This window comes from Apiospora phragmitis, assembly GCF_038363925.1.
Source record: "Apiospora phragmitis strain CBS 135458 chromosome Unknown utg000006l:1.0-5683423.0:1.0-5690449.0, whole genome shotgun sequence".
NCBI lineage: Eukaryota > Fungi > Ascomycota > Sordariomycetes > Amphisphaeriales > Apiosporaceae > Apiospora > Apiospora phragmitis.
Window position 1 is genome coordinate 3,155,859 of NW_027117404.1, and position 230,803 is coordinate 3,386,661.

General features: G+C 52.5%; 72 protein-coding genes across 72 annotated transcripts; 37 read left to right on the forward strand and 35 right to left on the reverse strand.

Annotated features, from left to right (window-relative positions):
- Positions 1–3,140: 3,140 nt before the first annotated feature.
- PG994_006238 (uncharacterized protein) lies at positions 3,141–5,046 on the forward strand (the record flags this gene model as incomplete). The annotated part of the gene is made up of 3 exons (XM_066857647.1): positions 3,141–3,647; positions 3,718–3,893; positions 3,969–5,046. The coding sequence occupies 3 exons, from the start codon at positions 3,141–3,143 to the stop codon at positions 5,044–5,046; spliced, it is 1,761 nt and encodes a 586-aa protein (XP_066716916.1).
- A 638-nt stretch (positions 5,047–5,684) lies between these two features.
- PG994_006239 (uncharacterized protein) lies at positions 5,685–6,067 on the reverse strand (the record flags this gene model as incomplete). The annotated part of the gene is made up of 2 exons (XM_066857648.1): positions 5,685–5,930; positions 5,969–6,067. 2 exons carry the CDS (start codon positions 6,065–6,067, stop codon positions 5,685–5,687), a joined length of 345 nt encoding a protein of 114 aa, XP_066716917.1.
- Positions 6,068–6,888: 821 nt separating this feature from the next.
- Positions 6,889–11,093, forward strand: PG994_006240 (polyketide synthase; the record flags this gene model as incomplete). The annotated part of the gene is made up of 6 exons (XM_066857649.1): positions 6,889–7,358; positions 7,877–7,926; positions 7,973–8,312; positions 9,267–9,484; positions 9,743–9,838; positions 10,495–11,093. 6 exons carry the CDS (start codon positions 6,889–6,891, stop codon positions 11,091–11,093), a joined length of 1,773 nt encoding a protein of 590 aa, XP_066716918.1.
- A 133-nt stretch (positions 11,094–11,226) lies between these two features.
- PG994_006241 (uncharacterized protein) lies at positions 11,227–12,354 on the forward strand (the record flags this gene model as incomplete). Its single annotated transcript, XM_066857650.1, has 1 exon — positions 11,227–12,354. One exon carries the CDS (start codon positions 11,227–11,229, stop codon positions 12,352–12,354), a length of 1,128 nt encoding a protein of 375 aa, XP_066716919.1.
- Positions 12,355–13,809: 1,455 nt separating this feature from the next.
- PG994_006242 (lovastatin nonaketide synthase) lies at positions 13,810–14,469 on the forward strand (the record flags this gene model as incomplete). The annotated part of the gene is made up of 1 exon (XM_066857651.1): positions 13,810–14,469. The coding sequence occupies one exon, from the start codon at positions 13,810–13,812 to the stop codon at positions 14,467–14,469; it is 660 nt and encodes a 219-aa protein (XP_066716920.1).
- Positions 14,470–14,679: 210 nt separating this feature from the next.
- On the forward strand, positions 14,680–15,867 carry PG994_006243 (type I iterative PKS; the record flags this gene model as incomplete). Its single annotated transcript, XM_066857652.1, has 1 exon — positions 14,680–15,867. The coding sequence occupies one exon, from the start codon at positions 14,680–14,682 to the stop codon at positions 15,865–15,867; it is 1,188 nt and encodes a 395-aa protein (XP_066716921.1).
- Positions 15,868–16,905: 1,038 nt separating this feature from the next.
- PG994_006244 (uncharacterized protein) lies at positions 16,906–19,292 on the forward strand (the record flags this gene model as incomplete). The annotated part of the gene is made up of 2 exons (XM_066857653.1): positions 16,906–17,433; positions 17,697–19,292. 2 exons carry the CDS (start codon positions 16,906–16,908, stop codon positions 19,290–19,292), a joined length of 2,124 nt encoding a protein of 707 aa, XP_066716922.1.
- A 613-nt stretch (positions 19,293–19,905) lies between these two features.
- On the forward strand, positions 19,906–20,211 carry PG994_006245 (uncharacterized protein; the record flags this gene model as incomplete). The annotated part of the gene is made up of 1 exon (XM_066857654.1): positions 19,906–20,211. The coding sequence occupies one exon, from the start codon at positions 19,906–19,908 to the stop codon at positions 20,209–20,211; it is 306 nt and encodes a 101-aa protein (XP_066716923.1).
- A 1,039-nt stretch (positions 20,212–21,250) lies between these two features.
- Positions 21,251–22,175, reverse strand: PG994_006246 (uncharacterized protein; the record flags this gene model as incomplete). Its single annotated transcript, XM_066857655.1, has 5 exons — positions 21,251–21,491; positions 21,550–21,689; positions 21,747–21,832; positions 21,909–21,945; positions 22,011–22,175. 5 exons carry the CDS (start codon positions 22,173–22,175, stop codon positions 21,251–21,253), a joined length of 669 nt encoding a protein of 222 aa, XP_066716924.1.
- A 1,227-nt stretch (positions 22,176–23,402) lies between these two features.
- On the forward strand, positions 23,403–25,155 carry PG994_006247 (benzoate 4-monooxygenase cytochrome P450; the record flags this gene model as incomplete). The annotated part of the gene is made up of 5 exons (XM_066857656.1): positions 23,403–23,658; positions 23,724–23,758; positions 23,869–24,126; positions 24,168–24,678; positions 24,746–25,155. The coding sequence occupies 5 exons, from the start codon at positions 23,403–23,405 to the stop codon at positions 25,153–25,155; spliced, it is 1,470 nt and encodes a 489-aa protein (XP_066716925.1).
- A 588-nt stretch (positions 25,156–25,743) lies between these two features.
- PG994_006248 (uncharacterized protein) lies at positions 25,744–27,075 on the reverse strand (the record flags this gene model as incomplete). Its single annotated transcript, XM_066857657.1, has 3 exons — positions 25,744–25,833; positions 25,897–26,102; positions 26,166–27,075. 3 exons carry the CDS (start codon positions 27,073–27,075, stop codon positions 25,744–25,746), a joined length of 1,206 nt encoding a protein of 401 aa, XP_066716926.1.
- A 1,046-nt stretch (positions 27,076–28,121) lies between these two features.
- On the forward strand, positions 28,122–29,124 carry PG994_006249 (uncharacterized protein; the record flags this gene model as incomplete). The annotated part of the gene is made up of 3 exons (XM_066857658.1): positions 28,122–28,373; positions 28,441–28,802; positions 28,878–29,124. The coding sequence occupies 3 exons, from the start codon at positions 28,122–28,124 to the stop codon at positions 29,122–29,124; spliced, it is 861 nt and encodes a 286-aa protein (XP_066716927.1).
- A 1,022-nt stretch (positions 29,125–30,146) lies between these two features.
- On the forward strand, positions 30,147–30,617 carry PG994_006250 (uncharacterized protein; the record flags this gene model as incomplete). The annotated part of the gene is made up of 1 exon (XM_066857659.1): positions 30,147–30,617. One exon carries the CDS (start codon positions 30,147–30,149, stop codon positions 30,615–30,617), a length of 471 nt encoding a protein of 156 aa, XP_066716928.1.
- A 596-nt stretch (positions 30,618–31,213) lies between these two features.
- Positions 31,214–31,450, forward strand: PG994_006251 (uncharacterized protein; the record flags this gene model as incomplete). Its single annotated transcript, XM_066857660.1, has 1 exon — positions 31,214–31,450. The coding sequence occupies one exon, from the start codon at positions 31,214–31,216 to the stop codon at positions 31,448–31,450; it is 237 nt and encodes a 78-aa protein (XP_066716929.1).
- Positions 31,451–32,156: 706 nt separating this feature from the next.
- Positions 32,157–33,092, reverse strand: PG994_006252 (uncharacterized protein; the record flags this gene model as incomplete). Its single annotated transcript, XM_066857661.1, has 2 exons — positions 32,157–32,944; positions 32,999–33,092. The coding sequence occupies 2 exons, from the start codon at positions 33,090–33,092 to the stop codon at positions 32,157–32,159; spliced, it is 882 nt and encodes a 293-aa protein (XP_066716930.1).
- A 926-nt stretch (positions 33,093–34,018) lies between these two features.
- On the forward strand, positions 34,019–35,679 carry PG994_006253 (NADH-ubiquinone oxidoreductase 30.4 kDa subunit; the record flags this gene model as incomplete). Its single annotated transcript, XM_066857662.1, has 3 exons — positions 34,019–34,198; positions 34,265–35,383; positions 35,437–35,679. The coding sequence occupies 3 exons, from the start codon at positions 34,019–34,021 to the stop codon at positions 35,677–35,679; spliced, it is 1,542 nt and encodes a 513-aa protein (XP_066716931.1).
- A 513-nt stretch (positions 35,680–36,192) lies between these two features.
- Positions 36,193–37,992, reverse strand: PG994_006254 (uncharacterized protein; the record flags this gene model as incomplete). Its single annotated transcript, XM_066857663.1, has 1 exon — positions 36,193–37,992. One exon carries the CDS (start codon positions 37,990–37,992, stop codon positions 36,193–36,195), a length of 1,800 nt encoding a protein of 599 aa, XP_066716932.1.
- Positions 37,993–38,115: 123 nt separating this feature from the next.
- PG994_006255 (uncharacterized protein) lies at positions 38,116–39,369 on the reverse strand (the record flags this gene model as incomplete). The annotated part of the gene is made up of 1 exon (XM_066857664.1): positions 38,116–39,369. One exon carries the CDS (start codon positions 39,367–39,369, stop codon positions 38,116–38,118), a length of 1,254 nt encoding a protein of 417 aa, XP_066716933.1.
- Positions 39,370–41,093: 1,724 nt separating this feature from the next.
- On the reverse strand, positions 41,094–42,347 carry PG994_006256 (mitochondrial 2-oxodicarboxylate transporter; the record flags this gene model as incomplete). The annotated part of the gene is made up of 7 exons (XM_066857665.1): positions 42,295–42,347; positions 42,178–42,238; positions 42,026–42,109; positions 41,630–41,973; positions 41,460–41,565; positions 41,318–41,393; positions 41,094–41,261 (listed from the first exon to the last, which is right to left on the reverse strand). The coding sequence occupies exons 1-7, from the start codon at positions 42,341–42,343 to the stop codon at positions 41,094–41,096; spliced, it is 888 nt and encodes a 295-aa protein (XP_066716934.1). The 5' UTR covers positions 42,344–42,347.
- Positions 42,348–43,939: 1,592 nt separating this feature from the next.
- PG994_006257 (uncharacterized protein) lies at positions 43,940–48,895 on the forward strand (the record flags this gene model as incomplete). Its single annotated transcript, XM_066857666.1, has 3 exons — positions 43,940–46,997; positions 47,048–47,165; positions 47,233–48,895. 3 exons carry the CDS (start codon positions 43,940–43,942, stop codon positions 48,893–48,895), a joined length of 4,839 nt encoding a protein of 1,612 aa, XP_066716935.1.
- Positions 48,896–49,478: 583 nt separating this feature from the next.
- PG994_006258 (uncharacterized protein) lies at positions 49,479–55,532 on the reverse strand (the record flags this gene model as incomplete). The annotated part of the gene is made up of 6 exons (XM_066857667.1): positions 49,479–49,586; positions 49,647–51,260; positions 51,321–52,205; positions 52,262–53,335; positions 53,392–55,367; positions 55,430–55,532. 6 exons carry the CDS (start codon positions 55,530–55,532, stop codon positions 49,479–49,481), a joined length of 5,760 nt encoding a protein of 1,919 aa, XP_066716936.1.
- Positions 55,533–57,991: 2,459 nt separating this feature from the next.
- On the forward strand, positions 57,992–58,780 carry PG994_006259 (uncharacterized protein; the record flags this gene model as incomplete). The annotated part of the gene is made up of 2 exons (XM_066857668.1): positions 57,992–58,198; positions 58,334–58,780. 2 exons carry the CDS (start codon positions 57,992–57,994, stop codon positions 58,778–58,780), a joined length of 654 nt encoding a protein of 217 aa, XP_066716937.1.
- Positions 58,781–59,950: 1,170 nt separating this feature from the next.
- Positions 59,951–61,876, reverse strand: PG994_006260 (ENTH domain-containing protein; the record flags this gene model as incomplete). Its single annotated transcript, XM_066857669.1, has 4 exons — positions 59,951–61,314; positions 61,371–61,591; positions 61,657–61,726; positions 61,804–61,876. 4 exons carry the CDS (start codon positions 61,874–61,876, stop codon positions 59,951–59,953), a joined length of 1,728 nt encoding a protein of 575 aa, XP_066716938.1.
- Positions 61,877–63,708: 1,832 nt separating this feature from the next.
- PG994_006261 (uncharacterized protein) lies at positions 63,709–67,270 on the reverse strand (the record flags this gene model as incomplete). Its single annotated transcript, XM_066857670.1, has 7 exons — positions 63,709–64,110; positions 64,178–64,879; positions 64,930–65,024; positions 65,146–66,390; positions 66,443–66,490; positions 66,542–66,612; positions 66,657–67,270. The coding sequence occupies 7 exons, from the start codon at positions 67,268–67,270 to the stop codon at positions 63,709–63,711; spliced, it is 3,177 nt and encodes a 1,058-aa protein (XP_066716939.1).
- Positions 67,271–68,010: 740 nt separating this feature from the next.
- PG994_006262 (uncharacterized protein) lies at positions 68,011–68,459 on the forward strand (the record flags this gene model as incomplete). Its single annotated transcript, XM_066857671.1, has 4 exons — positions 68,011–68,058; positions 68,127–68,219; positions 68,298–68,400; positions 68,455–68,459. 4 exons carry the CDS (start codon positions 68,011–68,013, stop codon positions 68,457–68,459), a joined length of 249 nt encoding a protein of 82 aa, XP_066716940.1.
- Positions 68,460–68,669: 210 nt separating this feature from the next.
- On the reverse strand, positions 68,670–69,878 carry PG994_006263 (uncharacterized protein; the record flags this gene model as incomplete). Its single annotated transcript, XM_066857672.1, has 1 exon — positions 68,670–69,878. The coding sequence occupies one exon, from the start codon at positions 69,876–69,878 to the stop codon at positions 68,670–68,672; it is 1,209 nt and encodes a 402-aa protein (XP_066716941.1).
- Positions 69,879–70,377: 499 nt separating this feature from the next.
- PG994_006264 (60S ribosomal protein eL8) lies at positions 70,378–71,544 on the forward strand (the record flags this gene model as incomplete). The annotated part of the gene is made up of 4 exons (XM_066857673.1): positions 70,378–70,383; positions 70,644–70,715; positions 70,778–71,287; positions 71,344–71,544. 4 exons carry the CDS (start codon positions 70,378–70,380, stop codon positions 71,542–71,544), a joined length of 789 nt encoding a protein of 262 aa, XP_066716942.1.
- A 2,317-nt stretch (positions 71,545–73,861) lies between these two features.
- Positions 73,862–75,040, forward strand: PG994_006265 (carbonic anhydrase; the record flags this gene model as incomplete). Its single annotated transcript, XM_066857674.1, has 3 exons — positions 73,862–73,868; positions 74,143–74,259; positions 74,430–75,040. 3 exons carry the CDS (start codon positions 73,862–73,864, stop codon positions 75,038–75,040), a joined length of 735 nt encoding a protein of 244 aa, XP_066716943.1.
- Positions 75,041–75,826: 786 nt separating this feature from the next.
- PG994_006266 (uncharacterized protein) lies at positions 75,827–76,153 on the reverse strand (the record flags this gene model as incomplete). Its single annotated transcript, XM_066857675.1, has 1 exon — positions 75,827–76,153. One exon carries the CDS (start codon positions 76,151–76,153, stop codon positions 75,827–75,829), a length of 327 nt encoding a protein of 108 aa, XP_066716944.1.
- Positions 76,154–77,591: 1,438 nt separating this feature from the next.
- PG994_006267 (soluble quino protein glucose dehydrogenase) lies at positions 77,592–79,279 on the forward strand (the record flags this gene model as incomplete). Its single annotated transcript, XM_066857676.1, has 4 exons — positions 77,592–77,888; positions 77,948–78,689; positions 78,802–79,027; positions 79,057–79,279. The coding sequence occupies 4 exons, from the start codon at positions 77,592–77,594 to the stop codon at positions 79,277–79,279; spliced, it is 1,488 nt and encodes a 495-aa protein (XP_066716945.1).
- A 396-nt stretch (positions 79,280–79,675) lies between these two features.
- Positions 79,676–80,626, reverse strand: PG994_006268 (putative SEC13-protein transport protein; the record flags this gene model as incomplete). The annotated part of the gene is made up of 2 exons (XM_066857677.1): positions 79,676–80,426; positions 80,484–80,626. 2 exons carry the CDS (start codon positions 80,624–80,626, stop codon positions 79,676–79,678), a joined length of 894 nt encoding a protein of 297 aa, XP_066716946.1.
- Positions 80,627–81,646: 1,020 nt separating this feature from the next.
- Positions 81,647–83,019, forward strand: PG994_006269 (uncharacterized protein; the record flags this gene model as incomplete). Its single annotated transcript, XM_066857678.1, has 4 exons — positions 81,647–81,760; positions 82,073–82,523; positions 82,590–82,906; positions 82,960–83,019. The coding sequence occupies 4 exons, from the start codon at positions 81,647–81,649 to the stop codon at positions 83,017–83,019; spliced, it is 942 nt and encodes a 313-aa protein (XP_066716947.1).
- Positions 83,020–86,969: 3,950 nt separating this feature from the next.
- Positions 86,970–88,185, forward strand: PG994_006270 (uncharacterized protein; the record flags this gene model as incomplete). The annotated part of the gene is made up of 2 exons (XM_066857679.1): positions 86,970–87,056; positions 87,211–88,185. The coding sequence occupies 2 exons, from the start codon at positions 86,970–86,972 to the stop codon at positions 88,183–88,185; spliced, it is 1,062 nt and encodes a 353-aa protein (XP_066716948.1).
- A 2,137-nt stretch (positions 88,186–90,322) lies between these two features.
- PG994_006271 (uncharacterized protein) lies at positions 90,323–92,693 on the reverse strand (the record flags this gene model as incomplete). Its single annotated transcript, XM_066857680.1, has 4 exons — positions 90,323–90,807; positions 90,873–91,707; positions 91,768–91,848; positions 91,902–92,693. The coding sequence occupies 4 exons, from the start codon at positions 92,691–92,693 to the stop codon at positions 90,323–90,325; spliced, it is 2,193 nt and encodes a 730-aa protein (XP_066716949.1).
- Positions 92,694–99,696: 7,003 nt separating this feature from the next.
- On the forward strand, positions 99,697–102,957 carry PG994_006272 (uncharacterized protein; the record flags this gene model as incomplete). The annotated part of the gene is made up of 3 exons (XM_066857681.1): positions 99,697–99,714; positions 99,935–100,475; positions 100,781–102,957. The coding sequence occupies 3 exons, from the start codon at positions 99,697–99,699 to the stop codon at positions 102,955–102,957; spliced, it is 2,736 nt and encodes a 911-aa protein (XP_066716950.1).
- Positions 102,958–104,708: 1,751 nt separating this feature from the next.
- PG994_006273 (BCS1 N terminal-domain-containing protein) lies at positions 104,709–106,789 on the reverse strand (the record flags this gene model as incomplete). Its single annotated transcript, XM_066857682.1, has 2 exons — positions 104,709–105,490; positions 105,586–106,789. 2 exons carry the CDS (start codon positions 106,787–106,789, stop codon positions 104,709–104,711), a joined length of 1,986 nt encoding a protein of 661 aa, XP_066716951.1.
- Positions 106,790–108,150: 1,361 nt separating this feature from the next.
- On the forward strand, positions 108,151–108,688 carry PG994_006274 (uncharacterized protein; the record flags this gene model as incomplete). Its single annotated transcript, XM_066857683.1, has 3 exons — positions 108,151–108,203; positions 108,303–108,448; positions 108,495–108,688. 3 exons carry the CDS (start codon positions 108,151–108,153, stop codon positions 108,686–108,688), a joined length of 393 nt encoding a protein of 130 aa, XP_066716952.1.
- On the reverse strand, positions 108,672–109,130 carry PG994_006275 (uncharacterized protein; the record flags this gene model as incomplete). The annotated part of the gene is made up of 1 exon (XM_066857684.1): positions 108,672–109,130. One exon carries the CDS (start codon positions 109,128–109,130, stop codon positions 108,672–108,674), a length of 459 nt encoding a protein of 152 aa, XP_066716953.1.
- Positions 109,131–111,100: 1,970 nt separating this feature from the next.
- PG994_006276 (uncharacterized protein) lies at positions 111,101–113,295 on the reverse strand (the record flags this gene model as incomplete). Its single annotated transcript, XM_066857685.1, has 7 exons — positions 111,101–111,638; positions 111,704–112,155; positions 112,224–112,379; positions 112,452–112,656; positions 112,716–112,827; positions 112,909–113,031; positions 113,253–113,295. 7 exons carry the CDS (start codon positions 113,293–113,295, stop codon positions 111,101–111,103), a joined length of 1,629 nt encoding a protein of 542 aa, XP_066716954.1.
- A 4,520-nt stretch (positions 113,296–117,815) lies between these two features.
- On the reverse strand, positions 117,816–118,151 carry PG994_006277 (uncharacterized protein; the record flags this gene model as incomplete). Its single annotated transcript, XM_066857686.1, has 2 exons — positions 117,816–118,003; positions 118,052–118,151. The coding sequence occupies 2 exons, from the start codon at positions 118,149–118,151 to the stop codon at positions 117,816–117,818; spliced, it is 288 nt and encodes a 95-aa protein (XP_066716955.1).
- An 853-nt stretch (positions 118,152–119,004) lies between these two features.
- PG994_006278 (uncharacterized protein) lies at positions 119,005–119,205 on the forward strand (the record flags this gene model as incomplete). Its single annotated transcript, XM_066857687.1, has 1 exon — positions 119,005–119,205. The coding sequence occupies one exon, from the start codon at positions 119,005–119,007 to the stop codon at positions 119,203–119,205; it is 201 nt and encodes a 66-aa protein (XP_066716956.1).
- A 935-nt stretch (positions 119,206–120,140) lies between these two features.
- Positions 120,141–123,733, forward strand: PG994_006279 (nitrite reductase; the record flags this gene model as incomplete). The annotated part of the gene is made up of 4 exons (XM_066857688.1): positions 120,141–120,205; positions 120,270–120,420; positions 120,496–122,471; positions 122,620–123,733. The coding sequence occupies 4 exons, from the start codon at positions 120,141–120,143 to the stop codon at positions 123,731–123,733; spliced, it is 3,306 nt and encodes a 1,101-aa protein (XP_066716957.1).
- Positions 123,734–124,381: 648 nt separating this feature from the next.
- On the reverse strand, positions 124,382–126,295 carry PG994_006280 (beta-tubulin; the record flags this gene model as incomplete). Its single annotated transcript, XM_066857689.1, has 6 exons — positions 124,382–124,775; positions 124,840–125,685; positions 125,742–125,783; positions 125,942–125,967; positions 126,033–126,056; positions 126,284–126,295. 6 exons carry the CDS (start codon positions 126,293–126,295, stop codon positions 124,382–124,384), a joined length of 1,344 nt encoding a protein of 447 aa, XP_066716958.1.
- A 2,033-nt stretch (positions 126,296–128,328) lies between these two features.
- PG994_006281 (Glucan 4-alpha-glucosidase) lies at positions 128,329–130,800 on the reverse strand (the record flags this gene model as incomplete). The annotated part of the gene is made up of 2 exons (XM_066857690.1): positions 128,329–129,511; positions 129,569–130,800. 2 exons carry the CDS (start codon positions 130,798–130,800, stop codon positions 128,329–128,331), a joined length of 2,415 nt encoding a protein of 804 aa, XP_066716959.1.
- A 4,063-nt stretch (positions 130,801–134,863) lies between these two features.
- On the reverse strand, positions 134,864–135,957 carry PG994_006282 (uncharacterized protein; the record flags this gene model as incomplete). The annotated part of the gene is made up of 2 exons (XM_066857691.1): positions 134,864–135,272; positions 135,299–135,957. 2 exons carry the CDS (start codon positions 135,955–135,957, stop codon positions 134,864–134,866), a joined length of 1,068 nt encoding a protein of 355 aa, XP_066716960.1.
- A 313-nt stretch (positions 135,958–136,270) lies between these two features.
- PG994_006283 (Homoserine dehydrogenase) lies at positions 136,271–137,426 on the forward strand (the record flags this gene model as incomplete). The annotated part of the gene is made up of 2 exons (XM_066857692.1): positions 136,271–136,307; positions 136,369–137,426. The coding sequence occupies 2 exons, from the start codon at positions 136,271–136,273 to the stop codon at positions 137,424–137,426; spliced, it is 1,095 nt and encodes a 364-aa protein (XP_066716961.1).
- A 102-nt stretch (positions 137,427–137,528) lies between these two features.
- On the reverse strand, positions 137,529–137,964 carry PG994_006284 (uncharacterized protein; the record flags this gene model as incomplete). The annotated part of the gene is made up of 2 exons (XM_066857693.1): positions 137,529–137,783; positions 137,857–137,964. 2 exons carry the CDS (start codon positions 137,962–137,964, stop codon positions 137,529–137,531), a joined length of 363 nt encoding a protein of 120 aa, XP_066716962.1.
- A 1,357-nt stretch (positions 137,965–139,321) lies between these two features.
- Positions 139,322–140,907, forward strand: PG994_006285 (uncharacterized protein; the record flags this gene model as incomplete). The annotated part of the gene is made up of 2 exons (XM_066857694.1): positions 139,322–139,392; positions 139,524–140,907. 2 exons carry the CDS (start codon positions 139,322–139,324, stop codon positions 140,905–140,907), a joined length of 1,455 nt encoding a protein of 484 aa, XP_066716963.1.
- Positions 140,908–141,486: 579 nt separating this feature from the next.
- On the reverse strand, positions 141,487–143,733 carry PG994_006286 (uncharacterized protein; the record flags this gene model as incomplete). Its single annotated transcript, XM_066857695.1, has 2 exons — positions 141,487–142,713; positions 143,233–143,733. The coding sequence occupies 2 exons, from the start codon at positions 143,731–143,733 to the stop codon at positions 141,487–141,489; spliced, it is 1,728 nt and encodes a 575-aa protein (XP_066716964.1).
- Positions 143,734–146,126: 2,393 nt separating this feature from the next.
- On the reverse strand, positions 146,127–146,923 carry PG994_006287 (uncharacterized protein; the record flags this gene model as incomplete). The annotated part of the gene is made up of 4 exons (XM_066857696.1): positions 146,127–146,191; positions 146,305–146,409; positions 146,537–146,645; positions 146,834–146,923. 4 exons carry the CDS (start codon positions 146,921–146,923, stop codon positions 146,127–146,129), a joined length of 369 nt encoding a protein of 122 aa, XP_066716965.1.
- Positions 146,924–147,674: 751 nt separating this feature from the next.
- On the reverse strand, positions 147,675–148,532 carry PG994_006288 (WW-domain ligand protein; the record flags this gene model as incomplete). The annotated part of the gene is made up of 2 exons (XM_066857697.1): positions 147,675–148,208; positions 148,275–148,532. The coding sequence occupies 2 exons, from the start codon at positions 148,530–148,532 to the stop codon at positions 147,675–147,677; spliced, it is 792 nt and encodes a 263-aa protein (XP_066716966.1).
- A 4,794-nt stretch (positions 148,533–153,326) lies between these two features.
- On the reverse strand, positions 153,327–155,857 carry PG994_006289 (uncharacterized protein; the record flags this gene model as incomplete). The annotated part of the gene is made up of 2 exons (XM_066857698.1): positions 153,327–154,329; positions 154,398–155,857. The coding sequence occupies 2 exons, from the start codon at positions 155,855–155,857 to the stop codon at positions 153,327–153,329; spliced, it is 2,463 nt and encodes an 820-aa protein (XP_066716967.1).
- A 1,606-nt stretch (positions 155,858–157,463) lies between these two features.
- PG994_006290 (mannose-1-phosphate guanyltransferase) lies at positions 157,464–158,874 on the reverse strand (the record flags this gene model as incomplete). Its single annotated transcript, XM_066857699.1, has 4 exons — positions 157,464–158,363; positions 158,447–158,593; positions 158,708–158,751; positions 158,868–158,874. The coding sequence occupies 4 exons, from the start codon at positions 158,872–158,874 to the stop codon at positions 157,464–157,466; spliced, it is 1,098 nt and encodes a 365-aa protein (XP_066716968.1).
- A 4,123-nt stretch (positions 158,875–162,997) lies between these two features.
- On the reverse strand, positions 162,998–163,792 carry PG994_006291 (uncharacterized protein; the record flags this gene model as incomplete). Its single annotated transcript, XM_066857700.1, has 2 exons — positions 162,998–163,353; positions 163,762–163,792. 2 exons carry the CDS (start codon positions 163,790–163,792, stop codon positions 162,998–163,000), a joined length of 387 nt encoding a protein of 128 aa, XP_066716969.1.
- Positions 163,793–169,194: 5,402 nt separating this feature from the next.
- On the reverse strand, positions 169,195–170,866 carry PG994_006292 (farnesyltransferase subunit beta; the record flags this gene model as incomplete). Its single annotated transcript, XM_066857701.1, has 5 exons — positions 169,195–169,438; positions 169,510–169,812; positions 169,887–170,004; positions 170,061–170,188; positions 170,244–170,866. The coding sequence occupies 5 exons, from the start codon at positions 170,864–170,866 to the stop codon at positions 169,195–169,197; spliced, it is 1,416 nt and encodes a 471-aa protein (XP_066716970.1).
- Positions 170,867–176,925: 6,059 nt separating this feature from the next.
- On the forward strand, positions 176,926–179,463 carry PG994_006293 (uncharacterized protein; the record flags this gene model as incomplete). Its single annotated transcript, XM_066857702.1, has 2 exons — positions 176,926–179,302; positions 179,363–179,463. The coding sequence occupies 2 exons, from the start codon at positions 176,926–176,928 to the stop codon at positions 179,461–179,463; spliced, it is 2,478 nt and encodes an 825-aa protein (XP_066716971.1).
- A 5,148-nt stretch (positions 179,464–184,611) lies between these two features.
- On the forward strand, positions 184,612–186,783 carry PG994_006294 (Zn-finger in ubiquitin-hydrolase; the record flags this gene model as incomplete). The annotated part of the gene is made up of 3 exons (XM_066857703.1): positions 184,612–185,654; positions 185,860–186,151; positions 186,217–186,783. 3 exons carry the CDS (start codon positions 184,612–184,614, stop codon positions 186,781–186,783), a joined length of 1,902 nt encoding a protein of 633 aa, XP_066716972.1.
- A 1,625-nt stretch (positions 186,784–188,408) lies between these two features.
- Positions 188,409–190,145, forward strand: PG994_006295 (acyltransferase; the record flags this gene model as incomplete). The annotated part of the gene is made up of 1 exon (XM_066857704.1): positions 188,409–190,145. One exon carries the CDS (start codon positions 188,409–188,411, stop codon positions 190,143–190,145), a length of 1,737 nt encoding a protein of 578 aa, XP_066716973.1.
- Positions 190,146–190,221: 76 nt separating this feature from the next.
- On the forward strand, positions 190,222–190,693 carry PG994_006296 (Sucrase/ferredoxin-like-domain-containing protein; the record flags this gene model as incomplete). Its single annotated transcript, XM_066857705.1, has 2 exons — positions 190,222–190,481; positions 190,516–190,693. The coding sequence occupies 2 exons, from the start codon at positions 190,222–190,224 to the stop codon at positions 190,691–190,693; spliced, it is 438 nt and encodes a 145-aa protein (XP_066716974.1).
- A 2,607-nt stretch (positions 190,694–193,300) lies between these two features.
- On the forward strand, positions 193,301–194,069 carry PG994_006297 (uncharacterized protein; the record flags this gene model as incomplete). The annotated part of the gene is made up of 2 exons (XM_066857706.1): positions 193,301–193,375; positions 193,740–194,069. The coding sequence occupies 2 exons, from the start codon at positions 193,301–193,303 to the stop codon at positions 194,067–194,069; spliced, it is 405 nt and encodes a 134-aa protein (XP_066716975.1).
- Positions 194,070–196,153: 2,084 nt separating this feature from the next.
- PG994_006298 (Bcapd1) lies at positions 196,154–197,351 on the reverse strand (the record flags this gene model as incomplete). The annotated part of the gene is made up of 2 exons (XM_066857707.1): positions 196,154–196,339; positions 196,383–197,351. The coding sequence occupies 2 exons, from the start codon at positions 197,349–197,351 to the stop codon at positions 196,154–196,156; spliced, it is 1,155 nt and encodes a 384-aa protein (XP_066716976.1).
- Positions 197,352–199,618: 2,267 nt separating this feature from the next.
- PG994_006299 (uncharacterized protein) lies at positions 199,619–201,488 on the reverse strand (the record flags this gene model as incomplete). The annotated part of the gene is made up of 2 exons (XM_066857708.1): positions 199,619–201,086; positions 201,145–201,488. The coding sequence occupies 2 exons, from the start codon at positions 201,486–201,488 to the stop codon at positions 199,619–199,621; spliced, it is 1,812 nt and encodes a 603-aa protein (XP_066716977.1).
- Positions 201,489–205,223: 3,735 nt separating this feature from the next.
- Positions 205,224–206,912, forward strand: PG994_006300 (amidase signature enzyme; the record flags this gene model as incomplete). Its single annotated transcript, XM_066857709.1, has 1 exon — positions 205,224–206,912. The coding sequence occupies one exon, from the start codon at positions 205,224–205,226 to the stop codon at positions 206,910–206,912; it is 1,689 nt and encodes a 562-aa protein (XP_066716978.1).
- Positions 206,913–207,276: 364 nt separating this feature from the next.
- Positions 207,277–208,929, reverse strand: PG994_006301 (VHS domain-containing protein; the record flags this gene model as incomplete). Its single annotated transcript, XM_066857710.1, has 5 exons — positions 207,277–207,515; positions 207,565–207,721; positions 207,788–208,258; positions 208,308–208,727; positions 208,918–208,929. The coding sequence occupies 5 exons, from the start codon at positions 208,927–208,929 to the stop codon at positions 207,277–207,279; spliced, it is 1,299 nt and encodes a 432-aa protein (XP_066716979.1).
- Positions 208,930–210,468: 1,539 nt separating this feature from the next.
- On the forward strand, positions 210,469–211,663 carry PG994_006302 (uncharacterized protein; the record flags this gene model as incomplete). Its single annotated transcript, XM_066857711.1, has 3 exons — positions 210,469–210,578; positions 210,639–210,906; positions 210,974–211,663. 3 exons carry the CDS (start codon positions 210,469–210,471, stop codon positions 211,661–211,663), a joined length of 1,068 nt encoding a protein of 355 aa, XP_066716980.1.
- A 324-nt stretch (positions 211,664–211,987) lies between these two features.
- PG994_006303 (Two-pore potassium channel 4) lies at positions 211,988–214,482 on the reverse strand (the record flags this gene model as incomplete). Its single annotated transcript, XM_066857712.1, has 4 exons — positions 211,988–212,967; positions 213,059–213,381; positions 213,497–214,331; positions 214,401–214,482. 4 exons carry the CDS (start codon positions 214,480–214,482, stop codon positions 211,988–211,990), a joined length of 2,220 nt encoding a protein of 739 aa, XP_066716981.1.
- Positions 214,483–215,224: 742 nt separating this feature from the next.
- Positions 215,225–216,643, forward strand: PG994_006304 (uncharacterized protein; the record flags this gene model as incomplete). The annotated part of the gene is made up of 3 exons (XM_066857713.1): positions 215,225–215,330; positions 215,506–215,638; positions 215,719–216,643. The coding sequence occupies 3 exons, from the start codon at positions 215,225–215,227 to the stop codon at positions 216,641–216,643; spliced, it is 1,164 nt and encodes a 387-aa protein (XP_066716982.1).
- A 696-nt stretch (positions 216,644–217,339) lies between these two features.
- On the forward strand, positions 217,340–218,533 carry PG994_006305 (F-actin-capping protein subunit alpha; the record flags this gene model as incomplete). Its single annotated transcript, XM_066857714.1, has 5 exons — positions 217,340–217,393; positions 217,578–217,775; positions 217,851–217,903; positions 217,986–218,123; positions 218,185–218,533. 5 exons carry the CDS (start codon positions 217,340–217,342, stop codon positions 218,531–218,533), a joined length of 792 nt encoding a protein of 263 aa, XP_066716983.1.
- A 944-nt stretch (positions 218,534–219,477) lies between these two features.
- PG994_006306 (uncharacterized protein) lies at positions 219,478–220,133 on the forward strand (the record flags this gene model as incomplete). The annotated part of the gene is made up of 3 exons (XM_066857715.1): positions 219,478–219,596; positions 219,748–219,874; positions 219,966–220,133. 3 exons carry the CDS (start codon positions 219,478–219,480, stop codon positions 220,131–220,133), a joined length of 414 nt encoding a protein of 137 aa, XP_066716984.1.
- Positions 220,134–221,881: 1,748 nt separating this feature from the next.
- PG994_006307 (uncharacterized protein) lies at positions 221,882–222,766 on the forward strand (the record flags this gene model as incomplete). The annotated part of the gene is made up of 1 exon (XM_066857716.1): positions 221,882–222,766. One exon carries the CDS (start codon positions 221,882–221,884, stop codon positions 222,764–222,766), a length of 885 nt encoding a protein of 294 aa, XP_066716985.1.
- Positions 222,767–225,006: 2,240 nt separating this feature from the next.
- Positions 225,007–226,274, reverse strand: PG994_006308 (DSBA-like thioredoxin domain protein; the record flags this gene model as incomplete). The annotated part of the gene is made up of 2 exons (XM_066857717.1): positions 225,007–225,692; positions 225,983–226,274. Coding segments are annotated over 2 exons (978 nt in total), but the record flags the coding sequence as incomplete, so codon positions are not given.
- A 1,932-nt stretch (positions 226,275–228,206) lies between these two features.
- PG994_006309 (uncharacterized protein) lies at positions 228,207–229,732 on the reverse strand (the record flags this gene model as incomplete). Its single annotated transcript, XM_066857718.1, has 3 exons — positions 228,207–228,875; positions 229,073–229,212; positions 229,270–229,732. The coding sequence occupies 3 exons, from the start codon at positions 229,730–229,732 to the stop codon at positions 228,207–228,209; spliced, it is 1,272 nt and encodes a 423-aa protein (XP_066716987.1).
- Between the last annotated feature and the right edge of the window lie 1,071 nt (positions 229,733–230,803).

Below are 230,803 nucleotides of genomic sequence, written 5' to 3' on the forward strand. Positions count from 1 at the left end.
TTAAGAAAAAAGGTGCGTTTTCCCGGTAAATATAATATACGGAGGGATAACGTAACCGTATAATCCGACGCTTTAAATAGTTATAACCTATTCCCGGTTTTTTTATTAAATTACCCTAGGGTTTTTATATCGATTAAAAGTAGTTACGATTATTTCGAACGAGATTTAATTTATAAAAAAGCCGGTTTTATTAAAGCTATAAATATCCTCTTTTTAAATCTTATATTTATAAATTATAATCTATATAAAAATAAATTACGCGTAATAGACGTCGAGATCTTTATAAAAAACTCTTTAATAATCGATTCTTCGATTAAAACGCGTCCGGAAGTCTAATTACCGTCGTATAAAGCTAGAGGCTTAATTAATACCGACGCGTCTCGCGTCGCGTTAATAAAATAATTAATTCGCTATATTTTTAATATTATTTACTCGAGGCGGAAACGATCGCGAATCTAGATCGATTATATATCGTACGAATAATTACTTTTCGAAATTTATAAGGTTTTATATTAACGATTATACATCTCGTCGTGAAATATTATCGTAATACCGGTAACGTAAGGTTATATAAGGGATATTATATGTTTATACTATAGATTATACGCTTAATTTAAGGTTTTTTTTAAAACGCTTAAAGTATTAATTATATATCGCTCTCTTTTTATTAACTTATTATTATAAATAGTAAAAATATAAAAAATAAAATATAAGTTATAAAGAATTATAAAAAAGTGTTTAATTAAACCGTGGATTACGTTACTCTTTTAAAAAGTAAAAACGCGATACTTCGAAAAATAAATAAAATGCTTAGCCGGCGCCGCCGTAACAAAAAAACGGCTATAAGATAAAGGATCACTTCGTATATAAGTTAAAAAAGACTTATAGTTTTAAAGAAATATTAATAAATAATTATAAAATAAATCGCGTCGAAAGAGTAGTTATACAAGGACGTTTAAGACACGCTTATAACGTTATAAAATCTACGGAGAGCCCGGGTATAATACGCGTACTTATTAAAATAATATAGAAACCTTTAAAAATAATAATTATTAATATATTTAATTAGTTTTAAACGTTATAATTTAATTAATTTATAACTTATAAAGCTTAATAATAAAACGTACGCAGCTTATTTATATATATAACTCGCTTATAAAGTACGTTATTTATAAAGCGACTTTTTATAATTAAATTAAATTTATATTATAAATATCGGATTTTGCGTCGAGGTTTAATACCGTAGAGTCGGTCGCTTAAAGTAGCTTAGGGGACGTTATACACTTTCGTAGTAGCTTTTTAATTAATTTAATTTAAACCTTCTCGCGTCGCTTAAATTATTAAAACAATACGATCTTTTTTTAATTAGATCGATATTATAGTTATAAAGATATTATATATTAAAGTCTAATTATATAAGTTAAAAAGGTGACCGATTTAATAATATAATTAATTTAATACTAAACTACGTTATATATTTATTATTTAATTATATTAAATACACTTTTAAACTTACCCTTTATTTATTAAATAATTAAATTTATAATATCGTTTATTTTTTATTTTAATACGATTAATATATAATTAATATATATACTTAATTAATAACTTATTAATCTATAATAGTTAAAAATAGTAAATATATATTAAATAATAACCGCTTAATAATACGAATCCTTTCTTAATATTTTTAAATAATAAATAAAATAACATAAAAAATATTTATATAAAGAGTAAATTAAATTTAAATATATAAAGTGTTTTTTTAAAGTAAATATTTTTATGTTTTAAGATATAATACGAGAACTTATTACCCTTTTTAAAATAACGCTTTAATATATAATAAAAGTTATATATATATATTTAATTTAAACGTTTAATAAAAAGTATTAAAAAACTAGTCTTATTTATATTAATAAGTAATTATATAAAATTAATTTAAACTCTATATTTTCTTAATTTTAATAAAAAATTAATAATTAATTAAATCGAAAATATCTAAGCTTAATATTTATTATAAATATAAACTTATTAAAAAATAGTAAAGTTTATTTTTAATTTTATATATTCTTAATATATATTTAAAATAAATTTAAGAATATTTATAACTTTAAATAAACTTTATTTAATATAATATTATTAGTTTTATTTAATAATAAGTATATTTTATATTTATGTTAATACTTATTTATAGATGAATTAATATTAAAGTATTATTACTTTATATAAGTATTTTTTAAACTTAATTTATATTTAATTATATATAATATATCTTTCGAATATATATATATATATATATATATATTAATATAAATAAATTATTTTATAATATTTTATAAACTTTATTAATATTAAATATTAATAAAAATAGTTTAAGTTTATTAATATTACTTTTTAAGTGATATAATTTAAGTTTAAATATTATTTAAACTCTTTTTTTATATTATTAAAAAAAGAATTTTTTAATAAAAGTTATAATTAAAATATAAACTTAATTTATTAATGTATTTATTAATATATAAAAGTTATTTAATACTATATAATTAACACTTAAAAGCTTATAAAACTTATTATATTATATTACACCTTTAATATTTAAATATATTTTATATATAATATAATTTATTTTAATTTATTAAATAATAATATTTATTTTAATTTATTATATAATAATATTTTTATAATAATAAAATAAATTTAATATTAATTTATATATACGCTTTATATTATAACTATATAAATATATACTTAATATAAAGTTAATATATAGTTATATAATTTAAAAGTGGTAAAAACCGGTCCTTAGCGTCGATAACGCGATCTTAGAAGTGGTGGGACACCCCCCTACAGGTGGTGGGTACTGTTTTCCCGTTGTTCCTTCCATCATTAGGGCATTTCATGCAATCTGGCACGGCGGGTCTCGGGCTACGCGGCCCCGTGGTGAGGCACGGTTGCACGCCGAGAAGAATTAAAATTCAGGCGTGTTTCGACGTCTCCTTTTTCTGGAATAATTTCATTTCGTTTTTGCATCTAGTTCGCGCATTTGCCTTATTTTTTTATATTGTTTCTATTATTATTGTTATTATTCTTTCGTGTGTTTTTTTTCTCGTTGCATGCATTGAAACCGCCTGGAGGAAAATATGGACCGGCGACCTACGGAAAGAGAAGATCCCTTCTCGTCCGACTCCGGCCCTGCTCATGAAGCTCCTCCCGGGTATCGGCCGGGCCGCACTGATACAGCTCAGTTGTCAACGTCACCGTCATCATTCCGAGGACACGGTGCTGAGAAACCATCGACATGGAAGGTCGTCGCCAAGATCCTCCCCAGATGGCTGATGATCGTCGCCGTCGCATTCTCCTTCTACGGCGTCTTGTATCATTACTCGCACCTGCCGGTTTTTACCAAGACTGATAAGCGAGTTTTCAACGGTTTATCCACAGGAATCAGCATAGGTCTGGGTGTGGCCGTTGCGAGCAGTCTCGATGGCATGGTTGGCGATTTGCGATGGTGGATCCTGAGCCGCCGGTTTCGTTCCAGGCACAAAGTCGAGAGCATCTTGCAGGCCGACAGCATGGTATCTCTGCTGAAACTGGCCTACCGAACGCGTCGCAAGTCCATACACACTGCCGTGCTGCTCTGGGGGCTCGTGATTCTCGTAGTCGAGCGCAGGTGACTTTCGTCCAGGGCATATTACTGATTCAGACTGAGGTAAACAGGGATCGCAAGTTACTGTGGCCTCAATAGGTCTATGTTACTCCACAGACACTGCCGAGAAGAACCCTTTGATGGAAACAGGTAAGGTTTTCATTCCGAATCTGTCTTCCATCCAGGCCGGAGATATCGTAAATGATACGACTACGTCACTTGGGGCACAGCAGTACATGGCCAACAAGTAAGTCACTCGGGCGGGCATCCCTGCGGCCATGACAAACTTCAGTCGTTGGTAGTGAGCTAACGGGTATAACAGTTTCGGTATCATCTCCACTGCATCCAAGCCTGGTAATAATTTCAGCGACATCCACCAGGAAAGGACCATCGTGCGCCCTGGAGATCCGTCCACGTTCTGCGAGGGTTCTGTGTGCCGCTATGTCTTCAAAGAGTTATCACTAGATCCTGCACAGCCAGACGGCGAGAGTCTTATTTCGGTCACCACGACAAGGACGATCGATGCTTCGACAACGTGCAATGCCTGGCCCGTCGTCTCGGGTGGCGAAGGCAGCGAAAGAAGCATCTCCGTCGCCATGCCGCAAGGTAATAGGGATGTATCGATACCTACGCGGATCGGCACGAATGCAACAATTTACATGACCGATACGACCCAAAACTGCGGCGACGGCTGCACTCTACTCTCCGCCTTTGAAGCATCAGCCACGGCGCCGTGGTACTATCAATGCAACGCAACAGTAGGGCCGGTAACCAACGCCACGCGGCCGGAGCACCAGGCCAGCAACGAGTTGAGAACCCTGATGGCGGACTCTATTGCGCTGCAGGGCTACGCCGCCTCTTCATTCGCCGGCGATTCCGAGCCCCAGTACCAGACATACCCCTCCGAATCCTTGTTTGGTAGGGCAGTGAACGGTGGTGCCGACCAAATGGCGCAAATCATATCGCGCTTCACCATCGGTGCCATGGCCGCTTTCGCCGACAACAACAAACTGATCCAGGTGGACGGCGAAGCGCCTCGGCGCGGAGTAGAGCTCGATTTGACGCACCCTGGAATCATTCTGTTCTTATTGCTCCTTATCATAGGCATGACTTTGTTCCTGGAAATTTTCATGGCTGTTTGGGCCAACCGCGTGGTCATACCCCCAGATAGCCCCCTGGCGGTGGCTCAAGTGCTGCGGGAAATGACGATGAACCGCCCCCGTACCCAGCTTCGATCGTATCCGACATCTGATGGCAAATCGTTGACCGACAGGAAAGGAGAGCCGTTGTGGAGGTATCGATGTACGCCGATGCCTGGTGTTGGCATGTACGATTTATACATGGAAGGGTCCGTCTCAAGGCACAATGCACAGGATGAGATAGAGATGACCGGAGCCTAATCAATCATCGGCAAGGAAAATAGTATGCGATATCTCGGTAATAAGAATTCAGAAATATACCTGTGCTGGCTGTGCTTAATTGACCGCTTGGGTCAGATTGCCTAGAAGTGTGTGTGTGAGCTGGGAACTTTCGCGGCGCATTGGTATCCTTCAATGCTTCAATTCCTTTCAGGTCGCAAATCGGAGAAGATCCGCACCGTAGTGGCCTTGCCATGCGCTAATTGCCTGGGACTGGGGCCCCAAATTCAGGGTCCAATAAGTAAGGCGGTTTGTCAGGGCACCTCATTGGAAGGGAATAGATAGTAAACGCTAGTGCCCCCATCCTAACTACGTCGGGCTGCCATGTTCAACAGTCCACACACTTTCCGTGACGCTCACGGCAGTTGAGTTGACAGCCCCATCAGGCCGTGTCCTTGGATTGCGGATTGGCTGGAACCGCCCGCATGCAGTTGCTCGACGGTCAGCGCCATATCGGGCCGAGCCACGTTGTTGGATATGGCTTATCATCCCAGACACCAATAGTAATGGGTAGGCCATATTCACTCACGTCGGATTTCGTACCTACTTCTTATGCTAGCACATCATGTCCTTGGGGCCTTGAATGGGGTTCTGGCAAGTTTTTGCCGCGCGCTATGATTTCACAGACGCAGACTTCGCTGGTCGCTAGAGATGGTAGCCAGAGTGCTAGGCCACCGCTCGTCGCCTCTCACGACGTCGCTGTGCCGCGCATCCCATGAGCACCGTTCCACGTGTGAGTCCGCGTTCTTGCCGCGGCGTTGAGCCCAACCGGTCATAAAATGCCAACGCAATTTCCCATTACAGGCGTTACGGCTGGCTGCGACCTTTGCGGCATCGTCGCCGCCGTCGGCTAGTCCGCCTGCTAGCTGTGGGGGCACGTATCAGCAGCACAACTTTTCCTTACAGGCCGGAAGGTGGCGGTGATCTCGAGGCAGGAAACCGAGGTGGGTCTTTTTCCCAGTATCTCGTTGCAGACTCCAGACTGCTGGTTCACGCTGGCCATGGCTCTTTCCGACGACGAGGCGCTGAGCCTAAAGGAACTGCCCTCGGCCTGCGGAGAAAGACAATCGGTGCTCGTGTATGGGACCGCCACGGCAACGGGGCACTCTATCCTGCCAGATACTGAAGCTGTAAATACGCATTGGTGGCCTTTCTTTTCCTTGAGGCGGTTTCAAGAGGGGCCTTACCATTCCACGCCGTCGGTGTAACATGGGCCGGGGAGATGCAGCAGTTGGTTGGCGGCGAACTGACCCGCCCTCATCATCCGACAGAGGTGAGCGTTACAGCACAGCAGCCATGATGGGTTGCCGTGATGGCCGGATTGGGTCGCTCACAGCGAGGGGAGATAAAGGGATGCGAACTAGTGGTCCGAATAACTGCTTAGTCACCCCTCACTTAGCGAACCCAACCAACAAGTTAACACGGGTCAAGTTTGCGTTACATTCAACTAGCAGATACCTCTTGAAACTGCCAGACTGCCTCGGCTTCTTCAACCGTGCAAGAGTCTCTTCACCTTTCCACCCGTCTCGGTGGCATTCATCGCCTGGCTCATACGATGTAGTTCTATGATTGGGCACCGAGAGACTGGCAATCCCAAGCCTGCACCAACTGTCGGCCCTGAATACCAGCTTCAGTGTGCAATGGCGTAACACAAGAATTCAGATATGATCATGGGAGGTTATGTCGCAGCTGTGTTGGTGCAGGGGCTCGAGGGGAAAGGCAGCGGGTTTGGAATTATATAAATAAAAAGAAGTTGGTCAGTTTTTCGGTCAGTCTTTATCCTCAGATGGTCAACTGCCTGGAGCTTGAAGTGAAGTCGCAACAATGAACGAGCCTATAGCAATCATCGGCAACGCATGCCGTCTTGCCGGGAACGCCACCTCACCTTCCAAGCTATGGGGACTCCTCCAGGACCCTGAAGATGTCCTCCGGGAGATCCCCGATGAGCGCTTCAGTGCCCGGGGCTTCTATCATCCGAACAACGCACACCACGGTCATCCCAATGTTAGCCATGCGTACACGCTGAACCAAGACGTCGCCAAGTTCAATGCCGAGTTCTTCTGGGTCAAACCTGTCGAGGCTCGCGCGATCGATCCCCAGCAACGCCTCCTCATGGAAACCGTTTACGAGGCCCTCGAAGATGCCGGCCAGCCCATGAACGCCCTCCGTGGCTCCGACACCAACGTATACGTCGGCGTCATGTGCCAGGACTACGAGGCCATGCTTCAGCGCGAGTTGCAGGACATTCCCACTTACACGGTGACCGGCGTTGGGTGCAGCATCCCGTCGAACCGGTGAGTCCTGCTTCTCCACAGTACACACGCAAAACTAAGTACATTTCTGACAGAAGAAAAGTCTCTCTTACTTCTTTGATTGGCATGGCCCTTCTATTACCATGGATACGGCGTGCTCATCTAGCCTGACCGCCATCTATCTGGCGGTGCAAGCGTTACGCGCGGGCGAGTCTCGCGTGTCTGTTGCGTGTGGCTCCAACCTTCTGCTGGGTCCCGAGAACTTCATCGTGTACAGCAAGCTCAAGATGCTGTCGCCCGAAGGCCGTTGCAAGATGTGGTACCACGAAGCCAACGGCTACGCCGGTGGCGACGGTGTCGGCACCGTCATCCTCAAGACGCTTAGCCACGCCGTCGCCGATGGCGATGACATCTACTGCCTAATCCGGGAGACGGGCTTGAATCAGGACGGTGCGACAGCCGGTATCACCATGCCGAGCCCCGACGCCCAAAAGCGCCTTATTCGCAGCACCTACAAAAAGGCCGGGTTGAACCCCGAAGTCGAGGCAGACCGTCCTCAGTACTTCGAGGCCCATGGGACAGATGAGACTTTCAGAATGGTCCAGCAAGTGTACGCATGCGACTAACAATACCCCGTTTTCGTTATTGTTGTTAAGGGACACCCGCCGGTGATCCTGCTGAGGCCGAAGCGATTGCCAAGGCCTTCTACGGCGATAAGTTGGCGAATCATCCTGGAGTGAGTCCAATTTGTGTCGGATCGATCAAAACGGTACTTGGGCACACCGAGGGGGCAGCAGGCGTGGCAGCCGCGTTGAAGGCTTCACTAGCCCTGAAGCACGCCGACATCCCCCCTAACCTTCTCTTTGAAAATATTAGCGAGCGCGTGATGCCCTTCTATGAGAACCTCGAGATCTCAACTACGCTCAGGCCCTGGTCAGCTACCCACGCAGGTCCCCGACGTGCTAGCGTCAACTCCTTTGGTCTCGGAGGAACGAAGTAAGGTAAATGGTTCTCCTGTTCGGGCCTCATGCTGAGCTGATGATGATGATGATGATGGACTGACGACGGAATTTGCAGCGCTCATGCGATCCTCGAAAGCTATGAAGCTCCCAGCCGAATCTTGCCGCTCCAGCAACACGCCACCACGCTAACGGCTCCTTTCGTCCTTTCGGCATATTCGGAGAAATCGCTGCGTAGGAATCTCTCCGCCCTCGTGGAGTACCTCGCGGGCCATCCAGGCGTGGACGCTCATGACCTGGCTTACACCTTGCGCTGCCGCCGCTCCCTCCTTCCGCAACGCATCTCATTTCACGCTGGCTCCGCCAACGACGTAAAGCTCCAGGCTGCAGACTTGCTGAGCGATGCCAGCGCGCCGCCCTTGGGCGTTCGCGCCCTGCCCGCTTCTTCCCCGATCCGCGGCGCGGCGCCCAAGATCAAGATGCTCGGTGTTTTCACCGGCCAGGGTGCGCAGTATGCGCGCATGGATGCCGAGATGTTGGAGAAGGTACCGGAGGCTCGTCGCGTCATGCGCGAACTAGAGTCGCACCTCGCGTCGTTGCCCGAAAGCCCCAGCTGGTCACTGCAGGCGGAGCTGGTGGCAGATGCTGGGACGTTCCGAGTCGCAGAGGCCGCCATCTCGCAGCCGCTGTGCACTGCGGTGCAGATTCTGGTGTTGGAGCTCTTGCGGGCTGCCCGCGTACGGCTGGATGCGGTGGTGGGCCACTCGTCCGGCGAGATCGCCGCAGCCTATGCCACCGGCTTCTTGACGGCGCGTGATGCCATGGCCATGGCCTACTACCGTGGTGTGCATGCCAAGCTGGCGGTGGGCCCCCGTGGCTGTCAGGGTGCCATGATGGCTGTGGGCATCTCCATGGAATATGCCCAGCTCCTCTGCGAGGAGGAGGGGCTCAAGGGACGAGTGAGCGTAGCCGCGTGCAACTCGTCCTCCAGTGTCACCATATCCGGAGACGAGGACGCCATCGACAGCCTTCGGGTCATGTTGGAAGACGAGAAGAAGTTCTGTCGCAAACTGCGCGTGGATACGGCGTATCACTCCAGACACATGCTGCCGGTGTTTGGGCCCTACGTCCAGTCCCTCCGCGCAGCAGGGGTAGCTGCCCGCGAGCCAGGCTTAGACGACGACAATAGCAGGTGCTTGTGGTACTCGAGTGTATACAGCCAACCGATGATGCTGGGCGGCACGCATGTCCCGTCGCTCAGCGGTGCGTACTGGGCAGAGAACATGACCAAACCCGTTCTCTCTCACCAAGCCATGAGCACGGCCTTGGCCGCGCAAGCATACGACATTACCATTGAGATTAGGCCGCACCCCGCACTCAAGGGGCCTGCAACCCAGATAGCCCAGGAGATGCTCGAGAAAGCGATGCCTTACACTGGCACCCTGGCGCGGAATATGGGAGCCGTAGGGAGCATGAGCGCAGCGCTGGGGTTTCTTTGGACACGACTGGGAGAGGCCACCGTCAAGCTCGATCTCGAGCAGTATAGCCGAACCGTGAGCGGCGGTGAGGCCCCGCAAGTTAGAATCCTAAATGGGTTACCTACGTATTCCTGGGACCATGACGTGAGCTACTGGAACGAGTCTCGGAGGTCGCGCCAGCTGCGGACGAGAAAAGGGGTGCCCCATTCCCTGCTTGGCGACCTCTCGCCTGACAGCGCGCCTCGCTCGCTCGAATGGCGCAACCTCTTCCGCCCCAGCGAGATGTTCTGGCTCGACGGACATCGAGTCCAGGGCCAGATTGTTTTCCCGGCTGCGGGCATCGCGTCGGCGGCGTTTGATACCGACAGGCATCTCGCCTCGTATGCCAACCCGATCCGGCTTCTGGAGCTGAACCATCTCAAGGTCCACCAGGTTTTGGTCTTCAACGACAAAGATGCCGGTGTAGAAGTCATGTTCCGGCTGCAGCGCATAGAAAGCGTCTCTGCTGATCACTTGAGGGCGGATTTCGTCTTTCCTGCCGACCTGGGATTCGACGAGTTGACCCTCACGGCCACGGCCAGCGTGGAAGTGTTGCTGGGCGAGCCCTCGCAGTCGGTTCTTCCTGAGAGGCGGCCGAGGCCTCCTTATACCATCTCGGTGGAAAAGGAACGTCTTTACCGCTCCCTTTATGACCTGGGCTACCACTCCAACGGGCGTTTCCGTTCGCTCGATAAAATGCAGAGGAAGCACAGGTTCGCCACGTGTCACATTCCATTTGGGCGCGCCATGCGGGAGAAAGCGAGGAAGAAGAAGAACTCTACGTCCATCCCACCGAGCTCGACGCCGCGTTCCAGAGTATCATCCTGGCGTACGCGTATCCGTATGATGGCCAGCTACATATTGTGCATCTTCCCACCACCATCAAGTGCATCCGGCTGAACCCGGCCCTGTGCGGCGGCCAGAGGAGGATGAGTGACGAGGAAGTACCGACGGATGCTACTGTGTGCGCGATTGCAGATGGTCAGGGCTTTACCGGTGATTGCGCCGTCTACTCTCTTCGGGATAACACTTCCTATGCGGCGATCCGGGTGGAGGGCTTGACAGTCCGGCCCCTCGGCAACATGACGGCCGCCGACGACAGGAAGGTCTTCTCCAAGATGCATTGGGTTCCCAGCACACCAGACATGGGGGTTGCCTCGGTCGATACTGCGCCGACTGAGGACGATAGGGGGTTCCTCGCGGTGCTCGAGCGAGTTTCAACCTACTATCTCCGCGAGTTTGACGGCCAGGTACCCGCAGAAGCTGCTGCACGACAAGAACCCCACGAGCCACTACCTTAGCTACGCCCGGCATATAACCGAGCTGGTAGCGCAAGGAAGCTTCTCGTGGGTCCGGGAAGAATGGCAGAAAGACACGCTAGAAGACGTAGACCGGGCCACCGAGCCCTTTCGCGACGTTGTCGATGTCTGGATCATGCACCTCGTCGGCCGGCAGATGCCGCGCGTCTTCCGGGGCGAGACGACCATGCTGGAGGAGTTCCGGGGGTCCGGTCTGCTGGACGAGTACTACGCCCGCGGCCTTGGCTTCCAGCACGTGTGCAGGTGGCTGAGCCGCGCGCTCGTGCAGATCTACGACCGCTACCCGCACGCCAACATCCTGGAGATCGGCGCCGGGACGGGGGGCGCCACCAAGAGCATACTGCGCGCCCTGGATCGCAACTTCCTCCACTATACCTTCTCCGACATCTCGGCGGGCTTCTTTGAGAATGCAGCGTCTGTCTTTTCCGAGTTCAAGGACCAGATGCTCTCCAAGATCTTGGATCTCGAGACAGACCTGCTCCAGCAGGGGTATATTCAGGGACACTATGACATCATCGTCGGGTCTCTGGTTGTTCATGCCACTGCCAAGCTGGAGAGTACCATGCGCAACGTCCGAAAGCTGCTAAAGCCGGGTGGGTTCCTCTTCATTGGCGAGGGCAGCCACAACGGTACGCTGGACGGCTTCATCCTCGGGCCGCTGGCGGGATGGTGGTTGGGCGTGGAAGAGGGCCGGACACGGACGCCCTTCGTAAGCAACTCGGAGTGGGACCGCATCTTGAAGGCCACGGGCTTCTCGGGCATCGATACGGTGACGCCCAAGGACCAGGAAGACGTCTACGGCGTTACGGCCTGGATCGCACAGGCCGTCGACGGCCATGTATGGTTCCTCCGCAGCCCGCTGGATGTGGACGTGCCGCCCGAGACGCGCCAGACCCAGAAGCTTGCCATTGTCGGGGGCGGGACAGTCAAGACGACACAGGTCGTTGAGGAGCTTCGGTCTCTACTTGGCTCATACGTCGCTCACCTACGCGTATTCACGACGTTGGACGATGTCGAGAACGACTTCACGGGCGCAGGCTTCGCCGTCATTTGCCTGGCAGATCTCGACGGGCTCGTTTTCGACGACGTCCAACCAAAACGATGGGACAGCTTGAAGACCATGTTTGGGGAAAGAAGGACACTTCTCTGGGTGACGAGCGGCCGGGAAAGCGGCCAGCCGTATGCGAACATGACGGTCGGCCTCGGGCGCGTAGCTCAGCTGGAGACGCCCGGCATGTGCTAACAGTTCTTGGACATCCCTGAATCAGACCAGGGCGATGCTCGGCAGATCGCCACAACATTCCTACAGTTGCAGTTTGAAGCACCGCAGCGCAGGTTCGACCTACTGTGGACGGTCGAATCCGAGATGATGGTGGACTCCCATGACCGCCTCCTTGTCCCACGCCTTCGCCCCATATCGAAACTGAACGATCGGTACAACTCGGCATTCCGTGCGGTACAAAGCAAGGTGCATACGCTGGAGTCGGTTGTTGAACTCTATCATGATGATGTAGGCTACCAATTAAAGGAGTTGCCATGACACGGCAAGCCAGTCAGCTCAGAAGATACGGTTGAGCTGCGCATTATATATTCACTTCTTTATGCCATTGACACGCCAGTCGGCCATAAGTTTTTGGTCCTCGGAACCGACAGGGCCAATGAACAGAAGAATTATGTGGCCCTGATTTCTTCATTGGTTTCCACCGCCGTCATTCCGGTAGACGACGCAATACCCTATGACCCGGCTGGTTGGGCCGATATTGCCATCATTTCCAATGTAGCAGCTTGCCTAGTAGCGATAGCTGTCTGCGATCCCCTTTTCATGGGAGACACATTGATCGTACATGACGCGCCGGGCCAGTTTCAACATGCCATCAGTGCTCAGGCGGGGGCAAAGGGCCTGATTTTTGTTTACTATTCTGATTCTGATGCGACAGGCACCAACTCGGCGGTGCGCCTACCTCCTTATCTCAGCGGCGCAGAGGCGAAACATCTCCTTCCTCGGGATGTTCGCGCATTTGTTGGGCTCGCCAACGGCGTCCATCAAGCATCCGCGAACGAGCAAACGCTTATTCGCGTTCTTCCCGGCATGTACGCATAACGACGGCGGAGTCTCTGTTTTCTGTCGAAGCAAGCCCTCCTACATCCTCGTCAAGCCAGCGTGTACCGAGAGACCTGCTACGGAGGGCTTTACACTGTACGCAAGATAAGGTGTCGCGAAACCAGTTCTCAACGACTCCTACTGCTCTGGAAGCGCTCCTAGAGCAGCAGGTATCAGATGGCCCCTCCACGATTATCGAATGGAACGCGACCACCAGGCACCTTGCTCAGGCTTCTAGACTCGAATCCGGATCCGTGTTTAAAGGTGACAAGACCTACTGGTTGGTAGGACTCTCGGGCGCTTTGGGGATCTCGCTCTGTGACTGGATGATCAACCACGGAGCGCGACATATTATAATCACCAGCCGCAACCCCCAGATCGTACATGAATGGATAGTTAGCCACGAACGAAATGGTGTGGAAGTCACGATAATGCCATGGTAAGATATATATCTATACCCATCGTTGCCATAGCTGCTTCCTCTGGTGTTGTGTTAACAACTGCTACAGCGACGTGACCGATGAGCCGTGCCTCCGTTCTGTATACAAGACTATCTGTGACACGCACCCGCCTATTATCGGCGTTGTCAACGGCGCCATGGTCCTCCGCGACGTGTCCATCCTGAACATGTCGTACGAGCAGTTCACGGCGGCTACGCGGCCGAAAGTGCTGGGCAGCGTGCACCTGGACCACATATTCGGCTGCGAGCAAGCCCAACTCGACTTCTTCATCCTGCTTTCATCCATGAATTGCGTCGTGGGTACTCGTGGGCAAGCCAATTATGCAGCGGCCAACATATTCATGTGCGCCCTGGCGGCGGGCCGGCGCACACGCGGCCTCGCAGCCTGCGCCTTGAATGTCGGCACTATAATGGGTGTCGGCTACATGGAACGGGAAGCAAGCAAGGCGCTCGACCTCACCATGCGAGAAGCGGCCTTGATACCCCTGTCCGAAACCGATTTCCATCGAATATTCGCGGCCGGTGTCGAGGCGGGTCGTCCAGGTGCCGCGGATGGACCTGTCGTCTCAACTGGACTGTCAGAGATAACCGCGAATGCCGAAGTGCATCCGAGGTGGTGCGAAGACCCCAAGTTTCTGCATTTCGTCAGCCATCGAATGGTGGGATCCGGGGTCGAGAAGCCAAAGCAGACCTCTTCAGTATCTATAGCAGATAAGTTGGGGGAATGTAGGACGGAGGGTCAACTTCTAGATGTTATCCAAGGTATGAAAACCCAAGCCCGGCGCCAATCAATTTAGCCCCTTTCTAATGTGGTCTTTTGCTCTTCAGAATCCTTTGCGGCACAACTTCGAAATTCCCTACAGATGACTACATCCGACAAGGATCTTATGGGTATGCGCAGCAATGAAATAGGTTTGGACTCCTTGATTGCGGTAGATGTGAGATCTTGGTTCTTGAAGAACTTTCATGTCAGCATCCCAGTACTCAAGATCGTGTGTCACGACACGATGGCCAATCTCGCCAAACATGTCTCTGAAGACGTTCCGGCTGAGCTGACGCCTCAGCTACACATGGCAGAAACACACAACGAGGGTAGTTCTGATTCTTCCAAGTCGATGCTGACGCCATCGAGTGACGGGCCTGTTGCGCTGACCGGGATACCTGGCACACACGGCTCGCTTGCCGGTTTGACAGCGGAGTCGTCTATTAATATTCCTACGACCGTGGAAGCATTATCTATGGGTGTATCCACTGATGAAGGCAAGGATGTCGACCCAGTAACCACGGTTGACTACCAAGCGGAATGCGAACTGCCGCCAGACTTTGAAGCACTCGCCGCCCAGGGCGACCGCTTACCCTCCCCAAAGTCATCCCCCGAGACGATCCTTCTCACTGGCGTCAGCGGCCTGCTTGGACGTCACCTCTTAGACTACCTACTGTGCGAGGCAACAACTGTGCGACAAATCATCTGCATCGCGGTGCGGCGGCTTCCCCAGCGCCTTGCAGCGGGACAGCTGCCCCTGGACGAGAGGGTCTCCTACTTCGCCGGCGACCTGAGCGCGCCCCAGCTGGGGCTGACTGAGGCGGACGCGGCCGCCATCTTCGACAGCGTCGATGCCGTTATCCACAACGGCGCCGACGCGTCGCACGTCAAGTACTACCAGGGGCTCCGGGGCGCCAACGTGGACTCGACGCGCTGGCTCGCGCGCCTTTGCCTGAGGCGCCGCATTCCACTGCACTACGTGTCCTCGGTCATCGTGTCGTTGGTATCACCCTTGAAGGATAATGTTCTGGTGCCCTATTCGGTGCCCACTCAACAACAGCACAACACACTAAAAGCCCCCCCGCTCGACGGCTCGCATGGGTACATGGCCTCCAAGTGGGTAAACGAGCGCTTCCTTGAGCGCGTCAGTGCACGCTGCGACCTGCCCGTTTGCATACACCGCCCGTCGACCCTGATCCGCGAGGGAGACGACGCGCGCGGCGGCGCGGCGGCGATGGACTGGGGCCACGGCCTGCTTCATTATGCGCAGTGCCTGCGCGCGGCTGCCTGGACTTCGTCACGGTCCGAGGCGCCGTTCGCGACATCGTGCGCCGCGTGCTCGTGGGCGGCGGCGGCGGCGACATTGCCGACATTAGCTACTCTCACCAGGTGGGCAATCTGGTCCTGCCCCTCGATGATACCGAGGCGATGAAGACGGCGCTGGCTTCGCACGGCGACCGCGAAGGCAACGGCGATAGCGGCCGAAATACGCCCTACGCCGAAGTTCCAAGGCAGGATAGGGCGGCCCTCGCGGTCGCGGTGGGTATGCACCCGGCCGTAGCTGCACTCCTCGAAGCCATGGACGTCCCTGGCGCCCGATACCCGAGGGGTACTTGTAATATAGTTTCTCTCTATAAAAAGCAAATGTTAACCCCATCTCATATTCACATAAGGCTCCAAGCAGTGTGCTATTAATTTCCTGTACTCATTCTCATCAAGAGCTCAAAGACACTTGCTTTCCCACCCAGACCCCCAATACACGCGGCTCGACCTGAAACGACTACATAAGCTTGATTCTCGTGCTTGCTTGCGTTGATTGAGCATTCTGAGAATGTCGTACCCTCGTGTCCCTGAGTTCGGTCCAAGAGGGGTAAATATAAAGGGGGAAACCCTAAAATCAGTTTTGTCACACCTGTCCTTGTGAACCGCCGTCAATGTGTATCTACGGCCAATGAATTCAAATATTCACTCCAATTCCCTTTATACACATATGAACGATCACATTGACGATATACGTCTATAGGGGCATCTCAATCATTTGCGGAGAGCCACATAACGTTACTTGGCCTGACGCGAAGAAGTTCCCGCGTCAGAGTCAATGCGGCGAAGTAGCCTGGAAACCGCCCCCCACCGCATTGGCACAAACATCGTACAATACTTAACCAACATGAGGCCGAGTCACGCCTGCCATCTCGAGTCCGATAACGCTGAATGGAGAAATCTTACCAGGAAGGAAGCGATGCTTTTACTCTCTTGCCTGGTATCTGCGGTTATGCAGCATCCACTGGCTGTGTAAGGCCTTCGGCCCTTGAAGTCGGCCAGAGGACGCCGGTTGGCTCAGAGCAACCAGATCCACCAGTCCACCAGGGAATATAAAACCACGCCTTCATTAGCTGTATTCCTTTCTTCGTTCCCTGCAGAAATACTCAAGCAATATTACCAATTACGCCAAGCCCCGCCATTCGCCAACATGGAACAGGAGTATGACCTCCTCATCCTCACGGGTGCGACACCATCCATGCACCAGTACTTGCCCGCACTCAGGCAGGCTTTGACCAAGATTATCTCCGTCTCTTGTCTCACAGATGCCTTCTCGCGTATCGGCATCATGGCCTACAGGGACTGCGAACAAGTATTGACGGAATGGTCAGGGTGGCACAACTGTCACGACGATAACAAGAAGGGCGGCGACGTCACCCGGGAAGACCTAATAGCCTTCGCAAAAGGCTTGAGCCTCGGCGGAGGCTTGGAATCCGACGAATGGGTCAAGACAGGGGCCGCACATGCCTATTCGGTCATGCGCCCGGAGGCTATCACGCTGATTGTGCTGTACGCGGACGCTCCGCCGCACATGATATGGCATGACGGATCCAACGTGCCATTAGAGCAGCAAAACCTCAAAGGCGAAGCTTTCGGAGTCGGAAATTACTTTGCCGATTGGGTATCTGCCTGCCGAACCCTCAGTGGCAAAACGCATGCTCCCAAGTATGAAGAACCAGTACGTTCCCAAGTGTTCTGCCTCATTGACAACAGCAGGATCGCTACTGTTGCCCCGTATGCCTACCTATCTCACTCCACTGGCGGTTTTTGCTTCTGGATGCGCCAAGCTACCTCATCGGCCATGATCGCATCTCTCACTATGGACTTTATCCTTACCTGGATGGGCGCTGGACAACAAGGAGCAGCGGTGCCCGATTCCGATGGTGCAACTGCCCGTCTGGTCCGGTATATAAACGTCGATGACTTTGACCGCGCAACGAGGCGGACGAACGTATCAGCAAGTACATGCCGGCCACGTCCCATCCTGGTTACATGGTAGCTTCCAGTGGTAACATTGACCTTGTCGATGTCAAAGACCGTCCTATGAAGCAACTAATTCAACCACGAGCAACTCCAATCTCAGACCTTTCCAAGCGATATACCCAAAATCGAGGCTACGCGAAACTTGTAGTAAAGCATCTGCGCAAGATCGTTGACGAGGACATTACTTCAATCACCGTCAATCCGGTTTTTGGGGGCCTGTGGCATGCCGTTTGCAACGATCCGGATAATCCTTCACGGAACCAGCTACTTGGGCGATTCATCGCAGGTATCCAGGGGATTATAAACAAGGATGATAAGGAGAGAGCCGCTGCTTGGCTGGATGAATCGTACAGTTTCTCGGTCGAGATCGAAGAGATCATTCGAGAGGTCGCTGAGGAAGATCGCTTTCCCTGCGTATTCCTGGACCCGAAGCAAGTGTGGACAGCTGGCACAGACCAGACAGACCACGGGGACCACGATTCAGACGTGGAGATGGCCACCTTGACCAGGGCAGACCTGCTCGAGATTGGAAGGTCGTGCCACCCCAAGGTTCTGCGTCGCCTGGGCCGGGTGTTGACAAGATTGAGCTACGTGACAAGTGCAGACGAGATGCCTGAACACATCAGAACCATGCCTGAGAGTGAGCTCATAAGGATACCACTAGCACTCGCAAAGGACAGGCACCAGAGGGTCTTCTGGAAGGCCCTTCTCCACCTCGTGGTCCCTGGCACAAAGCTTTCCGGGCGGCCGGCATGCGTCCTTGCTACGCTGAGTATTCGCATGGGCATAATGCCACTTCTTGGCGTAGCCGACCAAGAGATGTTAAGTTGGAAGGATTATTGGAACAATCTTGAAGGCCCCGAAACATGGAATACCGACTGCATGTCGCTGCTTCTGGATGCCAATGCAGACTTTGCCGAGCGCCACAGGAAAAGAGAGCCCGCGAACTCGGCGTATCCGACGCTGCTGAAGACCCCGGACCGGGAGCTTTTCGAGCGCCTAGTTGACTACAGTCTCCTCAAATTCAATATGGACAGCTCATTGACTGCACGAGTTGGATGGCATCCAGACAAATCTCGAGCGCCGGTGGGCCCGCTGGTTCTCTGCAAGGAATGTCACTTTCCAAGATCTGTTACAATCATGGCTCCGGGAGGGATCTGCGGGCTTTGCTTGAGTCCAGATGCAGATTACACCAGGAGACCTAAACCTGAGGTTCTATTGCTAAGTGTTTCACAAGAAGACGGACCTTCAACCGCGTCAACTTGGGTCGTGTGCTGCAACATCGGCTGCCTGGCCCAGTATGTCGTTTACGACTCGGAAGGACTAAGAGTGCGGGCCAAATGCCATTTCTGCCGCAGAGGCAAGAAATCAGAGCGCGCGCCAACGGTAGAGTGCAACAAGTGCCTCAGTCGCATCATCTGGCCAGACGAGTATAGAGCGGAGGATATGGAAATCGAGACTTATGAATGTCCAGCATGCGTGGGGGGTTACAAGACGATCGTGGAGGCCGAAACTACCCCGAGGCTGTTATGCGACGAGAATGGAATGAGCTAGCTGCTTCGGAACTCAGAATCCATGATAAAGCGACCGTTTGCGAATGAATCCATCTTCAGGACCGTCTCGGCCGCCGCCGCGTTGGAAGATTTCGCCGACAAAGTCGAAGTCCTACCTGGGTCGCACATAGAACCTCTGAAATTAGGCGGCAAGATGGTGAGAAACAACGAGGAGATCAAGGCTTGTCTTCGGAGCCGGATCAAGTCACGCAAAGCCGAAACTGGCACCTGTATTTTCTGCTTCGGAGTCTTTAAGAAGCAAGGCGCAGACTTGCGGCGTGCTTGTGGTCGATCCGGTTGCCTGGAGAAGATCTGCAATGGCTGTCACGCCGAGTGGTATAGTTCCAATAGCCCTGGTCGCCTCATCAACGTTGCGGCACTCACATGTCCGTTCTGTCGACGCCAGCCGTCTCCAACGGCAGCCCCATGGGAACTGGTGGCACTTGGCAACCTGAGAGAGGCCGTCCGGGAGTCTGGAGCGTGGGTCTACGCGTGGTGTGCAAGTTGCGGGCATGCGAAGCGGTTTGCCGAGCGGGCTTGCGCTAGGGGCGCCCCGGCGGCGGTGACAGGCTGGCGCTGCGAGGATTTGCCAGCCGGCCTTGGCTGCTGGCGTAATGTTCCGGCATTGCCCTGGCTGTGGTGTGGCCACGCAAAAGAAAGGCGGGTGCAACCACATGACCTGTCGCTGCGGCGCGGAATGGTGTTCCGTCTGTGGCGAGCTGGGCGAAGACGCTCAGGCAGTGTATGCTCACATGTTCCAGCGCCACGGCGGCTGGTTCGGAGTTGGCGGCGGCGGCGGTGGCGAGAACGATGAGTACAATAATGGTTTAGAGGACGATGGGTATTACCATAGGTACCGTAGGCACGCTAGGCCCCATCCGAATCCGGGGGATGAGCACGATGAATGGTTCAATGCATGAGTAGGTTGGCTATTTGCCCGACGGTGGGAATGTAGGGGGTTAGGCTTAGCTCATCCGACAGCTTTACTGTGTATTTTATGGCTAGCTACCAAGCGTTCACCCTTACAGAGAAAGTCCTTCAATGGATCTAATAATAGATAAGCGTCAAGGCAGAGCTATTAAAATGGTATCCTAAGAAGCCCGTGACGCATGATACGACTTGGCACTCTGGGTTGGTTCTCTGCCCGTTGAAACCGTCACGGGCAGTGGACGATCGGTCTTTCCCCGTCTCTTGCTTGCAAGGGCTTCAATTAAGCCCTCTTCGCTGTACTTGACCAAACCACGCTGTTCGGCACGATTCCCATTACCCAGTTATGACAGCATCTTCACGCTCAACGAAGCCCGCCCTCCACACTCCAATCCCTTTTGACGTTAATAGCCAAGATATCCACACCTCTGTCAGTGGTATCGCCATCAGAGCTGTTGATTTTCTTCGACGCAACGTCCGCAGTGTAACGATGAGGACCAGATTGGAACGGTGGTGTCGTGGTCAGCTGAGTGATGGAACAATCGTCTCGTAATTGATTGAATTTCCTAGTGCTTTTCTGCCCGATTGTCTGAAGACTCTTCACGCCTCCCGTACCAAAGCTTTCCTCGGTACACATGTGAGAGTCATTGGCTCCGAGCAAGGGGCGTAGGAGAGGAACGCATGCTAGTGTTATGCCCACTGTGTCGTTACGATTCAGTAGCCGGTCGGCAACATATCCCCAGCAACTCTTCCATGTCAAGCGATGGCAGCACCAGAGACTTGCCACCGGCTAGGTGACTATATAGAAGAGAGAAAGAGCGAGTTGGAGAACTTACAGCAAGGTTCCAACGCACTCCACATGATTGGCAACGTGACAGTGTAGGTAACATCGGTCATGTCCACCTCGAGGAGAGAATGAAGCCGCAACGCACTGATGATTACCACTCTATAGATTGCCGTAGTGTCAGCAAGTCGAGTTCTATCTTACCAACAGGGGCCTTGACATGGCAGAGCGAGAAGTGCGAAGTGTACTCACCCCAGGCCCATTCCAAATGTTAACATCAGGACCACCTTCTTGTATAGCACCATCTGCAGTCGGTATAAGACGGGCATCGGCAGTAAAAGCACCACCAGATCCGTGACGATGTTGAGTATGCCGTGGCTAAGCCACAGTTTGACTGGATCACCGCAGTGTCCACCGGTAATTGTCTGGTCCCGATTGAACGCTACAGGCTGGCAGATGGCTAGACTGCCTACAACAACGAGGATGACCCTGCAAAGGGGGAGAGGGTTTAGTAATAGTGAGGCACATCGTGGTTGGGGGTACTGACCAGAGCAAGATCACTGCAGAAGTGGCCCACGCGACTATGGCGAAAAAGCGAAGGGTGCAAATGCGGCAGTAAAGAACCAGGATGGATATCTTGGTGAATGCGAGGCTCGTTGCCCAAATGATCTGCTGTGCGAGAATCATCTACAGGGGGAAAAGTAAGTCGTTATCGGTGTCATGTCGTAAGCTCCTTGGCCTTACCTTGAGGAAAGTAGTCGGTCCCGACACGATTCCGAACCGTTCAGTTAACTCTTGGACGTGCCATCCTGCTCCGCCAACGAGGACACCTTAGGACCTCCGTAAGCTTCTCGAGAGTCACGAACAGGAGAGAGGTCTAGGGAAGCCACGGAGGGTTCGACTTACAAGCAACGTTGAGGCCTTGGTAGCCCATAACGTTGATCTAGCACGCGAAGGATGAGCTCCAGTGTTGGGAGTGCCCCCCTCTTGGGATATGGATTGACGTACCAGAGCAACAAGAATGAGATAGTCGCTTAAATCCAGCTCGCGACCAGACTTGCGCCGGTCAATGAGACGCAAGGCGACGAAGAGCGTGGGTAGAAGGCTAAAGACAATGGCACAGGCAAACAGTGCCCGTTGCTCGTGGCGTTCAATGGGCAAGAGAAACACCATATCGTATGCGGATACCCGGCTTTTCTCACTACGGTTCAAGGCTGGAGTTGGCCCATGTAGAGAACGAGAGACGCAACAAGCCAAATAGCACGAAGATATCTACAATATTTCGCCAGCTATGTAGATGATTGAAGCAGCTTGCCAGTTGGACGGAGTAAATCAATATATAGTATTGACACCTCACTAGGAGGCAGGCCGGATCTCATCTATTCCTCCGTTTGGTGTAATACTAGATCCATCCACCGAGCAGAACCGAAAATGTTACCAGACAGATTACCAACTATCCCAAGCCCTGGGATCAGTGAAGATCTCGCCTGTTTAGACGCATTATCATCTGCCACAAGCACAGCCAACATGTCCGGCTCTAGGATAGTTGGCACACCGAGTTTGGCGACCAACGGCAACAACCCTATGTTTGCAAAAGTCGCCCGAGGGAAAAGGGAGGCCTTGCGGCCCGATTCTGACACAGGCACGCAGGTATGCCTGTGGCCATTGATTTGGTCTTACGGGTCTAAAGTCTTATCGTCTCACGTCGAGCCGACGGGGTTACCCTCTTCTAGCATTTCATCCAACCGGAATTGCGGTTGACAGGGCGGTTTACGTCGTTGGTTGTTGGTGCATGACATGCGAAAGACCCCCTTGCATCCTCCTGGTTTGATAGCAGGCAGCCTGGGATTCATTGTTGTGAGTGGACTGGACTACCACCACTGGCCGCTTCCCCAGCCCCTATCCACATTTATAGGCGCGGGCACTCAGGTTGATAGACATAGCCGTGGTTTTGACTGTTGAACTAATACATTCATAGTCAATCTCCAGTTCCCGGGCCGAGCAGGATGGGGCCGAATACAACCATTGACGCTGACTTATCCTTTTTAAGATCCCTGGATAATGCAAATTGCAGTTGCTACTGGACGGTGATTGGCTACCGTCCCCTTGGGTTGCTACATACCTAAAGCCTTCAGCCAAAAGGCCCGTCTTGGCTCCAGAGCAGTTCGTGAGGGGTAAGGACAAGCTGACAAGGACGCTCCCGTATCTCATACACCATGCGAGGGCGGCCGTTGCCGTCCCGCAGCAAACAATCTCTTAAGTCGACAAACGTCTTCGGGCAGCAAGTCAATGCCAACAGCTGCTAACACTTTGGTTCCCCTCAACGTTTTCTCCAACATCAACCTGACCCAGTCTCACGACCTTCCGACCAGCTAGTAAGCATAGCTCGTTGGCGCAGACATGGCGTTGACGGGGAGTATGCAGCTCGACCATATGGTCCAGTACGCGCAGAACATGTCGTGGGGTTCTACATCGGCACATCTCGGGCTTCTCCTTGCGGCTACCCTCTTCTTGGTATCTGCGAGACGGCGCTACCTCTCGCCCATCAGCCACATACCTGGCCCCTTTCTTGCCTCGTTTTCGCGACTATGGCACTTACGCCAGATCTGGAGCGGCAAGCAGAACCTCAAGCTCATCGAGCAACACGACCGCCATGGTGAATCTGCTCGAATCCGCAACATATTAAGGCTTTTGCTGACAGTCATGGTACACTATTGCCAGGTCATTTCGTGCGGATGGCCCATAACGAAGTCAGCGTTAGCCATCCCAGTGCAATCAAAGCTTTGCTTCTAACTGCGCTTCCTAAAGTAGGTGGCTTTCCATTCGAGGGACTGCCGCAACGTCACTGACTCCATCTTCATAACAGGGTCAATGGTACGCCATGGTGGCATTTCCGGACTACAGATTCTACACGCCCTTTTCCTTGCTGGACCCCAAAGACAAGAACGAATGCAGCAAGTACTTGTCTGGAGGATACCTTATGCACAACGTCCTGAAGTCGGAGCCGGCCATGGACACCAGCATGCGCAAGTTCTTCGGGTGGATGAACCGGTTCGCCGACGAGAAGCGGCCAATGAACCTGGACGAGTTCTTCACCTTCGTCGCCTTCGACATCACGGGCGAGGTCGTCTTCTCCAAGCCCTTCGGCTTCATGGACAAGGGGAGGACGTCAATCACTCCATTGCCATGAACCTCGCCATGGAGGCCTACATCGCCTTCGTCGGCTACATGCAGTGGCTGCACGGGCTCTTCGCCAACCCCTTGGTCACGTGGCTCGGCATCCTGCCCATGGGCCACCTCTTCGACACCACCATGTCCGCGCTCGCCGAGCGCCGCAAGAACCCGGACGCCCGTGCCGACCTGGCCGCCCACTGGTTCAGGGGCCTCGAGAAGGCCGAGCAGGACGGCTCCACGCTGTTCAACCTCCGCTGCCTCCAGAGCTTTGCCACGGCCAACGTCGGCGCGGGGTCCGATACGGTCTCGGCCGGTCTGCAGAGCTTCGTGTACCACCTGCTCCGCCACCCGACGGGCTGGAAGCGCATCGCCGACGAGATTGCGGAGGCTCAAAAGCAAGGGAGGTGCCAAAACGACATCATCTCCTATGAAGACGCGACACAGCTTCCGTACCTGCAGGCGGCCATCAAGGAGGGTCTCCGCGCGTTCGCCCCGATAACGAGTAAGTCTCTTTTGTCTCGCTACTTGCCTAGCTACAAACCTGGCCCGCTGACTTGTCGTGATACCAGTGGGTTTGCCTCGAGTGGCTCCTAAAGGGGGCGTAACCATCGGCGACACGTTCTTCCCGGAAGGAGTCACGCTCAACGTCAGTCCCTCCATCATCCACACGTCCAAGGAGATCTGGGGGCCTGACGCTCGCGAGTTCAGCCCCGACCGCTGGCTGGAGCCCGACGCCGCCGCCAAGGAGAAGTACTTCATCCCGTGGGGGGTGGGTTACGCCTCTTGCCCCGGTCAGCACGTCGCGCGCATGCAGCTGTCCAAGATCGGGGCCACCATTGTGCGAGACTACGAGATTCGACAGGTGGTCCCCGGCGGAGTGGAAGTGGTCGGCTTGGTTCACTGCTGTACCCCACAGCTGGCCGGTCTACATTACCAAGCGAAAAACGCAGTGAGACAGGTCGAGAAGTGCAGTTATTAGCACGGCATTTGGCTAGTAGTAGATCGATAAGTTCGCAACCACGCAAATTGTATCGTTCGAAAGGGTCACTAATAAGAAATGGAAGTCGATGGCAACTGGTGTAGGATATAGGAAAGGAGGGAACCACGATGGGACGTGGGAAGACCTAGAAGACAAGCGGATGCCCCCGCATTGCCCTAGCAAGCACCCCCCCCCCCAGCTAAGTAAGTAGCCTAGCTCCCACAGTTGTACTGTAAAAATAGCCTGTGCGTCTCATTGAAACTCGCTAATGAATGCTGTTGCGTGCTGTATTTTGTAACTCAATTCGAGACATCCTCCTCGTTCCAATTACAATAATTATTTTATCCCCAGCTACTTCTTCTAAACTCGACCTGATCAAGCAGCATTAGCTGCTACTATCAGCTTGGGCTGTCCTCTAAACTGTTTTTGCCGTTTATTGAAACGGATCAGATCTAATCAGCTGGACACTCCACAGAGTATGCTGCTTGAGTGCCACCGTCACATTCCACCTCCTGCTGTAAGATCACTACCAGGAGGGCAGCATCTTCGTTCAGACCACGGCGATAATGATTGTGGAGTTTATGCCCGCTAGACAAACATCTCCATTTCCAATGAACAAAAAGCATAAGCTGCGGTTCCGAGAACACTGTTGAATAGTAGGGGCTGGCCGGTGTAGTACTGTACTCTAGGTTAGCCATCGCTAATGTAGATAATCAACTGCCGGTGCAACGGGCGACTCACATCGTATGAAGCAGTCGAGTTCAGACTGCAGACCGAGACGGTTCCGTTATAGTCGAGAAAGCCCTTGTCGTTCTGGGTGACAAACGTGTCAGTCAAGTATCCGTGGGCGCGAACACCAACTACTTTTGCTTCCATCGCCAAGCCGGCATCCTTCAGATAACCCAGTCGTACTCCCTTGAGTAGGGCCGTGCAAAACATTGCGCTACCTGAGACGGCCTCTTATTCAGTCACCAGATCAAAATTTGGTCTGCTTGGAACTCATTGCTTACCGCTCGATTCGATGTAGTTCTTTGCGCGTCCTGGCTCGTTCATCACCTGCCACCAGGCCCCCGTGGCCGGGTCCACGGCCTTGAGCACGGCTCTTGCAATATCGTTATATTTTCTGAGCAGAGCGTCCCGTTCTTTGCACCCTGACCTTGGCAATAGCTCTACCGTGTCCACCAAGGCCATCATGAACCAGCCCAGACTGCGACCCCAGACGTACGGGCTCGCTCCGGTGATGCGATCAGCCCAGACAGCCGTCTTGGAGTCGTCGTATCCATGCACCAGAAGGCCAGACGATGCATTGTGGGTATGGTAATAGATCAGATCGATCTGGAATTGTATCTCATCCAGGGCCTTGCGCGCTTCCGGGTCCTTGCGGCCACCGGCGGTGTAGAGGGCGTAGAAGGGAGCCAAGGAGTATATGCCGTCCAGGTAGCTCCAATTTGGATAGACGAAGTACCAGAAGCCACCCTCGCCGTTGCGACGGTTGAGATCGATGCTTTGGCGCAGGGCCGCAGCTGCCGAGGAGAAGGTGGCGGTCTCGTTGGTCTTTGGTCCTTTGGACAAGGACAAGAGAGCATTGCCGTTCGAGAGGCGATCCAACGGGTAAGACAGAGCGTCGTGCGTGGCGTTGAGCATGAACGGGGCCACGGATGCAGCACTCTCGTGTAAGTAACCCCGGATCTGAGGCGCGAGCGGATCGTGGGGGTATCTCTCAAGAATGGCTGTGAATACCTTCTGGGTGAATCCCGCCTGCAGCGGTTCTGATGATCCTCCTTTGCCGGTCATTATGCCCTGCCCTCTGTTCATGATGCTCCGAGCCATCCATGTTGAGTATTTGACATCGGCGGCAACAGCGATCCCAGCGTCGAGGCACGCCAAAAAGGCAGCGAAGGCGCAAGTGTTGAGCTTCATGGCGAATGTCAAAGATGGTTTGCGAGAAAAGATCGGTTCAGGTCTCGGGCTGCCTTGATCTCATTTTTATGGTCGTCGTTTGTCAATTTGATCATGGAATTCAATGCTCGGGAAAGTACATGTAACTTCTTCCTTAATCGGACCAGACAATTTTGTTGGTCACCAACCGTCAGCAGTAGCAACCCCCGCCCCTCCTAGAGCTGGAAATTGCTAACAACAACAATCACCAATTCGCTGGGGATCTGCGCTGGCATAACCCTGTCGTCATCTTGGCCCACGGCAAACAAAGGCAAGAAGCCGATAGTAGTCTGCCTACTGCCTATATGTATGTATATCCCATCTGTTGGAATCAATGCTCAGCCCGATTTACCCAGTTGCGCAAGCCGAAATAAATGCTGTTTGTCCACCAGACAACTGACTTGGGAAAAGTTTGCCCAAGGACAGGAAGGAGCCGGCAGTGCTGGGAAACGCTATCAATATCAATTCCTCGACGGACCCCCTTACATCCTGCAGTACGCAGGCATATGCAAGGGCCGATGAAGTCGAGACAATCGACCACCCTTGAGATCATTCATGCAGGGGGGCTGTCAGAATAGAACCAAGCTTTAGACGAGAGAACTTAATAAGAGAGGATGCGCATCGGCCCGCCCTTCGGATGGAAACCTATTCTTATCACAGCATCTCATCTCAAGTTACCACACGCGGAGCTGGAGAAATAGGTACACTCGGAGCCAAAGAGGGGGGCTCGGGTGACGAACCAATGTAACACAACATATCACAGACATGATGCCTTGCAGCTCTCACGTCAGAGCGAGGAGTAGAGAGGCTCGCACTCACGCCGCGGCAAGCAAGTTCTTGTTTATCAACCTCACTCTACCTCCCTTACTCCTTTTAATCAATCGGCAACATCACATCCAAGCCCACCCGGTCAGGCAGCGGCTTCTAGGCTCAAATCCGCCGGCTACGACGCCCATATATATAAGCACTCGGGATTTCCGACGAGGCTGGCCATGTAGATCAAAGACCCTGCAATAACAGCCGCAGCTATGCCCGGATACCGCGGCAAACTCATTGGCGCCACGTCGACGTTTCTAGTCGTCGATGCCGCCGCCTTGGCAGCCCGCATCTACGTGCGCGCAAGGATGCTAGGTCGGAACGCGTTCGGCCTGGACGACCTCGTCCTCTGTTTGACTTATATAGGCTTCGTTATCGCAAGCGCCATGGAATTTACTTCGATGGCATACGGGTTCGCGGCCGAGGAGAAGCGGCCGTACTACGACAAAGCCAAATCCACCCAGGTAGGCTCTATACGCAAACTCCGGATGATCTCGGACTGATTCAACAAATCCCTAACACAACGTGCAGTTCTACTACGCAAACCAGTTGATGGTCTACATCTCGTCTGGCCTCGTCAAGTTCGCCGTCGCGCTGGTCCTGCTCCGCATCGCCAGGACGAAGCGCATGCGGTGGCTGCTTCTGGGGTCCATGGTCGTCGTCGCGATCTGGACTGTTGTCATGACGCTGTACTCGTCCTGGCTGTGCGCCACCAAAGGTTCCAGCAACTATGCTGGATCAACGACGTGCTCGAACGTGGGCTACTTCCGCACCAGCACGAACATACTTATCGACTACTTCTACGCCTTCTTGCCGATATACATGCTCTGGGACGTTCAGATGAGTCTCAAGATGAAGGCATCGGTGTTGCTGCTACTTGGCCTGGGCGCCTTGTAAGTTTACAGCTGTCGATTCCGTTCGGGGATGTCCACTTGAACACAATGATTACTGATAACTCGGCGCTGAAGTGCGAGTGCTGCTACTATCGTCAAGCTCGTCGTCATCATACAGCTCGTCCATGCAACAGCAACAGAAGCTGATGACCTACACTACGACCTTCTGCTGTGGGCGGATATCGAGCTGGGTCTTGCCATCCTTGCCGTATCGGCGGCGGCGCTACGGCCTCTCCTGAAGTATCTACACGTACCTTGGACCTATGGAAGCCGAAGCAGTCCCAGCCAAGATGGCATATATCACGAACTGGAGCCTCGATAGCGGCAAACGAGAGCATACCACCACAATTGCTGCTTTTCTTACAGGTCAACAGCGATAGACCTCCCAAAGGGCGCAAGGACGGAGATTACTTGGCATTCCATGACTATTTTTGGCGTTACTCCTGACTAAGACTCCCAGGGGCATCTGGCTCTCCTGTTTTTGGATACAATGTAATAATTACTTGGTCCCGGGAGCACCCGTACGTCTTGTAACACCCGAGACATACTGCGGAAATGTGTGCAGGCTAACTGGGAACATAAAAGTAGTTCGCAGTCCTAGTAAGGGATTTCACTCTGAAAGAGTTGCAGCACATTGGAGCTCATAAACAGGCCGCTTCTATGTCCAACTGATATTTCAGTTAAACAAGTATAGGGTTACCCATAGTCGGGCCATGCTATTGTCTTAATATCTGAAAGACCTTGTTACGAGACCGAAGCTTTGTTTTCTGTACTCGCTCCATGTATTGGATACAAAGCAATTCATGTAACCCTTACCAATGGGTATATAGATTTCAGGGACATGACGCATTTCTTGGGATTATTTTTCACATCAAAGAAACCGTCAACACCATGGCTTTCAGAAATACAACAAGCAATATGGGAAGTCCTACAGTCACATGCCTCTCTATAGCGCCCATGGGCCTCTCTCGGTGGCTAAAGGTGATGGTTGGCGAGCAACATATAGTGTATGTTGAGGTGGAAGATGGCGCGCTTCCTCGAGGCTGGCAGATGAGCGGCACCTCCAACAGGCCAATTTTAACCTTGCCGCCCTTTCCACCCGAATGGGCAGGGTCGTCCAACTACATGAGGATTGAGAAGTCTTCCATGACGAATCAACCTGCTTGGGTACGATGTGAGCCTGTGCAATTCAACCCAAGGGACATTGACGTATACCATGACCGGCACTTTGACTATACCTCCATCCAAAAGATTTCACGAGTTGTCCCCAATCCACCACTGAGATTGGAGGATCGGTTATGGATCGTCAGAGTCCTGATCTTTGGCCGACGGGTGGATGCCTTCATGAAAGTCTGTGACTTTCCGGCCGGTATCGCCGAGATGGACGATTGTAACAGCGCGGGGTGGGCAGCCAAGATGACGCAGCAAGAGATTCTTATGCATCAGCAAGCCGCCGCCGGCGCGCCGTCGATCGTGCCTGCGTTCCTGGGACTTGTGACGGAGCCCTCGCGCGGGGTCATTGGGTTCTTGAGCCAGTTCATTGACAATGCCGTCACCCTCGACAGCGTCCCCCACGTCAACTCGACGCTGAACGACATGGTCCGGCGCGCCGTCGAGAAGCTGCACAACGAGGCGCGCGTGGCCCATAACGACCTGCACAAAGAGAACATGCTCGTCAAGAGGGACGGTTCGGGGGTCTTCATCATCGACTTCGAGCACGCCGTGGACTTGCGTGTCCGGGGTCTGGACCTGGCTAGCAGTATTGCCTCGGACAATCTCATATGGACAAGATTCTCGGGTTTGCTAACTCCATAAGGTATTACTGTTATAACGGGTAGCTGAAGGTAAGTAATACAGGATGTTGTGTGGGGGCTAAGTTGAGTGTTTCGGAATATATAGAGTAATAGCAAGGTAAGGTAATAAACGAACTATGTCACAATTTGTATTTTTTTTACTAAAGAGCCATAAAAGCAGTACAGTAATACATTATTCTGCCTCATAGAGAGTTTTAGTGACCTGCATCCCCTGAAAGCCCTTTTGTCTGTTATGGATAACCAACCTTTTCTTGCTTAGTATGGAGAGGCTATAGGGTCCTTCCCGGCTGAAAGGAGACAAAGGCACAGCCGCCCAAAGGTCTTTCATCCCCGGTAGCAATGTTAATAGTTCCAGACCGCACACAAAGGAGTGGCAAAGAAGTATTGTTTCGTGTGTTGGTACAAGTACCGGCCTTGCTCCTCCGTCAATACAGTCTTGTATATCATCAATTCAGTTCAGCGCAGTCTGGCCTGGAGCCGCTTATTTGACAAACGCCCTATTCTTTTTTCCCCCCGAATTTCCATAACTGCTTTGAAACCCCATCCAGCTACACGTACGTTCTCTGCAGCTGCATATAGTCCCAACAACTTCTCACCATGGGGGGTCGTCGGAGCAGCGGCCACGGCAGCAACACCAATCCTTTCGCCAGTACGGCCAACAGCTACCGTCCCGAGTCCAAGGGCCACCAAAATGTGCCTCGGAAGAAGAAGGAGTGCAAATTCTGGAAAAGGGGCACATGCAGGTTTGGCGACAAATGCACATACGCACACCCCCGAAATCGCAAAGGAACATGCAACGCTGGGAAGCCGAAGAAGAAGAAGAAGAAGGAGTAGAAGAAGATGAGCCGGGGCAGTTCTACCAGCCAAATCGGCAGGGAAGGATCGGCAGGCCTTTCACTTCCCCGATTAACTCGTCTGAGCTGTTTATGCCACCACAGCCAAAACGGGGGATTCCTGGGGGTTTCGGCCCCATGCCTCCCCCGGCGGAGACGGAGACGTGCACATGTAAGTTATATCCCCTTTTTCCTATCCTTGCATGTCTTGTGAATAAAGGCACGCGGCAATCCATAGGATTGCTTGCATTCCTCCCGAGACATGCACTTCATTGCCCGAAACAATTATACTGACTTTTTCTTTTGCTAGGTGTATGTGCAATGTACACTTCGAAAGGAGATATCAACTAATTAACAAAATGCTGGTTGATATCTGGGCTGTTGGAGACATGAACAGTAGAAGGGCGTTAGAAGTTGCGATGGAAACACACAAAGTCCCATATTGTTATAATAAGAATGGAGCAATGCGTCTGCTGTAGAGAATGCTCAGACGGAGTATTGCGAGGCTGAAAGGTTGAGCTGATTATCTAGTTTCTTATACGAGCTGCGCTATAGTATGTGTATGTTTTGTTTGTTTCTAGAATCTTTATACATCCAACCCTTTCTTAGCTCCTATCGAATATTGGTTGTGTCAATAGTAGGGCTCGTCTCTTTACTATTCAGTCCAGGGCTTTGGTGAATGCAGGCTAGGGAAGTCTCGGCGAGCTTCAGTACGTCGAAGGGAACGTGGTCAACCGCCCGCCGTCGGACACAATGACCGTCCCGTTGCAGTAGGCGCCGGCCCGGGAGGCCAGGTACAGGATCGCGCCCGCCATGTCCTGCTCGTCGCCCGCACGCTCCAGCGGGATGTCCTTCTTGGCTGGCAGGCCGTCGCCCTGGCGCGCCATGATGGGGGCCGACATCTCGCTCGGGTAGAGGCCCGGGCAGATGACGTTGGCACGGATGTCGAAGGTCGGCAGGCTGACCGACAGCTGCTTCATGAGGTGCGTGCACGCCGCCTTAGACTGGCCGTACGCGAAGCCGCCCGTGTTGACTTTGTTGAAGCCCGCGATGCTGCTCGTGGCCACGACCTGCGACTTCGGCCACACGTTCCCCTGCTTGTTACCCGCGTCCAGCAGCGGCAGGAACGCCATCGTCGTGTACCACACGGCCGACGTGTTGACCACGAAGGTCTGCGTGAAGTCCTCCACGGGCACGCCGAAGTTCTCTTCGGCGAACTCGGCGACGCTCATGTCCGGACTGGCGCGCTTGGTCATGGGTCCGCCCACGCCTGAATTGCACACCAGCAGATTAGCGAAGCCGGTTTCCCGCGTGACTTGGTCCACGGCGGACTTCAGGCTCTCTTTGGATGTCACGTCGCACGTAAGAGGCACTACGACGGAAGGCTTGCCGATAGTCTTTGCTGCCTCCTGCAGGACGTCTGCACGTCTTCCTAGGATGTATACTTTGGCAGCTCCGTTCTCAGCCAAAGCTCTGGACATCATCAGACCGATGCCTGCTATGAGGTTAGCATCTGGATGTCAAAGTTGAACTTGACAGCAATGCATACCTGTCCCGCCGCCCGTCACCACCGCAACCATGCCATTGACGTTGAAGATATCGCCAGCAGCTACTGACGAACTGGCTGTTGCTTGAGAAGACATCGTTTCAGGGTTGTTGTTCAAGCTATCTCGAGATTAAGGTATAGTTTTTTCAGCTATAGTTGAAAGCCAGACAAGTTTTTCGGGTACGCCACCTACCTTTTAAAGGGTGCTTGAGATGTTTGCTTAGAAATACCGAGGTTCCACTTGACTTCAGATGGAGTATCCGACTACTTAGCATATATCCATAGTGTCATAGTCTCGGGTATCCCAGTCTTCCAGGTTGTCAAGTTTCAACAGCTTGAGGCGTTAACTTGATAGGGGATAGGTCGCCAAGTGGCACGGTGGTAACCTACATGTAGTGAGTTTGAGCAGGTTGGATGCTTCGTCTTCATCATCGAACGACCACCACTAAACTGTAAAAAGCCATTTCGGATTCGCAAAAATAGACATGGAACATAATGGAGCTTCCGAGTAGACGGCTTGCATCCGGCAGTGGTTGCTGGACTTGGTTCGAAGCATGTGTCTCTGCGTGCCCGAAGAGCTACATGTACAGGAACTGCGGCCACGCTACGATCCATGCTTGTAATTGTACCCCTCAGTGGAGTTGAATAACGACGAATATAGATGATTGCTGAACCTCTTGTAATGGTGTTTGATTGCAAATACTAATGATAGTGATATAAGAGTCTAGACGACAGTAAGCCCAACCTGGGACAACTTCAGGAGAAGGAAGTGGCCGAATATTGCAGACTGCAAGACACCAAAAGCAACTTTGTAGTTGTGATAAGCTTCGAGGCCCTCACTGAGTATGTAGCCTGGTTGGCCCACTTTAAAGTGCCATGGGCTTGGCAACGAGCGTCCAGGGTCGCCCTGATCTACAGACAAAGGCTAATTTTCTTTTTGAATTGGTCCTATCAGTTGCGATTGAAAACTCCCTGCAAATCCGCCCTAAACACTTTGGGTGACAATACAAGCAAATACACAATATGGTCAAACGAAAGAGATACGAGCCTAAGCTGGATGCGCAACTTCAGGATCTCGAAGTCAAGCTTTTCCGCGCTTTGAAGACTGCCAAAGGTTTCGAGCGACAACGCCTGGCCAAGAGAGTTCGCGAAGCCAACCTGGACAAGGTCGAGCGATTGGAGAGGGAGGTGGCTGTCTTGAAGGTGCGCTTTCAATTCCTCTTGGACCTTACTTACGCTTCATCCTGCTAATGTGGATAACAAAAACAGAGTCTGGACCTTCACCAAGCCGCCCATGCCATCCTGTGCTCCCATATACTCAAGATCAAGGGCGTCGCCGAGTCCCCCAACCTGCCCGAGACTATCAAGCCCGTGCCGAAACCCAACGTGACCGAGGAGGAACGCAGCGCCCTACACAATGTCACCAGCGGGCTCTGCAACCGGAAGCAGGTCAAGGACGTGTTGGACGAGGCCGTCAAGGCCACCTGCCTAGCCCTGCGTTTAGATCTGCCGGGCAAAGGAGCCAAGGCCGGCAAGGGCAAGGCCGGGCGAGAAGAACCGGAAGAACAGGCCGACGACAGGAACGAGAAGTCGGCGCGCAAAGCCAAGACCGCTGTCGATGGCACGAAGCCCAAATCCCAGAAGAAACCTGCCGAGTCCGACGACGAGGAGAGCGAGGACGAATGGGAGGGCGTTTCTGGTGATGAGGGGCACGCTTCCGACGGCGAAGAGGAGGAAGAGAAGGCTCTTTCGCGCTACGAGGCCCTGGTGGGTGTGTCGAGTGATTCAGAAGGAGGCGACCTGGATGGCGACGAGAACGATGTGCAAAACAGTCGTACTGCTGCCATTAAGAAAGGTTCGCAGGCCGAAGTTCGAGGTCCGTCCGACTACTTCTCTGGAGGAGAATCCGATGCAGATGATGACGATGCTGCCGTAGACCTGGACGAAGATGAAGAAGATGAGGAGGAAGAAGAAGATGAGGAGGAGGAAGAAGAAGAAGCAGATGATGAAAGTGATGCCTCGAGCGAAGCAGTATCGCCACCGCCGAAGAAGGCGCGCGCATCGAAGGCCGCCGCTTCAAAGAACGGGGACTCTACCTTCTTGCCTTCGTTAATGGGTGGCTACATCTCCGGCAGCGAAAGCGATGCGTCTGATGTGGACGTTGCCCCTGCGCGCAACAACCGCCGGGGCCAGCGCGCCCGCCAAGCCATTTGGGAGAAGAAGTTCAAGCAGGAAGCCAAGCACCTCAACAAGCCCAAGGACTCGCGAGACGACGGCTGGGATCCCAAGAGGGGCGCCGTCGGTAACGAGCACGGCGCGCCTTGGAAGCAGGGCATCAAATCCGCGTTTGAGAAACGGGCGAAGCCGACAGAACCAGCTCCCGAGGGCGTACATCCCGATCGGCATCGCAATTTCGATGACTCCTCGGCCGCCCGCCCAAGCCTAACCGCCGCGCTCTTAGGGACGCGGCTCAATCCAGACTTCCGCACCGCAGCTTTGGGGACTCGACCCCCAAGCCTCGTTTCGAACCGGCCGTCGAAGCTGCTCCCAAGCCTCCGCCGAAACCGGCGAAGCCAAAGCGAGACGATACTGGTCCTCTGCATGCCTCTTGGGAAAAGGCCAAGGCTGCGAAGGAGAAGATGGCGAATGCGAAGTTCGAGGGCAAGAAGATTACTTTCGACTAGATACCACGTTTTAGCGATCAACACATTAAACCCATTTCAAGTCAATAGAACGTGAATGTGAGTATTAAGGCTATCTGAAGTAAGAAACCATTTCCATGAATGAAGTCGTCGATTCCATTTCCTCCGCTTGGTACCCTCTGGCAACCATCCTGTAATTCCTTCGCAAATTAGAACCACCCCTTGCTCATGGGCGACCGCCGTCTCAAAATCGAGAGGTAGGGACTATCCGGCTTTCCAAATCCGGTATGTCGTGGTTAGTGTGTGTTCGCAAAATCGAATCGCAATGGGCATCATTCGGTGAAGTAGAATGAAGGGGTATCTCATGATAATGCAGAGGATCCAGTAAACTGCTACTCCAAGTTGAGTAGCGATAACTGGTTCCATATCGAGAAATGTGTGCCATTCGCCCACCAATGGTGGAGGCTGATAGGATGGTACAGAGAATACAGATAAGTGAAAGATCGGAAAGACATCGCAAGTGGTATGAGTAATGATGCTGTTGATGAGAAAAAGCTAATCCTCAATGGATATCGGGGTATCTGGCGTGGTTCCAGCTTCGGAAGCTGAAGCTCCAGATTCGGACGGCGTCTCGGTGCGCAGGCGCTTCGGGCTGCGCTGATTTTCGCTTCCAGCGTATGGGCTGAAGCACCGGCGCTTGAAGATCGAAGAAGCAACCGATGGGGAAGGGCCACCTCTCCAGCTGCTGCTGACGCTCTCAACGTCTGAATAATCGAGGGTACGCGTACGGTCGGTCTCCTGCGATGGCTTATTGTTGTTATCGTCCTCGTCGATCTCCATGGGCACATTGAGGCTTGAGCCGGCAAGGGGGGCAGCAGCTCTGCTCGGACTGGGTCCAGGCCTCGAAGGTCCAGGGCCGGGGCCGCTGCTCTCGTCCTTGATCTCGGTAGATCCGCCGTCGCTCTCGTCTACCGCAGCAGCGAGTCTGCTCGGGCCAGCATTGTCGTCGCTGGTAAGGTCGATGATCTTGTGCTTCTCCTCGTCGGTGTCCGTCTTGAAGTACGTAGACGCGCGGTCCGAGCGGACGAACAACGAGGATCGGTCGTCGTCCTGGGGCACAAACATCGAGGATGACTCGCTGCCGCCATCGCCCTTCTCGCTATCGGCTGCGTCGTTCTCATCTTCGCCGTCCTCATCTTCGTTGATCTCATCTTCGCCGTTCTCGTCATTGTCGCTATTATTGTCCTCGCTGCCAGATGCGTTATCTTGGTCCACATCAATGACACCCAGGTCGCCTGCATCGTCACCCGCATCAGCTGTGGACGAGGATACGGTGCTGGCACGTCTGCGGGAGCTCTGGCCAGCGCTGACATAATTTGCAGCCGTCGAGTAGTCAGATGTTATACCAGTAACTTGAGTATTGTGGGGACGGGAGCTGTCGTCCGAATCACCACTACTGTCAGTAGTAGTCGAGACATTGTCCGAATCATCTTCAGCGTCTTCGTCGACGCTTTCCGAGTCGTCACGTAGGTCTACCTGGTCAATGCCATCGTTGATATCGTCGATAGCGCTATCATTCTCCGGGCCTCCAAGATCGGCGACGTCCTCACCATTATTGGGATCGAGGTTCCCATCATCCATTTCGACGTCAACGCCGCTGTCGTTGTCACCTCCACCATTAACAGATGGGGTAGAGCGTGCCTCGCTGCTCATGACGCTGATGGTGTCGCCATCATCATCATCGCCAACGATATCTCCTATGGGATCATTATCGGCATACCATCTTCTAACGATCTGCTTGTCATCTTCAGTTGGCACAAAGTTTCCAAGTCCTCCGATCGGCGAGAGGTTTTCTAGCTCGGATGCGAATGCGTAGTCTGGTTCCTTACGGCGGGTGACGACAGAATTGATGTCGTCGACCGCACTCCAGTCGCGAATATTCTGGCGAACAGTCTTGCCTTGGGCCTCGCGTATTCTTACATAGGTCATTTCTCGTAGCTGGTAGATGAAATCAAGGCCATGCATGGTTCTAATACTGCGGTACTGTCGGTGGTTAGGCTGAATTCGCGTGTTTTCCATCAGCACTTTGAATGAGTCCTTCAGGTCAAGCCCAGATCCATCGTAGGGAACGCCGCTGTTTTCGTTCTCGCCTTGTATCTCATACTTTCTGCGGGTTCGTCGTTCGTCTAGTTCTTGGACGTGAATCACCAGTGTCTTGAGACGCCGGGTATCGCAGAAAAACTGGAGAGGTATGGTTCGTTGGTTCACAAGGGATGGGTGACGAGGCATAATAGCTCCGTGCCAGAACAACTCCACGTTCACGATTCGCTCCAAACGAGAGCCGATGCCTTTCATGAATCGGCCCAACTCTCCTAGAGGAGAATGCGAAGGTGTTTAGTCCATAGAACGCATGTACGCCAATGTACAGCCATCTCTTGCAGACCATCAGCATACGAAGAACCTTATTGGGCCGGTGAGCTAGGGTAACGGAACACTGCCGATCACCGCCCAGAAGAAGCGATGCAGTGGTTTGCCAACCAGTGGGGGATTACCGGGGTCCAAGCGGGAAAGGCAGTGAACAAGGTCCGTTTTGACAAAAAGATACCGGAAGATGTGCTCTTGAATATCGCGATCGAGCCCATTGAAATTGAAGGGTCGGCGTGGCATCACATCTTGGCCAGCGGGTGGCGCTGGGGAGTCTTGCCGGACGAATAGCTCGGACTCGTTATCGCTACCACCACCATCGTTGGCTCCTTCGCCATCAACGGGCATATTATCGTTGTCATTGTCGTTATCGTGGCCATCCCCACCACCGTCGAGGCTGTATGCGGCTCTCATCTGCCTTTCTCCGAGCCTTCGAGCAGAAAGGGTGAGCTGCGGATGGACGTTGGTGGTGACCTGTGACATATTAAGCTGCTGGCAAGCTGCCTTGTAGACCACAGCGTAAGGATCTCTTTCCCGCCATAGCCGGGTCCACGACGTGGGAGGAGGACGAATTCCACGATTGCGATCTCGTAGTTCTTGTATTTCTCTTTGGAGCTGTATAATACTGTTCTCGAAAGCCGCAATCGATCCGTCCTTCTCTCTGATACGATGTCGCAAATCGTTTATCGTTCTTCTCAAATGTGCAATACGTCTATTACCTCTTTCCTTGATATCTCTGATTTCGTCCTCCTTTCGCCGGTACTCGACGATGAGTTTCTCGTGGGACCACAGAGTAATGTCGTCTCCATTATTGGGACCATCCTCGGAAAAGTAGGCCTCATCATCATCATCATCTTCTTCTTCGATGATAGCCGGCGTGACAGATTCGTCGCCGTCATTGTCGTCGTCCTCGTCTCCAGAATGATTGCATGAGCCGTACCCAGAGTCGCTCCTAGGGTTGCTGGTTCCGTTACCCGAATCATCACCATCATCGTCTGGCGGGCCGCCTGGGGCCTGGGGCAGTCTGCTGGGGCCTCCGCCGCTGCCCCCGACACTACGTCCAGAGTTGCTGCTTCCGTTATCCGAGCCATCGCCACCATCGTCTGGTGAACCACCTGCGGCCTGAGCTGGTCTGCTGGGGCCTTCACCGTTGTCTCTGAGGCTGCTTACAGTCTCTGCGGCAGTCGATTCATTGCTGTCATCAAGGGGTGGGTCCCATTTACTCTTGTTCACGACTTCGATTGAGCCGTTATCACTCTCGTTGTCCGAGCCCTCATCGCTCGAATTGCTGGAGAGATCCATGGTCATGTCTGAAAGTTGAACGGATGAAAATCAGAAATCTGGTGCGATGAATCAGAAATGGAAGCCCACTTCAAAAATGAGTCAGGTTTGAGAAGGGTCTGATATGGCCTGTTATCTGTCTGGTCAGGAACAAGGAAGTATGTGTGCCTCCAAAAAGGAACACAAAATCAAGAGTTGTGTGATGATAAATAAGAGGCCACAGAGTAGCTTCTATGGGTAATGGCAGTTATCACTTGACCACACTGGAAGTGAAGAATATAAGTGAGAGGAATAATGTTGATGACTTTGGAGATGATGTTTATGTTCCAGTGTTGAATACCTTACCTTGTACATACCTTGGTGCTGATGAGAACCTTTGGAACAGAAGTTGCGATTATGTGGCATGCGAGGAAAGGTTGGAGAAGGTATGTTGTCTTATACGAAGTTGGGAAGTAGGTAAGGTGTTGCTTTATGGAGGCAGTGGCCAGATCGTTTGACATGTTGAGGGCGAGAGAGAACGAGAAATTGCTAGGAGACAACTAGCACGAGTGATACATGTACTTACCTCCTTTGAAATCTTCAGAACGTTGAATGCTTGATCCCAGGATTATTAGCTTGAGGGTGTTCACAGAAGGCGGCTTGCAAGAAAAAGGCCGTTGGGGTTGCGTATACGGGCCAGTGGGCTTGCGTATAAGAGGGACGATGAGAGAGCTCAACTACCCGAGAAACAAATCCCAGCAGACGAATGATCACAGTGTGTGAGGCTGAACTGGTTTGCATTGATGATCTTAGAACGGGAATTTGACGGCACTCGAGTGATGGACATTTAAAGGTGGGTGGTGATGAGAAGAGGGAATCGATAGTAGAGACAGTGAATACATGAGACGGAAGGCACTTACCAGAAGCCGGACAAATTTGGCGGGGAACATGGACTTGATTCAATTAGAAGCGGAGAGTGAGTGTATTCACTCCAGGCATGCGGACTTGAGGTGACCAACTGACAACCTTGGGTGAAAAAGAACTAGGGGTTCTGGTCGTGTGTTCTCGGATCAGTTTGGAGAGGTGGTCCAACTAGTTGATATTCTCTTATGAGACAAAGACTTCCTCATTTCAAAAAGGTGTAGCTGCGAAGTGAAGGAATTGAATGGTAATTAACGGTTGGTGTTTCAAAGCTCCTTCCTGACGATAATGGGAAAGAAGCCCTGTGTTGGTGAAGTGCTGTCGATGGTACGTTCCCGGTTGTTTGTGACGAAGCCCGACTTCTATCACAATGATGAGATGTCAGGTGCGTGTGAAATGGAAAGTTAAGGCAGTAATGTTTGACTTCCTGGAACGGCGAGCTTTCAAAATACTGCTGTCGTCAGGGAGAAGGTAGGTAACTTGAGCTTCTTCTGGTTGCGGGCGTTGGGGACCGCTATCCAGATGGATGAAGCCAAAGAAAGAGACAGCATTGATAACCTGCTCGTCACATGGAGGACTATTGAGTAAAAATTGGGAGAAGAGACAACCAGGAAGAGGGCGGATTGGCATTGAATGGAGTGACGTTGAACAAAGGAGCAGTGTGAGTCTGGGAGAAAGGGGGGATAACAAGTGTATTGGTTTCCTGCATCTACCAAGAAGGCACCACAGGGTCGCTCAAGATGTGCCTGTATGTTTTGTTATGTCCTGTATCTGGCAACCAAGAAATTACAAACCTCAAATCTAACAACTGAAGACATCTATCTTATTGGGTATCAAGGGTAAGCGACCAACTACTTAGACCCAACGCCCATCGATCTAAACCAATCCATAACGCCTGTATAGACGACCAGGAGGATACCACCACCGGGACCTAGCCGCAGCACCTTGGGCGCGAAACCACGGTAGAGAGAACCGAATCCTTCCTCGCGCAGTACCATAAAGACGGATGGCCATGCCCACTGCAATAAACTGTGTAAGTGACTGATCTGTTACAGAAGCAGGAAGCTTTACTTACGTTGTACTTCGGCACTACGCCGGGAATCTTCGGGCTGTTCTGAATACGGGATTTGACCACGTCCATCGGCGTGTTACTAATTACTGGTGAGCACTGACCTCAAATGCAAGAATAATTCGAGTGAGTGACTAGAGAAACTTACATGATAGTACCGACTGTACCACCAATAGAACCAGCAATAATGTCGTTGACGATTTGCGACTTCTTCGAGTTGGCCGAGGGCAACAGTTGACGGACTTGGAAAATGCCTATGATAATGCGAGTTAGTCAGGTAGTTGGGACATAAGATAAACACACCAAAGGTGGACTTACAGCCAAAGTATCCGGCGTTCCAGAGAATGTGACGCCACAGAGTGGACTCTAGACCGTTGTAAAGGGCCATAGGACCCTCGTTTTTGATAATCTTCATCAGAGCATCTCCGGGGCCAGCATACTTGCCACCGGAGGCCTTGTCTTGAAGTCGGATCTTGACGAGCTCGAAAGGCACCACAACGAAAGCTTCAGTCGCACCAGCCGTGGCGCCGGTCAGAATGGACAGGCCTTGTGTCATCTTCTGGGCACCGAAGGCATTGCGATACACCTTGCCCCACGAATCGTTGGCAGCAAACTTGGTGGCTCTCTTGGGGGCCTCCATAAGAATGGGTGCCAGAATACCACTGCGCGGCTATTAGTATTCACTCCACCAATACCATTTTCGGGACGGCTAACCGGTAGAGACGGCCGGGGCCTTCGGTTCGGACGATGTTCTGGAAGGTCTGGACCATGCCAATGCTCTCGGTCGCAAGCTGTTGTCTACTCCGAAGTAATGGTCAGCTTAGGGTCGAGAGTGCACGTTATGCAACAGCATTCGCAGCACTAACCGTGTCTTGACAACATCTGTGGGGTACATGACCAGGATCTCCGACACACCAGCAATTGCGCCTATGCGAAAGGTCAGCAGGAGTAAGTAGAGAGGCAGAGTTAGCACCGGTACTGACCAGCGGCGAACTGGTAAACGAAGGGGAGGGGCTTGTCCTGGGGCGACATCTTGACAGCGGGGTATTGGGATTTCGATGAGTAGTTGTCGCCGGACACCAGTGGTGGAAGTTGAAGTCAGACTTTCCAGGAGCCCACAGTGTTTACTAGACGTCGAGTGCAGGGCAATTGGTGGTGCGACAGGAGAAACAAGCGACTTGTGTGTAATGAGGCACGCGACAAGGAAATTGAAATAATTCTTGAGCCGAGCGCTTAATCCCGCGGCGTTGCATGCGATAACGGCTATGGTGGGTCAGCCGCCTGTCATAAAATAAAGTAACCCCGGACTCTCTCGGCTTGCAACGCCTGTACGAAACAGACGTCAGGTTGTATCATCCATCTTCCACTGCCCCGGTCAGCATCTTCGCTCATATCTTGTTCCTGGACAAGTCCAAAGTCAATGTGCCACACAGATGTAGATAGGGACTCTATAGTTTTATAGTCTATGGTTCCTCCTGATTGATTTACTTACTGCACTTCAATGAAAAGCCCTTACTCGAACCATAGCCAGATAGACAAATCCCAACAAATAACATGTCTCTCGCTGAAACGTATGCATGTAACCGTTCTCACGCATATGCGCTTTTGTATATAGAGCATTCCTGGCTGCAGGTATGCCTTTCCTCCGACTAGTAATGTATGCAATGATTCCTTCTGTCAGTTAATGGTCTGGTGCATTCATGCTCACCGGTCTAGCGATGCGAACTGGCGCGAACTGCATCGCGGGGCATCTAGGCATGCATGCTATAGCTCCACTGCTCTAGTCCCTATCTGCAGGAGCGACGAATATATATATTGAAAGCCCATATCCTCTTCTTGATCTACATGGATGATGTCGAAAAGCCCAAAGGCCTGTCGCTGTTCTGCAATTTGGTATGCAATACCCTAGACGTGCGATTTCAACAATTGATCGGCTGATAGGGCTGTAGATTGCGCTCGGAAGCTTCTAGGATGTAGCTCGGGGCATGGGATCATAAGCTGTCCTTACCCTGAGGATCCCCCATGAGTCTACGTTAGCGCTTCCGATTGGTCGGGCGCGACAGTGTCGCGAGCGCACAAGGTTCCATTACATGACACACATCATCATCTCGAGAGTCGACAAAGTTGCCCTCCTGAACTACCCCGCCACCACAGCATCTCCTGCGATAGATATACTTGTAAGTGCCCCCCTGGCTTCTATGCTTGTACAATCTCATCTTCCAGGAATAGGGACGATTTGTTGAAGAGTGATTTATTTACTGTGTGTGTGTGTGTGCTAGCTAAGTGGCGACTGGACTGAAGTTCACCCTGATCTGTACTCTGTACCTATCCCGATAAGCCAAACCTTATCTCCCCTTGCCACTGCTTCGATACTGCACCAACTCCGAACTCGAGTCGCGAAACCCTAAGGTTAATCTCCTATCGACTACCCCATCGACAGCCATACCGACCGTTGCGACGACAAATCAACAGACACCACAATCAGATAGAGAGAGCAATTCTCGAAGCTTGTCCTCCTTCTCCTCCGTCGCAGCAGCTTTAGAAAGCGCACCTTAAAAAGGCCGTGATCCTCGAGAATCACAGCGGGTGCCATTCGAGCTGCTTGGACCCCCAGCCGCCGTATACCACATGAGTCATCTACTTTGGAAGTACTACTGGGAAAACGATGTCGACAGATTCCGTCGGCTACTGGCTCCGGCCGGATACTCCCAGAATACGTATCCGTCCAAGAGTCCAGGCATTGTTGGAGTAGGAAGCCCCGGCGCATTCGGTACCTCTCCGCGACCGCTCGCCAAGTCGCGCAAAGTCTCCGGTCAAGCCTCCGCCGGCTTCTCCAAGGCCGACCTGAACAGTCGTGATCATGCCGGGCTGACTCTGCTTTTGCGCGCCGCCTCGTCGACCTCCGCGAATGCCATCCTCTTCGTCGAGGCCCTACTGGACCATCCCGCCATCGACTTATACGCCCAAGATTTCGAGAGTGGCTGGAACGCCCTCCACCGAGCACTGTACAATGGCAACATATCGATCGCAAGATTGTTACTCGACAAAGAACACAAAGACTTGCACGTGTCTATTGCTGGGAGCAATGCTGCGAAGGTCGGCCATCTGATCAAGACAAAAGATAACGAGGGCAATTCGCCGTTTGATGTCTACAATGCCACTATTGCGCTCCGCAGTCTAAGGATGGCCGAAGAAAAAGCGAAAGTGGATGATGATTCGGACAGCGAGGCAGGTTCGGACCTGGACGAGAATGGTCTGCATTCGACTAAACTACTGGGCCTCGGCGAAGAACTGTTCACATTTGGAAGCAACAAGAACCTCTCTTTGGGTCTTGGCGACCAAGATGATCGCCAATTTGCCGAGCGCGTCTACCTCCAGCGACCCGAGCATCTGGTTCAGTACTTCTATGATAAGCACCTTCAGCATCAGAAGAAGCAGAGGAGCCTGGTGGACTCATTCAGCTCCGACTTGTCTGAAGTTCCAGCGCTAATACAGAGTCGACCCCTTTACGTGCAGGATGCTGAGTTCTCCAAGTTGCACAGTGCTGTTCTTACAACAGACCCGATCTCTAACCTGTACGTATGTGGAGTAGGCCGCGGAGGGCGTCTCGGTTTAGGGGACGAGAACACGCGGTTTCACTTTACTCCTGTGCAAGGTCCGTTACTCGACAAGCAAGTCGTCTCAGTTGCTCTGGGGCAGAATCATACCTTGGCTATTACTACCGGTGGGGAGTTGTGGACTTGGGGCCTGAACACCTTTTCCCAGCTCGGCTATGTTCTCCCACCACCCCTAAAGGCAGACGAAGAGCCGATGAGCACATCACCTCGGCAAGTATTTGGCCCTCTCAAGAAAGAAGTGGTGCTAGGCATTGCTGCATCATCCATCCATTCCGTTGCCCATACTGGTTCCTCGCTATATTGCTGGGGAAAAAATGTTGGGCAACTCGCGTTGATGGATGCTGACTCGAGATCTTTGGAAATCCAGCCAATTCCCCGAAAGGTGGCTGCATCGCTGCTCTCGTCGCACTCATCCATCGTGATGGTCTCGGCCATCGAAAAGGCGACAACTTGTTTATTCGAAGACCGTACTGTCTGCGTCTTCACGAATTACGGTTACAACATGATCAAGTTCCCCTTTTTCGATAGTTTGACAAACTCTACGCTACAACGATCTGGAAGACTCTCTTTGTCTTCCAGATACGATCCTGGCCGCAAGGAAATTCGTACCATCACATCTGGTGGAGAGACAATCGCTGCATTAACGGGCAGCGGTGATCTATTCACCATGTCACTCAATTTGAAGAACGATGGATCGTCATTGGCTATCTCGACGTCAACCACGAACCCAGCGCGCATCAAGGGTGCTGTTACTACGCCACAACTCATTTGGAGCTCCAAGAAGGATGGAGCTGCTTCTGTGAGTGTGGCAGAGAATGGATCGGTACTGATCTCAACTCAATCTGGAGCAGTATGGCGTCGCATCAAGAGAACCAAGGCAAAGGACACCAAGGCAGCTGGTCCTTCAGATGGGAAAAGGAAGGATTTCAAATTCCAGCGTGTCCCTTTTATCAGCGGGGTCGCGGCCGTGCGAAGTTCCCCCTTTGGCGCTTATGCGGCAGTCCGCAAAGACTGTGACGTGACTCGTGACCAGGTGGAGGTTGATGAGCAGAACCTTTGGGGTGATATGGCGCCGCTCTGCGCCTTAAGAGGCTTCAAGGCTGCTAATGGGACGAAACGTGAAAACAAAGACACCTGGAAGTTCCAGGATCCTGATGTCCTCAAAGGCCGAGTTGATGCGGTGGCTTACGAGGTGCTGACTTCCACTGATCTTGAAGAAGATATGCAATCACACATTCGGCAGTGGCGATACAGGAACGATAGTACTGGAGCAGTTGTTTGCACAAGCTCATGCCCTGAAATCCAGATTCCAGTACATACCTGGATTATGTCTGCTCGAAGTCCCACATTGCGAATGGGACTGCAACGATTCCACGGGACAGGCGCTTTCGAAATACCTGAACTGCTCACTTGCAATACGGAGGACGGCACTATTGTCATCCAGTTTGCTGGTATCGACCTGATTACTCTATTGAATTTCGTTGTCTACTCCTATGCGGACCGGGTGATTCCGGCCTGGAACTTTACCCGCCAATCACCTCCACTTGCAAGCCGCTACCGACAGGTTCGCAACGAGCTCATGAAGGTCGCTACTAAACTCGGCATGCTTAAACTGGAGCAATCGGCAAGACTGCAGAGTTCTCCTTTACGGACAATGGATCAGGATTACCGCAAAGCTATCGAAGACCCAATATACTTCGAAGATGGAGATACTTTACTCGAGCTCGATGGGGACGAGATCCCAGTCCATAGCACTCTGCTATGCCAACGATGCCCGTGGTTCCAGGGTCTCTTCAATGGTCGATCTGGCGGGATGTGGCTTGCAAACCGCATGAAGGGACAAGCCACATCTGACAGAGTTCCCATCGACATGAAGCACTTCGATCCGGAGTCATTCCATTACGTTCTCCAACATCTTTATGGCGACGTGGGCGAGGAACTGTTCGACGAAGTGGTTGCAGATAGCATTGACGAATTCTCGGAGCTCGTCGTGGATGTAATGAACATTGCCAATGAGCTAATGATAGATCGACTCTCCCAGATTTGCCAGAAGATCTTGGGCCGGTTTGGTACGTCCATCACGAGATACACAGTGGTCATTTTGTCTAACTTGATGCAGTTACGATGCGTAACATCTCAACTTTACTCAACCTAATCAGCATATGTTCAGTTACCGAGTTCAAAGACAAGAGCCTTGAATATATCTGTCTTCAAATGGAATCAATGCTTGAGAACCAGTAAGTGATTGTCTCGTGTCCATTACGCAGTCTGACCTCTCTCGGTCAATGAGCTAACTCCTGTCAGTCTTCTTGACAACCTGGATGAGGAGCTTCTTCTAGAACTTGATGAAGTTGTCAGGGATAACCAGCTCGCTCGATGCCCATTTGCGAGAAGTGGCCGAGCTGACTTGCTGCTCCACGAACGATATCCTCAGCTGGCCAGCGATATAGACGAGGAAAGGCAAAGACGTGTGCGGGAGATGGCCTACAAAGCCATGTCAAAGGACGAGGAGAAGAAGATTTCATCGTCCTTTAAGGCTCGCATTGGTAGTCTCGACGACATGTCTGGTGTGTCGCTCACACCTGACAAGACGAGGCAGAAATCGCGTACTCCTCGCAACGAGCCGTTCAGCCCTGAACTCCGGCCCAAGAACTCCCAAGCCGACCTGATGTTTGACATGGAGGACGATGGATCATCCAGTGTCTCCAGCCCTCTGTCTCCTTGCCCCAAACCACTTGACGCCGGTCTGCGCAAAGAGCTAGACCAGCTCCCAAGCCTATCGGAGAGCAGCTGGAAAGGCCCGAAAGGAAAGTCGATTCAACGAGCAGACGAAGCCGCCGCGAGCCCTCCGACCCCTTTGGCTCTACGGCCTGCTTTGTCTCCGCCTTCCAGCGGAGCAAACAGGCGAGTATCAAGCAGTGGTGTGCCATGGGCCGCGGCACCGCTTCCCACTTCGAAACTGGGACTTCAAGACATTATGAATGAGTCCAAGTCGACGCAGTCAGCTCTCTCTGCAGAGCTTGCCGCGGAAAAGAAAGAAGCCGCGAAGCTGACGCCGCAAAAGGTGTCCCAGAAAGAACGGAAGAGATTTCTGCAACAGCAAGCCGAGGAGGCCGCCAGGGAAGAAGCTCAGGCCGCTCAGCAAAGGCAGACTCCGTGGATCCAGATTGACGACAAGAAGGCGGCATCGCCATGGAAGAGCAGCCCGGCACCGCCCAAGACTTCCATCAAGGACGTCCTCAGCACTGAGGCCAAGGCATCCTCCTCCCTCGCTGTTCCAGGCGCGAAGCCGGTCGTGGCCGCAGAGTCGTCGGGCAAGTCGACTCCCCGCAGAACAGCATCGCCCGATACCCGGTTTCCTGGTCAAATCCGCTCCGGGTCGGCGACGCCGCGCGGCTCCGCGGCCCGCGCCAGCAGCTCCAGTCTACCGGCCAAAGCAGCAGCCGGCCCGTCCCAGTCTTCCCCTAGTCCCTCCCACGTCCCGGAGAACAAGCCTCTGGTGCCGCATTCCAAGTCGTACATGCAGAAGACGCCGAAACAGTTCGAGTCCCTCATTGGGCTGGGGCTGGCGGACATTATTGACCATCAGCGGCGAGAGCAGGAGAGTGTCAAAGAGGCCGTGGCGAAGCGCAGTCTGCAAGAGATCCAGCAAGAGCAGGCGTTCCAGGAGTGGTGGGACCAGGAGAGCCGGCGCACGCAGGAGGAGGAGGCCAGGAGAGTCGCCCGCGAGAAAGACAGGGGAGAGAAGAAGGGAGGCAACAATCGACGTAAAGGAAGAGGGGGTAAACCGAAGGACGGTGGTGCTGCTGCCGCGGCTACCGCCTCACAAAACAAGAGTACTAACAACGGGAACGGAGCCGCGGTCTCAGCAGCGCCGGTACCGGTGGCTACAGACGCAAGTAGAAACGGTCATGCCCATAGCCATGGCAGAGGGAGGGGACGTGGTCAAAGAGGTGGGAAGGCGTGAAGAGAGAGCGAGAGAGGTCTACAGTTATTAGACACGGATTTTCTTGCATGGAAACGGATGAAGCCTTGAATTCTACTATATATAGCATCGCACAAATCCTGGGGTGTTGCACATCATCGGCGTTTATGTTCTTGTCTGTCCAAGCTTGGTGGCTCTCTCGGCTGTTAGGGGGGCGTGTTCCCTCATTCCCTTCAATTATATATGTACATGTCATGTTGAAGATGCATTGGCTGGTCTAAATATACACAACTTTTTCGCCCCTCTCACACACATGCAAGAATACATAACATGTCGACTTTCAAGCCGGTGGTTGCGGGATTCTGGTATCAATAGCGACAGAAGGGGTTTAAAGTCCTATTCACCAGTAAGATTGGACACAGAAAAGACGTTTGGGGAATTAGAGGTTTAGAACTATCTACTACTATTGCAAGTCAAACCCGTGGCCTGCCCCTTTCATTTGCAGGCAGTAAAATGCTTCTCTCCTTTGTGAGCTAATATCGTCTTCGCCTTCTTCGTCACCTTGGCCCTCTTACATTTTTCCATTCCCATCCAACTCTCTTACAAATCAAGGAAAACGTAGAGCCTAGTGACCAGCCATGATTGCGTGGTAATGAGACCACGCAAGATTGCGGCTGTGTCTGAGTAATACATCCTCGGTAAGAGGCAGTTTCAGGATGCGTTGGTGATCCATCTGTAGTTTGCATGCGTTAGCCGTTGTCCATTGACTGCACATCCGAGTCGGGAGGCTTACCTGTCCCAGCTTTGCCATGTCTCCAACCACGCTCGCGACGACAGCTGCCATGTCTGTTAAAGCTGCATATTCCTGAATGCCAGCTTCGGGGGTGTTTCCGTGCATGGCAGGAAGACCCTCGAGCAATCCGTTGACAAGAGCATTTGGTGGCTGCTCGTGGCGGTTTTGGTAATCAACAAGCTGTAGGAAAGCCTTGTAGATTTCGCCACCCAGGTTCCAATCCGGCACCTGGGATTGGCGGCCATCGAATTGTCGCAACAGATCGGCCAGTGCGTGGAAATCGCGCTCAATGATCGCAACTGGGGCAACATCCTTGATGAAAGTGCGATGCGCTTCGGCGTACGAATCAGCCCGAAGAAGGCACTGAACTTCACTGGAGGCATCCTTCTTCACGCTGCGCATGTAGAGGGCCTTGGCATGCCATATCCATCGGGTGGGTATTTTGAGCTTCTCCGTAAGCTTCTTGAAGCTCTCCGACTGCTCGTTACCAATCAGACCAGCATGCCGCCATAGATGCTCTTGAATTGCCTTGGTTCGGGCGTTCGGGTCGGTGAGGTGGAGGAGGATAAAGGCTGCTTCCTCCCAGCTACCTTCCGTTGTCAATTGCGAGGCAAACGAAGTTGTTGCAGCGTCAGCTTTCTCGTCAGCATTCTTGCCGATCGAAACCTTGCCGGTAGCCGTCAAGGCCTGGCCGAGCTGCCAGCAGAGGCGGTAGTCTAGAGGAGAGAGCTGCGAGTTTTCGGGACGTAGTATCGCCTCGAGATCTGCACGCTCGTTCGAGTACAGCTGCAAAAGACCCCATATCAAGTCTTGACGCTGTTCTTCTTCAGGGTCATTCCAAATGCTCCGAATACCTTGTTCGGCAAACCATGTCATAGGCGGTATCTCCTTTTCCTGGTTGACGTCGTCCTGATACTTCTCGACGGCGTCAGCCACGAAATCCTCCGCTGAGATGGCATACCACAGTCTAAGTCCGAAAGCTTGCCTCCAATTGAGACCAAATTCCTTGGAAATGACAAATGACTTCATTCGGTTTTCCGTGGTGACATTCTTGCTACCCTCGCAGGCGCAAACGTTGCCACTCAGCATTTCGTACAATGCACGGAGCGGCTGGGAGAGTTCTGGCAGAACATGCGCGTCCTTCCACTCCTTGATCTGTTCGCGCATATCCTTCTTCATGGCGTCGCTGCTTCCGATAAGAGCGACTATGGTTGCCAAGCGGAAGTCTTTCCCGTCCAGTAGATGCTTGCAAGCTTCAGCTATTCTGTGACCTGCCAGCGAGGCCAAAGCCTTTTCTTCACTCATCCTTGCCATTGAAACGCCCTTGTTTGTTTCCTCGTCGAGCATTTGCTCCCAGAATTTGGACAGGTTCTCCCGTCTGATCTTCTCAACAGCGTCGGGGTCGTTTTGCAGGTCGGAAGGGACGTCAATGCTGTCGAAGAGCACGCTTGCAAGCTCCCACACGAGTTTTTCATGCTCAGCTGCAGCATTCTTCGAACCAGTCTCGGTGGCGAAATCCCTGATGCTCACTCGTGGGCCCATCACGGTGGGCACTCCACCATCAAGGTAAACCTCCGTCAGGTCGGCATGGGCCTGGAGTGCTTTGGCAGACATCTAGACTGAAGATCAGTATTGAATTATTCGAAGGGGAAAGATGAGTTCTGGGCAACATACCTCGTTTGTGAACTTAGCGATGCGAATGTCCTGTGACGAGGATACAATTGCACCTTTCATAACCGTCATGAGACCGTTCTTCTCAATGACACGACCTGATCTACCGAAGGGGGTGTCCTTAGGTGTTGCAGCAAAGACAAGGGTTCCGCTTGGACCCCAATTAGGACGAGGAACACTATGCCATTGGCGTTCTTTGTCATCCATATCAGATGCATCTAGGGTTTTCGTCGTTCTCTTGTACGGCCACTTTGCACTTTGCGGTCGAACCGAGGGCTGGACAACCTCGGCAGGAGCTTTGGCCTGATCAAAGATGGACTTCATCAAGTCAATACTCGTAGCAAACCCTTTGCTATCAGGCACCACCCTCTTCTTAGACGGTGATTTCGCACCAAGTACGCTTTCTTTACCGTAGGTATCTGCTCCACGCTGGCTTTTCAGGTGAACCCGGTCCCGCTTTCGGGGGCTGATGGTCTTCTGTAACATATCCATCCAGTCATCCCCAGCTGCGACTTGAACTTTTACAGGAGTAGCCGACTCCTTGATAGCACGCATTCTGGCTCTCATGATACCGGCTGGAGTTTCCTGAACAAAATCCAAGTGGCTGTCACTAACACTGAGCGAGTCGTCTTCTTGCTCCGCGGCGAGATGGTGTCTGAGGCGAGCACCCGCATCCTGATCCTCAGACATCGCATATTCCTCGTCTAGGTCATCTTGTCCAACAGGGACAAGAACCTGCGACTTAGAACCCACGGAGCGATCCCCTAAAAAAGACGACCGATAGTCACCAGCTTCGGCCATCTCCGGGACTTCATCGTCGTCTACGGCAACATCACCGTCAAATGCGCCAGGCAGAGCACGCTCCCTCCGCCCGAACTCGAAGTCATCCTCGTCGTACTCAGCTGCCAGAACTCAGGCTCTGCCTGTTTTCTTTGGGGTTCAACTCCTGACATCTCTGCAGAAGGATCCGCTTCGGCCCCTTCCTCGTCATCGTAATCTAGGCCATATGTTGTGAAATGCTCCACAGAGAATGTCCACTCGCCGGTCTCTATGTTGTAGTTCTCGAATTTAGTTCCGGGTATGCGTTTCAGGCGGTCAACATGTTTGGCAAGAGACGGGCCCTTTCTGCCCTTGTTCGACATGGAGGCACGTGGGTATGAGCTCTCCAAGTTGATCAGAGACGGAACGTTGAGACCCTTTCCAACGGCTGGCTTCTTTGCTTGGTTGGGGTAAACTGTGCAGGAACGAACCACGAAAACAACAATGTTCTCATACAGGTTACCGTAGTCGACGGTGTTGAGATCAACCGGCACCTTGAATTTGACCCAACCACAATTTACACGGCCAACAGTAAAGTCAACAACCTTCTGCCGCTGGACACGGTTCATGTTGTCGATTTCCTCCTTCGAAGGCTTCATCCAGTAGTCGCCAGGCTCACGATCAGATAAGGTATCTGTCGAAACTGGCGCGGAAGCCGTTGCCGGCTCCTCTTCGTGGACAATAGCCAGCTCCTTGCCGGTTACCTGCTCCATCTCGGAAGATAGTGGGCTAGACTTGGCACCATTGACGCCGTTGGGTCGAATGTAGCCGCTGCTACTGGATGGTTCGGCATTACCATTCTGAGCATCGCCATTCTCGTCCGCTTCTCCATTGCTCGTATCGAAACTCACACGCTTGGCAAGCTTACGAGATCCATTCGGGGTATCTTGAGGCGATTTGTCTTTTGTAGGGGTGGAGAAGAGATCCGTTCGGAGTTCCCTGTTGATAACCAATTTCTTGACGTTGTTGTTGCCGAACATTCTCGAGCTTGTGCTGGCCGAGAAAGCGCCCGGCGCCAGAAGACTATCATCGACATTGAAGCTACGACGCAGGTTGCTAGTAGAAATGCTCTTACCCAAGCTGCGCGTCAGACTGTTGCCAGTCAAAAGACTTTGGGAAGCGGTCCCAGGGGTACTCGATGCACTGGATGGGCTGGTGGGCGTTCCATACGTGCTATATGAGAACCCGAAGCCTCGCTTCTGGGGGTGTTGAACCGTGAGCCAGAAGCAGGGTTGAGCTTGTAGATGGGCAATACTGAAGGGCGTCTCGTCTGCTTCTTGCTAGACAGGGGTGTAGCGAGCGGACCTGGATCATTGGACTGGGTAGGTAGATTGCCAAACAGCGAGGTGGCTCCGAAAGCAGTAGGATCATTGACACTCGCAGTCAAAGCTTGCGGTGCATTCTGACTCTGTGTTGAGGCACCACCAAACAGAGAGGATCCCAGACCCTGGGGTTGCTGTTGACCTTGACTGTTGCCGAAAAGACCGCCCTGTTGCTGGTTCTGGTTGTTGCCGAAAACACTGCCGCCCGTAGGTTGTGTACTGCTGCCAAACAGGCCACCAGGCTTTTGCTGACTTTGATTCAGACCACCAAAGAGACCACCGCCAGTCTGTGGCTGTTGTGTCTGCTGTTGATTTTGGTTATTCAAGCCACCAAATAGACCACCGCCCTGAGTGTTGTTTTGAGCTGGCGTAGCGTTTCCAAAAAGACCACCGGTCGCTGGCTTTGCGCCACCGAACAGGCCTCCTCCTGAAGGTGCCTGGGCGCTGGCCCCGAATCCGGTATTCGTATTAGTGTTGGCGTTCCCGAAAAGACCGCCGCCGGTGTTGGTGCTGGGTGCTGCACTCTGGCCAAATACACCACCACCAGTCGCAGGCTTTTGCTGGTTGCCGAACAAGCCACCACCCTGCTGGTTGTTCTGTTGACCAAAAGCGCCGGTGTTGCTACCAAACCCGCCTCCAGTGCTCTGCTGAGTATTCGCGGCATTGCCAAAAAGACCTGTACCACCTGTGTTAGCCTGGGCATTTCCAAAGGTGCCAGTGTTGCCGGCGTTGGATCCGAATGCGCCAGTGGTATTGTTGTTGGCACCAAAGCCCGTGGAGGTGGTGTTGGTATTGTTGGCAGTGTTTCCGAAGCTGAACCCGCTGGGCTTGGCTTGGGCAGCATTGTTCCCACCGAACAATCCGCCGCCAGCATTGTTGTTTGTAGAACCAAAGCCTCCGGAGGTGTTGGCCGTGTTGGCACCAAATCCGGTACCACCGCCGCCGCCAAATAGTCCGCCCCCGGTAGAGGCCGCCGGCGCGGCGCTTGGCGTGCTACCAAATAATCCGCCAGTTGCTGGCTTGGCTGCGCCGAATAGTCCAGAGCCGCCGGTGGAGCCGAATCCAGTATTGGCGGTGTTTTGAGCACCGAACCCAGACGTGGTGGCATTGTTGTTGGTGCTACCAAAGAGGCCCCCAGTGGTCGAGGTATTGTTGTTGCCGCCAAAGCCGCTCGTTGTCGCTGTGTTGGAACCGAAGCCAGTGCTACCAAACGTACTTCCTCCGCTTCCAAAACCACCTCCGCCACCACTTCCGTAACGCCGTTGCGAGTTGTAGTCTTGAAGCCTCAGCTCTTCGGCGGACCACTTCTTGTACGGATCTTGGAACAGAATGTTCTGAAACGAGTTTTGGGCACTGCCGGTGGCGTTCTCCTTCTCTATAAGGGGCTGGAAGGTCGTCGCAGCTGTTCCTGGGGCTTCACCGAGGTTGCCTCCCAGGGCAGTGCTTGCAGGGGCACCGAAGGAGCCGCCACCAAAGCCTGTAGAAGGAGCCGCCGCTGGGGTGCCGCCAAAGAGGCCGCCAGTCGTTCCTGTCGTTGCGCCGGCACCGAAAGCAGGTTTGACCGCATTGTTGCTGCCAAAGAGTCCACCACCAGTATTTGCAGCGCCGCCAAAAGGACTTGGTGTGGCGGCGGCGGTGTTGTTGGAACCAAAGCCACCACCGAAACCGCCGCTGTTGGCCGTTGTGTTGGACGCGGAACCGAAGAGACCACCACTTGGAGAGGCACCAAAGGCGGGCTTCGCGGCACCACCACCAAAGGCACTTGTAGTATTGGCCGAACCGAAACCACCTGTAGTGCTACCGAAGCCGCCGGTGTTCGAAGTATTGCCGCCGCCACCGAAGAGACCGCCGCCAGTGTTCGTGGAACCGAAGCCGCCCGTGTTGGTATTAGTGTTGGCACCAAATCCACCTAGGCCGTAAGTCAGATACATTGTAGAAGTCGGGAGCCACTGCGGAAGGGGGGAAACTTACCTGAGGTAGCGTTGTTGGAGCCGAAACCACCGAAGCCGGTCGACGTGTTGGTATTGTTATTGTTGGAGCCGAAGCCGCCGAAGCCTCCTGAGCCAAACGACATCTCGACAGATGACTATGCGGTCGAGGCAGGAAGGCGCGCGGCCTTGTGGTGGAAAAAGTAGCGCGTCAGACGCGTGGAAGCTGGGATTAGGTGACCTCTAGCTATATAGCTGAAGACATGGGAGGAAGTGACAAAACACGCAGTGTTGCGATGATGGGATAATGGGTGCGATAGGGCCCCAATGGTGGTTGGTTGGGGGTTGTCGCAAGGAGAAGAGGCGGATGTGGCCAAAGTCAATATTTTTTTTCGCGATGTGACCTGCGTGAGCGAGCTCCTTGGTATGATGGAAAAAAGAGGCCGGGGGTGCTAGGGACAGCTGCACGGAATGCAATGCCCAAGGCCGGCTAAAAATGGATTGACTGGTGAACAGTACAAACAATGGACAACAGATGAACAAGGTCTTGGAGAACAAATCAATGTTCCAGTCTTGCAGGATCCGGGCTGGGTTTGATGAAAAGGAAGAAAGATGCGCAAGGTGCAGGCCCAATGCAAAGCTCAAGTGGGTGCCTGGATGAGACGTGAGAGAGAGCTGGTCTCGTCTGGCGGTGGTGAATTTGAATGGGTAGAACTGGACACGGCTGGGCAGCAGCAGATGGATCAAATGGGTCCCTCCCAGCTACCAGTCACACCAGTCGCAGCTCTGCAGCTTCTTTTTCCTCCTAAGAACTCCCGGGAACTCCTAACCTAGCACCTAGGAACCAGGTGCCTGTAGTAGCTAGCTTCTGGCTTAGGTGCTCAAGTGTTGGCCCAATTCGGACAGCCAGTCAATCAATCACTGACCCAGATCCCCGAGAAAGAAAAATGGAGATGATCGAGGTGTCTATGCAGCGCAGCGCAGGTGTTGGAGAGAAGACAGTCTACACTCAAGAATTTCCAGTGGTTGTGGTGGAGATACGTTCACTGACTGGATTGCTCGTGTACCTTGAGCGCCTGAGGCAAGTCACATGAGTGAGAGAAAACTCTCAGTTTCCCGGAGGCAACAACACGTAGAATTCACTCTCAGTCAACACTGCACCATAGGAAGAAGATGTGGTTTTACTTGGCGATGCTACACTCTTCCTATCCATCCAAAACTTGGTGTTTCAACTGGTGTTCTTCTCTAATAATAAGGCATGAGACAAATCAACAGATCGGGGGCTTCTTGCGCTTTATATAGGTCTCGGTCTGGGGGGGGGGGGCGGTGGGCGGTGGGCGGTGCTTGCTCTTGATTGTTAAGCAAGGCGGACTCGCTGTAATACGAGCACTGCTGCCTGGCTGCCTACTTAAGTCATCATCACCGACAGATCGATCAATATATTGCAGTTGCAGATAGTTCAACCATCCTCCTGAATAGAACTGATTCTCAATATTAATAACGACAACTATTTGCCCTTTCCCCAGTCATAAGACTCATTCGAGTCGTTTTCCTAACTTCAAGTTGGAGGGATTTTCCAAAGTGCTCTCGGAGACGTACACTGGCGATGGATTGCTGATGAGTAATGGCATGTGGTGATGGGACATGTGGTTGGCTGGCAGCATCTCATTATTCGTAGTGATAATTGAGCTCCTAGGTTAGGTGACTAGCCCAATGAATCTAATAAATAACTGCACTCATTACTGAGAAACGCGCCAGTCGCGCGACTGCCCCTCCTCTCTACCTCTGGTAAGGGTGCGACATTGAGCCCGCCGGCATGGCCAAGAACCTTGCTAGGAAGTTGGCGCGCTCTGCTTTGCTGGGACTGGGACTGGGTGGATGGAAAAGGGATCTACGGTCTACCACCAAACACGGTCGCGCGTCGCTCGCTCACTCGCTCACCAGCAAAAGGGCCGCTAATAATCGTCGTGGCCGTTGCAGCAACTCCCAACCTCACGATATTTCTATGTTTTCCATGTAAACCATTGAGAATCCTCTAATAACGGACGTATTATTGCGTACCCACGCCTTCGATGTTGGAAATCGATTGAGTCTCTGTCGTCCCCGAATTTGCAAGGTTCTTGTTTCCCTGGTCTTTTTACCCCCGCGACGTTATGGACTTTCGCTGTACACTACTTTGAATACCGCATCCACATCCGTTCCTTGCAAGCGAACACGCGCTGTTGATACCCTCTGAAAACTTCACGGCTTTTATCTGCAACCCTACACGATTTCGGCACTGAAAAGGAGCCATTCGCATGCGCAATTGAAGAGACCAGTACTTCATTGAAAATTTTGTTCCCGGACCCAGGCGTTGCTCTCCGTCACGAGTAGTCCGAGGGCAAATAACAAAAACCCGACGACACCGAATCCACACGGTTTACATTGCCGAAAGCATCACCCGAGGAGCGTGTCCGAGCCGACAAAACTCTGCGAATCGGCGGCCGCAAACAACCATTCTAGAGGTTTTCGGGACCTCGAGCGCATATTACCGCAACCCGCGTCCCGCGTTGCCGTGGAGATAGGGAAACCACAGGTCGCGCAGCCCAAGGGCAAAGCTTCGGCTATGAACAACTACGCCAGTACTGCTATGAATGACCACCGGCATTCCGAACGGTCAGGCACGCATGCCCTGTCACATCGGCCCAGCGTGGCGAGCGCGAGCACGTCGAGGATGCCTGGAGGGCGGTTCGTGCCGCCCGTACAGAACCCCCAGCAGGCCGAGCCATACGACCAGATATCCGATGAGCACCGGTCAGAAATAAACGATTGCGTATGTTTTCTTTTCTCATCTTTTTCATTTGTTTATCTGCGCAGTCTTCAAAGAGGGGGAAAGAAGAAAAAGGAGAATCGGCGGTGGCTAACCATCGCGCCGTTTCACAGTTTCAACTATTTGATATGAATAAAGACGAACAACTCGACTTCTTCCGAATTCCGCTACGCCCTCCAAGCCCTGGGCTTCTCCTCCCTACCACGCGCCGAGCTCATTTCCTCCTTCAAAGAATACGCCGTGCCGAGGCCGAACTGGAAACCGTTACCGCAGCTGCCCACGCACCCGGCGCCCGCGCAGACCCCCGGGGTCGTCGACCTCCGGCTGCCGCGCGAGGGGTTCCAGATGATTGCGGCGGCCTACATCGCGTCGCGCGACCCGCGCGAGGAGCTGCTCAAGACGTTCGACCTGTTCGACAAGGGCAGCAAGGGCATCATCACCGTCGACGACCTGCGCCTCGTCGTCAAGGAGCTGGGCGAGGACGTGCCCGAGAACGAGCTTCGGAGCATGATCGAGCAGTTCGACATCGAGGACAAGGGGGGCGTCGGGAGGGAAGAGTTCCTGGGCATCTTCTCGAGCGGATGAAAGAAAGAAAAAGAATAATTAGAAGAAAGAGTCGCAAAGAAGCGGAATCTTCTAGAGCTTTACTTGCGACGCCTGTGCCTGTCCCCCCATCAAGAAAGGACCGCGTTCTCAGCTTCAGGAGAAGAGGGCCGGCTGTTGACGAACACGGGGCGAATGGCAGCAGCGAACCGAGGTTGAACGACATATGGCATTGTCTCCATGCGCGCTGCCTAGTTTAGAGGAGGTATAGGGACAGGGAGATGACAGGAGGGGATACCCAGATAAGACGGATCTACGAACAAGAGATGGCAAAAGCTGTGGTCTCTTTTAAGCGGCAAGCCGCGAAGGGATATGCAGGGAAGGGTTAGGAAGGTCCGAGGGGATCCAACACTGTTGGGAGACAAGGCACGGCTGCAAAAGTTGGGAGTCCGGAGGGTATGGCTTCTCTTCACAAACAGGACGAACGTTTGTATATACCCAAACTGGTTTATTTACCATTGTGCACTCATAGAAGCCCATTGGCATAAGATGGCTTCAATAGATGATAAAAAGGCATATAAAGTCAACCTGTTGATGGTTTATATGCGATGTAATGGTCTGATCAGTGTTGTGCTATTATTACCATATCACATTACTCAACACATTCAGCACGAGCAAAGATATAATGTTTAATACTCCGTAGACGGCACTAGAAATAATTGCTTTCGGATTCTTTTTAGTACGTACAGAATGGGCAGAAGTCGCTATGTGAAATCAGATGCGGCCGATCGAGGTGGTGTCTATAAAGTAAAAGCGGTCTGTCCTAGTGAAGACCACAGCGCATTGTTGTGAATAGAAGAGAATCCGGTTTTCTTCAGCCATCCATCCATTCGCCATCTCCCCGAGTTAACCCCTTTTCCATTGCGCGGTATCAACTCGGAGGGGGCTATGCGGCTCTACTTCCTCTCTCGAGGACGCTGCGATCGATGACCGCAACCAGGGAAATCCCCGACCAACGCTATGATGTAAAAGTCTTTTCATGGTTGGTGATGTGATGAGGTTTGGTGAGTAACGATGCCCTCAGCCAGGTAATTACAAAGGCTTGGAGGGTCTGACACAGAGGCATTGAGTTAACGTGTCGGGGAAGCCTCTGTTTCATTGAACAGCGAAGGAAATATTAGCGAATGCCTTCAACATGTAAAAATATGCGATTTAGAATTGGATCAAGTCTTGACCCTGTTGTTGGTTGTTTTGCTGTGGCCGTTGTTGGAAGGGGTTGCTTTGTCCGCCGTAGCCACCATTCATGCCCATATTCGCCGGTCCCGTTGCAGCAGGCATCTGCTGGCCTCCATATGATACGGTAGGCATGCCAGTGAATTGTTGCCGCAAAAAGGGGTTGTTGCCCGTGGCGTCCGCTGTTACCCTGTTAATGCCCGCGCCAGCAGAGTTGACGAAAGTGCCAGGGGCGGTATGCTGGGCAGGGATACGAAGGTTGCCAGTGTTGCCAAATGTGTCCATTCCATCGCCACTAGCGAGGAGGGAGTTGAGTTTGGCCTCGTGTTCGTTCATCTGCTTAGCTGGTTGTTGCGGCTGTGAGAAGGTAGGTTGCGGCGGTGGTGTGAAAGTCTGCAGTGTCTTCTGCTCAGGCAAAGCCTGCATGTTGTTCATGGTGGGCATGGTGGGGGCTTTCTGAGATTGAGGCCGACCAAAGCCAGAGGCGAAAGGATTGTTGGATCCGGTTGGGGTAGGTTTGATAGAGGCAGGAGCCATGTTGTTATTTCCCGTAGCCCAAGGGTTATTGCTACCTGGCTGAGCGACTGGCTCAAGCGATGCTGTTGACTGCTGGCTGAACTGCGGCTGCTGGGGCTGCTGGGGCTGCTGAGCTTGCTGGGCATAGGGATTGTTGAACCCCGTTTGCATGGGGAACTGTTGCTGTGACGGCTGTAGCTGCTGTGGCTGATTCTGCTGCTGTCCGTAGGGGTCATACATGCCGGTTGGCTGGTTGACAAAGTCGTTTTGGAATCCGTTATTCGGATAGCCGGTGTACTGGTTGTTCATGTTGTTCATGTTGTAGCCTGTCGGCTGCATTCCCATTGGGCTCTGGGCTGTTGTTGGGTTACCGAACCAGTCAACATTATTACCCTGCTGGTAGCCCATGTTCACGCCAGTAGCTTGCGGCTGTTGGCTTGTAGTCGCAAATGGGTCGTCGTCGAACAGCGAATTCGCATTGCTTTGCTCCAACTCCTTTCGACGGCGCTCCTCTTCTTCTTGGCTTAGCTTGATAGCCTTCGCGAGGTCGTCGTCAACGACTTCACCTCCCCGGCCTTCACGCCTTTTCCTGTCTTCCTCCTCTTGGTATTTGCTGGCCTCGAGAGCCAGCTTGTACTCGGCATCGTCTTCGTCGCTGTTTCGTCGCGGTCGCGGGTGTCGCTGCGAAGGTGGTGGCAGGGAACCCTCAGGTGCGAACTCCTCTATGCCTGTCACTCGCGACTTCCAGGTCTTGCGATCGCTCCGTTCGGCCCGCAGTCTCTCTTCGTCCTGGAGCAGGGCGGACAACTCTTTCGCCGCAACTCGAACTAGCGCAATCGTGAGTTCAACATGTCTGTATCGCATTTTTGCATTGGATTCTCACCATTCTGTCCCACATCGCGTCCGTCTTCGTCAACGTGCTGGAACTCGCGCAGGGTTCTTATGAGGTAGATGTTTTTGCGAGCCCAAGTCACTATCAACTCGGAGCCCTCATGTAGGCAATAGTCGAGAACCTTCAAAGCTTTGAGGACGTGGCGCCAGTTCTTTCCCTTGTCGTTCAGACGTTTGTCAATCATGTCCACGATGTCGTAGAACTCTGTCGAACTGTTGGGGGCGTGTCAGCAATGACACGAATCACATCTTCACTGCGGATCGGGCCGTGTGCCTACGAATTGTACGTTAACTGGGCAATCTCGCTCATCTGTGTCCCGGTCGGCCCCCAGGGGTCATTGCTCGTTGCTGTTAAATCCATCAGTATGGTGAAGGCTTGCGCAAGAGTGCTGCATTGATAGAACGGAGGCGCTTCACGAACTGACCTTCGCGCACTTTGACCTGGACGGTTGAGTAGCCCTTGGTGACATTTTTGACGCTTCGCATTACCTTGGACATCTTGGCGGTTTGCGGCGATTAACCGGCGCAGAGGCGGATGCAAATCGCGACGTTATGTGATGGTATAATGTAGAGAGGAAGGACAGGATAATACTGCTTTGTTTCCAAAACTTCGATGTCGCGCACGCTTTGTTACCGGATGCCGGGGAGCGACCCAAGGCTGATGACGACGGTTGGGGTGAGGCGCAGATCCAACCAGTGGACTGGACTGGACTGGACTGGACTGGATTGAGAGCGAATAATCGGCTCTCAAGTGGCTGCGCGTTTTCGGGTCGGTCTTTTTGTTTCCCCTGGCTCCCTTTGCTATGTATGTCTGTTTGCTGGCGATTGGGGATGCGGTTTGGGAATTTGATGTTTGTAGTAAAGATGCCTTGGTTTGATTCAAGGTGGCCCTGAATGACTTTACCTGGGTATCTTTTGGTTCGCTCCTTTTTGGGGGTGCCCTGCAAGCGAGTCGCAACAGTGCGGTACGCGAATGGATGACTGACGCGGCACCAAATGGATGGAATCCCCGTACGTTATCGAGTGACAGTTGCGTAGTAGGAGAAAGAGAGTGCGAGGTTGGGGAGAGGGGTTTATCTGGCAGGCAGTGTGTGAGGTGTGTGCCAGCTCAACTCACTCTCGGATGGTCAGGCTAGTAGAGAGACAGGCCAGCGCGCCCAGCACCATGGAAGAATTAAGCAGCGTAATGGGCCAAGCTTGGCAGGCTGGAGAGAGAGATGGTCGCGACTAATAATAACCGGTGCCACTACCTAAATTACTACCAAGCTACCCAAGTTCCTACCAGGCCTGTTAGAGCAATAAAGGACATTGACCCCCAGTTAATGCTTAGATGATCAAAAAAGTATTGGAATGTTGCAAGAAAACATGACCCGGATTAAGCGGACCAATCCTCTCTCAAACCTTCACCCTGAGCATGGCTATAACATGTTTCAGGGGATTAATCTACGTCCTTTGCTGAGTTACGACATACGCAGAGAGCAGAAGGTGAGAAGAAAGCAAATGACGTAGCCCGGGCCCACGAGACATGATCAAACATCCAGGGCCCCCAGGTGCCAGGCCCCAGGACCCAATGGATGCAAGGTAGGCGTCAACTGCTTGTCTATTGCGACTCCTCAAGCTTAAATTCACGCATCTTACATCCTTCATACTTTATTAGCTGGGTCGATTGTCATTCTCAACCGATACGATACGATACTTTTTCAGATTTGTAGAATTCGAATGGTCAGATTTGAGCTTTCTAATAAGGATCATGGCCAAATATGTAGTGCACCAAGAAGGCAGTATACATTTTATCTATCTCTAAAAACGCAGCGCCTAGGTATATGAAGTCAGAGAAAGAGGTAAATGGAACGGGATAACCTAGTGCCATACACGTACGTGTATAAACAGGATCACGATCCTCTTGAGTAGCGTGCTGGAGTCTGACTGAAAAGAGACCAGAGCCGACACGCAAGATCGAACGTCACTTGCATTCGTCAACGGGAAACAAACCAGGGTATCCAAAGTCAACAAGAATGGGTCTACAGGACATTGATGTATACAAGACGGGGTTAAGCACACAGAAGTCGTAAGAAACAACAGCTCAAATAAACTGACTGTATAATAAACTATATCAGTAGATCCGATGGCATTATTGAGCTATCTTCCTGTCCATAGGGAAACGCCATCGAACGGCGGCCCCTGCCTGCGAGCTTCTGATCACAGGCGTCAAATACATGTGCCGGTGATATACCCCTATGGTCAACGCCGGCCAGCACTCCCACAGAAAACAAGAAGAAAAATACACTTTGTGCTGAACTGTATACCAGCTATTTCATCGTACGGACCGCTTATTCGTCCTCGCCCTCGGCATCCTCGTCCCCCATCTCTACGTCGACGTTCTGTCCTGCACTGTTTGCTAGAACACCATTACTGTCTAGAGGCGACCCCTCCTTAGTTTCGGACCTAGCCGTGCCGTTCACGGAATCGGCAGTCTTGGACCCTCTCTTACCTTTGGACTCCTTCACTTGAACCTGCACCGTGTCCTCGGCATTCTCACCTCCTGCTGTCTTGGGCGCGGTGAGAGACGCCTGGCGCTGTTTCTCGCGCTCAAGCCAAGCAGGCGGCAAACCAGGGCCACTGTCAGCGTTGCCGTAGTCACTCTTCTTTGTTCCCTTGGGCCAACGTCCAGGCCCGCGACCGGTGCCGCCCGTCTTCCGTCGAGCCGTTGCGGGCTTCGGCTTGGCTGCTGACTTACGCACGCCAGTGCCGACTGATCGCCTCACCCTTGGTCTCAGGTACTGTGGCTGGCGTACGTACAACCGCGGGCCGAGTGATGCTGGAGGTTATACGTGACATAGCAGGTCGCTTGAGATTGAGGGGCGGGAAAACTTCGAAGCGAGTAGTAGGTATATCGCTGTATGGACCCGACCAATCCGGTTTTGCCGCCGCCGAGGCGCCAGAACTACCGTTGGCAGATAAGCCACCTTGCTGCTCAATTTCAACGTTCACATTTTCCTTGTCGGTACTACTGGCGGCTTGCTCGACCCCAGGCACCATCACCGAATTGTCGTTTGGCTCCGTAGACTCCAGAACAGTGGCCTCGGTCTCGACAGACAGTTTCGGTAAGACGCCATTGGCAAGAGCAAAATCACCAGTGGCGATTCCGCTTTGAGCCAAGAGCTGGACGGGTTTGGATTCCTCCTCTTCTTCTCGGGGCGCTATCGCATTGAGAGCAGGGCCTAGTTCAAAGTTGGTAGCATTGCTTCGCCCCATAACATAGGGAGTCCAAGTCAATGCATCATCTTTCAACTTCACATAATTTTTCGACTCCCATTTCTCGACATAGTCTTGGCAGAACTTCAAGTCCACACGAAAGGCATACATCTTCGTCTGCGGGTCTCGAACAAGACACCGCAAACCCTCCAAAGCCGAGATGACGTCGTCGGGCATCATGCCGGTGTCATCAGCGATCTTGCGAATGCTGAGACCCTTCTTCAGCGGTTTCTCCGAAGGGGTATTCTGAGAAGGTATTTGCACATTACTAATCTCCAATAGTTGCGGTAGGAGACTAGACCCATATCGGACAATGGTTTCTCAGGAGAGCCGGTTTTCTCTTCGACACGGGTCAGAAGGTACGAGAAATCAATGAGGAGGTTGCCATAGCCTTTCCGCTGGTGTATGGGCAGTGTTAGAATGCAGCTAACATTGTTCTGGCTACTTGCTCGTTTCTCTTTCGAGAAGTAGCCGACAAAGTGATAGCCGAGATCGTCGTACTCGCAAAGTACGTAGAAAAAGGAATGGTTCGACATCGTAATAGAGGGTTTTCGAGCCAAGGAAGAGCTTGGCAAGCAGGCAGAGGTTTTGGCAGTAGACGGGGTTCTTTCGTCCATCAACCTCGAAAAAGGAGACAGACCCATGTCGATAAATCTCGTCTCCCGGAGGGTGCTTGGCGGGACATTTTAGCTTGTGCCTCCACGCAACATAATCTGAGTTCATATATTTAAGGCAGAACTCGCAAATATACAACACCCTGTTGCGGCTGTATTCCTCGGGGTATGGTGCCGCATACCAGGTGTCGATCTCCCATCCGCCAAATTCGATGCATTCGATTTGGCTAGCAGGCCCCGCGGCCTTCTTGGATTTCTTGACGGGTACGTCCAATTCTGCTTGCATTGCAAGCAGCCGGTTTCTCCATTCCTCGTCGGCCTTTTGTTTGGCCTCGTCAAATCGACGCCGGTCATCCTTTGTTGGCAGAGTCTTGGAAGTGTCTGCCTCGGCTTCGGTAAGAATGCCACCATAGGGTTTACCTTTCAACTCATCTGTTTCCTTGTCATAAAAGGAGTAAAAAGGCTGTGTGTAACTGGAAGACATGAATGGGGCCATGGTCAAGGGCGTTTCCACTGGAGCGCTTCCCCTTGCAGGGGCGGCAGCTGATCGAGCGGAGCGTGATGCAGCAGCGCGACTAAATCGCTTCTTGGGTTTCGGCTTTTTGGATATTATTTGCTGCAGCTCTCCAGCATCCACGCGCATCGTTAGTTCGAGCTGATTACGCGACTTTTTCGAGACGGTGCATGGTCCGGCAGAATTCGAAATCTTAATTCGAAGCGAGCGCGACGACCGAGGTCGGAGCGCCTCATGGGCTCCATCTGCCTCGTCTTGAGGCGCCTCGTCTTGGGTCGATGCATCACTAGTATTCCTTCTTCGCTTTCGAAGTGCCATGGTTCCATCCTCTATCTCAGCTTCAGCTGAGGAGGTTTTGCGTTTTCGCAGAATTCGAGATCCATCCATAGGGTCTTCATCAAGGACCAACTGGTTGAAAACAGAATGTGAATCTGGTTTGTCTGTTCCGCGCGACGCTGGTAACAAGTCCCGTGCTAACTTGGAGTCGGTAAGTCTACGACTCGAGGCTGGCGATGGCGCCCCATCGTCGGCTTCAATGGTTGCTTCTGCGTCATCGGCAGCAGAGTCGGCATCCATTTCAGATTCATCGTCATCTCCTACGCACTCCGGGCATTTCCAGCTGGTAGGAGCTGCCACCATATTAGTTTGAAATTACAAGAAATAGAAGTCCCAGAAACTTACAGTTGATATCGTTGAGTGCGCTTGCATCTCTGGCGCACTGCTGGTGAGCTGTTGAAATATGTCAGTAAGGCGATCGAAATGTTGTGCTTAAAGACAAACATACAGTGTTCACCACAGCCTTTGCAAGTAAGGTAAGCCTCGAATTCCTCGCTTGGATCATGTTCTTCATCCTTTTTTGCAGAACATGCAGGAATTCGTATCTGGCGCTTCTGACTCCTCATCTTCATCGTCTTCGTCAACCTCGGCCGCTTCGTCCCATTCGGCAGCGCTGTCGCTCGAGACAGAGCTTGCATCGGCGTCGCTCCCGCTTTCTTCGTCAGTCTCACCAGGCTTGATCTTGACGGCGCCGACTCCCTCAGCCTCATCTTCCTCGTCAGCCTCCATGTCCGACAAATTTGTCTGGTCGCCAGTCGTCTCGGCAGCCTCATCGTCATCTTCTCCGTCTGCGTCTTCTTCAGAAGCCACGTCTTCTTCAAGGGTATCTTGGCCTAGCTCGCTGCCTGATTCTCGCTCGAGCTCACTAGGGTCTGCTGGGTCCTCAGCTCCCTGGTCATCTTCATCGGCTTCTACCATAGTCTCATCCTCGGCTGCATCAACAGGACCTTCGCTCTGTCCGTCGCTCTTTCCGTTGACGTGATCTGGACTTCTTGGAGCTTGTTCGCTAGTATCGTCCAGGTTTGGTGATGAATTGATATCAGTTATATTCGCGCCTAAGGCGTCGCTCCCGGTGTCGACGTCCATGGCTCTAGCAGCATTGTCTTGCTCCAATTCCGCGTCCTCCTCCGACAAAAGAACACTCTGTTGCAACTCTTCTTCTGCTTCGGTCATTATTATGCTTCAAGCAACAATCCCTAGGGTGGTTTGTTGTAGATAACCCAGGTGGATACCGCCGGTCGCAAGGTCACTATCATGAGTAGTGACAGGGAGGCGCAAATCGCGTGGTCGTCATGAGGAGCGTCGCATTCTTTCTTGGGACGTCGTTCGGATCAGACTATGGGTTTTTCTTGCAATGCGCACAGCAGAACCCGAGCTTCTTTGAAGGTTTCGGCGTAAAAGGCATGAGGCTTGGTGTAGGTAGCTGTGGCTGTAAGGGTGATGGGTAGCGTGGTCAGCGCGCAATGTTTCGCTTTGCAGTCGCGTAATGCAACATTCGAATCGATAAGAACTCGAAATCGTTGGTTTCGGCACGTGAATTCACGGTCGCTTGCCACTCGATGCAATGGTGAAGTTGGGAAATCTGGCCGTGATGTGCGCCCATTCCCTCTCTGGGACAGTCCAAGTGAGCTGCAAGTGGTCAGTACATGGATGGTTCACGCGTGTTGCTGTGCCAGCCCCACTTCTTAGTCATCCAGTAGCCTGTGGCGGCCTGAGGCATGAATGGAGCGGGCAATTCAATCCGACGTCAACTTATCCGAGCTTCAAGATAGCTACATCGAGATTCCCCAAAGTCGCAATTGCAACGGAACGCCTGGCACGGCATTGACTGAGTAAGATACAACTCGATACCCTTGTGCCCAATTCTCAATTGCTAACGTTTTGTGCCCAGCTGAGCCTGAATTCCCGTCACAATGCCTGTCCCTTTTGAAACCCTGATTCCCTATGGAATCATCTTAGCCGTGAGCGACTTCCAGCATTCAACTCAGCTGCCGAACGAGGGACGATGCTAAGAAAGCGACATTTGCAGATGTTCGGTGTGACTGGTGCCGGCATGTCCAAGATCAAGAACATGCAGAACGGTGGCAAGCGGGCACGACGATCAGTCGACCAATGGGACAGAGTAAGGCCTTCCACCTTTTCTGAGCGCGATACTATAAGGGTACTGGAAAGATGTAGGATGCTAATGCACGTGGTAAAGCAAATGATGGATCGCGACCGACGGATCACCGGATTCCTACGTGGACAATCAGATTCGCCGATAGCGCCGGCAGGCTTTGAGCTGAACAACCCATGGAGAGTATGTATTAGCAAAAGGAACCGAAGTTATGCCCAGATCGTAGCTAACAATTGACTAGGTTGAGAAGCGGATGTCGTAGGTTCGAGTAGATTGAGGATAAAGGAGGGAAGAGCAAGAATTCGAGAAGCGTCACCAATTGTACGAGCTACGGGTGTCAAAAGGAGTCCTACTGAAACGGGTTGCTCAAGTGCAAAAAAGGGTATCATTATGTGGTTCCATCTACCCAACGCCAGTGATGCAGTAAAGATGGTTCTATTTACCAGTCAAGTCTTATCAAATCTGGATTTCCGGCCTATTCTTGTTCAACCCTTCGAGAAGCATGCACGCCTGGCACAGCTTCTGACTCGACATGTAGCCGCATCTCTCGCATGAGCCCAATTTCTGCTTCATGATGGGCACTGTGGTCGAGGAGGCCTTGGATTCCTTCTCCGGCTTGGGTCGGCTGCCCTTCTCGTTAGGCTTTGGTATAGCGATTTCGGTCTCCAGCTTTTCTTCTGCAGCTTTCTCATTCTCCTTTAACTGCTTCTCCATAGCTGCCATTTCTCCTCCCGTGCTCCGGCCGTTCGCGGAACCACAGCCGCTGCCATTATCTTCTTCGGCGGCAACGGGTGCAGGACTTGTATTGGCCTTGCAAGCGCATGCATCTTGATTTTGGCCCGGTACGAGTCTAGCCATATCTTCGCCGCTGCGAACGACGTCCAATATGGCACTGGGCCGTACTCGCTCGAGACTCTTGATGAGAGTTCGTGCGCTGCCTCTGAAGGCTTCTGGGCTATAGATGCACTCGGTACTGAAATAATCCAGTCTTTTGTGGTGCGCGTACAGAACGATCTCCTTCTCATAGGCGTATTTGAGCGGCTTGCTCCTCTTGACATCGCTTGCATTGCTGCCGGTAACAATGCTAGTAGCCCTGGAGAGCCGCGCCAAATCTCCCCGGAGAAGGTTCATGAGGACAGTTTCTGCCACATCGTCGGCGTTATGTCCAGTCACGACATGTTTGATACCCAGCATCTTCGCGCCTCGGTCGAGTGCTTGCCGCCTAAACACTCCGCAGTAGGTGCAGTTTCCCTTTTTGCCGATGGTCTCGACGACTTGATCCATGGTCCAACCATATAGTTCATCATAACCTACAATCTTTAGAGGCATGTCATACTGTGCTGCATTCCTCTTGACTGTCTCTAGTGAATCGTCTCGATAGCCTTTGATTCCCTCGTCTATACTCAGAAGCACGAGATCAAGGCCATACTTGTGTCGCTCATTGAGAGTCTTCAGCACGGATGCCAAGACGGTTGAATCCTTGCCGCCGGATGCCCCTATGGCTATCTTCTCGCCTGGGTAGAAGAGACTTGAAGATAAAATTGTATGGTGGACTTCATCTTCAAATATTTGGGTAAAACAGCCTTTGCAGAGTTTCTGGTGGTTCTTGGGTCTCTTGATCAGCGCTCGCTCTGTCTTGCAGACGGCACACAGAGCAGGGGCCATGGTGACCATAGGACGATATGAGAGCGAGGCGAAAGTAGAATTCGGTTCAGAGCTCCCTATTCTGGGTTTCTATGGGAAGATAAGAGAGCAATCTGGAATGCTCACTATAGACGTAAGCGCTCCAGTGACTTTTTAGATCTTTCAATATTGTCGTCGTTCTACTCTACGTTCATACATTGAATACAGGCACCGATTCTGCACCGGGCAAGGCAGTGTCTGTCCAGTCTGACTCTGCCGATCAAGTGGGGCGAGAGAGACTTCAGCTTCTTCGCCTCTGGAGTTGACGCACTAGTCCTAATCTGCATCGGCTCGATTTGCGCTGCACAGACCAATCCACAATCTCCTCCACAAACCCTACAACCACCAAAAATTATGTGATCAGGTAGATTTAGTGGCCTGGAAACTTTTCTCGATATTCCTTCTTTTTCCTCATTCCTCTCAGAGCAGATCCGGTCGACGCAACACCAGCACCCAACGACCACACGACCAGTAATCCACAATGGCGGTAAGTATTTGACGTCCTACGATCTTCCGATGTGCTTTTGTGCACTCGATGCACCGTCATAATTGAATCCAATGGCCCTCGCTCGTCGAGGTGTCCATCTTCCGCCCGTTGTCTTCGGACTCGGGTGAAGAATTGGCTTGAGATATCGCGGGTGTCTGCTGAAATATGCCTCCCACATGCGTTTCTCTCTAGAGTTCAAGGAAGACTTGCAGTTAAAATGGAAAAACACATTTGCTGATGTCTTCTTTCCTCAATGATAGCCTACCAAGTCCGGCAAGAAGGCCGCCCCGGCCCCCTTCGGTGCCTCCAAGGGAAGCAAGAAGGCCCCCAAGGTTAGTTCTCAACCCCCCCTGATCTCTACGTCAATCCTTGATGATGCTGACATCCCTACCAGAACCCTCTCATCGAGAAGCGCACCCGCAACTTCGGTATCGGTCAGGACATCCAGCCCAAGCGCAACCTCTCCCGCATGGTGAAGTGGCCCGAGTATGTCCTTCTCCAGCGCCAGCGCAAGATCCTCAACATGCGCCTCAAGGTGCCCCCGGCCATTGCCCAGTTCCAGCAGGTCCTTGACCGCAACACTGCTGCCCAGGCTTTCAAGCTCCTCAACAAGTACCGACCTGAGACCAAGGCCGAGAAGAAGGAGCGTCTGACCAAGGAGGCCACCGCCATCAAGGATGGCAAGAAGAAGGAGGACGTCAGCAAGAAGCCCTACGCTGTTAAGTACGGTCTGAACCACGTCGTCGGCCTGATTGAGAACAAGAAGGCTTCCCTCGTCCTGATCCCCAACGATGTCGACCCCATTGAGCTCGTCATCTTCCTGCCCGCTCTCTGCCGCAAGATGGGTGTCCCCTACGCCATCATCAAGGGCAAGGCTCGTCTCGGCACTGTCGTCCACAAGAAGGTTCGTACTACAAATACCCTTTGATATTGAAAACCCATAGCTAACTCGTTCATTAGACCGCCGCTGTCTTGGCCCTGACCGAGGTCCGCTCGGAGGACAAGAGCGAGCACTCCAAGCTCGTCAGCGCCATCAAGGAGGGATACATGGCCAACACCGATAACAGCCGCCGACAGTGGGGTGGTGGTATCATGGGCGCCAAGGCCAACATGCGCATTGCCAAGAAGAAGAAGGCTCTGGAGTCTGCCCTCAAGGTCTAGATAGGAGTCTAATGATTACGTTTGGTCATGGTTAAAGGAGTTCATACTTTGCGGATATGCAATGTACCGGCGTTGGAGGGGTCAAAATGGGAATACCACAATCATGGATTTGCATGACACCTACTCCAAACACTCTCCTCTTTGACTAATTGCCTTTTGTGACTAGGTTGTTTGTAGTACGCATGGGCTTGCTTGAATCGTGAGGAAACGTGACAAGACGGCCGTTAGACGTTGCCCAATTTCCGTACTACCCAGCCGGGCAGAGTTTAACTCTTGCATAAAGTATTGCGCTAAATAACTGTATTTGTCTGACCTCTCACTAGAAATATACCAAGTGAGCCTGGGGATCGAAAGCAGCCTGCTCGGATTGGTCAACCTACCGGTGTTTAGGCCTTCCAGTACTTCAGATAGGTTCATACAGATGGGACGGTGTTTTGGGAAACATCGGTCACACACTGTATTTTGGTGTGAAAGCTATGCTGCATACTACTGTAATACCTGGTATGGGGAGTTAAACATATGCATGTAGAGTCGTAGAAACGAGCTGAAAGCTGGGCGTTTTCAACGTGCCGTCCAATCTTTAAATCGCGTGCCAGTGCCATCCGCTCCCGCACTGGGGAAATATGCATCTTGTATTCTTAGGCCGAAGACCGAATCAACGTCAACTCAACGCTACTTCGGATTGTATAGCTGTCGTCAGTGGTCCGCAAGGAGTTTTAAACGTCGTTCCAATCGTACGCCTGGCCACACATGGGCTTGTCTTGAGCGTTGATTGGGTAGGATAACGGATTGCGCGGATGTTCAGTTTAGGAGGCTGGCTCGGCTGGCACGCTGGCTATCGGTGAGGAGAGAAGGCGGGGCACCGTTGCCGATCCCTGTGTGAAACGACTACATGTACTATTAACAGATGTCTTGGCGCTTGGCATCCATTGCTATAGCGGATTACAGAAGAAATAACCGACGCATCAACCAGGCAGGAGAGTTGGGAAATGAGGGCTCTGCATTAGATTTGGTAGGAGTCCAAAACAGACAATGATTCAAGGCCACCAGATCCCTCCGGATTCGGGAGTGAGATATTGTCTTATCGTTTTTATGCCGCGGCGGGAGTCCAAGCCCTACCGTGGTCAGCTGCGGGTTCCCCGGAAGTATGCTTATCCCCAAATCTTCCCCAATCTGGGATGCGAGATCCGTCAAATCTCACAAATCTCCCTCATCTTAGCAGCCAAGAAGCTCGGCAGTCGTGAGCCCCAGGCAAATCAGGGGCTGTTTGCTTCATATGTTTCGAGAACACAGCTGGCTACCCTTGCTCACTTTGAAGTCTTGCATCGTCGATCCTCGCCAGGCCTGGAGTCCTGGACTCGGTACATACTTCAATGGGTTTGGTGCCAAGACCTGGATTAATATTTCGATAGTCGGAGGAAACCATGCTGAGACACCGTGAGAATCGATATGAACGTCTGGGCATAAACGCCTACCCGGCCTGGGGCCAGATGAACTGTTTTGGACCAGAACGGTGGCTCTGACGCATTGCGTCCCATGGAGCGAATCCTCGGACTTTTCTTGGTGATAGATAATACCTACCTATGTAGGAGGCAATAGGGAGGGTGGTGAAGCAAAAACGACTGGAGGGACCCGGACCTGCGGAACCCATCCCACGGATGGTCCCATGTTGAACCATAAGACTCTATCCATCCTGTGCCTCCCCTCCTCTTCGGCCAGGGCCGATGCGTGCGCTTTCTGTTCCTTCCGCAACTTTGTGACTGCCTTGAACCAAGCAAAAACACCACACAGTTGTTGAAAGCATAAATACGTACTACATAAACTGGCTACGATACCGTCCCGGCGTCCCTGGGATAGTCCCCGGTTTGACAGGGCCCGCCAAGCCAATACTCGACGGTCGATCAAGCACAGCAGCACTTCGTAGTTGAGCACAGTGATACCGATTTACCTGGACACTATACCTGGCTGCGGTCCACTCGGGGTCCAATCAGCGAGTCTCGCGGCCAAGCCAGGAGACGAGGACACTCAACAACAAGCACGGGTCGACTTGTCGGTGTTGAGAAGGGGCCCAGAAATCACTGGACGAACTACAACTAGGTTTATATTGCTCCGTCCGTCAGCTGTTATACTTCGAGCTTTCCGCCCAAGAACTTGCTCTCGCCAATCTGACTACATACATCTACCTACTACTTCGCCCTCCCCTTCTGCTAGTACCACGGTTGCATCCTTTTCAGCGTTCGACTTCCCCTACTGCGGTGGCTGTTGCTACTACCCTACATCTTCTACTTCCATCAGACCGGTTCTGACAGAGTGCAAAATGACTCGTGAGTTCAACTGTTATCTGCATCTACACACCCTCATGTGTATAGTGTTTTACTATACTATACTGCACATACAAAAAAAGGAAGAAAGCATTCCGGGACCTGCGTCCTGCAGCCCTCTTTTGGCAACCGGCCGGTTGAATACTCTCCCACAGAAATTTACACCACTCAGAATGGAGGGGTGTTTCCTAATTCTACAATCACGCTCCGAGAAGTCATACGACTTCTGAAGATCGCCCCGAACGGCTCAATTAACCTTATTTTGTGTTTCTAGAAGACCTAAGGGACCCCTTCACCTATGCTTTGAGCTCCAACCAAGCCTGGGCTGGCTACAAGAGTCACCAGAACCCCAACTTCTTCCCGACTCTGGCTTCCGGCCAATCGCCGACTATCCGTACGTTGCAAGAAATGCTCCCTTCTGAAGTTTCGGCGTCGGTTTGGCACCCGCCGGCATGCATTGTACAATGTGTGCGCAAAACAAGCCTTTTGACGTGTGATGGCTGGGCGAATCGTTGTTTCAATGTACCGAACACTTGGGCTAACAAACCGGTTGGAATTGACTAGTCTGGCTTGGCTGCTCTGACTCGCGCTGTCCCGAGACGACCATCCTGGGCTTGCAGCCCGGCGACGTCTTCGTGCACCGCAACATCGCCAACATCGTCTCCGCCACCGACATCAACACCTCGGCCGTCGTCGAGTACGCCGTCGCCCACCTGAAGGTGCAGCACGTCGTGCTGTGCGGCCACTCGTCATGCGGCGGTGCGGCCGTCGCTGCGGGCGACGCGCGCGTCGGCGGCGTCCTGGACACCTGGCTGACGCCCCTCAAGGCGCTGCGCAACGCGCACCGGGCGGAGCTCGACGCCATCAAGGACGACGGGGCGCGCGGCATCCGCATCGCCGAGCTCAATGTCGAGGCGGGCGTCCAGGTCCTGCTGGCCAACCAGACCGTCCAGGACCACATCGAGGAGCGCGGCCTGCAGGTCCACGGATGCTTCTTCGACATCGGCTCCGGGCGCATCCGCGACATCGGCTGCGGCACCACCAAGGGCGGCAACAAGAAGGCGGCGGCCGCCGCCACCACCAAGGCCGCCGACGCGCCGGGCGAGATCATCCGCGGCAAGCATGCGACGCTCGTCTTTAGGGGGGACAGCGCCGACATGACAACAGTCCGGTAGATTTGTGGGGGCCCGCTGACTCGAGGACGCAGAGAGCCAGCGCTTGAATAGAACAGCATGTCGGTTTAGCTTGGGATTTCTACATTAGGCGTGCGAGCGAGCACAAAGGATAAGCGTTTACGGGGAATACGGTCACGAGATTGGGATTATTCACGAGAATGGGAATGTTCATTGGCGGAGACAGCCAGGAGGTATAGGGGCGTTCATGAGGTCTCGTTTTAGATAAAATGTTTTTAGGACTCTCCTATAATGAAAGAGCTTTGCTTCACAGCGTTTCCCCGAAGTTTTATACATTCTTGACGGTGATGGACTATGGCTGGAGGTCGCACCATTCTCAATCATCTTGTCTAGTCCTGCGCGCAGGTTGCTGTCTATATGGCATAGATCGGCTGTTTGTAAGACAACTGTCTAAGCCAAGCCGGCAACAAGGGCGCCTCGGCTTCGAGCTCACGGCATATCATAGTATATTCAGGGTTAAAGGTTTAACGAGGTCCGGCTTGGAAATAGCCAACATTTCTTGGTTTCAGCTCGTGTGCGATTCAGGAAAGACAGAGTCATCGTTGCTCAGCAGTCTAGCTGTTGGTTGTCCAACCCTGCGATGGATCAGACCTGTATTGATTCATTGTCTTGTCTGATCAACGATCGATGCGCTTCTTCTCTATTCCCTCGTCCACTGTGCGAGCCATGGCTGCTCTTCGCAGTCACTTCCAAATTCCATATCGAGACTGACGTATGTATGGCGGTGAAGCTCATGCGACCCCGCGACAGAGTGATTATGTGTCTCATTCAGGGGTGACATCGCGCAAAAAACAGCTCGTCTCCGTATTCCACTCCTTCGCTCCCCGTCACCCACTTGGTGGCACGGAGATATTTCGTTTCCCATGCTGCCCCTGGTTGAATCTCGCGGCAGGTCCATTCTGCTCCCGGCGGCGGAGAATCCGGGTCCAGATCCCTGACAGTAGGCCAGACCGCCATGCCCCCGACCCGCCGGCTCTGCGAGATTCCAGATTCTATCAGCCCGAATGCCGTCACTTCCCGAATCTCCGCGTGCGCAGTCCAGGATGGTGATAAGGTACCAACGCCAGTTTCCTGGCCAATTTCCGAGCGATCCATTGTCGTGGCGGGGCTACGACAGTGCTGGCGATATTAGAAGGTTGGGCTCGCCATGATCCTTCTCGACCCCCGGCCGGTAACGTTCTACCACGAATACGGCCTTAGGCACCGGTATCGTCGCCAATGGATCTACCGCAGGAGCGACTGGTCTCATTTTTCTCGCATTCTCGTTCGATGAATGGCCTCTTTTTGGTGATCGGCCCTGGCATATGTGGGAATATGTCATGATCTTCGGCTTGGTTTCGTACCAGCTCTTCTTCAGTCCACCTAAAGGCTAGCTCGAGATCCATCCAGATAGGCATCTTTATGGAGGCCACCTTGTCACCTTCAATGGGTCTCATCTTTGCAGAAGTTTTCCAGAAGGGTCCCCTTAAACAGCCGATATAGCCTGGCCTGCTAAAATAACTACCGTTATTCACGCTCAAGCCACCGAAACGTCGGGCAAGACAAGACGTACTTTATGCAGACACAGGGACTGAACCAGTCGCTCTGGACGGACGGACGCACTAGTGCGCCAAGGGAAGTCCGGGTCTTATACCCGCGATATGCCTCCATCCTTCCACATATTTTGTATTACGTAGGGCTAGCTTATGAGACGTGTATATATCAAGTTATAACGAATGATATACAGGCAGCAGTTGCATCAGAGGACTACTTCCTGGTGGTTTTCTAGCGATTGAGCAACGGAATAGCGAAGGCCGGCCATTGCTAGAAAACCAGTCGCTCGCATACAATACGGGCGTTGTATCCAAGTCCCCTATTCGCAACCAACGACTCGACGCGCGGGGTAACGCGGGGTTGCATCAAAAGATGAAACGGCCTATGCTGTGAAACGCACGTGTCTCCCTACCAGTTAACATCACAAATGACATTGTCTCGACATAGATACAAAGAGTTGATATTGTCAACTATGTAGAATGAGTTGTACGAATTCCAGTCCCTCAGGCTCGGCCCCACACCGAACTGGCTGTCCTACTTGGCTGGTATTTGGAGTGCTACCCCAGGTCCCAAGTCCGCGTGTGAAGCCAAGATTCTTAGCACCGCTAGAGAGTAAAGTTGAACTAATCACAACTCGCGACGATGGCAGTGTACGCGTCAACGATAGCAGGGACGGTCTCATGCTTGGATGCTTGCATGTATGATGTATATGGCAATGTTTCTCATCAATCGAATTCAATTGATGTTTGTTTGTTTTAGTCTGTGTCGTTTCCCTAATTCGTTTCCTATCAATATATGTAGACCTGCCGCTTACAATCCACCTCACTTACACGAGAAGAAAGGGTTGGCAGTCTCGGCTGCTGAAACAGCAATTGCATCACCAGTCACCTGGGAACGACAGCTAGTATCTGCGAAACCACCAAAGCAAAGTGGACGGCGATATAGGGTAGCTTCATCAACGCTCTTCTCATAGCATAGCTACATACCATCTCCTTCAGCAATGAAGTATACATATTTGGCTGGAGCTTCAGTGCTCTTTGCAGCCAGGACTGCAGCCCAGCAATACGGCTGCCCCAATGTCCTGAAACCTACATACCAAGCCCCTGTTGTTGGTTCGGGATGGACTGCCCAGCTCATCGCGAAAGACCTCAAGGACCCGCGGGGTATCATCTTTGATACGAAGGGCCACCTTCTGGTCGTAGAGCAAGAGTCGGGCATCAAGCGTCTAACTTTCGACGACAAGGGAGGCACTTGTCTCGTGCAATCGGGCTCGCAAACGATCGTCGACAATAAGGATGTAGGTCAAATCCTTGGGAGCGCTGAGCGTTGACTTCAGTTTTCTAAAAACCACACTAGCTCAACCATGGCATTGCCTTCTCCAATGACGGCAGAACTCTGTACGCCTCCTCCGATGCCAAGGTCTTGTCGTGGGCTTACGACCCCGAGAGCGGCACCACGAGTGGTGATTCGCGGACCATGGTCGAGAACTTGGACGGGGGCGGACATTCTACAAGGACGCTCTTGATGTCTGCCAAGCAGCCTGGCATGCTCGTCGTCTCCAAAGGCAGCGGCGGGAACGTCGATAGCCGAGCCAAGGACGTATCGACGGGCGTTTCCCAGATACGCGCCTTCAACATGACCAATGCCACCGACACTCCTTACGACTATGCCTCCCAGGGCCGGATGCTGGGCTGGGGGCTGCGCAACTCGGTCGGCGTGGCGGAAGAGCCGATGACCGGCGGCATCTTCAGTGTCGAGAACTCGGTCGACGAGATGTTCAGGGATGGGACCGACGTGCACCAGGACAACCCGGGTGAGGAGCTTAACTTCCACGGCTTCCTGAACGCGTCTACCGAGGGCCAGGGTGGTAATTACGGCTACCCAGATTGCTTCGCGCTCTGGGATACCAACATCCCGAACATCCAGAGCCTTCAAGTCGGCAGCCAGTTCCCTCAGAACCAATCAAGCACTTTAAATGACACGACTTGTAACGAGGAACGGGTATCTCCTAGATTGACCTTCCAGGCCCACATGGCGCCTCTGGATATCAAATTCACGCCGGATGGCAACACTGCCTTCATCTCCTTCCACGGAAGCTGTAAGTTAGACCTCCTTGGCCTCAACGGGCCTTACTTCATTGCTTTCCTGCCACGCCTCTCCTCGCATGCCCAAGCAAAGGGGGTAAAGAGACTAACATAACAACCACACAGGGAACCGCGACAACCCAGCCGGCTACAAGCTGAGCGCCGTCGCCTTCTCCAACGGCGAGCCCACCGAGCCGCCCACCTCGACCAAGGCCGTGAGCAGCATCCTGTCCAACGCCGACAACGGCGCCTGCCCCGACGGCTGCTTCCGCCCCGTCGGCCTCGCCCTCGACGGCCAGGGGCGCGTCTACATGAGCTCCGACGCCACGGGGGAGATCTGGGTCCTGAAACAGTCCGATGTATCCACGGGGACCCCCGTAGGGGCGGGAACGGCGGCGGCGAGCCTTCGGGTACGGGCAACGCGGCGCCGGGTGGAGGACGGTACGGTGGGATACGACGGTCGGTGTTCGCGCCGGGCGCTACGGCGGGCGGCGGTGCGACCGCGGCCTGGGGTCTGGGGCTCACCCTACTCGCGTGTATCATGACGGGTATGGGTATACTGACCGTGATGCCGGTCTTGGAGCCTGCGGCCCGCAGAGCTTAGAGAGCTTTTGCTGGTTGATTATGGTCTCCTTGACTGCATCTCGGTATGTGTTAAGCGTTTTTTTCTTTCTCTCTTGCAGGCAACCCGGATGGTGCCAAATTTGCCTCTTCAGCCCAACTTTCCAATGGGAACACCTCCAAAGTGCGTCCGCGAGGCCAATTTGTATCTCATACTCTACTATACTGTACCATAGATGGCGAAATAGTTCAGCGCGTACAAGTCTTCCGCAAGACATCACATCTAGATGTCGATGAATTCCAGGACAAAGTGAATAGGAAAAGCGTATGTAATAGGAATCAATTTAAGAGTCTATTCAGGAGTCTATTTTCTGGCTATAGACCGTGTCGCTCACATGAACTATCTTTGTTGAGTTTGTGCTATTGTTGATTGTCAGGCTTACTCCTCCATGGTCTTTACGCATTCCCACTCGCCACGCAGGTTTTCCTTCCACAGGGAAACCTTGTTGTCGCCGCCACTGACGGCCAACACGTTTCCGCTCAGACTCCAGCTGACCCGCCAAACGACAGCATCAAAGTTCAACACCTTGCAGGCCCACTGGCCTTGGCTGTTGCTATCGCTGGTCCAGATGCGCACCGTCTTGTCTTCCGATGCCGAGGCGATATAGCTCTTTTGGAGGACAGTAGGGCTCCAAGCGACGTCCCGCACCCAGTCGGTGTGGCCAGTAAGGGGCTCGCTCTCCTGCTTGTATCCCTGCGTGGCCTGGTCCCAGGTCCAGATCTTCAACACATTGTCGCATCCTCCTGTCACGAAGCGTCGCTGGATGGGGGAGCCCTGACCGGGGGAGGCCGAGGAAACAATGCTGCCGGGCGTGGTAGCGGGCGCCCAAGAGACCGAGTTGACGCCCAAGCCGTGGGCGGGGAAGGCGACGTGCTGGAAGTTGTTGTCCTTGAATTCGAGGACCGAGACGGTCCCGTCGGAAGAAGCGCAGGCAAGCAGGCAGCCGGACTCGTGCGGTGACCAAGAGACCATGTTGACCGAGGCCTTGTGGAGTGCGAAATCGAAGATCTTCTGCCATTGGTTCTGTTGCTCGCGCCAGATGAAGACCTTTCCGTCGTAGCCTGCCGAGGCCAGGATGTTTCCGTACTTGGGGTGTGCCCAGGACACACACCACACAGCACCTTCATGACTGGAGACCCATAGTCAGCAACAATCTATCTTCGATTTCCAACGGAGGCGAACGTACCCTTTTAGCGTTTCCGTCAATCGTTGTGTCTCGCCCTCGATCTCGAAGATCTTGATGGTCTTGTCGGAGGAGCAAGTGGCGAGGCGGCGACCGTAATAGTCGAGGACAGCATCATGCTGGATGGTGTCAATGTTGAACTTCATTGTTGTTGTCCTGTATGGGGGAGAAAGAGCAAGCTGGGTGGAAGACCTACAATCATATCATCGTGGCCGGAATTCGATATAACCTGCGCCTTCCTCAGGGGTCAGCCTAGTCAAGACATTGATCCAGATCAGTGGTGTAAGCTCACCATCTTGGAGATAGACCCGGAAGGGACGTAGGTAGTTGGTGTCGCAAGTTACGGGGGGAAGGAAGCTAGGTTGCCTGTATTGCCAGGCTGTCGAGCTGAGAAGTAGGTAGGTAGTGTGGCTGTTGTTGTCTAGGTATGTTTTAGTATAACGTGGTGCTGTTGAGATGCTGCCGGCTGGAAGGTACAATTAGTTGATTGTTGACCTCACTCACACATTGGCAACGTCGCCAAATACCAACCCAGCGATACCTTGCAGCAATAGCCCCACTGGTGGTAGCTCAGCGCGTCAGTTCTTCGAGTACCCCTGTACTTAGGTACCAAGTGGTGTAAATGAGAATAGGCCGTTTAGCTGAAAGAGCCCGACTTCGGAAAATCCACCATCCCGATATCCGCCTTCCATTAACACACGCTTCATTATTGCGCCACAATCACAGTTGAATCCTGCCTAGCAACTAGCCACACCTTTCGGCAGAAGCTTTGACTAGGACCTCAGTTTGGCTACGTAATTCCCACCCCGCCGTTCCCCAGACTGCCAGATCCGTTGCAGGTCAGACCCGTCTTTGGCCGAGCACCAATAGTAACGCGATCGCGTGCGACCCTCGACATCTGATCTTTGGAGCTTGAACAAGCATCGTTAATCTGAATGCAATACAGCTGATTGTTAGTGCACCTTTGACCTTCTTCTCACTCATTACTTACAAACTCTTCCTCTGCCAATATTCGTAACCCGAAGACCGACAGGCATCTATCCGTCCACCTTCTCCTTTTCTCTTCCAAGGCGGCATTCGGCGATACTTGCGACTAGTCACACTTGCGCCTGGCTAGTAGCATTACCTCTCGTCTCTCAACATCTTGCACGCATCTCCGAATCATCATGGCAGACAGCTTCTGCGGCCCCTCCAATGCCGCCAAAGGGCTGGCTCAGCATTTCGACCAGGATCGGTCGCGTCAGCAGGATCGCATCCAGGGCCCGAATCAGCCCGGCGAGGTAAGCAAAAACCATGAGATTGTCGCATTCCTGATTCTACACCTACCAAATCCTATGGGACTCTTGTCGATCATCACGAGAAACACACTGTTCACCTAGTCCTTCCCAAAACCTTACCTGCTTCTGTTCTTTCCCCCAAAAAACTATCCAAACAGTCACCGCTGACATTATTCTACCAGTCGTTCCGATCTTCTGCTTCCCATTTCGCCAATGCCGGTAACCAACATTTCAACAACTTCCAGGGCAGCCCTGGCACAATCCCAACCCTGCCTACCCCGAATTTCGGTTCCATGCCCATGGCGCAAATGCGAGGCCCTCCGAGCGCTGCGTACATGGGCCCCCAACATCCTACTGCTATGGCACAGCAGAATATGCAAGGGAGATTGGGCTTCCCAGTTTCAGAACATGAGCCTTCATGGACAGCCTATGCATGCCACTACCTCCTCCCAAGCACAGCTGCCTCAGGCACATCAGTCGCCATCCATGAGCAACCCGGCTTTCATGCCTCAGAACCCCATGCAGATGGGTCCATTTGCCGTTCCCGGCAGCGGATATGGCCAGATGGGTCCTATGATGCCTTTCGGGCCATTTAATAACCAAGCTGGGGGATTCATGGCACCTGCAGGCCCTGCGATGGATTCAAGAGAGGAGAAGGAGTGGCACGCCCAGCAAATGATGGACCGCCAGATCAACGATGAAGAATTTGATCTAGCCCTGGAAGACTGGATGAATTCTAACCATGACACTGGTCTACTTAGCAGAGGTATGTTTACTTTATCAGGGAAACACAGGAAAGGACATATGCTGACTGAAATTTGTTTCATTACAGCTGAAGTCTTGAACCCCGTTCCTGTCGAAGTCCAGAAGCCCAAGTCTGAACCAATTCACAATCCTCAAAATGAGACAGAGCTTGCACGTGTCGCTCAACAACTGGTCGACTCGGTTGCCTCAGATGAATCGGAGAAGTTCAGAAACTCCAGCTTCCTGAGCCTAATGCGACGAATTGCTGCGAAAGAGGTCGTCATTCAGGATAGTAACCTGGTTGAGGCTTCAACTGCAGACTCGACCAATGCAGCCCCTGGTTCGAGCATCGGCTCATACGTCACTCCTGGATCGTCTTCTGTTTCTGAATCACCTTCATCCGAGGTAAGTTCATGACACTTTACCGCCTAATAGACCTCCTCTAACGTGCTACATAGAGCGCCTCTGACCCTAAAGGCAAGGGTAAGCAGAAGGCGACAGAACCGCTCAGCCCTTAGCTAGTCGGGAGCGAAATTGACGGTGATGTCGAGCTTTGATGACCTGATACGGTTGTCAAGTTCTTTATGGACGAGTTGAAGAAGTGGTTGGACCGCCTCAAGCTAGTCATTTTCGACGAAGACAGAGCGTCCATTGTACATTACCAGAGGCGACCCACCATGGTTCTCGGTCGCTGACCGCGGAATTTGCCTCCATTCACGAGCATTGCAACGAGGACGATAAGGCATAAGTTTGCGTTCAAGGCGTTGTCTTTGAGCAGGACTCGCATTGCGGTTTTGCTTTTTCCCTTCGATATTTTGCATTTCTCCTTCGACCTTCAGTTTAAGTCAAAAGGATATCAAGTCATGGCGTTTTCACGGATGGTTACTAAAGATTGGTAATTTCTCGCGGCCCGGGTCTTTCAGGCCTTGCTGGATATAGAGAACTGCTTGTATGATACGGCGAAATGATACGTTGATTTGCACATTGGAACTAGGCTAGGACCATAGATGGTGGCATCACTGGCAATAGAGTTCCTCGTTTGGTAAATACCCTTATCTCCAAGTTGGTGCGAAGACAACAATTATCAATAGCTGTGTCGCGTCACTCATGTCGCCCAGACACTCGCTGGGCTGGGGCCGAGCAGGACAATGAGAAAATAGCCCTTTCTCGCCAAAAGGAAGGCCCTCAGTCCCGCGACCTGGTATTGCCGGTGCCATGTACTTGAGCCTCAAGTGCAAGATGTTCAAACGCTCTGGATATTACTAGGTAAGAGTAGAGCGACCCTCACTGTAGTTGTTGTTGTCCTTTAGTTGCATTCGGTCCTTGGGCAGCTTCCGGTTCAGGATAAGGTACATGCGACGACGAATACCTTTATTTTTTACGAGAGACATTGCGTACAGACTAATCCCTAAGTTGTTGTAGTTTTTCAATATCATGCACAAGGGGCCTCGTACAAGTCTGTTATGCAGTTCTGCTACAACCTCTGTTTATCCAACTATGAAGCGGGAATGTAGCCATCCCAGTGTTCTCTTGATGTATTTCTACTGGAACAGACGCCTACGAGCGAGTACGTTATCCAGGTTATGAAACGTCATCCACCGAATAACAAAAATCCAACTTCATCGACAACTGTCACAATTCAACGTCGATCACCTCCCCCGGGCCCCGCCGACTCGCGGCGTTGATCCGGGTCGCGAAATTGAGCACGAGGTAGCAAGTAGCAGGGGGTCCACGCGGAGATTATGGGGGCCCAGATACGTGGGCTCACGTAAGCCCATTCCTGGCAGGGAAGTTATTGGCCTCTTCAGTCACCCAACCCGGCCTCTTGCAACTAGGATTCCTGGGAATTTCCGCGGAATCTGGATGAGCTTGATGATGACTTTCTCTAAACCTGGAGCTTTTTGACCCTCCATGGGGTAGGACCTGCTCTATTGGGATATTTGCATATCAGCCACGGCTTGCGCAGCAGCAGCAGCAGCAGACCTAAAAATAAAGCCGGGAAGCACGGGTGAGCGAACCAGTAACTCCGATATTTGGCCTCAGGGTCGGAGTAGGCGAAAGCCGGTGAGAGCTTCGAGCTCCGATGTAATGTAGGTAGATAGGTAACAGGCGCATGAGGTTGCGCAACTATGCAGTGTATATCCACACCCCGGAGGCCTATGCGTACATGCGCCGGGCAATGCAACGCAACCACGGAGAAGAGAAAGCAGACCGCCGCAGGGCTTGAATTGCAGAAAGCGTAAGACGGAGGAACTTTACTTGCACCTGCATATCTGGAGGCAGATTCGATCCCACCCTTGCGAATCAATCTCGGGTACGGAGTAGTGAGTGTCCTAACTTGTCTCGGAGTCGTTCTACTAGTGCATGATTATGCAGCAGAAGGACTCGGTGAGATAGTGATAGGGGGAGTCCTAGAGGTAGGCTACCGCAGGACTCGCGCCTTGTTGTCGAAAACTATTGACCTATACGATATCCCTTACCGGGCTTAGGCACGCATGTTTTATATTACATTTTGCTACATATTGGTGAGAGCAGACTTAACGAACGCCAAGCATCAGCAGCAGCGGAGCTTGGCTCAAGCTCCGCTTGGCGGTATGGGGTTCGTAGTGAGGTACCACCGTAGATGAAACATGGGAGAGATCCATCCCCAGCCGCGCACCCCCCAGTAGGTATGCGAGTATGAGTCACAACTGCATCGAAATTGAGGTCGGGGAGGAATTGAGAGACCTGATTTGCTGAGGAAGTCAATTCCGAGTGAAGACGCCCATGGATGAAGCTTTGCGATGCGGCCAGGGGTAGTAGAGACTGTCGCATCTTGGTAAAATGTAGCTGCCTTGCGCAAGAGGCATCGCATCATACGTAACGCCATACGTTACGTTGTAAGTAACCAGGAAAGGGGATCGTGATTCGATTCGTAACCATCGCCCGACCAGAATCGGAATTGGGACATTATTAATCTGATCTTACTGTACACAGCGCATCTGTGTGAGATACTGCCACCGAGGCAGTGCGGACATGGGCAGTGCCATCAACTGCATATTCGTCGAAGCACAAGGGCGGCACATGTCTAGGATCTTTTCAAGGCTACCAGTTGAACCCAGGCAGCTGTATTATTGCTGCAGCCAATGTCCTCCCATGATTATTGATACTGTGAGCTTAGCCTCGTTTCTGCACGTCGCAAGGCCTCAAGATATTTATCCCATCCAAATGGCCACAGAGATTATCATGATCAGATCAGCTGAACTTGACAGATTGTAGCATATCCACTGCCTTCAATTCGTTCGGTTCAAATTCGTACAATGGTTGCAAGACGAGTCAATCGGCTTCAAGGGCGTCTGCGCCGTCGAGAGCACATCCCGGTTACCTAGACATGTAATCGGGATTTGGCCGTTTCCTATTCCGGCACGCCGGATTGGAAATGCTGGGAGAGATGCTGCAGTGGAGATTGGATGCATATGTATTAACAGGGCTAGCAAGGGCAACCAGTTGCGAGGCGCATCTACCAACACCATCAAAGTGCCTGCTGAAATAGAGCTTGGGCTGATGAAACTCGTCGAACGAGTGTTTATCCACGACAGCCTACTAATGTTTAATAACACCAAGGCATCTACATAAAGTTTTTCCTCACTTGTTGGTGCCGTTATTCTCTGCTGAGATGCTCCCAGTAGGTACAGGTAGAGATCAAGCAGGATACGGGCCAGGCAATACGAGCAGATCCAATGGAACGCTCCAATGGGACGCGTTACTAGTACAGTGCGCCGTGCGTAGGACCCCGGTAGAATGGGAATGCCAAGACGCTAGGCTATGACTCATAGCTGGACGGGTCGCAGGTCGATCCCAAACAGCGCAAACGCGATTGTGGACTGTGATTCCGTCGCAGTCGCGGACAGTGGGTTGAGTGGGAGGCAGTTATTGGTTTGGGGGGAAGCAACTACGACCAATTAGGCCCGCCGGGCGTAACCTACACCCTAAAAACTTGCGAAAACTAGGTCGCAATTGCTGCTCTGAAATAATGTGTGTGTGTGTTTTTGGCGGTCGCGAGCCAGTCTCACCTCAGTACCTGCCCAGCCCAGCCAGCCCACCACACACAGCCTTTCCCCATTCAAAAACCTCAGCGCATCCCGACCTGCACCAACTTTTCTTCCCTTTTCCTCTTTTTTTTTTCTGCATCATCCCCCCAATATCAGACAGACATTACACAGACAACACATCAGGTATCCTCCAAGATGCGTTAACTCAGTGAACCCCCCGTTCCAAGCTTACCCCGTGCTCCCCGTAGCCAACGTCAAAATTCAGTCTTCAAAGAAACAACCCAATAACTCCACTCAACCCTTGCCTTCAGCTCTTCCTTCCCAGGTCGATCTGAACTTCCACGAAGCTATTCCCAGCTCCCGCAACAGTTCTCTCACCACCGCAACCATTTCCCTCAAGACTTAACAGTCTTCACCACGGATTCCAATCAGTCACCATGGCTTCCCTCCAGTTCGTCCAGCCTGCCGGCACCATCCGCGCATCAACAGCCATACCCGCCGCAACATCAGCAGGACTTCGTCTTGTTCGATCAACCTTCCGCCAGAACGAGCGCTAATCGCACTGTTTCCTCGCCTGCAACAGCAGCGAATACAAACTTTGGATCTCTAAACAACAATCGACGTCACTCGTCATCAAACCAAGTCAACAACAGCAGTGACTACTCTCCCTCATTGCAGAACCAACGAGTGGCCCAGATTATCCAAGCGACAGGGCACCAGACTTCTTCTTTGGCATTCAACAATCGGCTCAACTCTCCTACTGCTCAAAACCAAACCAAGCAGTTTTACGCATCTTTATCTGCTCCATCATCGACTATCGCAGTGAATCAGCAACAGCAGCACCGTCCGGCCCGCCCCCCTGTTCCACTGTTCACTCAAGGCATCGGGAACCAGAACTCGCCAAAGATGGATCTGCAAGGTAAACACATCCCTTCTCCTGCCAGAAGGGTCAACCGCTTACACAATGTAGACGCGCTTGGAGACCTCACTTGGGGCGAGGGTGGAGTAGCCACTCCGGCTTACTCTTCCCCTGCTGCCGCTGCGTACGATTTCGGTGTTAGCTCCGCCTCGAGTTCGACGACTAATATTGGCACCGTCTCTCCCCACGACTTGCTCATCTCCGCACCGAACTCGACGGCCTTCACAAACTTGACTTCGCCGTCTTTCTCCAACGAGTCTCCCGACTTCATCGATAGCTTTGACGTCAGTCCCAACTTTGGCAGCAACGACTTCGACAGCGGCGCCAGCGACCCTTGGTACCCACTCTTCCCCCAGGAGACTACCGTCACGGACACTTTCCCTACTCCTGCCCTTGATGAATCTCCTATCGACAAGTCGGAAGACCTGGAGGTAGTTGAGCCTGCTCCTCAGCCCCGTCGCAAGTCTGGAAACTCGCCTACTGGTCATCATGGACGCCACTCTTCTGTCTCTGGTGTCAACTCTCGCCGACGAGACAAGCCTCTGCCGCCAATCATTGTAGATGATCCTTCGGACACTACGGCGATGAAGCGAGCGCGCAATACTCTTGCCGCCCGCAAGTCTCGAGAGCGCAAGGCCCAGCGTTTCGATGAACTAGAGGAGAAGATTGCCAAGCTAGAGCAAGAGCGTGATCATTGGAAGCGTATTGCGATGAGCCGATCCGGCGGCTCATGAAGCATTGATAATTAGGCATATTGATGTGTACTTTCTTCGGATGGACTGGAGGGACAGGCCTTTGGCCTAGTCGCCTCATTTCTATGGAGGCAGTAGTGCGGTGTCCTCGATTTGTTACGGACTCTCGTGCTACTTGCCGCGGATTTCTTGGCGTTTCCGTCATTCATCTCACGTAGTTCTTATGTGGTTTATTCTCCTTTTCTCCGGATCAGTCTTCGGCACTAAAATAAGGTGCGGTGGTATTCGTAGGGTTATGGTTATTATATTCCGTCGCACCACGGGTGCTTGACGATGTTTTTTTTAGTTTCATTAGTGTCCGCCTCAGCGGCTTCAATCAGATTTCTTCGTTGCATTTTGACACACTCCGTTGCCTATCCCTGTGATTAATTCGTCCTGGGTGCCGGTTTGCCTAGATTGTGCCAGGCCACAGATGAACGGGACTGGTATCAGGTTGCCGTATTTCGGTGAAGTGAGTGTTGCGTTACCTTCAATTGGTTGGTATCTGTACACGTTGCCCGACGGTTTCCATGTTGATTTCGGCTGCTGATAAACGCAGGCATGCGGTCTACGTATGTTATCTTTCGTGCATGGAAGTAAGTATGTTGTATTATGTATATGTCTCCAAACCCTTACGCGCCATCTCCCTCTTTCATTTGGTGGAGTGGCGACTTCTCTCCGCCCGTCACACATCAAGTCTCTTTTTACTGGTGTGTTCTCTTAGTGTTGCGACTGTATCGTAACCAGTAAGTTTTGCGAGTACATATGATCATATACTAGAGAAGTCATTCCATGCGTGCGTGGCCTTAGGGTTGAGCTGGGAAACTCTTTGCTAACTCTCGGTAAATTTTCATCAGCGGTCTTGGTGGACAGGATCATCGCTAGCTGACCCCCTGTGACCCGTACCTGACCACCTTGGGGAGGACTAAAAATCACCGGGAACAGAGGCTCAGTAGGGGAAGGGTATTGTTGTCGGGCGGGACTGAGCTCCTTTGCCAACCGATGCAGGCTCAGGAGAACCAGACTCGTGTCTGTTTGTGTGGGTAGAAGGTTGTGGGCCTGTTCGGATACTGGGTGTCACGGTTCGGTCGTACGTCTGAGGGAGCGTTGGAACGGAGAAAGACGGTGGTGGTTGGGTATCATGACACATTCAATCGATTTCCGCGCCCGTTGATGTAACTCCCTACATCATTTCGTGGGCTTAGACGTTGGAAGGGATGCATGTATGTGCTCGAGGAAACCCGCTCATCGTTTCGGTATCAAGAGTGAACAAGTAAACATAATGACAAGACATCTTACGTTGGCCTGAATATCGCGGCCCAGTTCATGTCAACTTTCCTTCCTCGTCTATCTTCAAAACATCGAGTAAAACGTGATGAGTGTAGGCAGGTAGTAATCCTTGTAATGGATACACTTATAAAAGGAGTGGATGAGAACGGATGTAGAGAATAGGAAACAATCAGTCTTCCTCAGTAATCGCTTATAATTTTCAGATAACACCACCCCCTATAACCAGAAGGGGTGCAGGCCACTGACGTAGAGCCCCCTGGAATGGTGTTGTGTGACAGCGTAGCATCCAAAAAGAGCAGGACACTTGAAGAAAATAGAAGTTAGCAACCATGGAAGCAAATAGAGGGTGATTTTATTTGCCTTTATTTTGTATGAGGACGAGGAGTTTTGCAAGCACTGAGATATAACATGAAGTATGATCGTTAGGAGGACGACGCTCATCAAGTCACTCCTAACCTTCGGATGTTTTCTTGTCTAAATCTGAACTAGCCATGAGCGGTTATGCGAACGCATACAAACCGGAACACCCTATTACTACTATAAGTTTCCGTCGATCACCTCCTAGGGGTTGTTGGTTGCAACTCGTCGTCCAAAGTTGCGATCCTTGTCAAATTTTGCCATGTGAGGTACAGAACATGCATGGCTTCGAGTATGAATGATTCGGCTTCCTTCTATGTTGGCTAGGTTGGAAGGTAAATCGCCATCGGCAGGATATATACAGGAAACCGACATATGACAGCAAGTTACAGGAGGCAATAAGTCTCGCAATCATAATTCATGTTGCATCTAGTCTGAGGCCATCGTGTTCATTCATTTCTCGTATGCTCCTTAATTCGTCTACGATATGGACCTAATGGGCCTTGACGACACCAGACGAGTCTGCCTGGGCCGTGATTCTCTTCTTGTATGCCTGAACGTCTCCGGGGAACTTCCAGACCGTTCCGTTCTCGCAAACCCACAAGCTCTTGCACACTGTCTGCAGCATGGTGACATCGTGGGAAACCATGAGAACACCTCCCTGGAACTCCCGCAGCGCCTCGGACAGCGCATCCATAGCCTCGATATCGAGATGGTTGGACGGTTCGTCCAGAACAAGAATGTGGGGGTTGGTCAGGGCCAGGCACGCGAAAGCGACACGCGACTTTTGACCTCCGGACAGCACCTCCATCTTCTGCAGACCCGTCGTGCCGGTGATACCGAAGGCACCGAGCTGGCGACGGTACTCTTCGTCGGTACGCCCGGGGTAGGTCTTGGCCATGAAACTGACCGCACTCATAGTGAGGTCGAGGGCGTCGACGTGGTGCTGGGCAAAAACCCGATACGAAGGCGCGAGTTCTGTGAAATCAGACCCGTTGTGGCTCCCAGCTTGCCGATAAGGAGCTTCAAGATCGTCGTCTTACCGGCACCGTTGGGACCAACGATACCGATACGAGAATCGAGCTGAACATCGAGGTCGACGTCCTTGAGCAAAATGTTTTCCGGTGTGTACCCGAAGGTAACACCCGACATTTGGATAATAGGGGGCGAGAGCTTCTCGACATCGGGGAACTTGAACTTGACACTGTACTCGGCCTCTGGTGCCTCCAGGACAGGCATACGTTCCAGTTTCTTGATTCGAGACTGAGCCTCGGCTGCCTTGGCAGCGTTGTATCGGAACTTGTTGATGAAATCTTGCAAATGCGCACGCGCCGCCACGTTGTTCTCGTACTCTCGCTGGTAGACCTTCTTTCGCTCCTCTTTGGTGGCATAGAAAGATTCGAAGTTGGCACCCCGGTAGTAGTCGAGTCTCTCGGAGTGCTGGTGCATGATATCGGTTGCGACTTCGTTGAGGAAAGCCCTGTCGTGACTCACCACGAGCACAGTGCTGGGGTATGTTTGGAGATAGTTTGAAAGGAAGGTGATGGAGGGAACATCCAACATGTTAGACGGTTCGTCAAGGAGCAGCAGGTCAGGTTCACAGAACAGAGCTCTAGCAAGAGCAAGACGCATACGCCAACCTCCGGAGAAGGTCTTGGTAGCAAAGAGTTGGCGCTCGGCTGAGAAACCAAGACCAGCAAGGATACTGGCTGCTCGAGACTCGGCTTTGTCAGACTCCATCTCAGCCAATTTGGACTGAACGTCACCGAGCTTGGTGTCGAGGGCCTCGCGTTCTCGATCCAGCCTGGCAGCATCGGCGGACGTATCTGCCATTGGCGCCCGTTGCGTCTCGATGTCGGCCAGTTTAGTAGTAAGATCCTAGCACAGAGTTAGCCATGGCTCCTAGAGTCCACACTACACACCAAGACGTCGACTTACCCCTTGCTCCTTTAGAAGAACCTTTCGCCACACATCGGCATCCAGAACAGCCTGGATAGCTGGCGTGTCGTCACCCATAAGCTGCAAGATTATGTCAGTGGCTGTTATCCTTTGGCAGAAACACTGAGACTTACCTCTTGCTCGACATGAAGAATCGAGATATGTGTAGGAATAGGCACCTCTCTCCGCGAAAGTGCGCGCAGAAGTGTAGATTTACCCACACCGTTGTTACCAACCAAACCATAGCGATGGCCATAGGCCAAAGTAAGATTGGTGTCGGTCAAGATTCTTTGGCCGCCGATGGAAACATCGATGTTCTCAATCTTAATGTCCTTGGACTTGTTGCCGCCACTCGAGCCAAGCTGCAGAGGATTGACGGCCATGTAGAACTCTTCGTACGACTGGGCATCGTCGGTCTGGTTGAGGAGCTTGGACGCCTCGTACTGCACCGTCTTGAACTCCTTCTTGTTCTGCTTGGCCGCGATCTTGCGTTCTGCCTTCTCGAGCTTCTTGCGGTCGACCTTGGACTCGACCTTGCGAGCGTTGGCCGACTCGAGGTCGATGTTGCCCGTTGCCACAGCGAGCGTAGAAGACATGTTCCGCTGGGTGCCGACGGAGATGGCCTGGTCTAGACGCCGGACCGCGGACGGCCCCTTACGCCCACCATTCTCACTGTTGGCGGCCTCGTACTTCTCCACCCACTTGGAAACCAGCGTACGGATTTTGTCCTGCTCGGGCCCAGTAGCGTTGCCGGCAGCGGAAATCAGAAGCTCCGTGATGGCGATGGCAGCATCTGCCAAGGGCGACAGTCCGGTCGCCTCCTCATCATCGGTCCATGTCATCGACGCATGTCGCAGATAGCCCACTGAGTACTCTGAGAGGATCGGGTCCAGATCCGGGAGCACGGCTCTAATTTCGGCCTCCATCTTGGGATACCCGGGATATCGACGTGTGCTTCGTGCGAGAAGCAACTGCTGGGAGGGGACAGCGGGGAAAAAAAGGAAGTAAGTAGCAAAACCCGACTTAGGCAAGCAATAGATCTAAGACTTTTGGCCACGCCTCTGCACGATTGCCTCTATCTACTCCCGTTTCGAGATCTACAGAAAACTATTGCTTAGTGTGCACTCGTGGTGTCTTCAGTTGCACAACATATGCGCATTTGCCTCCTGCCAATTTTGCATCTCCTAGTACAGATTCATAAGATGTCGTTGATGGTGGGGTCACGTTACAGTGCAAAATACAGTGTGCGATCTACTTAAATTGGGGTTTAGGCACTGGGCGCAGGCCAATAAAATTGAGAACCGTTGTACGGTAGGAAGCAAGCTCGCGCTCCTCCAAATAAAATGGTCCAATACTAGTTTCTGCGAATCTGGTGTGAACTTTTGTAGCTTGAAATAGAACCTGGGGTATGTGCATTTCATTTCGAGGAGCGCGAGGTAGCGTGTGTGCTGTGTACATTCTCTTTTGAGGGCGCGAGGCAGCACTGGTATCTCCAAGTCATTTGAGGTAGATGTCCGCCCTCTGACCTTCCCGTCAAGAAAATACACATTTAGAGGAGTTGTTTGGTGTTCTGGTGGTGTGGCATGGGGGCATGGCTTCTGGGCATGGCGTTCAGGGATAACGGGAGGCTTCTGAGGAGAAGCTTATTAATTCCCCTTACTTACATAACCCACGCAGAGACGCACAGTGTCGACAGAGGCAGCGGGCGTATGGTATTTCTCGTATTCCAACGCGCTGACACCCTTAAGAGGCTTGATAACACACTACCTAAGGTATGTAGTACATGATACTGCTATATTCTTCAGGGTACACCCGTCTAGGCGCATCTTAGAGACATTTGTTATGTGGCATCGCTTGCCAACTCATCAAGTAGGTGCGCCATCACATTGAAACGTACTCAAAAATCAGGAGATCGAGTAAGGGTGGTGAGGGATGCCCCTTTTAACGGGAATAATCATCTCTCCGTACATACACACTTTGGCAAAGCCTGATCATCCGAGGTGATAGCCACGCGCCTTGGAGAGTGGTGGGCTTTGCTCCGGATCGCACAAAGGAAATAAAAAACACGTGCCAATGGTCAATAGTTTATTCTTCGAGTATTGCAATTTGCAGCTGCTTTTTTATTCGAGGCTACCTACTCACTACACCCAGGCGCCAATTTTGCGCCTCGGTGGCTAGCTGGGCTGGTGTGATCGGCATGGAATAGGCTTAATGAAATACGATGATGGTGTGATTAGAGGCGTCCCTTTGTTCGGTGGCTCTGGGCCAAACGCAACTCCCGTGCCGCTCCGCTGTGCGCTGGGATTGGCAACGCCTCATGACACGAGACAGACGCGATTTTGGTGTGGTTAATGTTGTTTCTATTTGGAGTAATTTCACCTAACCCGTGGCCAAGGGGCGGCCAGAACGCGGCACGTACAGCCCCCAACGGCGCGTCTACCGGCACGTACTCTGATTTGCTCGTATCACGGGTGACGACATCTGCCGCCAGCCAATGGTTGGCGGCTGGTCAACTTCAGCCCTCTGCCCCTCGCGTGTCGAAATTGCCCATTGCGGCCGTCGTCCGAATTCCTGTCAGCGCTTGGCCTGGAATGCGATGCAACCAAACATTTTCCGGTGTGAAAGCAAGCTTGTCTGCTGCCATCTGTCATGTTACACAGGGCTGGCAGGCATACTGATCCCTATCCTTGTACGACGTACGTCGGTCTCTCGCTTCACAGTGTGCGACTGTTCCCATTGTCCAGTTACATTCTACGCCACCATATGCAGTTGACAACCAGATCGTTTGACTTGACAGTATAAAAGCAAGGACAGAGTCTTGGCATGTCAGATCGACAAGGCCCCCAAAGTTGAGCCATGGCCTTTGTACTATGTATTCGCTTGTTCGATAGACGTGCAAAAAACACCTAGGTTAGACCATGAAAAAGGTCGGAGTCTGAAATCCTACAAAAATTTCTGGAGAGATGCTGACCACCATTGTTGCCTTTAGCCCCTCGATACACAGAGGGGTAAAGAAGAAGAGTCACGTCATGATCCACATGGCGTTGACCATGAGGATGGTATGTTTTCGTTACTGCTTGCTGCAAAAAAAGACACTGGGCTGTTGGGAGCCAGGCCAGGGGTTGCGCGACTCCTACACAGCCAAGCAGCCAATGGACTGTCTCGAAACCCCTGCCCGTTCAAAGACGGGGTATCTGTTTCCTCCCCATGCGGCTTTAGGTGAAATACCCCGCTCCCAGGAGATCAGGAGCATTCGGCCCCGGCGGCCATGCTGTATTGTGTATCCCTCAAGTTCTACCCGAATTTCGGGTCATAATTTCGACAAAACGGTAGCCAAAATGGCTTTATCACCGGGCAACACCTATACAATCCTGTCAGGCATGTAATCTAAATGGGGCTGGCCGCACCTCTCTGTACCGTCTTGAGGCAATTTGGATGGTGCGCGGCCAAAGGGAATTCCTTCTCCCACACCTCACTCGAAGCCATAAGGAGGCCGCAGATCCCAGCAACTCCTTCCTTGACTCTTTCGAAAGTTGGGCCTAGGACCAAGCAAAGCTTCTAGTGCCATTGAAATGCACCAATACCGGTTTTGAAGCAGAACGGAGCTAAGGCTAGGCATTGCCGTTTCGAGCCACCTCTTCGGTCTTGTAGCGTTGGAGTTCTAGTGGTATACTGGTAAAACATGGCTTGGATAGTTCGCGCGCGAGCGACCGTTTGCACTTGAACTAGTATCAACCTACCGAAAGCGGGCCACGATGCTGCTTGTTGCCCCGATGGGTCACACGAGCCGGTTCTGTCGGACTAAGCAGATAGTGCGGGAAGTTTGGCGCCATGTCACGATCCGTCCTCCTGGTTCTTGTTTTTCCACGCCCACCCATAAGGAAACGTAGAGCACGGCATTTCCGATAGCTTGGCGAGCTAGCAGACGAAGGAAAATTCTAGGAAATTGAGGTAAATGGTGACGGTGGCTTGAGAAATTTTCGAAGTGATATGTTACCAGACGTCGAACCTGAACCAATGAGGTTGCCTGTAAAATACTTACGGTTTGACGTTTGAGGATTTCGTAGCTGATTTGAGAAATTCGGGACTGCACCCTATTGATCAATGGCGTACCGGCTACAGTGACAGGGGCCCATCGAGGGGAAAGGGGTGGCTGCTTTCGACTTTGCAAGCTGCATCTGGTCATACATAGCAGTATATATATGTTGATGATACTGTACCTGAAAGTGAAGACTGTACCTGGAAGTAGAGAGTGTTATTAGCTTAGGTAACAAGTCTATTCCGGGTGTTGCTACATAGATCATCGCAGCTCAACTCCACTCCCACAGTGGAACCATTCGATCAAGCAGGGCACGGAGAGAACCGTGATGTCGGCCCTTCATCTGTTTATCAGGCTGTTATCTGTTATGTATCCAGCCACTGTGCTGATAGATGAAACAGCTTGCTTGTACATAACTAGCCTTTCCGATCTGGATCGGCATCTTATACACATCAACAAAATCGATAGGTTCGGGTGAGTTTGCTGTCTCGCTATTCGGAGAACTCTAAATGAGATAAGTGGAAGGCGTTGAGAGGAGGCGACATACTTCTTAGAGCCTGCCGCATCTATGCAAACCAGTCCTTGAAACCCCAGCCCTGGCCAAACGGCTAGAGGAAATGGCACTGTTGTCGAGGATACTTCCGGCCTGAAGGAGAAGTCTTCGCACGGATACGAGACAGGTACGACGGCAAGAGACATAAGAGACAAGCCGAGCATCGCGAGCGAGTTGAAAGCACATAGTGCCTGCGCCACGAATAACTAATCGTGAGAGCCTTGCTGACCGGCCCCCCGCCCCCGTCCGTCCTCCAAGTTGCACTAATATCTATTCCCATATCGTTCGGGCACTGTTGAACCAGCTAACTCTTTTCTTTCTTCCCGCGACCAGGGCGCTTCAGACTAATTTCCTGAAGCTTGGACGCATCTGGAGACATTCCTGGAGATATATCGATCGCGGAGCCCGTCATAGTATTACTAGATGGGGGCCAGGATGTGCTAGACGGTTGTCCAGGCCAACAGGGATGTTTGTCTGCTAATTGCGACAAGGAAGGTGATACCACATGTTTGCTGTGCCTTGCACAGCTTCTGCAGTTGATAGATCATGACATTCCGGCTTGTTCGTAGCCGGTGCGTCCGTTTGTCTGACCTACGGGTGGATGAGAGGCTTTTGACAGCTTCAGTTCATGATAGCCAACCTCAGTGCACAGCATCAATATCGAAGACGCCATGCATCAGCACTGGAAAATCCAAGTAGATGCATTGCTTGCCAGTTATAGCAGTAAGTTGCCTGACGTTGCTGGATCAGTGGATAGCAGCACAACCCTCGAGGCGTTTCTCACAGAAGCATGTACTGAACCGTGCTGCGTATATCTTTGCGCCCTCGTCGCTACGACATGCGAGGATGTGATCACACCTGGTGTTGTCACCTAACCTAGGAAGTTAACGATCCCGGCGCCAGATGACACGATCGTAGCCTGCCTGTCCATCTGGGTATCTGTCGGGTCCGGACACATTCCCGTTGTGCACATGGCGACAAATGGCGCTTTCAGTAGTAGCCGAACAATTGCAATATCCATCGAGAAAAAGCAAAAGGCTCCTTGCAGCTGGCGCTTTGCTATTGTTTCTGCTTGGCTCCAACCCGCCGAATAATAGGCAGGGAAGAAAATCAGGGCAGGCTCGCAGTAGTTTAGCCCACACTAGCGGGAATGGCAGCTCCCAGCCAGTCAGGATGGAAGAGGTGGACGCCCTGCGGCAGGCTGTACGACATGCGCATCGCATCTGATGCAGTCGGCTGAACACGAATGAAGGCTATGGGATCGAGACTAGCATGGGCTGCCTTACTCCACTGGACTGGCACAGCTTCTGGGAGTTGTTAGTGAAGGAAACCAGCGGGGTTCCTGCGGATGTATATGTAGACGGGAGCTCTGCCCATAACTGCCTGCAAATTTCCATGGTAGGATCGGCAACGAAGCGGTTTGGGATATCGGCTGAGCAAAGAAATTTCACTCGGCCAACATCGGGGCCATCTGCCGCACACCGACGATAGGCAAGTCTCAGGTGAGGGCGTAAATAGACGCTACCAGACCGCATCATCAGTGCAAAGAGACACATGGTAATAAGAGTGAGACAGCCCGCACGCCGTACACTGTGTCTGTGGTGCGTGCTTGCTTGCTGTTGATTTGATGTATGTATGCAAATGCTAACCTAATGCAAATGCAAATGCAAATGCAGGGAAGAAGGAGGAGATAGCGTAGGCTCTATATTTTTGGCCATTTCGGGCAACGGCATATGGAGATTTTTACATCAACAATCAAGATCCTTCGATTCTCGTCCCCCTCTCCACAATGTTGCCCGGAGCCCACATCATGCATCCATCGAACACCCAATAGATTGGCCCTCATGTCTCTGCCGAACCAAAGCCTGCCGTCCCCTCTCATCGTACGGTTGACGGGATATCTTATGCCGAATGCATTTCTTTATTGCAATGCAAGCAGGTATGTCTGGTAGAAGGACAGCGGTGCAGTACGTACATAGCAGAAGGGGCCCGACACAGTTGAAAGTACCATCAGTTTGGTGTATCACGAGTATCACCAGTCCCTGAGAAGAAGAATAGGCTACACAGAGGGCCTCAACAGGAAGGTCGCCAAAGAGGTGAAGACGAAGAAGCGATACAAATCCCATGATGCTCTCTACTGTTGGCAGTACTGTACTGTCTCGCAAGTATGAACGCGAACGGACGGCGCATTGTTGGTTTGGTCTCGTGCCTCTCGCACTGTGCCCTGGGAGTGTTCGGTCAGCCAATCCTTGCTCCATAACGCCTCAGCATGGAAGGTAGGCCGAGTGCTAGACGACCCGGGCCCAGCTTTCGCCCATTGAAACAGCCCAATGATGATGGAAGGGCCAGGGCTAGCCGGGATGTCCAGTGTACCTACATACGTACATAATGTAACCAAATTACTACCAAGTAACAAGCGACATCAACAACAACAACAATAATAATAATAACACACGCACTACTGCCCGGGTTCGTTGTTTTCAGCTACCTTAGGCCAACGCTCCGGCTTGTCAACGCTATAACTGGGCTAATTGACTGGCGAGAAGCTGAAAACCAGGTACCTGATGCTACCTACTGTACTGCTTACTTACCTGCGCCTGGGTACCTGCTCTCCTGTACCGACTCGACTGTGCTGTATTGGGATCCGGTCCTTCATTCGCTGCAGTGGGTTTCTTGTTGTTGCATTGTACAGTGGCTTGACCTTAATTTCCTCGACTGCGATTTGCAGCATAGAGCATAGCATTTCCCGCATTTTGTTTCTCTTTGCCCGAGTCCGGCATTGATTCCTTCTAGTTCTTCCTGTCGTCGCCTCTTCTTCCATTCTATTGCATTGTAGACAATACGTTTTTGAAGCTATCACTTGTGTCCTTCTCCTTCTCCCTCCGACCGCTTGCTTACACGTCGGCATCGAAGCCCGAACTCGTCCTTGCAGTGCCCGGCGCGTCTAGAGCGGGCTGGTGGTTGCAGAGTTCAGTGCCTGCATATTTACAAATACAAAGCCGACCTAGTCAGCGGCCGACCTCGTTCAACAACAACAAGAACTCTGAGGGGGGAAGAAACGGTCGAGCTCGCGTCGGAGCCCTTTGGTCCAGATTCCAACGACTACGAGACTAGCTGGTGCTCGTCTTACATCTTCGACACCGCATTTACGGTTACGACTTATCTGCCATAACGACGTCGATTTGCATCCCTCCGTTCGAACAAACTCTTTTGGTGTCTTCTGCCATGTCTTGACGAACAATGGTTACGAGAGCGTCGAAAAGCCTCAGCCACTTCTCCTTTTTACCTTTCTGCTGGCGGCTACCACTCCTCACTGTGGAAGAACCCGGCTTGCAATATGCAGACTGTCCCTAGTGTAAGTCCCAGCCTGGTACCCGTTCTGTAGCGCATCGCACATGAAATCAAAAGTGCGCCGACAACCACTTCCCCCTGGAGCAACCAGCGTTATGTACCCTGCCCCAGCATCAGCGCTCAATTGGGCATATCAAGGCCTCTATCGAATCCTCTAGCATTGCCCTCTCTCCAGTTTTGCATCGTCTACCACAGTTCCAATCGGGCGTCCTTACTGATTCAAGGGTTTGAACCTGCAGCTCATCGCATCCGGCACGGCCATCGCTGCATCGGCAACGGGCCTCGTCTTTGGTCAGCCTGCCGAGAACCAAACCTTTCCGTCTGCGAGGCAAACCTCGGGGAAGCGGAAAGCATCCTATCGAGACTCGATATCGCCCACCTTTCCTTCCCGTCCAGGAACGACTGGTTCTGCCTTGGGTGAATCGATAGCCGACCGACAGCAACCTACCGCCCAGCTTGCCCCTGGTGCAACCATACACCCGAGGAGCTCGCAGCGGCGGTCAACACAATCACAAACAACGCCCCCCAGAGTATCAACGTGGCGGCGCTCCTCCTTGAAGCAGAGTGACACGGGGTCCGGGACTGCAGCTACCGAAGAATCGCGAGACTCATTATCATCTTCCAATGGCTCTTGGATTCGGAGGCTGTCAATACGACCCATGTCACAGCACGAAAGTCTGAAATCCAGCATTTGGCCAGACTCTCCTTCGGTTTTCTCCTATGGATCAGGGCAACCGATTTTCGGTCAAGCAAATTCGTCCACCCGTCCGTTACCACCGAACAAGTTAGTCAAGAGATCTTCGGCAAACCATGGCCAAGGCTCGCCGTTGGTATCACGAGGATCAAAATCACAAATGCCGACACTACGAAGGCCAGCAACGAGCCACCAAAGATCTGCAACACTCCACCAGATTACAACTGAAACTGCCAATCCCCCAGTTTCCAAATTCTCCCAAGAATCCCGTTCGAGGCCCAGAGCGCAAACATTGGGCCTTCCAGCACATGACCCGCACTCGATATCTCGGCGAATGACAATTCGACTTGGAGATCTTTTTTCCACACTCGGATAGCTAGGATCGCCGCCAAAGCATCACCAATCAGTCGCGAGTCGCAACCGGGCCCAAAGCGGATTTGCTTGCAGCGCGCATCCAGCGTCCAGGGCGTATATCTTGTCTCACCAAGATCGGTGCTACAAGGCCCACCTCTTCCTCCTATGCAAGAAACGTCGTGGGACGCCGATAATAGTGAAGAGACAGAAGAGAGCCCACAAAACTCTAAGGTTTCTGGACCCTTCCCCAATGCTACGTCGTCGAAAACTCCCAAGCGCTCCATGTCAATGCATTTCGGCTCCCCCACCAATTGGATTTCTAGGTCAGGCAGTCTCCGTCGGAGGAAACGTGATGCGATCGGTACGGACGCGACAGATGAAACACCACGTCAAGTTTCTGATCCAACGCCAACCATGGCGCATTCCAGCTATGCCCAGGGCTCTCCCCAAGCCGGTAGAGGTAATGCTACCGGCGGAGCGGGTACACCCAGCAGGGCAGAAACGGATTTGGCGGCTATTTTTCAGCCACCTCATCAGAGGAGCAACTCACCTCTCCCATCGCTGTCTAGACTGTCGAGTTTCCACATGGATCTATCCCGACTTGGCTCGCCCACGAATATGATATCCCAACCTAGTTTGGATAGTGAGCCAGCAGGTTTAGCGAACCCACCAACCCTTCGTGTGAACTCCAATGTTTCACATAGTCGGACGTTAGAACGTGCATCCACCGTCGCAAGCTCGGACTACCACCGCGGCTTCACGTCGGGTGACGATGATGATACAGACTTCAAGACAGACACGCCATATGACTCCCTTCGGACTGCGGATTCGGGCCGCAGAAGGACACTCGACTCACCCGTGGAATCCATGTTCGATGAGTCACCTCCGAGCACCGCCGGGAACAACAAGCCAAAGCGTCTCTCGATACAAGAAATTCTAGGGCCAACATATGATGGCGGCAACAGGATAATGGAAGAAGATGAGGGCTTGTCCACACCAGTCGGTGCAGCCTTCGACGAGGCTGAAACTCACTTTCGCCTTGCCAGCCTTCAGGATGACGAGGGCTTCAAGTATACATCTATCACTCCTGATCTGCCGCGTGTAGGCGCTGGTACGGATTTTAGTCGACTCTCGTTTGACGACGATGATGCTTTGGACTGGGCCAGGGAGGACGAGCATCCCGTCTACAACCACTTGTCACCTCCTAGCTCCATGAACTCTCGGGGCGGCAGTCCTAGCTTGCGCATGGCATTGGCTAGTATCACGGGCAATGCCGATAGCAACCCTGACCTAACGCGCAGTAATGAACGGCCAAGGAGTAACATATTTGACTGGACTGAGACAACGCAACACGATAAGCATGAAGGGGAGGGGCATTCGACACGGCCCAAGACCGTTCATGGCAAACAAGAGCTCGACATGAGAGGTGGGCGTATACCAAGCCGGAAAGGGCCGGTGGCAGCTCATATACGCAGTCAAAGCGTCCCTGCCGTGCAGGATCCCGTGGACAATTCAAAACCAAAGTTTGGCACTTGGGGCCTGGGCTCGAAGAACGTGAGTGAGGATTGGGATGAAGATTTCGAGTTTGAAGAGGACGCGGACGTAGGTTTTTCGGAAGGCGTAAAAGCGGGCAACCGCCTGTCAATGGTTGTGCCCGCGTCTATCGCTGCGACCCAGCCTACGGTTAAGGCGCATTCTGGTCAGATTCGCGAACTGTCTCTCCTGGTCAATGACCTCAAACGACTTTGCCGCTTAGGGAGGGAGATGGATATGCTTAGTGGCTCATCGGTAACGTTATGGCGAGAAGCGGAAGGTATAATAGCCCTGGCCTCCCCTGACGAAGATGAAGCCGATGCTCCAGCATCCAATGTGCAATTGGATACTCTGGAGCCGGAACTTACCGACGATCGGTTTATCGACGAAGGGTTTGACGGCAGCGCGCTCGAAGACCAAAGCCATCGGGTCAAGGTTTCCGATCATATGAAGACGGCGGTAGTTAAAGAAAGGCCTGCGACCCGCCGACGGTCGGTTTTCTCGCCAGAGGACGACATCTTCGGGACTTTCCAGCAATCCCAAGATGGCACATGCGAATCTCCCAGGACTCCAGACACACGACAAGCCAAGCTGCCCCTTCTCGCCATCTTCTGTGGCAAGGTCTTTAATGGAATCCATGCAACTTCGGCGGCGAGAACCTACTGATGGCTCGGACGACGATTCTCCCAACGGACGACTTAATTTCGACACTAACAGTCTCAAAGAATTGGTTAAGCGAGCAGGCGACCTTAGGGACTCCCTCTCGGATATTGTGCGCAAGGCTGATCACATAAGTCAAAGCCCGGTTCGAACTCCGCGACGGGACAGAAGCGAGAAGAACGAAGATGGGAGCCCAGCATTCACTCGCGTCTTCAACGATCCTTCGTCAAGTCCAGCAAAACGAATCCCTCACAGTCACAGCAGCAGTTCGGTCTTGAACGGGGGTTCCATGAACGCCCCATCGCCTAATGGGCTAAGCCAACGCCTGCAAATGATGACGGTGAACTGAGGCCATCACTCACCCTAATATATACATACTATCGTCTCATCACCGACGCCCGCCCAACCCAGTCGAAACCTCTGCGCAAACCCTCGCTCTCGGATGAGCTTTGTATATGTATACACAACTGTTTGATTTGCATAGCGAAGGCGGTTTCTCTTTTGCGAGAAAAGACATGCATCGAAAGGCAGCCCCCCCGGGTTGATGCGGGGCCATGACGAATAGATGCGACGACATCTGGAGGCACGAAATCCTGGCACTGCTAATGGTAATGGCTGGCTGTGAGCCTGTTGTACCATCTCACCTTGCCTGAGCGAGCGACTCTGGATAAAAAAACGTTTCATCGTTTTCTCTTGTTTTGAAAGACGATTTACGAGAAAGACTTAATATGAAACCAAGACCACAATGATAGCACATGTGGCCGATCTGGAGAGGGGTCCAGGTCGATGTCGAACGAAGTATGCCCGTTCTTTATAGAGATTCGGAAGGCTTACGAGTACGATTAATGACAATTCTTCCCCCTGCCGCCCTTTTGCTTCCACTCAGACTTGCATAATCTCAGGTGGGCAATCATCATCGTCATGATAGAATCGTTGTCAAACATTTGCTTGTCCATTACAGTCCAGGCCTGGACATGCGTCGGGCGGCCTGGCCTATGGCATGCTGTATATAATATTACATGGGCGGCCGTCCGACATGCGGGGCGACGAGACCAGGCGAGGGCAACGTTGCCATGAAGCAGAAAATCTGTTGGCGGGGAAGGAAGAGAGGTGATGAAGTATCAATGTGTAATGGAACGAAGGAAAGAGGAAGAGGAACTGAAAAAAAGGAGACGAAGAAGCACGATAAAAACCATGCATGGCCTACAGCAGGAAAGGAGTGTTGGTGTGTTTCTTTTTTTCCTTTTCATTTGTGTCCTCGTTTGTTTATCAGGGGTTTCTCATGTGTGCTCAGGAAAGGGGAAAGGAGTTTTTGCCAGGTGGTTCATAGGGAAAAGGGGCATTATACATATATTTTCGTCTGTACTAGGGCAGAGAAAACCAAAGCCAAAAGACTTGGGGCACACAAAAGCATACAGACAGACAGGCACACGGCATAGGGGAGGGAAAACAAGATATGAAGACAAGGCCTTCCATGGCATGACATCTTTACTCAAACATCCCAAAAGATTTGTTTTCAGGCATATCCATAGAATGAGTGTTTCACTCCGCATGCTACTTTTGCTTTCTTCTATCGAGCCCAATACGGTTGAACTTGGCAATGCCGGAACCAGCTGGTTGGTTTCACGACGGCGTATATGGAAAGTTTGGTCAGAACCGTATGGGTAACTTATTGATCGGTCTATCGCTATTGTCATGTCATGTCCAGGTAATCTACTTGAAAGTACCTGCTACTACCCAGTGAGTCGCAACGCTCTCTATGCGTCAACGCTGGACGGTGTACCATATCCCGAGTCCTTCTTACCGTGTCCCTGGGTGGCCTTGGTGTCCTTTGAGGTGTCCTCCGGTACGGGCGAATTGCTACCGTCACTGGGCTCCCTGCCCGTCTCCGTCTTCTTACTCGTACCATGACGCCGCTTGCTCTTCTTCTTTCGCTTCCCTGATTCTGATTCGGATGCTGAGTCTGACTTGTCTTCTTCGGAGCTCGACTCAGAACCAGTGTCAGGGCCAGAGCCAGAGTCGTGTGCGGTGGATGATGGCTTTTTCGACTTTGCTTCGCGTCGCTTCTTCTTTTCAGCCTTTGCGATTTTCTTCTTCTCTTTCTTGTCCTCTTTCTTCTTCCTTTCCTCCTCTGCCTTGCGTTTGTCCTCGGCATCCTTGAGTTCCTTCTCTTTGCGGTCCTTGCGCGTCTGCTCTATGAACTCTTCGGCCTTGTCAATAGCGGTCTGGGGGCTCCGTTTGTAGCGCATCAGATGGCCCTGTAGCTCGGCAGGACTAAACTCATGAGCCGGGATTCTGGAGACGAACTCGAGGGCAAGCGCGTCAACGTGAGCCTTATCAGCGGCGTGACTCTTCGCCTTCTCCTCAAGCTGGGCTTTCGCGGCCTCGGGGTCCATAGTGATGGGCATAACCTGTGGACCGTCATCGCCTTCCAAACGTGCAAAGATGGCTCGAAAGATGGACGCGATCATCCCCTCATCGGCTAGTCCAAACTTTACAATCATGTCCACACGCCCGGCCGAATCAAGGCTCTGTCCAACTTCTCGAGATGGTTCGTCGTCATGATTAGAACTCTGCCTTCTTGAGATGCGACACCATCCAGGATATTTAGAAGTCCAGACAGTGAAAGTCGACCGGGAGGAGTAGGGGCACTCGTTGGGGCACTAGTGGTGTTGCCGTTGCCGACCGAGGTCTGGCCAGGCTCGAGGGGTTCGGGGGAAGCAACTGCATTGGTGTCTTGGGTCTTGCCCACCTCGCGTGTATGCGTCAGACCGGCGGTATCGATATCCTCGAGAAGGACGACGCAGCGGCGGGGCAGTTCTGCAAAGAGTGTTGCCAGGTTCTCCTCGGTCGCAGTAATCGAGCTGAGACTGACGATATAGATGCGCATCTTGAAGAAACCCGCCAGTGCCAGGGATAGGGACGATTTGCCGGTTCCAGGGGGGCCGTACAGGAGGTAGCCACGCCGGTAGGGAATACCGCGGTTAGCATACCATCGTTGTGTAGTCGGCTGCAGATAATCCGTGACGTCTTCGATGAGGTCCTGTTTGGTCTGCTCGTTGAGAATGACAGTCGAGAAGGGACGGCTGGCCCTGGCCATGCATCGCTGCCACTGAGGCTCGGCCGTGCCAGATCGAGTGGTGCCGCGATAGATCAGCGTCTTATGTTGGTCCTTGTCGAGATACTTTTGGCGAGCCTCGTGAATCAACTCTTTGAGGATCCAGGGGTTGCGGCCGAGACAGGAAATGGAAATCTCTTCCTTTTGGCTCACGAGCATGAAGGAGTTTTGTTCCTTGTTGGCACTCCGTCGGAACAGGAGCAGCCGCCCCCGGTACCAGAAGTAATGACTGCCGAAAGAGGGAGTGTAACTCAGAGCCTTCTTGCTCTTGTCTGCGGCATTGCTGCCACCGACGCCGTCGTCATCGTCTTCGTCATCGTCCCAACGCCACAGATACCATGATCGTGAGTTCAGATCCGTGTTGACGACGAAGCGGCGTGATTTCTGGGCGAAACTCTGATTGGCGATCCAGGCCATCAGGATGTTGTAGATCTCGTCATCTGTGCGGATGTCGACGGTGGACATGAAATGGTTCTCGAGCTGTTCCCAGATGTGTTGGCTGGAGTAGTTCCACACCAGTATGAGAGCGCCAACGAGGATGACCAGGGGGATATACAGATTCAGGTTGATGTGAAGATATTTCTGGACAGCCCCAGCCAGGACGGAAAAGCCTGGGAAGAGGAAGTCGAGTATCACCAGGGGCTGGCTGCCGTCGGCACCGGCAGCGGTGGCCGAAGGCTGGTCCCAGCTCGCATGGGAGGAGACGGCGGGATTGGCCATGGCGAGAAGCAGATGTGTGAGGAAGTCAGGTGAAGTGATGCATGGGGTATGAAGATGGACCAGAGGATGACGGCCCTCTTATATGAGCACCCGACATGATAGGCATATATGCACTTGGCTGTGTGCTACGTCCTACATGTATGCACTTGGCTGCAGTGGTGAGTTACTCATACGGGTAGGTAAGTAGGTAGGCACTGACAGTGGGCCGTGGGTATACCTGCCTTAGCTCTCGACAAGCAGATCCTAGTCGTACCGTTAGTCGGATGCGCGGGTTGGTTTGTATCGCGTATAGGTACTTCGGTGCATATGTGTGGACTTGCGTGGCTAGACGCTCTGGCCGAATGACTAACTCGGTGATTGACTGGTGGGCACCGATAGGTAAGGTGGGCACTAAGTGGCTTAGAATAAATAGACTGGCCAGGCAGAAACAAGCGACTAAGGTTAGGCACATGCAATCAGCTCATGCTCTCGGAAGGACCAGTCCAATGGATTGATTCCCGCATTTGCTTTCTTACAGGCCAAAGATCCTTCGATGCCGGGGTCAAAATCCGGGGTGGGTCGACATTCTTATGCAGGCCTAACCCTCAAGGTGGTATTGGAGGAGTACCTAGGCAACAGTAAATACCTCCTACACCATAACCATGTGAAGGGACATTTTTGTACTGTATTTTTCCGTGCCGCGATGGAATACATGTCACCTGGGATGAGACAGTAATTATTACATAGGATAGCTACACGTAGCAACGGTATAGCTGGCTAGCACAAAGGAAACCAGCTTCTATCTGTTTTGGTTGGAAACTCGATCGAACAAAGAAAGGGCACGAATGGATGATCGATACTGCTTCCATATCGCACTTTACATGCGGTGCAAGGTAGCAGTAGTCCCAGCTGGCTGGCTGTGGAGGCAGCCAACAGAGCCATGCATGATGCTCCCGGTGGTGATGTGGCTCATCCAGCCTGCCGTACGTCCCATCCACTACTGTTGACCTACACCGAAGCTTGCTATCTGGACGAGCCTGCTGCCGTGCCTCTGTCTGTCTAACACACTTCGGAAACCCCCTTGTGATTCGGACGCTTCGCCGATTCGTAAGCCGGCAGATGCAGAAGCAGAATCCACACTTGGTCTGGGGAATGGATGATGATGCAGCAGATACGGCCCGGCACAGTCACATGATAGCGGTCAACTTGGCTATTGGAGTATGGCACGACAGGCACGTACATCGAACCTGTAGATCGACTGCCCACTGATTATATAGTAGAGAATATGAGATTGGAATAAAGTATAGGATAGGGTGCATGTATTGCTCCTATAGCACACAGATGGATGAATCCCGCTGCCCCGAATCCCAGCCTTCGCGAAGATGGTGCAAAGATCACCTGCACTCATCAACTCCGTAGAACTCCAACCAACCATGTAACACCGTAATGGAAAAGATAGAAGCAATAGAATAACATAGTTGAAAGGAAAGAAATGGCCGTGCACTATACAAGCCCTAACATAACCCCCTTACAGTCTTCGAGGACTTCTCCCTATTCGTTCACCAACTCCACAGTCGGCGGCCGCCACCTCTGCCCTGGCTGCTGCCTCGCCCACATCGGATCCGGCGCCGCCATCCTCGGCGCCGGACCACCAGGAAGGGGGCCCGGAACAGGCACGCCGTATGTCGGACGATCGCTGCCACTTCCATAGCCACCACCTCCATAGCCGCCGCCGCCGCCGCCGCCGTTGAGCTGGACGAAGCCCGCAGGTCCAAACGGATCACCGCCTCCGCCACCGCCGCCCATGGGCCCTGCCGGGCCCCCAGGGCCATACGCGAACCGCGTCGGCGAGGAACCCCGGCTGCTCCCGTCATCGCTATCACCATCATCGTCGCTCTCGTTGCTATCGGAATCCCATGACGGCGGCCAGCGACCGCGACGCCGGTGGCCCTTGCTGCTTCCCCACTCGAGGAAGACGAGTGGTGTCGATGGTGGTGCGGTTGCTGCCTGCTGCCCCTACTAGAAGAAGAAGGAGGGCGGCGAACGGCCCGCGTACAATGTGTGCCATGATACGGAGGGCCGGGGTGTTGAGCTTCTTGTTGAGGTGTCGGCTCACGCTGCCGCCCGACCCGTGCGAGGTGTTGGAGTAGCGAGACGACGACGACGACGACGACGACGAGGAGGAGGAGGAGGAGGAGGAGTGGCCGCCGGAGGAGTGGCGACTTCTGCCACTGCTGCTGCTGCTGCCGCTGCCATAGGAGCGCTCGGAGCCGGAACCAGACGAGTACGATGAGCGGGAGCCGTGAGAGGAAAGCGAGGCCATTGACGCGGCGTCGGAGGAGCGGTGGTGGTGACCACCCATCTTCCCTTCTACGTACCAGGGAATCGGCGATCAGGGGGGGCTCTTATGACGAAGGGGTTGGCTGGTTCGCTCAGACCGTGGTAAGCCTCGGCGGTGGTTGGTGTAGTAGATGGAGCAAGTGACTGAGTGTTTAGGTAGGGGCGATGGTATGCCCGAGTAAGCCTTTCGTTGCTTTGTTTGGTGATACGGTGTATGACTCTGTGGTATTGTTGAAGATGATGCCCTTGCTTTTCTGAGGCCCAACCAAGGTATTTCGCCCGTGGACTTAGGTAACTTATACTAGGTGTACTTTCTGTAAGGACGCCCTCTTGATGAGCATCACAAGGACATGAGCTTGGCAGGGGTAGACAGTCGAGGAGGTTGGGCAGGGCAAACATGGACTCTCGAGATCAGGGCGAGAGACAGGGCCTCTATATAAGATAAGGTGTGTGTTTCCCTGTCCATGTCTTCTCTGCCGCTGCTTGCTTCATTGTGTCTACTGCCGTTGTCTCAAAGACAGTGTGCCCGGTGAGTATGCGGAAGCAATCAGAGCAGAGCCTTATACCTGTTTGCGTTCCTACCTAGGTGTGTTCTCGAATCATCCACTCACATCAACGGGGCGAAAGTTCCAGTCTCGAGGCTCGCCCGTCCATCAGCATTCTTTCCCACATGTCGGGCGTGTACAGAAAACCAGACGCGCAAGCAGCACTCGAGCCTCGCGAGGCAACCAACTAATTTTGCCCGGGTGTAGTGAAGCTGATCGCGCTTGGTATCAACCGGTCAAGAGCCAAACGCGTGCCTGCCCAAACAATGTAGCTGGGCGTTAGGTGGGAGGCGTGCTTCAGGCAGGTGGGCTGTGTCCCGGGATGAGGGGTTTGGAGGAAAGATGGTGGGATCAGAGAGCCTCGTCATTGTCGCCCGTGTTTGCTGGGTGTTTCCCCCCCCCCCTCCAACAATGGCAACTTTTCTTCGGTGAACCAACACAACGAGGCAAAAACAGGCAGGGTTAAGGTCTGGAGAATGAGCCATTCCCGGAGAGAAGAGTGGCGTGCCAACTCGACCACGTGCAACCACACTGGCCAACGGCTGGAATCTTTAACAATCTTGCCCATACAGCGTTCGCCCTGTCTGTTAGTATGCCTCGACTGCCCGAGTATATGACAGTTGCAGCCAGGTCTGGGAGGGCCCATTTGGTTGAGCCTCAATTCAAGCTTGATAGGAGAAGAAGTAAATCGGGTCGGCGGATTAGGGGCTACATGTTGGGTAGGACGGACAGAAATCAGTCCCGGTCACATCTTTTTTTTCCCGCAGAGTTCGTATCATTGGTCTCATTAGCATGAATGTTGTTCCATTTGTCGGTAACTACCCAACAGACGATCGAGAACATCACCGTTTCCGATGCATTGACTTCGCCAGACTCCTCGTACCGATGCGCAGACCCGAGAGGGCCATATATCCATTCTACTTGTGCTGCAGGCTTCAACAGCGACCGTACCGGCTCCGCGGCTAATCCAATACCAGAGTCCTACCGTGACGAATCTTCGTCCAGGATGCTTGAGTATCTCGAGTAGATGCACGGTAGGTCGAATCATCCCCAGTCGAGAAGCCAGCCAGCTCCATTCAAGATGGCGCCGCCCGCGCGACACGAGACGTCGGCAGTAGTCTGATAGCGATCGGATAGGTGTGACCAGGTGAGGTTATACTCTTGCCCTTGCCCCTATTCATACAAGTTTGGGGGCAACAGGCAACATCGGCTGCCGCCATTTCATTGCTTTTACAATGCGATACCATTGCCCCAAAGCCATCCCCCAGGACAGCTGAAATCGTAGGCCAGAATCCGTGACCAATCCCAAGGTCCTGCGCTCATAATTGCTCAAAATGGGAAATATGTGATGAATTGCACCTGATAGGGTATAATGGTGCAACCCATAGTGTCGTTCATGCCCGTCCGTTCCAGATGCGCAGAAGAAAGCCGGATATGCAGAAAATCGTCAACCAATAATAACTCGTGCGCCCTCCTTCCCCAGAACTCCCCTCTCTTTCGGCTTGGGGCTGTGACCGCGACCCTTTTTGCGCCCAAATATACTAAACACACCACCACTAGAGCTGCTGGATTTGTCGTCGGGGGCCGTGTTGGCATCCGCTGGCAAAGTCGCGTCTTGCCTTGCCAGTTGTGACCAGCTGCCCGCAGCATCGATTGTCATCTGGATACCACCAGTTGGTGACTGAACTCGCATACCCGAAGGCTGCGACCTGTGGTGACCAGCCGCATACGAGTTTGGGTACGGCGGCAATGGAGCAGGCCTGGCCGGGCCTCCGCGCGCCTGACGAGGGTCGTGGGTAATGTGTTGTTGGGATTGCTGTCCTGCGCCTGCCTGGTATTGCGAAGGGTTGCCGTTGGTAGGCATGGCAGGTACGGCGGTGTTTACGCTCATCGCTTGTCCGTGAGTGTGAGCATTGCCTTCGGTCTGGCCGGCGCCGTTATTCGACTCAGGTTCGTTGCCGTCCCCGTTTTGCAATGCAGTAATTCTATGTCAAGTTAGCAAAGCCCGCTTCATCATACAGATGCACATTTTGGCATCCAAGCAACTCACTTGTTGTACGCCGCCACCGTATAATCAAAGGGCTGGAAATCGCGTTCAATAGAACGGTACAGCTCCTCCTCGCGGATTTCCTTCTCGGTTGCATCGTCCTTCAACTTCTCACGTGGCTTTTGTCTGCGTGCTCTTGCTTCCAACGGAGCCTCTTCGAGCAGTAACTCTTCGAGATCATATGTGGCATCAAAATTGGTCTTATCAGAAGAAGGCACAAAGACGGGCTCTACCTCCTTCCGCTCCAAGGCATCGAAATCAATCATTTGGAAGAACTGATGCCTGATGAAGCTATCCCAGGTAGACCCCATCCTTTTGTCCGGGTCAGCTGTCAGAGCGGCCTGGATCGCGTACAGGCAAGGGAGGGTGACGGGCGGCGAGGTGATGGGCCATTTGGGACTCGCGGCTTGGATGACGGCCGATAGACTAGATTCCGAATTTCCTTCGAAGGGGCGCTGTTGTTGTGCACTTTGTTAGTTACGGCCAACATCGGAAACGTACGCATGGACGATAGACGACATACTTTGTTGTATATACATTCGTAAAACAAAACGCCCAGCGACCACCAGTCGGCGACTACAGTGTAGCCTTTGCCGCTATAGACCTCGGGGGCCAGGTACGCCAATGTACCCGACTTGCTGGTGAGGACCTTGCCTGGTATAACATCTGACGCAACGTTCTGGCAGAAGCCAGTGTTAGTCCCAGTACCCCCGCATCGGTAGAGTCATGAAGGGTCGGGGCCAAATCTCACGAAATCGGTCAAATGGACGTGGCCATCCGCGTCCAGGAGCACGTTGTCTGGCTTGACATCCCGGTGTATGATGCCTTGTCCGTGAACGTATCGGAGAGCGCAGCCCAGCTCGGCAATCCAAAACCGCACTGCGTCCTCGGTAAAGGTCTTTCTGGAAATGTGAAATCGTAGATCGCCGCCGCTCATCAAATCAACCACCAAGTACCTGTTGTCGAGTCTGAGTGAAAGTTCTTCGTGGCAAAGGAAGTCGGGGGGGGTTCCTACATATACTCGATATCCTGGAAACTGTAGCGAAGATTGCAAATGAAGGGATGGTTCACATGCTCGAGCATGCGCCGCTCTCGTATTATATTTCTAACGCTTTCGGATCGAACGACTGCAACCGGGTCTCAGCTTTCGTTCATCTCCTCTCTCGATCGATCGATTGTAGGTAGAAGGGTGATGGGTTTGTACGTACCCTCATCTTTGCGGATGTATTTTAGGGCAAAGGAGAGTGATGTGTCTTTCCTCTCAACGATTCGAACTTTGCCAAACGCACCACGGCCGACGACTCGAAGTAGGCGGAAATGGTTGAGGTTTACTGATACGATTGAGCTCTGTCAGCGATTGTCTTCTCAAGTCACGGAGAGATCGCGGGTTGAAGGAATCCGTCAAGACGGCACAACTAAGAGGGGTTCACCTCCACCATGCCCAGAACCTAGGGTAGACATGGATGGAGATGCGGCGTTGTGATGTATGCAATATATTAATTTGCAATAGGATGGATGGGGTTAATGAGCAGTAATCCCGACATCAACATACCTTCGCCGTTGAGGTCAACGGGCTTGCCCTGACTGTTGCCCATGGCTGCATTAAGGGTTGCTCTCCCTCGATGCTGCTATTTGTCTGGGACGGATGGTCGGAGGAACTCGAAGATTTGAACAGTGAGCGGATGACGGAGGCAGGTGGATGGGAGAAAGCTGTCAGTCAGTTGTCGGTGACCTGGTTTGGGTTGGGTTGGCCAGGAGGGGCAGGCAAGGCGGTCGTTGCTCTAGTTAGGTGCTCGATGAATTAAGTTTCGGACCTCGACTCGAGATGTACTGGTATACTTGGGGTATGTATGGTATGGCAGAAAAGAATAATAATCGACCCCATCGATATGCCAGTCAACGATAGTAGTAGTAGTAATAATAATAATAATCCTGCTTGATTTCTCTCGCAAAAACCCCCTTCTTTCTATTCATTCGTTCCTCCCTAGACTTTCCAGACTTGCACGGTTCTGGAACACTTATGGGGGGGCCCTGATAAAGGATCGACGAGTGACGGCACGCAGGCGGAGGTAAGTAATGCGCTTTTGCACCGTACCTAGTGGCTGATTCCCACGTGTGAGTTACTTGCTACGACTCAGCCAGCTGCTACTGTGTACTACTTGTTGATGCCAAGTACCTACTTACATACATACATTCTATCGTGGTGGAAGGCTAGGTATTCCAAGACGGATCAATTCAGTGCAAGATGTACTCCGTAGACGGCAATGCAGAGAGTGCAGTAGCCGTAGGCAAGTGATAATTGAACATGAGAGGCACGCAGCGTGGGCAGCGTATGACAGAACAGGCGAGGGGATTCTGATGGTTGGTTTCTTAAGTAATTGCAGGTCGCTATTTTAGCTTAGCGGCCTGCAGATCAGTTCATGGGACACCTAGAACCCAGCCAGCCAGCCCAGACCCCAGTTTGCTCTCTCTTTCTTTCTTCTCGAGATGGCCCGCACTCTCGTTCAACTTTCCATGTCCATACTGTCTGTCTGCCGAATCGATATGTGTTCGTCCACTATCAAGTCTTGATACACTCTGCCTCAAACCAGCATGTTGCTTGTTCCTGTCTGATGATCGCGCGCAATCACGACGGAGATGCATAGGGTTTCTTCGAGCTGTTGCAATGGCTCCATCACAAGTGTCTACATGTACTTACCTTCCAACCTTATACCGTAGGGGCAGCACCCTTGCTAACAAGAGGTCACTGACAGCTTATGTTGGTGCCCTGCTATTTCCTATAGACGGCTACCGGTCGACATACCTACTGTACCTCCTGTCGGTATACTGAAGTCCGGTCTATCTACTCCGTAGCAGTCAGTACAGTGACCAGGGCTCACAAACCGGGGTTATTGATAGTTATGCATGATGGATGAATCCGTCAGAATACGAAGCTCAGGAGATACCGTCCATCAGGGATAAAATGTTTGTACATTCTGTAGGAAGCTGATTTGGGCTGGGCCTAAGCCTATGCATGGAAGTATCCCTGCTAGTGATAGTTACAAGTTGCCGGTGCGCAAACGATCAAGCGATCAAGTCAAGGGGTCCAGCTTTCAGCCCAGGATCACATCGGAGCATACATGCCAGTTTGGGATTAAACACCAAGCTATCGATTGAATGTTGAATGGGGCCAGCATATCTCTTGTCCAAGATATGCCAGCAGAGCTACATATCATATTGTCCTGAGCCGTCCTGGCAAGAGAATGCGGTAGTGATTGGCACGGAAGATCCCAGTAAACCTGTTCCGACACACTCCTCAAAGGACGGACCATTCCGTTGCACAATGTTCCCGTCGCGCAAGCAATTCAATAAGTCTTGAGATGGATCTAGAGGTAGGCATACGTATAGTACAGTTCAATCCCTGGGGTGTGGTACCGGTCGTCGTACGAGACTTTTAAACGTCTTTGCTACGGATGTTCGTCCGGTCACGAGAGCGGCCAGGCATACATAGGTTTAACCCCAGGATTGAACTGTAGTACTGCTCTTTTGTGCACCTCCTTCAAATCAGTCTATCGTGGGAAGATGAGAGTATTTGCATATAAGCTACCACTAGTCGTGCTGGTAAGCAGAGAGACCAGATGATAATGAAATACCACGAAGGCAAGACCTTGTACCAATATTTGTTTCGATACATCTCGTAGAGTTCAGCGACATTTCTTGGACTATCTGTGCGAAAGCTACCGTGTAGACCTTTCCATAGAATATTGACTGACTGAAATGATACATCTGGACTTGAGAAACCTGACTGAACCCTCAGATCTTGACCGGGGAGGTCTTACCGGTCCGCTTCCACGTGGGGAATACGTGCCTGAGTCGAAGCAATCTGATGTTTCTCTTTTCACACAAAGGGTGACACGATATGTTATTCTTGGGAGTCTCCGCACCAGTGTATGACAACGCTGGCCAACGAGGTAAATCTGCACCACCTTTCGATTCCCCAACGGTCTAACGCAGGTCAGATGTAGGGGCCAATCAGTACGCCGTAGGCTTGCTCTTGGGTTTGTTTGAACGTTATTGGGGAAACAGCCTAATAAGTGACTTTCTCTGGCCAGCGTAGTAGTTAGAAGTGGCAAGCAACCGGGCACTACGGTCAGTGCAATCAAGCAATAGCGGTGGTTTTTCTATCAATGCTCAAGGTTGAATTCCAACGACCAACGAACGCCTTCTCCCCGGTCTGGCCTCCCGACCTACCCTAGGTACAGTAACGTATCGACTAAGAGAAGAGGTAAACTACCTACATACTTAAGTGCCCCATTAGGTGACACTAGGTAACCTGAACCTGGAGTACTTTGAGTAGGCCGCCGGGAACCCGTGATGCTGAAGCCCCTTCAGGAACTTGTAGACTTAGTAGGTAAACAGTATCAAAACATTGTAACCTACGATGAATGTAGACGCGTGGAACAAGCAGATATTCTACGATTACGTACGACGCATCCAGAAGAATCCTTATCCTTGTGCTCCACGTGCCCCGGTATCCCAGTCCAACGGACGTAAATGATGTATTTACGGTATCCCTTGAGCCGGCGAAAAATCTCCTTGCGCTAAAAACATTTATTGTGGTATCTCGTTCGTACATAGCGGTGAGCACTCACTCGGTAGAGAGCCGCGTTTGACGACAGGATCCGGCGCTTCTCGAACTCTTTTAGTATCACCCAGTAATCTTCAGATAGGCAAACTCGATTTTCTTAAAACAGCAACCAATGGAACTACGCAAACACACACTCGCTGTTCGATGACCCTGCACAGTAATGAGAGGTAGAGTTACCGTCAGCTTGTACGGATACACACATGCAGACACGTTTCAGTCAGTCTTAGCGGCATTCCACAGCTTCAGCCTTCTGGAAGTTTTCCTGTTTGGGCGGGGGTTTCGAAGGGTCCGAGGTTACATCGTCAGCCCGTTCGAAACACGAGCGCCATGCGGGCATGCAGCAGATATGCGGAAGAAGAAATATTGGATCTCAGCTGCATCAGCTGCCGCCAAAAGCAAGATGACGAGAAGGATTCTGGAGCAATTCCAAGGATTCCATGGATTGCATCGGTGGTGGCTGGGGCGGTCTGGTTAGGCGGTGGCTCCTCCTTTCCGATACCCTCCTCCTATCACAGCCCGCCGAATCCCTATGGACCGTTCGGCATGTCCGTGAGGTTCTCAATATTGAAACGGCAAGGGGCATGCGATGAAGACTTGAAATCCCAGTGGCCCGTGCAGCCCAGCGTTCGAAACCGAAACCTCACAATTCATCACCTCATTCCACATCTATCATATCACTTTTGTTTATTCTTCGGCAGGTGAGATGCCATGATCAACATGAGGCCTGACTGTCAGTCGGTCAGTTACGAGAATAGCCTTGAAACTCCAGATGGAAAGTATGAACATCCTGGCAGCCCCGGACGTACCCTTTTTTATTTTTTTATTTTTTTTATTTTTTATAGTGATCTGTCATGATTGATGGCTGCAGGTAATCAATAATACGTGTCTCCCGTCTCTATCCTTCCGGGCTGCCGTGGACGTGATGCCGCCTGTCTTTACTGAGTTAGATGAACAGTGTCCGCCGGGGCTTCTTTGTCGCGTGAGATGGGAAATGAGGTGATTCTGTTATGCTCAGTCTACTCGGAACTGCCTGAATGCAGAATCTCTTTCAAGCAGAATTTTTTGAGAGAATCGGGGGACTGGATTGCGCAATGACAAGTGGGTGGGCTTATTCCTTTGCCGTCCCGTTGTCATCTAGGATTCGGTAGTCCCTACCCGGTACCAGAAAGCTCTTCCATGCTACAATGCTCAGAGGAAGGACATTACAATGTCTTTATTGCTCTGTTGGGCGTTCTTTCTTGTGCCAGTAGCTTGCTCAGAAAAAAACAGAGCAGTTCCATAAGAACCACGAAGCATCTTGAACACAACAGCTTTGTGGAAATTTCATAAGAAGCCTCAAGGGACCTTATTTGAGCTGTATTTGAAGGCGGCCATTGGCTCGTTCCCATGTGCTGTATTTAGAAAATAAATGCAACAAGCCCTCGCACTATCAGTATCAGAATCCGGATAAAGTGAATCCCCCAGCCCGTCACGATTGTAATACGGGTCTTATGTGCATAACTCCTTCCTCGTCAACACAAAGTTGCCAAAATGCGTAACCTTCTCGGCCGTATTTGCCAAGCCCTGTGCGCCGGTGCCGTCGCCGGCAAACCGACCATCCACATCCGCGCCCAACGGCCCCCCGGAGCAGGGCCCGGAAGCGGGCAGCGTCGTTATGACGACGATCCACGGACTATCTCAGAGCGATCGGGTACCGCACCTTAGGATCCCTGCTGGCGACTTACCCCGTGAAATGATGCGCATACTAACGGGAAAATTCGGTTGTCGCGGTTCCGTTGTCGAAGACCCTGTCTGGGGCCCGTTGTCTATCTCGAGGGCGAACATCGCGTCGTTGTCGGCAGTTGGTTAGTCTACGGCCAAGATGGGCCATGGATTAATCCGGCACAGATTAAGGTCCATGGTGCTGTGGATGGGGAATGGGGGTTTGAAGATGGCCGCTCTTGGAGGAATCGATGCCCGGGTTTAGGAAGAGATGAGATTCGAAGATAAGCTAGGAAAGGAAAGAGAGGAATGAGCGGGCTGTATGAGGTAGATCTGAGGACTTCTTGTACGTATATCTGTGCTTGAGAAAATTACGGGATTCTTGACGAGCTCGATGCCAAAGTCATTTTATTGTCGGGGTTTGTATCGAGGACGACGGAGAGGCAACCGCCCTACGAGATACATAGACACTATCTGTGACTCTGGCGACGAGTTACACTGTCTATCTATTAAAAATCCTCATCTGACCGTTATCATGCTGCCAACGCTCTCGTGAGTTTGCTTCGAGGCACATGCGTTAGATCTTGTGCTGAATGATGGCAAGCGAACACCAACACCGCGTTTCCCCTGCGCGACTCTGACATTGTATCAATTTTTATATATTCTCACTAAATTTATACGCTGAAATCGTACTTCCCAGGACAAGGAAGGAATCAGTTCCATCCAGAAGGTGTTCTAATATTCGTTTGCTACCGTAACACCTGAAAAGGGGGATTCCACAGCAGAGCTCAGCAACATGCCAATGTACACGCTTAACTCGTGAAATCGCTTGTGTACGCAGCCAAAGCAGAAGTGAGGTCCAATATCAGTCATAAGCTATAGTTGAGGCATACGACACAGCATGAAGCTCGATGGATCCTTCGGTATCACTGAGTGGCCGGGCATGTGAAGCCATGGTATGGTGGTGAGAGAAGAAATGGCGCAAGTGGGCTACACAGCGGCGGAGAGCAAGCGCTGCGCCTGCAATACCTGCGTCAGGCTGGGTTTCACGATGTCACAAAAACACGGCAAAACCAGCTACGGCAACGAGACCGGCAGCGAGCACAATGCGAAGAAAGACCACCGACTATGGGGCGACGGAGTTCCGAGGCGTTTGACGCCGTGCGTCTATTATTAAGGAAAGGACGACGATTGGCGCGGAGTTGCTGAAGCCGCAGGAGCCGCATGGATGGATTGGAGATTGAGTGCTAAAGTCACAGAGGCCCGAATCTATCCGAACGTGAGTAATCCATGGCTGCCCAGATTGACTCATGTCCTCTGATAAACTCGGCTTGAATTGGCATGATCTTTACCCAAAGGTCAAGGGGCAGCAACAGTCGGGGGCAATTCGAGTAACTCGAGGACAGGGAACCCCACTGTAGGAAATCCGTTCTCCTCCGCGCTCTCACTTCTCCGCGGTACTGCACCTGCCACGCTACCTAACCGAACCAAGCAAAGGGTTTCTGCTAAGGCCTCGTTCTGATTGGCCGAGGCGTTACTTATCTCGACTTTCTGTTATCAACAATGGCTCGATTTATCAAGATGCACGTCGAGGTAATACGCCGCCCTTCCGCAAACCGCATGACGCATTGCCTGCATTATTAGGTACAGGAAATCCCGAGGTGCCGGAGAAGGCAAAAACACACCCTCCTCGGGGTCGTACTGTGGTATTCCCGCCATGGGGGAAGATCCAGACCAATGTTGCTCTGCCTTCCCATCCAATAGGATCCCCCCAGCCACGGCTGGAGTCCCCTGACGACTATCAGTGTCGCGGAGATGCACATCTCAGGGCTTCGATCCCATCCCAGATTAAGCTGATATTCGAGTGAATCCTCAGCGCAATATGCACATAGCTTCGAGTGAATTATCTGCAGCTCTTCTCTTTCTTCTTTTCTAATCCTGTGACAAGATAATACCCAAACATTCCATGCTTATTCTCCAGCGCCAACATTGGCTACAACGAAAGGTAACACAGCATTTGCACACTTACTCTGCCTCGTAAGCTGGCCGACTGCGTGACGCAACTTCGTCAAAGGATAGTTTTCTCTCTTGCCTCTCGCCGGACCACGCAACATGGTTGTCGATCCACGAAAGAAGTTGGTGGTGGTCGGGTTGGGAATGGTGGGTATAGCCTTCATGTAAGTCAATGATACCATGGACAAAAAGATGCCTGCTTTCAACTTCGTCTAACCAGATTACCAGAGAGAAAGTTTTAAAGCTCGATGCGCGACATCGCGAATACGACATAGTAGTGATCGGCGAAGAGCCGCATTTAGCATACAACAGAGTGGGCTTGACGAGTTTCTTCGACCATCGCAAGGTCGAGAACTTATACCTAAACCCACAAGACTGGGTGCGTCGCCCCTCTATATTACACGAAACCCCAGGTTGCCGTTTGGGGAAGACGGCTTGCTAATCGGCCCTGTAGTACTCGAAACATGCACCCGAAAACCAACTCGGCTATCATGTTAATACCCTAGTCACATCCATTGATGCAGATGGAAAAACAGTCACTTGTCAAAATGGCGATGTCGTTTCCTATGATACCCTGGTTTTGGCCACTGGCTCGGATGCTATACTACCCAGGCAAACACCAGGACACGACGCGAACGGAGTTTTCGTGTACCGGACAATAGACGACTTGGAGAGGCTCATCGCCTTTGGCGAGTCCAAGAAGGAAACCGTCGGGATGGTGGTCGGCGGCGGCTTGCTGGGCCTCGAAGCCGCAAAAGCCATGATGGACCTCGAGTGCTTCTCGAAAGTGAAGCTTATCGAGAGGAACCGCTGGGTCTTGAGCCGACAACTAGACGCCGACGCCGGCGGGCTCGTCATCGAGAAGGTCACAGAGCTCGGTGTGGATATCCTGCTCCGGAGGCGCGTCGCCAAGATCAAGACCGACGAGGGGAACAATGTGATAGGGGTCGCCTTCGAGGACGGCGAGGAGATGGATTGCTCCACCATCTGCTTTGCCATCGGCGTGCGCCCGCGGGACAGCCTGGCAAGAACTGCCGGCATCAACTGCGCCGAACGCGGAGGGGGTTTCATCGTCGACGACGACTTGAGCACAAACGTCCCCGATGTCTACGCCATTGGCGAGTGCGCCAGTTGGCATAATCAGACCTTCGGCCTCATCGCCCCCGGCGTGGAGATGGCCGACGTCCTCTCCTTCAACCTCACACAAGCGAAACTCCACATGCCTAGAGTCTTCAAGCGGCCAGATCTGAGTACGAAGCTCAAACTGCTCGGTGTCGACGTGGCCAGCTTCGGTGATTTCTTTGCTGACCGCGACGGGCCGAGCTATCTGCCTGCGAGAGCAGCTAGAAGGAAGTCGGCCGCTCAGGGAGCGGACAAGTCTGCGACCAACGGTACCCCACAGCCTCCAGTCAAAGCCCTCACTTACAAGGACCCCTTTCAGCACATCTATAAGAAGTACCTTTTCACAGAGGATGGAAAATACTTGCTTGGCGGTATGATGATCGGCGATACGAGCGACTATATCAAGCTTGTACCCATAGTCAAGAATCAGAAGGAGCTGGAAGTTCCGCCAGGCCAACTGATCCTTGGGGCCAAGAAGGATGGCGAGGATGATGGCGCCGATCTCGAGGACGACACCCAGATTTGTTCTTGTCACAACGTCACTAAAGGCGATGTGGTCAGCAACGTCAAGGAGGGAACCTGCAAGACCCTCGGCGAGATCAAGGCCTGCACCAAGGCGGGCACGGGCTGTGGCGGCTGCATGCCGCTGGTGACGACCATTTTCAACAAGACGATGAAGGACATGGGCAACGAAGTGACCAACTACGTCTGCGCGCACTTCAGCTACTCTCGCGCCGATCTCTACAACATCGTCATGGTAAAGAGCCTCAAGACCTTCCCCGAAGTCATGCGCGAGGCGGGTAACGACAAGACCTCGGACGGCTGTGAAGCGTGCAAGCCCACGGTGGGCAGCATCTTCGCCTCCCTCTGGAACCGTCACGTCATGGATAAGCCCACCCACGGTCTGCAGGAGACCAACGACCGGTTCCTGGGCAACATCCAGCGCAACGGGACCTACTCCGTCGTGCCGCGGGTCTCGGCCGGCGAGATCACGCCCGAGAAGCTGATCGCCATTGGCGAGGTGGCAAAGGAGTACAACCTGTATACCAAAATCACGGGTGGCCAGCGCATCGACATGTTTGGAGCCAAGAAGCAGGACCTGATTTTTATATGGGCCAAGCTCATCGATGCTGGCATGGAGAGTGGGCATGCGTACGCAAAGTCCCTGCGAACGGTAAAGAGCTGTGTGGGCACCACGTGGTGCCGATATGGCATCGGTGACAGTGTCGGCATGGCTGTGAGGCTTGAAGAGCGCTACAAGAGCATCCGCCCCCCACAAAATCAAGGGTGGTGTCAGCGGCTGCGTGCGTGAGTGTGCAGAAGCCCAGAACAAGGAGTAGGTTTTCCCCTCCCTACGGTCAAATATGTATACGCAAATACACTGACAACGTCCCCTCTCTTCTTTACAGCTTCGGTCTCATTGCCACAGACAAGGGTTTCAACATCTTCGTCGCAGGCAACGGCGGCGCCAAGCCCAAACACTCGGAACTCTTGGCCAAGGACGTGCCGCCGACGGAGGTGATTCCCATCCTCGACCGCTACCTCATGTTTTACATCCGCACGGCCGACAAGCTGCAGCGCACCGCCCGCTGGCTCGAGCAGCTCCCGGCGGCATCAAGTACCTCAAGGAGGTGATCCTCGAGGACAAGCTGGGCCTCTGCGCGTCCCTGGAGGAGCAGATGCGCGAACTCGTCGACACCTTCTTCGACGAGTGGGCCGAGGCGATCCGCAACCCGGCCATCGCGGCCAAGTTCAAGCAGTTCGCCAACACGGACGACACAGCCGACAACATGGAGGTCGAAAAGGACCGGGAGCAGACGCGGCCCGTCATGTGGGCCAAGGAGCCCGCGAGGGAGGACTTCAAGGGCCTCCGGAGCCGCTGGTCCCAAACGACGTGGCAGCCCGTCATCGAGGCGTCGTACTTCGCGGGCGCCGACGAGACCCCCAACGGCATCTCGGCCACCATCAAACGCGGCGACACCCAGCTCGCCCTCTTCCGCGTCCGGGGCCGCTACTACGCCACCCAGCAGATGTGTCCCCACAAGCGCGCCTTCGCCCTGTCGGATGGTCTGATCGGCCAGGAAGTCAACAAGGCCGCCGCTACCACCCCCATCGGCGATGGTGATGCTGCTGCTACTACCACAACTTCCGAAAAAGGAGCCCTGTGGCGACGCCAAAGTCCCCTGGGTCTCGTGCCCCTTCCACAAGCGCAACTTCGACCTCACGTCGGGCTCGTGCAACAACGACGCCAAGATGTCCATCGCCACCTTCGACGTCGAGGAGCGCGCCGACGACGCTGGCGGCGGCCCCCCCAAGTCTACATCAAGCTGCCGCCCGTCGACGAGCTGGACCGCGAGCTTGGCACCGCCCGGTGGATGGTCAAGAAGGGCGAGGCCGGCGCCAGCCAGTTTGACGCCCTCGACAAAAAGATTCAGTTCAAGGGCCACCGTGCCAAGAAGCCCGGCGTCCGGCCGCTCGCGGATGACGGCCCCGGTGCAAAGATGATGAGGAAGAAGCCTATCCAGATCATGGCAGGCGGCGGCGGGTGTGGTGCGGCACCCGATTGGTAATCCGAGAACACATTACATTACCAGGCGCACACGGTTGAAATATAAAAGGGTTGTATATTTTGTTAATTTCTTCACTACATACCTATGGATTGAGAATGGTGTTACAGACATAACTAGCATAGCATGCGGCGACCAGTATGGGGCATATAATACATGGGACATCACGGAGTGATGCCCGAATAAATCAAGTATTGAGCATAGATATTATGATCCATATCGTTCAATGTGATATGGAAACATCACATACGGAGTAGAACCTCGGTCAAAAGCCCGACCGAAGATTTCACATTATGAATAGAGCGTTGGCTTAAAATTACAAGAAGTACTTTAATTTGTACAAGAAGGTCAATTGTTTTCTTGTCACTACTGGCAATGAATGATGCCTCCTGTACTGTTCTCAGTAACATAAGACACCAAAGAGGTATATCTAACAAACGCCTCGCAAAAGCCTCCGACAGACCCAAGCTGAGTCGATTAATGCATTATCTTAACAGGTCGGAAGGTCGAAGCGGCGAAAGAACATGGGGGAATCTGTGAAGTAAGGGGGGATGAAAATGACCGAGGCGTATGATATATCCGCGAACCCATCTAGGCCACGCTGGCGATCCGCGACCCTTCAAGACGTTTTCGAGGCTCCCGAGTGGTCATCTATATCTCCTCCTCAAGCGGGGCCTCCTCCTCGTACTCCTCTTCCTCCTCATCAACACCAGCATCCTGGTACTGCTGGTATTCGCTGACCAAATCGTTCATGTTGGACTCGGCCTCAGTGAACTCCATCTCGTCCATACCCTCACCAGTGTACCAATGCAAGAAAGCCTTGCGACGGAACATAGCAGTGAACTGCTCACCAACACGCTTGAACAGCTCCTGGATAGCAGTTGAGTTGCCGACAAAGGTCGAAGACATTTTAAGGCCGCGGGGAGGAATGGAGCACAGGGCGGTCTGCACGTTGTTGGGGATCCACTCGACAAAGTAGGATGCGTTCTTGTTCTGGACGTTACGCATCTGGTCCTCGACCTCCTTCATGGAAACCTTACCGCGGCTAGAGAACGTAATGTTAGCATACATACATCTTTGCAAGTAGATTTGTCAACGGAGAGACTTACAAGATGGCAGAGCAAGTCAGGTAGCGACCGTTGCGGAAATCGGAAGCAGCCATCATGTTCTTGGGGTCGAACATCTGCTGGGTGAGCTCAGGAACAGTGACGGCACGGAAAGAGTGGGCGCCACGGCTGGTCAGGGGAGCAAAGCCGACCATGAAGAAGTGCAGACGAGGGAAAGGCACCATGTTGACAGCCAGCTTGCGAAGATCAGAGTTCAGCTGACCGGGGAATCGCAGACAGGTGGTGACACCGGACATGACGGCGGAAACCAGGTGGTTCAGGTCACCGTACGAGGGGTTGGACAGCTTAAGGGTGCGCATGCAGATGTCGTACAGAGCCTCGTTGTCAATGCAGAAGGTTTCGTCCGAGTTCTCGACCAGCTGATGGACGGAGAGGGTGGCGTTGTAAGGCTCGACAACGGTATCTGAAACCTTGGGGGAAGGCATGACGGAGAAGGTGGCCATCATGCGATTGGGGAACTCCTCACGGATCTTGGAGATCAACAGAGTACCCATACCGGCACCAGTACCACCACCAAGAGAGTGAGTAATCTGGAAACCCTGGAGGCAGTCACAGCCCTCGGCCTCACGGCGGACGACATCCAGAACCTGGTCGACAAGCTCGGCACCCTCAGTGTAATGACCCTTGGCCCAGTTGTTGCCAGCACCGGACTGACCGAAAACGAAGTTGTCGGGACGGAAAAGCTGGCCGAAAGGACCGGCGCGGACGGCGTCCATGGTACCGGGCTCGAGATCGACAAGGACGGCACGGGGAACATACTTGTTGCCCGAGGCTTCGTTGAAATAGACGCTCATGCGCTCCAGCTGGAGCTCAGAGGTACCGTTGTAGCTATCGAGCGGAACTGTCAGCGAGAAGCAAGGTGACTTTGTATGGGGAAGACTTACACTCCATTGCTGTCAAGACCGTGCTCGCTGGAAATCTGCTGCCTATAATGGGACACTAGTCAGTATCCTGTACCCTCCCAAAATGTCCCGAACTGATCGACGTAGAGAGGCCGTCTCCAGTAGCTTGTATTTATATCGCATTGGACCGGTTCGAAATCAGGTCGATCGATGGGCGAGAAGAAGGCGAAGTAGGTACGCACCAGAAAGCAGCACCAATTTGGTTACCCTGTTGTAAACATGTGAGCCCCGCATTCCCCTGGCAAGAATATGGTGATGTTGGTAGCAACTTACGCATTGACCGGTCTGGAGATGAACCTATATCGCAAAGAAACCACATGTCAGTTAATGTCCTCTCTCTTCAGGTAATGAATGTGATGAGGTCGTGTGTTGCGAATGTCGCAAGCCCTTTTCTTCGCAAACAAGGTGGTGGGGTAAATAGAGGAAGGGCAATCAAGGGGTCGGTGCCAATCAGATTGACTTTCGGGACGCGTCCAAAGATGGCCGAGTCAACAAGAGGCTCGGTAGAGGCAGGGCAGACTTACAATCTCACGCATGATGGGCGATATTATGTCGGAAAGGGTCGAGGAGAAAGGCTGAAGCAGGCAAATCAGGCTAAGACTTGCGAAGAGTAGAGGAGAGGAAAAAAGGTGGAAGTGGTGGTTTGGACCGGGAAAGGTGTGAAGTTGTAGTAGTCTGGTAGCGCTGTTGGGAGATTGTTGATTTTTGGCGGTGAACGGGGAGATAGAGAGGGAGAGAGGGGCCCAGAAAGATTGGAGTCTGTGCTTTTCTTTCGCAGTGGACAGTGGACTGCAGGCCAGGACGTGCTGGACCTGGGCAGGTTTACAGGGGTTGCAGCTTCAAAAAGAGGAAAGGTCGCTCTGGCCGGCCTAACCACACAACCTTTGAGCCTTCCCTCTTCTAGTCATTGCCAGTCAATCACTAATTTTGTTCAATTGCTAGCTGGAGCTTGGGCCAGTCAATACTGGATCCCTCGTGAACCACTTTCTCACTTCTGAAGGCACCGGTCGTTGATTGGCGACGGGAGACATCGTGACATTTAACAGAAGAGATAAAGTAGTACATACATCAAGCCTGTTGTTCTGGGCTTCCGGGTAACCCAAAACTCGCCTAATCTAGGTATGGTTCGGATACTGCCAGGCACCCAAGCGTTCATGGCCGTATCGGACCATCTGGCACAGTTTGCGTCTGGTGATGGCTCACATTATGAAATCACAGCGTCGAGCAAGTTGAACCGTGTATGGAAATTAGCTACACAGGCAATAACGGTAAAGCGCTGGAAGTAATAATTAGGTATTCCAATCAATCAAATCATTTAAAGGCAAAAACCCCTACGGTACCAGTACATTGACGCGTTCAGACATCTGCATCTTGATAGAAAGCCCCCTGTCTCTGCCTCGGCCTGAAGGTTTTCCTAGCTAGCGACTCGCGTGTTTTCCCCAGGAAAGCACCACCACCACCAACCTTAAAGCTAAATGGCTTCGCGAGTTGTGGATGAAGCAATATACCACTCTATTTCTGATCCCTACAGTAATCATTAGAGCAGCTTGCTCCAGCATTGGGTAGATCCCACCGACATATGATGCTTATGGCACCATCACATGCACGTAGATTTGTACTCTCAAGGGTATATAAAAATTACGTAAATAAATATCAGAGCCCGCACCATATGATCAGGCCAGAATGTACATACCGAGCCTTTAAGACTCTGCCGGCGGCGCGCTACGGGCTACAGTGCAGTCCCTCGACTCATGACCCTCCAAGCAGCAACGTGAACAGCTCCCCTGGGCTAAGCTTCAAAAGAGAACACGAACATGTTGGCCTCTAGGAATGAGTGAACGAACCAACAACGGATGAACAACAATAAGCCACTTTCAATTCTGTGGGTATGGCATACTACATATATCACAGCGCTTGCCTTTTTTTGACACATATATACAAGATTTCCTAGCTCTTTGCATGGCTGACCCAAAGCCCACGCAATGCTTCCGAGCAACCGTGAGGCATACTGACAACGAACGACGCAAGGCTCGTCTTTGCCACTGCAACTTTTCCTATGCCCAACGTCCTCTGTCCAACAACGGAAACATAATTTCCACTTATCGGTATATATGTGAAAACCAAGTAATCCAGGGGTAGACCGTTCAAATGTGTTGCTGTGGAAGATATGCGTGACAGGGCGCCATCACACCAACTAGGTATAACAAACGACTACTAGCTAATAGCGACAAGATATGTAAAAAGGTGTCGGGGTGATTCGTGAAGGATGGGAGGAAGCTCTAACAATGCCAATAAAACGCCGGTTCTTTCTTTGGGTGCAACAGGGAAAACACAAGTAGTTGGCTCCATGCAGCCAACAATATCCAGATAGCCATGCCATTCCATTCCAGTCGTAAGAATAAAAAATAAAAATAAAACGAAAATAAAAAAATACCCCATAGCGCCTCCCAGAAAGATGACATGATACTGTTTGCGCCAGAGTATGTTGTGCAGTAGATACAAAGTATGTGAGATGTTTTGGGTCGTGATATATTCTGTACGATGAATCAGGAACAGATGGGCGGTTTTCTTAAGTAAGCCACCACATGCAACCACAGTTGCTCATGTCTTTTCCGACATCACGAGCTTCGATGGAGTGGCCAAGGTACTTCTCGATATCGCGTCTCCTGATTCGCCGCGAGGGGTTGGAGTTGGAGTTGGATCCTGAAGTGGAGGTTCGCTCATCTTCAATGATGGATACCTCCACAAAGTTCCCCTCGTTGTCCACCACCGGTTCAGCACCTTGTCCGTTTCCCAAGATGTTGTACTGCCTGCAAAAGGGCGCACGTCCCCTTCCATCCGCCACCCGACGTTCTTCGAGTTTGACAACACGAGGATACGAAGACTTATTCGAGGTGGGCGTCGTGGCCTGGAAGGGATTCGTGGGCGTTGTTGTCGGAGTGACGGTTGTGGTAGACACGATAGGTGGTTCCGTGAGTATTTTGTCAGGATCGCCGCCCGTATATGCAGTAGGTGGATAACCAGGGTTGCCCATGATGTCACCCGGTCCAGTGTAAGGACTTGTGTAACTGACACTTGGGGTCTGTATAGCAACACTTGATGAAGAGCTGCCAGTTACAATCGGATTACGACTGCTGTTCTGGGAAGCATAGATAAAGGTCTCCAAGAGGGTACCTCCCCAATGGCAAATCCAAGGCTTGTCTCCTGGGTGCGCAACTCCCTTCCGCTTGAATTGATCACTGAAATCGGCAGCTTTACGACTTCGCCTGAATCTGGGGCTGTCGGTGCTTTCGGAAGTTGGCATCGCAGCAGATACCGAGGCCGTCGTTGTTGGGAAAAGTTCCTCAGGAATGATGACTGTCTTGTTGTATGGCAGTTCAAAAGCCCATGCCGGACCTCGCCCAGGCTCGTTCGTGTCGTTCACCAGTATCAACTGCACGTCCTGAATAGACGGGGGTTGCATGCCGTACGTGAACACACTATTCGCCAATGTCAGGGAGCTGTTATAGCTCAAACTTGCCGCATACTGTGAAGTAGCTGGCTCATCGTCTAATGCTTTGATTGTCAAAGTGAGCTGTGAGAAGATGATGTTACAGTTCCATGCTTGAGCCTGAGTTGTATCGTTGAAACAAGTGCTCGGGGAACGGTCCAAAGACAGAGGTAGCGTGTAGTCTCCAGTGGCCAAAGGTGCAAGACCGGGTGGAAGTGTAGGCCATGGCACGACGTCAAGTGTCACTGACGGTGTAGTATCACTGCCACATTTAGTTAGTATTTAAGCGTCGATATAACCATAGATATATATGACTTACCTGCTGGCTGGTGGGCTGGGTGGAGGTCTTTGATGTTTACCGCCAAAGAAAGTACCCAAAATCGCCCCTAGGACGACTGCGAGCATAACGAGTACGATGGCTGTCAGGGCGATTGCCCAGCATGGGACAACTCCCCATACTTTCCTCTTAGCTGCCTTTTGCCAGTCGTTCAATTTCTCCTTCTCGTTGGTAATACTCGTTGCGGCAGTATTGATATCGTGATGGCTAACATCTGTCTGGAAGCTTCTCATTGACTGCCTCGACAAGGGCGAATCGGTACCATTAAGATGTAAATCTTCCGTTGAGGCAAACTCGGGGTTTCGTGTTGCAAGTCCCAGTCCACCAGCACCTGGTATGGAGCTGCTTGGCGCGTGCCTTGACGATTGGGACTGGGGTTGGGGTTGAGTTTGAGGAGTTGGTGTAGCGGAGTCTGGGGCTGGCGCGGGCGCGGTTGATTCCAATGCAACGGCCTTTCTCAAGTAAGCCTCCTCCGGATATCTTGTGTAAGGAGGCAGTTGTTCGGTATGTCCATCCGGTCCGATCATGTCAGCAATCTCTTCCCCATCAGGTCCAATCCGCCTTTGGTATTGATCTGCCGCGCCCGGGAACCCAACAGGTATCGGAGCTGGCGTTATCCGGTCCTCGGTACTTTCAACCCCAGGTACCGTGTTTTGAGGATACATCTGATAAGGATGTGTTGGACCACGCGGGCCGTGGTATGACGATACCTCGGAGACGGCAGCGGTCGATGCCGTTGTTACACTGGCCGTCCTCTGAAGACGAATACTTTGGGGGTACATCTGATAAGGGAAAGAAGGGCCCGAAGGACCCTCATATGGACTCTCCGGTCGCACAGCACTCGACGTCGACGTAGAAGCGCTGGACGTCCTCATCAGCGCCGGGTGGTTTGCATGTGTAGGCCCGGTCGCTCCATCATGTCGTAACGTCAGGGAGTCATGTTGCCGATGAGGTTTGGTTATGCTCGAGGGCCGTGGCGGCGGACTGGAAGTAGGCGCTGGGCCGAAATGTGATGATGGGGGCGGTGGGTTCGCGTGGTGATTCTGGCTAATCTCGGTCGGTCGGAACCCATCAGAAATCCCCGCCGCCTCCAGATCGTAGTCATCGTCGTCATCCAGCGCGGATGAAATCGAAACCCGTACCGACGTCCGGACAGACCCTGATCGGTCCATCTCGGACGCCTTGTTGTTGTCGTTGTTTTTTGAGCCGCTCATCGCGTCGGATGTTGTTGGGGTCGAGTGGTTGAATTGAACGAATGCTGCTTTCACAGCATGGGGCTGCACTGCAGCATCGAATGAGCAATTGAAAGACGATGAAACGAGCTTGTCGATTGAGTAGCGTGTCGTGCTGCCGAATGAATATACGCTGGAGCCGGTCCTGGCCTGTCCAGAATTGGACTCGTCGTCGTGTTGGGGGTTACACTCGAATTGACCAGTCTATCCTTCGCCTCTCGCAAATCGAATGTTGGTTTCGTGGGTTGTTTTTTGGTGTGCAGAGGAAGATGTTTGACAGGAAGGGGAAAGCCAGGAACAGCAGAGTGGCAGTGCTGAACGTGCGAGCAGCCAAATGGGGACGGACCTCAGTCGTCAGCAAGAGGGTGTGTGCCGGTGCGAGAATAGTGGGCTTTGGGCTTGGGTCGGGTGGACTGGGCTGGGCTGGGGGGCGCTTGATTCTACTGCTGTGTCCTGGCTTTGACGACTAAACCACCCCCGACTGGACTGGACTGGACAACTGGACTTGGGCTGGAACTGCACGATTGGAACAACCGACTGAGCACATTTACCAGAGAAAGTGGGAGGATGGGGTACTGGGAAGCAGGAGGCGGACCATTCAAAACCAGGGAACGGCTTGACTCCTGGAGTGGTTTCGGACTTGATGCTTGGGGGAGGGAGGGAGAGAGAGAGGAGAAGAGCGAAGAGCCCACAGTGTGCCCGCGAGCGCGCAGCAGCTTGTTTCCCAGCACCCAGTCCCGTTGCGTTGCTACTTTACCTCAAGTCGTGAAGCGATGTGCCAGTGCTAATTGGTGGGCGCAGCTTTTCAGTTGAGTGGTAGGAGCTAGGAGGAACGAGGAACGAGTCTAAGGGTTCCTTGCAACTCACTCACCCATCCCTGGCGCCTTGGAACATGAACCCTGGAATCGTGCGAATGCGTCGATCTTTCCCAGTTTAACCCATCCGCTCCAGCGAGCCATTCCGGCCAATCATGTGTTGCTGAGCCTGTACGGCCTGAGAGTTTGGATTAGACTTTCTGACTATAAACTCCAATTGTCCCGTTGCACCGCAGATGGTGAAGGGGAAAAAGGAGAAAGTTTACTCTCAGACTCTGCTTGTGCCCTTGTGTGAAGCCCGATCGAGCTCGCTCGATGGACTGTTGCAATCCAAAACAAACACCATCCGACTTGTGGGCTTTGGTCGCCCCAACCGCCATCGCCCAACTGTGGGTACTAGAGTGTGTATCGACAGTGGTACAGCTGTTGAGGGCATACCGCATATTGGAGACGGAAGTATAGCACTGACCAAGGACTGAGCTCAGCTATACCAACCTTGCAGGCAGATCGCATTGGAAGCGAGAGAAAAAGCCAGCGCTGAGCGCGTTCATACCTGAGGTTATGTAGTTATTATGTTTGGTATTTGTACGGCAGGGTTAAAATGCTCAAGGGTTAAAACCCATCCTCAGCGGGAGTCAGTGTTACAAGCCCCTGAAGGATTCTTACTAGGTTTATTGCGGGGCGTGCAGAGTAATCAGGAGGGACAAATTATATATATTCGGCTATAGATAGATTGTTTCCCTCCGTGTCGTACGGCTAGTTTTCCCCTTTGGTTCTGTTTTGCTTCCCGTGCTGCTCTTACCACCACTGTTTGCAGTTGCGACAATAAGCCTTCCCGTCAGACGCCCTTTTCGGCTGGAGCGGCATGGCCTAGCCAGGGTCTTGGCAACCTCTTCGAACCTCGAACTCGACACCAGGCCAACAGCAGCTAGACCATCGTGCACTGCACCTGCATGCACCACCTAATCTGACAAGCCGGACGGTAAACAATTACTAGTATCGCCATGGGGCAATCGGGGTATCGGCACCGACAAGCCAGCACCGACAAGAGAGAGGGAGAGATTGTGTGAGTGTGTGAGAAAGAGATATTGTTTAGCCATGCTACCATGGGAGACGCTGTCACACATCTACGAACTACCACTAGAATGAGAAACTCCGATCCGTATTAAGACTAATGTTCCATTGTGGTTCCCGTATCACCACATCAGTCATGGAAGCTCATAAAAGACGGCGATTATTGCATATTAATTTATTCGCCTTCACCGATGATGGGACGGTATTATATGCCCCCCCTCACAGCCCATTTAGGGTAGTTGGTCATAATAGAGTCAAGCTATCACCGACGATTCCTCTTTTTAGCCTACAGCGAGTGGATATTTACCTCATCAGTATTCTAAGTACTGCCGATAACTCGCCCGGCCCGCTAATTCGCTATCACGATGAGAATTGGGAATCGGTGAAAGCACTTGTCTCGCATGCGAGCTGAGGACCGGTCGGTAGGTGACAGTATTGTAGGGCGCCCTCCGTTTCTCTTTAGAAAGACCGATAGGTTCATGATCGACCGAGATCTTGGCGATCTCTTCTCCAGATCGTTCCCTGCTGGTGCTCCAACGAGAACAGGAATTGCGATACCATTGTGGCCATTCAATGTAACTCGCTACCTACCGAACTCGGTTGAACCATTGGCTTATTGTGGCTATCCATGGGTAGCTTCCAGACGTATTGGGCGGGTCGCCCGGTTAAAGTAGATGTATTCTGGAGTCGCAATTGTTGTCCATCGGCTCTCTTCTTCCATGGCTGCAGGGTGGGAATGCTGTGTGAGCCAAACGGGCATTGCCCATATGCACGCGCATAGAAGAGAACTTCAAAATGGTGTGGCCTGAACCGGTCAAGTGACGGGGAAGCTGAAACTCAATGTCTGAGCCTTGAAGGTTATGGGCTATGGGAAACACCATCGTTGCGCCGGCAGAGCACCGGCCGGAGTGGGAGGTCGGATGAAGCGTAGGATGGCAGAGATAGTGTGGCAGACAGCATGTAACTCTCTATCCCGTACCAACTCATGGATCATTTGGGAATGCAATTGATTGAAGGAGGTAAACATGAGCCACCCTATGCGTGCCTCTGTCGAGAGACTCCACCAATCAGAGATGTCGGGATCCGTGAAGGGACGGCAGTTGGCCTGTACCAGACCATGGTGGGAAGATGGATGTACTATTCTTGTCCGAGCTCGGGGCCCAGTGGTCGACATCTGCATCGGAATTGGAAGATGGACTCACAACTCAGCATCATTCGCCAAGGAAGGCGGGAGAAACAGAACCAACCATTCCAAAGAAAACAGACGTCATCGCGAGAATACCGCGCACACACAAACACACAGACACGAACAGCATGGCAGGAACGCAAAGCGTTTCGACCAGGTATCCCTGAACGCTCAACTTTCAAGGGCCCTGAGTTCCGCCGGCTGGCTCAGCTCCACTTGAAGAGGGCAAAGAAAATTTGAGCCTCAACTTCCAATCCAGCCGATAGCCGGCGGCCACGCATATGTACATCCTATCCTCTTCGGAGAAAGCTTGATCGCGGTGGAACTCTGTAGGTATACATACATATAATTCTCACCGATCACGAAAGACTGCATACAGCCGGCGACGATAATATGTAGCGGATGCCGTAGCATGTAATACTTGGATGAGCGCTGCCGGGCTCCCGACCAACAAGTGCAAAGTCTGCTAGAAAATTCCAATTTTCGTGTGGATGGAGAGAGGCGGGGGAGGAAGTGAGGGTCCATATACTATGTACCTACAGCTTGGCAGAAAATAGGCGTGGCCAGCATGTTGCTGGAGGAACTGGAGTCATCCAGACATCATCCCCTCCTTTCCAGACGACCGGGATTTCAGCGCCCTCGACTGTGCTGACTACAGCAGCTCGTCTCAACCCGAGTGAGGATCTGAACGTGCTTAGCACGCCAAATGCCTGAGAGGCAATTCGTATGCTTCACACATGACTACAGTTCCTGTCAACAGAGGAATATCAGAGTAACAAATGCTTCAAGGCGAAGTTGACCTCCTTTGATGAATCAGCGGTTGGCCAGGAAGTGGTGATTCCGTTGTAAACTGTCTTTCGGTATTGTGGTTGCTCGATATCAAAATCATCTCGAGCCGCTCTGGGGTATATCTAGTTTCGAAATGCACATCTACTTCGTCAACCTGGCTCTATAAAGCAGTTGGGTGGCATTATCTTTTTGCTGTATCTGCGTCGGCCGTGCTGTCCTTCCCTGTAGCAGTAGTAGTAGTAGTGCCCAACTCGCCTGCGAGCCCATCGAGAAAGTCCCCAGCAAGCTTCTGTGCCCTCTTCTCGCCAATCTTGCACCTCCGCTCCTCGATTTTCCTCTTCCGCTTCTCCTTCTCGGCCTCCCGCTCCCGCCGTATGCGCTCCGTGGTCTCGCGCTCCGCAGCCAGGCTGTCCATCTCCTTCTGGCGGCCCTCCTTGTCCTTGCTGAAGTGGAAGAAGCCGACGCCCTTGTTGCGGATCTCGGCGTTGCCGTCGTAGTGCGTGTCCTCGGGCGGCGTCGGCTCCCGGTCGCGCTTGGCCGCCAGCTCCTCCATCTTGTCCCACGTCTCGTCCTCGGGGTTGAACGCGTGGCTCTGGATCGTGTCGCCGTATATCACATTCTCGGGGGCTCGGGCCGCGCGCTCATGCGGTCGAGCTCCTCGGCGCCCAGCGCCCTCCGCTGCTCCCGCCGCTGCTGTCGCTCATATTCGGCGCGGGTCCCGCGTCGCGTGCGGCCGAAGTCGTCCTTGTATTCGATGATCTCGTCGTCTGCTGGATCATGGCTATCAGAGTCGGAAGAGTCGCTGTCTACATCTGGGTATCCGTCGTCCTGGTCCGCGGGATTTTTCAGTGCCCATTTGGCATCGAAATCCACTAGAGGCGCTGTCTCTCCCTCCTTGGCGATGTAATCTCCACGCTTCATGGCTGTGTATAGACGGGCTTTCTCTTGCATCTTGCGCCGCGCCTGGGCAAAGTCATGTTTCTCGTCTTCGGTGCCGCGGACATCTTTGAGACTAATGGCTTTACCAGAGGCGGGGCCTCCCTTTGAATCTGAAGTTGGAGCCTGTTTCCGTTTCACTTTCACGTTGAATAGGTCGTCATTCTTTTTGGAAGAGCGTGACCGGCCTGATGCGGATGACGCTGCTGGGGCGCCAGCAGAAGGCGTCGAGAGGAGGGACGTAAGCTGGGAGGTGAAGGCAAGCGAGCTCGATAGAGGAATCTCCTTCTTTTGTCGTTTGGCAGGCCGTTGGCCGTAGAGGTCCGGATCCTGGGGCATGGTAGTAGTAGATGGTGGGGGCGAAAAGTTTAGAGGATTAATAAAGCATCAAGTCCGTTGAATGGTATCTATCTTCCTTCATTGATGCGACTGTATGTCATTGGCTACACGGTAGACAGCAGAGGTGCCTTAAGTGAACAACGCCCCACTAGGTTTAAGCTCCAGCAGTGCAGTCCCCTAAATTCCGTTGCCGCTGTTGCCCCGCGATCGGCCAGAGACATTGGGAAATATACCCATTCAACCCCACGCTCTCTTGTGAGAATCTCTACCAACCATCACTTGAAACACCAAATTGAATCTGGTAATTTTCAAGATGTCTTCGACAAGCCAAGTATATGTCGCCATCATTGGTAAGTCGGATCTGTGGGACTTGCATTGGATTGGTAGATTTCTGACCCTACTTCCTTGCAGGCGCCGGAGGGGTTGGCAAGTGTTTCTTGTCTCAGCTACAGACACTGGCGACTCGCCGACCGGTTCCCAAACTTAATCTGTGCTACATCTCTACAAGCAAGAAGGCTCTCTTCAAGCAAGATTATAGTGTGATTCCCTACGAGAGCGCCCTCAACGATCTTGCCGCCTCTACCGCTGCCCCGCTTGACCTGTCCAAGGTCGTCGACTACCTCGCCGCCGCTCCCTCCAAGGTTGTTCTGGTCGACAACACAAGCTCCCAAGATGTTGCCAACGCATACCCCGTCTTCTTGAGCCGTGGTATCAGCATAGTCACCCCAAACAAGAAGGCCTTCTCTGGCTCCTACACCCTTTGGCAAGACATCTTCACATCTGCCACCACGTCTGGAGCTAAGATCTATCACGAGTCCTCGGTTGGTGCAGGCCTGCCTGTCATCTCCACCCTCAAGGACCTGGTCGATACCGGAGATGAGGTTACCAAGATTGAGGGTGTCTTCAGCGGTACCATGTCGTTCCTTTTCAACTCGTTTGCCCCTCTCGAGGGCTCTGGTGGCAAATGGTCCGAGGAAGTTAAGAAGGCCAAGGAGCTGGGGTACACTGAACCTGACCCTCGTGATGACCTCAATGGTCTTGACGTGGCCCGAAAGTTAACTATTCTCGCTCGATTGGCTGGTCTGCCTGTCGAATCGCCCACCTCGTTCCCAGTCCAGAGCTTGATCCCCAAGGAGCTAGAATCCGTGGCCAGCGGTGACGAGTTCCTCCAGAAGCTTCCCGAGTTCGACTCCCAGATGGAGGAAACCAAGGCAGCAGCTCAAAACCAGGGCAAGGTGGTACGATTTGTTGGCAGCATTGATGTTGCTACGAAGTCCGTCAAGGTTGGACTGGAGATGTTCGACCGATCACATCCCATTGCCGCGCTCAAGGGCAGCGATAACATCATTAGCTTTTACACTAAGCGATATGGCAGCAACCCGCTCATTGTTCAGGGAGCCGGTGCTGGTGGCGATGTGACAGCCATGGGCGTTACGAGCGACCTGCTGAAGGTTTTGTCCCAGGTTTAGAAAAACATATGGCCAAGAAAGTTTCGTAGCACAAAAGCTATATTGTAAAGCTGCACATCCGTAGTCTAACCTCGTTGTGATAATCTCGCATTGTGAAAATCATCAAGTGTCAGGTGTGGCCGGAAAGCCGGCTCGCTTCATTCCAGCAAAAGGTTGGCTGTGACCCGTATGTTGTGGGTTAGACGAGCCAGTTGATGTAGCGAAAGACGGCCCTTGTTCCTGCTCGCTTGGCTGGGCGAGGCTGGGTTGCAATTGTGTAGGCGCAGGTACAGGTCGAGTCAGACGCCAGACCCAGAGAAAGAAGTCGAAGACGATTAGGCAGAACACGGGAACGGCGAACGAGAGGCTGGCTAGTTTCTGGAAGACGGCGAAGTCAGCAATGTGTCGGTGGTGGGCATGTATGGTTACTGTCAAACCCTTGCACACTTACAAAAAAGAAGGCGATCCATCGAACCAGGCCCCAGATTGTGGCAGGGAGCAAAGCGTCCGTCTGGAGGACGCTGGTGTACCAAGTCATGATCTCGACGCCAGAGCCCATCGCGGAGTCCATCAGATCGAACAACGGTATAAGAAACGAAAGGTAGTGGGCGAAGGAGCACAACGATGGGATAAGGTATTGTAGCACAACGAGGATGATGGAGGTGGTTTAATCGTTATCAGCCCTTGGTGATCGACACTGCAGATAGACGTCGGGATCGGGATGAGCTAGCCAGGTGTGGTGGAGTGGCGTATTTATTCTTGATTGGTCCGGGTCGGATGTGAGCCGGGATAGAAGCTTGAGAAGTTTATGGACAGACGAGGGAGAGATTTATGAGTCGAATACTTCAATGCTAGTCTGAAGGAAGGGAAAGGGGGAGGCAGCTGGATTGACTACATTGTATCTCGGTTGACCGACTGCATATAATTGTTAAATGGCGAAACCGATGCGTTCCGTATTATTAAAGGGCGACGGTAATAATAATAAATCATGGCACAACAAAGCAAGGCAAGCAAGGGCGGCTTCGTCCCTGAAGATCACCCTCCGAATTCCGAAGGTGCATTCTTAAGCGTAAAATCCCGGGCGTGCCTGAACCTAGAAATTTGACGGGCTGAGGCTATCAATGCCGGTGTTTGATATTCCTTCTCGTCTCGCACATTCCGCCACCCCCCCCCACCCGGACACTTGCATACCTAATCAGAAAGGTGTCATGTCTACATGTACCTTGGGTAGATAGGTACAGTATGCTGGAAGCGACGAATGTTCAAATTGTACCGTATCAAATGAACTTCAGCTGCCTACAAGGTGGCCCGGATGCCGAGCGGGCGAGAGGCAAGGGGGGCAAGAAGGGCCTGAGCATCGAAGTTGTTCTAGAATGGATGGTTGGTCGGTCATTACAAAAATCAAATGTGCTTCCAGAATTCTTCATACAAGCCTCGGACCTCGGAGCCAGCAACTTTTTGCAATTCAAGAATCAGCCCATTCCACGCTGACAACATGGACAACTTATGATCCCAAGCTCGTGAGATGTTGTACAGACGCGCCGGCAACTAAATGCAATGCGACAGGAGCGGGTCCCTACGACCTAGCGTGTCCTGCCACTTTTCACCGCCCGAATTTGGAATGGTCTATTGCAGCACGGGCGTGGAAGAAGCCGCCCGCGATGACTCAAGGGATCGTGAGACGGAAACAGAAGCTACAAGTGGCACGACGGACACTCCACACTACTGCCGACTGACTGCTGCCCATTCCTTTAACCCGTTCTCCCATACCGTCCAAGGATTGGATTCAGGGTCCAACGCCGCCAGAGGGGTTGATTTGAAGAAGTGCCCAATCGAAAGAAGTGGCAGGCCGCAGGCGTCTAGCCGGCGTACTTCTTTGTGCGTGTTTGTCGTAGCAGTAAACAGTGGTTGTTGATATGGCAGCCGCTCCGTGGGCCGGCGTGCCCAGCAACGAGCAGTTCTTCGTCCTGCTCACCGGTGCCAACAGGTAAATTCTTATGATTTCCACCCGTGAGCGCCACTAGAAGAGTAGGGGGTGCCGATGCTCAGCAGAAAGAGATACGGAACCAGTGTGTGCGTTTGTGTCTAAATATGTGTTTCTAACGGGAAACCAACCAGTGGTGTCGGACAGGGCATCTGCCAGCGCCTGATTGACGACTTCCTCGCGACCCGCTCCCTCTCGGCGCGCCTCGTCCTCATCCCGACCACGCGCTCGCCCCAGAAGTCGCGCGAGACCATCGCGAGCCTCCGGGCCTACCTCGCCAAGGCGGCGCGCACCTCGACCAAGCTCCGCTCCCGCGCCGGCCCCGACTACGACCCCGAGACCGCCGTCGCCCGCGTCCACCTGCTCGCCGTCGAGGTCGACCTGTGCAAGCTGTCCACAATCTACGACGCCGCCGCGAAACTGCTCGGCGGCCAAGTGCGGGACCCGACGGGCGTTGTCGCGGGCGGCCAAGACCTGAAGATCCCCAAGCTCGACGCCGTCTTGTTCAACGCGGGCTACGGAGGCTGGGATGGCATCAATTGGTTCGAGTTCGCAAGGCAGTTCTTCACGGTCGGCCTGGTGCAATCGACTACCTTCCCTTCTTTCAAGTCGGCGAAAGCAGGCCACACCCTGCCACCGCAAGAAGTCCCGGGGAACAAGCCAAGCGACGAGGGCGGCGCCAGCCAACCCAAGCTGGCCGAGGTGTTCTGTGCGAACACTTTTGGGCACTATGTTCTGGCCCACGAACTGATGCCTCTTCTGAGTCGGTCGGACCCTAGCGAGCCTGCCGCGAGGGTGGTCTTCACATCCTCCATTGACGCCGAGGAGCGCCATCTCGACTTGGACGACTTCCAGGGCTTCAAAAGCACGGCAGCCTACGAGAGCAGCAAGCGTATCACAGACCTCATGTGCTTGACTTCGGAGTTTCCCAGCGTCCAGGCCGTCTCCTCGTCTTTCTTTTCCTCTGGGACGTCATCCTCCTCCGCCCGAAAGTACACCAAGAAGCCGCACCTATATCTGTCGCACCCCGGCATAGTCTGCACGCCCCTCTTCCCCCTCAACGCCTTCATGTTCTTCTTCTACTACTACGCGATGCTTCTCTCGCGCCTCCTGGGCTCCCCCTGGCACGGGGTCGACCCCTACGTCGGGGCCTGCGCCACCGTCTGGCTCGCGCTCGAGGACGAGGAGACCATGGACGCGAGCCACGCGCAGCGGGTCAAATGGGGCTCGGCCGCGGACCGGCGCGGGCGCGCGGACCCCAAGAAGACCGAGGTCGAGGGCTGGGGCTGGGAGGGCAAAGTGGAGGACGCCGAGGCCCTGAAGCGCGACGAGGCCAACGGGGTCCTGCGGAAGCTCAAGGGGCGCAAGTGGGACGCCGTCCAGCTGACCGAGGAGAAGAGGCACAAGTTCGAGGAGGACGGCGTGCGGTGCTGGAAGGAGCTGGAAGCCTTGCGGGTGCGCTGGGAAGGCATCATGGGCCGTCGTCACCACTCGGCCGAGAAGGATGGCAAGGCCTAGAAGGGTAGAACTACTGCTCTGACCTATCTATCGTACTAGGGCGCGCAGGTTTTGTCTGTCTATCCGCGTTTTCTTTCAGAGCCTGAATTTACCCAAGTCAACCAGATATAAAACTATATCGTAATGCTAATACCATGTATCTGACGTACCACCTCCATATCCGTCCATGAGGCTCTTATTGGTAATCATCGGTATCGCATGAGATCCCCTACCTATCCGAGCCACGCTGTTTCTCGACACGTCAGATACACACATCTATAGTATTAGTAAAGTAATTCCTCCTCCTTCTCTTCAAACAAATAAAAGACCATCCACGGGATATTATGTTAACGGAGATTGAAGGTAGGATAGCCCGTAAGGGTAGCTGGCTAGTAATCTGATAACTGGCTAGTAACGGGATATATATATAGTTTTACTCTTGGTAGTCCCTGGAATTGTTGCAGGTGACGTGAGAAAAAAGTAGCGTATGCCAGTTCTCACGAGAAGGTATAGTACACCATAGTAACATCATACATGAAAAACGCTGAATCCGAACTCCGCGAGGCATTCCACGGCTGTAGTCCTCATTCCCCCGCCCCCCTACGCAACAATAGCCCGCGAACGACGCTGATCGCTACTCGCCCGCTTTAACTCCACGAATTCGCCGCGGCCGAACAGCCCGAGGCAAAGGGGAAGCGGCACGACGGCCAAGGCCAGCACCGCGTGAAAGATGAGGCTCCGCTGCATGTGGCACGGCGGGTTCGCGTCGGGGCCGGCCTTGAGGGCGTCCGAGATGAGGATGAAGAAGGCGCCGAGGAGCTGGCCCGAGGCCCAGGCCACGGTGCTGGTGACCTCGGGCGAGCACGGGTGGGACAACTCAGTGAGGTACTCGAGCGCGACGGGGACTAGCGAGAAGGACGCGGCTCCGAGGATGGCGAGGATCACGTAAGGGCCGGCGAGGCCGGCGGCGTCGTGGGTGCCCGGCATCCAGACGAAGATCAAGTACATGAGGCCGATGATGGGGACGAGGGCCTTCACCGCCAGCAGGTACGCTTTGGTGCGGTCAAGGATGGGAGAGGAAATGGCCGAAGAGACGAGGCCGACGACGATGAGGACGGCGCCTGCAATGCCGGCCTCGTCGCTGGTGTAGCCGTACGGCATCATGGTTTGGTTCAAGATTGTCGAGATACTGTTGAAGAACCCAACGTAGACGCCATAAGGAATAAGAATCATCCAGACCTCGGGGATGCGGATGACGCGACGGATCGAGGCCACCAGAGGCTCTTTGGGCGAGCTGCCTGACGGGGCTACAGACGTAGGGGGCGCGGCAGGCGTGAAGAGGGAGGGCACCGAGATAACGGTTGCGATGATAGAGACATACAGCACCGCATTCGACACGTCGCGCGGACCAGTGACGAGGAAGGGCGTGATCAGCTGACCCAGCGCTGCGCCGAAGGGGTTGGCCAGACTCATGATGGCGGTGGCCCCTATGCGGCCCCTATCGGTAAACCAGAGGTCCGAATACGTCGTGGGTGCGCTCAGGATAAAGGTCTGGGCAGCACCTGTGAGGACTACGCCGAACATGACGATGCCGAAGTTACCGCCATCGCTGGAATGCGAGCCGGCATAGCGGATCCAGTTACCAACCAATAACAGAACGGAAGCCGTCACGATGGACAACTTGGGGCCCTTGTGAAGCACATAGATAGTGATAGGACTAGTGACAAGGAAGACGAATAGGAAGCCTGTAGAGAGCCAGTTGATGGCTGATTCGCTGACGTTATAATATGCCGCCGCGAACTGTGATATGGGCGCAAAGGTGACCCACTGCAAAGAGGATACAATGTTAGTTGCCGCTCAACCACTCAACCTGAAAGAATGGATTTCGGATTATTTGGAGATAAAAATAGAAAAAAAGAACAAGAATAAATGAGGTTTCGAGCAATTCCATAGAATCTTGAGGACTACCGGTAGTGATGTACTCGAAAATCATAACTGAATAACGACTTCCTACGAAGTAGTCGTGTGTACTTTATCTGGGGAGCGCGAGACGGTAGGAATACAAACTGCGGAGTTGGTTGTGGCCGTCACATAACAGCCAACCACAATCGTAGCTCGCATATAACAGCGTTTGTCGCGGGACACCACTGAGCATACAGCCAGGTGTATGTATAAGTAGAATAACCCGTGGCTCCTACCATGTCTGGATTTCCCCACTCCGCAATGCGATATCGAAAGAAGCGCATGCGATTTGCTTGCAGAGGACCGGGGTTCACGATAGGGCTTGACGGGGAAGAAGAGAGGGAGAGAGAGAGAGAGAGAGAAAAGAGTACGATATATACTTACATCCCAGCTTACAATGATGTTCAGCAGCGTCAATTGCACTAGCCCGAACCACCTCCTCTTGTACGTGCGATAGACCACGCCCGCGCGGATGCTACCGTCGTCCCCATCGAGATCGTTTGCCGTCGCCACCGCGGCATCAGCGTCGCCGCCGTTGACGAGGAAAGTCTGGCTGGTTTTTTGCTTGATGCCGCCATCCTTCATGTCGCCGTCGGCTCGCGAGTCCACGGTGCAATCGGTGTCGGTGCGCTGGTGGGCTGCTGCTGTTGTCGGCGTGGGAGCCATGTCGCTGTGCTTGCTGCTGCTCCCCATGGCGCCCAGCGCATACATCTGACCCGCTTTGTTGTTGTTGTTGTCGACCTCGTCGCTGTCGGAGAAGGAGTGGGCGGTGGTCGCTTCGTTCTCATTCACGCCGTCGTCTTCTCGGAGGGGTTCATGCCGGTGCGCGGGAGAAGAGGATGAAGAGGGGCTGTGGTTGCGACTGCGACTGCGGCTGCGCGCCATTTGAAAGAGCGGGTAGGCGCCGCTCTTATGAGCAAAGTGCGTGCGTCTGTCGCTGCGACTCCCACTTCCCGTTTTGACCGTCTAATCAACGCCACACACACACACACACACACACAGATGCAGTCGCAGTGTAGGTACCAAGCGTTCCCACGGGTTCCGTCCTCCGTCAGTAGGGCAGTCTGAACACCCACCACCACCACCACACGCGACACTGGCCCCGGGAGCGCCTGTTTTCTACTGTAGTGGTATTAGTGGGCGGGCGGGTTTCTCGTCGAGGGGTTTGGGGACCGCTGGTTGGCTCGCGGCACGCGGCGCATTGACAAGAGGTTGGGGCTCGGTAGGTCGGCGGGGAAAAAAGAGCCTAGAAGTGGCTCCCTAGAGTTATCAGATCCGGGGAAGGGTAGTGTAATACTAAAAGCTGTAGTGCTGGGACCGCTTCGTCTCGTCTTCCATTATTCTGACAGCTTGGCTCCTTTTAAAATACATGGATGATTCAAGTTGCCCATTATATGTATCAACCCTTTCTCCCTTTCCTCCACGAGGAGACGGAAACACCCCGAGACCATTTCATCTGTCTTGGGGTAACAGCGGCGAATCCCATCTCTTGAATTATGGACCGATTGGCGTGGAGCACGCACGACCTGCGCTCTGCCAGGGTCTATCCTGTTTCCGTCTTATCACCCGACTTGGCCGTAACCCCATCCATTTAGAGCAAGCCGCCGCTCCGGGTCCAAGCATGTGCAAAGTCTTCCGATGAAGAATGACCAAAATCCCGAAGGAGATTCATCAGTTGCACAAAAGAGATAGAATCGAATCAGTCATCGAGTAGTCTGCTTGAGGAGTACTTTTCCTCGCTCTTCAAAGGTCTGGTATAGCACGTTGAAACGAAGTCACAAACAGATCACCCCTTGTCCATGCAATACAACCCCCAAGACTATGCATGCAAGGCATACATATGTACTCAGCTTAGCTAGGTAAGTTGAGCAGTTGGTTCCGGGGAGGGTTGCCTTCTCTGTGCAGGAGTTCTATCAACCAGAGATGCAATTACATTTTGATTTGTATTAGCCAACCCTCGCGCCTGGGATCATATCCAGTCGCAATCAAACCCAGAAGAGCACCGAAGGCAGATGGACCAGACTGGGGTTTGTAACTTTTGAGCATATGGACAACAACTAAATAATGATGAGCGGCTTGTCGAAGAGATTACCCGTCATCTCCCCATGTGGCTTTTCAAACAAACATGAGAAGCTGTTCCCTAGGGATCTACCGGCCAGATCCCTCACAAGCTTGGGGACGAACTGCACACCATTGAGAACCCATCGGCCGGGGTCTTGCCCCATTTCTTGGTCCCAGTCGTCTGGGATATGGGAGGAAAATGCCATCCGTTGGTCGTCCGATAGTCAACCGAGCCGGAATCGGGGTACGGCATCATATCAAGGCGAATGCCTAATTAAATCCGCAGCTCTCCCTATGCATGTCATAGGGCGTTATTTGATATGGCCCTGCTGTATACATGCAGTATAACCAAAGCCATATGGATAATTGGTAATCTTACTATAATTCCTCGCACCTGTGGACATCAGCTTCGCAAGCCATTCTCTACACAAAAGGGGGCACCGAGCTCCGACACCCCAGGAGGCTTTCCCGAAGTAAGGTCTCGGGAACACCCTTCCCTCCCTCCCACCTCTCCTCTGACTTGGCAACCCAATAGGGGAAGATGCATCTGATGGCAACTACCTATCCCAACAGGTAGTATTTCTGCATGCAATGACATGACTCTCCCTCCCTCTCTCATCTCTTTCAACCCCGAAGAACCAGATGATCAAACAATCTGCAGACTCCGGAATCACGCCTTGCCAATGCTACGACCAACCACAGCCAGGATAAGAATTTGGTTCTGAGAGCCGCTGGACTCAACGCTGCCAGAACCACAAAAGGGGGATTGCAAGCCACCGGTTTCTCAGGCCTATTGAAGCAATGCATTGTGATACAGCCGTACAACTTGAAACTCTCATTCCCGAGCATTATATAAACATGTATACATATATCTTGGTATAATCGTTTCGAAAGCTGCCAGCTGTGTCGGAGGGATCCACAAGTTCATGTCATCATGCGGGCAGGAATGAGAAATCTAATTGTCTTTGTTTGTATGCAGTGTATATGATACATGCTGCGGATCTATCAGACAGCATTGCTGGGTCTTCCTGAGCCGCATCTCTCCATGTGTTACAAGAACCACCACAAGGTCAACGACGCATAGGCCGCGACTCAAAGCAGTTGGTTGGGAAACCCCCTCACATCCCATGGTTGTCAGCATCATGGCCACGCACTGTCCAGACGATGGATATGCGCAGCGGTTGGGTGACGGGTGCCCTCGGTATTGTCCGAGTAATTTATTTGAGTTGGGACCACAGCTTGGGAGCAGCACATTGGGAGGCGCAGTGGGCGAGGTGGAAGACTATAATTGGGGCACGTCTTGGTCAGCATTGTTTCTGCACACGCCCAGATAGCGGTCGGATCAAGGGTTTCTGGCTGCGCAAGCCGGCAAGAGTAATATCTAGAGATACTCACATTCCTCAACGCAGTCCTCCTTAGCATCGCCATCCTCTTCTTGTTTGGTGACTCGCTCAACACACTCATCGAAGTGGTGCTTGGCCGGGAGCATTGCTTGGAGTTCTTGCATTCTATAGGGCAGTAAGTATACGGGCATAGAAGGTTGCCGAATCGTACGCCTCCAGAAGCCATAACGTGGTCGTGTCTCTCTATGTGCGACTGTAGCGGGATCGAGTGGAGGGCTACGAACCTTCCTCGAGCGTCTCCTTGGGGTCGACGATTTCGTCCTCGTCTTCCTCCTCCTCTTCTTCGTCGTCGTCTGATGACTCCTCTTCCTTGGACTCGTCGTTCTTGGGCTCCTGTCAATGACACAGATAATTAGCTCAAGCCCCTCTAATTTGCGACAGGTGTGTACTGAATCTGCAAGAATGGCCATGTGCTTTCGACGGCCAATTCGAAACCCAAGCCAGGTAGGTGGTTCGCACCATCAGAGGTTTGCAGGAGTTCATGCAGGTGCTTCGAGGGTGGGTGAGAATGGTAGTCGTACCTGTTCCTCTTGAGCCGGAGCTTCGGCCTCGGCGATGCTCCAAGGAGTGGCCGCGTCGACCAGGTCGGTGAAGGTCTCCCAGATACCCATGGTGGTCAGATTGACGGCTAGTAGGTGCTGACCAGTGGCAGGACTATTGTAGGGTTGAGCGGATGGTTTAGTGATGATTGAACCGTACGATGGAGGTTTACAGTTCCGACTTCACTTAGCTCTTGAGAAATTTAAATCACCATCCTTCCAATTGGCTTGCTGTGATTGGTCCCGAGGCTCAGAGCTCCCGCTGACCAAGGTCACGTGACCAATGGTACCCGATATCACCCTTATCATCCATGTAGGTCAAGACGAGAGCTTGCATTCATTATTATTCGAATTCATTGACACTTATGTTGATCATTTCTTGGATCAGTTTATCATCTTTCCGGCTCGCAAACAATAGACAGAATAACTTGGTTTAATAGAAAGCCACTGGCTCAAAACACGCTAGGTACATACTTCCAATTGTACAACCGAGTTCCTTCTGTATAGTCCGGATTGATAAGTCTGCCGTTTAACATAAAAAATAGACAATCCCGCCCAATAATCCCAATCTATAGCATCAAGTGCTACTGGAAGCTTGTGTAATTGGCTCACGTTGCGTTCGCCAACTGGAAGACTGTTTGGTGCTCCCACGTCGTGCAACATCGATAGGTATGCAACTAACCATTGTACGAAATCAGTTGCTCCTGGGTACATGTGTCCACGATATACCATACACAGCAGGTTTGACGCAATACTTCCTCTCTCTGATAGCGAAAACTTCATGCAAGCAGTAATGACAGAGCATGACGCCAGTGGTACTGTGTCACCTACGTTCATTCTCCTGCCGCTCGCGCTCGTCGAACTGCATCCCGACAGCCTGCATCTGTGCGGCATCGTAGTCCGGTGGGGGTTCGTCCGGTAGTGGTTGATTCGCTTGCTGTTGCCTGACTGCTTCTTCGGCTCTTTCTTCCACCTGCGCTTGTTGGCGATCTTGTGCCGGTTGCTCGAACCCGGCCTCGCGAGGCGAGTATTCGGGCAGATCCTCTCCGTGCACCATGTTCAGCATATTGGTCTGCCCTGTCTCACGAGCGAGCTGGGCGTAGTGGTACACGCGCTCCTTGATCTTCTCGTACTTGATGGCCCAATCGCTATGCCCGCCATCGTTGAAAATCAGCTTCATATTGACCCTGGCGAAGTCGGCCGGGATGTGGCCTCCTGGTACAGGTTTCACCGAGGTCTCCCAGAACGAGGCCCCGAACCCGCCCCAAGTAGAGCCAGTACAGCCATCCTGGGCATTGATGATTGTCGTTGCGAACGACTGAAACTGCTCTGTAGGCGTGGCTGGAAGGTAGATGAGCTGTAGAAATCGTTAGAATCTGAGTTTTTCTCTGTACAGTTCATGCGCGTTCATCCATAGGCTCACTCTTTGAGTTGTGATGAAGGCGGTGCCCCGATCACACTTTATCGACAGAGGAGAGACTCCCGGGGAAGGCGGCGGCGCTGAGACTTCCAATGCCACTCGACCTTGGGTCCTGTGCTGTATGGTCTCGTTGGGCAGCGGCTCGAAACCGCCGGAGCGGGTGAGCATCACCCAACTGGCACTCAAGTCAGAATCATCCTCGAGCGCGGTATTCTGAGCGAGTAGGATGCCCGCGTGCTGGTCATGGTAACCATAGTCCATAGTGACCCCGTGTAAGATAGTGGTGCAAATAGGTGAAGGCACATAAAGCGGGGACCCATGTGGCTCGAGGAAGGGTGGCTTACCAGGCCAGGAGCTACATCGGTATGCTAGGGGATTGGTGAAGAAGGGCGTACAGTATGGCTGGAGGGGGGGAGGGAAAAAGGCAGACTTACTTTATCGACATTCTGGGATGAAGCAAGTGGTATTGAAAGGCTGACCAGGTGTGCTGCTCTGCTGTGGTCGAAAGTGGTTCCTATCTCGTCTAGAAACGGTACCTTTGACTGCCTTGGCCTTCTCATAGGGCACCAAGCGGGCGAACTGATCCAGAGCGGGACGGCCTGCAAGGCTCGCCCAAGTTTCAGCAGATCTAGTCGTAGGGGATGCAAGAGTGGGCCAGGCTTGCCCATAAGCTGCTTAGTCCAGAGGTCGCTCAGCCGAATATGCCCGTCAAAGGCATCCAGTATGGCCAGTCTGCGGTGATGTGGAGGCGCTTCATCAGCTGGGGGGGTCGTGATTTGAAGCGGCGAGACTGAGGGGGTAGGCGGACAGGGTACCTTCGTAGGCGCTTGTTCTTCGTTACAGTCTAGAGTATATGCCCTTGCTAGTATGCACCGGGCAGCGGGCGCAAGGATAGGGGTGGTTCTGTTTTAACCCTCGGAGGCGAAAAATCTATGTAATACTCTGATTCAGAGGCAAGTTCGGGGAAAGAGTGTGTGAGTGGTTGGACGTCGAGACTGCTGGAGTGTAAAAAGGACGGTGGACAGTGGAGGAGGGGGCCCGACGTTGAGTTACGGGTACGGATAGCGAGTAGAGTAGCAAATAGAGCGCTCTCCCTCTATGACGGGTTGCTTGCTTGAGCCAGGTAAACCAATGGCTGGATTCATGCAACCTGTAATTAGCGGATACCGAAGGATTCAACGCTCCATCCATCAATTTTGATTTGTTTGGGCTGATTGATGTGGTGGTACCTATTGATTGTACACATCATGCAACTTGCGTTTGGTGCATCTGATTGATTGATTCTTGATTGCAGTCCTTGCAGTCTCGCCTGGGGGTGCGGGGCGGGTTATTCTGGAAACATTTAATTTGATTTTTCCGTCAACGTTTCTCCCCCAAAGGTAAGGCCGGCAGATGCTACCCTACATACATGTACCTGTAGTACTACCGAACGCCGACTCGAAGCATGTGGCATGCAGAGGATACAGACGGAGTAGAGGTTGTGTGATTCATTACCCACTCATGTACACCTACCTGCGTGCCTAAACCACACAAGATACCACGGATGGATTCTGTGAATACACTGGATTATATTGGGCCTCACTCATCGTTTCCCTTTTACACATTGGAAGACAATACTCCGTGTAATACATTATACATATATGTATCAATGTATGTATTATACAGCTTGGTGAGTGGGTACTGACCCAGCAGCCCTACCGACTGGCAGTTCCATACCGCACCCTGCCTGTCTGCTTGCTCCCTAACTCAGGTCAGCCATTTCCGATTCTATGAACGCGTTGGTCTTTTCCCCCAATGATTAAAATTGAATCAGTGCCGGTGGGAACGGGCAGCTTAGTTTGGGTATCCTCACCCGAGTGTACCTACTGTCATGCCATAATAGGACCGTGTACGGAGTATCAACCCGGGCATTCCCAGAGCGCGTGGAACCAGCACCTATTCTGTTCGGTGTTGTTTCTTCGTTGCCCAACTCCAACTCCAACACCCGTCGGTACCATTGTGTGTGCGCTCGATATCACGCCCCGGCACAAGCTATAGAAGGCGCACGGTATTGCAGCTGACAGCATGTCAGAGGGGCTGTGGCGTCAAGGTTCACATTCTTTCGATAACCCACGAGTGCCAAACAGACCCCTGTGCTCGTGATATATGGTCACAGCAGGTGGAGAACTGCTCTCGAGCTCCTTGGGCCACCTGTAATGGGATCAGCAAGACCTTCGATGTTGCCAAAGCCATCGTGCTCACGACATACCAGGTTTCCCCGCCTTCGTATGGCTTTTGTCGGTGCAAGCTGACGCGTCTATACCCCCCAATGAGCCCCCCGAACACGCCGAGAATCGATTTTCCCAGCCATGTAGGTAATGACGCTGCGCTGGTCACATACATGTGTGCCGGTAATCATCGGGCTAGCTGCTGGCCAGCAGAAGCAGAGGCTGTATGTACCCTTGATGATGACCCAAAAGCTTCTCTTCCTTGACTGACTTGGAACAGTGACCATGGCCTGCAGGTTGCATGACAGACCGGTAGCTCTTCTGTTCGCTAGCGATGTTGTGCAATCTGCCGGTACTTGTGAGATGAGCATTATCATGTCACTCTACACCTCCATTGCACGATAAGTAACAGCATCATTCGGTCCTCGGAAAACGGACCACATGGCACCAAAGGTAGCATCACAGGCTTTGGTCTGAGGGCGACTCGTCCGTGCTCTGTTTACCGAAAAGCTAATGTCACGCGAGTAGCCAAGGTGGATTGTCTGTATGAAGGAGCAGTCCAAAGTGACAACTGCATGGGTTCTAACCCTATCACAGACGGCTCCGTTCGACTGGGTGGCCAGCTTACAACTCAGTCGCTCGTACCGCCGGGACTTTGCGCATCTTACATAGCAGAACCACCACTAATAAGTGTTCTCCGTTGCCCAGTACTACAGTATGTATTGGATACCCAATGTGTCTCACCGGCTGACCATGTAGCTAGTCAAGCCTTGAAAGAAATTGGCCAATACTTGCCCCCCCCCGAATTGCTCCGCCCAAGCCCACAGCGAGCAGTGTCTTCCCGAGCATTGTAGATACATAGAAGTCCGCGGATGTCTTTTGGCAAGACCACCCGGTGCTTCCTTCGTACGGATATCATCCGTTGTCAGTCCTGCATACAAACGAATAACTACTCTAGGGGGCAACATAAGTAGGCGATGTTCGGCAGCTATTCCATAACACTTTGGTCATTCCCAGTAGTGGCGCAACAAGATGAGTCGTTACTCGTGCTTATTGGCCAGAATAATAATATCTACTGGTAAGCCAAGAGAGTTCCAGAGCGTTGTTCCTATCTCGCCAGACTCATGAGCTTCCAGGTCTCAAGTGTGGCCCAATGGCCATAACCTCGGTAAGTGCGACCCAATCTAAGGTGATCAGATAACGCCGGCCACGTTCTTCATTGGACGACCGTGTGTAACACGAACCTTCATAGGCTCCTTCCCTTTCCACCGATTCGTCTGTATTCGGCTATCTGAGGATCGACACAGCACCGGGAAAAGCAAAGGGGGATTCGCCGTCAGTGCTCACCGGACACGTTTTTGTGTTCCGATGGCGAAAGAACCCTACATCCGACTGTCACCCGGGCACCGGGTGGCCCTGCCCACAGGCGCCTGCCAATGATCGGGTTACATTCGACAAGAGCGGTGTGTGACCTGCCAGGGGGTTCGACGCCTGTTTACCCCGGTCAGGGCCCCCGACAGTGACCGCCTCCGGGCCCGCGCTCTGGCCCAGCAATCGGCTCTCGGCCAGGCCCTGAGCAGCAGTGCAACGGTAGAATACCAAGCTTTTTTGGGGCGTGCGCTCTGGGCCGCTGGGCTTTCTGAGGAGCTACGCTACACAAACAACCTCCCATGAGTGGTCGGACTTAGGAGTAGGAATGCAGGGGGTGCTTCTTCACCGGTCCTGCCACCCAAGTCCAACTAAAATCTACTTACATGGCGACACAGCAACTGCTTTTCCTTGACAGTAGGCTGGGAATCCAGCGAACCCGCATTATTGGCTCTTGCGGCTTTGTCCGCCCCGGGGCGGAGCGCTTGTCACTAGGGTTTGTACCCCGTTTGCCTGGGTTCTCCTTTTCTACTGGGGCGCACGCGGGTCCCGACTGAGCAGGGCCAGGCGTAGAATCCGTGCCGACAACGGAAGAAGACGAGTGATCTCGCCTGCTCGCAGCGCATGCTCATGCTCATGCTCCTCTTCGACTTCGATGAGAAGCCTGGGATACGTAACAGAATACCTTTGCTGAACAGGGAAGATATATATGTTCAGGTGAGACGAGGAGGAGTGTGGGCCATCACGTTATTTCCAAGAGATAATCTTTTTTTTTTCCATAATCGTACGTACGTGTCTGTCTGTATGTATATACCGTTGGATTCATCAATTCATTCAATCATAAAGAAGCAGCGACACTGTCTAAGTTGCTGCTTCTTCAGTAGACATATTTCCCCTCCCTCTTTTGTTGGCATACTCTTTGACGCACCTTCATTCGATGTTCATGTTGGCTTCTCAGCACTATGAACACCGAGAGGGCAGCTAGCCAGAACGAGTCCCCGAACAGCCTTTGGTCGCAAGGACGAGCAAGATGAGAGCTTCACCCGAAGGCCCGAGGGAAAAGAGCGAAAGCGTGGGACGAGGAGGAGAAGAAAGGGCAGGAGGAGGGGGGGAAAGAGGAGGAGCGGAAAACTGCAAAATGAAAACGCCCCCTTGAAAACCGTTCACCCTCGTTTACCCGTAACCATGAGGAAAATAGAACACCGCCGACAAAAGAAACATGAATTCTTCCAAAAAGGGAGTACAATCTCATCCATATACAAACTCCGACAGAAAATGATGGCCGCTTTGATGCCCCCAATGACAAAAAGACTGACTCCATCCATATGCTCCATTTTTCTTCTTCTTCACAGTCGCAAGCTGAAGAAGATCCTCAGCTTGCGGAGGGATTGTACAGTCACACTCTTCTCGCCGGGTGCTTCTTCGCAGGGCCGCCTAAAGCAGGCTCGGCCTTGTTCCAACGTCGTAGCAAGCTCTCGCGCTACGAGAGCCAACTCACAGCACTGCTACTGTTGACTCCTGCAGGCTTGTCGAAGCCGCCACCGGGGGTGACGACGGGCGAGACGTGCGGGTCGAAGGCGAAATCCAGCTTCGGCATCTCGATCTTCGGTGGCGGCTGGGCCTTGATGCCCTTGTTTTGGTTGTCCTTTCCGCTGGCCGGTCTCTTGGCCGGACTCTTAGACTCCGCAGGGGGTCCGTACCTGACGTCCTTGACATCCCAGCCATCATCAGATGCAGCCGCTACCCAAGTTCGAAGCGCATCATGGACACCGGGATAGAATTTCTCCTTACAGAGACGCATGGAACCGCCCATGCATCGCTCCCAGCCCGAGATGCGGAACTGGTTGCGGAGCTCGTTTCGTTCCTTGGTCGTAGGGGTACAGGCCACGATTGCGTTTAGAAGATCAAGGTGCGAAGCCAAGTAATTAGTTGCATCCCATTCGACTCCGCCGACGTAAGGAGCTGCGGGAACGGGCGGCCTTTCCTGTGGGAAATGTGTTTGCATGTATAGCATGCTGTCCCCTGCGATCTTCGCTGCAGCGGCCGCATCGCGCTCCTTATCCCTAGGCAGGTAAACGACGTTCAGGTGGTGGAGGAAAATCCAGAAAACTTCCTTCGTCACACCAATAGCTTCTTTGCACCACACGCGATATGGCCGTTCACGGCGCATCTCGAGAACGAAATCGACAGGTGCCTCGTCATCCTTAGGCTTAGGATCACGTAGGTGTCCCAACACCGTTCGGGCGCGAACAACGCGGTCTTGCGCAGGTGCCGACTGAATGTAAGTGAAGAAGACCGAGGTGATGATACCACGCGTGGTAAACTCACTGGGTCCCTTCTTCTCGGGATCAAAAATGAGATGCAGCAGAGCAGGGAACAGTGTCGATTGTTTCGAGTGTAAGTACTGCAGTGCCAGAGCTGTCGTGCAAAGGGCTTTCAAACAAAGAAGGTTCTCGTGGAGCAGCGCATCTTCATGCTCCTCTCTGTCAAACGTGTTAGTAACGAGGACCGGCCAACGACATAAGACACCACGCCGGCAATCATGACTTACCTCCACTCAACTTCCATGGTGCGATGAAGCAAACCGACAATCTCCTCCATGCCGCCTTGGCGTATGAACTCGTCGGTCCAAGACACCGTCTCATTGCGCAACAGGAGCCGTAGCTTGTGCAGCTTACCGACTTCGACTAACTGCGGCTTCTGTATTTTGCGCAGGTAGCTCACAAAGTCCACGGGGCCTTGCTGAGATTGCTGGGACTTGATCTTGGACAGGATGCCACCACCAAACCCCGACCCAGCAGAATTCGGCCTCTCGAATGTGACACTTTCCGACGATTTGGTCCGGAAATGACGTCCTAGGGGTACCGTCGCTCTTTTCTTGGCCGGTGAATTAGGCTCGGATTTCTTCCCGCTGCTTCTTGTGAAGGTGAAGCTTCTGGGGCGAGGCTTTTTGGGCTTCGCCTCCTCCTCCTGGCCGTCGTTGATGCTCGAGTCGCTATCGTTCGTGCCGGGGCGGGCGGCGGATGCTTTGGTCTCTGCCCAGTCTTGTCGAATGAATTCCATCTTGATGGTGCTGGTCAAGTTCCGCATTTTGTACCTCTGGTTCTCAGGGATGTTTCGCCGATCCAGCATAGCCTCTAAATGTTTATCGATATCCTTGGGGTCCAGGGAGAACTCTGACCCCTCCAGCTGGGAAGAAGCCGACGATGACTTGGGCTTGCCGAATCCACTGGTGAACATCTTAAGTCCCCGCTGTGTCTTAGACGGCGAGACCTTTCCGCTGCCGCTACCATGCCGCGTGCTTTCTGAGGATTCCGAAGACTTCTTGCTCTCGAGCTGTTTCGCCGTGTACTGGACGTGATACGATTGGGGCCGCGGCTTTTTCATGATGCCTGCGTTGGCGACATCGCTAGAAGAACTATTCTGCGAGTTTGTCTGTCCAGGACCAAACACACCGCCATTACCCGTTTGCTCCAATGCCCCGCTAGAAAATTGGGCGTAGATGGGTGGCCGTCCCTCTTGCGGTGTCGTCACTGAGCTCGGGGGCGTTCGGTTTTCCTTGTCGTTGCTCTTGCGTACCACGTCGTCTTCACTCTGCAGCTTGTGCAGGTTCTTCAAGCTCTTGGGCCTGCTCAGGAGCGAACTCAGGTTGGTAGCTGATTTGGTCTTCTTCGGTTTGTCGAGCAACTCGTTCTCCTTCTTGTTGAAGGCATATTGACCCATGCTTTCGGCGCTAGAAGCGGAGTCCTTTCTTGTCGATCTTGCCGCAATGGAACTGCCTTGAGCCTTGAGAGGCGAAGTACGGCTGGATGCAAAGTGGGATTGCTCGAGCTGCTTGCTAGGAGACCGAGAGCCTGGTGCACCGTCGACCCGGTTGTTCTGGATCTCGCCCAAGGCAGGCGGTCGGCGTGAGAAATTGGGAAACTGCATGTCGCTCGTAGGCTGAGGTTGGGCAATGACGTAGGGCAGGGCAGAAGTCGATTGGGCGGTGGGCACAACAGCGGGTGTCATTCGTGTGGTTGCGACGGCTCATAAAGGCCCTGAGAACGCTGGATTTTGACCGTTGGTGACCGCCATGTTGGGGAGGCGGAGGAGGTTGGTTTTCATGTTGATACTGGTCCTGGCGATGTTGTCTATTGGGTTGCTGCGGATTCCCTAGGGACGCCATGGTGTTTCACTGCTCCGGTAACGGTGGCTTGTCGAGCCAACAAGTTGCCTGGTTCAGTAGCTAAACGGCTTCTTCATGAGATAGATGCCAAAAATGCTGCATAGGAATGAGACTAAGTCGGGTTCGAGGCGGGTTGGAGCGGTGATAGCTCGGAGTCCAATCGGTAGGACAGAAGAAGAAAGGACAGAATTGAACTACAAGAAAGCGAGTAGGAGCAATACTAGTAGAATGGGAGAGGGGAAAATGCCCGTAATGCTGGCTACTTACACCAAAGCCATGTATTGGAACAAAAGGTCGGTCGTTCGTTGGCGATGTCCTAGCTATGGCTGGCAATGAAACCGAAGAATGAATCGGGGTTTGTTTGGCGTTCAAGAAGGCATGTAGGGTCAGGGCAGGGACTGGGACTGGACTTGAATGTATTAAACCAGGGAATCTTCCCAAAGCAATGGCAGGCGGGCTTGGAGGGCAGCTTCAATGGCCGGGCCAAGAGGGTTCGCGCTTCTTTCTGCCGCTAAAAAGTCCCGGGGATGGGGGGGGGGTGGTAAACAGCCAGACGTAGCGTGGCGTTGGCAGGGCAGCAACGGGCATGGTTGGTCCCCACCCACCTCGGCCATCGTCCACGGATGATTCGACGGTAAAACGATTGACGTATGTATATGTCCACCCACCTATTAAACCTAGGCAGCTACGTACATGGTAGGTTCAATATTGACGACTTATTTGCTAGTAGTTGCCATTATCGATTGCGATATGTCACGTCCCTTGGTCCCCAAGATGGCTCCATTATTACGAAGTGTAGGTCACTCACGGTGTCAACGGTCAATCGTCAAGAGTCAATTCATTAATAGGACTGACTGCCTGCCCTCTATTGCACTGTCTCTATATAGGGACATATTTGCAACCAACCAGACAAACTCGAGCCGAGTTCAGTGACTAAACTACCTTGCCAGTTTGTTCTCGTTGGATCGTCATTACCCCTTCCAGGAGTATCCCAGGGCTCGAGGAACCCGGGCTTCTACCCCCACTGGATCTAAGATTTTCCAGTTCATCATGCCGTGCCCTACCCATGCCAAGCTATTATGCAACCAACTGAACCGTTCGCTATATGTCGCAAGCACATATGCATCATTTTGGGGGCGTCATTATAAAGTTCCTCTCTATCGTAGGGAGACCATCTCCGTGAAACGCTTCTAGATCTCTGCCTCATGGCGCAGGACATGCCGTGAATCGTCGTGTCTCGCCCGCCATAAACCGAGGCCATCAGAACGCCTTGCTGCACCAATCATAGTCGAAAAGGAAAGGGGAAAGTTGGAGAAGAGAGGTTTTCGTCCTGTCGAAAAAGGCCGTACACAAAGGGTATTACGAGTTCGTAAAGTGGAATCCATTATGGCAGAATGTACAATCGAAGAGTCGAGAAGTAGAGATCGAAAGTCGCGAGGGGCGTACCATTTACATGATAATGGCAGGGACATCAACGTTGGCCTTGATGCTCTTGTGGGGCAGGACGCTGCCGCCGTTGACGTAAATCTCGTCGCCGATGGTAACATCATCACCAAGGACAGTGACGTTCTCCAGGCGAGCCCACTTTCCGACGGTGCTGTTCCAGCCAACAATCGTGCTCTTCACCCAGGCGTGGTCCTTGACCTTGGAGCTGGGCAGAAGGGTACACCGCTGCAGGCGGACACCATCGCCAATGACACAGTCCTTGCCAATGACCACATTGGGGCCAATGCGACAGTTCTTGCCGATCTTGGCACTGGGGTCGACCATGACGTTGCCACCATAGACGTAGCTCTCCGAGGGTGACACAAGCAGCTTGGGCTGCTTCTTGGCCAGCGACGAGAGGTACAGGCAGGTGCCAGTCAAGAAGTCCTTAGGCTGGCCAACATCCATCCAGAAGCCCTCGAGATCGAAGGAGTGTAACTGGCCTTCACGAACAATGGCCGGGAAGGTTTCTTGCTCGATCGAGGTGGGGCGGTTCTTCTCAATGCGGCTCAAGACCGAAGTGTTCAGAATGTAGATACCGGCGTTGATCCGGTTGCCGACGAATTCGACTGGCTTCTCGACGAAACGGTCGATGCGCGAGGGGTGGCTGGGCTTGTGGACAATGACACCGTATTTAGAGGGCTCCTCGACCTTGGTGACGCAGATGGTGCCCTCATCTCCGTGTGCGCGGTGGAAGTCGACAAGCTTCTGGAACGGGAACTCGCAAGTGACATCGGAGTTGAGCACGAAGAAAGGCTCATCATCCTTACCGAGGATATCTTCGGCCAACTTCAGAGGTCCAGCAGTGCCCAAAGGTTCGGATTCGAGGGAGAAATGGATGTTGATTCCGCAAGTCTCGGCGACCTATAATAAAGGGGGCCAGGTTTAGTTAACGGTATTCTCTTCATGAAAATTACGTAGACAGTATGAGAAGAAGAAATACTAACCTCCTTCAGGCGGTTCTCCATAATCTCGGGGCGGTAGTTGACAGCCAGCACAACATCCTTGACACCGACAGAGGCCAGGGCCTCAATCTGATGCATAATCATGGGCTTGTTCGCGAACTCGACCAAGGGCTTGGGCAGAGTCAGGGTCTGGAAGGAGGGGCATTATTAGTAAGGTTTAGGGGAGCCATCGCATCACCACACAATGTGCGTGCATGCGCGAGGCTACCATTGGCATGCCTGGGATGCAGAATCCGAACGTACAAGAGGGCGAAGGCGTGTGCCAAAGCCACCGACGAGAATGAGGGCTGTTGGAGAGAAAGCATAGTCAGTATAATGATCGGTATAGCTCTGTGCAAGGCTGCGGAGTGCGCCGACAAGGCAGGGGGGCCAAGCGGGCATGCAGTTAGCAGGCTAAACTTACCCTTCATGTTGAGTTGGTTGGGAAAGGTCAAAGTTGATTAAACGAGTGAAAGAAGGAAGTCGGGTTGCCTTGAAGTGTCCTAAGAAGCAGCGAGGATCAAAGAACAGAGAAGAAGGAATGGGGAAGCTGAATGTCGCGACAGAGCAGAGAGGACGTGTAAGGGGAGAGGTTGTTGTTGGACTGGAATCTTTTAATGAAAGATGGTCGGGATTTTGAGGAGAGAATCGCACGGTGGCTTTCCCAACTCCTGGATTGGACCAGGTGGAGAAAAAGGCTTAGGCTGCTTGGACTTGGACGTCGGGGGTGGTGCTACCAATGGCGCGTTCAGCTTGCAGGGGGCCGCTCGGGTTTGTTCAAATTAACGAAAGAGAAAAAAAAGAACAAGGGGATCTTATCAACCTGGGAGCTGGAACTTCAATAGGCAGGCTCGAGATGTATACTAGTACTTATACATACTTATATTCACTACTTTACCTACTGTCATTCCCTAAAGGCAGGATCAAACCCACCCGGGTCGGCCTCTACCTTACTTTCCACACAACCTTCCAACGACTGTCTGTGTCGAGGTGCTGTGAGTCGAATGTGTCGAGCAATGCACGCAATAGAACATTTGAATGATGGGCTGATATCTCCTTCTCTCTGAAATTGTCAAAGCATGAACCCTGCAGCCCCGGTCAGTCCTTGGGATCCAATCTATTAAAATCCAACTCTGCTTCCCGTGATGCACGCACAACGCCCCCACCCGAGGGGTCGAGTCCAGCATTGGGAAGCATGAGCGAAGTCCATCAGCTGCGCCCCCAAGTCCCAGGAAGAAGGAGGTAAATGCCATGCTTTGCCCATCCTTTCCGTCTTGCTATTGGGCAATGGCTCCTTGCTACCCCAAGACTCGGGGTCGACGAAGTGGCAGAGCCGGGCTCAGCTGATCAGACATACCGGGGAGGCTAGAGGGAGGAATGGTGGAAGGGGACGAACGACGAAAAAAAGGGGTAGCATCGTAGCGCATCTGCTGAAGGGGCCAATCAGCTCCACCCCATGAACACGAGCCTCGATTAGCCACCTCCCCTAGAAGATGAAATCTGTCTCTTCCAATTTCATCAGTGCTTCTGTCGTGTCCACCAAAAGGTTGCCATCAGTCTCGACCGTGTACGGAGTAAAGCTTGCGCCATTCCACCTGATCAGATGACATGATCGCCTCGTAAGGCGTATGTAAGTCCGCTTGCATGGCCAACTCTACGTCGTAGGTTCAATTGCAACGCATGTACGCCGAAAAGCTTCTTGTCTTTCCCCGCCACGATTGGCTTTCAAGCTCTCCATGAGCAAGTAGGCGAACAAGCTCTCCATAGAGGTAGTAAGAGAGGTGAATGAGCAAGTAGGCGAACAGACAGAGGGCCAGAATCCTCAATGTAAATGACAAGAGCTATTTTTCTAATTTTCCAGCTGTCACATTTACAGAGCATCCAAGTAAGTTCATTGAGATGACATACATTGCGACGCTGACAGAGGCAACGATGACTTCCACCTCGTATTCCTACTCTGGATGTTGGACGGACAATATCCCGCAGCACGCCGCCCGTTAGCTGTCCACGGGAGGGTCCCACCTTTCGGGCCGGCCTATTCAACAAGGGCGCTTCCGGTCTTATTGCTGAGCTGAGAAAAGGCTAACCTAGCCGAGTTTTTGCAACATCACTCGTGATCAAGACAATGCTTTCGCCTCTGGTGCCGATACTGAGGTTCGTAAACAAATACGAAAATAGAGTTGTAACTGTAACCTAATATCTTTTCCTTGTTCTGACGGCAGATGCGAGATGACAAAATGCTGCAATACCACCCACCCTAACAAGCATTCCCCAATCGACGTGTCGTGTCACGTGGGGGTTTGGGAACCACTAGCCAAAGTACTTTTACTTACCTATTCGCTGGAGCGTCAATCCATCAATCGAGCCGCCGAGGTTGGATAAAAGATCCTTGTCACATAGCATAGGATCGTATCTCGTTACCCCGAAGCACGCACGCACTAGAACTAGATTGTGGAATGGAGATGGGGGATGGGGGTGAATGGGGGGACGTGACCGCTGTGACGAGAGAAGATTAGCTTTTCTACATCGTAACAAGGGCTGATCACCAGATTTATACCAACAAGGGTCCCGACTCGGGTGTGCTCGTACCACCCCCGAGCGGCTATTTTAATTGGATTAACCCATACTTCCACCTTTTAAGAAACCGATCTGATAGGGCTACATCGTCCGCCGTTTCTTGTTTACCCGCCAGCTGTCACATATACATGTGCCGGCTGGGGCCTATAGGAATGCATCCATCGCTTGCTGACCCTGGCCGGGCGTTGTGAAATCCCATGCGTGGGCCAAGCGAGATACCCAAGTTGGATCCCGGTGAAAGCTAGTTGTGACATCTCGGCTGCTCGGTGAACGAGTGTATGGATGAGATGGATGCGCTTCACCTCCCACCCCCGCGCCCCCTACCATGCCGGAACACCTACATGCTACAACTACCATTCGGCCCCGGCGGCATTACCACCACACCACCACCACCGATGAACTAGGGGCGTGTAGCGTTGTTGCCTCCACCTAGTAGCCTTGACGTACCTCGGAGAGCAATAGCTTCAGGCCAGAGTGAGTTGGCACTGATGCATGCATCCAATCAACTCTGACCTCGTTTCCCTTTCTGGGCACATGTGTAGTCTCAACTCTATTTCGATTGCCAGCGGTAGGCTGCAGCACGTTCCCTCCCGTTCATGTGAACGAAGGAAAGCAAGTAATCCTCGTTTTCTAATACGATAGCAAATTGAAAACAGGGAGATTGGTGGTCTGGTTGGTTGGCTGCGGGTTGACAACGCTGTCATTCGTCGTGGAAATATAGTATAGTTCATGCATGCCATCTCCCTTTTCCCCTAGCAACTGTCTTGACCAAGTAGCTTCCAAAGGTAAGTACGTTGCAACCCGTTTACATCAGATCAGGAAAGGTGAAGAGAATAGTCTCCAAGTCGTCCTGCCCGCCCCGGTTTCTTTCCTCTCCTGTCCATAAATTTCATCGATCATTCATGAGAAAATAGATAAATGAAAGCAGAAGTCCAACCGAGTCTGTCTGTCATAAAGTCTTGTCGTGAATCATTGTTGAGTCCATCAAAATAAGTAGTCTAAGATGTCATAAAAGGAGTCGGCGCCCGCTCGTGCTTGCCGTCCAGTAAGTCATGAGTAAAAGAAAAATAGAAAAAAGTGACCAATGAAGAGGGCGCCTCCCCGGGAAAGGTGGCATGGATTAATGAACACCCACAAAAGCAGCATCTGGAGAAACGCCAGTGAAGGTCATGATATCTCGTTCCACCTCCCATCTCGGGGGGCTGTGGGGAAAAGGCCCCCCTTCCGAAAGGGATAAGCTAGTAGCTGCGTCCAGAAGAACAGATTTCCGAAGGTAGGCGGTGCAGCAGCCAATGATCTCTCCAACATGGATACTGGCGTGGATTGTGCCGGTCAAGCGACAAGAAGTTGCCTCCGCTACAAGTAGCCCAGGCAAAAGGATTGGCCGGGCCTATGTTTCCAACTCAGGGGCGGCCATCCCCAAGTGTTACCGGCGAAGGACGGCGGGACATTTGGTGTCCAGTCCAGGGGTGTGTATACGGAAACGTAAGGATATTCCAATCCGCAGAGGACGTGTGTGTGTCATTATGAATGAATGAAAGAGAACAGAATATAATCAAGAGGGAAAAGGGAGGCAGTCGTTTCGTCATTCGTTCATGGTTGTTGTCGTTAGGTCGTAAGTCGTCGATTTATGCAATTTTTGGTCTTCCGCTCTCTTAAGTTGGTATGTCCTCAGTGGATTCTCTGCGGAATATGCCTTGAAGATCAGCTGTGAAGCTTCGCCACTTTTATAGTTCAACGTCCCGGTGATTCGTTTCTTTCTCTCTCTCTGTCTCTCGTTCGCTCTCTTCACTCTTGCACCCCCTGTCTGCCCCCATCTTTTGGCGCGTGCAGGACCAACGGGCTTTTTAGTCTGGCAGGTAAAAAGAAAACATCATTGGCTCCAAGGTTTCAGGTTACACAGGAGCGACACCTCCTGGGCTCCATTGGGTAAGTGTGTGCGTGCGTATGTATGTATGTGTATGAGTGGCCTGGTCCTCAGTCGAAAGAGGCCGTGGAGCTGCTGCTCGAGTGACGGCCAGACCGGTGATGGTGGCGACTCTCTCTGCGCCCGGCAGATGCGCTCCCATGCGACTTCTTGTGACGTCTGCCAGTGTCATTGGCTGGGAGACCCTGGACGATTCCGTTCCGGGCGAGCATGCCCCCGTTGACTGAGAAGTTCCGGCACACCATGAAGGCTCTCATGGCAGCGTTCTCCTGGGCCAGGCCGTCAGATTCGTACGCCAGGTCTGTCTGGTACTCGCGGCCATTGACAAGGACCAGGCAGGTGTAGCCACTGGCGTCCCGGTAGCATTCGTAAGAAGGGTCTTCCCAACCCCTTCGCCGGCACAAGCCTAAGGGGGAGTAACGTCAGCTCTTGCTTGGTTCTTGGAGGGTCCCCGATTCGCCGCGGGTTTGCGATGCTGTTGCATATATCTGCAGCCCTGACGAGGCGAGATGACAGAACAGCATGGCGCTGCATGACAGCCCAATGATCGAAACACCCTGCTCGGGGACGTATTCAACGGTGGATAGCATGCCAGGAACGTGGGGCAGGGCGATCGAGAGGCACGCGCTTTAGACGGCGGGATCTCTGATGGTCGCCTGCACGTCTTCGTGATGCAGGGGTTGGCACATGTAAGACGAACTGCCACCATTACAGCCCCACCCGCGTATCATCACCAAGTGGTTTTTCTTGGGAGGTGCGCAATTTGCCATTGGCGACGACCAAGTCACAAAAATGGAATAATAAGAAGACTTACTCTCCAGGTATTGCATGTAGAATCCGCCCATGTTGCTGGATTTTTCCAATGGCTAGGGATGGCTTCCTCTTTCCTTGGGGGAAGGGCAAGGATGGTCACGAACGAGGCGGACAACAACACCGGGGGGGTGACACTTCTTCCTTCGTTCGCACTTGGGAGAAACAAGAGCAAGCAGCACACGGGACGAAAGAACCGAAACGCCTTGGGGATATGCACTCGAGCCCAACCGTGGGGGAATGGTAAAGAACTTGTAGAGGAAGGCAGACGACGGGCAGGTAGGGCTGCGGTGCTGAAAGAGTCTGTGGCACAAGACTGAGAGGTGTGGTGAGGTGGTGGTGAGGTTAGGCTACGTATTCAGGGCTGCGGTGCACAGAGACGATCCATCGACGGCGAGACATGTGTGCTTTATTGCAGAAATGTGTGTTGTTTAGTGCGGGGCAGGGATATCTAAAGAAACGGAATCAAAACAGACTGGACCGAATGGACGGCGGGTAGGGAAATAGGACAAGTTCGACAGAGAGATGCATGTCGAGATGCGGCTCTCAAAGTGTGACCCATCTCTGATGTGTTGGCGCGCGTCGTCGCCAGTTGATAATACCGCAGAGACTAGGCAACTCCACCGCAACACATGGGGTAGGTATGCAGCCTGTAGACGATCTCCTGCCTGTCGATAAGTCTCGCAGTAGGTAGGTATGTAGGTAGGTACATACATCTGTCCAAACTATGGATGTATGCACGTCTATTCCTGACCAAGACTCGTTCTGACCTACTGCTAGTTGCTATGTATGCATGTACATACTTGGCCTATAGTACCGGGTCCCATCTAGTCTTGCCTATCCTCCTTGACCTCTCTCTCTCGCCTCTGCCCTGTCCCACAAAGGGGAAGGAAGGGACCCTCGGCCAGGGAGGGGGCAAAGGTGAACAAGATACTGTACAGAAGATGCAGAGACCGGCATAGCGAAGTGGCAAAATGGGACCTGGTAACGATGGTCTGCGACCAATCTGCAGCGTCGACGGATACTGATGAACAGCGAGAAGGAAACAAACCTTTTTTTCTTCCCTCTGTTGCATAGGTCGGACAGTGTGTGGCCACTGACTGGGCCGGCCGACCACTCAAGTTACGGCCATATAATAAGTCGAGAGATGGACGGACTAGGAAGGGATGTGCCTAGCTCTCACCCGGTAGACAAGAAGGGGCCGAACTGGTCCTGCTGGAGAGATGGATGGACCAGCTCTCCCTTATTAGCCACTAATGCAGCAGTAGCCAAAATGAAGTGGTAACAATATCTGACGAAAGGGAGGGGGGAAACGGGGGTCGGCTCCCCTTTGTAAAGAAGCGCGCGAGGGCGAGAAGCGACAACGACAGCAGGAAGAGACCAAGAGAAAGAAAGTAAGTAAGAAAAAAGAGATACAACAGTTGAACTCCCCACGTAACATGCATGCCGCCCACCTGCCATGCTACCAGGATGCCTGTCTTGCCCATGTAATAAGCTTGTAGGTATCATGTAGGTTGAGGTATAGACCCATGTACCCGACCAGGACTTGCGATGCAGAGAACAAACCGAGAGAGAGGGGCAGAGGGGTTGGCCACCGGCTCGATGAGGTATTGACGGGGCTAGACGAACAGGTAAGAGGCCCAGGAAGCCAAACTACTGGCCCAGAGCACATGAGGGCCTTAGTGGGCCGCGAGAGAGTCAGCGATTCGCACAAGGGCGGACAAAGGAAAATAAAAAGGCGACAAAGGAACATCTGAGCAGTAGTCATCGTCAATTGATATGGACAGGAGGTAAAATGGAACGAGGGAAAGAGGCAATTGGACGAATCAGGTGGCCCCAGCCGCTTGGGTCCTTTCAGAAACAGAAAAATCACAATAAACCCGGCCAGCTAGCGAAGCTGCCAAGTAGGTATGTAAGTACATACATTCATCCATCAATTGATCAAACTGCTGGACAGAGAGACTAAAGGTTAGACTGGGGTTTTTCGGAGTATATAGAGATGAAATGGCGTCGGCGCTTTTGTGGCCCATGGTATGATAGGTTGCAGCTGTAGTCGCCTGCTGTAATTGGTACACTTGAGGTAAAATGCTGTTGCTTTTCCTTCACCCGTCAGAGTCGGAAATAAGTTCCATGGTGCAAAGAAAAAAGGGACAAGGGCGGGTCGTGATTGGCCGGTTCGCTGGGAAAAGCGAGCGGATGGATAACGGAGGGAGTCGGTGAACAAGTTACATGTCAGGTTAATAGGGTATTAGAATATGAGTTGCATGAACTGGCTCTACCACACCTACATCCATTGATCCATCCCATACCAGCCATACCGTACCCTTCGTTCGAATCAGCTTGGCGACCTACCTGACCACCCCCCGGCTCGGCCTGGTCTCTCTTTGGGCCTCTCTGCCCCTCGAGACCCTGCTACCCTGCCAGCGGGCGAGTGTGAATGGACGAGATCTGGCGAGGCAACTAAGCAGGCAAAGTCCAAAACGCTTAACACCTCATGCAATGATGAGTTGTCATTGCTGCTTGATATTAAAATTATGAACCGTCCAATTGATACTTTGCTCTGCAGAGACTCCCGTCTTTTTGAGTACTGCTAGTGCCCAGGAAACAACGCCATCAATTCGACTGGAGTACAATACAGTGTACCGTATCGTATGTACCGGCCTCGAACCGCCTGGGCGGCCTTTGTGTGGTGTTGTTCGGTCGAGACAGAACGGGCGATTCGATGCACATCGCTGCGTATGGATGGGGCAGGGACCCCGTAGATGATGGCATCGGTTCATCGGAGAGGTGGCAGAAGCCGTGGAAAATGCAGTCGAAGCATGCGGCCCGGTGGCGCGCAAGGAGGGCAGCGCCATTGGACGGGTTACAGAACGAGGAACATGGCATGGCAGATACTCGAGAGTTTCGCCGGTTCAGCTCACGATGTCTTACAGGAGCCAATTACTTGGTAACCCGGCTTGGGCTACACACTAGCATACAGACTTAGTGGCATTCTGGAAGGCAGCCCCTATAGACCGGTTCCAATGCAAGTTATTTAAAACAAAAAAGACTAATTAAAACCAAGTCTGCTGCTCGCAAACGCCATGCCATGCCATGCTATGCCATGCTGACGATAGATTGACGACTGGCTGCATGGCGCCGTCGGGTTGGTGGTGGAAACCCTGATGATGAAAGAAAAGGGTCGTCGGCCGATGGGGATGGAGGGGTGGTGGTGTGTCAACCCAGTCAACCCCGTCAACCCACTGGAATAGATTGATAGAAACCACATAAGCTTTCCACAACCAATCCGGGCTCAAGTCGCACACGACCAATGACATCCCGGCTCTATACCGAGATGTGCCCCAAGATCCCATAGCTTATTAGTCCAGCACTTCGGGAAACCTTCTTTCTGTGCGGGCGGGCGTCGCTATCACCCTGCCTCCTCCTACTCCTCCTCCATCTTTTCCCTCTCTGCAGTTCTTCCATCCATGCCCCGAATCCTTCGATCAATCAAACTGCTATGCACTGCACCCCTCTTGATCACGCAAAGAAGGGCAACATCATAGTACATGTCTTTCCATGCCAGAAGGTGGCCAAAGATGGTCTCTGTCCATGGCCATGAGGGGTCGTTTGCCCTAAAGCGCAAACCCACTTACCTGGCTGGACTATCCAATTCCGCCACGATGCAAGTGTCGTGCATCAGCAGCCGGGATCATTCCAGTAGTAGTAGTACAGCGCCAGGCACTCTCCGCATACCCTGTCTCGCTGGTAATTGATTGAAAGGGCCAGTACGTAGAAATGCGTATCGGTCTATTGCCATTGTTGTCTATTATATCTATATCAGAGACAGGGAGGTGGGCGTTAGGCTGTACAAGCAGAGGCCATCCGTCTAGTTCGTCATTGATGCTATTTCGGAGACCATATACTCGGTTTATATAATGCATACTACTAGGTACTACCTCCTAACCTCCTAACGTAAAATAGGTCTGGCAGTAGCGGTACATACCCCGCCCCCTCCTTTTTTTCATCTCATAGCATATTGTCGATATGCAAGGTATGCAAGGTATGCACTACTATGTAGGATTGTATGTACTACAGCATTCGGTCTATAACCGGAGACGAGGTCGATTTCATCGGTACTCGCTTGCGACGAGACTGGCTCTGCTACGCCGATAGGCTGTCCAGCTTGTTGTCAAGGATAGGCCCGTAGTGTTCCGCCGTCTACAGATGAAGCTGAGACTTCTATGGAGGGCCGAAATGCCTCTTCTCACCTTGTAGCGGCTTCTTCCTTGGTCCTTGGTATCAATTCCATGCAAATATATGCATCTCGAATCTTTCGGCTGAGCTGTGATGCAACGAGAGCTATGGACATCTGACTCTGACCATCCGTCTGTGTCTAAGGGCTGACTGCAGCTGCTACAATAATGACACCAACATTTCGCAGCAATTGTCGAAAAGGGGGGGCAGAGATTGTGTGGGAGATACTATGTTGGAAAATTCAGGAGGGCACGTCAGAAAGATGACCCGGCTCTCGCGGTCAGGCTCCTATGCTTTTAAGGCCTCGAGTAAATATGTCGAGACTCGTGTGTGCGAGTTACGACGGAGTCATGTTGGGCCATTCAGAGATCTGACTCACTCTCGAGGATACCTCGGGCAACGTCACATGGGAACATCCAAGGGGCTCGTCCATGCTGCTTTCGTCTCTCAGCGAGGGAAGACCCTCCGATGGTACTCTTACTCCGAGATCGAGGACAATGGGTAGTGACATAGCCCGGCCTGATGCTGATGAAACTCGGTCAGGTCCTTCCCAATTGCCTGGGACGAGGGAGACGTGGTTAATGGGATACATATCCTTCTGCTGTCTTAAGGAGAGTCTCATCAATTCCGAAGTTGGACAGGCCCAATCGAGACCATCGATGTCGTGGGTTCTAGATTGGCGAATGCATAGAAGTTCACAAAGCCTGGCTCTATCACCCCCCCCCCATTGCGGCCGGGCGAAGTACATCTATCGGCCCCCTTCGTATCACCACGCACACTTCACCTGCCGTTTGCAGCCTGCATGAAAATAGCTGTATAGACAAGCCAAAGCGGCATGGTCGGAGGCTGAGCCGGTCCACGGCATAGACTAAATTGTACTGTTCAAGAAGCCAAGCTTCGATAAGTGTTGTCTTGTGTGTCACTATGAGATGATCCTTCTCCATGCAGAGCCGACTTGAGGCCATGTCCTAATATCCGGCCTACCCGTCTGGGACACGGTCCGGGTCTTCCCGCTGGAATAGGACCCTTCCACATTCATAGCCAAGCCAAAACACCTACGTACTCTCGCGCGTAGGATTTGGACGCGTTCACGAGAACGGCCCAAGGTCTATTCGGGGGTTGCAGATATTACTCGCCGCGTATTGGTTCGCCTCCCAGCAATGCGGCCTCCTCCCTATGCGACCGCCAGGCGGGCCAGGACTCAGAACCCTGGCTTCGATAAGAAATATGTCATGACCTCCTCCCGCTTCTCCTGCGGAATAGCGTAGACAGGGTCTGTGGGGTTAAGACGGTCCTGCTCATCAAATAGCTGAGGATCCGAGTACGGTGATACCTTCCACGCCATGTTTGTCACATATTCATTCTCGGCCAGGACAGCGCTCACAACATGCTGTGCAGAAGTGAGACCACTCAGCACATAGCAGGTATGATATGCGTCGGATCGGCTATAGCAGAAAATCAATTTAGCCCCTCCAGCGGTAAAACAAAAGCAGGCCCAGGAGATTACTCGACTTACTGGCTAGGCTTGTCCCTCATTCCACCTTTGGACGAATGGTCTTGGCCACAAGACATGATATACCGGATTAGACCCTCACGGTCATAGAAACTGACAAATTCGGGAGTGGGCTCGCGTTGGGGCCCAGAGTCATGGGCGGGCTGCGACGGTGCTCGCAGGCTGGCTTGGATTAGGGGCCAGCATGCACCCACCCAGTGGCTGTAACAACCATCGACAAGCTTGTTTGTGCGACCAGAAAAGCCGCCTTCTGGGGCATATTGGCGGGAGGAGAGCCAAGAGATAAGGCGTGGCACATTAAGTGTCCTGGTTACGTAGGGTCAGTGAGCATCGTCTACGTTGTCACGACCTCAATGGACAGAATCTTAGATGCTGCATACCTAGGAATGATCCGATGCGGAGCGTCCAGTATTGCGAGACAGCCCAACGCGCAGAAGGCATATGCACCATGTGCCTCAGCATCCGGCTTTGCGGAGATGCCACCCTCGAATGTTTGGCCTGCATATGTTAGTCTGGGTCGGCGGCAAGGGTGTACCAGTTCGGTTCCTGCTCACATCTTTGTACATAATCCGCTAGGCCGGTGTACAGATCAGCCAGTCCAGCGACGCTCGCAGGAGAATCAGATGACAAACTCAGTGGAATGTTGAGCAGAGAGATGATGACGGCCGCGCAGTAAGCACCCCTACGGAGAATATCATGAGATTCGGACGGTTGGGTTTGCCAGAGCAGCTACTCACCTGACGTCGACCTCGCCCCCTAGAGACATCTGGAAGCCTCCATCCGGCTGCTTCAACGACGACAGCCATTTCCACATGGCGCGTCTGTCAATGACCTCATATGCAGACTCCCCACCCACAATGACCAGCGACAGTACCATTGCATAAGTGGTTGCTAGATGTGAAGTCTGGCCAAACCCACCGCCGAAGCCACCCGTCTTGTTCTGCATGTGAGTTGCCGTCACAATGAGGCTTTCTCTGAACTTGGACACATCGGCTCCCAGTAAGGACAGGGCATTGAGGGCCCAGTACATGCACCACGGCCTGCTTGCATCGGCACCGACAAAGGGCGCCGGAAGGTTTCCGAGGGTAGTCTCCAGGTACTTAATGTGTCTCTCACGGTGAAGATGGGGCACGCCATTGGCATTGTACTCGATGTTGCTATCCGCCGCCTTCAGCAAAGGTAGACATTGGTCGAGAGTTCGATCCTGTGCAGTGGATGTAGCAGTAACCAGAGGATCGATGATAGGTGGCTCTGACGTGTAAAGAACGTCTATTGGAAGACGCGATCCGCGGATCGAGGGATCAGCCATTTGAGAAACGACCTCTTCGTCAACGGCCAAGTCCGTAGTACGGGTTGCCATGGTAGCCACACGGGCAGAGCTCGAAGTCGTGGGATTTCTCTTGAAGACGACTTTCCGGCGTGCACGGGCGAGACTGGTTGTCATTGGCATGAGACTAGATAGGGCCAAGTGAAGCACGTGGTATATCAATCCCAAGGCCGGTTGGCCCCCCTGGATAGGTTATAGGCTGGCAGTGGTGGGGAGCGGAGGAGGGGATGCAAGGTCTGCCACGAGCTGTGAAAGAAACTGCGAAAAGGCTATGTGCAGTAACAAAATGTGATCGAAGCACCAGAATATGCTCTCTAGAGCTAATGATACGAGGCAACTGTCGGTGATTACTTCATTCGCCCTGATGGCTTTGTGATGAGTTTATTCAACTTTTTGAAGTTGAGACTCCAGATTGCCCCGGTAATATTTCGGGCTAGTTACCAAGTAACGACTTCACCACTCCAACCACGTCCGGTACCAGGCATTATCATATCTATCAGTCACCGCTACCATTCCAAGACAATCATGATCACGAAAATAATTTGTATAAAGACAACATTTTGTTTACGAAATTGACGTTTTCCCACCCGGGCAGTATCCTGGGCATCTGTTTCGGTTGCTGCGGCGAACTGCAACACTTCAATAGTGGATGACTATCTCCAGATCCCAATGTGCATCTGCCAAACCCCGTTACCCTTGGATATAAAGTATCTGCGTTTTATTTCTCAGAGCCCAGAGTACGTTTCAAATTGTTTGATGTCGCCAGGGTAGCATATGTTATGAATTATCTTCAGTCTGGTTGGGTGTGAGGAATCCGCAGCGAGTACAGTACGTGCTCCTGGCCCGAATGAACACACATTATTGCCTGGCGAGAGCAGCATCGTCGCTGTGGCCATGAGCGTTTCCAAGTCGACCTGCCTTGATTTATCAAGTGTCTTATTTCTTACCACATGTGTTGATTGATCAAGATTAAAAGGACCAAGCTCAATATAAGTTGATATACACCACTTCCCTCATTGAAACTGTAGTTTGAAATTCGCACCAGGCTTTCATCAGTATGAATACTTCACCCAGGTACCTACTGTAAATATCATGGCAACTAGGGCCAAAGACGTGTGGAGGACCATATATCTCGCGAGATGTCTAGCTTTGTTGGTCTTTGTCCTGTAACCATCAAACCGCTGTGGCCCCCGAATACCGATACGAAGAAAGCATCTGCATACGTGATCTCATGTTTATAGGGTAGGAGAATCCTCAAATGAAAAAGAACTATTGTCAAAGAACACATATCTCCTCCGTTTGATGCTAAGGCCTCTGGGCTTACGAAAAAAAAAGGTGACTTGCACTGTCTGCTGTGAACGAGGAGATATCCAAGTAAATAGTGTTATAGAGTACGTCGAAGCAGGTGTGCCACTTCGTGACAATATCTTGCTCTACTAACATGAATATTATGCCGCATATGTTTTTCCAACCCATGTACCGTCTCGTTCACCTACCGATAATCTACCACACTGCTTCGCATCACCGCGAGAGGATAATGACTCGCAATAGACAGGGAATTCAAGCGAAATCTCATCCCAACCCGGACAGGCTATTCGGGGGTTGCAGTCCTGCAGCGCTCGCCGCGTCTTCAACATATTTTGTCTGTTAGGAGAAACTGGCGTTGCACCCCCAGTCTATACCTGAGGCAGAACAAAGCAGCAACTGTAGTTGACTGCGTTGAGCAACCCCCGCCTCGGAAGATTGTTGCCTGTGCTACGATTTCTCTGATTCCTAGACCTCTAGGATTGGCCGATAATGCGTCAGCAATTCCCTTTCCAGACTTGATAGCTATACCGGCACCAAGGTTGTAGGCGGCCTCATCGAAAGACCAAGGCATCGTGAGCAATGCCGTGTGTTGCAAGGTGGATACATATTGTCAAGACTACGCGTATGCTGCATAGACTGAACAACCGATACACATGGATCATGATGTTGCGCGACGCAGGACGGTCAAACTAGTCGTCTCTCAATTCAAGGCTCAGCTCATCTTGCCAGCCCGATCGTGCAATGGGCCATGGGGCTTGTATGGGAGTGGTTCCAAGCGTGGATTTAGGCACCATCATTAGCTGGTGTGCGAGCTTCACCTGGGCAGCAAGTATCAGATTGGGCACACAGATATGGAAGTTAATAGCGGCGAAACCCCTTCAGTTATACTACCGTTACTTACTTAACCTAATATCTGAAAGTGCGTTGATAGACCCGTGCTCGATGGGATCTCAATTTGCGGGTTACGGCATTCCTTATCGACCTCCGCAAATATATGAAACGTAGCCGTGGGTTTCTGGTTTCTTTTCCCAGCCGAGCAACAAGTCTTACATACAGTAGGAGGCGTCTATAGCCCAACGTGCTTGCAGTTGACCGCTCAATGACATGGACTTGCTTTTTCCTTTAGTGAAGTTTCATCGACATGCACTCGATATTGGCAAAGCATTGATGTAACTGCCACCGGACGCGGCCCCATCCCCTCGACCGTGCCTTGACCGCGCTCAAATGCTCCATTTGTCCAGCTACTGCTATTTGGCGGCCTGGTACTCCGTACGGAGTATACACACGATCAATGAGTGAGAGGGGCAGCATCCAGCAACTACTGAACACCGCGCGTATGACCAAGGCAAATCCGCCCTGTTTCTTGATCGGAGGTATGATCTTTAGGGCAACTGGCCATTTCCCTCAGTTGCCGTCTTCCTGCAGGCACGGATTGGCCGACAGTATTCGGTTCAATGCCACCCATGCTGTATCGACGTTGGAGCGTCCAAATTGGCTAGTGGATACCGAAGCAGATCTCCCAGGGCACGCACGGGCAACGAGCCGCCTCCTGCTGAGGCCGTTGTGTCTGGCTTGCCCAGGCGATCAGGTTTTTCTTCTCCAAGGTCGCAGTGGCGAGATCAGCATGAGAGACGTGCGCGGCGCGTGGTGACACTCTGTTTCCAACACGGACTCGTTCGTTCATCCATCAAACGGCTCCCGCAACTCAAAATTCATAGCACAAAATGGTACGACGAAATGGCAATTACACAGATTGTGAGTCAGATCATAGAAAAGGTCTCGGGATGTCAGTTAGTACAGACTGACGGTGCAAGGACCAGGCAATCGGCAGCCTTGTTTAGACATCACGACGACGACGACAACAACAAACCCGTCACCCACATCAAGGCAATGGCAGAAGGAAAGGAGACTATTCCTTGGTGTCGTGCCGGCCGACTTTGACCAACCACTTGACTGCCACCCCACTTAGCCTCTAGTCCATGAGGGTCGTCGACGCAAGCGCACGGGAATAGCCAACCCCAGTACTACCTAGGGAGGTAGGTCGGTGGTACGCCCCAAGCTGCCAAGCCCATACGCAGGTGGGCTGTGTTGACACTGTCGAGAGAGGGAAAAGAAAAGGACCAAAAGAAGCCCCTTTGACAGACTTCGCACTATCCCGTAGCCGCTTCACCCTTCCTGTTGCGGCAAGCCAGAAAAAAAGGCAAGCCATTCAAGCCATTCAAGCCATTCAAGCCATTCAAGCCATTCAAGCCATTCAAGCCATTCAAGCCATTCAAGCCATTCAAGCCATTCAAGCCATTCAAGCCATTCAAGCCAAGCGCGCTGCAAGTCATCGGCCAGCCAAGGAAGAATAGAGGCTTTTGCGACGGCCTGCCAATCAGAATTGGTGGTGCGAAGCCGGTCGTTTCCCCCCTACTTGCGCCTGCATATAGAGGCGAATGTGGAGTTAGTTACAGTGGTCGACGTGCTACGTGTTGATCGGATATGATAGAGGAGGACGCATAATACACCAGACTCATTTCGACGTCAATGATTAGCCTGATACAGCGAGTCAGACAGACTAACAGATCATGGTAGCATCACGGTATTTTTGTTTGCTAGTGATGAAGAGCCATGTCTCCCAAGTGTTGAGTCTTCCAGGTGGCAGGTAACACAAGAGCGCTTCGCGTTACCAACCCCCCCGCTCCTTGCGTTTGACGTGGTGAAGCAAACAAACCCATCGGCTGCGACAGTCGACCTGACAACTGAGTCTTCAGCACGGATGGAGACAATGGCAGTGAAGAATGTGCCATCATCATCATCATCGCATGAGATTAGGTGGTGCAGAATAAATGGGCACACCTGAGGCGACAGATTTGCAATACGGTACGTGGGATGCTCGTCTTCAGGCTCGTCGTCTATTGAGAGGTCAGGCCATGGTTGCATTCTAGTTTCTACATACTACTACAAGCGACGCAGCGGCGTTCTCGGGAGATCTCTGCATAGGCGGTTCCTAGTCGCTTACAAGATCCCTGCCTGCCAGTGCTAGTAGCAATGGAGGGAAAAATACGTAAAGCCCTCACGTTGCGGTGAGCATAGTAAGGAGTTGGCATAGGCCACTAACGATGTGCTTTGTCTGGAACGGTTCAGAATGTCGCGCCATAGTAAGTGGCCGGGTCTGTGCCGTTTGCCGTTTGCGCGATAGTCCCGAGGAGGGAGCAAAGGTACTTGTAGCATGTAGCTTCCAGTCCCAGCGTGGAAGGAAAAAGCGCCGGTCAGAAAGCCGACGGCTCCAGCTCCACCACCACTACTTTTCTGGGGCTCTGTTCGTAGTAGTGGTATCGATAGTCTTCATCATCGTGTGCTTTGTATTGTATTCGTGGCCCCGGCTATCCATCAATCCATCTCTCTTCAGGTCTGGATATCGTGATGGTGGGGCTTCCTGCATCTGCTCACATCGTATCCAGTATCCAGGGGCGGTGGCGCCCGGGAACGGAACTTTGGAGGGGAGGATACTGTTCGAGTTGTCAGGACGGAGGATCTCAAAGCGACTTAGCTAAGTGGGACTGGGTGCATTCCAGAATGCAGAGGGAAAAACACGATCGGGGTGATCCAGATCCTCGCTCTTCAGGGTCTCATATAGAAACCGGGCTGTGCTGAGGAACTGGCACGAAACATGAGCTTAATCTTAGAGGGGCAACAGCTCTACACCCGATGACATTCATTCCGCATAGCTACTGGAGGTAAGCAAGCTCGACGACGATATGCAACGGCGTTCTGTTTTATCTGAGAGAATGGCGGCAGTCTGTCTTTTTAACGCTGACAGATAAGAAGATGCTGGGGAACGATGCCCATCGCTTCCGGATTGCGTACACCCGGATTATATATGTATGCAGTCCGCGTATAGAACTGGCGTGTTTTCACGCAAGACAACTCACCAAGTATGTATAACACGAAATAGAATAGCGGGTATAGTTGCTACAAATATCACGGCAAAACTGGGCACCCCTGTCTGTCGATCTCCCTCAATTGAGTCTCAGAACGGGCCACGGGACTGCAGCGAAAAGAGGGACTGACCAGAGACTCACGGCGCCGACTGGACGCTGCTACTGGACTGGATCGCATCCACTACACACCCACTGCCCACTGCCCACTACGGGACTAAGGGACCAGGACTATGCAGCATCTGCTAACGAGCCTACTGCAGAGCACACCACTGCTGCATTTGCACCGTATCGCGTCGACTGTACAGCATCTTGAACCGTGGGCCAATGGAGGCAGAGGCAGGCTCGATGATAGCGTCCGGGCGTCCCCTCCCTTGGCTTGCTGCTTGGTTGCAGGTTCCCCGCTATTGCTACTTTGGCGACTTGGTCGAAGCACAATGCCGATAGGCTGGTCACGATGCCGGTGGTGATTGGCCGAAGGCGCCATGTACCCTTGACTGAGGTGGTCTCCGGGGCTCCACCGCCGCGACACTCATTGGTCGGCCAGCTGCATCTCCCAGCCCCAGACCGGAACAGCCAACGTTCGTCTACACCGCTCTTCTCCTCGCACAATCTCACCCACTTCTGTCGGCCATGTCCCCTCGATATTCTCGATCGGGCGCTCGACTTACACCAAATCTCACCCTCTCCAGCTTCTCTTCTCACATCCATCCCCCATACAGCTGGCCCTCGACACCCCAGGGCATCGCACCGTCATCTCTCGAAAGAGCGGTGACGATCCTTCAACACTTACAATACTAGCGACCATCCTCGTCTATTCCAAGGCACTCTTCTCCTCCTTTTCCTGCCTTTTCGACAACCATGAGCTTTGAATTCAATACCAGCGGGGGAGATGGGCTGTTAGACTTGACCTCTTTCGACCAGCAGCGGGACCGATATCCTTACACCACGGCAGCCAACCCCAATCCCGCCCTTCAGTCAATGGCAGCTGCCTCTAACCGCACGCCCGGCGCCTGGCCTACCAACATGTCCATGGATATGGCAGCCGCCGTGGCCGCGGCCTCGAACCCGACAGCTGTATCTTCGCCAGACGAGTCCCAGCACCCACAGTCGCAATCACCATCCCCGACTCAGCACAGCGCGAGCCCGCTGCAGCATTCGCCGACCTTTCAGGGCGCACCGCATTTACACTCGCCTCCGTTGTTGACGGACTGGACTCTTCTTCAGCACCAGCAGCAACACCAGCCCAACCAGGATCTGGCTCAGTTCATCCAGAACAACACCCTGATACCGTTCAATCCGTTCCAGGCAGGCTTCCAAACCAATGCTCTCGGATACCTGCCGGCGACCACCCAGTCCGTCATGGACGCGGGCATGCGCACATTCAACGGGATGTCTCCGATAGAAGGTCCCCAGACGATGCAGCAGCAATGGGAGGGTATGGGCATGGCGAACTGGCAGGATTTCGGTGCGCCATTGCCTCAGTATCCCACCGATGGGCTTCCCCGATATGGAAACATGGGTAACCAATCTCCCACTGGAACCTATTTGGAGGTCCTCTCGCTGCCAAGCACCGGAAGTGACCAGGGTTGGACCACAGTCGATATGTACCATACGCCAAACTTTGAATCATATCCTGCCCAGGCTCCGGGACAGAATGCGGCCATTTTCAATCCTAGCCAGACGCTCCACATCCGAACGCCGTCCGACGCGGCGCATTCCGATTCCCTGAACTTCAGCAGCGGCAGTTGGGAAGAGGTCCCATTCAACTACTCACCGTTCTCCCCGAGCTCTTCCTCGGATTCGTACTCGGACCCTGCAAGCCACCGTGAGTGCTACCATGGTGAGCATCATCATCACTCACACGACACGGTTAGCCCTTCGGCAGCTGTTTCCCCGCTGCAGATCAAGGCCGCGTCTACGACCAGAAGCAGCCCAGCCAGTGGATCCGGTGTTGACTCCTCACCTACCAACCCGACCATTCGCAGGAATTCCGGGCCGAGAAAGAGCCCCATCACCAAGACCACCAAATCGGTCACTCGGCGGATATCCAACGGCAAGAAGGATGGCGCCGTTGAGAAGAAGGTTGGGCGGAGAAAGGGACCCCTTCTGCCGGAGCAGCGTAAGCAAGCAAGTGAGATACGGAAGCTCCGCGCCTGTCTGCGGTGCAAGTTCCTCAAGAAGACTTGCGACACCGGTGAGCCATGTGGAGGCTGCCAGCCTTCTCACGCTCGTCTGTGGCAGGTTCCTTGCACGAGAATCGATATCAAGGACATTGGTTACTTCATGAAGGACTGGAAGGCCGACTACGAGCGTCATCTCAGCCGCGGTGTATCTGTCTTCAATGTCAAGGGTTTCGCTCAAAAGGAAACTCTGATGTGGATCACCCACGGTTACGGTTTCTGCTTGCCTGTCATGGTTCGCGAAGTTTTTGTTGCCGATGACAACTGCTTCCAGGTCGACTGGGTTGAGTCCTACCAGCAGGACCAGGAGCCTATTGAGTTTGACATCAAGACGGAAAGACTTGATGTTGGCGAGAAGGGTATCAGCTCGGACGCTTTGGCCGAGTACCTGGATAAGCACATTGATAGTGCCTTCGAGTCATTCGTGGATGACCACTTTGAGGGTACTCCGTTCATCACCGAGATCTTCAAGACCGCTCACCGCTACTACATGAAGGAGAAGTTGCCCGTTATCCGCAAGGCACTCAAGCTTGTTCTGGCCTACAACCTGACGCAGCACATCACGTTGGTGGAGTCGCAGGGTTCTGACGCGGCCTTGGATGGGCAGATTGATGACGAGGACTCAAAGTACTACGGAAAGTACGTTGCTCCCGTCATGGTCAACTTCCAGATCAAGTGTGCTATGGCAGACATGTGGCGCGAGCTTCAGAAGGATATCCTCGAGGAGCTCTCTGCTCTGTACTCGAGCGTGTACAGTGGTGACCGACTCAAGAACTGGCCTACCATTTTCATGCTTGCGTCAATTCTCCTCGCTGTTTGGGAGGAGATGCAGTTCGACTGCCATTACCGAGTCCCCGACCCTGTTGCCGTGGAGAAGTTCTGCAGTGATATGGAAACTACACCGGTCGGCGTCATCACTGGACTGTTCCACGCCATCTCACAGAAGCTGCCTGCCCTAACTGAGTGGGATACTGAGCGCCACGGCCACATCCTCGGCAACAAGGCTCCTGTCTGCGAGGCTCTGACTGAAGTGCGGCAACACGTTCTGAAGCATGGTAAGCAAACATTTCCCCCCTCAACCGCACAATTCATGGACAATACTGACCAGTTTACAGAAGCATACCTGCGCACTCGCAACCAGTCCAAGTTTGACAGATACGACTTCGATTCATTATCGAACAAGTTCTTGTCTAAACTGGTCATCAAGTCCAACTGAGACCTGCACGAGTGCCACGTTACATGAGACTGCGCATTTTGCATCATTCTTGAGGCCTGCCGTTTCCATCCTGAGGACGACGGTCTCTTCTATTTTGTTGAACTTGTTCTTTTCATTTGTTACAAAATTTGCTCGATTCATCCAGCGACGGCGTTCATCTGAAGATCTGATCTTTACATCCATGATCTACCTACAACAACTACTACCACCACCTGATCGATCTATTTCTCCTACATTCCCTCACTTCACGGCTGGTCACCGCCAAAACTCGAAGTACTTCACGTTATGACAGATGTCTGCGACGATGACAGGAATTTATGACCTCAGATTTTTTTTACGATTATTTCAACGAAATGTATGACTTTGGAACACACTTTCTACTTTATTACTTTGGTGGCCGCATAAGCACCAAAAGCGATCTTGCTGGATTGGATTATTTCTAAGCTCAATGTGATTATGAGATGTTGCGTTTCACGTCTTATGTGTTGAAATTGAGCATGTTTTAAAGGAGTGGTCCATCATGAACACGGGGACACACAGAGCATAGACTACATATGCATATGATTCTTTTACAAGGCGTTGCGAAAGTCTCTCAGCCCATCTATGATGGTTGGATGGCTGGTGTGATAGCATCAACTCATTTCCGCTCAAAGAAGGGAGGGCTATAAACGCACTGGGAGGAGATTGGAACCTCGAGCAGTCAGTCAGTACAACACTATCCCAGTGGGACGTGTACTTTGTGGCTACTGTGCTTTTCATTTGGGCTGGTTGATTGATTGCCATTGCTGTAGAACGAGAGGCAAGGAGAAGAAAAAAGCGAGACGAATGAATAGTACCACCAAGAAAACCATGTCCCGTCATCTTCCCACCACCTTTATTATTAGTTGCTGAATTGTTCGTTGCACTTGTGTGATAATGCATAAGCAGGGAGCACCACAATGTGTACCTAGTAGTAGCAAAGTATCTATGCTCATTTAGTAGATTGTGACGAGACATACACACATGCAGGTAATGCCATCTTGGTGTGTGAGTGTTTGTGTAAGTGTATGCTGCCTCCCCACCTTCACATTCCCCCTTATCCGCCTGGTCGTCAACCTTCCATCATGTCCTGCAGGTAAGCTACCATCTTCTTGTTCGAACCGCGGGCGGCTGGTCCCTAGTTTCGAAAACCAAGCTGCTGACACGTTCCTTGGAATTTGGGTCGGACCCGACTTGGCTGGTTTGTGCAATTTACACTGCATGCGAATGGCAAGGAGGAAATGACCATCGGCTTGAGTTGAACACAGTTCGTGTCATTCCGACTGGATACTGTATTTGTACTACACACCTATACTTCAGAAACCGAGACTCGTGGCTTTCCACTATCTGCACAGTTGCCGTTGACTGTATGCAGATCTGACATGCGAGGTCCTAGGTCTTGGGAAACAGAGGTTCCGCATATGTCCAGGAGGCGAAGAACAGTCCTGCGGGAACTTGATGCCCAGATGCTATCCGCATTGTGTATTCAAGGGGTATATTGATATGCACGGAGGTATAATCATTCAAAATATTGGCTATGCTCTGGTATGAAATCCTTACACAGGGCACTGTCTGTGTTATGGTATCTTGATTGGGGACTACCAAAACCGAGGGTGAATCTGCATCCTAATAAGTTTTCTTCTTCTGCTGTGTGCTGTGGATGTGTGCTTCTGCATAGTAATATGAAGAGCTATATCTAGTTCATGCAGGGCCGATTCTGCGTTTGCATTTACATTTGCACGCCGCTCATCTTTGATGTTTGGTGCCATGCTATCAGATCGACGGGTAAAGTTAAGCTTTTATGGAATACCGAGTGCGTGCAATGATACGGAACTCCCGAGAATCCTTATGGGAGTTTATTGTAACGCCTACACGTACTTACTGTATTACCTTAAGTAACGAGGCTGGTCTGGCCTGGTCTTTCCCAAGGTTTGAAGACTCGGCAGGTAAAGCCATTCATGAGGCGCAAAACATGCATACATACTTTCGCAAAATCGGACATGGATAAGTTCAGAATACGATAGCCGTTACCCATGGGACTTTTTGGCGACGACCATGCTGAACAAGCCGGCAAAGTCGCAGGGACCCAAGACAAATCAATTAATATGACGTCGTCTTTCAGGGTCCTCGTCGACTATAGTATACGTGCCTGTATCAATGGATAAGCTGCAACCCCACATGATTAGGACCTTATGAGAGCGAGATAGAAAGGAAATAGAAGAAGAACTTGAAGCTTGCGACACATGTAGGCGTGCCTGCAACAGCGTCGACTACGGATGATCAATATGTACATACCCAGAGGCTCTGCTGCTTGTGGAACTGCCAAGTTAACCATATAACCAAATCTTGTTTCGGCAGTTAGTGTCTTCTATGTAGTTCGCCACCACATTCGAGCTGCTAAGCAGGACAGGCTGACAGGGTACAGGTACCTTGGTCTTCAACGAAAATCCGGGGTGGCTACAGTAATTACCTACACGTAGGGGTTTGCGACTACATACATGCGAAGACTACCCCAGACAACCAAGTCCACCCACTATCGTCAGTGTGATAGACACAAACATATTGCAGTAGAATGATATTGAGGGGAGTTCCTGCGTATCTAAGACATGTCAGCTTTAATTATTAATAAGGCTGAGATGCTTCAAACAACTTCATGCCAGATCCGGCTTTGACGATGCACGCGGGTAGCGGGTTTCGCAATAAGATTGAACCACCTGGATGGCCAGCGTGCCGGACACTCGATAAAATAAAGAGCGAGAGCGAAAGAGAGAGAGAGAGGGAGCTGTTTCCTTATCTTCCCCACCAAGGGTTACCTTGACCGCATGACGTGCCATTACTTGGACCCACTCCATAGTGCCACTTCGCAACCACTATTGTCTCTCTGGACTGACTCTCTTGACCCCGAACCATCCAGGCTTCATCGACTGATAAGCACCGCAACCTCACCAGCCTCCCTTCTCACCTATTGATTTTGTCCTTCATACAAACATACAAACAAACCAAACGGTCCCTCAGCACTCGCGTTTACTTCGCAGCAACGAAAACAAAACAAACAACATGTGAGTAATCAAGCCGCTTCTACTTGCTGTCGTACCTCCGGGCCCTTCAAGTTGCTCCTCGTTCCGGGTGGCTGCACGCTCCCTGTTCCCTCTCCTTGCCCGCCGGTTGCCTGGACCAAACTCGGCCATCGGCCTTAATCTGCCCAGGGAACCAGTGCCCTTGGGCCAGAACTCTGATGAATCATCCGGGACTTGCCTCCTAGGCTCTTTCGTCTGCTGCTACGTAATTGGTCCTGCCCCCCCCCCCCCCCCCCCCCCTACTGCCTCTCCAGCCCGTTCTGCCACCTTCTAGGCGGAGTTGGGTACACCCTGCGCCTCCTCTCGAAACACCCGTGCTGCGTGCTTGCCTCAGACCATTGGCCACTGCGCATCCTTCACCTATTTATTCCCCGATCCGTCCATCTGAAGCCATTCTTCCCTTTTGATTCTCCCCTTATCATCTTCTCCTCAACCAATCCATCAAACATTCACGGGAGTGCTACACACTAATCGACACAACCAACCCTCAGTCATCTCAACTCTCATTACTACGTTCATCAAGTCCAAACAATCATTATCACGATGCAGATCTTCGTGAAGACCCTCACTGGCAAGACCATCACCCTCGAGGTCGAGTCTAGCGACACCATCGACAATGTCAAGTCGAAGATCCAGGACAAGGAGGGTATCCCTCCGGATCAACAGCGATTGATTTTCGCTGGCAAGCAGCTTGAAGACGGCCGCACTCTCTCCGACTACAACATTCAGAAGGAGTCCACCCTCCATCTCGTTCTCCGCCTGCGTGGTGGTATGCAGATCTTCGTCAAGACTCTCACTGGCAAGACCATCACTCTTGAGGTCGAGTCCAGCGATACCATCGACAACGTCAAGTCCAAGATTCAGGACAAGGAGGGTATTCCCCCAGACCAACAGCGCCTGATCTTTGCTGGCAAGCAACTCGAGGATGGCCGCACTCTCTCCGACTACAACATTCAGAAGGAGTCTACCCTCCATCTCGTCCTTCGTCTCCGTGGTGGTATGCAGATCTTTGTCAAGACTTTGACCGGCAAGACCATTACCCTGGAGGTAGAGAGTTCCGACACCATCGATAACGTGAAGAGCAAGATTCAAGATAAGGAGGGTATCCCTCCGGATCAACAACGTCTCATCTTCGCCGGAAAGCAGCTTGAGGATGGCCGTACCTTGAGCGACTACAACATCCAGAAGGAGTCGACTCTGCATTTGGTGCTTCGTCTCCGTGGTGGTATGCAAATCTTCGTCAAGACGCTAACGGGCAAGACGATCACGTTGGAGGTCGAGTCGTCAGACACGATTGATAACGTGAAGAGCAAGATTCAGGATAAGGAGGGCATTCCTCCGGACCAACAGCGTCTTATCTTTGCTGGAAAGCAGCTTGAAGACGGGCGCACTTTGAGTGACTACAACATTCAGAAGGAGTCGACTCTTCACTTGGTGCTCCGACTTCGCGGTGGCCAGTAAACTGCTCCAACCGCCTCATGAAACCAATACCCTTGACGATTGAAGGAGGAGTTCTGATTTGGGGCCCAAGAATGGGCATTGCGTCTGCTTTCAGCATTGCGTTCATAGGATTCTCTGGAATCACATTACTCCTACTTAGTACACTATCATCTGTAAAAGGATGCATTTGATGAATTCAATCTAGTTCATCTAATCAATAGCCCGTTCTCATGTGATTTGGTGACCTTGCAAGTGGTAGTCGAGTGCCTAAGTACTTTCTTTCTATGCACACTGGAGTGTGACGTCGTGAGGGTATCAGCCGGGCGTCCACCCCACTTCGTCCGCTCGTTACCTACCAAATCTTCGCGAAGACTCATGCGTACCTGGGTAATCTTTCCTTTGCTACAACTACAGCCACGTTAAAATCAGAATCGAAGTATGAGACCCCTGGTTCCCCTCGATTGCTTGCGAATAGCCGAGATTCTATTGCCTCCATGAGAAGCGGCTCCTGTATTCTCCACATGGTGGTGGTTATCTCGTTTTGTCCTGGGCGCAAGTCGGGAGCTTGATTTCAACATTGGTAGCAAACGAGAGCAGCACTACGATTAGAGACATGCCGTCTTACTATTACCACCTATGCTTCGAGCTTTATTCCACATCAATAACACAACCTCAATCCAACGTTGAGCGCACGTCTAACGTTCCTATCTGGTTGCCGCCTAAGCACTTTGGCATCTTCGGCGAGCTTCCGGCGCATCACCAAGGATCCATCCCTTGCAATCGCAACAGCAGGCAGCCGCCCCCCGAATACCACACCCAGTCCTCAGTGAACCTCAAGTCCGAGCCAAGTCGCAGTCTCATAGATTGTGGAACGTCGCGCCCCATCGCCAACGAGATCGAACCGAATCGTCTTATCCTGAACGAGAGGCAGTATCGACAGCTTCACCAGCGAACCGCTAGCTTTCTTCCACCTCAATCGCATGCTGCTATCAAACCGCAGACGGCCGCAAAAGACTGGCGCTTCAGCCAACTTACCATTCACAGTCTAGAGTTGGCTACTTCGACCGAGAGCAACATCAGTGCCATGGCATCCCAGTCCACCTCAACATCATCTGCGGCCGCGGCCGCAGTAGGGCCCTCTATGGGGAGTGCGGGGAAAGCTACAAAGGCAAGATTCTTGCCCTTGAAGACCAAAGATACCAATATCGGCTGGGGAATTGTTCATCTATATCGAGAGGTCGAGGAAACGCCCGAGCTGTCGGCGCTTGCTGATGCCGAAGAGGTGGAAGATCCAGAGCGATTCGAGGGGGTAGATTGCACCACGTTATGTATACCAGCAGTTCCCAGCTACCTGTCGCCAAGTGACTTTCTTGGCTTTATTGGCGAGAAATGGAGATATCATGTTAGCCACTACAGGATGGTCATGACGGGTCGCTTGAACCGATACCTGGTGCTGCTGAAGTTTCGCGACAGCAAACGTGCCTATACGTTCAAAAGGGAGTTTGACGGCAAGGTATTCAACGATATCGAACCCGAGACCTGCACCATTGCATTTATTCGGTCTATCACCTTCGAGACGCCAATGCGGTCCAACGAGAGCTTCCCTGATCTAAGCCAAGACCCATTTACACCGTCCATCTCAAGTGCAGCAACCGGGTCTCTCAAACCACTCCCTTCCCCCCACACCTAGTCTCGTCGAGCTGCCGACTTGCCCAGTCTGTCTTGAGCGTATGGATGATACAACAGGCCTCTTGACGATCCCTTGCCAACATGTATTTCATTGCTCTTGCTTGCAAAAGTGGAGGGGATCCGGATGCCCAGTTTGCCGACATACCAATCCGTCGCTCGCTATCTCTGACAGCACTGACGATGGTCCCTCGTCTTCGGGGCACAGTGACCCTGGAAACCCGTACACACAGCCCTTTGGCTCTCATGTCTCCAATCTCTGCGCCGTTTGCGACTCTCCCGACGACTTGTGGATCTGTCTCATCTGCGGCAACGTGGGCTGTGGGAGGTACAAAGGGGGTCATGCAAAGGAGCACTGGAAGGATACCGCACACACCTATGCCCTTGAGCTCGACACTCAACATGTCTGGGATTACGCCGGTGATATTTGGGTCCACCGCCTAATTAGAGAGAAGGGGGAAGGCAAGGTTGTGGAGTTGCCAGGCCATCATGACCAACCCGGGAGCAACAGGATGTAGTACCCCGTGCTAAGCTTGACAGCATCGGCATCGAATACACCCATCTGCTGACAAGCCAGCTTGAGAGCCAGCGTGATTACTTCGAGGATATGCTCTCGAAAGCCGCTGACAAGGCTGCGAAAGCCTCAGCAACTGCCGAGGCGGCCGCCGCGCAAGCGACGGAAGCACTCAAAGAACTACGATCACTGAAAGCAGACCACCATGTTCTCACGTCGGATACCCTACCGAACCTAGAGAAGGAGATTGCTCGTGAACGTGTGCGTGCTACGAAGTCGACGGAGCTGGCTCGCAACTTGAGCAAGAGTCTGCAAGAGGAAAAGCTGGTCAACGAGGGACTCATGAAGCGTCTCGAGCACGTCAACAAGGAGATGAACAGCTTGGGTGAGCAGATCAAGGGCCTTCAGGTGGAGAATGCGGACCTGAAGGATCAGAACCATGACTTGAGCATGTTCATCAGCGGACAGGAGAAGCTCAAAGAAATGGAGGCCGAAGGTGCCATTGAACAAGAGGAGTTGGAGGCCGGTAGTGCCAGTGTGCCTGAGAGTAAGCGGAAGAAGGGCAAAGGCAGAGCCAAGGGTTGAGCAGGATGGAATATGGTGCAAAGCGTATAGCGAGCATTCCTACTCATCGGCCCTGGTGAGGCCTATTTTACAGCGTCTTTTGTGCGGCATCGAGGTAACAATCACACAGGGACAGATATAAAACCATAGGATTCTGCGTAGCTATGTGGCTATTTTCTCTCGGAGCTCGGGCGGAATCGCTGGCGCACAAAGCTCTGAAGAAATAACGAGTACTAATATAGCGGACGAGAGTATATGGTGGCTGACGTAGAGTTCTCACCGGCTCAGCCGTCCATACCACCTTGGGTAGTAGTAGCAGCCAGTACCTGGCCTCGATCAAGTCTAGCGAGCGACAATAAACGTTGTAATTATGTTTATTTCCAGCCTATGAAGTCACGGCGCCGCCATCTTGCTCGTACTCGAAAAAAGAGCTGTTTTGTTGGGAATGCAAGAAATCCAGTACTGCATATGTCGCGCTTCAAGTTCTAACCTATCATGCTTGACATGGCAGGCACCTAGCTGTTGAATCACTGCCTCGTGTTTCATTGCTTGTACATACGATACTCCTCTCATACTTGCTTTTTTTTCTTCGTATTCGAGTGATGCTGAAGAGGAACGAGGGGTAAGTTAAGGAGGGAGGGTATATGGACGCCACCGTTGCGCCCCGCCCCAGCTCTCAACCTCACCAAAGCGGAAAGAAGGAAGAAGAAGTACGGATACATGTATGTACGAGTAGAGCCTCGCAAATTGGGTGGCAAGCGTTCGTAACCGATGCCAGTAGCAAACCTTATTAGTTATTCAGGTTGTGGGCTTTAATCGCACTACAAGCAGAAAAAGGATTTTGCCCTATTGCAGTACGAGAGAAAGAAACAAAGAAAAAAGGACGGGCCTACTACACCCTATGGGGCCAGCGAATAAAACAACGGCGCTTCCTATCTCCAAGGTGTCAACGCCCAGTTCAAGCTAAAGAAGCCCAGCGACGAGATCTGCATGCCACAATGATAGCCCATGACGATGACCTGCTGCTAAGTAAAACATCTACTACTACCTAACCTCTCCAATATCGTGGATATTCCCATCCTTGTGCAGACCACACTCAACAACAACAACTGTCTTCTCCTGTCTTTCGTCGCCTTTTCAAGCTAGGGGGCAATACCTTAGGTACACTGGGTGTTTTTTTTGTTGGCTATCTGGCCGACTGGGCCTTATCACCATCGCTCTTTGATTTGGGCACCCCGGTCTTCCGGTTATGCGCTCTGCAGGTGATTTGCACACCACGCTTCCATCGTGCTATGCTTGCATGGGCTGCAACAGAGCCATATCTGCCAACCCAAGGAAGCACGATACAATATATACCTCAGCCCTCGCTGCTTCGCCCATAGCGACCCAACCTGAGGCCTCTTAACCAATGTCATCCTGACACATTGCCATTTTTAGACCATCGCAATTCTTTCTTGGAACACTAGCTTCACACGACGACTCAGCCTGGTTGCGAGACTACAGTTCTGTTTGCCTGCTATATTCCGACAAACCTCCCGCCGAACCATTAGAGACGATTGGTGACACAAACATCAATTTACGCTTCATCACAAACTTGTTGTCCGACCCAGCAAACCCCGTCTACGAGACTGCCGACAAACGACGCCATGTCGGACAATACGTCGAAGGAGCAGCAAGCTCCTGCGAAGCCAGCCGAAGGCGACGCGAATCCCGGCAAGGAACTTTATCCTATGAGCAATTGGAAATACGACGCTTTTCTCTGGGGCATCTCGATAGTCATCGACTTGTTCTTCCGCGAGGTTCACCATAGAGGCTCCTGGTACGTGCCTAGATCGGGCCCGGTCTTGTTTATCGCTGCGCCACATGCGAACCAGTTCGTCGACGCCATCATCCTACAACGTACCCTGCGCAACGAAGCCCACAGGCGCGTGTCGCTGCTTATTGCCCAGAAATCGGTCCATGGCTTCATCGGCTGGGGCTCGCGCCAGGTCGGCTCTGTCCCCGTCGGCCGCGCCCAGGACTCGGCGAAGCCTAAGCCGGGTCTCGTCTACATGCCCGACCCCATCAACAATCCGAATATCATTCGCGGCGTCGGTACCAACTTTGAGAGGGATGCGGAGGTTGGCGGCATGATATTCCTGCCCTCGGTGAAGGGCCAGTCAGGGACGAATGTGGACATTCTCGAGATCGTCGGCCCCGAGGAGATACGGACCAAGCGAGCCTTTAAGGGAAAGGTGTCGCTGTTCCAGCTTACAGGCCGCGACGACATTACCGAAGAGGGCAGGTTCACCAACCCGCAAATCAACGGGCCCAAGCCGGGCTTCGAGGGCACTAAATACAAGCTTGCCCCGCGTATTGACCAGAGCAAGGTCTACCAAGCTGTATTTGACCGGCTCCGATCTGGCGGCTGCGTGGGTATTTTCCCCGAAGGTGGTAGCCATGACCGGACTGAGCTCTTGCCCCTGAAGGCCGGCGTTGCCATTATGGCACTAGGCACCCTCGCCCAGGATCCCGATTGTGGCCTTACCATCGTGCCGGTTGGCATGAATTATTTCCACCCGCACAAGTTCCGATCACGAGCCGTGGTTGAATTCGGTCAGCCGTTCTCGGTGCCCCCAGACCTGGTGACGCTCTACCAAAACAATGAGCGAAGAGAAGCGATCGCTCAGCTTCTGGACATGTGCACCATGTCTCTGAAGTCGGTGACGGTCTCTACGCCAGATTACGATACTCTCATGTCTATTCAGGCCGCTAGAAGGCTCTATATGACGGGCAAGAAATTGCCTCTTTCTCATATCGTTGAGCTTAACCGCAAGCTCGCCAAGGGCTTCTCCAAATTCAAGGATGATCCCCGCATCATCGACGTTCTGACCCGAATCAAGAAATACAACGACCAACTGCGCTACCTGAATGTCAAAGACCACCAAGTCGAGCACGCAAGGCGATTCATTCCCAAGGTGGTCCTGTTGCTCCTCTGGAGAGTTTTGAAACTCTGTGTCCTGGCAATTGGAGTGGTTCCCGGCTTGGTCCTCTTTGCGCCCATCTTCCTGGTCTCGAAAGTGATCAGTATCAAGAAGGCTGCAACGGCCTTGGCCGGATCCACGGTCAAGATTGCTGGCAGAGATGTCATGGCGACCTGGAAAATTCTCGTTGCTATGGCTTTGGCGCCGGTTGTTTACCACTTCTATAGTATTCTGCTGGCTTACACCAGGTGCTTCGGCTACGCTCCGGACTGGCTTCCTTGGTGGGCCATCTTCTTTGCCAGCTGGGCTGTTTGCCCTGCCATCACATTTGCGGCGCTCCGATTCGGAGAAGTTGGCATGGACATCGCCAAATCCCTGCGACCTCTCATCCTGTGTCTCAACCCATCGTCTCAGCTATAGTTTCCATCAGATCCGCCAACAGCGTGCCCAACTGGCCGAACAGGTAGTTGCCACAATTAATGAGTTGGGACCTGACATGTACGACGACTTTGAGAAGAACCGGCTCATCAAGGACCCGGCATTCCCCGGTGGTGTCGCCAGCATGCCCGATTTCGGGATCCCAAGCGAACCCAGCTCTCCCGTCAGCGTGGGCACGCCGCCCATGCTCTCGCGCCGCAACACCACGGCGTCCAGCCGGGCGCTGCCCTCGCAACGAGTCCTTCTCAAACATTGGTCGCGTCGCCATGTTCCCGACCCGGCCCCCCTCGCGGGACAGAAGCCGAAGCAGCAGCAGCGGTGGAGGATTCGGATCGGGCGCTTTCCCTATCAGCGGATTCACCACTCTCGATTCCAAGGAGGGCTTCGACCAGGCGAACAGCAAGATCCGGGAAGCGATGGCGGAGCGCGGGCAGATGCGGCGACGCAAGAGCCATGTGGGCAGCGATGACGGGACCGAGCCGGACAGCAGCCAAGACGGCTCATGGGAGGAGATCAAGAAACACACCTAAGCAGTTTTAGTGGCTCTGTCTGGCCCTCCGTACGGAAGAAAATAGAAAGGGGTACAAACCCAGAGGCCTACTAGGGGTGCAGCAGTACTGCCTGGGGACTTAGTTATCTTGGCTTGTTTGGTGTCTTAATAGCGGCCTATACATACACGATCTGCTACATCAGCGTTGAGGCGTTGGACGAGCGTTTCTTAATTTTGGGGGTTGAATATCTTATTGTTTGCCACAGTTGATGTGAATGAGGATGATAGTGACCACGCCCCCGGCATATAGGGTGGTGGCGCTATCCGACTCAGTATACACGTACCCATCGAAATACAATCAACTATTTGCCATATGTTTAGCGCACCTATTGTAGGGCTAGGTAGTAATTAGTTTCAACTGCGGACACCGCCACAACGGGCTTCGCATGCCACTCGGTGCATGTATGCATGGCAGTAAGCACCGAAAATAGCAAGAGAACAGGTGTTTTTGTGTATTTGATGGGATGTTGGCATGGTATGGTGTTGACTAAGTACTCATTGTTCCGCAATAGGAAATCAAAGCCATGCTGCATGGCCAGTTGGTCACAAGCGATGACAGGATTTCTGCGGCAGTGGAAAGACCTCTGACGTGATGGCAACCTGATCGACATGACAGGTACTTTTTTTCTTTTTCTTTCTCTATACCGCTGTCGTTTCCTATACCGCTGTCATATCATGTCAGCTTTGCGTCGCAGGTGGAGTCGTTGACAGCTGCTAGGAGACGTCATTGAAGGAATCGTGACCATCGTAGGAGAGCTCTGCAGTTGGTTGGTCGATTCTTTCTGGATTCTGACACATAAATGCTTTGTTACCCCCGGTCGTTACCCGGTCTGCAAGGCAAGCAGGCAAGATGCATGTCTTCTTTTTCCCGCATTGTGTCATAATCTGCAGGTTGACTGTCCGTTGGTGGGCGCGATCGAAATCGGGGATGTGAGGATTTGGGCTCGGCTCGTCGGCACAGCGGGAGGGGGCGACACACCGAGAGACCACCCCCAGTCGACAGGAGGGAAAGAGAGAGGGGGCACTGGGGAGGAAGGAAGAAGACGAAACTTCCCGAGCCACGCGATGTTGACTCTGCACTCTCTTCGCCACAGCAATTGGGTTTGTTTATTAATAGCAGATATAGATCGAGAAGCATGCATATATATATATATGCACTAGGGGGTTTATATCGTGCATGCATTATACTGATTACCTAAATGTATGATTTACTGCTTGGTGGCGCAGATGGCCCTACCGTCTGTTTACTGAGTCAGGGCTGTGTGCTAATAAAGCCAGCAACAGTCTGGGGGAACTCGGTAGCCTTAATAAGATCAGATTAAGCTTGAAAACACGCACAGCATAGGGCCGGGACGGTCGGTGATTGGTGCTTGATACGAAGGGGGGCAGGGGGGAGGAGCTACATTAGGGAGGTCACCCGCACTACTACCAACAACGGCGCAATTATTAGCATTAGCAAAAGACGAACAGAGAAAAAACCAAAACGAGATTGCAGGTGAGGAGCTGACGAGGGCGCAAATGGGCGCAAAACTGGCAGAGCTAAGCCGGACTGGGTGGGCTCGTCCGGGCTTGGCTCATGCAACCGGGTCGTCATTTGGGCGGATTTTGGGTCGACGGCGTCCACTCTTACACAGTCAGCAGCGCCCTGATTGGCCATGGCTCTGTTGTCGCTTTCTTAATTTGGTCTTGCAAGGCTCCGAGGGCGCTCAAGGCCACCACTGGGCCACCACGGGAACCATGGACAGGGGGGGCTGGATCCTCCTGCTTATTTGCCTGGAGCCTAGGTTAGGTTAAGTCGTAGTGGTAGAAAACAGGTTAGTTACAGAGAGCAGCAACCAGCAGCAGCCGCCTTAGCAGCAGCAAGCAACAAGCAGTCTGTCAGCAATCAGCACTCATTCACTCACTCATTCAGTCACACTCGCTCAGTCATTCGCTTATTCGTTTTGTTTCTGCTCGCTCGTTCGTTCGTTGATCTTGTCTCCATTCCCTTTCCTATCCTTTCGGCTTCCTTGTCTCGGCTTCCTTTTCCCGTCCTTCTTCCTCTTGGCCCCCCCTCTCCAGCATAATCCATCCAGCTAAGCCAAGAAAGGGCCAGGCAGGCTTACTACTTACTGTATGTAATCCATGCTGTCCTGCCTGTCAAGTTATTCCTTTTTCTTGTGACCAACCCCCCTCGTCCTCTTCCCGACCCAAAGTTAGAGTTCTTCGTTGAACTGGAACGACCCGCGAAAAGGAAAGAAGGATATAAACAAGAGGAATAGACGCCAACGCCGACGCCGGTACACCGTTATACAGACAATACCACAACTCATTCGGCTACCCTCCCGTTCGCGTCTTGGAAGTATCACTGCCTATACCATACCGGCTTGAGATGGTCTAGGCGCTGCCAGGTTGAAGCTCGATACTCCTACCACCGGCTTCAATCTGCGCCAATTGCGACAAGTTGGGCTCGAAGAAGAGTATCCTATATACCCGTCGTTGCACACAACACAATAGCGAGCTTCGCACTCTACGCGCCGTCCCCAATTGTCTGTCGTACTAGTAGACAGGCTCGCGAACAAGACCGCCGCTGAAACCGTCGCCCATTATGCAACTCCTACCAGCGCTTCTCTTCCTGGGCGCATACACACTCCCGTTGATCAGCGCCGCACCCGTCGATGGCGTAAGTTTCGCATCATCCCTCCAGTATTCCCCCGGATTCTTCATTGGCACGATTACCCCATTCATGACCACCTGTCATCCCTTCCCAACCCCCTTCCCATGACGCGAAACTGAGACTGTCTGGTGGCTCCACCAAAGCTGTCAACTTGAGTTCAACTTGGAAAGCTAGCTGTGTCGTCCTTCATGCGTGCTTTGCTGACCAACACCTCTTGCTCCAACAGCGATGTACCGACTTCCGCGCGTTTGCGCCTTCCTTGTCTGATTTGTCGTATATGTCACGCCATGCCCTCCCGCGGAAGATAACCACGGCCACCCATTCGACGATAAAGCATTTGGAACCCGGCTTTCATGAATTTGTGTACCAGTCCGCCAAGGCGATTGACTCGGGGGAGTCTTACTCGCGCATTGCCGCGCGCTATGCCGGCGCATGCGCCGTAGGTACCGCCGTCGGATTGGTCCTGCTCTGGGTCTTGGCGCGGTGCCTGGCAGCCAAATGGCGGAAGTATAGGAGCCAGAAGGAATGGGGTCGCAAATCACGAGGCTCGTTTATCCAGCGGTCAAGGCCACTCTCCATCGGCAGCCGAGGCGAAATCGTCTTCAACACAGACGAGAAGGAATGGGATGTGCGGTGGGCGAGGGAGACAGGCGTGGCCGACAAGGCCTGCGACCGAACGCAAGGTGTCAGACTATACTGAAGAGCATCTTCTGGTAGCCTTATTTTCTCCCGTCCCGCCACGACGTCGAGGTCGCCATGCCCGAGTCCTAGCGAGGACGCCCAAAATAACAAACATCAAAACAACGAATGCCTCTACCCATCTGCCTGGCATTTGCAACTTGAGTTTTTACGCTTCGAGTTTTCGTCATTCATGATCTCAGCACTTTGCTTGCTAAGGGAAACGGAGTTATATATACCAATGGCGTTTTTTGTTTCGACTGCAACCTACATATCATTTGTTTACTCAACCTCCGAGGCCGGTTCCCCACGAGTCCTTCGTTTCCGGCGAATGAGGCAGGTTGAAGCCCTCAATACATCGAAGGGTGCTTGTATATACATGTGGCATTTTGCAAATACTTTACGAGAGACGAGCCTCGCGATCCTGTCATCACCTCTCGCTTGGATTTTCCATCAGACAAAACATATCAAAAACCTATCATTGAAGATGGCAGAGAATAAAATAAGCCCCGCCCCTCGCTGGAGAGAAAAGCATCGTAGAGAAAGAAGAGGGGAATTGAGATATACAGGTGAAGAAGATACTCAATAGATACCCATGAACATATATCATATACCGTTTGTTTTTTCATACTTGCTGGCTATGACCGTACTTGATTACTGTGTTGCTGTTGGTGTCTTGCTCCTCTCATCGTCACTGAAGTTGACGTTCACAGTGTCTTCGGCTGAACTAACTAAGATTACCTAACTGGTAGTCGGTCTGATGTTGTTCTCTTTCATGCACGGGGCGGGAACAGAACGTGGTGGTGCAGTCATGGAAGTTTATTCGTGAAAGCGCAGGACCCTGGAAAGTATAACTTGCTGAATCTGAACACCATCCAACCTACGTAGCGCATGCACATCAACAACGTACTGTATGCATTGCACTTGCACTAACTAACACGTCTTATGGGTAAGTACTCCACAGCAAGGCTAGGTAAGTTTGACTCTTGCGTGAAGTAGAAAGTCAGTTCTCGCTCGGATAATTCATCCAATTTGATATGTACCCACGAGTTCTCTGATGTCTAACCTTCAGATACAATACCTGGCTTGGGGAGTCAAACATACTCACGACCAACATGCATATGTTTAACTCCCCAAACCAGGTATTACAGTAGTGTACAGCATAGCTTCCACACCAAAATACAGTGTGTGGCCGATGTTTTCCAAAAACACCGTCCCATTTGTATAAACCTATCTGAAGTGCTGAAAGGCCTGAACACCGGTAGGTTGACCAATCCCAGCAGGCTGCTTTCGATCCCCGGGCTCACTTGGTATGTTTCTTTCATAGCCAGCCCAAAGGTCAGTCAAATACAGTTAATTAGCGCTATACTTTATGCAAGAGTTAAACTTTGCCTTGCTGGGTGGTAGGCAAGTAGCGTCGTAAAGCACTACCTGTCAAGCAGTGAAGTTGATTTTTTCGCTCGGACAAGAGTTCAGCCCGAGGAAGCTGAGGAAAGGTATCCCTATTTCCCAAGTGTATCGCCGCCACACATCCGATCCTTCACTACATGGAAGGGGGTTTCTTTGTTTTTGCCTGTTACGTGATATATGTACTATGTGTGAGTTGAGTAGTTGGGTTCAAGTACTTGGTTTGGTAGCAGCCGTGCTCTCGTCTGGGGGAGAGCCTGGTACAAATAGCTACTTATGTACGGATAGGTTCGGGTTCTATGAGCGTGCCATGTGCAACGACGTATCCGGGCTCCTCCTTCCTTCCTGGTGCCATCCCATTCTTCCGAGAATCTAGCCCTCTAGTGGTAGTCGTAGTCTATCCCAATCCCAATATCTGTATGCAGAACACGCAGGAAGAATATGTTCTCCTGGTCTATGCAAGTCTGGTTCAGACAGACGCCTCTCTCTGCAGGCAGAGAGCAGAGCGAGCAGTGCCAATTCTACCACGGTTGCTACCCTCCCTTGTATGTTAGCGAAGCATATTGACAGATCTAAAGTATATAGGGACAAAAAGATGGCTTGAAGATGTGTATACAAATCTTCAACGCCAATCTGCTTTTGCGATTCGCCTCGGGTGTGGATGTATAGTGTGTGTGTGTGTGCCCTTGTGACTTTCTCTCACCAACTCATCAAGCCCTTACTCCGATCAAAGCCCCCGCGCAGCTGCGTGTCCGGCTTGACCACTTTTCCCTGCAGCACTGTGTATTTGATGATGTTCTCGCAGTCCTCGGACTTGACGCGGGCCAGCCATATACACTGCCCTGCGCCGACATCATCATCACCATCATCATCCTCCTCCTCCTCCTCCCCTTTTCTCGGCAGGCGCCTTCTTCTTCCTCTGCGATACGGGCTTCAGATCCTCGTGCTGGGCACGCTGCACGCCGTCGACGCCGAACGCGTCGGGCCGACGATAGACCATCATGTTGGCCGAGTACTTGTGCCCCCCGACATGGGAGATGAAGTAGATGCCGACGCCGCCCGGACGCTCGTCGTCGAGGTCGCGGAAGAGGCCGAGGGGCCGCAGGTGGCGCTCCAGCTCCTTGCGCAGCAAGGGCGCTGACTGCCCGCACCGCGCGTCGCGCGTCTTCTGCGAGCAGAGCAGGATCAGCGCCGAGTGCGGGCACGGCCGCGACAGCAGGTCCGACGCCGTCGGCGGCGGCAGGCTACCACCCTCGTTATTGTTGTTGTTGTTGTTGTCATTGTTGTTGCTGGTAGTAGTGTCTTGCGAAGACGGAGACGGAGACAAGGGAATGCGCTCCGGCAGCGTCACGGGCGCCAGCGGGCTCGCGTTGGTCGGGGCCACGTCGATAAAGCGCTCGACCAGCGTGGGCACGGCGGCCGGCGTCACGTTCTCGACGAGGCGGAAGGCGGGCAGCAGCAGGACGGTCGTGGGCGCGGCGTAGCGCTCGGCGTCGCTGTGGGCGTGGCTGTTGGGGACCAGCATGTTGCTCGCGCTCAGCATGAGGCGGCCGTTGGCGGGCTTCTGGGGCGCGCCGCCGAGGGCCTGCATGACGGAGCCCTTCTCGTCCTCGACGTCGCGGGTCCAGTCCGTCTTGCCCGTCGCCACGAGCACGTGCGTGCTCCAGCCCTTGATGTGCCCGTACAGCAGGTCGGCCTCGTCGATCTTGAAGCCGCGCGGGAACGCGATGTGGCACGAGTCGCAGTCGTGCAGGCAGTCGTCGCCGTCGACGGTCGGGTCGGTGGCGGGGAACAGCGCCCGGGCCGAGGCGGCTTCTGGTAGGGAGGCCGGGGTGCCCGAGAGGGGCGTCAGGGCTTTGCGGGCGCCGTCGACGAGGGATCGGAAGCCCAGCGCCATTTTCTGTTTCAGCGGTGGTTGTGGTGGCGACGCTTTCGCTTTGGGGAAGAGGTCTTGGTAGGAACAGCAGACGAGACGAGAGGTATTTTGGTCGTCATGATGAAGGAAATTCGGCCTCTTGGGGCTACTTGGGTACTTTAGGTAATCTTATCTGATGGCGGCCCGTTTGCCCCTCCACACTCCCGCGCCCGTACCGCGCTATAAATGCCTGGCCTAACGCCGAGTGGGCTTCCGGAGCCGACCGAGCCTCCCCTGTGCTGTTCCTGATTCTCGGAATTCCGATCGGGAAGTGGGGTTCTGGCCAGGGGGGGGGGGGGGATAGTGTACCCGGCGTTACCAGAAGCAGTAGTACCTAGAGAGGTGCTTTTGTGTATCAATGTCTGTGAGTCTATGTATGTGTGTGCGTGTGTGTGGCCAGAGCACGGCGCGGCGCGACACAACACGATACGGCACAACACAGCGCAAGTCAACCAGGCCGGATGCCCGTTGCTGCGCCGAGTCTCGGCGGAAGCCCCTCCCCCCAAGACTGGCGTTTCGAACTGGACTGGCTGATGGTATCGTGAGTTGCACCTGCACCTACACCGTCTGTTACGGACGGCAGCAGAAGATAGGGTTGCAACAAAAGGGCGGGGCAGATTGGGATACTGTGCTAGTCAACAAAACCCGAGTGGAGGTACGGGGAAAGGGGGAAACCGAGGTGCATGCGGCAAGGTTCTAGACTAGCAGGCCATCGTATTTGCGAATTCCACTATCGCTTGGCGGAAGGGCCAGGTGATTTCGAAAACCGCGCAATGGACTATTCTCGCCCCCGTCCAATAGAGAAGGTGGATAGGCCGATCACTTCACGATGCCAGTGCTTGGTGTTTTGCTCGTGTCAGGCAGGTCGCAGTGGAGGGCCATTTTGATTAAACCCGTCGTAAGCTTTATAGCATGTTGCAGCCCAATAAGGGGCACGAAGGGCCACGAAGGAGCAATTCGTCCTGCTCGCCTCGGCCTTAGGACCTGAGTTGAAGGCACTCCCTCACTCACTCGTATTTTCCTTTCCCAGCCCTTTCTTTTCCTCGGCCGAGGCGGAAGGCGAGCGACGCACTGGAAGGGTGTACGGTGCACACAGCTCCAACCCTTATCTCACCAAGCCAACGTTGAAGCTACTGTAATGCACTCGTCGAGCGAGTTCGGACGACGAGCGCGCGCGTCCTTCAAACAAGCATGACTGAAATAGACTCCCCGCGAAAACACTAGTGGTGCGGCAAGTCTCATCCGGCGTCCGGATCCCGAGCTGATCTAACCAGTGCGTACCTGACCTAACCTTTAGCGACTAAGAAAAGTCTGAGCTCTTATTGTTGCTGCTGACGCACACTCGGCACATGGCGACTAATACATCCGAGGCCGCTTCGTAACTCCGCTCGCTGCAGCAAGGACTCACAACAGTAGCAGTAGATAGTGCACCGTCGTATGGGAATGGGACGATGCTGGGAGCTGATTAGCCGCTGATTGGCCATCTCCTCATCCTGCCGTCCCGAACTGGCAATGGCACACTGGCTACCCAGGTGGCTAAGTGTTTAACCGCCGTCCCTGTTGCTCGCATATGCATTCTTTTGGCCTGAGATTTACCAACTCCAGAGGGGTGGGGGAGTAAAGGTCCCATCCCCAACGTACATGGATAGATAACCTACCTGTTGGGTATTTATGGAGAACCGAGACAGCTACCCCCATGGGATTTCCAGCTTCGCCCCATGGGCAAATTCATTCTAGACTGTCAATCAAGTCGTACTCCCTGCAACTCTATATATGCACTTGTAGCGGGGTAAGATCGATTTGTTCTTTTATGTGCAGCAGTCGTCGTCGTGTTCGTGATCCACCCCGACAGGGTATATCACTTGCGCGCTTGTATGAAGAGCAAGAGAAAGTAATATTATTACAAGTAAATATTAAGAAACAAAACAAAACAAAAAATCACTGAATCACCAGAGGCCATGCTCGACAAGGTAGTTAGTTGTTGGATATGATCATTAAGTGTTGATTGATAATAGTACACACAATCGTTAAAAGCTATCGTTGTGGATATCTTCCCTTCCGCTCAAAATTATAGGCGGATTATACCCCTTTCGGACTCCCCGGCAATGCAACCAACCAACGCCTCCCCAGCGCCAATCCCAGAGTGGTTTCCCCAAACCCTCCCGCTACGCGCTTGAATGCAAATGAAAAAGACTGGACCCGAATACACAATCAAGTGGCCAAGCCAAAAGAATGTCATGGCACTAGACTCAGGTTTGGGACTGCTTGATGGCAGTAGCATGCTCAGGGCCATCGTCCTCTTCTTGGACAACCCAACCGCGGCTCATCTGCACGGCGCGCTCCCAGTTGGCGTACATGCGCGCCACCTTCTTCTTATCGTTCACCGGCTTGAAGATCTTGACATGATCCTTGATGCGCATCATCTCGGCCACATCCTCCAGGCTATCCCAACCACAGCCGTCGGCCGCCATGCCTGCCGCGATAGCTGCACCCAGCGCCGTGGTCTCGCGCATGGGCGGCCGGGCCACGTGGATGTCCGACACATCAGCTTGCGTCTGCATCGTCAGGTCGCTGTTAGACATGCCGCCATCGACTGCCAAAGAATGAAGCTTGTGGCCAGAGTCACGCTCCATAGCGTCCAGAATGGCTCGTGTCTGGAAGCATGTCGCTTCCAAGGTGGCGCGAGCAATATGCCCACGCTTGGTGTGTTGAGTAATGCCGAAGATAGTTCCCTTGGCATCATCGATCCAGTATGGTGCGAACAGACCACTGAAGGCTGTGACAAATACCAGACCGCCATTGTCCTCAACGCTCTCCGCAAGGGCAGTGATACGGTGCGAGTCTCGCTCAAATCCAAGGTTGTTGAGCAGGAACTTCACACCAGAGCCAGCGACAGCGACACTGCCTTCAAGCGCGTAAACAGGCTCGCTGCCCCCACCAAGGTCGTATGCGACAGTAGCAAGTAAGCCGTACTTGGAGATGACGGGCTTTGTGCCGACGTTGTACAGCAGGAAACAACCTGTACCGTAGGTGTTCTTGGCCTGGCCGGCGTTAAAGCCACATTGGCCAACCAGCGCACTCGACTGGTCACCCAGGCAGCCACCAATCTTGACACCCGCGAGGGTGCCCCTGGCGATGCTACCATAAGCATCAGGAGACGAAGATGGCACAATCTTGGGCAGAGCGACCTTGGTGGGGTTGATTTCAAAGAAGTTCAACAGCTGCTCATCGTACTTCAAGGTGTGCAGGTTCATGAACATAGTACGGCTTGCGTTGGTGGTGTCTGTAACGTGGATGTTTCTCTCCATACCGCCGTTGAGCTTGTAGATCAGCCAGGAGTCGACAGTACCAAAAGCTAAGCGGCTCTCCTCGTACGCTTTGCTGACTTCGCCATGGTGCTTGATCATCCACATCAGCTTCACACTGGTTGGGTATGTACTAAGAGGAAGGCCGCAGATTTCGGTGAGCTTGTCGGCGCCAGGGCGGGTCTTGAGCTCGCGCACCAGATCCTTGGTTCGGGTATCAGGCCAGACAACAGCTTGGCAAAGGGGTTCGCCTGTGTTCTTGTCCCAGCAGATGGTCGTTTCACGCTGGTTCGTGATGCCAACGGCCTTGATCTGAGACTTGAGGTAGCCTAAAGCGACGAACTTCTCCGTGGCCTTCTCGATGCATTCCTCAACCGTATCGAGGAGCTCATAGGGGCTTTGGTCGTGCCATCTGCAGGGAAACGATTAGCTAGTGTATTTCGACGAGTCGCATTACAGGAAACACATACCCTGACTGAGGATACAAGTTCTCAAACTCGATTTGGTGCATGGCAACAGGGTCCGCCCAGCTGTTGAAGATGATGAAGCGGGACGAGGTTGTGCCTTGGTCAACACTGCCAATGAACCAGTCGTCGTGGTTCACTTCTCGTGGTGTCCCATAGGGGGCAAAGTTCGCATGACTATTTGTGATGTCATTGGTGTGGCCATTGGTGTGGCCATTGGTGTGGCCATTGGTGTGGCCATTGGTGTGGCCATTGGTGTGGCCATTGGTATCGGCGCCGTTGGTGTACCCATTGGTGTAAGGTGCATCTTGGGCACCGTTGGCGCCGTCTTCAGTGATGAGTCCAGGCATATGGTCGTTCGTTCTTGCGCGTGTCGGATGAGGTGTCGCGGAATCTGACATAAAAAGTGGATAGTGTGTAGGTGTTTCTTCTTTGGAGAAGGAAGTTGAATGGTGTGAGGAAGTGATGGTGGTTTGTAAAGAATGAGTAGTAGGGGCGGAGAAGTGTCCGGAGAACTGGGGGAGGATTTGGCTCTTGAAGTAGTCGTGGGAAGTCGTCCTGTAGTCAGCAATTAGGGTGCTGTTTCCGCGGGCATAGGGGAGGACACAGAGAAGTGGGCCACGATCCGAGGGTCGGTGGGCTCTAATGAACTGGACAGCTTGGGGTTTCGAGTCCCGTGGAGAGGACGGTATTGGCGACCAGATGAGGTGGCTGTGAGTGTGGAGGGTGGAGGTAACAACCGCATAGTAGTAGGGATCGCGATCCGGATGTTGGGCAAGCGTGGGATGGGCGCGCGTAAGCGCAGGCGGGTTGGTTGCGCAATAATGTGGTTCCCCTACCAAGTGCAAGGCCAGGGCTATGAGAACATAATAATAGGAACCTGGTACTGCTCACAGTAGGCAGGAATATCAGAGGCAAGTAATGCGCGGAAAACATCGTGTTTTTCCCCCGTCTGGCGCATACCGAGGGTTGTGTCCCCTGGCTTGGATTCTCGTCTAAATTTGTTCCGTGAAGCTTTCCGTGACTCAGTCCAGGTCTATCCTGCTACTGAATCTGTATCATCCAGCCCGTCTGCAGGCATGTACTCGTGGATTGCGAAATGCGCAACGCTTGGAAAGCAAAGGCCGCCGAGTAAAGCAGAAGCCAAGCGAACCTTGGTTGAATGCAGCCCACAAAATTGAGCCGATGGCAGCTGCGTAGCTCGGAGTACCACGCTTGGTTAGCCTGCAGTACGTACATCAATCTAGACTGCTACTGTATGTACGCACTCAAGCGGGGTAGTGTAGTCTGCGTGGGTTGGGCTGGCTGGCTGGGTTGGCATGTAACTCGACTAAATCCTCAATGGGGGTTGCAAGAACGAGGACAGACGGGGGGGTCAGGGAGCGCTTGGAGGTGGCCACGGGGCGGTACGGGATCTCGGTGAGTCCAGAAAACTGTGACTTCACAATCTATTTTCCTCCTAACCCTTAAACTGCGATCCGGTCAGCAACTGGACGATCTCCGTGACCGGCCAATCAAGGCGCTTTCCCGCTGTTCTGGGCTCCTGGAGAACATTGCGGAGAAGCAGCAGGGCCCCCCTGATGCAAAAGAAACGCCCAGAAAAATCCCACGCCAGACCCGGGCCACGAGACACCTCTCTGGTTTCAATGGAATGTCTCCCCTGCCCACTTTTGATATCATGGATGGGTTCTATTGCGGGGTACTCATCTCACAGTATTGCTCATGTGAGTCGAAAGAAAGCATGGGCCGCAGAAAAAAAATTCAGAAACCAAAATTCTCAGAGACTATTGGCCAACCCATGCTGAACTTTCCACTTCGGGGAAACACCCTATTTCTGGCCCTATCTATGCTTCCCTTTTGCTTTACCCAGTACTGTAATGCTGTACTGTGCAGCAGTCCTCTGCCCTGCTACCGTTTTGGACCGGTGTCTGCCAGTCTAATCTTAGCTGTTCCCTCCGTTTGAAATCTCAATTTTGTGGCCGGCGGGGTCTAGTGGCAGGACGGCACGGGTAACGGGAGTGCCTTTCCCCAGTTCGCGGCCGTATTTTCGGTTCGTTCGACTGCCTTGATGTTCCTGTCCTTGAGCCTCTTGACCCTCCCGGGGCTTTCGCCCCGGGCGTGATGTGCCCGGCCCAATTTTCTGTGCCTGATCGGAACTATCTTCACTCTTGACGGCCGGGTCCACATATATGACCGCAACGGCCGTTAACATGTACACAGCTGTCCTCCTCTGCTGCCAAGATGTTTGGCTCTTCAGTCTTATCGTGACACTCTCTACCCACCGCTATTCATGCTAATTCGGATGCTAGGTAAGTTGACCCAGGACCCCGATGATTCAGCTGCCAAACAATCCACATTCATCGATTTTCGATCTCGATAAACCTGTACTATCTCCTTTTGACGTCAATCTGTTATTACGTCACTGCATGGCAAACACAAAACTCCATGTTCATGTCAGATTTTCGATGTGTCCTCACCATTCTCGAAACAATACCAGCCCTCTTTTACCATGGACCCCCCATAAAACTGTAGATCCCGTAAGCAGTGACTTCATTGAAGTGGCATTGGCCAACTGCCTTATACTAAGCCTTATCCCCGCCTACAGAAGTGATTGAGTGAGTTATTATAAGACTCGGAGTTTCCAATCCGCGATCGCTGTTGGGCAACGGTGCTCGGTGAGGTGTCTTGACTGCTTGATGCATCATGTTGGATATGTACAGATTGCACAGCACACGTGCAATTCGAGCAAATTCAACAGTTGCGACCGCCAGCCAGAAGCAATGGGCATCCAAACCGACAGACTGTTTCGAAACACGCAAGTACAGTACCATCGAAGCTGGTGATGTGGGGACCTCTCCTTACTGTACAACCAACGGACAACGCATTCAGTCTTCCGGAAGATCTCGACGTCATGGTGGCGGTTTACATGCTCGGCCTGTACTTCGTGCCCGGCCAAGAACCTCCAGTAGCTGCCGGCGCGTCAGATAGGCGCGCCCGCGATGCTGCTACAATGCCGATCGGTTGCCGGAGCTCTTGGAACGTTGCGCCAAATGAGGCACATAGCCATGTCGTCATAGCCGGTCTGATAGGAATCAGGAGCATTTCTCTGTGGTTAGGAACCAACCGCCTGTTAATTACCACGAAGTGGTGAATTGGGTCTGCACTGCTATTTCATTTATTTGTTTTCTTCTCCTCGTGGGATAGCGAGGTCAGCCTGGCCAACATCGATTGTTTTTCCCTTGAACCGATATTTTAACCATCAAAGTATTATCCACGGCAGGATTGCGTAGGTACGTATGAACTCATATTTGCTCTTTCGCCTACCTTTGACCGGTCCTTGTGACCAAGGGTCAATTGCAGTAAAATTGATCAGTTGCTTTCCGTTACTGAGCAGTTTTTCTGCGTGCATACCTCAGGTTGAGCATGGTATCTGTTATCCCAGAGCTGCTGTAAGCTGAGATACTGTCTGCGTCGTGGAGATGTACCAAAACCAGCAAGAGAACGGCGTCATCATCTACCTGGGCACTCCTCCGGGGACCTGACTTAAGCAGCGGCTTTATGGTCGGTTATATGCACGCTACTAACATTTGGAGAAGAGGCAAGTACGATATCAATTACGAGCAGGTACGGTAAGCCCCCATATTCACATTTAAAGCTTGAGTGATCTGGGGCAGTCATTCGTGGAATAACTAGCAGCGACGGAATAGCTGGCAATACAATCACAGTTATTTTGAGAGATTGCGGTGTATTCATGGTATGCATGATATGACGATAGTATCCGGACCGGCTAAGCGGCAACGCTGGGGCACTTGATGAACCGAAGCCCGCTTCGGAAACCCCGTCAGATAAGGTCAGATACATCCGGAGCAAGCGGGTCATGATGATTTACCAAACGATGTGAATACTACAACCGACATTTGTTGCCTATTGACATATTTAGTATGTATTCAATGCTGCCAAGACCCTATATGAATCCTGATTATTCCGATTCTGGTTCCAGATAGAGATTGTTCGCAGCATCATTCATAGAAAGCACCATTCCTTTTCACGGCTCAACTACCCACCGGTTGTGAACTCCTCCCATCATGATGACATCGCGGTTCCTGCCCATCGTGGCCGGTACAATTATCCTGTTGCAGGCGGCCACGGCTTACTCCAATCTCAACACCTTTGACGTCCGCGAGGCCACAATCGACGGCGTCCACAATGCCCTCTTCACCAGCCTGACGACCTGCCGCGCCGTAGTCTCGGCCTTCCTGTCCCGCATCGAGGCCTTCAACCCGACCATCAACGCCATCATCAGCCTCAACCCCGACGCCTTGTCGCTCGCCGACGACCTGGACCGGGACCTAGCCGCCGGCAACGCCACGGGCCGGAAGCTGTTCTGCATCCCGATCCTGCTCAAGGACAACTACAACGCCGTGCCCATGAACACGACGGGCGGCAGCCTGGCCCTCGGCGGCAACCGGCCCACCGCCGACGCCCCCACAGTCCGCGCCTTCAAGGACGCCGGCGCTATCGTGCTTGGCAAGACCAACCTGCACGAGCTGGCGCTCGAGGGCCTGTCCGTGTCCTCGCTCGGCGGCCAGACCGTCAACCCGTACGACCCGACGCGAACGCCCGGCGGGTCCAGCGGCGGCACCGGCGCCGCCCTCGCCGCGAGCCTCGCCGTCCTGGGGACGGGCACCGACACCGTCAACAGCCTCCGCAGCCCGGCCAGCGCCAACGGTCTCGTCAGCGTGCACCCCACGTGGGGGCTCGTGTCGCGGGCCGGCATCATCCCCGTCAGCTACACCCAGGACGTCGTGGGGCCGATGGCCCGGAACGTCAAGGATCTGGCCGTCGCCCTGACCGTCATGACCAGCGTCGGGTACGACGAGGCCGATAACGCCACGGCGCTTTTGCATCCTCCTCCTTCCTCTTCTCCTGACAGCATGACAGCAAGCAATTGCACGGATTACTCGGAAAGCCTCTACGGCGGTGGGCTCACAGGGTTACGCATAGGCGTGCTGGACGGATTCTTCAACCACAGCGACTCGTCCGAGACCACGCCTGTTAACAAGGCCATGTCCGCCATGATGGGATTCCTGAAGTCCGCAGGGGTCGATATCGTCAACATCACCGAGCCCATCTACAACGCCACCGCCCTCGCGAAGCTCGACGTCCAGACCGCCGAGTTCCGTGAGATGATGAACGCCTACCTCACCGACCCAAACCTGAACGGCACCGCACCCACTTCTCTCAACGAACTGTACGCGGGTGGCAAGTTCCTCGTGATCCCCGGCCAGTACAACTATGTCAACACGTCCTTCGTCTCGTCCACCAACAACGCGTCCTACGCCACCAACAAAGTGGGCATCCAGAACCTGACCCTTGCCCTGCGCGCGTCCTTCGCCCGGGACAACCTGGACGCCGTCCTCTACCCGGAGCAGAAGAACCTCGTCGTCAAGCTCGGCGCGCCGTCGCAGAGTGGTCGCAATGGCATCCTGGCGGCCCTGACGGGCTCGCCCGTCGTCACCGTCCCCGTCGGGTTCTCGCCCGCGAGCAATGACGCGCCCGTCGGCGTCCCAATCGGCATGGAGATCCTGGGCCTGCCGCTCACGGAGGCCAAGCTGCTGAACATCGCGGCGCACGTCACCCAGCAGTATCCGGTGCGCAAGATGCCCTCGTTCGCCAACCAATCCGTCGAGACTACATCCTATACCGAGGTTCCCACCGTCACGCCCAACAACAGCAATATACCGAGCGAGTACCCCGTTGGTGTTCTGTCTTAGTGGTCTGGTAATGTGGCTAAGATTTGCATGGTACGAAAAGTTGGCTGATGCAACACGGCAGCTAGAAGAACCTAGAAAAGGGGTTATCAACTTTACATCCCGAATCCTACAGTTTGTTAGACGTGGGGATAGAGTTTATTTAATTCAATAAACTAAGTACAGTATTCCGATCGAGAATGCTGGATACGATAATGCCGCGGGGAAAGAAGCAAAGGAAACCTTTGATTGAATGTGCAAGAAGTAAAGCTGAAAAGCGCTTGACCGGTACGTTGAGAATAAAAGTATAGTCGTAGAACAATGTAAACGGCAGCGGTTCCCTCCATCACCACTTCGGTTCTCCTTCTCCAACTCTGATGGTGAAGCCTCACTCCACCTCATTCCGGTCGGCAAAGGGATCATTTTCATCCTCATCCTCCGCCTCCGAGTGGTCATCCTCGACCGGTGGAGGTGCAGGTCGAGAGGCTGGCTTTGATGAGGCTGATGGTCGAGGAGGGGGTACGGGACGCGGTGGCGGGTTCGGGCTAATACTTAGACCAGCCATTTCCGAGGTAGGGCTTATGGGACTTGTGGGCGACATGGGAGATTTGCCCTTCTCAGTGGCCACTGACTTCATTAGTATCCCAAGGCGTTGTTCCGTATGGTTTGTACTTACTCCTGTAAAGATGAGCCTGCTCAGCCAAGTCATCCTCAGAGTCACTGTCTGCATCGATGGAGCGATCAAGTTGCTCGAAGGTCATCAGTGCCGTGACGAGCTCATCGTTGGCATGGAGGAGACCGCCGAGATATTCCTCGTCATTCACGTTATGAATCTGTAGTCGTTAGCAAATTCCCCAGTAAAGAGTAACACGAAAACTTCAGGTTGATTGACAACATACGTATCGTAGAATCTTCCTTCGCAGTTTCTTACATGCCTCGAAGCGTTCGAAGACGAGCGCATTGTCTGAAATCCGCTCCTTCTCTCTGTTGATACTTTGCATAGCATTGTTCAGGTTTGTTGTGGCGATGGATGCATCTGCGATGGCTCCTTTTATGGCGGGTTTCTCTGCCTCGAGATTGAATGGCTTCCGTTTGGCCTTGTCTTTGTCCTTCTTCTTGTCCTTGGACGAAGAGCTGGAGAAGAATGAAGAACCTGACTTAGAGTTGGACTTGACGTGGCTGAAGGACTGGACGGTTGCAGCTGGTTGTGGAAAAGAAACAGGGGCCTGTGAAGACGAAGCCTGAGGGGTGGGTGAGGTCTTGGAACGTTGCTCCTGTTCATCTTCCGAGTCACGGAACGGATCTTGTTCCGTCTCGCGAATGACTTTGGATTTTTCTTGCGTTACGACTTGTTTGCGCCGAGGCAGTTCCTATCAAACGTTAAGCATACGAGACTTTTCTGATTAGTAGAGCTCATACCTTGTAGAGCGCCGCAATACGCTCCAAGCCTGGCTTGCCCTTATACTCAGCCGCCCAGCCCCTGTAAAGCTCTGAGCACTTCTTCTTGACCTCGGGGTCTGACAAGTCCGAAGTGCCGCACACACGTAGGCGCTCGAGCAACGGCTCATCAGCAAAGGTCTTTTGGAACCGAGAACCAGCATTTTGGATCAAGCCGTCTAATAGAACCAAGGCCCTGAGCTGTCGATGCACGTTTCCATACTTCAGCTTCTTCCGGAGCGCGCGAGCAGCCTCGGTGGGCCCAGCAGCCTGCAGCTTGATGACCTCCACAAGATCCGGGATACCGCTAAGGTCATCTTCCTCAAACTGCTCACTGGTGAGCCGGTCAATGGTCACAGTGATAGCAGAGTAAGGTTTCTTCTGCAAACCCAACACGGTTAGCTAGGCCATTCTTCAAAGGATCGCAACCTCTCTACATGGCACAAGTTGCGCCCAGAACCGAGCATTTGCTACCCAGTATGTAGAGGAGGGGTGTCTGAAGCATGAAGTCCATGAGATCATATCAAATTCTGAAGATCTCCCGATGAGAGCAAAATATATGCTTAGGACCCGAGTGAATGTTCAAGCTCACCTGCGAAAACATGGCGGCAAACGTAGCTCCTTGCCCGCAGTCAGACTAAGCCGAGAGTGTCTGTCAAAATAGCACGAAATGGGCTCTTCGGACGCACGCGACCCTGTTGAGCCCTTCTGATCTAGTGCCGTCTGATGTGTGCCTGCGTCAGACTGGCGGTCTATTGTGGTATAACTGGTTTGAGAAAGGGTGGCGTAGATAAGATAAACTGCGGGGTAAGTAAAACAAGCACAAAAAAAAAAAGCACCGAGGGGGGACGCAGTGCCGAGCTCGCGCAATGAGCGTCGTGATGAGCGTTATGTATGTAGTAGAGAAACGATATCTTAGTATGTCGGCGCGCCGGGAGCACGATAAGCGCAGGGGAATCAGCCGTATAGCGCACCCTCAAGAGGGTAACCTAGTTGAAACATGGGTTGATACTATTGTTAGCGACCTGCAAGAGACGGGTTGTTTGTGGCTTGTCGGTATGATCACCTGTTTGCGGGGGAGATACAAGTGGAGTCATATATCCTCTTAGTTCATATAGCCGTCTTAGTTGCATATGTCTGATACAGTATGCCAGTGCCAGTTCATATCAGCTTTAGGTCGTTCGTGCCTTCCCTCCCTCGCATGTCTGTTCATTACCTTACTCAAGCCGTAAGAACATGTATCAGGTTCATCGAATAGTAATAGGATATAAATATGAATATTTTAAACTGCGAAGACTACATCCTACCGGTAGAGATACATGTATATAATATACTTGGGGAGCGCAGCTGAATATGTAGCGACTTTAGGTGGTGTGCATCTTATACGGAAGGAGTGGGTGTGTACCTCCTTCCTCCCAACTTCATGTTACTTTTATTTGCTGGTTTCATATTGGCAGTTGCGGAAGGCACAGGGCAGAGTCACATTGAAAAAGTTGGCGGTCCGAATAACCACCAGATACTTCCATGTACAAACAAATTCCTGCAAACCAACTGAATGGCGTACGTTCAGCTGCGCCTATCCACGATCTGCCATCTTTGCGGCTTGCACCTGGGATTTATCACGCCATTCCAAGTACAGAGGCTTCTGGAAGGAAGTCATCGACATGCCTTCTCAGCGGCAAGATAACCACTGCATTGGGGGCGATTTGGGACACTCTGGCGTACATTGGTCTGACATTAGGTATACAACCCCCCTTTTCATGAGTCCGTTTCTGAAGTAGTCTGACATATATCTGCAGAGCGGAGGAACGGAAGGAGGAATCTGCTGCAAACAGCTGCAGATCATTAGAAACCATGGACCCCTGCAACCCGAGGAGCTTGTAGTTGCCCAGAGCAGCACTCGACTCGGTGACGGACCTGGACTTACTGGACATGCATGCGATGACAAAGGCGATTTCATGTTTTCTCAGATTGAAGTATCGCCTTATAACTCCCGGGGAAAGCGGTCGATTTCCCCAAATCAAGATTGTGGCCCGAACAAACGACCACGTTACTATTCGGCCATTTCAAGGGGGACCCTTCACAAAGCTCACAGGTTGCCAGTGTTGGTTGTTCTGTTAACCAGGACCAACAGTCGTCAGGAATGCGCCTTGTGAAAGTTTTCCCCGATTATGGCGATCTTCACAATCATGAGTTCCAGTTTAAGACTACAATAACAGGTCTTTTCACGCCTACATCTACTATGCAACATGAGTATGTGTGCCAACGTGTAGACCCTGCTGCTCGATCCCAAGGTTCTAGCCATAATTTTAGTCATGGCAGACTTGGCTCACCACCTCCGACCAACCTCGAGCCCAGTAACTTTACCCCGGACCAGGCGGAGAACGACTCGGGAAGCGACAGACATTGCCCACAACCATCGGACGTCAATGACGAGTACACAGTCGACTCAGAGAATGAGAATGACATGCTTCAGTTGCTAAATAGTGCCGAAGCATGTATCGAAACGCAAATCGAAACGCAAATACCCCCATCGAGTGTCTTGAACCGGTGGGGACGAGAACTCAAGATCTGCAGATGTGTACGATCAAAACCTACAACATTCACCATTCCAGCCGTCTGCAGACCTTAATGATGAAGACGAACAGGACCATAAAGCCACAGGAGAAGAAGATTTCTTGGATGAAGACGTTGATTGGGATGCTGTGTACTCTATATCAGCGTCAATTCCCAAATATACTTCCATGGTTGGGTCTCAGGAGAGAGAAGAGCCATGTGCTGGAGTCATAGTCCCAACCAGTCTACAGCCATTACCGTGTGATATGGGCGAGGACGGACCTCGGCCACTAGCGCCTTTTACTCGATCTCGATTTCCTGGGAAGGTTCACGACGGGTCGGTTTTACAGGGGCTTTCTTCTGATGTAGTGCTACGGGCCTGTTTTCGCATCGAAGAACTCCTTGAACAAGCTGCGCATTGCTATAATCATCACCAAGAAGTCGTGTTTGAGCTGTATGGGAAAGTGAAATATTCCAAGCGTGAAGGTCTTGCGGGAAAGCAATACTTTCTAGTTGTCGACTTGTTTGAGGACCAAGAGCCTGGCCTGTTAGGTATGGTTTCCAGATGGAGACCTGGAGACCTGAAAGATCGACAAGGCCAGGCATTTCTTGGAATCAACTCGCACAAGATGTGTAGGTGTTTGTGTAAAGCAAAGAGGGACTCGAAGAAAGAGACCGGTTGGGTACTTAACATCCTTAACATCAGAGAGGCAGACTGGGATGAGATACGATATGCGAAGATGATTCTTGGTGAGGACTGCGGTGGAAGGACTGATGAGTAGGTCTTTGTCTCGGGTTTCTGGGACGAAGTATTGAAATGGCTTGCAATGGATTCCATAGATGGAGGTATTGCCACGTCGGATTTCATTCGCATCTCAAGGAGTCTGGCATTTGCTTAAACATCGATCGACATAGCTCTGATCATATCCAAAGTCCTACACTTGGTATCAAGGTTGCATTCTCTCGTCTCCCAACACTGCACTGACTTTTTTATGCTCCAACTGGTCTGTTAGGGTATCAAAATATAAAGAGGAGCCCGTATAAAGTACACATGCCAAGTATCAAACCCCTTGTCGTAAATGTTTCCTCTGCACTCCTCATGGATTTCAGTCACCCCCTATGACCACAGTACTCTTCTTCTTGGGGTGGTACTCGTGCTTGCGCTCGTAGGCTGCGGCCTCTTGTACACCCCTTTGGCCTCGCTTCTCCTCGACAACAGCGAGCAGCTCTGCCCGGAGCCTCTGCTCGAGTCGGTCGAGAATCCATTCCGCCTCCTCCCGCGTATCCATGAGGGGACTCCTGTGGCCGACCCAGCTCCACTTATTGCCATAATCTGCGTTAGGAGACGATGGTCTCTCTGCCCCCATCGGTTCGGTGAAAGGCTGCTGCTCGCTGGACGAGGAGCTGGGGGGACCCGGACCTCCCTGGCTCACTTGAAAGGAGTCGCCGCCGCCGGTCTGCTGATGCTGAGAAATAACATCCTTGCTCTTGTTGTCTTTCATGTTGTTCTTCCCCTTCTCGAGTTTCCGGCTGGGCCTCTTGTGCGTCTCGGCGCTGCTCTCGTCTTCGCCCATGAGCCGCAGGTACCATGCCCACTCCTTGAATGTGTACTTGCGCGGCGGGCTGTGCTGGAGATGCTTCGTCACCCGTGCGATCTCGTCGATGAGGACGAGATGGTATTCGGACCGGGTCGTGGGTAGTTCGGAAGGGAAGTCCTCGCGCGCTATGGATTCGACGCGACCGGCCAGGGCTAACCCGTCGTCATTTCCTGTATTGCTTCTAGGTGGTGGAGGTTTTTGGGCTTTGGTGGGATTTTGTTTTCCACCGCGCGCAAGGTCCGAAAAAGTTGACGTGCTTGGTGATTCCTGCTCATTCGCCTTGTTGGATGGAAGACCCCCAGAGGCATTCCCTGCACCATGTTCAGCGCTGTCGTCAGATTCAATATCGTCTTCGTCTTCATCTTCATCTTCATCTTCATCATCTTCATCTTCATCCTCATCGGAATTGGCAGGTTGAGCGGCACCTAGAAAACCAGGCGGCCTTTCCTCGATTTTCACGTTCTTCAAAAGCCCACCAACGATAGCCTCTTCAACAATGATTCAATCTCCATTTTGAACCCATGTTCTCCCGGAAGGATGGTGATATTTCCGAGTTTGAGAGTCCCATCTCGAACCCACTTGACCACGGTGTCCCCGCATTAGAGATGAGCACGGTCATCGTGGGCAACGCCAGTAGAGACCAGAAGACAAAGAATGCCTTGCCCGAGTTTGACACGGGCGTCAGGTCACCGTACCCGATCGTGGTAAGCCCGGTGAAGCAGAAGTAGAAGGCGTCGAAGTAGCTCCACCCTTGGTACGGCCTCTCGCACTCCTGGAAGACCTTGGCGCCCACCAGCCAGAGAACTAACCACGTAGATAGGGATACAGCCATGGCGGTCCATCGCCTTCGGTTGGATGCTTTGTTCTGGATCTTCCTCATCAGCTCGAACTCCTTTTGCCGCCTTTCAAACTCGGTTCGTGTAGACTTTTCTGCATCTTCCGGGCCCGTTGTTGCGGTCCCTGGGCCAAAATCCCCAATAGGCTCAAACACGCCGTCTTTTCCTCTACGGCGCATACGACGAAGGAGCTGCCGTCTCTCCTTCTCCAACATCCGCGCGTCCAGCCGGCGCTTTCCGCGGTCCAGCATCAAGCTCCGGATCGAACCAATCACCAAACCAAGGCTGATAACGCCCACCAGCGCATAAGGGTATGAGGAGAGCTCGGCCGAGAGTGCTCAGCGGCGAGAAGTCGCCGTAGCCAACGGTGAATAGGGTTACGTCGGCCCAGTAAACGGCATCGAGATAATCCCAGCCCTCTTCGATCTTGGAGAACACCAGAGCGCCGACTAGCAGATACATCAAGAAAAGAATCGTCTGAAGCATCAAGGTCCGTTGGCTCACAGACAGCTCAAAGTCTTTGCGGTAGTGCCCGGACTGAGCGCCCCAGACGGTGACGACCATCAATGACGCAACTATGAAGTACAGAATAGCAGCAAATATGCCGTAGTAAAAGGCCTGCGACCATACGTACTCGATCTCGGGCTGAACGACCCCTAGAGATCCGCTGGCGGTGGATGTGAGAGCGACAAGGAGGATGGCGGAGATGTACCACCCGACGATGGTGATGGGCTGTGCTACAGAGAAGCGTACCCGCTTTGCCATGTTCAGCAGCAGGAATATATTGGATATGATAGCAATGATCAGCTGAATGGCGTTAATCACGGTAAGCCAGATGGGATCCCTAAGATCAAACACGGCTTTCGTCACATCGGAGCCCGGCAGGATATGCTTTCTCCAATACTGCACCAGGGCGCAGATGCTGAAGGCGGATGCCACGGGACCGAGAGTGCCGGCTATCATGGGAAAGGCCGAAGAGGCAAACCACCAGCGGCTATTCTTGTTGTTAGCCAGAACTGCTATGTGTGATGTTTATTTGGCAACTTAACTTGGATCCAGGAAGTTTGGGCCCTTGTCAACGATACCATGTTTGTCTCTTTGACTCGATCCATCGACAGCCTGAGCCTGGCTATCGATGTTGTTGTTGAGCTCTGCTGCATCGTTCATGTTGAGTCTCCTTGATCTTCAAATGTGACGATATACCTAGCCCTTTCCGGATGAAGTAGTGATGGCGGGTTGTGATAACCAGCAGCAAGCCCGAACGGTATGCATCCCCTCACTTTTGGAAGCTGCAAGTGATGATGGTTGAACAGTCTATCACCTAAGGGAGATATGCAACTTTCCTGTCAGATCCAGGCTTGTCTTGAACATGAACAAGAGAGGTATTCCAAGGGTGTTGATTGAGCATCTAGAAAGTGTATACTGCTTACTGCCAAGCGTCCCAAGCCTTGGCGGGAAGATGTCCCCTTAATATGCGGTCTAGATTGGGCGACCAGGTACATGGATGTTTCCCAAGAATGATATGACGTACGCTAGCACCATAGCATCAACGCCGAACTTCTTGATGAGACGGCCATTGGTCGAGGTGTCCCATGTGGTCATCTGAGTGTCAATTGGGGGAGGCCATGACCCCAACCCGCAGGAAGCTTGAGCTTTTGACTGGACAGCAAACCCCACTAACCAACTAATCTTAGTGGCCGATAGATTAGGCGATAAGCTTAACAAAGTCACTTACAGCGCTTGGCTTCCTTCCAGGATTCTCAGTGCTGCTTACATGTAATTATCATGCACCGCGCAACGCGTGACATACACATCTCTATTGGCCTGTAAGCTGTGAGTCTTCACTAGGAGATTGCCTGGCACCCAAGACTATCTTACAGCGTCTGACCGTTACAAACCATCACCAGCCATGATTGCTGCAGGCCAGCAATCTCTTCTTCAAGCGAGCATGCAAAGATGGCTTCGGATTCAGGGGAAGCTCGGCCGAGCCGCTTACCAGACGCGCCGCGGCCTAAGTAACTGTAACCCCGGCGCCAAATAACATTGAGCGAGTCAAAGTTAAATGTGGCTCGTCGGGCAGTATACACGTCGAGTAAGTCTCAAAGCATCCCGGATAGGAAGACTTGGGCTCGAGAATGATATTGATTTCCTGGGAAAGCCTGCACAATCTGGCAAAGGTGACTTCGTCAGACCCACTCATGATATATCTTCCCCCCTTCTGGGACGGCGATTCGGAACACCTGAGTCAGGTGCCCGCGTTCTGCAGGAAGTACCTTACAGCTGTCATCAACTATCGCTGGGCTGGCTTCGGCTCTGTTTCAGAGTTTGAGGCTGATGAGGCGGCGATGAATCGTCGCACCTCAGGTGGCCCATGCCAATACACGACACACTGCGCGGCTACAGTTGGATCCTCGAGCACCTTGCGCCGCTGAATTCCGCCCGACGTGATATCTATGTCTTCGGTTCATATCTGGGCGCCTCGTTGGCCGCATCATTGGCTTTGACCGAGACTCATCCTCACGAGAGGACAGCCATCCGTGGCTTTGCGGCTTATAATGGCATCTACAACTGGACCATGTTTCTACCCGACCACCCAATCCACAAGTTGCCAAAAAACCGACCAGTCAATATCTTGGAGGAGATTCTTGGTCAACCGACGGATCCTGGCTTCCAGGAAATGAAGTACAATGCCGAGACTCTGTTTGCTAACCCCACCGGTCTTTTTGACCCCTTTGCTAGCCCCTGTCTTTTCTTCCATACGCCGGGTCTTCTTGTGCCGCCTGACTTTCATTCCACCGCAGAAACTAGATCATCCTTATTAGGGTCCTCCGAAGGGCTCACAGATGACCAAAAATTCGAAGCTATCATGGGGGCCATAATGGGAGGACCCGAGCAGGCACCGCGGCGGTCGCCTCTGGTATTCCCACCAAGGACGTCAACCCTGAAGATTCCCGAGTGCCTGATACTGCATAGCAAGGCACAAATGCCTGTGGTCCCTCATCGGAGAGGGTCTAGGAGGTTGAAGAAAATACCCGTCAGCAACCACTTTCGGACCCAAGCACACGAGCTGGCTACGGTCATGCGCCGGAGCCTCCAGAAAGTCGAGTTCAAGGAGCGCATGAAGTGGGATGACAGTTTTGGAGGGTTCGGAGACGACATGGACAGGCGGGTGGGCTTGCGAGACGTCGGGTTCGTACGCTCTGCCTTTGAAATGCCCGCCGTCGCACAAGCAGCCATCGGTGACTGGCTGGAAGACCGCGCGACGATACATCCGAGAAGCCAAGTATCACATCATTTTGACCCGGAACACTTCTGGGGCAACTACTGAATCCGTATTTATAGAGGTGTGCACATGGGGAAGACCACTGCCGCCGGGCGTCCATTGCGAAGCTATATATAACCAGATGGTCGGCTCCGGGATCCCCTCTAGGCACTGTCGCACGTGTCCCGACACCGGTTTCTACTTATTAAAACCATGAGAGCGATATAGTTGCAAGCATAGTCCTTTAATTGATTATGCACCATAGAGAGAGAGATTGAGAGACCAGCAGTATAGGTTTCGCAGAAATCGCATTGATGGCACATCCCTTTTTCTCAGGAGATGTCTAAGTATTTACCCACCTGCGTTCAAGTCATGTCACATTGGAAACTAACAATCATTTTTGTTTTTATTTTTTGCCAATCCACTAACTATATAAATAGGCCAAAATAATGATAACCCAGATGCCGTAGCCAGGCTGCCATTGCCGTAATAAAAAAAACAGAATGAAGACCGGAGGTTGCAGCCATCTCATTGTGCAGCTAACCTGGCCGCTACTCTACTTGAGCTTTAGCTGTCACCCCCTGTTTTGGAATTGCAACCCACTCTGCCCCGCGCTCCGCTTTGTCCCAAGCCAACACCGACTTGCTCCCAGCAATATTTCGGACGTCGCATCATAGAAACCAAACCACCACCAAACAATCACGACTTTCTTGGCAAGGCCGTTGACCCATAGCCCATTGTCACTGACCAAAGACTTGGAATATGGCTGCTTTAGAGACTATCGAGTCCTTCGTAGAAGGCGCCCCTCCTGGAGAGGTAACTACCATATCCTCCCACCAACCAACCCCCTCTCCTTTACTGTTCGAGCTTCATGCTGACCATGCACACGTGAGAATAGCTGGCAGATGTCATTGCTGGTATGCTTCCATACCCTACTATAGACCGACCTCGATCATACCCGCGAACCCCCTCCTGACCATCTCAATCACTAGACATCAAGGCTTTGACCGTCTCCGATCCGAGCCTTGTCTCCAAGCTCGGACCCGCGTTCGAGAAATACAACGAAGAGCAGTTCGCGACCGTCAGGCTCCCAGGTAGCAGCCAGCCGATCATCGTCAGCTCGCACAGCTCGCTCGGCAACGGTCGATACTACGACGTAGAAAGCTCCTCGAGCTTCGAGTACGATCATGCGACACAGGTGTGATTCCTCCGCCCGCGAAATGCAACGTTTACAATTCATGGGTCCCCGGAAGTGTTAACCGAACCATTGCAGAAAGCAAGCGGCGCACAGAGCTACGTGTTAGAGGGCGCACAGGCGGATTTAACGTGGGAATCCCTCCCTCCCGATTGACATTAGATGTCTAAAAGGGATCAATATTTCAGGCCCTGTCACTAATGCTGGAGGCAGGAAATCGACTCTCAAGAGCCTGTCGCCTTATGTGAAGGAGCACTTCCCCAATGCGGCATATGGCGTCTACCCGATCGAGAACGATTCCAAGGTGGCCATTATTATTGTGGCCAACAAGTACAGCCCCAACAACTTCTGGTGAGATACGCGGTTCTGAAGAACACCAGACAGCGCACGATTCCTAATACATCATGAACAGGAATGGACGTTGGCGATCGCTTTACATCTTCGACCCATCATCCGGTGCCCTCGAAGGCAGCCTCAAGGTTGACGTGCACTACTACGAGGACGGAAACGTCCGGCTGCTGACCAGCAAGCCCATCTCTACATCTATCTCATCTGGAACCGGCGCGGGCATTGTGAAGGAGATTGGGAACGCCGAGAAGAAGTACCAAGACGAGCTGAACCGGGGCTTCACGAGCCTGAGCGAAGGTGCCTTCAAGGCTCTCAGGAGACAGCTGCCGGTGACGAGACAGAAGATCGAGTGGGATAAGGTGGCCAGCTACCGGGTGGGCCAGGACATCGGGGGCGGAAGCTCGAGGCGATAAGAGGAGGGTGTTGTTGGTTGAGCTGTTTTGAGCGTCGGTCGGTGCGAGCAAGTAAGTAGGTCATGTAGATCACGTAGTACAATCCCGGCTATTGTTCTACTTCAGAGTTTCAACCGAGACATGGCAAACTCCGGTACCTGCTCGTGGCAGGTTACCACAATGCAACGAAGAAACTTTGGCAAACGTCTATGCATTATTTCCCTGCCCGGGACATCCAGCAGGCCATTCCACAATCCATGACTTATGCATTTGTTCCAGCTGACTTGTCGAGCCTGGAGGTATTGCATTTGCTGATTTTATTACCACTATGGGCAAACAGTTCCCGATGCCGGGGGTGCATAAAGGCACTAAAGTCTTTATGCACCGGGCTCTTTTGGATCCCTAACCTTATTAATCTTGCCAAATCTTGAGATATGGATCTCTCGTTTCCCCGACTCCCAATTTCTCCTTTTATCAAAAACATCCCATCCCCGCATCCCTGATTGATTAGGCAGCTCGGAGGATTGCAGCTGTCAGTTATGCTTGCATAAAACTCAACGCTGCTGCTATGTGTTCACTAAGACGGGTTTAATTGGCTGCAACCGCTTCGCACCCCGGCAATAGGCCCCGTACATTATCTTTATTAGCGGGAGCACCTAGCTTAGTAGTACCAGTACCAGGGCTGTCTTCAATCCAATTCGACATCTGATTTTCTATGGTAATCCCAGGACCGAGTAAAAGAAACGACAACTTGGCTGCTTCTCTCCCGCCTCCATCTTCATCCTCCCGACCCTTCCTCACCACCCCAAGAAGATCAACCCGCCCGCAACTTTCGTTGCCTTGCACTTCGAGTTCAGCGCCGTCTAGATTCTCTACTTACTCAACTTGTGTTTCTCTGATATCTCCCCTTCTATTCGCCCTTCCAATCCCGATTTTTTGCGCCAAGTCCCCCCCAACAATTCACAATGGCCGCCCAGGTGGAATTGACTTATCAGGATGTTGCTGAGCACAACCACAAAAAGGATCTCTACATCGTCGTCCACGACAAGATCTACGACTGCACCAAGTTTGTGGACGAGCATCCGTGAGTTTCTCTTTTTCACTTTCGGTCATTCCAATCTGTGCACTTCCGCTCTGCGATAAAGGTGCCATTACACCGATAAGCGGTGTCTGACACAGTACCCTCCCCAGACATGGACGACATTTTAACTGACACCTGTCATTATCCCTTATAGCGGTGGTGAGGAGGTTATGTTGGATGTCGGTGGCCAAGATGCAACCGAGGCCTTTGAGGATGTTGGCCACAGTGACGAGGCCCGCGAAACTCTCGAGCAGCTCCTGATTGGCAAGCTCAAGCGTCAAGTAAGCAACCAACCTAGTCTAATAATGCCTCGAGCCCAAACCGCACTTCCCTTGCTGGCCGTTTCACAGCTAACCTTTCGCACCTACTTAGGCTGGCGACCCTGCCCCCAAGGCGGCTACCCCGGCCAACAACTACGGTGCCAACACGAGCTCCGCCGGCATGGGCTCCATGCTGTACGCCGTCATCCTGATCGGTGGCCTCGTCGCGTTCGGCGCCTACCAGTACATGCAAAGCCAGGAACAGACCACGGCTGCTTAAGCGACAGTTGCCCATCGCAGCTTTGCGCGCCAAACATTTAAGAGCCGGTTGTGGGAGCGGGACGCATGGCGCACACATCTAAACAAGAGAAGAAGATGGCCATGCGGCGAACACAACGCACAGATGAACGGTTCCTCACTATTTTAATGAACATCTTTCAGGATTCGGAACGTGTACAGGAGTTGATTTCTGGAACGAATCACGACGAACATAGCTTCTATACTTGAACGTTTAATAGACCACCGACCATTACTCTTGGTGGTCCTTTACCGCCACTGAAGATTCGAGGACCATCCCTGGACTGAATCGAGCATTACCCCTTTGCTGGAGCTGGCCGTCAGTATAGATAGCAAATGTGGCACTGAGCTGCTCATGCCGAGCTTTCCGCTTTCCACTGGCCATTTTACCGTCGTCTTTGGTGTGTAGCAGCGTGTTGTGAGTTTGTCCCCAGGGGATATCATGTACATAAATCCGCCGGAGTCCGAACCTCGGGAAGGATGGCTGGCCGATTGGTGTTCTCGGGTATCCAAAGCTACCCCGCGTAACATCTATTGTATGCGACTCCTACTTCCCCTTTACTGCCCTGTCATTGGACAAGCTGGGTCTTTAAGTAAACCCGATAATGTGCTGGAAGCATTCCATTGAATTCTCCGGGAATCGGCGGATGGGTCGGTCGACCACTGGTATGGGCTAACTGCTGCTCACGCCCCTCAAGATAACTGCATACATCGGATACTCACTACTAACCTTACTTTAGTGGTCCAATTGCATTTCCTGGCCCCTAAGATATATATGTCTTACGATGTAGTCCGTAAAAGGGTTTTATTAGAATGGAGTAAGCTCGAGTTTCGAGTCTTAATACGGATAGTATATTAATAAGGAGTGTACGTTTGCCTTGAGCAGTGCGAGTATGGTACTATACATATTCTTTCGTTTCCCCAGTTTAATTCCTAACGAAAGAGAGTCTCTTTTGTCCAAATAAAAGTACACGATATATTCAACATTGTTACAGCTATCGGCATGTGCTGAGCCCCTTTACTTGTGGCTGTTGTTCAGTCTGCTGCTTAGATGGTTAGAGGTGAAGGAAAATGGATAGCCACATGCAAGAGGGTCTATTGTACATACACCCGCCCCCCTGAAAGTTTGTTAAATTCATACCCTCGCGTGAGAGCCCTTGTACAGGTATTTCATGCGTCCGCAATACCTCTATCGTGCTGAAACGTATAACAGCTGTTCAGTGGGGGGATATCTTTTACGGTAGTAACTCCTCTGTTTTTTTATGTTTCAAATGGACGTTCGATGTACTTCCTACATAAATATGGCCTGTTGGTACTTCGTCTGAAGTCCGAAACGGTATCCATCGTTTAACAAACTTTCAGGGATCCTATTGTAGAAGCAAGCAAGTTGATTGTGGTGCCTGGCCTGTATTTCTCTACAGGAGAAAGCATAATAAGCACAATATAATCCGGGCATTGATAGCCTTTTGCGAGTTCAAGTTTGATGGGGAAAAAAGGCTGGCCTGGATGCGGCTCTTCAGCCTTCTGTAGGCAGCCCAACCTCCAACTGACTGACTTTCAGTGCTGGGTCGGTTCCACCTGCTGTTAAGCAAGTTAAGTTAGCTTTACCAGCTGCTACAGCCTTCCTTGTCTCCTGTGCTACATCACATCACATCCATTCTTTCATTCATTCAGAACCTCACCTTGGTCTACCCTCTTTCTTTGCTACCAAGAACAACAACAATCACCACCATGTCATCCAAGCTGGGTGTCAACGGCACAAAGCGTGCCCTGGCGCCGCCCTCGCCTTCACCATCGAATGCCTCGAATGCCTCCCACGGCACCCCGTCCAAGCGACAGAAGCGCGCCGATGCTGCCAATCGTATTCGCGACCATGCCACCCCGACTCCGGCCGCCGCCGCTGCTGCCAGTCAAAGCACCAACTTCGGCGGGGAGATGATGACACAGCTGACCTACGCTGTCGAATTCCTCAAAGCCAAGGGCGAGCCCAAGACCTTCGCCGACATCCTCAACCATCTGACCATGCAACACCACTCCGAGGAGATGCAGTCCAAGTTCGTCAAGTATCTGCGCCGCCATCATCAAATCAACTTCCTGCCGGAGACGGAACCTGTTCCCAAGTCGGTGCCTGCCTGGCGACACGGCAAATACGAGTTTCGCGCCAAGATCCCCGGCGTGGTCGACAAGACGAGCCTGCTGCAGTATCTGCAGAACAAGACGGACGCCTCCAAACTAGATGTCAAGGACTTGAAGGACGGCTGGCCCGACTGCGACCAAGCCATCCGGGAGCTCGAGAGCATTCACAAGATCCTCGTGGTCCGCACGAAGAAGGACGGGCACGCCAAGTACATCTGGCGCGACCAGCAGGAGCTCTTCAACAAGGTGGACCCCGAGTTCCAGGTCCAGTGGCAACGGGTCAAGCTCCCGGCCCCCGACGACATGAACAAGAAGCTCATCTCGGTCGGCATCAAGCCGGCCTCGGAGGACCCGCAGCTCAAGGTGAAGGAGACCACCAAGGGGAAACAAAAGCGGAAGCCCAACCGGACGACAAAGAAGGTCACCAACACCCACATGCAGCATCTCCTGAAGGATTATAGTCACCTCAAGAGGGGCTGATGGAAGAGCGGTCGAGGGATTCATATTTCTGGTTTCTGCGGCTTAATCTGATTCCGCAAGCATGGCATTGGCGTTTGGGGGCGTTCGGATCTCTGGCAGCATCTGGTGAGCTATCATGGTTAGACTAATAAAGCTCTGATTTTTCGTCTTTACACGACATGACATGGCTGGTCTCCTTGAAATACTGCTACCGGGCTTCTAAACCCCGGACACCCCTGAGAACACCTTCACTGCGTGTCTCAAGATTGCCCACTCCGACTTGCTGCGATACCACTGATGAGGCCGCCCAGGCTATCTCCGTCCTGTCGCGTGGTTGAACATGATCCCACGTCGCTTGAAATTTGTGGTTATAACCGGACCCCAGCCATCCCTCGAAGGGCTTTCAGACCCAAATATTTCGGAGTGATTCCAGGCACATTGGAGAAATGTGGCAGCCTCCAATCGCATGTAAAATTATTTTTGCTTCCAACCATATGAGCTGGGCGAGCACAAAGTCAGTCTGGACCGCGTCGTGATGACTGATTTGCTTTGCTACGGCTATTCCCCGCAAGTCATACTTGGGCTTGCTTGTTGCTCCGACGGACTGGCTGATTGCTGATCACATATCACGGGGCGTTCTTCTTCACCGACAGAGTAGTGCCAGCCCCCGGCCTCCTCGCCGTATTACTGATCTTGTGGTCGTCGGTTCACATACCCAACCCCCCTGTTACTGACCTGCTAGCTACAATTGCCGAGCGAAAAGTGCTAACTGCCGATCCACCTACTTGCGCCTGCGCAAGGCGGAGAGAGCTGCAAGCCACGAACCCGGTAGTATGTAAAGACATGCCACAAAGTAAGCAAGCCCGCAAGCCAACCAGCGGAAGGGGGGGAAGGATCCTTTCCCACCAAGGAAGCGGGAGGCGCCCGCGCCCGCATCATGATATGATCAGGCCCGGTGGCTTGGGGAGGGAGCAGGAGTGTAACAACATATCGTATGAGATATACGCATTGATAGGAAAAGAAAACAAAAGATACCCAACCGGTTGCCTAGTTTCGAACTGTTTCTTATCCCCAGGGTAAACCCGTCGTCTCGCCTCGTCGTCTCGCCTCCAAACTCACCGCCCCTCGATTCGGGGGGTAAGTAGCCAGCGCCCACGGCCCTGTGACCTACCGGGCCTGCTGGTGTATATCTGATTACTGAACCACTCGCATAACACACCCTGGCAGGACCGAGGTATCGTACGATGGCGGGGGGTGATCCTTTTACACCCTTTCTGCTACGTTGCTCTACGAAAGTCGAATCCAAACCGCTTTCTTGTGTTACATGCCCGTGTATCTATCTGTTCGAACCCTCTCCCGATCCTCACCCGGCACATACCAGACATACGTACGTACTCCCATCACCCGAGGAAAGGGATAAATGATGCTCGGATAGACGGGTGGCTTGGTCATTTCCTGGTAATTAAAAGGGCGTCTTAATGTATGAGACTAGCGTTGAGACTTGCTCGTTGATTACATGATCGGGGGAGTGGCGTGCGATATATACAAGATGAGGACTTGGTGCATGATCGTGCGCTAGCTATATCATAGCCTCGCGTAACCAATGCGATAAGAGCGCCGACGCGAACCCTTGGATGCAAGGTTGCTAGCTAAATATCGAAGACTACTAATCAACTCCTGCAGGATGCAGCACGCAAGCGCGCCATACACTCGCTCACTTTACAGTATCACTTTCTTTCACACACCTGCGCACTGAGAAGCTTTGAGGGAAGATGAAGAGACAATGATTTGAAGATATCATTCAGCTTTCTGAAGATAGGAAAAGTCATCAACATCGAGAAAGATTCAAAATCGGCAAGCAAGCAGCACAGTGCAACCATATAGGCTCCGTCCATGCTGATGTTCTCCATCTGCCTGAATAGCCCAAAAGCCATCATAGTCCATGACACCTGTCTTGTTTTCTATCCCATGCACTATGATGTGATAGAACCTGCAGGTGGCTTGTGATCATTGGGCCGTCCCCCTCCGACTCGCATCCCATCAGCTCTGACATCCCGGTAAGGAAGGAGGTGTCCTAAATCCAACATTCGTTTTCGTCCGTATCGACTCGGCTCGATGTCTCACAAGATAGCAAGACTGTACAAGACAGGAAGGAATACTTGGAGCATGCTGTTTCCCGATGAGCACCCAATAGATGCCGCACACTTATCCGCAACGGCCCGTCTTCCGTTGCTACCATCCTTCCGCTTCCCGCTCTACCTTTTCGTGGCTGCTCCTGTATCGCCACCAGCAGCAGCAGGAGAGCAAGGAACAACAGAGACGCCTCCGTCGGTTCCACCACTAACACGAATCCGCTCGAAGACCTCCAGGAAAAGGTCGGGCTCCTGCCACCCCCCAGCCAGGTAGCGCCCCTGGAGGATGAACTGGGGGATGGCGTAGAAACCTCGGTCGCGCACGTCGTCGAGCAAGGCCGTCATGTCGCAGTCCCGCTCGTCGCTCTCCAGACAGGCGCGGACCTCGGCCGGCGGGAGGCCCAGGACGCGGGACCCCACGTCCACGAGCCACGCCTGGGATGAGAGGTCCTGGTCCTTCTCGAAGTAGTCGTGGTACATGATCTCGAGCAGTCGTATCTGCATCTGCGGACCGGGGAAGCCTGGATCGCCACCGTCTCCTCTCTTTGTTGTAGAGGTGGTCGAGTCCGGGATTCTCGCAGTGCTGGGTGCGGTAGTAGATGTGCCCTGCGAGGCGAAGGCGGTACTACGCCGTGTCGTCGTCGTTGAGCTTCCCTCGAGCGCCAGGCGGAGAAGTTTGTGCGAATCCCTCGTATTTCCCGTCAATCCTTTCCAGCTGAAGTCTATGCCAACTCTGTCGCCCAGTCGACTCCATTCTACCAACCTTGAAGGCGGATATTTACGCTGAAACACATAGTACTCTTGTTTATTGTGGGCTGAAGAGGATCAGCTTATATTCGACCACACAACGTTAGGATTATGAATGGCTGTAATGTGGACAAACGAACATGGATGATTGGGCAGATAAGGCAGGCGTTTGAGAACTAGGAGTTGAAAGGGGTGTCAGAGCCAGTCCTGAGGATACAGAACGTCGGGTTTGTGAATTTGGGATGATATTACCATGCTTCCGTGGACCTCGCCGTAAAGCAAGCTCAATGTAAACTCTTCCTCGATGCTTCATGGCAGGACAAGGCAGTTTGGAGATAGAAAACCATCATAGACTCACCACTCCGAGCAGCATGCGGATTCAAGACCATTGGCGAGCACGTCACCTCAAAGGCTGCCTCCGGGTGTTGTTTCCTGTAGATCTCGATGGCCGTGTTTAGGCTCCTCAGCCCGATGTAGCAATGGGGACAAATTGTATCGAGAATGAACTCAATGGTAAAGTGCGTGGTTTCCGCAGCAGAGCCACGCTGCGTAGTTGTTAGCTCGTTGCGGTTCTCTCTTTGTCCCGTCTTCTCCCTAACAACTGTAGGTTGCTCGTCCATAGGAGACAGTAGGTCTTTGATGCTTGCCATCTCGTATTATGATTATGAATTCCAGAGTAGGAGACGCTATAAGCAGAGCAACCTGAAGACTGGGCCTTTTGGTTTCGATTTACCAGGCGCTCTCTTGACTGCCAGGTGGGCCTTGGATTGCTATGTAAGCGTACTCTCTGGCAGATGGATGTATAGAGGGTGCTTTGGGAAGCCGGCCGAGACATAGCAAGCCGGTACAAAAAGGAGACGGATATAAGACAAGAGCCAGGCCCAGGATCAGATAGGAGAAGACGCTAGGGTTGGCGGCTGCTGACTTGGAGGAGCACGGCCGTGGAGTGGTAAGGGTGGAGGGGGGCATAGATATATAGCTGCGGCACGGCGATAGAATTCAACGGGCATCTTCGTGTGTGCGTGTCCCTCTTCTGGTATGTTGCAGCGATCAAGCAAGAGGCGAGGCGAGGCAAACGCGGAGCAGCCGCAAATTGTAGCAACGTTTGTATGACCTTGGAATAGCATGCGACCTCTATGCCGAGGTAGCAGCCAACCTGACCTTAAAAACAAAGGTTAGAAGGCATTGGAATTGACAGCATGGCAGATGGAAAGATGTCACCTTTTTAAATTTGCCATGCCAATGATGGATGGGAATGGGCGGCTTGTCCCCCCCATTCTCTCTCCATTCGATTCGGTCTTGTACCTAGGCATATGATTTGTGATCAAAGCCGGGTGGATGTCACACCAACTGCAAATAGACCGTCCGTACTTGCCTTCGGTGCCTATACCCGTTGCATGTGCCAAACAAAAACAGACAAATCCAGCCCCCATCCACCATCCGCCCGGGCTTTTCAGCGATCCCTGCCAGTGTAAGCAACTACATTCAACTACATTACATGTATGTCAAGATAGAAGTTCCCCACCAGATGCGACCATACCAGTTCACTAATACAATAAATACATATATACATTCAATCTACGTATCTCACTAGACCCTCCCGTCCTATAAGCCACACCCATGCGCCCGGTAACCTACCCGTTAGTGGGGATTGAAAGAAGCGCAATGTACTGCAAAATCATCATGACGGAATCCAAGAGATACAACCTGGCAAGAGCACCGTTAGAAAAGACAGATTGTCCCGACATATAACTCCGAGGGAAAGCAAAAAACTTTGACACCAAATCAACCATGCCGGCGAAAGAGTCGAAATGAATCATGGAGCAGAAACAACCGCTTTCTCGTGTTTTTTTTTCCCTTTGCAGGCTAAAATCAATGCAGGCGCAACGAACTTTGGTCAAGAACGCCGAGCTACTCTACAATATACCCCGAACACGCCGGATCCCCTTCTATCTCCTGCCCTGCAGCCCTGCAGTTCTTTTGTCGTATCTGGGTGACCGTGCTTGCCCCCATTGCACTTCCCCTTTTCCCCCCTCCTGACCTCATGTCCCATCTGTGCTTTCATCAGGACTACCGAGCCAGTCCAGTCTATTATCGATAAGTTGTCGCGCAAAGGAAAACCCAACCAAAAAGTGGCAGGGCGAAATCACCAGCCCAATCTCGTAGCCATCGTCAAGAAACTTGCATAGCTTGGGCCGCTCCATTATTACTTCTTCCGGCGAGGCTCGCATCATGCCGGATGCTATTAAGTCTAGGGGTCCAACCTTTTGGTCGCCGGTCCCCAACGAGCCATCTTGCCACCCAGATCGAGCAACGGGTGCGCAAAAGCACGATATCTCCTCTTATTAACGCCGCTCGGTGTGATTCCCTCTGAAAACGAAGAGGGAAAGAAAAACATGCCGCGCCCTTGGGTATTCTGGTGTCCGAGAAAAGCAAAAGGACTCGTGCCTGACAAAGGAGATCTATCGATTATGAATAACGGGAATGTGCTGTGTGCTATGATAGTCGGGCTATCGCCGGCGCCGTCAATGGTATCCGAATCTCGCCGAGTGCTCGAAAATGTTGGTGTAGGGTCCGCCATCCTATTGGGACACCGTCGGCCACATCTCGCCTGGGCGGTGTTTGGGGTCAAAAGTATTCGTTCCTGGGTCCGTGCTGTTGGGCCGGCGGATGCCCGCTGCGCTGCCGTAGTACATCTGACCCATGCCATTGGGAGTGAAAGATTGATCGGGATCAGGGTACACGTACGCAGCACTGCCACTGTTGCTGTGGGTGGGCGAAGGCATGTGCGAGGACATATGCGAAGGCGAGGCCCATCCAACACTGCCCATGTGCGGACTACCGCCAGCGCTACCAGGTCCTGGCTGATGCGGCTCAACACTGGGTTCCAGTGTAGGCGGGGGAGGGTAGCTCGTGGGGTGGGATGTGGGTCGCATTGCCGTGCCAAAGGTAGTAGGAGCTGACGTAGGGCTCTGCGAGTGCATGTCTGTGCGCAGATGGGCTGGTAGTCCACCATTGTTGTTCATGTACGAGTACTCGTTCTGGCGCATGGCATTCGCTGACGCAAGTTCGGCATTCGGCGAAATAGACATGTTGCGGTGAGCTGGAGAAGGCGTATTAAGGGGGGATCCATGGTTGGAACCTGGGTCTCCATCGCTGCGCGATTGGCGAGAGGCGGCTTTGTTGGCCTGCTGAGCCAAGACTGCTGCTGTAGCGGCGGCTGCTTCCTCCACGGTGCCCGAATGGTGATTCTGATGGCGCGTCAAGGTCGTTCGGCGCGTAAAAGTCTTCTGACAGTCGGCATACGGGCATTTGTATGGTCTCTGCCCGAGTGAATGCGTCGATGACGTGCTAAGGAGCTGCTGTCACTGAAAGGCTACATGCATGGAGTTGCTGATTAGTTTCAACGATACTACAGCCATTTGGTTGCGTTCAGGGCAAAGCTTACCTTTCCGCATCGTTCGCACATGTGCGGCTTCTCTCCAGTATGCACTCTTTGATGTACGGTCAGGGCAGAGCGCTGGATGAACTGCTTGCCGCAACCCGGGTAATCACAGACATGGGGCCGAATCCCACTATGGATACGTTCTGGATTGATCGAGTTAGCATATCACAACAGGAAGGTGATATCATTCTAGTACGCACCATGTCTTGCCAAGTCAGAGCGACGGGCAAAGCCTTTACCGCATGTACTGCAAGGGAACGCTTTCACCGGAGGCTGGGTCTGTTGCTGCTGCTGGGCATGTTCCATTTTGACAGTCTGAGGGTACCCTACTGTCATGCCATTTCCAGTAGGCTGCATTGTGGACATGCCGGGAATCATCATGCCAGGGGGCAAGGATGCTTGCATGCCGTGGTCTGGCATTGTGAGGTGCGCATGCATGGACGTCGGGGAACCGTATGACCGCGCAGTGGCGGCCATGTTCAAAGCATGTAGATCGCCAGGACCGCCTCTAGAGTAGTGCGAGCTCTCTGAGCCATGTGGTGAGTTCGATCTGTCAATGCCGGCGCCTAGCAGATGGGGATGCGATGCAAGGGTCGGAGGCTCCGACACAGTAGGCTGTCCGTTTACAGCTGCCACCGCGGCCGAGTTCCTCTTATCCAACATGTTTGTAATGTTCATAATTTCTGACGGCGGCGACCTCGACATGTTCACACTGTTGGTACGTGCGCTTATTCGACAGAATTAATAGCTAGTTTGAGCTTGCCTTTTTACTCAGCACCATCCACAGATGATGACTCGTTGGATAAGGTTTTCCTTATAAGGGAGTTCCGCAGAACTCGAGAACTCTCTGCTTAAAAGGACGAGATTGCTTTGCCTGTTGAGACTGTCAGTCAGAAACACAATTCTACTTTGAGGGGAAGCAATGCAAGTCGACGTATCGCAAGCAAGTCCTATACGTGATGAGCCACGCTGGGGGTGCGTTATGGACGCCAATATAGCGGTGAGTACCCAAGTTGGCCACAGCCAATATTGATCGAACACAACCCGATGACAAACCACCCTAGCGATGCACCTATAGGGACGGGTAGTGAGGATTCTTACCTGTCCGAGAGAGATTCGAGGGAAACCTGTTTGCTGGGAGACTTTCACAGGCCTGTGAAGATAATTCGAGACCGAAAATGAGCTGTATAGATCGGCAGCGTCGGAAGCTCGGAAGCCAAATCAGTTGGATGAGAAGCTCGCAAAAGTATTTCTGGCGAGTTGGTTCTGTTGATATTGTCCGCGTCTTGGCCACGTATGCCCGAGATAATCAAACCACCGCACTTTTTGTTTCGTTGCAGACTGTCGAGTTCAAGTATCCCAGCACCTCTCGCGAAGAGTATCAACAATCCGTGTCTGCGCCGCAGTTCCCTCGTGTGCTCAATTTCCAGAATGAGTGAGGTGTCTTTCTTTCGATGTCGCGTCAATGACTGTCGTTTTGGCGCGTCAAATGGCGGGAGTGTAGGTCCACGGTCAAATAGGATTTATGATGTGCCGCGCAGGGCAGATAGTAGGTTGGCGTCAAGAGAATGTGCGTGGTGGATTTCTGTTGATGGTAAGCCAGGTCTGTTCCCTGATCAGGACGTGTCAGCGAGGCCAGTAGTGGACAGAAAGCAAGAAGAACTAGACGAAACCTTGCTCGGGTGGACTATGCAGTGTACAGGAACAGAGCATCAAGGGTAATCAAGGGAGGAA